The sequence below is a fragment of the Saccopteryx leptura genome, chromosome 4 (assembly GCF_036850995.1).
Source record: "Saccopteryx leptura isolate mSacLep1 chromosome 4, mSacLep1_pri_phased_curated, whole genome shotgun sequence".
NCBI classification, from domain to species: Eukaryota; Metazoa; Chordata; class Mammalia; order Chiroptera; family Emballonuridae; genus Saccopteryx; species Saccopteryx leptura.
Genome location: NC_089506.1, coordinates 142,805,919 through 143,094,276, shown reverse-complemented (window position 1 = coordinate 143,094,276; position 288,358 = coordinate 142,805,919). Strand labels below are relative to the sequence as shown.

The 288,358-nt window shown below is 36.7% G+C and overlaps 2 protein-coding genes and 2 pseudogenes across 6 annotated transcripts; 2 read left to right on the top strand and 2 right to left on the bottom strand.

Moving 5' to 3' along the window:
* Nucleotides 1-21,145: 21,145 nt before the first annotated feature.
* LOC136404472 (large ribosomal subunit protein eL6-like) lies at nt 21,146-21,654 on the top strand (annotated as a pseudogene).
* Nucleotides 21,655-86,410: 64,756 nt separating this feature from the next.
* CCNH (cyclin H) lies at nt 86,411-157,946 on the top strand. 5 transcript variants are annotated; one of them, XM_066381796.1, is made up of 9 exons: nt 86,411-86,661; nt 89,189-89,311; nt 94,148-94,221; nt 95,699-95,909; nt 98,407-98,570; nt 107,415-107,485; nt 112,674-112,785; nt 115,165-115,225; nt 157,682-157,940. In XM_066381796.1, the coding sequence occupies exons 1-9, from the start codon at nt 86,545-86,547 to the stop codon at nt 157,727-157,729; spliced, it is 981 nt and encodes a 326-aa protein (XP_066237893.1). In that variant the 5' UTR covers nt 86,411-86,544; the 3' UTR covers nt 157,730-157,940. The 5 variants fall into 5 exon arrangements, with proteins under 5 accessions (XP_066237893.1, XP_066237896.1, XP_066237895.1 ...); XM_066381799.1 differs by lacking the exon at nt 157,682-157,940 and adding an exon at nt 115,833-118,729; XM_066381798.1 differs by lacking the exon at nt 157,682-157,940 and adding an exon at nt 115,829-118,729 and having other exon boundaries at nt 86,412-86,661.
* Nucleotides 98,801-99,626, bottom strand: LOC136403329 (heterogeneous nuclear ribonucleoprotein A1-like; annotated as a pseudogene).
* Nucleotides 118,081-240,583, bottom strand: RASA1 (RAS p21 protein activator 1). The gene is made up of 25 exons (XM_066381795.1): nt 239,453-240,583; nt 176,271-176,423; nt 175,139-175,278; nt 174,482-174,548; nt 169,351-169,468; nt 165,317-165,348; nt 161,628-161,680; nt 160,284-160,434; nt 159,060-159,138; nt 151,094-151,214; nt 150,132-150,288; nt 142,561-142,648; nt 139,517-139,594; nt 137,940-138,097; nt 137,370-137,446; nt 135,873-136,045; nt 135,391-135,550; nt 133,710-133,852; nt 131,746-131,861; nt 130,895-130,981; nt 128,533-128,600; nt 125,846-125,934; nt 124,373-124,450; nt 121,275-121,409; nt 118,081-120,243 (listed from the first exon to the last, which is right to left on the bottom strand). The coding sequence occupies exons 1-25, from the start codon at nt 239,965-239,967 to the stop codon at nt 120,160-120,162; spliced, it is 3,120 nt and encodes a 1,039-aa protein (XP_066237892.1). The 5' UTR covers nt 239,968-240,583; the 3' UTR covers nt 118,081-120,159.
* Nucleotides 240,584-288,358: the final 47,775 nt, after the last annotated feature.

Here is a 288,358-nt window from a genome sequence, read left to right as displayed (position 1 = left end):
AATAACTCAAGGAATCAGACAGTAGAAGTTTTCAGAGGGTGAAGTAAAGACAAGAAACATGCTGACTTCTAATCTTTGTTCTAAGTGCCTAAACATTTCTGTGTTACTGAATCTTATCATGCTGCTTTGCTGTTTTCAGCATGCACTGTTTCCAGTACGGGGTCAGAGAGATCCCTGGACTCGTGTCTGCTCAAGGTTTTCACCCTACAGTGCCTCACTGTCTCTAATTGTCATTCTAACTCTGTATATTTTCATAGCATATTCCTACAGGGATGAAACCCACAACCTCTGCACTTCTGGACGATGCTCTAAATAGAGCTATCCAGCCAGGGCTCAGTGTTGTTTTTTATCCCTCCCCTCATGTCAGCAATTACCAAAGAAGAGAGGTTCATGTAAGCTTCCTTTTATCTAGGTACCTTCTTACAAGTCTTTCTGAGATTTAAGAAAGTCCTTTGTCTCTTCTATGAGCCCAATCTTCTGTATGTCATTAGTGAACTCTCTACAATCCCAAACCCATGATCTTTCTATTATTCAATTACTTAGCTAAAATCTGTATCTCCCAGACACTATAATAGGCTCAAGAGATATGTTGAAAAAATAGACAAAAATCCCTGCTTACATAAAGCTTATATTGTACTTGGGGAGGGAAGAAATGGGAGAGAAAGTACATAATAAAATACAAAAGTAAAATATAGAGATGTTAATATATGCTATGTAGAAAAACAAAGCAGGAAATACGATTAGAGAGTGTGTTTGTGGAGGATAAGAAAAGGGTGAAGTTGTAAATATCCTTACCAAAAAGTCTCAGTTGAACACTATACACTGTAAAGGAGTAAGTGGTGTTCAAAGCAGAGAGAAAAAGGGGAATGCAAATTCCTAGAGTCAGATAATGATTCTGGATGTAATTTTGATAAAGCTGGAAAGTCTGGGAGTTCTTGAATGAGTTGTGTCATGATCAGACTTGCCGTTTAATGGATAATTCTTATTTTGTATTGAGAGTAATAAATATGAAGCTCTGCCTAAGTGAACTTAAGGTAGAAGATATAGAAATGAAAATCTCTAGTACAGATGCAGAAGTCAAAACCATGAAGTTTGATGAGTACTTCCAAAGGGGCAATGATGGAAGCCTGCTGGATGCTAATAAGTAAGGGATGGAAAGAGATGTATGAACTTAAGGAATGCAAGAAATAACTGGCCGTAAAAGTATGAAAGAAACAAAGAAGCAAACCAAGTACAGAATTTTGAGCTTCACTGAGGACCCAGATGAAATTAGACATTATGAACTTGGACTGACCTAAATTTGGACTGACATGCGGTTGTTTGATGCTTTTAGGAATATTCTATACCATTAAAAACATAAAAGCCTGAATAAAATTTTATTCAGAGTTGTGGTTTTTCTGAGCAGGCAATAAACAATAGGAAAATCAAATAACTGAGATATTAATAAAAGAGAGCGAATAAGATATTCAGTCATGTGGTTCTGGCAGAGAAAACTAAATAAATCCAAAATAAGATAAATAATGAGAAAACATAGAAATCAGAAACATGATCTAAGAGTTTGAAGAGTAGATTTAGTAGGAAGAAGGTTGAGAGTGAAGATAGAAAACTGTTGATAGGGTTGCTTAAGGTTATTAATGTGGAACATTAAATAGCAAAATATAATTATATTAAACTTAATTAAAAGTTCATGTCCATTTCATATATCTTAGGTTATAGAAAGTTTCATTTTATGATAGATATAAATTTAATCATTCTTATTACCTTTGCTAATTGTTATAAAATTCCAAGTTAAAGAATTATCTTCCAGCCTGACCATGCAGTGGTGCAGTAGATAGAGCATCGGCCTGGGATGCTGAGAACCCAGGTTCAAACACTGTGGTCACTAACCTCAGCCTAGGATTATAGACATGACCCCATGGTCACTGGCTTGAGCCCAAAGATCGCTGGTCTGAGCACAAAGTTGCTACCTTGAGTTCAAGGTTGCTAGTAAGAGCAAGGGGTCACTCACTGCCGGAGCCGCCCCTGACCCTGCCCCAGTCAGGGCACATATAAGAAAGCAGTCAATGAACAAAGATGTCACAACAAAGAATTGATGCTTCTCATCTCTCTCTCTCTTCCAGACTGTCTGTCCATTTCTGTTTCCTTCTCTCTCTCTTGTTGAAAAAAAAAAAAGAATTATTTTTCAAGCCCTGGTTGGGTAGCTCAGTTGCATATTCCCAACATGCCAAAGTTGCGATTTTGATCCCCCATTGAGGTACATACATGAATTAATCAATGAAAAGTAAGCTTGGAGGCAGCAAGATAGCCATGGAGTAGGCAGACATACCAACTTCCAACTCCCAGAACCAAAGTAGATTACAACTTAATTTTTAGAACCATCATCTTGAAAAACCATCTTTGAACTAAACTAAGAGGACTCTTCAACCAAGGAACACTGAAGAAGCCACACTGAAACTGGTAGGAAAAGCGGAAACATGGAGATGGCTTCCCAGCTCCCTGGAGCAAATGGCAGCCTGGAGAGACTCGCATGGCAGGAAGAAAGTTTAGCAGAGAGAGAAGGGTCCTGAGCCCCAAGTACAAAGCCCCAGACTGCAGCCCCAGAGCCTAGAAGAGGTATATGGACAGAATTTAGCTGTGAAACAAGTCAGGATACTGTTTGTGAAAAAGAGACAGTTTTCTCAGACCCAGGATTCTTCTTAAAGGGACCATGCAGAAAAGCTCATTCAAAACCACCCACCCAGGGCTACGGGGGGATGGGAAGAGAGGAGAGGACCGGAGTAGCAGGAAGAGAGTGTAATCTAGGAGGCACAAGGAGAAAGACTTTGAGGGACAGCCACCCTAACCCCTGGGATGAGTCACTCTCCAAATCTGAAGTGAATATTTCCCCTGGAACCAGCAATACCAGCAAAGGGAAGCAGGATACCAGCAAAACAAGCTCTTCCATGGCACTCAGAGCAGAGTCGCTTAGAAGGAGGGAGCTCTCAGACTACAATATGGAGTGTTAGGGTCTGACCTGCAGCGCCCCCACCAACACAGCTCAGGGTTTGCTGGAGGACGGGCAGCGGCAGGACATCAAAGTGCAATTTCTGGGTGGAGGCAGAAGCCGGTCCAGCCATGCCCAGGAAGTTGGTCCAGCCAAGCCTGAGGCCTAGGTGTGAGTTCAGTCTAGCTCAGAGGGGGCTGAGGGGATACGTGAAAGCAATTCTCCCGGCTGGGGGGAGGGCGGGAGCCCGGAACAGGCAGAGACCCACCACTAAACAAGGGCACGTGGGTGTGCAGCCTCACCGACCTACAGAGCAGAGGCTTGCCACCCTAAGCACGAGCCAACTCCACCAGCTAGTGGGGGTGGGGCGAAAGCCGGGGAAAAGGTGGAGATCTGCAGCTGAGCGCACCTGCAGCCCCACTCAGAACCAAGCCTTGCGACCAGATGAACAAGGCGGAGGGCGGGGGAACAGAAGCCCGAGAACAGGTAGAGACCCGCAACTGAGCAAAGGTGCTCACCCCTGTATTTGGTGCCCAGGCTTGTGGCCCCTGCATGGTGAGCAACCCCACCATCGGGGGTGGGGTGAAGGCCAAGACCAGCTGAGGCTTGTAAAGCCTGCACGTGAACACAGCCCTCCAGTGGAGGAAAGGCAAAAAAATGCAGCGACAGATGCAGCAGGCCAGCACCCTCAATGCCCATCTCGAATGCCCTAGGCAGTGGGGCAGAGGGGGTGGTGGGCCTGCAGACAAACCACACCTAGGGAACACAGAGGCAACACCCATTGGACTCCAGTGGCCAAACCCTTCTTATACACAGACAAAATGGGCAGGCAGAGAAATGCAACCCAAATAAATCAAAAGAAATCCCCAGAGAAGGACCTGAATGAGTCAGATATAACCAAATTATTGGATACAGAGTTTAAAATAATGACTGTTAGAATGCTCAAAGAACTTAGAACAACAATAGATGGTCATTACAAAAACCTAAATAAAGAGATAGCAAATATAAAAAAGAAAATTAAAATAATAAAAAAGAATCAGTCAGAAATGACAAATACAATATCAGAATTGAAGACCAAAATGGAAGGAATTAAAAGCAGGATGGGTGAAGCTGAGGATTGAATCAGCAAGTTAGAGGACAAGATAAATGAAGGCATAAAATTAGAGCAGAAAAAATAGAAGAGACTCAAAAAGTCTGAGAAAACTCTAAGAGAGCTCTGTGACAACATGAAGAGAAATAACATCCGCATCATAGGGGTTCTTGAAGAAGAAGAGAAAGAACAAGGGATAGAAACTTTGTTCAATCAAATCATATTTGAAAACTTCCCTAAATTGAGACAAAAAAAGTCTAACATGTTCAAGAAGCACAGAAAATTCCATTAAAGAGAAACCCAAAGAAATCTACACCAAAACACATCATAATTAAAATACCAAAGTTAAGTGATAAAGAAAAAATATTAAAAGCTGCTAGAGAAAAAAAGCTATCACCTACAAAGGAGCCCTCATAATAATGACATCCAACTTCTCAACAGAAACACTTGAGGCAAGAAGGGAATGGCAAGAAATATTCAAAGTAATGCAGAACTAGAACCTACAACCAAGACTACATTATTCAGCAAGGCTATTCTTTAAAATTGAAGGAGAAATAAAAAGCTTCTCAGACAAAAAAAAAAAAAAAAAAACTCAAGGAATTCACTACAAACCAAGGCTACAAGAAATGCTAAAAGGCCTGTTGTAAACAGATCAAAGGAGGAAAAGAATATAGCAAAAGAGGAATACAGCTTTAAAGAATAAAATGGCAATAAACAACTACATATCAATAATAACCTTAAATGTAAATGGATTAAATGACCCAATCAAAAGACATAAGGTAGCTGCACGAATAAGAAAACAGGACCCATACATATGCTGTTTACAAGAAAAACACCTTGGCCCTGGCCGGTTGGCTCAGTGGTAGAGCGTCGGTCTGGCATGTGGAAGTCCCAGGTTCGATTCCCAGCCAGGGCACACAGGAGAAGCACCCATCTGCTTCTCCACCCCTCCCCCTCTCCCTCTCTGTCTCTCTCTTCCCTTCCCGCAGCAAGGCTCCATTGGAGCAAAGATGGCCCGGGCGCTGGGGATGGCTCCTTGGCCTCAGCCCCAGGCGCTAGAGTGGCTCTGGTCGCAACAGAGCGACGCCCCGGAGGGGCAGAGCATCGCCCCCTGGTGGGCAGAGCGTTGCCCCCTGGTGGGCATGCCGGGTGGATCCCGGTCGGGCGCATGCGGGAGTCTGTCTGACTGTCTCTCCCCGTTTCCAGCTTCAGAAAAATACAAAAACAAAACGAACAACAACAACAAAAAAAACAAGAAACACACCTTAAAACAAAAGATGCACCTAGACTGATGGTAAAAGGATGGAAAAAAATATTTAATGCAAATGGAAATTTAAAAAAAGCTGGGGTAGCAATACTTAGACAAAATGGACTTTAAAACAAAGGCTATAGTAAGAGATAAGAAGGACCGTATATATTGATAAAGGGAGCAATAAAACAGGAAGAGATAACCAGTATAAATATCTACGCATCTAATATAGGAGACTCTGATGGATATCAACAGCAATACTATAATAGTAAGGGATTTCAATACCCCATTAACATCACTAGATAGATCCTCAAGAAAGAAAATTAACAAAGAAACAGCAGACTTAAAGGATCAACTGGATTTAATAGATATCTTCAGAACCTTTCACCCTAAAACAGCAGAATATACATTTTTTCAAGTGCTCATAGTATGTTCTCTAGGGTAGACCACATGTTAGGGCACAAAAGCAGTCTCAACAAATTTAAGAAGACTGAAATCATATCAAGCATTTTCTCTGACCACAATGGCATGAAACTAGAAATCAACCACAACAGAAAAACTGAAAAACACTCAAACACTTGGAAACTAAATAGCATGTTATTAAATAATGAATGGGTTAACAATGAGATCAAAGAAGAAGAAAAAATTTCTTGAAATGAATTACAATGAGAATACATCAACCAAAATTTATGGGACACAGCAAAAGCAGTCCTGAGAGGGAAGTTCATAACATTACAGGCATACCTTAAGAAACTAGAAAAAGCTCAAATAAACAACTTGACCCTGCATCTAAAAGAACTAGAAAAAGAACAGCAAGTAAATCCCAGGGGTACTAGAAGGAAGGAAATAATAAAAATCAGAGTGGAAATAAATGACATAGAGGCTAAAGAAACAATACAGAGGATCAATGAAACCAGGAGCTGGTTCTTTGAAAAGGTAAACAAGATCAATGAACCTTTAACTAGATTCACCAAGGAAAAAAGACAGAGAACTCAAATAAATAAAATAAGAAATGAGAGTGAAGAAACAATAACTGACACAACAGAAATACAAAATATTGTAAGAAAATACTATGAAGAACTGTATGCCAAAAAACTAGACAACCTAGATGAAATGAACAAATTCCTTGAAACATATAATCTTCCAAAAATAAATCTGGAAGAATCAGAAAACCTAAACAGACTGATTACAACAAATGAGATCAAAAAACTTATCAAAAACCTCCCAACAAAAAAAAGTACTGAGTGTGATGGCTTCACCAGTGAATTCTACCAAATATTTAAAGAAGAACTAACTCCTATCCTTCTCAAGCTATTTCAAAAACTTCAAGAGGAAGGAAGACTTCCAAGCTCTTTTATGAGGCGAGCATAATTCTGATTCCAAAACCAGGCAAAGAAAACACAAAGAAAGAAAACTATAGGCCAATATCCCTGATGAACATAGATGCTAAAATCCTCAATAAAATATTAGCAAACTGGATCCTGCAATATATGAAAAATATCATACACCATGATCAAGTGGGATTTATTCCAGGAAGCAAGTCTATACAATATCCTCAAATCAATCAATGTGATTCATCACATAAACAAAAGAAAGGAGAAAAACCACATGATACTTTCAATAGATGCAGAAAAAGCATTTGATAAAATCCAGCACCCATTCATGATCAAAACTCTCAGCAAAGTGGGAATACAGAAAACATACCTCAACATGATAAAGGCCATCTATGACAAACCCACAGCCAATATCATACTCAATGGGCAAAAATTAAAAGCAAGTCCCTTAAGATCAGGAACAAGACAGAGATGCCCCATTTCACCACTCTTATTCAACAAAGTTCTGGAAGTCCTCGCCACAGCAATCAGACAAGAAAAAGAAATAAACGACATTCAAATTGGAAAGAAGAAGTAAAACTATCATTATTTGCAGATGATATGATATTGTATACAGAAAACCTTAAAATCTCAGTCAAAACACTACTGGACCTGATAAATGAATTCAGCAAGGTAGCAGAATATAAAATTAATACTCTGAAATCAGAAGCATTTTTATACACCAACAATGAACTGTCAGAGAAATTAAGGAAACAATCCCCTTCACTATTGCAACCAAAAAAGTAAAGTACTTAGGAGTAAATTTAACCAAGGAGATTAAAGACTTGTACTAGGAAAATTATAAAACATTGATAAAAGAAATCAAGGAAGATACAAACAAGTGGAAGCATATACCGAACTCATGGTTAGAAAGAATAAACATCATTAAAATGTCTATATTACCCAAAGCAATTTATAAATTCAATGCAATACCAATTAAAATACCAATGACATACTTCAAAGTATAGAACACATAATCCAAAAATTTATATGGAACCAAAAAAGAACACGAATAGCCTCAGCAATCTTGAAAAGGAAGAATAAAGCGGGAGGTATCACACTTCCTGATATTAAGTTATACTACAAGGCCATTGTACTCAAAACAGCCTGGTATTGGCATAAGAACAGGCATATAGACCAATGGAACAGAACAGAGAACCCAGAGATAAACCCACACCTTTATGGACAACTGATATTTGACAAAGGAGGTAAAAGCATACAATGAAGTAAAGACAGCCTCTTTAACAAATGGTGTTGGGAAAATTGGATATCTACCAGCAAAAAATGAAACGAGACCACCAACTTACACCGTTCACAAAAATAAACTCAAAATAGATAAAAGACTTAAATGTAAGCTGTGAAACCATAAGCATCTTAGAAGAAAACATAGGCAGTAAGCTCTCTGACATCTCTCGCAGCAATATATTTGCCGATTTATCTCCACAGGCAAGTGAAATAAAAGACAGGATAAACAAATGGAACTATATCAAACTAAAAAGCTTTTGCACAGCTAAAGACAATAAGAACAGAATAAAAAGGCAAACTACACAATGGGAGAACGTATTCGACAATATGTCTGATAAGGAGTTAATAACCAAAATTTATAAAGAACTTGTAAAACTCAACACCAGAAGACAAACAATCCAATCAAAAAATGGACAAAAGAAGTGAATAGACTCTTCTCCAAAGAGGACATACAGATGGCCAATAGGCATATGAAAAAATCCTCAACATCACTAATCAATAGAGAAATGCAAATTAAAACCACAATGAGATATCACCTCACACCAGTCAGAATGACGCTCATCAACAAAACAACACAGAATAAGTGTTGGCGAGGATGTGGAGAAAAGGGAACCCTCCTGCACTGCTGGTGGGAATGCAGACTGGTGCAGCCACTGTGGAAATCAGTATGGAGATTCCTCAAAAAATTAAAAATCAAACTGCCTTTTGACCCAGCTATCCCACTTTTAGGAATATACCCTAAGAATACCATAGCACTGTTCCAAAAGGAGAAATGCACTCCCAATGTTTATGGCACCATTGTTCACAATAGCAAAGATCTGGAAACAGCCCAAGTGTTCGTCAGTGGACGAGTGGATTAAAAAGCTTTGGTTCATATATACTATGGAATACTCCTCAGCCATAAGAAATGATGACATCGGGCCCTGGCCGGTTGGCTCAGTGGTAGAGCGTCGGCCTGGCGTGCGGGGGACCCGGGTTCGATTCCTGGCCAGGGCACATAGGAGAAGCACCCATTTGCTTCTCCGCCCCCCCTCCTTCCTCTCTGTCTCTCTCTTCCCCTCCTGCAGCCAAGGCTCCATTGGAGCAAAGATGGCCCGGGCGCTAGGGATGGCTCCTTGGCCTCTGCCCCAGGTGCTAGAGTGGCTCTGGTCGCGGCAGAGCGAAGCCCCGGAGGGGCAGAGCATCACCCCCTGGTGGGCAGAGCTTCGCCCCTAGTGGGCGTGCCGGGTGGATCCCGGTAGGGCGCATGCGAGAGTCTGTCTGACTGTCTCTCCCCATTTCCAGCTTCAGAAAAATACAAAAAAAAAAAAAAAAAAATGATGACATCGGATCATTTACAATAACATGGATGGGCCTTGATAACATTATACTGAGTGAAATAAATAAATCAAGAAAAACTAAGAACTATTTGATTTTATACATAGATGGGACATAAAAATGACACTCAGAGACATGGACAAGAATATGGAGGTTGAGGGGGGAGGGAGGAAGGAAAAGGAGGGGGTGGGGGGAGGGGAGGGGCACAAAGAAAACCAGATAGAAGGTGATGGAAGACAATTTGACTTTGGGTAATGGGTATGCAACATAATCAAATGTCAAAATAACCTGGAGATGTTTTCTCTGAACATATGTACCCTGATTTATCAATTTTACCTCATTAAAATTAATAATAATAAAAAAATAATTAATCAATGAATGCATAAATAAGTGTAATAAGAAATGAGTATCTCTCTGTGTCTCTCCCTCTCTCTCCAAAATTAATAAATAAATTTAAATTAAAAAATTCTCTCTCTTTTCTTGCACATATTTGTCCAATTTTTCCAACACCACTTGGTGAATAGACTGTCTTTACCCCTTTGTATGTTCTTGACTTCTTTATCAAATTTATTTTTATTTTTATTTTTTTGCAAAAGAGAGAGCAAGATAGAGAGAGAAACAGACAGAGACAGACAGGAAGAGAGAGAGATGAGAAGCATAAATTCTTTGTTGTGTCTCCTTTGTCTCCTTAGTTGTTCATTGATTGCTTTCTCATATGTGCCTTGATGGTGTGGAGGAGGGTTACAGAAGAGCAGAAGAGCAAGTGAGTCCTTGTTCAAGACAGCAATTTTGGGCTCAAGCCAGCTACCTTGGATTTCAAGCCAGTGACCTTTGGGCTCAAGCCAGCAACCACGGGGTCATGTCTATGATCTCACACTGAAGCCAGTGACCCAGCCCTCAAGCCAGATGAGCCCATGCTCAAGCCAGCAACCTTGGGGTTTCAAACCTGGGTTTTCTGCATTCCAGTCTGACACTCTATCTACTGCACCACCTTCTGGTCAGGCTCCTTTGTCAAACATTAATTGACCATAAATGTGTGGGTTTATTTCTAGTCTCTCTATTCCTTTTTATTAAATTTATTGAGGTGATATTGATTAATAAGATTTGTTCCATTGATCTATATATCTGTTTTTATGCCAGTACCATGCTGTTTTGATTACTATGGCCTTGTAGTATAGTTTGATATTATGTAGCATGATTCTTCCAACTTTGTTCTTCTTTCTCAAGATTGCTACAAGTAGTCAGGGTCTTTTGTGGTTCCATATAAATTTTTGGAATATTTGTTCTAGTTTTCTGAAATTTGTATATTGATGGGAATTGCATTGAATCTATTTGATGTAATATGAATATTTTAATGATATTCATTCATCCTATCTGTGAACACAGTATATGCTTTATTTATTTGTATTTCAATTTTTTCTTCAGTGTCTTATAATTTTCCAAGTGCAGGTTTTTTGCATCTTTGGTTAAATATATTCCTAGGTGTTTTTTTCTTTTGATCCAATTGTAATTAGAGTTGTTTTTTTTAGTTTCCCTTTCTGATACTTCATTATTAATCTATAAAAATGCAACTGATTTCTGGATATTTATTTCATATCCTCCTCCTTTACTGAATACATTTAACATTTATTAGTTTTTTGGTGTAATCTTTACGGTTCTCTTATTCTGTGTCATGGATTTGGAGAAAAAAGGGCCCTCATGCACTGTTGGTGGGAATGCAGATTGGTACAACCACTGTGATAAACAGTATGGAGTTTTCTCAAAAAATTAAAAATGGAACTGCTTTATAACCTAGCAATTCCATTTCTGGGAATATATCAAAAGAAACCTGAAACACTAATTTAAAAGAATATATAAACACCTATGTTCATTTCAGTGTTATTTACAATAGCCAAGATTTGAAAGCAGCCCAAGTGCCCATCCATCAGTAGATGAGTGGATAAAAAACTGTGATTCATTTACACAATGAAATACTACTTGGCCACTAAAAAAAAAAAAAAAAAAAAAAAAAAAAAGGAAATATTACCTTTTATGACAGTGTGAATGGATCTGGACAGTATTATGCTAAGTGAAATAAGCCAGTCAGAGAAAGAGAGGTACCATATGATTTCACTTATATGTGGAATCAGATGAACAAATTAAACAAACAAGGAATATAAAAACAGACTTATAGATACAGAGAACAGACTGACCGCTGTCAGAAAGCAGGAGGCTTTGAGAAGCTGGGTGATAAAGATGAAGGGATTAAGAAAAAAAAAGACAACTCATAGACAGACAACAGAATGGTGATTACCAGAGGAAAAGGGGGTAGTGGAGACAGAAGATGATAAAGGGCAGGTACATGGTGGCAGAAAGAGGCTTGATTTGGAGTGGTGAACACACAATACAATATACAGATGATGTATTTTTATGTTGCATACTTGAAATCTATATAATTTTATTAATAATCTTACCTCAATAATGTCAATAAATTTTTTTAAAAAAGAATTCTCTTCCAGGTGTTTTTAATAAGAGATATCTAGTCTAGTATATGACAAGTGACCACTGTAGGACACTTGCATATCGTCATAGGAAAGCTGTCCCAACTTATAAAAGTCTTTTCACCAGACTTATTTCAGAGTAGAAATGAGCATTTTATTTACACTTACATAGTTCTAAAGAGTCTAAATAAAATAAAAGAAGTTTTGATTGTGATCAAACAATCAAATCCCTTCTGAGTATTTTTTTTTCTGTTAAATAGTTCAGGTTAGAAGCATTCACACTCATTTAGTAAAATCAAACAAAATCAGATATAAAGAAGCAAAGGTATGTTATTTAAATAAAAATGTATTGCTTACTACCAAATATAATCATAAAGATTAGATAGATAGATAACCTTAGTTTTAATTGTAAACTTAAGTTGATAGCTCTCTTGAAACAAGGTAGCATAGTTGACTAGTTCTGCTTATGCTTCTCCAATTTTTCTGTCTTTTTTTCTAAATGAGAGAGCAAGAGGTTCCGGGTAAAATTTCCTTTTTCAGAGGGAATGCTGAAGCAAATTGTCCTACCATCTCTTGGTGAAGTATGTTCCTTTCAGTTTGCACCTGGTCCCTTTAAGTTCCAGTTGCTTAGTAAAAACCTAAGTTTTCAGCTTCACACCTCTTCAACTGCTATTTATTAAAGTCTGTGTTGCTATAGAATGTATGGGTGCTCAGTACATCATACATAATATTAGGATGAAATGACCCAAAAGGCATTTTGGTCATTAATTTCTAAGTGTTCATCTTTAATGGAAACCCACAAAGGAAAAACTTGGTAACTCCCTGCAACAGAATGAAATCAGACTCTTACCATCCTCAAAGGCAGAACATCTGAAAGTAAATCTAGCTGCACAAACTTCTCCTTTTTCATTTACACTAAATATCCATTTTCCTGTAGCATTAGTTTAGAATTTATCAAGAGGAAAAAATTCTCATAAAAGCTTAATTAGATGTTAAGAGAAATAAGCTAAAAGAATTGACAAAAAGTGAAGTTAAATTTTAGGCATTAATTGATTATTAATGTCCACCAAGTGTTAAAATAGAGAATAAAAGAGAAGTTAGGTAAGAAAAGAAAGAAGCAGGGAAGAGAAAAAACACCAAGACCCAGAGGTACATAATAAAAAATAGGAAAGAAGTGAAAAGTAAATTTTTAAAAAAAGAGAGAATGAAGATATTTTACCATTTTTAAAGCATAGCATTATTATTTTAATATTATTAAATATATTAAAAACCAGGATAATTAGTTAACAGATTAAAATATTTTCTCATTAAAATTATGTTTACATGCCATCCTGCATTATTTTTATTTAATAAACTGTCCCTTTCATAAAAATAGCTACATCTCTTTACTAATATTATTGGATGGATTATTTTAAGCAGATACATTCATATGAAAAGAGAGTAATCACAAAATGTTTCACATGCAGAGGACTCACATGTGTATATTAATCAGAATATTCAATACTACTTGAATAAATACAATAATAATGCTAAATATTTTATATTTTCTGCATGGCTAACTATTCCATCAATGTTTTAATATTGCCAATTTATTTCAAGTATAATTGGGATATCCCCAAAAATGTAATGGTTGCTTCCTCATTATACATGTGCTCACATTTATTCAAATAGGAACAATTTCTGTAGCATCTTTTAAAAATAAAATAAATAAAGTATCTGATTGCAATTGTTGTTTTGTAAGTTCAGACATTTTAATGCATTCTTCCTTGGAAAAGGTAACTAGGACCAACAATCACAGACAAAACTTTGCTATACCAATTGCCTTGAAAAGGAAACAAATATTTCCCACACACACAAGGAAAAATACTGTCCATTTCTGTCAGCTTTTTCACACTCTTTTGTGTTCCAAGAAATTGCAAGTAATGAAAACAGGGCAGAGCCGAACAAATGGGTGTGTATACTAGTGCACTATAAGAGTTGAAAGCTCTGCTTTTAAAATAAGGTTTATGCATAATTCATAGCCTATGTATGTTTATGTAAATTACCAAAGGCGGAAGTGTACACGAAACCAGAATCTGAGGTAAAAGGACGATGTTATAATATACTGCTGGACTTGCATCTCGTCAATTCAACATCTCCTCTGTTTTACTATTCTTGAAAATTACATCATCTGCCAGCTAACACTAGGAAACCTAATAAAACTTTGAAGCTTACACACATTTTATATTTTTCAACATTTCTTTTAGGTTCAATATATTATTAAACACTGAAATTTAACCATATATAATTCAGACGGCCTGGAAATAAAGATACACACATATATTCCTGTTGATGGGTGTTATATAAGTTGAGAAAAATAGAAATATTGCCTAGAAATTTAATTTAACGATAAGAAGGTGTTTTTTTTTAATGGATGGGATTCCACTTAGAAAACAATAGGGAAAAAAACCATCAACGGTAACAGAGCCAGTGAATTTTGGTAGGTAAAATATATTCGGAAGACAATTTCTCACCTAACATGGAACATTAGAGTGGTTTCTGGCTGGTGATATTCAGCTCAGACTCATCTTCTGGGTTAAAGCCTTTTTTTGAATCATTGTGGGCTGCCAGCGGAGAAGAGGAGCTCATTTGCATGAGCTCTCCACCTCCTGGTCAGCTCTGAAAATCTTGGCAGCTCAGCACTACAACTGGCAAAAGAGTGTTTAAAAAAATAATAATAAATAAGGGCTTCCAAAGAAAACTCTGTCACTGAATGAAGTCCAATGCACCTGAAATTCATTGCTCTATCTTTTTAAATTGTTATAAATATAGCAGGCATTTTAAAGTCATTTCTGTTTATTCCCTTCCTAATGTACTGTGTGAACCATTTTTCATATGTGTTAACGTACTATATGTAAATGACATTTAATGTGTTTTATTCACAGAATGCATTTAAAAATCATTTTGCGTATGCAGGAAAGCAGTTGCTTCATTTTCACATGTGAAGCTGAAAAGGAGTACATATCACTATATTACTAAAATGAGAGAAAATTTAAATGGAATGAAGAAAGCTCACAGATGCCATAATAGAAATTGTCTGTTTCCAATTCATCTATTAGTACCTTTCTCTCACTTCATAGACTTTCAAAATCCCATGCTGAATTATTCTCCCTAAGAAATGTAAGCTCTTCTCGTTAAAAACAATTATCCCTTTCATTATTTGGGCTTAGGTCCAAGTACACTGCTCTTAGAAATTAAAAAATAAAATGCTCAGAAATCGCAAATATTTTTAGATGAAGCAAAAATTAATTTAAACATTTGTGTCTTGTGTACTGCCACAGTAACAGAGTAATTTCTTACCATCTAATCACCATGTATTTTATTCATGACACTCAGACTTTCAAATAATTTGCAACAAATTTATTTTATCTTAAATAATTCTCATATACTAAACTGTGTAAAATAACAGTGTTTAAAAATGCAGAATTGATTAAACATTGAAGGTGTATTGATATTACATTTAATATAAATTAAATATGCAACAAAAAATAAACATCTCTAATTGTGATAAAAATAATAGGAAAATGTGTACAACATAATGCATTTGTTCTGCTAATTTGTAGAAATAGGTCCCTAAATGGTTTTTTTTTTTTCCATGTATAGAGTGACCAGGAAAAATGCTGGCAATTACTCCGTGAATGGTATTCTACCCTGGCATGAAGCTATAACTAATTTGCATATAGCATTGTTGGAAATGAAGCCTGTGACATACAAATCATCATCAACATTGGGAATTCACACTGCCTACTGTACCTCCTCATACAAATGCATACTGCCACTTATGAATCAAAGGGGGATGTTTAGACTGTAGTCCTGAACTAGTAAAACACATCATGCTACTGGAATTTTAAATATGTGTTAGAAATGGGGTCTTTATCATCAGAAGGGTGATTTTCCCTCTTGTTATGTAAACAAAGGAATTTGCTTATAAACTTATTCTATGGCAATAATTATATTTTACTTACATTGTTATATTTTCTCCAAATGAAAAAGGCAATTGGCACAAAATTTAAAATATATATATATATTTTTTTATGTTAGTAAATGGCACTTTGTATTTTTCTACAATGGGAAGAAAATTAAAGTTTTTTAATTTAAAAATAAGAAAGGGAAAGATAAAAATATAGATACAATCCACTAATATTTGAGCAATGGTTTGGTAGTTTCTATGCTAATGTGAGTCCATGAATATATACTCAAGTGAAGTAATTTTGACCTCATTTATCAAATAAATTTAAAAAATAAATATGAAGGTAAAAGAGAATTTTATTTTAAATTAGATGAATAATTATTTCAGTTATTTCCTTCATGCTGCACATGTAGTCACTGATCGGTTTATCTCCTACTATATACCTGTATCCTTTTTTTTTATTGCTTTGTGCATTTTAAAAAACTAAATAATTTAAAAATAATATAGAGATTATTATTTCTTGATGTAAATAAAAGTTTTCTTGATAACAAGGTAGTGAACTGGTATGAAACTTGAAGAAAATTAAACTCTCAGTGGAATGATATTTTTCTACCAAATTTTTAAAAGAGGACATATGAATGTATTAGAGAATTTACATCTGCCCTATGAGAATATCCATAGTAGATTGTTTCTACACATTATGTGGCAAGACTTGCCTATTGGAAAATATACAACAGGTGTGCCCTGAAGAATAATTTATAAGGTAGTCTTATAAGATATTTCTCTAATGCCCTCACCTATTGCCTATTGCCTTTCTTGTCTTATAATTTCCATGAGGCTCTATTGTGCATCTTATTTTTTTATTTAGTGAAGAAGCTGAGTAATTGGTTATGGATGATAAGAGAAAAAAAATCAGTCAAATGTGGACAAGGCTGGCATGATAAGACTGAAATGAAGTATGCTTTCAGTTATGTAATAATTTCCAGCTGTGTTCTAATTTAAGAAAATGTCCAACATGACACTCCTAACTTAACTCAGTCACACATTTCATACAGGTTGTATTTTTCAGATAACACCAAGTTACAAAGGATTGCTAACACTTCAGAAGAAAAGATCAGAATTCAAAGTGACCTTGATAAATTGAAGAAACAGCATGAACCAGATAAAAATATTGGCTGGCTACAGGTCCTAGAGGGGAAACAAATCTAAGCTAGAACTCTTCACTCATTTATTTATTTATTCATCACATATTTACTGAATGCCCACTATGTGCAGGCCACAAGCTGAATACATTTAACACAAATGCATTTTTAGTATGGAAATCATCCCCTTCTTTCAATGCATGATTAACCCTTTTAGAAAATCAATCCCTTTCAAAATTATATGTTCCTGTATAGTGCAAAACCAGTAGACTTAAGCAGAAAAAATACAAGCAGATCAATAAATACCAGCATCATGTTGATATACATATGTATATACATATATACACATACTTCATTCTTTTAAAAGATGAATCACTTTGGGAGACAAAATAAGTTATATTTAATGTCTGACTTTTAATTACCATTAATTTATGAATAGTAAAACTGATTAAAAATATTTCATTGGTTCAATTCAGGAATACAGTAGTCCCCCTTATGTGCGGTTTTCCTTTCTGTAATTTCAGTTACCCATAGTCAACTAACGTCTGAAGACATTAAATTAAAAATCGCACAAACAATTTAGAAGTCTTAAATTGTGCACCATTCTGAGTATTGTGATGAAATCCCACACTATCCTTCCAGGGATGTGACTCCTCTCTTATTCCAGCGTGTCCACGCTATATACACTCCCCACCAGTTAGTCACTTAGTGTCCCATCTCAGTTATCAGATTGGTTGTCATAGTTTTGTAGTGGTTGTGTTCAGGTAAGTCTTATTTTACTTAAGAATGGCCACAAAACACAAGAGTAGTGATGCTGGCAATTTGAATATGCCAAAGAGAAGCTATAAAGTGCTTTCTAAGTGAAAAAGTGAGCACAGTGCAACAAGGCTTTTTGAGGGAGAGACCACATTTATGTAACTTTTATTACAGTATATTTTTATCATTGTTCTATTTTATTATTATTGATAATTTCTTTCTGTGCCTTATTTGTAATTTAAACTTAGATAGATCTGTATCATAGTATATATGGCATTTGGATCTATTTGTGGATTCATTGGGGTATTGAGATATATCCCCCACAGATAAAGAAGCGCTACTGGATTCAATTCACTTTTAAAAATTTGAGTTCAATAGTGCCCTACCTTTGTTTCCACCCGAGCTGCCTTGAAGAAGAGTAATTATACATCCTGATTTTATTTGGACAGTTTACACCTGCTATCACAATATAATTCTTAATCTCTTTCACTCTTAGAAGTGATCAGTTTAAACAATAAGTTTTGTGATACCCTACCTTAAGGAGTCCCATCACCTTAACCCAAGCACTACACATTTTGATAGAGTCCAATAAGTTGCCATTTCTGCCCTCGGGATGTTGGTTGGACTCTGAGGGAAACATAAATATCAACAGATATTTTCAGGGCAAATCAAGAACCTGAAGGAAGAACAGACTTTACACAAAAGTACAGATAAAAGAGAGCTAGTTCTCAAATAACCATTAAAGCCATCAAACTTGGAAAAATAGGACAGCAAAGTCTAATTGGCAGCTTATCAGGCACAGTTCATCTGTCAGCAAAAACCACATTAGATAGGTATGTTTGTTTAACTTGAAAGTCACGCTCCACAGACAAAACCAGCAAAAATGATAATAGTATATGATAGTAATATTAAGATTAATAAATAAATGTATGCCTATACATAATGAAAAACATTTTGACGACTTTTCCAGCCTTTTCACCATTCCTTGAAAATGGACAATGTATATGTTTCTGGTAAACAATATTTCATAACTGTTCTTACTTGGATTAGATTTCTCATAATGTTTTTTTCCTCAATTTTATAACATTAGCTGTGAGGAAACAAAGAGTTAACTTTTTAAATAGTCACTGATATGCTCTCTAAAGCAATCATTTCTTCTGTCACGAAAAGACAAATGTACTACCACAAGACATTACAAATGTATTCTTCCAGACTCTAATACAAATTATTGTCAGACCGCACTACTGAAAGCCTTGCCCCTCTTATTTAGTAAAGCCAATTTCTTCCCATTTTTTATATATAAAAAAGAAAATATCTTGTTCTAATAACTGTTGAATACATTTTAACAACTTTTCACTCTTTTAAAATAATATTAACTGTTTATTAACTCTTAACATCATTCAATACTGAGACTTATAGACATTCTGGAACAAGTTGGTAAAAAAGAGAGCCTCTGGTATGGAGTGAGCTATCTACCATTGGTTAGAGTTGTAGAAAGCACCTCCATCAATGAAAAGAACTCTAAAGTAAACTCTAATCCCAAACAAGCCTTATGAAGAAGAATTTAAACTGCAAAAATTGGAGTATAGGTTTACTTATGGTATAGTCGCATCCCAAGCAGAGATGATCTCAGGATCATTCAGGGCATATCACTCTTCCAGGAGATTGTGAACTCAATACATACATGTAAGTTTGCACTATAAATTTTTTCAACTCTTTGGGCCAATGAACATGTTCAATCAGCAACTCATTCTTGGGAAGCTGAAATTAAAAACCGAACAACTTGGCATCCTACAGGCCATGAATAGGTACCATGAATTAGGCCAAACAAGCTTGTGAGAGAACACTGAAGTTTAAGTAAAAGATTCCAATTTGTATAGTGGAGAATGATATGGAAATACAGAGCAAAGAATAGATTTATAAGCCCAAGAGACTAACCAGTCTTTAGATGTATTTCCAGACCAGCCCCAGACATTCACTCGAACCACCAAACCCTTTAATTAATATCTCTTACAGCTCTCTCTTGTTTTTGGTTTGTTTGTTTGTTTGTTTTCAACTAAATCTATTTAGAAAAAAGTAAACAATTAAATGTATGACTAAGTAAAGTGTGGGACTGATAAATTAATTGTCTTGAGTTCAATGTAGATGTTGTACATTGAAATTCATGGAAAATAGGCTCAATGCTTTGCAAGAGACTTGGAAAGCCTGGCTTTGAGACCACTTATTGTGAAAAAAAAATCTCCTTTACACTTGATTTGAAAAACTTTCACTAAGTTTAGAGTAGGGACCAGAAGGCCTTGGCCTTTTCTCCTGCAAGATCATTTATATAAGACATAACAATGGCAAGAAACAGAAACAAGTCATATTCTGCAAGTCATACTTTCTGTTTGAGAAAATAATGCCTACTTTCTACTTCATAATATTTCTATTAGATATTAAAATTACTTCTCAGTGCCCTAAATAAGAACAGTTATATTTGGATGGTATCACTTTCCATCATAATCATATAAATAGGAAATTCCATCACCTCACTTTCTTTGAAGGTAGTCAGCAGATAATTTCTCTGGAATCAGGTTGTGGACAAAAGATTCTTTTTGGTAGCTGCTTACAACACTGATGATGAATCTTTTTTTTTTGTATTTTTCTGAAGCTGGAAATGGGGATAGACAGTCAGACAGACTCCCGCATGCGCCCTACCGGGATCCACCCGGCACGCCCACCAGGGGGCGACGCTCTGCCCACCAGGGGGCGATGCTCTGCCCCTCCGGGGCGTCGCTCTGTCGCGACCAGAGCCACTCTAGCACCTGGGGCAGAGGCCAAGGAGCCATCCCCAGAGCCCGGGCCATCTTTGCTCCAATGGAGCCTTGGCTGCGGGAGGGGAAGAGAGAGACAGAGAGGGAGGAGAGGGGGAGGGGTGGAGAAGCAGATGGGCGCTTCTCCTGTGTGCCCTGGCTGGGAATCGAACCTGGGACTTCTGCACGCCAGGCCGACGCTCTACCACTGAGCCAACCAGCCAGGGCCATGATGAATCTTAACTTACTGGAATTTTGAAGCAACAAACAGAAAAATAGCAAATAAACAAGACGCAATGTATGTACTATTATTTAAAATTAACTCATTAGTACTTAATGCCACCAAAGCATACACGTATAGCAGTTAAAATGATAAATTTTATGTTACGACTACAACTTAAAAATGAATTCAAGTTAAAAAATACAGAAGGCTTTTTCTTTCCATCTTGCACGATGATGGGTGAAAAAGGACACTAAGAAGCCTAAAGCTGAGAAGGCTGATGCTGGAGGCAAGGTTAGGAAGAGTGAACTCAAGGCCAAAATGTCTCAGAAGGGGAAGCCCCACTGCAGCCGAAACCCTGTGCTAGTCAGAGGAACAGGCAAGTATTCCGAATCAGTTATGTATTCCCCAAAGTCCATGTACAAGAGCAAGCATCAAGAAGCTAAATCCAGGGTTGAAAAGAAATAAGAGGTCAGAGTTCTTGAAACTGTCACAAAACCAGTTGGTGGTGACAAGAATGATGATACCCAAGTGGCTAAACTTTGCCAAATGCCTGAATATTATTCTACTGAAGATGTGCCTCCCAAGCTGGCGAGCCCAGGCACGGAACCTGTCTGAGAACCCTGCAGCCAGCATCACTTCCCGGACCGTCCTGCCTGGGGCCACAGGGGCAAGGGGCTGGTTTTCCTGAAGCACCAAGCAGTGGCTTGCTACTGTCACTACCCCTCTGTTCCTCAGTCGAGTTTTTCTGTGTAAAACACACAGGGAATCTGTCATCGCCACTGCTGCCAAATTGTTATCAGTGGTGTCAAAGTCCCCAAGTACCCCGCTGAGGTTTACTTCAAGAAGAAGCTGTGCAAGGCCAGACACCAGGAGGGCGGGATCTTCGGCATAGAGAGAGAGAAATAGGAGACCATAGGCCAGGGCAAGGTTGATCGAAACACCATGGACTCACAAATTATGACAAAAATCAAAGCTGTTCCTCAGCTCCAGGGCTACCTCTGCTCTGTGTTTATTCTCCCAAAAGTGGTATTTAGCCTCACAAACTGGTGTTCTAAAAATCTAACAAAGAACCTAATTAAATACCTGATCTGTTTTTTTTTAAATAATAATAATAAAGGCTTTGCTTATTAAAAAAATCCTTTGACTTGTTTCTGCCTCTTAAAATTCTGAGATTTAGAGCCAACTAATGTGAAAAACACTGGTTAATTAATTAGGACCTGAATAGAGAAAGCAGGTATCTCTGATCTAAGGTACCTAAAACATATAGGTGGAACCAGGGCAGAGGACAGCAGGCCTGGAGACTTTTAACTTAGGAATGCATTTAGAATAAAACAAGCTTAGTTCTCAGTCCATCTTTATGTTGAGGCCTTTTTACCATTATGGGGAAAATTAAAACAAATGACCAACTAAAAAGAAGAGGAGACAGGTGATAATTAAGAGCGGAAAAAATTAATTTTTAAACATTGAGATGTCCTTGAGAATAGTGATTGCTTTTCTACAACTGCAGTGATATAAGGACTATTAATTTATCTAAAAAAGAAAAAGAAAAAACTGTTGGTACATCAAAGCATTAAGCAAAGTAATCTCTGCTTATATGTTACAAGTATTACTAGGATGACTCTCAAACAAAGATCTTGTTACACCTATAGAGAATGGCATTTTTCAAGAGACCAGAAAGCATTAGAATCACATCTAATAAAATGTATATTTTTTTCCTTTTGAATTCCTAAAATTGAGAGAATTCAGGTATACTTTATATAGTGTAAGCCACTATATCAAATTTCTCTAAAAAAAAATGTATACAGTAGGGAACTAATTTAGTTAAATTCACACTTATGGACTACTTAAAGGGCCTGTGATACCTCTCTACGCTGCTCTGCAATGCTATTCTCCTGCTCTTTCTTTTTTCATTCATTGTTCTGTACCAGAAACAATCCTTTCTTCTTGCTTCCTTGGTCTCAGTCAAATACCAAGCAAGAGATATATCATCAATTAAAATCTGAAAGTGATAATGAACTACCAGCCGCCAGAGAGTTGTAAGAGCAGCAGCAGGTCTGTTTCCTCAGAAAAAAAATGGCAGACAGAGGTTCCACTTCTAATAGAATGATATATTTCTAAAGGATTATTTATAACAAAATATTTCCTTCCCCATTTTGTAGAAAATTAAAGACAAAAATATGAAAAAACATGAGCCTTTGCTCTTATTTTGCATTTTAGTGACATGCTGACCCAAGTCCAAAAACAGAGATAAAAAGGCTTTGATTAAGGTTCTAGGTAGTAAAGACTTTTCCCGGTTTTCCTCCGACTTACTTTCCCTTCAGAGAAATAACGAATGAAAGCATCATGGCTATATGCATCAGCTCTGAACAAAGTTATTCATTAGAGAAATTTCCCACCGGGGCTTTCGTTCTCTCCTTTCATCACCCCTCCCCTGTCAGCAGGATATATGTTGGTACAGCCTTTTGGGAATATCTTTAAAATTTAAAATACACATACTCCTTGATCCTGACACTTGTATAAATATTTCTGCAGGATTGCTTTTGAGCAAGAGAAAAGCAGCCCTTGACATGTGGGAACTGTCCTACCACTTACAGCTAGGCCTTGATGGTGTCAGTTACTTACCTGGCACAGACAGCTAGACAGAGGTGTTCTCCTGTTGGACTTAACCTGATAGAACACCAATAACAGACGAGGTCACTTTGTGTTTGATAAAGTGGGACTAAAGCAAGACAAACAAACAAAAAGACAGCTTCCTAGATTCTTACCCGACCACAACTCAACTATTTCTAAGTGATTTCTAACCCTCTCCATAATGGAGAAAAGCAATAAGCTCAACATACCTTCTGATGGTCTTTAGTGGGAGAGAAGAAACAGTTCTTAGAAGAACTTCTTAGTTCTTAGAAGAAACAGTTAATATTGCATTAAATATTTAGATTGCTTTGGGTAGTAATGACATCATAACAATACTCAGTCTTCCATACACGGTTTTGTGTGTGTGTGTATGTGTGTGTGTGTATTTTGATATTTTCTTTATGTAGAATCATATAATTTAGAAACAGAGATAGGATGCCTTTTTTTTTCTTTTGAATAGCAGTTATAAAAGCAGACATATTTGTCTTGTTCTTGATTTTAGAGGAAAAGCTTTCATTCTTTTACTATTGAGTATGATGTTAGCAGTGAGTTTTCCATAAATGCTGTTTATTATGATGAAGTGCTCTTCTAGTTTTTGGTTTAATGTTTTTTCTAGTTCTTTAAGGATAAAGTTAGGTTATTATACTTTACTTATATTTTAATTTTTTATTTATTCATTTTAGAGAGGAGAGAGAGTGAAAGAGAGAGAGAGAAAGAGAGAGAGAGAAAGGGAGGAAGAAGGGAGGAGGAGCAGGAAGTATCAACTCCATATGTGCTTTGACCAAACAAGTGCAGGGTTTCGAACCGGCAACCTCAGAGTTCCAGGTCGATGTTTTATCCACTGCACCATCACAGGTTTAGGCCTACTTGTATTTTAAATTTAAGTTTTCATTTGTTTCTTCTAATAGTTCTGTTTTTCTTCTAGTTCTTTCTCTGTATGGATGCTGGAGCCTCTTAAATGAATTGATTTTTTTTTTGACTACTCACTGGAATTCAGATGGACACTGAGATATCTTAAGCAGTGTAGTAATTTCAAAAGTGGTAGTAATCAAGCAATTTCTACCCCTGTATGGTAGCTGCAGAGTAGCCAGCAAGTCACCAAGGCCCTGACTGAAAACAGAAGGGGGTCTTTCTCCTTTTAGATCCCTCAACTACAAAGGTAAGCATCCTAGCCAATCTAACCACAGGGTAGAGAGAACTCAGCCAACCTACTTCATCAGATTCCTCTGTAGCTTCTCAGGCACTAAGTAAATCGATAGACTATCCAGAGATAACCACATGGATCTCCATGAGCCAAAATTAGTCTAAATATGCTCTTTGATTGTTGCTTCAGGGCTCTTTGCTCCTGGACCATTCCAGAGAGGAAATATCAGTACTGCCCTCTCCATTTAGTTCTAGAAGAGGTAAGGTTTCTAGGGCCCATCTCTCTACATTTCTGTCTACCAACTTAGCAGCTACTGCTTCAGGAAATGTAGTTATCTACTGGAGTTAAGAACATAGCACAGCAGTCATGTGTGTAGCTGCCATCTTGCCAATAATTTTAATAATGTATATATTGGTAAAATTGTTTTCAACTCTAAAGGACAGTTTTAGTATGTTGTGCAGCTATCCTTTTTACATTGATCTGCATCTTAGAGATTTAAGGGAAAATATGATTAATATATATAACTTTTATATATGGATAATTTTTAAGTATTTATCTCTACCTTATAGAACTAATATAATCATTACACTCCATAAATAGGTGAATATTAGTTTTATTTGCTCCAGGAAAACAATAAATTCAGTTTTATGTTATAGTCAAATTATTTATTTCAACCATTGAATAAACAAGCATCCTGCACCTTGGAGAACCAATTCCAAATACAAATTAAGAAGTTCAAAGTATCAGTATATTTTCTTTGTGCAAAATTCAAAGCTTTACTTATTTTCTAAAACTAAAAAGGTCACAGAAAATAATTCAAATGAAACTTCAGAATAAAGTTATTAGTCAGAAAAATCTACCCAGAGTTATCAGAACCAGTTACTCTAATTTGAACATATACTTTCTTGCAATCTTAATAACCTTTGTAAGTCAGTGATTATTAAATGACATTTATTTTTCAGTGAGTAACAGTAAATGTTTGTTGTCAGCCCCCAGAGCTATATCAAAGCTGTTAGAAAAGATTCTGTACACACTTCAAAAAAATATCTGTAGCAAAGGATGTTATTCTCTAAAAATATTTTTCTCTTATGTTTGAAATTATGAACAATCAATTAATGTTCTGACTCTCTTACTTGCAACCTACATTTTATTGATCACCCAACCACATAAAAATAAAAAAGACATATTTCTCATAACTCATATACCTCATAAGAGCAATAATTTTGGAATTATCATAAATCATACTTGCAAATATGTGTTAAATCCATATTCAATTTCACCCTCTTGCTTGTAGTACTCTGAGAAGCCACTCGTTTGTTACTATTTACCTAGTAAAACTTTTCACCAGCTAAAGACAGATAGGTAAGTAACAATTCAGAAAGTTGCTTCAGATGTAGTATACTTCTTATTTGTACTTTTTTATCTGTCTTACAATTTCAAACACTTGTTTTTATTTTCTTAGGGTGTTCATCTTTTGACAAAAATGAGAAACAAAACTATTCTATAATTACACTAGTAACCCATAATAAAAAATAAGTTGGAAATTTTGGTTGTATAGTTATACGATGCTAAAATTATCTGATTTTAGGTTTTAAAATAAAAAACTACTATCAGTTACAACCAGCTCTGCCATCACCTACATATATACTTAATAAATGGGCAAAGGACCTGAATAGACACTTTTCCAAAGAGGACATACAGATGGCCAGTAGGCAGATGAAAAAATGCTCAACGTCACCAACCAGAGAAATGCAAATTAAAACCACAATGAGATACCAACTCCCACCAGTCAGAATTGCACTCATCAACAAAACAACACAGAATAAGTGCTGGCGAGGATGTGGAGAAAAAGGAACCCTCCTGCACTGCTGGTGGGAGTGCAGACTGGTGCACCCACTGTGGAAAACAGTATGGAGATTCCTCAAAAAATTAAAAATAAAACTGGCTTATGACCCAATTATCCTACTTATAGGAATATATACTAAGAATCCAAAAATACTAATTCAAAAGAAGTTATCACACCCTATTGTTTGCAATAGTCAATATCTGGAAACAGCCCAAGTGTTCATCAGTGGCCAAGTGGATAAAAAAGCTGTGGTATATATACACAATGGAATACTATGCAGCTGTAAAAAAAAGAAGGAAATCTTACCTTTTGCAACAGCATGGATGGACTTGGAGATTATTATGTTATGTGAAATAAGCCAGGCAGAGACAGACAAATACCATAGGATCTCAGTTATATGTGAACTCTAATCAACACAATAAACTGAGGAACACAATAGAAACAGAGGGAACAAATGGACAGCTGTCAGAGCAAAGGGGAGAGAGGGAACAGGACCAAAGAAGATGAAGGGACTAGACAAAATCATATATCCGTAACGCATATATACAGACAACAGGGTAGCAATAGTCAGAGGAATGGGCAGATGGAGGTATAGAAAGAGGGGGCAAGGAGGTGAAAAGGGGTAAAAAGAGACTTTGCATGGGACATGGGGGGCATGAAGCAGTGTGTAGAAGGTGTTATACTGAGCGGGATACTTGAAACCATGTCAACATAATAAATTAAATTTTTTAAGTATATTAGTTTTAAGTCCTATTTAATTGTATGCTAATTCTTATCATCTTAATGATATTTCTCTATAAATATACTTGCTGTTGTTCTTTGCTTATGACACTACTATGTAACATATTATGGTTTGAAAGTGCAACTGTGACTAAAAATTCCAATGTATTTCTAGTGCTACATTTCATAATGAATGCAGGATAGCCTACTGCATAGAATCAACTCCACCTACAATTTCCTTAAATGATATATCAGTTAATCAGCTTAAATGTACTGATAACACATGAATAATTTTATTTTTTATAACTTTTAACATAAAGATAATATGTGTTTGTTATGGGTTTTTTGAAGAAAAAAGAAAATTATAAAGAATTTATAATGCTTTTTTATAAGCCTACAACTACCATATTAATATATATGTACATATACAAACATATATACATATACATACATATATACATACAAAAATTTCATAAATATATACATACAACCCAATTGAGATCATATTACATCTTATTTTGAAGTCTACTTTTCATGCTACATATATCTTACAAAACTTTTAAACATATTGGTGCTTTGTATATCTTTAAATAGGACTTCTGCATTAGTATATTAGTAACTATACTAGCATTTCATGCCCAAAATAAATCTGTTTCTTACAGATATCCAAATTTCTCCTTGAATTTTTTCTTAGATATTTTTAAGGGTCTATTTCTTCTTTTGAGCAATTGATAAGATATTAGTACATTGGTGATTTAACCTCATACTAGATGTGGCTTTTAAAAGGTGAAAGGCCTCTTAGTTTTTTTTTTTATAAATACTGAACTTTAATTTTAAGAAAGGTAAGAGGCAAGAACAAGCTGGGTTGATGTACTATACATGGAAGCCTGTTTTATTTTTTAAAGGCACACTTCAGAATGTAATTCTACATGATAAATGTATTTAAGACTTCAGTAACATATAAAACTTTTAAATACCACTTATAAGTAGATAGTATTTTTTGTATCTTATTTACTCAAATACTTCCTTATATAAAGGATATTTAGAAATTAATCATAAGCCCATTAAGTTGCTGAGCTATATGCTTCCCTTCAACCTCAGTCACTAACACGAAACAATTTTGTTTGTTACTGCTACTACTGCTTCTACTGTTGATAAAGTTAATAAGAAAATGATCTTGCTTTCTGCTTCATTCTATTGCTCTTCAATAACTCTAAAAAGTTAATATATATATGAGTGATCTCTAAAATGGAGTTCAACAAATATTGAATTATAAAACAAAAAATCTAAGCCTTAGCTCTTGGTGGGCTTATTGAACTGACTTTTAAAATGGGGGCTATACAAATTGAATTGGGGTAAGCAATCTTGTGTGTCCAGGCTACAGGCAAAGATCTTAGAGTGGATCATTCACATCCCCGTATTACTCAGCCCTGAATTTCTCTCCAGTTTTACACTCTAATTAATGCCCTCAGTCCTCTGCCCTTTACTCTGCAGATAATGTTATTCATGACAATTACTACTGGTGTTTAACCATGCTGCATTAACAACCTTTATTCATTATGATTCAATATATCTGCTACAAAGTAGTACCAGTGTGTTCTTAGTGCACAACTTAATTCTTGATGCTGGATATTAGAGAAAACACAAAAGACCTGAATGATATCCCTGAACCACAGGAACTGGGGTCCTTGAGTCTTTAAGTGTGTATTGGCTGGAACTATCAGTGGTCACCATCTGCAAATCCTCAGGATGGGACTACTGAAGACAATCATATCCATATTGGAAGTGAAGCTCTCATTTTCAGGTTTCCTCTTCCATCCTTGCTAAAGATGAGAAGGCTAAACTTGGGTGGCAAAGTGAAAACTGTTTCAATGAGAGAAGAGCATACATAAAATTTTGTGAAACTTTGGAGAGCTTAGTTTAATATATTATATTCTATTTATCATGATTCCATTATATACCCTGAGGTCAGTAGGTTGTCTTAGATTCTGTAAATCAGAGTAGTTAGTCTTTAGTAGATTATCCCCATGACTTCATAAAGGCCAAGGTTACGTGAGTGGATGGTAACACTAATAACCTCTTCTCTTAAATTTCTAAATTTTTGTACTAAGGATAAATTAGCTTATAACATTTCCTTCAGGCTAGTGTGTGCTATATCACTTATTAAAACAAATTCAGGCAGTGGGGTCAATAGAAAAGTGGAGGGTATAATAGAAGGAAAATATCATAGAAGGAGGAAAGGGGGAAGCTAACACAGTGATTAGAAAAACTCTGTGAAGCCTGACCTGTGGTGGCGCAGTGGATAAGGCATCAACCTGGAAACACTGAGGTTGCCGGTTCAAAACCCTGGCGTGCCTGGTCAAGGCACATATGAGAGTTGATGCTTCCAGCTCCTCCCCCTTCCCTCTCTCTCTCTTTCTCTCTCTCCCCCCCTAAAATAAATAAATAAATAAATAAATAAATAAATAAATAAAAATTATAAAACAAACAAACAAAAAAAAAAAAACGACATACCCAAAGGTAGTTTATTATTCCATGCACTTAACGCTTAAATAAGAGTAAAAGAGGTAGACAAAACTAGATTGTTATAAGAAAGAGCTTGAAAAAATATGAATGAGAAAAACTCTGTGAATATAAAATAACTCCGTATATTCAATTCCTTGCACTATTAAAGATCCAAGTCAATGATTTACTATAAAATGTTGACATTGACTAGTTGAAGTATGCTTTATTGAGACTTTGACAGTGAATTGTAAGCCCTGAAAATAATTTGTCCCCATTTTCCTCTTTCTTGGAAACTCTCTTAATATAACAGTTCTGTTTTCTTACTCAACTCTTGCCTCCATCAGCATCTCCTTCTATAAGAAGTGTCTTTATACATGTAATCACAGACTATTATCTTCTCCATCTTTTTTCACTTTGCACAAATTCAGTTTAAGCTCTTTAAATATCCCAGATATGTGATAATTAGAATGCCCCCCAAAAGGTATCACTAAATTGGGCTGCTGCTAATCCAGCCCTCTCAGTATATTTGAATGCCCTAGTATGTACTAGGGTATTGAAAAATATCAACCCTACAGAACAAGATTTATCACCCCTGTCAAATAGTACTCACACTGATGAATTCTGACATTAACCTCAATATGTCAGAATCCTCTTATTATTTAATTAGCCAATTCTGTGTAACTTGTGCCATTAAATTTGACAACATCTTCAGCCTCTTTTCTTGCATTATGGCATAATCTAATGTGAATTAAAGAGGAATTTTAAAATGAGAGTTTAGTCTTCAAAGTCACATATTCTTTGACCTGAAGCATGGCACCCTTTAGTTGATATGAGGTTCTATGAAGAACTAAACCCTATTGTAGCACTATAAGGGTCTGGTGACATTTTAAAACAGTAAATTTTTTACATTAAATTGAGAATTATTTCTAAAAAGAGGTAGCTCATGGGTACATAACAGGTCATGCAGTTTATCTGAAATGTAATTGTTGTTATTTAAGTAGACTCTGTCTCAAGTATTGATTTATTGAGACTGAATCAGATCTTCTACCTCTGTGATAATAGTGTAGTTTATCTATAGACTTAAAAGTGCTTCTAATTCCATATTTGCATAGCTGATGAAGCTAGATCTTCAAGTCTAAAAATTAAGGGAACAATCATTGAATTTACTACCCCTTGGCCTTTAAATTTTTTTTTAATAAAAATAGATACCAAACAAAATTCTAGTGTCTAGAAATGCTTGCATGGCACCTATTTTGTTAAAACAGCACCCTGCTACATTACAGAATTCTAATATTAATACCCCCTTCTTCTGTGGAATTTCTCCTTCTGACAATCCATCCATGTGTTTCCAGTGGGGACTACCACCAGTATACCACTACCCTAGCTAAAAGTTGAGTGGAACTCAAAATGAGCCAAGCTTATTGTCCATCCCCGAGGGTGGAAATTATTCCAACTCCAAATGGGTGATTCAAGTTGGACCAGAAGATTTTTTAGTAGAATTTGATTAGAGATTGTCAGGCTTTTCCTATTGCTTTTTAAATTATGTAGATAGAAGATTTTAGTCTGAGATGGTCTACAGTTATGTTCCCCCCCAAAATTCATCTAGAATAGGGTAGAAAAAGTGTGAAATTCAGAAGAATCAAAGATAGGAGTCAGTGAAAGGAAGAAACCTGACTGTGTTAAGCCTGTGAATCCTGTCATCTCAAAGTCCAAAGTCACCTTTGCATTGGCTGTGGGTTGGTTACATGAGATGAGACATTCCTTGTATTTGTTTATTACTTAGTTTTTGTCACTTGCAATTATTAGGGTTCTAAATGACTAAATGAGAGTTCTATACCTTAAATACCTGAAAGTCAGTACTTTTCAAAAGCCTAGAAGTCTCTGATCACACAGATTCTGGTCAAGTGTATATGGAATATTCATTGAGATAGGACATATCTGGACCAATTTAAAGAGACTGAAGTGTGACAGAGTATGTTCTGTGACTACAATGGAGTCAAAATAGAAATCAATTACAGAAAGATATCTGAAACATCCCCAAATATTTGGAAGTTAACACACTTCTATATAATTCATGGACTAGAGAAGAAATGATTTGAAATAGAAATAAAGTTTTGAAATTAACTAAAATAAGTACTTAATATATTAAAATATGCTATAATAAATATTTACAACTAAGTGCTGTTAATGTATTAATTCTCCCCAAATTGTTCTATAGTTACACTGAATTTACTACCCCTTGGCCTTTAATTTTTTTTTTAAATAAAAATAGACACCAAACAAAATTCTAGTGTCTAGAAATGCTTGCATGGAACCTATTTTGTTAAAATAGCACCCTGCTACATTACAGAATTCTAATATCAATACCCCCTTCTTCTGTGGAAGTTCTCCTTCTAACAATCCATCCATGTGTTTCCAGTGGGGACTACCACCAGTATATCACTACCCTAGCTAGTAGTGTAGTAGCCATTAGTCACATGAGGCTATTAAACACTTGATAGGTGATTAGTCTGAATTAAGATGTGCTGTAAGTGCAAAAACACCAAATTTCAATGACTTAGCACCAAAAAATCTATATAAATAAAAATGTAAATGTTAGTTTGTTCAAAACCTTAAATCTCCAAAAGCTCTTCACTGATTGCTTTGAAATTTTGATACAATGTTGCATTCAAATATGTGCTCTTTTTTATATACCTACAATTATATAGATATAAATGTCACACCTGTGATAGGTAAAAGCATGTCTTTTTTTAAAAAACAGAGCCATCTGTTGGACGTAAAATGAACACATGCTATACAAAATATTTTACGATTCCATTTCAATGTTTCTGATTTACAATTCATTTAAGAGCAGCCAGACTTGATGCACAGTTGCGATCTCATTCTGCAGCTTCAGATTTGCTTTGTTCTCAACAGAATGAATGTGACAGGCTGAGAGTGGCTGAAAGACATCAATGAGAAACAGCAGATCAGTATCAAACACGACTCTGTGCTCAGCAATCACATGGTTACAATCGCCTTTCATTCCGGTACAACCCAGCTGATGATTACAGTTTGAGCCAGCATGTTCTCATCGGCACTCTGACTGAAGGGTGTCCTTATTGCAAGGCTCTGAAATTTAATGAAGAAACGAAAGGAATGTGTTGCATAGCCAGACAAATTAAACTGCCTCAACTTGGAGAACCACCAGAGCCATCAAAAACTTTGCTTGCCAGATATACCACTGAATCAAAGCATTTCCTATCTAACATCAGGAAATAGAACTCATGCTTCCAAATGATATCGTTTGGCGCAGAAAATGTAACAGCTCAATTCATGCCAACTTTCAAAGTGAAAGGACAAATGCATCATAAAGCCGGCTCCCCGCTTCCATTCCCAGATGGTCAACATAAATTCCTACAAATGTATTTCATCAGTGATGGCAATGATGAATTGAATGCATGCTGCAGAATTTCTACCATCATAAAAAAGGTCCATCATTTCCCAACTGCAAGAGTTTCTTCATGAAAAAAAATAATTTAGTGCGTTTGTTCAAAGCAGCAATTGACATGATGCCACCTGATACACACAAGATTGTTATTCATGCTGACAAAATGGCTGCTGGAGAACATGTGTGAAAATTCAATGCTCCAACTATTGACAAAGTGGCAATTGTTATAGTCGGAGATCAATTCCAACCTAGAGATATTGTTCTTCATCAGAGAAACAATCAATTGACAAAACTTGCAGAAACTCATCAATGCTACAATGCCCTGCAATATCCAATCATTTTTTGGGATGGTGCTGATATCACTTCAACATTAAGATGATGAATCCAGTCAGTGGCAAAGAAACAAATATGAAATGCAGCACAATGAACTATTATTCATGCCAATTAATGATTCAAGAGAATGAAGACAATGACATTTGTTTCACCAATATATCGTAGATATGTATGCAAAAATTGAAAAAGAATGTTTAATATTCATTCGTTTGATTCAGACCAAGCTTCACTCTGAAGAATACGTTCATTTGCGAGATGCAGTTGTAAATGACGGTAATACAAGTAACATTGGAAGACTAACGATTTTGCCATCTTCATATACAGGCAGTCCACATCATATGCATGAGTATGCTCAAGATGAATTGCGTATGTTCATCACTACAGGCATCCAGACCTATTCATTACAATCACATGCAGTCCAGCTTGGGACGATATACAACAGCTCTTACTTCTTGGCCAATCACCAGTGGATAGGCATGACATCACAGCACGTGTTTTCAGACAGAAGCTGAAATCACTGCTGGATTTCATGGTAAGACATGAAGTGTTTGGGTTTGTGCGCTGTAAAAAATTAATGAGCAATGTCATGTCGTAGAAGCAAGAATCTTGACAGGACTTTTCAAAGGTGATGTCCTCATTCCTCGCATTCCTATGATTCCAATGGATATGCCATTTCAATGTAAGAGATTGCAGTTCCCAATTCGATTGGCGTTTGCAATCACCATCAACAAAGCTCAAGGCCAATCTTTAGAATTATGTGCTTTAGATGTACACACAGATTGCTTCTCACATGGATAATTATATGTTGTGTGTTCTAGACTTGGCAAACCAGACAATCTCTGTATCTGCACAAACAATGGAACAACAAAAAATATTGTATACCCAAAGCATTGTAAAATTAAACGTATTAGAAACATGCGCTTTCTCTTTTCTTTCTTTTCCATTTAACCAGTCTGGGCCACAGCAATGCATGGCCGGGTACAGCTAATGTAAAATATTACATCAAGTCTTTTATGTTGCTTGACCAGGTTGTGGCACAGTAGATAGACCATCAGACTGGAATGTGGAGGACCCAGGTTCGAAATCCCCAGGTCGCCAGCTTGAGTGCCGGCTCCTCTGGTTTGAGCAAAGCTCACCAGCTTGAGCCCAAGGTTGCTGGATTGAGCAAGGGGTCACTCCATCTGCTGTAGCTCCTTGGTCAAGGTACATATGAGAAAGTAATCAATGAACAACTAAGGTGCCACAATGAAGAATTGATGCTTCTCATATTTCTCCCTTCTTATCTGTCTGTCCCTCTCTTTCTGTCTCTCTCTCTCTCTCTCTCTCTCTCTCCTTCTCTCTCTCTCTCTCTCTCTCTCTCTCTCACACACACACACACACACAAAAGACTTTTATGTTGAAATAATATTTATATATTAAATAAAATGTTAATTTTATATGTTATGTATATATTTTTTTATTTTTTAGTAAAGCTGCCAGAAAAACTGAATGTATTTGCCTCATATTTTTGTATTGGATTGTACTATGGTTTGAATTTTTGTGTTCCAAATTTATATGGTGAAACCTATCCCTCAAGGTGATGGCATTAGAAGTTGGGGCTTTTGGGAGGTGATTCTGTCATAAGATTAATTAGGTCATGGGAATAATTCCCTTAAAAAAGGAGCCTAAGAAAGCTCCCTTACCCCTTCTGCAATGCAGTTACAGCTAGACTACTGCTATTTAAGAGTCAATGCAGGCAGTCTCTCACCAAACACAGAACCTGACCATACAGGGACACTGTACCGATCAACTTCCAGACTCTAAAACTATGAGATATAGATTTCTATTGTTTATAAGCCATTCAGTCTGAGGTATGTTGTTATGTCAGCCTGAATAAACTAAGGCACATTGTATCAGAAGTGTTCTATAAATTTAATGCTCTTCCAGTAAGAAATTTCATGGGCCTTTATTAAAAATTAACAAAGGCATTATTAAATTCATACTGAAATGCAAAGAACCAAAATGAGCCTATGTTGAATAACTTATACTCCCTGGTTTCAAGACTCATCATAAAGCTAATTATAAAATAATCAAGACAATGTTGTATTTAGTACAAGGATAGACAAACAAATCAGTGGAACAGAATGCCTGACCAGGAGGTGGCCCAGTGGATAGAACATCGGACTGGGACACTGAGGACCCAGGTTCGAAACTATGAGGTCCCAGCTTGAGTGCGGGCTCACCAGCTTGAGCACAGGTTAGCTGGCTTGGAATCATAGATATGACCCCATGGTTGCTGGCTTGAGCAATGGGTCACTCACTCTGCTGTAGCCACCGGGTCAAGGGACACATGAGAAAGCAAACAATGAACAACTAAGGTGCTGCAATAAAGCATTGATGCTTCTCATCTCTCTTCCTTCCTATCTGTCTGTCCCTATCTGTCCCTCATTCTGTCTCTCTGTCTCTATCACAGAAATAAAAAATAAAAAATAAATCAATGGAATAGAATAGAGTCCAAAAATTGACCCACATAGTATATCCTCAATTATTTTTTTTTTATTCAGTGAGAGGAGGGGAGGTAGAAACAGACTCTGGCATGTGCCCTGGCCAGAATGCACCTGGCAAGCCCACTAGGGGGCAATGCTTTGCCCATATGGGGCATTGCTTTATTGCTCAGCAACCAAGTTCTTCTTAGTGCCTGAGGCGAAGCTATGGAGCCATCCTCAGCATCTGGGACCAACTCACTCCACTGGAACCATGGCTGCAGGAAGGGGAGAGAGAGAGAAAGAGAGAGAGAGAGAGAGAGAGAGAAAGGGAGAAGTAGAGATGCAGAAGGTCATTTCTCCTGTGGGCCCTGACCAGAAATTGAACCTGGGACATCCACATGCCAGGCCAACACTCTACCACTGAACCAACCTGCCAAAGCCTCAATTAATTTTCAGCAAGGCATGAAAGTAATATAATGTTGCCTACAAATGGTATTAGAAAAATAGTAGCTCTATAAAGAAAAAATGAATCTTGATCCGTCTCTCATGTGAAACACAATTAATTAGAAAATTTTCATAGAATTAAATTAAACTCTAAAATTATAAAATTTCTGGAAGAAAATTAAAGAGGATATCTTTGCAAACTTAGGGTTGGTGAAAATTTCTTAGGTAGAACAAAAATGTACAAAAGACCAAATGATATATTGAACATTATCAAATTTAAAACTTCTAATCAATGACAGACACCATTAAAAAACAAAATACTAACCACAGAGAAAATATTTGTAATAAATTCATCTTAAATCCAGAATATGCAAAGAAGTCTTCAAATTCAATAATAAGAATATAAGCAATCTAGTTAAATTCAAGCAAAGATTTTAACAGAACTTTCACAAAAGAAAATAGATGGCAGATAAGGAAATAAAAAGATACTTAGTCATTAGTGAAGTGCAAATTAAAACAACAATGAGATACATGCACAAACTCATTAGCATAGGTAAAATATTTTAAAAACAGATAATGCTAAACATTCAATAACCTGAATAAATATCAAAAACATTATGCTGAGTGAAAGACTTTAGATGCAAATGAGTATATATTTTTTGATATCTAAAACACAAAAAAGGCAAGTTTAAACAATAGTGATAGATCACCAGTTGCCTGGGGCCAGAGAGAACAGGGGAGGGACAGCAAGGTAAATAAGCATCAGGGAATTGTTTTGGATATTGAAAATGTTTTGTATCTTGATTGTAATAATTAGCTAGGTGTGCATATTATTCAAAACTAATCAAACTGTGTGCTTGAAATGAATGCATTTATTTTATATAAATTACATTTCAATATAGTTGGGGGCATTTTTTAATTAATTTATTGTGTTTACATAGATTCTAGTGCCCCCCCAAATATCTCCTCCTCCCCCATGTTCCCCAGTACATCCCCCCTGTCCCCCTTCCCATAGTGCCCTCCCCCCCCCCCACATTCCCTCCAGGATTTCCTTTTCTGCTCTAATCCCATCCTTATTAGCCTGTCATCCCCTTTCCCTCTGTCCACTTTCCTTCTGGATCCTTTGATCCTGCCTCTGTCTCTATTCCACTCCTCAATTCATATTGTTCGTCGGATTCCTCATATGAGTGAGGTCATATGATATTTTTCTTTCTCTGCTTGGTTTATTTTACTTAATATAATAGTTTCCAGGTCCATCCATGTTGTCACAAAAAGTAATATTTCCTTCTTTTTCATGGCCCTATAGTATTCCATTGTATATATGTACCACTGCTTTTTAATACATTCATCCACTGACGGACACTTGGGCTGTTTCCAGATCTTGGCTATTGTAAACAATGCTGTCATAAACATGGGGATGCATTTCTCCTTTTGAATCGTTGACGTGGTGTACTTGAAATATATTCCTAAAAGTAGAATAGCTGGATCAAAAGGCAGTTCGATTTTTAATTTTTTGAGGAATCTCCATACTGTTTTCCACAGTGGCTGCACCAGTCTGCATTCCTACCAGCAGTGCAGGAGGGTTCCCTTTTCTCCACATCCTCACCAGCACTTATGTTGTTTTGTTGATGAGCGCCATTCTGACAGGTGTGAGGTGATATCTCATTGTGGTTTTAATTTGCACTTCTCTAATGATTAGTGATGTGCATTTTTTAATTTACCTATTGGTCATCAGTATGTCCACTTTGGAGAAGTGTCTATTCATTTCTTTTGACCATTTTTTTGATTGGATTGTTTGTCTTCCTGGTGTTGAGTTTTACAAGTTCTTTATAAATTTTGGTTATTAACCCTTTATCAGACATATTGTTGAATATGTTCTCCCATTGTGTGGTTTGCCTTTTTATTTTGTTCTTATTGTCTTTAGCTGTGCAGAAGTTTTTTAGTTTGATATAGTCCCATTTGTTTATCTTTCCTTTATTTCCCTTGAGTGTGGAGATAAATCAGCAAATATTATATATTGCTGCGAGTGATGATGGAGAGCTTACTGCCTGTTTTCCTCTAGGATGCTTATGGTTTCATGACTTACATTTAAGTCTTTTATCTATTTTGAGTTTATTTTTGTGAATGGTGTAAGTTGGTGGTCTAGTTTCAATTTATTGCAGGTAGCTGTCCAATTTTCCCAACACCACTTGTTACAGAGACTGTCTTTACTCCATTATATGCTACTACCACCCTTGACAAATATCAATTGTTCATAAAGATGCGGGTTTATTTCTGGGTTCTCTGTTCTGTTCCACTGATCTATATGCCTGTTATGACAGTACCAAGCTGTTTTGAGTACAATGGCCTTGTGGTATAGCTTGACATCCAGAAGTGTGATACCACCCATTTTATTCTTCTTTTTCAAGATTGCTGAGATTATTCGTGTTCTTTTTGGTTCCATATGAATTTTTGGAATATTTTTTCTATATCTTTGAAGTATGTCCTTGGCATTTTAATAGGAATTGAATTGAATTTTAAATTGATTTTGGTAATATGGACATTTTAATGATGTTTATTCTTCCTAACCATGAGCATGGTATATGCTTCCACTTGTTTGTATCTTCCTTGATTTCTTTTATCAATGTTTTATAATTTTTTGAGTATAAGTCTTTAACCTCCTTGGTTAAATTTACTCCCAGGTATTTTGATGTTTTTGTTGCAATAGTAAAGGGATTGTTTTCTTAATTTCTCTTTCAGACAGATCGTTGTTGGTGTATAAAAATGCCTCTGATTTCTGTGTATTAATTTTATATATTGACACCTTGCTGAATTCCTTTATCAGGTCCAGTAGCTTTTTACTGCGACTTTAGGGTTTTCTATGTATGCTATCATAATCATCAGCAAATAATGATAGTTTTACTTCTTCTTTTCCAATTTGATGCCTTTTATTTTTTCTTCTTTTCTGATTGCTGTGGCTAGAACTTCCAGAACTATGTTGAATAAGAGTGGTGAAAGGGGCACCCCTGTCTTATTTCTGATCTTAAGGGGATTGCTTTTAACTTTTGCCCATTGATTATGATGTTGGCCATGGTTTGTCATAGATGGCCTTTATCATATTGAAGTATGTTCCCTGTGTTTCCATTTGGCTGAGAGTTTTGATCATAAATGGGTGCTAGATTTTATCAAATGCCTTTTCTGCATCTATTGATATTATCATGAGGTGTTTGTACTTCCTTTTGTTTATGTGATGAATCACATTGATTGATTTGCAAATATTGTACTAGCCTTGCCTCCCTAGAATAAATTCCACTTGGTCATGATATATGATATTTTTTTTATATATTGCTGGATCCAGTGCTAATATTTTGTTGAGAAAGTTAGCATCTAAATTCATCAGGGATATTGGCCTATGTTTTTCTTTCTTTGTGTTGTCTTTTCCTGGTTTTGGGATAAGAATTATGCTTGCCTTGTAAGAGGAGCTTGAAGTTTTCACTCCTCTTGATTTTTTTTAAATAGGTTGAGAAGGACAGCAGTTAGTTCTTCTTTGAATGTTTGGTAGAATTCTCTTGTGAAGCCCTCTGGCCCACGGATTTTGTTTGTTGGGAGTTTTGTTGTTGTTTTTTTTATGACTATTTCTATCTCATTTGGGTCTATTTTGGTTTTCTGATTGTTCAAATAGGTTTTTGAAAAATTATATTTTTCAAGAAATTTGTCCATTTCACCTAGGTTGTCTAATTTTTTGGCATAGGGTTCTTCATAATATTTTCTTACAATCCTTTGTATTTCTGTTGTGTCCGTTGTTACTTCTCCGGCCTCATTTCTAATTTTATTTATTTGAGTCCTTTCTTTTTTTTTTTTTTTTTTTTTTTGGTGAGCCTGGCTAAGGGTTTATTGATCTTGTTTACTTTTTCAAAGAACCAGCTCTTGGTTTCATTGACCCTCTACTGTTTTTTTAGTCTCTATGTTATTTATTTCTGCTCTAATCTTTATTATTTCCTTCCTTCTACATCCTCTAGGCTTTATTTGCTGTTCTTTTTCTAGTACTTTTAGTTGCAGGATTAAGTTGTTTATTTGAGCTTTTTCTAGCTTCTTAATGTTTGCTTGTAATGCTATGAAATTCCCTCTCAGGACTGGTTTTGCTGTGTCCCACAGATTTTGAGTTGTTGTATGCTCATTTTTATTTGTTTCAATGAAATTTTTTATTTTTTCCTTGATCTCATTGTTGACCCATTCATTATTTAATAACATGCTATTTAGTTTTCAAGTGTTTGACTGTTTTTAGTTTTTCTATTGTAGTTGATTTTTAGTTTCATGCCATTGTGGTCAGAGTAGATGCTTGATATGGTTTCAATCTTCTTAAATTTGTTGAGACTCATTTTATGCCCTAACATGTGGTCTATCCTAGAGTTGTACCATGCGCACTTGAAAAGAATGTATATTTGCTGATTTAGGGTGAAAAGTTTTGAAGATATCTATGAAATCCAGTTGATCTAGTGTGTCCTTTAATTCTGCTGTTTCTTTGTTAATTTTCCTTCTTGAGGATCTCTCTAGTGATGTTAGTGGGGTACTGAAATCCCCTACTATTATAGTGTTGCTGTTGATCTTGCCCTTTATGTCCATCAAAGTCAGCTTTATATATTTAGGTTCTCCTATATTAGGTGCCTAGATATTTATAATGGTTATCTCTTCCTGTTGGATTGCTCCCTTTATTATTATGTAGTGGCCTTCTTTATCTTTTACTATAGTCTTTGTTTTAAAATCTATTTTTTCAGATATAAGTATTGCTACCCAAGCTTTCTTTTTCATTTCCATTTGCATGAAATATTTTTTTCATCCTTTTACTTTAGTTTATGTGTGTCTTTTGTTTTGAGGTAGGTTTCCTGTAGACAGCATATATACGGGTCCTGTTTTCATATCCATTCAGCTACCCTATGTTTTTTGATTGGGTCATTTAATCCATTTACATTTAAGGTTATTATTGATATGTAGCTGTTTTTTGTTTTGCTTTATTTTGTTTTGTTTTTGTGTGTCAGAGACAGAGAGAGTCAGAGAGAGGTACAGATAGGGACAGACAGACAGAAAGGGAGAGAGATGAGAAGCATCTACTCTTCATTGTGGTTTCTTAGTTGTTCATTGATTGCTTTCTCATATGTGCCTCGACTGGGGGGGGGGCTACAGCAGACTGAGTGACCCCTTGCTCAAGCCAGCAACATTGGGCTCAAGCTGGTGAGCCTTACTCAAACCAGATGAGCCCTCACTCAAGATGGCAACTCAGGTTCTTGAACTTGGGTCCTTGGCATCCCAGTCCAATGCTCTATCCACTGCTCTACCGCCTGGTCAGGTGATATGTAGTTGTTTATTGCCTTATTTTCTTTAAATCTATATTCTTCTTTTAATATATATGTGTATATTTCCCCACTTTGTTATGTCTATAGCAGGCTCCTTATCATTTATTGCAGCATTGAATTGGTTGTGATAAATTCCTTGAGTTCTTTTTCTTTTCTTTCTTTCTTTTTTTTTTTTTTTTTGTCTGGGAAGCTTTTTATTTCTCCTTCAATTTTAAATGATAGTCTTGCTGGATAAAGAAGTCTTGGTTGTAGGTTCTTGTTCTGCATTACTTAGAATATTTCTTGCCAATCCCCTCTGTTCTCAAGTGTTTCTATTGAGAAGTCAGATGTCATCCTTATAGGTGTTCTTTGTAGGTGATTGACTTTTTCTCTTACAGCTTTTAAATTTCTTTCTTTATCTCTTAGTTTTGGTATTTTGATTATGATATGTCTTGGTGTGGGTCTTTTGAGGTTCTTTTTTAATGGGGTTCTCTCTGCTTCTTGAACTTGTGTGACTCTTTCCTGCATCAATTTAGGAAAATTTTTAGCTATAATTTCTTCAAAGAGCTTCTCTATTCCTTGTTCTTTCTCTTCTCCTTCAGGAACCCCTATTATGAGAATATTGTTTCTCTTCATGTTGTCACAGAGCTCTCTTAGAGTTTCCTCAGACTTTTTGATCCTCTTTTCTTTTTGCTTTTCTGTTTCTGTGTTTCCACTTATCTTATCCTCTAAATCACTGATACAATCCTCTGCTTCATCCAGCCTGCTTTTAATTCCTTCCAGTGTAGTCTTCATTTCTGATATTGTGTTTGTTATTTCTGTCTGGTTCTTCTTTATGATTTCCATGTCCTTTTTGATGCTTACAATTTTTTTATTGAGGTGCTCATTAAGTCCATCCATTGTAGCTTTGAGATCTTTAAGCATCCTAACAATCATTATTTTATACTCTGCATCTGATAATTTGATTACTTTCAATTCATCCAGGACTTTTTCTGAGGATTTATCTTGTTGTAGCATATGACTTATGCTTCTCTGCCTTCCCATTATTCTCTCTTTGACTTGTAGGCTTCTTCCAGTTGTGGTCTCCTTACCTAGTAGAGCTGCTGTGAAGTCTTGATTTGTTTGTTTTCTTCTCAGTTTTCTTAACTCTGTGGTAATCTTGTTTACTGATCTTAGCAGGGGTTTAATTGAAATTGTATCCAGGAATGTGGTGGATGTAACCTGAGACTCTGAAGGCATGATCTGCCAGCTACTCTCTGGGGGTGGGGTGCTTTCTCAGCTTCAGTAGGGGGAGGTGTATCTCAGATCTCAGTGGAGACTAAGTTACTGCCCCTCCTCCCCACTTCCTGTTTTCAGCTGTGTCTTTTTGCACTGATTGGAGCTGAAGAGCTTTCTGGAGGTGGATCACCCAGATCCACTTTAGGCTTGCGCTGTGTGGAGAGATCAACCCCTCCCCCAGCTATAGCCACTTCTGCACTGGGTGAATCAGCTTCTCAGGTCATCCCATGCATCCCTCTGCCTATCACCATCTGTCTCTCACTCTCCTCACTTTCCTTTTGGAAGACCAGCCAGTCCTCTCAGCCCACCACATTCCCAGCTCCCCAGGCAAGTGGCTGTGAGCAATATTTTCTGCTCTTCTCCATGTAATAAGAGCCCTTCTGGGCTCTCAGCTTCACCCCCCCCCCTTTGCTCCTGGAAGCAGGGGAGCCTCCACCATGCCTCCACACTCTCTACCAGGCTTAGTGTGGCTTCTTCTTTGCTCCTTGGTTTTTAGACCTGTTGTTTTAGTTCAAAGTTGGTTTTTCATGCTGATTGTTCCTAAATTAATTTGTAATCTAGTTTGATGGCGTGAGCTGGGAGTCTGTGCATCTGCCTACTCCACTGTCATCTTGGTATCTTAGTTGGGGACATTTTTAATTGGTGGGAACAAAAGAAAATTTAAAAGTGGGATTACAAGACTATTTTAAATTTTTATTTAAAGATAAATTCTTACCAGTAAAATTTCTTTTTGTTTCATCCTGTTCTTCACTTCCCCCATAAAATTATCTGTTCTCACTTTGTGGTTTTGGTCCATCTTTCAATACAAGAGTGATGTTTAGGTGTAGTCAAGTTTTAAGGATAGAAAAAATTAAACAATTTGAATATAAATTTATAAACCTGAGAAGTTAATGGCTCACTAGCCATCTGCAAAATAACTTTGTTTTAAAGAAGAAAGGAAGAACTTCTCACCAGAGTCATAAACTTCTGATGCATATCTATAAAGAAAAAGTCACTTTTTAAGATAGTCTGAGAAATAATTTCCTGGCAGCCAAGTGCTGTAACCCATATGCTAGACAGAGCATCTTTGTAAAAGAATAAAAATTCTATCTATAAGACAAATTATTATAGCAATGGTCTTTTATTTTTTCCACAAGGGAAAATAAAGTTACAGAAGCTCAAGTAATAAATATATGGATCATAGCTTGTGAGTTTTGTAACATTTTTATCAACTATAAAAGAAGTCTAGTGAAGCTAAACATATGCATTTTTTGTTCCTTTTTATGCTATCCACAAACTATTATCTGTCAGTAGTCAAACAAAACTATTCATGCTAACTGGGGGTGAGAAAGTTCAACTTGTTTATCAAGAGAAATATTTTATTGTTTACGTATTCCACAGTGAAGCAAACTGATAAGCTTTAAAAGAGAAAATCTGCTCATGCTAGAAATATGATACAAGAAATTATTTTTTCACTTAAACTTCCCTCCTTGTCACAGGCATAAATAATAAAATTTTCAAAATGCATTTTTTTTTGCATCAGGCCAGCAGTTTACACTTATACACATTTAAGAAAAAGGAATAGTCCAAAAAAGTCATCAAACTGTATTGATGGATAAAAACAACAAACTTGTATGGTCCTGTCATTTTTATTTGGTAAAAGGTCTATTACCCCCCAAGTCTAACCTGAGCTATAATTACAGCTTTGCCCCCAACTCACCATTTGTCTTTGGGGAATCACTCATCCTCTGCTTACATGTATATCTGACAAAATGAAAGAACTAAACTGGACAATAAACAAAGGATTTCATAAAAATATGTAGATTTTTAAGTTACAGTTCACTGGTTTCTAATCCTACATTCATGCTTGTGAATGTTCTGTACATTATAAGTAATTCTAATTTAAAATACATCTCTCTGTCTTCTCCCTAACTGGACAAGCATTTACTATTTGTTTTATTTAATTTCTTCTAACATCTCCTTTCTACTATAGCTTTGAAAAATGCTTGTCTTGGCCCTGGCCTGTTGGCTCAGTGGTAGAGCATTGACCAGGCATGTGGAAGTCCTTGGTTCAATTCCCTATCAGGGCACAGAGGAGAGGCGACCATCTGCCTCTCCTCCCCTTCCCTTCTCTCTTTCTCTCTCTTTTCCTCCACAGCCATGGCTCAACTGATTCAAGCACATCAGCCCCAGGCACTGAGTATGGCTCCCTGGAGCCTCCACCTCAAGCACTACAGATAGCTCAGTCGCAAGCATGGCCCCAGATGAATTGCTGGGTGGATCCCAGTCAGGGTGCATGCAGGAGTCTGTCTCTTTATCTCCCCCACTCTCACTTAAAAAAAAAACCTGCTTGCCTTAGCCTACTGACTGTTTATGTACTAATAGTCTTAAAACTATTTATATATTTCCTCATTTTTCTAAAGTTTTAGTTCCAATCGGAATATTTATCAATAGATACAAAAGCATAGTGAAACTTCATTCTAATATTGATAGGACAATTTATTATTTATGTAGATGAAAATGGAATTATGTCCTTACTTCATATCATACCCAAAAATCCATTACCAAAGGAATGAAGATATAAATGTGAAGGACAAACCATAGGAAAGGATTTCTTAAACAAAACATTAAAATCAATCTCCATAAGACAAAAAGTTTAGGAAAAAATTATAGTCTAATGATAGGGAAGAATTTTTGAACAATACAGAAAAAATAATTATAAAAGAGACTGCTAAATTCAACCACATTAAAATTAAATTTTTCTGTTCATCAGAATACAAATAAAGAAAATGAAAAGATACCATAAACTGCAAGAAAATATTTCTAACAATATGGTCAGAAAAGGATTAGTTTCCAGATACAGAAAAAAAAATCCATAAATAAAAAGAAGATGCAATAGAAAAACTGAGCCAAAAAAAAGAAAAAATATTTTATAGAAGAGAAAACATGAATAGCTCATAAACATAAGGAAAGAGACTCATAACAATTATTAGTTGTCAGGAAAATATAACTTAGAAAACAGAATTTGATATTATTTGACATTTACATTGGCATAATTTATAAACCTAAAAATATTATGTATTAGCCACAATACAAATCATTGAGGAATATCAGACACTGTTGGTGGGAACATAAATTGGCACTACCACTTTGGCAAACAATTCAGAACTATCTTGTAAAGGTAAATAGTCATTCCCTTCAACACAGAAATTCTACTCCTGAGCATAGAGACTCTTTCTTAAGTATGTGAAAGAGATAGTTACAATAAGAGCAATATGGTTAATAATCAAAAAACCTGGGACCAAAAACAAACAAACAAACAAAACAAACAAACCTGGAAACAAGCTAAATTCTATCAAATGGAGAATGAATACCTATGTATGTATACAGTTGCCTAAAGAACTATCATACATGAGTGAAATAAATAAACTATACTTACATGCTCAGTATAGATGAATTTTAGGCACATGATTGTGAGGTAAAAAAAATTGCATAAAGCTATGTAAAAAATGGTATTATTTTTATAAAACACAAAAAAACTCAATGCATTAAGTATACATTCATATGTGACTAGTCTAATAAAAAAATAATTGGTGCCCTGGCCGGTTTGCTCAGTGGTAGAGCGTCGGCCTGGCGTGCAGAAGTCCCAGGTTCGATTCCCGGCCAGGGCACATAGGAGAAGCGCCCATCTGCTTCTCCACCTCTCCTTCTTCTCTGTCTCTCTCTTCCCCTCCTGCAGCCGAGGCTCCATTGGAGCAAAGATGGCCCGGGCGCTGGGGATGGCTCCTTGGCCTCTGCCCCAGGCGCTAGAGTGGCTCTGGTCGCAACAGAGCGACACCCCGGAGGGGCAGAGCATTGCCCCCTGGTGGGCGTGCCGGGTGGATCCCGGTCGGGCGCATGCGGGAGTCTGTCTGACTGTCTCTCCCCGTTTCTAGCTTCAGAAAAATAATAATAATAATAATAATAATAATAATAATAATTGGTAAACAAAATTCAGGGTACCATTTGCTTCTTGGAGGGAAGCAGGGGATAGAAGTGGGAAGGAGAATACACGTGGTTGCAAAGGTATTTACAATGTTCGAATTCTTAAGTTGAATTGAGAGCTCATTGATGTTTATTATTTATTTACATGAATCAAATACTTTGTAACTGAATACTTTGTGTTATGGGGTGAACTGTATCCCTCCCCTCAAATTTATATTTGAATTCCTCACTCCAAGTAACTTAGAATGTATGTTTACTGGGAGAGAGGGTCTTTAAAGAGGCAATTAGGTCAAAATGAGGTAATTACTGATATGATTGATGTTCTTATAAGAAGAGGAGATCTGGACACAGACATGAATAGAGGAAAGAGCATGTGATAACAAGGAGGAAACGGCAGTTTACTACAAGCAAAGGAGCAAGGCCTCAGAAGACACCAATCATTCTGAGACCTTGGTCTCAGACTTCCAGCCCCCAAAAGTGTGAGAAAATACATTTCTGTTGTTTAAGCCGCCAGTCTGTGGGATTTTATTATGACAGCCCAAGCAAACTAATGCAATGTGATTTCATAAAACAATATAAGTCACATTTATTACTTAAATTGTTTTTAGTTATTCGTGAGCTTAATTTATTTCTGTTATCTGGAAACCCAACCATCATTGTGAGGAATGCATCTCATATTTAGAACAACTGATTTATAAATTAGCATTTTAATTATAGTCCGTTCCCATACACATGGCTCTGATTTGATTTTCTCATCTTGGCTTTCTACTGAGGGGCTCTGATGTAAGTTCTTTAGTCACCTCATGACCCGACCTTGATTTTTAAAAAGTACCTAATTCTTCCTAGGAATGTTGATATATGGTTCCATCACAAAAGCAGAGCTGAGTCGAAAACTTGGATGCAGGTAGTTTATTTGGGAGATGATACCCAGGAGCAGGAATGAGGGAGTGGAAAGTAAGACAGAAAGAAAGAGATAGCCAATAAATGCTGTTAGGAAGCTCTTTAAAGTTGTAGACAACTGGGGCTGCACAGAGCTGGGGACCTTCTGAGAAGTCATCACCTTAGAACTGCCTCTTGACAGATGAGGCATAGGCATCAACTCCTGTCCCCCTCCATTTGAGGGCTGCTCCCAGAAGTGTTAACTCTCCAGCAGTTTCACTCAGCCCCACTCCTGGCTGAAGAGTCCTATGCTTGCAAAAAGGCTAAAATATAAAGCAGAGAGGCCTGGTAGACACTTGAGGTAGAGCTGTGCATAGAAAGTGTCCACATAGCTTGTTGCTCAAGTCAGATGCAGGCTGAGGGGATGTGATATGGAGCACAAAAGGCATCTTCTACCAGTATATATATCACCAGTCTAAAACCAATGTCTTTTCTGTTCACAGAGGCAAGAAGTGGGTTAGCCTATCATGGGAAATCCCAAATATTAGCACCATGATATCAGCAAGGAACATGAATAAAAAAAAATCAACACTGAACTGCTTGCTATCTTAGCCTTGATGCAGTAAAGGTACAAAAAGCTTATATGTTATGGATGAGATATAATCAAAATATAAAATAATCAGAATAAAACAAATTAAATACTTATCAAATTTGTGGGGAGAGTTAGAGGGACTTCAAGTTAAATATATAAGTAATAGAATACATAACTGAGAAAATTTCTAAAATCTAATATAGACAGTATATAAGTAGAATACCAGACATAAAATACAAAGTCAAATTTTACTGGGTAAAAATTGCCTATATATTTAACTGATACATCAAATATTAACTCATATTATTTTAACTAAGCTCTCACAATTAATATAAATAAATTTATTTTTGACAGAGACAGAGAGTCAGAGAGAAGGACAGATAGACAGGAATGGAGGGAGATGAGAAGCATCAATTCTTTGTCACAGCTCCTTAGTTGTTCACTGAATTCTTTCTCATAAGTGCCTTGATGGGGGGGGGGGGGTTGGCTACAGCAGAGCGAGTGACCCCTAGCTCAAGCCAGCAACCTTTAGGTTCAATCTAGCAACCATGGGGTCATGTCTATGATCCCACACTCAAGCCCTGCAATCCGGTGCTCAAGTTGGTGATCCCGTGCTCAAACTGAATGAGCCCACGCTCAAGGAGGAGACCTCAAGATTTTATTCAATAAATCTGGGTCCTATTCACTGCACCACCACCGCACCAGTGCCTGGTCAGGCTTGCTGGCTAAATCTTAATGCCACTAATATCAGTATTGACCAATACAATAACTGAATTAATGAATCTGACTCCCCAACTTAGCACCAAACTTGAGAATCTGGCACATGCTTGCGATTTAAATAGAATTTATTTTACCGGGAGCTATGATCAAAAGAGACTCCTTAGTTAGGTCGGAACTGATGCTTAAAAACAACATAGAATCACCATTTTTAGTGTGGTAAGACTTCTTCCACACAGAACATAATCTTTGAAAAATGTTTAAATATCTATCACCACTTTTAAATCAGATTTCTCTTGTGTTCCCTCAAGAACCTTGTCTTTTCTAGTATTTTCTCTACTTATAATAACAGGGTTAGCAATTTAACTTCCAAGGAACTGAACCTCAACTGCCTTTGGTAACATTTTATGTTCTGGACCCGTGCTGTCCAATATGGTAACAACCAGTCACATGTGGCTGTTGGGCGCTAGTCCAAATTGAGATGATCTTAAGCATAAAATACAAGTGAGATGTTGAAAAGTGAGTATGAAAAATATAATGTAAAACTCTCAGTGTGGAAATAATATTCTAGACATTTATTTAAATAAGATATTAACATTAATTTCACCTGTCACTTTTTCTTTTTATAAAAGTAACTATTAGAATATTGAAAATTACATACAAAGCCTGCTTTTGGAACTCACATTATCTTCTATTAGACAACATTGTTTTATACATTTAAACAAATTAGAAATATTTTTTAATATTATATAATTCCTTTTTTTTTTTTCTTTTTAGTGAGAGAGACATAGAGAGAGACAGACAGGAAGAGAGAGAGATGAGAATCATCAATTCTTCACTGCGGCACCTTAGTTGTTCATTGATTGCTTTCTCATATGTGCCTTGACTGGGAGACCCCAGCCAAGGTAGTGACACCTTATTCAAGCCAGCAACCTTGGGTTTCAAACCAGCAACCTTTCAGCTCAAGCCAGTGACCATAGAGTTATGTCTATGACCCTATGCTCAAGCCAACAATCCCACGCTCAAGCTGATGAGCCTATGCTCAAGCCAGATGAGCCCGTGTTCAAGCCAATGACTTCGAGGTTTCAAACCTGGGTCCTCTGCATCCCAGGCTGACGCTCTATCCACTGTGCCACAGCCTTGTCAGGCTAGAATTACTTATTAATTATTCTAGTAAGTCAGAAAATTTAATAAAATAATAAACAACTAATTATTCAAGTTGCCTCAGTGTTTGAGAGGTAATAGGTTGGCACGTAATCCTTTTTGATCAATAGTTGTTTTCAGCTATGATAACAGCTTTTTTACTTAGGCTGTGTGCAATCTCAAATATGAAAATTACCTAGTTATGTAGGATGAGATATATAGGTATAATTATATATAAAGCACTGATCAGCAAATATGGACAGCCATATTCAGCATATCACTTCACATTTAATAAATACTTAATAAACAACTAGTAATTACATCAAAATATTAATACTCTAATGTCAAGAAACCAATAAAATAAACGCAGAATTCAGAAAAGAATAATTTAATACTTTAAAATAAAATCTCTATTAAGAACAAGAATGAAATTAGAGTGACTTTCTTGCCTTTCTTATATCAATTAATCTACAGGTTATTTTTTGGCCACTAGTGTAGAAAAGATCATTTTTAAACATTAGAGATAAAATGAGAATTTTCTAATCATTTTTTTAAATTCTGGCTTTGCAAGTTTTTTTACCTGCTTTGTTTGTGAGGAGCAAACTGTTTCCTAGCTCCATGTCTGAAACGTGCTAAGGCAATGACAGACTGACAGGAAGGAGAGATTTCTAGAGGTGTCTATTAACTTATAAAAGTTTATTGTACAATTGTCAAATTTTCAAATTCTTTTTGGACATTGCTGGTTTGCTACAGAAATAATTCACAATCAGATACTTAGCATTCAGATCCTCTGTGTTATTTAAAGCAGAGGAAAAGAGACTTGAGTAGTGAATAAGTAGTGTGGCTTCCCTTACATGGTTTTTGTTGCTAGGGAAACCACTTCCCTCTAATCTTTGTGTTCAGCCTGTCTGTCCTACTAGCTGGCATCATTGCCTCTCAAGAAGGGCAACATCACAGCATGGCATTAGAACAGAAAGCAAAAAGAATAAAAACTGGTATATTATCCTGCTACATATACATTTCTCAGAAAATCAGTATGGTAGTAACTTCTGGGAAATGAGATACGGAACCAGTCCCCTAGAACTGCTATATACACATGTGCTAGTGGCTTCAAGGGACTGCATTCACACATACAAGTATGCAAAAACACCCATTTTCAAGTCACACTTGTGATTACAGAAGAGAATAAAATATGTCAGGCCTGGGCAGGACAGGGCTTGGCAGCTCAGTGTCCCAAATTTGCTTTAATTTACTCCAGATCCTGACATAAGGGTGCAACCCTTTTGATGATGTCTCCCCTGTATCCATAATGTTCTTTATATGAATATAATATTATGATTTTATTGTTGGACACAAACTACAGATACAATTTGGTAATAGTTCTCATAGATATCATGAGGCATCAACTCTGTGCTTGACCAATCAGAGCATTTACAAGCTGAAAATTGTTGAATTAACTTATGGTCTGTTTGGTTCAAATGTTAGTCACTGATGCATGAAAACAGCAGAGCTATTTGAGGAGACTCCCTATATAGTGAAATGATGTTTGATGTTTTACATAACCTCTAGTGGGACAAGAATTCATGTGTGAAATTGGTACCCTTCCTCTCACTATGCCATGCCCCACATCAATAGCCCAGTGTAAGTGCATTTGGGTATGTACCATTTAGCTTCTCCTTCTCCCTGCTCTCTGAGAGAGAGAGAGTAAAATTCACTCCGTAGAAACAGTAAGAGACAAAGTATCTTTCACAGGAGGCTGTATGAGGTGGGAGGTGGGGTAGTGGCTGGCAGTTCCCACGTGGTAAAGCGCAGGAGAAGGGAGCATGAATTTAGGGAGCCTAAGAGATAGGATACGTGAGAAGAGTGAAATGCTACACCTATGCAAGACTAGACCCTTTGTGTCTCAGTTTTATAAGTGTTACACATAATAGTATCTATGATATTCAGTTCATAAATTTCTTAGCAGGAAATTCCTCAAACCCAAAGTTTCCTCTAGAAAAAACAAAGGCTAAAGAAAGTCACAAAATGATTCCATAACTTGGAAGAATAAAGTAACATCATGTTAATGTTAGACAACCAAGTGTACCCTATCTCCTGGTAGAATAGCCACCTGCTTATTGTGTGTAAAATCGACCTTGCACACCTAAGCCACAGCCTGGACAGCAAGCAGCTGAGTTCCCCTAACGCAAGGCTTCCTTCAGCCTCTCCTTGCCTTTTACACTTTTCTTTTTCTCCAAGTAGCCCAGAGCCACATTTTAATAAGTGACCTTCAACAGCTGAATAATTTCTTCAGTACATGGGTACATTCAAAAGCCTTGGAGGATTTAGCTGTAATAAGTAGTCCTAGCAAATATACGGTCTTATGAAGCCTTTGAAGTCTCTAAAAACTTCCCTTAAATAGCCTCAATTGAAGGTTCAGGCTAGATGATTTACAGAGCCCCTTGCAAAGCAAAAATCCTATGATTTGGGATCAGTAGAACCAGCTGGATATTAGAGCTTACTGTAGTTAATATGGCTTTTCCATCTTTAAGAATAGTTTTTGGTCCAGAACAGGCTGCTTGAATTGTTCACTTATTAACTATTAATTAATGTTCACTCTTCACTGGGCTAGCAAAAAACCAAACAAGGTTGAGATTTGTATTCTCATTCTCCTAGATTAAAGTAGGATATGATAACATTTTCTGTTAAATGGAAGTAGAAAACATGGTACTGTGCTGCAAAGCCAAAGAGATTGTTCTTGTGGCTCTGGATCTATTGCTGTTTAGCGAATTCAAGGTTTGTGTTTTTCCCTTCACTAAATTCCTGCACTTATAATGCATACCTTCCACATGTATTTCTGTAACTTTATAGGCAAGTTTGAAATAATAAAACAATATGTTTTTAATATTTTATTTTTCAGTTAGAGATACATCAAAGAAATTTTCTCTGGTTGGTCAGTGAATCAGATTTCTAATTATATGTGCACTGAATACCAATTTTTGAAATCTTCAAGGACTTTTTATACTAATTACTGCCTTTCAAAAATAGTAATTGCATACTTAATCATTAAAGCATCTAGAGAATGATAGTTGGAAAAGTAAAATTTTAAAGCACAATCACAAACAATAACTATATAAATAGTCATTAATAACAGAAATTAACAGAAAGTTAATCCATTAAAATTAATTTACTTAACAACCAATTTATGAATGGTAAAATTGACTGTTGGATTAATCAAATTTGCCAAAAACTTGTTTTAAGAAATAATCTTTTAGAATATAGTTAGTGAAAATGAACCTTTTAAGGATATCTACTGAACCTAATTTTTTTTTTTTTTTTTTGTATTTTTTTCTGAAGCTGGAAACGGGGAGAGACAGTCAGACAGACTCCCGCATGCGCCCGACCGGGATCCACCCGGCACGCCCACCAGGGGCGATGCTCTGCCCACCAGGGGGCGATGCTCTGCCTCTCTGGGGCGTCACTCTGCCGCGACCAGAGCCACTCTAGCGCCTGGGGAGAGGCCAAGGAGCCATCCCCAGCGCCCGGGCCATCTTTGCTCCAATGGATCCTCGGCTGCGGGAGGGGAAGAGAGAGACAGAGAGGAAGGAGAGGGGGAGGGGTGGAGAAGCAGATGGGCGCTTCTCCTGTGTGTCCTGGCTGGGAATCGAACCTGGGACTTCTGTACACCAGGCCAACGCTCTACCACTGAGCCAACCGGCCAGGGCCCTGAACCTAATATTTTTTCTAACATTTATGAAGAGCTTACATTATGTCAGGGACTATTTTATGTACTTTACATAAATTTATTCTTTACAATAATCCTATGAGGTATATTCTATTATTATCCCCATTTTTAGAGAAAGAAACAGAGGCACAGTATATTGAGTAATTTCCCCAAAGTTGCACAGCCAATAAGCTGCTGACTTTGACCAACTATCCCATACTTGCTCATAAAATGACATTTACAGAAATTATATTAATGAGTTTATTTAAAAGTGCTTTCAATTTATCAAAAAATAAGATTAAATAAGTTGTGACTCTTTGCTTTTGAAAGTTTGAATAGTTCTTAAAATACTGCTTAGAATGATAAATTCATTGACTAAAATTTAAAAAGAACATATCTATATTTACTAAATATATATAAGAAAAATATCCCTAAAATATACCATTACTTTGGTTTTATTCTATTCACTAGAAAAAAGATATTTGACAAGGAGGGAAATTAAGCTATATCTCTTGAAGGGAGAATAAAAGAATTTGTTGACACAATTTAAAACCACCACACAAAGACAAATTTACTAGAGAGAAAATATTAAATATAGAAGATTTTATATGAGGATTTTATAAGATGAAGCTAAAAATACCATTGGTTAGATGTCATATGAACACTTTATTGAGATTAGTGGTTTTCTTTTTAAATGTTTTCTTATAAAAAATATTCACTCTGTTTTTTTTCAATGCTGAAATTGCAGTAGCCATGGTCAAAAGTATGGAATGTTTAGGGCAAGATTCAGCGTTCTGTAAATTCTTCCTGTGTTTACAGGGAGTCCTCGGGTTATGATAGTCTTGACATATGATGTTTCAAGTTTGTGAAATTCCTATAAAACCTTAAAAAAATTGAGACATGAGTGTTTCGGCTTATGCCATTAGCAACGTACTCATAGACTACGTGGGCGAACTAATTTGGTTGCACCTGGCAGAAGAATACACAGTGACGTGGCATATGAGTGAGGGAGTTGGCATTCCCCAGCACACTTACCTATGCCATTTTGGACTGTTAAAAGCATGTGTCCCGTTTGTGTTAGGTGAAGGTGTGTTTCGACTTAGACCAAAATTCGGGTTATGTCACTGTCATAGGAACCAAACTGTGTCATAACCCTAAGATCCCCTGTATTGTAAGAATGATTGCAAAGACGATGCCCATCACTTTGCATGGTATGCTCTTTATGAAGACCCTTTCTTGTTGCAGTATCAAAAAAAATTGGCTTTTCTTAAGCAATTGATTTATTTTTGTATTATGGACACTGTAAATCATATAGCTGATTATATTTCCTCTTTCATTGGCAACTAGGAAGTTCAGAAGCATATTTGCATTTTCTTCTACTCAGTGTATATAATTTTATGCCATGTGATGTTTGAAACAACTTACTCCTATTATATCATTTTCCAACTACTTTTATTCTTATAGTCTCATTTTCTTTGTCATATTTTAAATTTTATTTTATTATTATTCACATGCGTGTCTTCAGTGAGCATCTATGATAGATATGACGATCAAGAAGATGTGGGACTCAGAGTTCCCTTCAAGAAAGAACTTGTCATTCAGCAGTGAGGCAGGCTGTTAGATGACAGGCTCCAGCTGTAGGTCTTTCTAAACTCATGATAGTATTTAAACCAAGGCTACGCTTTTCCTGGGAAGCCCCAGCCAGTGACTGAATATAATGGGGATGATAGGGCTTGGCCACTTCTACTCAATGAGGGTTTCACTAACAGCTAGTCTTTGATCGGGCTCACCATTGAGATGGCCAAGACTTTGTCAGATCTGCATCGTTGTCTAAGGCTCTCACTTCGCAATTCTATTTCTTTCCTGTCAGGTAACAAATCAACATCATGACTATGACAATTTTTTTTCACTCCTTTGTCTTTCATAGGAATTATCAACCCTTCACATCTCTGATCAATAAACCTCTTGCACTTCTAATCCAAATCAGCATTTGATTCTCAGAAAACACAGAATGTCACACCAGATAAATCACTAATTTATTAGTCCTTGAAGTCCCAAGCCTATAAGTATATACATCTATTTAAAGTCATCTCTTGATATCTTAATGACACCTTAGAAGGAACCTATCCAAACTAAACTTCTAGTCTTCTGAAGTGTTTTCTGTTCTGCTGTTCTGTATCAGTGGATAGTCCTAGCATCCATTTGGTTGTTTAAGTAAAAAAGTAGGATCTATCCTTGACATTTCTTCTTGCCCATCTCACACATCTAAATCATCATAAAGTTATGTTGGTCTTCCATCCTACACATATTTCTCTTCTACTTTTCTCCAGCTTACCATAATAATCTTGGTCAAGAATACAATCATCTCTCTGACCAGTCAGTGATGCCATGTATAGAGCATCGAACTGGGATGCGGAGGACCCAGGTTCAAGACCCTGAGGTCACCAGCTTGAGCGTGGGCTCATTTGGTTTGAGCTTGGACCCAAGGTCACTGGCTTGAGCAAGGGATTACCCGGTCTGCTGTATCCCCACAGTCAAGGCACATATGAGAAAGCAATCAATGAACAACTAAAGTGCTGCAATGAAAAACTAATAATTGATGATTCTCATCTCTCTCCCTTCCTATCTGTCTGTCCTTATCTATCCCTCTCTCTGAATCTCTCTGTCTCTGTCAAAAAAAAAATACAATCATCTCTTGATTTTATTCTGCACTAGACTCCAACAAAATCACCAACCAATCCACCATTCTCCTTAATATAGTCAGAATTATTTTCAAATCACAAATCTTATTATGTCACCATCTGACATGAAATCTTTCTGTTGTTTCCCATTGCTTTTACAATAAAGACAAATGTCTTTAATACAGCAAGTTCCTGTTCTCAAGCTCCAGTGTCATTTGCCATTCACTTTACTCTGGAATATTGAAAACCCACAAGGGCAGGGACTGTGCCCATTTTCTTTACCATTTTATCACAGTCTACTTGAGTACCTGGCATGGACCAAGTGCTCAATATATATTGTTTAATACATAATTAAATGATTGAGTAAATTAATGCATCAAACAAATGAGTGTATTCATAACCCCTGGACACAATTTGTGTTTTCTTTATGTTAGAGTTGCTTGTCCAGATCTTACCATCTTTTAATTCTAAGCTCAAATCCATAAAGAAGGCTTCCTTGATTTATCTAGTTGAAAATAATTATGTACCCTGTAATAAAATTCCATAGTCCTTTTGTGTCCTACACTTACATAATTATCTGATTATCTTTAATATAATATAATTAAAATACCTTCCTGACCAGGCAGTGGTGCAGGGAATAGAGCATCGGACTGGGACACGGAGGACCTAGGTTTGAGACCCCAAGGTCGCCAGCTTGAGCGCGGGCTCATCTGGTTTGAGCAAAAGCTCACCAGCTTGGACCTAAGGTCGCTGGCTTGAGCAAGGGGTTACTCGGTCTGCTGTAGTCCCACGGTCAAGGCACATATGAGAAAGCAATCAATGAACAACTAAGGTGTCACAATAAAAAACTAATGATTGATACTTCTCATCTCTCTCTTCGTTCCTGTCTGTCTGTTCCTATCTGTTCTTCCCTCTGACTCTCTGGCTCTGTAAAAAAAAAAAAAAGAAAGAAAGAAAATGCTTTTTAAAAAATACCCAATTAACTGCAAATTCCTTGAAGTCAAGTATTGAGTTTATGCTTCTGAGTATTCTACAATTCACCTAATACATATATGTCTATAAATGTATGTACTGCACTTAATTGAATGATTTGATTGACTTATCTGGTAATATCTGGATGATTTTTCCCGCCACTAGAGCAGCAATTTTCAACTGGTATGCTGCAAAAGGCACACTTGTGTGCCACAAGAATTTCTAAAACATGCAATACCTGACTATTTAGTCAGGGGCACTGACCTCTTTTCCCTGAGACTGTCAAATTTGAAAAATGACACTAGCTAACACAATAGCCATCCAGTGTAAATGAATCAAAATTATACCTATTTTTTGTCAGATTTGCAAAAAATATAATTTTTGGTGTGCCACAGAATTTGAGTAATTAGTTTATGTGTGCCATGAGATGAAAAAGGTTGAAAATCATTGCACTAGAGAAACTGTTGTGATATTAGAAAGAGTGGATGAGGCTAATAAAAATGTGATAGCCCAGTAAAAATGTTGGTTAGGTAATATATCTCTTGAATTTAACTTTAAATAGCAAGAATAGGAGACTTATTTGATCTATAAATTTCTATTGGTTTTCTAGACTCCAGTGTCATAAAATCTATTTCATAGCTACCAAATGGCAGTGGCTGTATGTTTTTAAGAACTGCCTAAGCTTGCCCTGGGCTTGTAACTCAGTCAGTTAGAATGTCGTCCCAACTAGTCAAGGTTGTGCATTTGATCCCTGGTTAGGGCACATACAAGAATCAACCAATGAATGCATAGGTGAGTGGAACATCAAATTAATTAATTGATGTTTCTCTCTCTCTCTCTCTCTCTCTCTTCCTCATTCTGCTCTCTGTCTAGAAAAACACAACAAAAAATGCTTTTAATTGTCTCAGTTTGCCAACAGAGAAATTTTCCAAAAGAAAATTATGTATACCACTGAGGGCGGAGCCAAAACATGGAGACTTCTTGAAGCTCCCAGATAATGCTTACGTGAAAACCACTGCAGCTGTTCAAAATTATCATTTTACAATTATGGGGCAAAGGAAATCAATTGTGTCTACTATATGCCAGACACTTTTATAAGTACTTAACATATATTAATTGACTACATTAATAAATAGGACAGGTTATAGGCTTGATTGGATATTTGATTTTAGTCTGTTATTTATTTTTACAAGATGTATATATCGGTTGGTGATTTACTTTGCACTAGAAACTGAAACTATTTCATCCCATAAATAAGACCAAACTATTTAAAAGAGTGTCTGCCTGGAGTATACTACCAGACCACAGAGTTAAAATTTGAAAACCTTATGTGGAAAACACTCAAAAGGATATGCATTCATAATATATATTTGTGAAAGAACAAGAGTTTTTCTCACAAAAATATATGAATGCAAGAAAAGATGATAAAATATGTGCACAGCTATCACAAATGAGAGACAGAAATATACATTTATAAAATCAATAGCTTAGCAAATAATCACTGTAAATCTAAACTTCACCTAGAATAAAAAGTTTAAAATCTCAAATCTACTTATTTTAGGTTATATGTATTTTAGAGTTTAACAGATAATATAATATCAAAGGAACTTTATATCCCTCTGGTCAGATATTTTATATCAATTTAGGTTTCATTTGGCTCTAATTTCAAGGATTTGTGTTACTTGCTATGGAAAAATTAGATATCGAATTATAATTACATCATTCTTTTGCCCTGACTAGGCAATTTGCATTTACCTGGTCAATAGTCTTGCTCCTTCCATGTTTTTGCATGTCAGAATTAAATAAGCAGTAACATTTTTACAAAAGGGAGGTTCATACCAAAAATAGAAAATACTCTACAATATAGCAGATTCACAATCTCTAAATCTTCATCTCAAACAATATATTACTTCTTTATTGTTATTTCAACAATTAAAATGATCATTAAACAGAGGTTCATCCTTCAACAAAATGCAAATAATTGCTCCTATTCCTCTGATACATTTGTGTTAAATGAGTTCTAGTTGCATAGCTAAAATTCAATATCAAGTTTAGTGCTTACTTTATACTGCTAAGCACACAAAGAGTTTAAAGCTTCCAATAGTTCTAAAAAACAAATTTTATTTGGCTATTACTTTACACAGTATTTCCAAGTATACATTATTCAAAACATTTCAGTTCTACAGGCATTAACTAGAATAAATTAAACTCTTCTCCTACCATTTCTTGCCTCCGCTACCATTTGCCCCAAAGATCTGAAAAAAAGAATAATGTTGCATTATTTAAAAGCATTATGTCCATGATGTCTTGGCCATGTGATTCACTGGCTAAAGCATCAACCTGGTGCACCAGAGGTAATTGGTTTGACCCTAGTCAGGGCATGTATGAGAAGCAATTCATGAGTACACAACTAAGTGAAACAACAAGTTGATGCTTCTTTCTTTCTCCCTTCCCCCCTCTCTGCCTCCTTCTCTCCCTCTCTCTTTCTCTCTCTCTCTTTCAAATCAGTGGAAAAATTGAAAAAAAGAAAAGTAATGATATCCATGATTTGGTTTGGTCACATACGGCTAAGGAAGCAGCCATAAGAAACCTATGAATTAGTATACCTCGTAGCTTTAAGAGACACAATTTGGAGATGGGGGTTAAATGATTATGGGAATAAATTTAAAAAATACAAGAAAAAATTTGTATAATGGTGGCCTTAAAAATTGCAGGAAAGAAAATTCTTTTTTTTTTATGGCTTTAGTCTTTCTTGTCCCTGAACATTAATATTTGCCTTGGGAGAGGGGTGTGCGTGCGTGTGTGTGCATGTGTGTGTGTGTGTGTGCGCGCATGTGTGTGTGTGTGTGTGATTCAACTGCTACTCATTAAACAGTGAAAGTAAAGACACCAGACACCATCTGCAACTCACACTATTCAGACAACTTTTAGAGACGAAGCTTGGAAAAGCCACACCCACTCTAGATCTTTCTATAAGATTTGGAGTGAGTGCTAAGTCTGTATTGTTCCTCTTGAACCATACTCAAAGAATAGAATTTTAGGAGGGAAGGAAATATTTTGTGATAAAATTCATCCTTGTGTATAAGGTAGAGAGTTTCTTACAGTTGTTGGAGAGAATGCTTAGGAGGAACTCTTAGAAATCTGGAGAAAGAATGAGGTTGAGAACTAAGCCACCTTCCCAAGAGGCCCCTAAGGAAAGATGGAAATCTTTGGGTGCTTTCCATTTGGATTCTGGGAAAGCATATCTAACACATGCATTGGTAGTTCTGTCTCCATTACTTTTAGTTTTCTTCAACCTTTAAGAAATTCAGATATGAATTAATAACTGTTTGTAGTGGTTGTGAGGTAGAAGTTAAGAAACAGGGACATAAAGACAGATTGGTCCTGTATCACTAGAACCATTCTTTAACATGCTCTGCGAGGATTAGCAAGTAGCACCTGATTGGGTCTGAAGAACACAGCATGATAAAAAAAAAGTCATACTAAAGTCTTGCATCTATTTTTTCCTAAGGTATACCATTGGCTGTCATGTCTCTTCTTCTTATATACAACATTAGCTATTGTGGGAAAAAAGTGTTTTTAAAACTGAACTTTTATAATCAAAAATGGGAAGTAATAAAGAATTAAAAGCAATAGTATAGAAGGTTTACCTTCTGTTTCCAGTATGCACTGAAGTTACTTCTTCCCCAGCCTTCTGCAGATGAACCTGCACTTCCATAAAACCATTGTTAGAACCTTGGAGATCTTTATTATAAAATTCCAACGAAGGCAAGATTTTAAAAGAATGTGAACTGATTTCATTTGAGAAATTCTGCTAAAAAAAACAACTACATGTTGATGTGAGCACAAATGAACATAAAACAGGTAGATTGACCAAAACCCACAGTTACTAAATAGCAAAGTGTCTGCTGTGCTCCACTATTCTGTACCACCCCATAACTATGTATCGTCAGCCTGCACACCTCAGAGATCATAATGAGCCCATTGATTCCCTGGGTCTTGTAGAGTGATAAGAAGGCCTGATGGACCTCCCGGGGGTTGTGACTGCCTCACTTCTTTTGAAAATAGGGAGCCAAGTTTGCTTATCAGTTATCAAGCATATAAGGATACTAATACTTTTTGTTCTTTATTCAGAATTAAGAAAGGGACATATGGGCATCAAATCTGACATGCAGCAGGATCCTCCCATCTACAGCCCTGAGAAGCTGTGATATGTGGGTGGTTAAAAGGTGACTGGCAGAAGGATCCACAGCATTCATTGCACTGACATGCTTTCAGAATGTTGGGTAACAGTAAAATTCTGAACATAGGATATAGATTTCTTGTCATATATCATGTTTAATAGATGTATTTAATGTTCACTATTGAATATTAAAACTATATTCCCTGGAAGGAATAAAGGCATCAAGAAAGAAAAAAATGACATGTTATATTTTTTGATATAGTAAAAATTGGAAAACACTTACAATAAATACTGACCTAATCATGACAGGTGTACCTGAGGAAAGCACATGGTGGTTATCAAAAGCATGAGAGCACCAGATGAGGAGTCCGGCAAGCCCAGCTCTGTTCATGGCTGCGACACCAATTATAACCAAATATAACCATGAACAACCTTAAGTCATTCACCTTAGCTTCCTCATCTGTCAAAGGCAGCTAATCATGTGGCCTATATTTATTGTGAGGTGCAAATAAAATAATGGATATAATTACAGAACACAATTACAAAATACAGGTTAGATCATACATCTATTATAGGCACATTCCACTCATTAACCTCAAACTTGTTTTAATTAGCAACTATCGATCAGCTGAGCCATCCATGTAAAATTAGAAAATACAAATATTAAATATGATAACTTAAATGGGAGTGAGAGAAACACTGAACCATTATTTATTGAGAGTAGGTTCAGGAGTTGAATCAATTCTCATCTCAATGACATGGAATATCTGTTGTTTTCACTGATAAAGTACAGAAAATTCTTGGAAAATTATTGATATTTTAGAAGAAATTTTTTCAATTAGCATTGCATTCTGAGTGGCGCAACGATTTTAAAGAGGTGCTAACACAAAAAATAAATAAATATAGCCTGACCAGGAGGTAATGCAGTAGATAGAGTATTGGACTAGGACGTGGAGAACCCAAGTTTGAAACCTCAAGGTCACCGGCTTGAGCTTGGGCTCATCCAGCTTAAACATGGGGTTGCTGGCTTGAGCGTGGGATCATAGATATGACCCCATGGTCTCTGGCTTGAGCCCAAGAATCACTGGCTCAAGCCCAAGGGTCGCTGGCTTGGGCCCAAAGTCACTGGCTTGAGCAAGGAGTTATTCACTCTGCTGTAGCCCCTCGCCATCAGAGCATACATGAGAAAGCAGTCAATGAACAACTAAGGTGCCACAAAAAAGAATTGATGCTTCTCGTCTCATTCCCTTCCTATCTTTCTGTCCCTATCTCTTCCTTTCTCTGTATCTCTCTCTGTCTCTGTAAAAAACAACAAATATAAAATGATTGTAAACTTGAAAACTTAAAAATGTAAAAAGTTAGAATTGATACAATAAAACTTAAAAATGTAAAAAGTTAGAATTGAAACAATAAAATGGTACACTGTAGAATATGCAGAAGTTTGCATATATCTAGTTCCAGAAGAGCTCTGTACTTTCAAATACCTTTCTCTAAATTTTCTAAAGCATACTCTGGTCCATAATACTGGCCATTGCTGATGGTGCCATCTAAGCATTGTTCTCTGAACCATAAGAGCTTCAGTCCCCATTACTCCACTTTGGGGAACACTCTGGCTCTCTTTCCAGGATTTGAACTCAACAAAATATCTCAAGGAGCTCTGGGACTCATGCTGACAGGGTTGACCTGTATCCCACATTAGTCCCTATTCCAGGAGGACAGCCTGAGGAGTGGGTAACACCCAATGTCAGCTTAACAGTTCTTTTTGCAGGATCACATGAGATTGGGTAGCCATAATGGCACTTAGAGGCAGCAGATGTTGATTGACATTATCATCAGATATAAGACAAATTCAGGACTGGCTTACCAAGGACCTATTGCCAAACCTTGGGTTTGAGCTATGTGTGTAGGTTTTTGAGTAAGCTTTTTCTCAAATCTAATCTGACTACAGTGCCACTTTTAGTCTGGTATCCACAGGTGTGCCTTACTCTATGTACCTCTGGCTACTGGCTCCTAGTGCAGTCACTCATTGCCTCTACAGGCTCCATGCCACATGTCTGCAGACCTTTAGATATGAATGTACTTCTTACCCAAGTTCTTTGGATTGATAACTGCCCTTGCCTTCAATCAATGTGATAATGCCATGCTCTCCTGAGATGATTTCCTTGAACAAATTGGACTGGTTTTTCTTTGTTCTCCCCTTCCCCAAAGACGCTCACTTATTCTCTCTGCTGGTGGCAGTGTATAGAAGGAAGACAGGCAGTCAATAATGAATGAGACAACATTCTAGGAATATAATACTTGTAGTATAAAGAGTTTAAGAGAAGACCTGTTTAGAGGACAGGTTTTTCTACGTTTATGCTATGAAACTTTAAATGGTAAATTTAACATGAGTGAAAAATGAATTGTTGTGCACATTTTCCTGAATAGTTTGAGCAAGGTTTACATTTATGGTCATCATCAAGGCAGCACACTGACATCAGGGAGAGTCTTTGGAAGCCAGCAATCACGGGAGGCGCCATGGATGTTGCAGTCATGAGAAATCATGTAACCAGAGTTAAATAAATGGTATTAGGGAGCTGCAGAGGCTGAATCTATACTTTTCAACATAAACAGGTTCCAAAAAGCTATGATCTTGTGGGTAATAACAATGTTAGTGCCTTTTATTTTTCAATGAGAAATATGTGATTAGCTAGGAATGTACTGAAGATGAAGGAGCGGTTCCTGAGCCTGAACAGGAAGAGGTGATACCTGCACACTATTGCGAATGGCCATCTGCCGTGGCCCCTGAGCAATCAATCCTGTTGTTGTTCTCTGTGCCAGATTACAATGTTTATCCATCTTCTAATACTGATTGATTTCTGTAACTAGTCACATAAACACTAAGTAGGTCAAAGTAACTGCAGCAAGACTGGGGAAATAGGAGGTAGGGCTGAGTGGTTTGCTGCTTGCTATAATGTTTTGCTAGTTGCTCAAAAGTCCTGAATGCTTGCCCTTGGATCCTCTCCTGTAATTCAACCCATTGCATGTTCAGGTGCCATCTGGGCCATTGTACCACTCACTGGGATGTGGCAAAGAGGACTAGTGCAAATATGCTGATGACCATGCTGTTTTTTGTGCAGTGAAAAATTAATTCTTTTGTCTCTGACCCAAGAGTCTCCTGTCTTTTGTTAGTATCCTTGAAATGAAGACAAAAACAACTTCTTAGATTTTAAGTAGGCTAAACTCTCTGAGCTTTACGGTTTTTGGCAGATACTACAAAAAAATTCTCAGGTGCATTGATTGAACAAAAAAAACATAAAAGTCTTTTTACTACTATTCTAAATTTTTATCAATATATATATCACTATAACATGAGCATGTAAATTTCTAATGCATTTTAAAATCAATTTAGCAACATAGACAGCTCCCCCTCCATATTTGCCTGGGACTTTGTATACTTTAGGTATAGGCCTAGATAGATTTCATTATCTGGAAAAGGTATTTGTGTTAAGTAAAAAATGTATTCAAGTTGGCTTTTTGTCTTGTAAAATTAAAATTTCTAAAATTATATAATCATATGTATTAATTATTACAGTTCTCAAAACAGGTGATGTATAAGTAATCAAGAAAGAGGGGATTACAAGATGGCGCTGGAGTAGGCGAACATACCACCAACCACCTCCAAGAACCAAAGTGGATTACAAACTAATTTTAAGAACCATCATCTGGAAAAACCAACTTTGGACTAAACTAAGAGGACTCTTCAACCAAAGAACACTGAAGAAGCCACACCAAGACTGGTAGGAAAAGCAGAAACACAAAGAGGGCTGCCCAGCTCCCCGGAGCAAACAGCAGCTGGGAGAGACTTGCATGGTGAGAAGTGAGTTTAGCAGAGAGGGGAGGTTCCTGAGCCCCAGGAACAAAGCTCCAGCCTGCAGCCCCAGAGCCTAGAAGAGGTGTATGGACAGTATTTAGCTGGAAACAAGTCAGGATACTGTTTGTGAGAAAGAGACAGATTTGTCAGACCCAGGATTCTTCTTAAAGGGATCACGCAGAAAACCTCTCTCACAACCACTCACCTGGGGCTCCAGGGGATGGGGAGAGAGGAGAGGACTGGAGTGGCAGGAAGAGAGTGTAATCTAGGAGGCACAGGAAGAATCATTTTGGGAGACAGCCACCCTAACCCCTGGGACAAGTTACTCTCCAAATCTGAAGTGAATATTTCCCCCAGAAACAGCAATACCAGCAAAGGGAAGCAGGACACCAGCCAAACAAGCTCTCCCATGGCACTCAGAACAGAGTCGCTTAGAAGGAGGGAGCTTTCAGGTCTACAGTAGTAAGTCTTAGGGTCAGAATTGCAGCACCCGCACCCCACATGACTGAGGGCCACCGGAGGGCGGGCGGTGGCGGGACGTGGAGGTGCAATTCTGTCGGCAAGGGCAGAAGCCAAGTGGCCACCACTAGGTCCAGGTGTGAGCTCAGTCTTGCCCGGCTAGGGAGGAGTAGGCGTGCAAAAGCAGTCAAACCCAGTTGCAGGTAGCCTGCAATCCAGCCTGCGGAAGAAGGGCAGGAACCCAGGAAGGGGTGGAAACTGGCCATTGAGCAAGGGCACAAGAGCACAGCTTTGCCATGCCCACAGAACTGAGGCTTGTGGCCTGACTTGGGAGCTGGCTCCTCCCGCGGGGGTGGAGCCAAAAGTCCAGAACAGGCAGAGTCCCACTACTGAGCATGGGCACACAGTCCCACCTGGCCTGTGGAGCCAAGGCTAGCAGCCGTCCCACGAGAGGGCTCCTCCTGCAAGGGCGGGGTGAAAGCCCGGAAACAGGCAGAGACCCACAGCTGAGCAAAGGTGCTAGCAACTGCCCTCAGGGCCCAGCATAACGCCACCCATGGGGGCAGGGCAAAGGCCAAGGCCACCAAGGCTAGCACATCCAAGCATGTGATCACAGCCACTCAGTGAAGGAGAGGTAGAAACCATAGCAACAGCCCCAGTAGGCAGGCACCGGCAACCCCCAAACCCAAAAGCCCTAGACAGCAACAGAAGAGGGGGTGCTGGGCCTGCAGACAAACCATACCTAGGGAACAGAGGCCATATCCAGTGGACTCCAGAGGCCAAAACCTTCCTTTATACAGAGAAGATGCGAAAGCAGAGAAATGCAACACAAATGAACCAAGAGAAATCCCCAGAAAAGGAGCTGAATGAATCAGATATAACCAAATTACCAAATGCAGAGTTTAAAATAACGATTGTTAGGATGCTCAAAGATATTAGAACAATAATAGATGGTCATTATGAACACCTAAATAAAGAGATAGCAAATATAAAAAAGGACATTGAAATAATAAAAAAGAATCAGTCAGAAATGACAAATACAATATCTGAAATAAAGAACACAATGGAAGGAATTAAAAGCAGGATGGATGAAGTGGAGAATTAAATCAGTGAGTTAGAGGACACAATAAATAAAGGCATGGAAGCAGAGCAGAAAAAAGAAAAGAGACTCAAAAAGTCTGAGGAAACTCTAAGAGAGCTCTGTGACAACATGAAGAGAAATAACATCGCATCATAGGGGTTCTTGAAGAAGAAGAGAAAGAACAAGGGATAGAGATTTTGTTCAAGCATATCATAGCTGAAAACTTCCCTAAATTGAGGCAAAAAAAGTCTCACATGTTCAAGAAGCACAGAGAATTCCATTAAAGAGAAACCCAAAGAAATCAACACCAAGACACATCATAATTAAAACACCAAAGCTAAGTGATAAAGAGAAAATATTAAAAGCTGCTAGATAAAAAAAAAAAAGACTATCACCTACAAAGGAGCTCCCATAAGGATGACTTCAGACTTCTCAACAGAAACACTTGAGGCCAGAAGAGAATGGCAAGAAATATTCAAAGTAATGCAGAACAAGAGCCTACAACCAAGACTACTTTATCCAGCAAGGTTATCATTTAAAATTGAAGGAGAAATAAGAAGCTTTCCAGACCAAAAAAAAAACCTCAAAGGAATTCACTACAACCAAACCAAGGCTGCAAGAAATGCTAAGGGACCTGTTGTAAACAGATCAAAGGAGAAAAAGAATATAGCAAAAGAGGAATAGATTTTTAAAGAATAAAATGGCAATAAGCAATTATATATCAATAATAACCTTAAATGTAAATGGATTAAATAATCCCATCAAAAGACATAGGGTAACTGCGTGGATAAGAAAACAGGACCCATACATATTCTGTCTACAAGAGACACACCTTAAATCAAAAGATGCACATAGACTGAAGATAAAAGGATGGAAAAAAATATTTTATGCAAATGAAATGAAAAAAAAGCTGGGGTAGCAATACTTATATCAGACAAAATGGACTTCAAAACAAAGACTATAGATAGAGATAGAGAAGGTCACTACATAATGGTAAAGGGAGCAATCCAACAGGAAGATATAACAGTTATAAATATCTATGCTCTTAATATAGGAGCAACTAAATATATAAAGCAGACTTTGATGGATTTAAAGGGCAAGATCAACAGCAATACTATAATAGTAGGGGATTTCAATACCCCATTAATATCATTAGATAGATCCTCAAGAAAGAAAATTAACAAAGAAACAGCAGACTTAAAGGACATATTAGATCAACTCGATTTAATAGATATCTTCAGAACCTTTCACCCTAAAACAGCAGAATATACATTCTTTTCAAGTGATCCTGGTACATTCTCTAGAATAGACCACATGTTAAAGCACAAAAGCGGTCTCAACAAATTTAAGAATATAGAAATCATATCAAACATTTTCTCTGATCACAATGGCATTAAACTAGAAATCAACCACAACAGAAAAACTGAAAAATACTCAAACACTTGGAAACTAAATAGCATGTTATTAAATAACCTATGGGTAAACAATGAGATCAAAGAGGAAATTTAAAAATTTCTAGAAACAAACGATAATGAGCATACATCAACTCAAAATTTATACGACACAGCAAAAGCAGTCCTGAGAGGGAAGTACATAGCATTACAGGCATACCTCAAGAAGCTGAAAAAAGCTTAAATAAACAACTTGACCCTACATCTAAAAGAATTAAAAAAAGAACAGCAAGTAAAGCCCAGAGGTAGAGAAGGAAGGAAATAATAAAGATCAGAGCAGAAATAAATGACATAGAGGCTAAAGAAACAATACAGAGGATCAATGAAACCAGGAGCTGGTTTGTTGAAAAAGTAAACAAAATTGATGAACCTTTAACCAGACTCACCAAGAAAAAAAGAGAGAAGACTCAAATAAAATTAGAAATGAGAGTGAGAAATAACAACTGACACAACAGAAATACAAAATATTGTAAGAAAATACTATGAAGAACTGTACGCCAAAAAACTAGACAACCTAGATGAAATGGACAAATTCCTTGAAACATATAATCTTCCAAAAATTAATCTGGAAGTATCAGAAAACCTAAATAGACCAATTACAATAAATGAGATGGAAACAGTTGTCAAAAAACTCATAAAAAAGAAAAGTCCTGGGCCTGATGGCTTCACAAGTGAATTCTACCAAATATTCAAAGAAGAACTAACTCCTATCCTTCTCAAGCTATTTCAAAAAATTATAGAGGAAGGAAGACTTCCAAGCTCCTTTTATGAGGCAAGCATAATTCTGATTCCAAATCCAGGCAAAGACAAAACAAAGAAAGAAAACTATAGGCCAATATCCCTGATGAATTTAGATGCTAAAATCCTCAACAAAATATTAGCAAACCAGATTTAGCAATATATGAAAAAAATCATACCCCATGGTCAAGTGGGATTTATTCTTGGGAGGCAAGGTTGGTACAATATTCGCAGATCAATCAATATGATTCATCACATAAACAGAAGGAAGGAAAAAAAAACACATGATAATTTCAATAGATGCAGAAAAAGCATTTGATAAAATCAAGCACCCACTCATGATCAAAACCCTCAACAAAGTGGGAATACAGGGAACATGCCTCAACATGATAAAGGCCATCTATGACAAACCCACAGCCAACATCATTCTCAATGGGTAAAAATTAAAAGCAATCCCCTTAAGATAAGGAACAAGGCAGGGGTGCCCCCTTTCACCACTCTTATTCAACATAGTTCTGGAAGTCCTAGCCACAGCAATCAGACAAGAAAAAGAAATAAAAGGCATCCAAATTGTAAAAGAAGAAGTAAAACTATCATTATTTGCAGATGATATGATATTGTTTATAGAAAACCCTAAAGTCGCAGTCAAAAAACTACTAGACCTGATAAATGAATTCAGCAAGGTGGCAGGATATAAAATTAATACTCAGAAATCAGAGGCATTTTTATACACCAACAATGAACTGTGAGAAAGTGAAATTAAGGAATCAATCCTCTTTACCATAGCAATCAAAAATATTAAGTATCTAGGAATAAATTTAACCAAGGAGATTAAAGACTTTTACTTGGAAAATTATAAAACATTGATAAAAGAAATAAGAGAAGATACAAGCAAGTGGAGGCATATACCATGCTCATGGTTAGGAAGAATAAACATCATTAAAATGTCTATATTACCCAAAGCAATTTATAAATTCAATGCAATACAGATTAAAATACCAATGACGTACTTCAAAGATAGAGATCACATATTCCAAAAATTTATATGGACCCAAAAGAGAAGACGAATAGCCTCAGCAATCTTGAAAAGGAAGAAGAAAGTGAGAGTTATCACACTTCCGGATATCAAGTTATACTAAAGGCCATTGTACTCAAAACAGCCTGGTACTAGCATAAGAACAGGTACATAGATAAATGGAACAGAACTGAGAACCCAGAAATAAACCCACACTTTATGGACAACTGATATTTGACAAAGGAGTTAAGGGCATACATTGGAGTAAAGACAGCCTCTTCAACAAATGGTGTTAGGAATATGGGACAGCTACCTGCAAAAAAATAAAACTAGACCACCAACTTACACCATTCACAAAAATAAACTCAAAATGGATAAAAGACTTAAATGTAAGCCATAAAACCATAGGCATCTTAGAAGAAAACATAGGCAGTAAGCTCTCTGACATCTCTCGCAGCAATATATTTGCCGATTTGTCTCCACAGGCAAGTGAAATAAAAGACAGGTTAAACAAATGGGACTTTATCAAACTTAAAAGCTTCTGCACAGCTAAAGACAATAAGAACAGAATAAAAAGACAAACTACACAATGGGAGAATATATTTGACAATGCGTCTGATAAGGGGTTAATAACCAAAATTTATAAAGAACTTGTAAAACTTAACACTAGGAAGACAAACAATCCAATCCAAAAATGGGCAGAAGAAATGAATAGACACTTCTCCAAAGAGGACATACATATGGCCAATAGGCATATGAAAAAATCCTCAACATCACTAATCAATAGAGAAATGCAAATTAAAACCACAATGAGATATCACCTCACACCAGTCAGAATGGCGGTCATCAACAAAACAACACAGAATAAGTGCTGGGGAGGATGTGGAGAAAAGGGAACCCTCCTGCACTGCTGGTGGGAATGCAGACTGGTGCAGCCACTGTGGAGAACAGTTGGAGATTCCTCAAGAAATTAAAAATCGAACTGCCTTTTGACCCAGCTATATACCACTGTTAGGAATATATCCCAAGAACACCATAGTACTGTTTGAAAAGAAGAAATGCACCCACATGTTTATGGCAGCATTGTTCACAATAGCAAAGATCTGGAAACAGCCCAAGTGTCCATCAGAGGACAAGTGGATTAAAAAGCTTTGGTACATATATACTATGGAATACTACTCAGCCATAAGAAATGATGACATAGGATCTTTTACAACAACATGGATGGACCTTGATAACATTATACTGAGCGAAATAAGTAAATCAGAAAAAACTAAGAACTACATGATTCCATACATAGGTGGGACATAAAGATGAGACTCAGAGACATGGACAACAGTGTTGGGGTTACAGCGTGGGGGGGGCAGGAGAGGGAGGGGATTGGTGGAGTGGAGGGGCACAAAGTAAACCAGTTAGAAGGTGACAGAAGACAATTTTATCAATGTCATCCTATTAAAATAAATAAATAAATAAAAGAATTTGTCTCATGGCTAATACAGGCAGTTAGAAGAATAGTATAAGGATGCTAATTCTGCTTTTCAGGCTTCATCCTGCAAAAGGGGCCCCAAGAAAATTGGTGATTTGGCTCCTCTGATTTTGCCAATTGGATTTAAAAAAAATAGGTCAGGAACGCCCTGAAATGGAACTAACAATACATGGCATAGATTTAAAAGACTTTTAGATACTGGAGCTGATGTATCTGTTATTGCTAAGCTACATTGGCCTCCTTCCTGGCCCAGTCATGCAGCAGCCACAGAATTACAAGGTATAGGGCAGAGTAAATCCCCTCAACAAAGTTCTAGTTTTCTACATTGGGAAGATTAAGAAGGTCATTCTGGATATTTTAAGCCTTATGTGCTCCCTGGATGGCCAGTTAATTTGTCGGGTAGAAATGTTTTGAAAAATACGGGAGTGTTGCTTGTCAGTCCTCATGGTTTAGTCAGTACTCAGATGCTTGATTGGGGATTTTAAAGATTTGTATGTCAACATAGAGCTCCATGTTTTATAGCACATACTCGAGCTCACTCCATGCTCCCTGGAGCTTTAGCACAAGGGAATGCCCTTGTTGATCAAGCTACGCAAAAGAAAATTATTTGGAGAAACCATGACAGATCGAGCAATTCAGTCTCATACTATTCATCACCAGAACGCTGCAGCCCTGTGTAAACATTTTCAAATTTCTTGGGAAGCAGCATGGCAGATTGGGAAATCCTGTCCAAGGAGTCCTATACTATAATCTGTCCCTTCATTTGGAGTTAATCCTCAAGGACCCCTACCAAGAAAACTTTGGCAAATGGATGTTACTCATATACCTTCATTTGGCAAACATTCCTATGTCCACCTTACAGTGGATACCTATTCTGGATTTATAGTAACCTCTGTCAGAACAGGAGAGGCTGCTAAGCATGTTATAGCTCATTGTCTGTATGCATTTTTCTATTATTGGATTTCCTAAACTGATTAAACTGACAATGCTCCTGCATATGTAGCAAATGCATTTACTGTATTTTGTCAAACCTTTCGAATTATGTGTATTCTTACAATCTTTAAAGTCAAGATATTATTAAAGTGTACCCAGCAAATATTTTAAGGTCAATTAAAAAAAAAAACTTAAAAGGGGGGTGTCATATCCTGGAACTTCTACGGGTCTATCATATCATGCTTTTTACTTAAAAATTTTTAAATTTCTTTTGAATGCTGATTAACAGGAGATGCCAAATCCTTTTCTCCTGCAAATTTCTACCTTCTTTTATTTGATCCAGCCAATAACACTGTTTTGTCTTTTTCCAAATAGCTCCAGATATACAGAAAAGGTTTATATAGGCGGATGGGGATCCTCAAACCCCTCAGCAAGACCTTCTGAGCATGGCTTTTAAGATACCAAGAGGCAGAAAAAGCCCAATAGAGATCAGGTGAACTACCAGCTTTTAGGATACGCCCTTAAAGGCTCCAACACCCCAAAGGGGTCTCATAGGATGCCATCTGGGTCCTGCTTCAATAGTGGAAAGGAAGGTTATTGAGCTAAAGCCTGCCAGACTTACATGCCTTTGCTGTGAGGAAAAAGGGACACTGGAAGGTAGGCTTCCCCCTCGCTCCTCTAAGGGAGGATTCAGTCTCTTCCAGCCCTGCTCCAGCCACCTATGACCTAACCTTGTCCAGAATGCTGGGGTTTGCCACTGAAGGCTGAAGGTGCCCAGGGCCATCGGCCCCATCTACGATACTGTGGACGAGCCTAGGGTATTTTTTCCAAGAAGCAGGTAAACTGATCTCATTTGCACAAGGGCCACTTAACTATGTCTTGCCTGAATAGTCAGGTTTTTATTCTTCCCTCGAAGATCTCTGTTGTGGGTGTTGATAGGTATATTTTCTGCTGCTTTGTTTAATATATAGTGTTTCCTTTATTCCTCCTACCTCAATGCCCCACTCATATTTCAGGCTGGGACCTACTCCTAATTTAGAGCTCTCTTTCCCCCTTTTGCCAACTTCTATTATGAATCTACCTTTGCCACCAGCTTAGTGTATCCCAAGGTTCTCTTTACCACGCCACAGTCGCAGAGCTCCAGGGAAAAGCAACCTGGTCTCATCTCTCCAGACATGCTGCAGGTGGCTTTTCCAGTCTACCTAAATCATTACCAGCTAGAAGCAGCGGTCATTGGAACTTGGATGTGAGCTGCATAGTATATATATAGAATTGTGACAACAATTCCAGTGCCATGCATACTTTTCCTGGATGTGGACTTTTCCTGGACTCCTGCTACTTGTGACAGCTCCTAACAGACTGAACTGGGGTTGGGTTGCATTTGCAGGGATTTGCAATGGTGATGGTGCCAACTTGGACTTGGTGAACATGTTAAGAACACTACTCTTTTATGGATTCTTGCTGTATTGGCCAACAGTTTGCTTAAAGGCTTTAATCACTGTAAAAAAAAATAGAAGACTGGATGAAGAGGATGTGGCGCATGTACACCGTGGTGTACTGGTCAGCCATAAGAAATGATGACATTGGATCATTTACAACAAAATGGTGGGATCTTGATAACATTGTATGGAGTGAGGTGGGTGGGTCGGAAAAAACCGGGAACTGCAGGATTCCATACATTGGTGGGACATAAGGACAAGACTAAGAGACATGGACGGGAGTGTGGTGGTTATGGGGGGGTGGGTGGAAGAGGGAGAGGGGGTGGGGGAGGGGCACAAAGAAAACTAGATAGAAAGTGACGGAGGATAATCTGACTTTGGGTGATGGGTATGCAACAGAATTGAATGACAAGATAACCTGGACGTTTTCTTTGAATATATGTACCCTGATCTATTGATGTCACTCCATTAAAATTAATAAAAATTTATTTATAAAAAAAGGAAAGATAAAAAATAATTGAAGCATATTGAATTACCATATGACAGGCAATGATAAAATGTTTGATATATTATCTTATTTAATCCTATTAGCTTCATTTTTTTCAATCAATTAATATGACTGAAGTTTAATTCTTAGTGTTTTAAAATATTCTATTTAAAAGTACAGCTCTATAAGTTTAACATAAGAAAGTGTTAAAGGAGAAGGGTGGGTGTGTTAGAAGATATATTTGAAGGACATTATACTGACTCATAGCCTGGAAAAGAATTATAGAGACCAAGAATGGCAAAAACCAAGGTTTTCAAGGACCTCAGGAATTGGAACTGGAGGACATTTGAATGTTCTACTCAGGACCCTGTTTCCTGCCGTCTTTTCTTTGGTTTCCTCTTGTCTTTTATTCTTTCCACTTATTTGCCTAGAACTTATTGTCCAAGGCTGAATCACCACGATTGGCAGCTCCTGAACTCAAATCCTTGCATCTTCACTGGTAGCGATAAAGGGCTCATCCCTCTAACTCAAGTTGAACTTTGATCGGCACAGTATGTATTATGTGCTCACTCCTTGGATTAATCATTGTGGACACAGTGTATATGGTTATAATTCTTTACTAAATGTTGAGTTTAAATCTCAGAAGAAGGAAAAGATACTGGGCAAACCAAAGAAAGAAATAGTGACAACAATAAATTAGATAATAATGGGTTCATTTTCACTTTAAAGTTAAAAACTAACCTTATCAATATCATCAGTTTATTTCATACAAAGAAAGACCTATTGTTATTAACTATGCAACTTGATTGCCAACTACAGGGCCAACCCCACATAGTTAAGAACCTCCTACTATTTATGAGCATGGCATTGAGGTTTAAAAAAAAGGTGCTTTATATAGCCAAGAAATGTATTCGAAACATATTTTAGTTATTAAAAATCATCAACCCTAAAACATTCTTATAGCCAAAAAGGAATGACCTGGTAAATTCAGTAAAGAGAGTAAAGTTTATTATTTATCTCTTATAAAGAAATATATTAAGGCTCTCCAGTGTCACAAGAGCACTAGTTGATTAAGCAAGTTTGAATCTATGTTAGAAAAGCAAAACCACCTGTTTAGAATTGCACATAAATACCTTCAACATTCTAATCATGGATTTTGACATTAAATGTGCTCCTCAGCTAAATATGAGTTCTTTGTAATGGTTAAAAGTTTCAAATAATTTATTTTCATAAACTTGAAAACTTTGGCAACCTTTATTACCAGAGAATATCTTAGAAGACTGTCTGAAGACTGAGTAGGACTGTATTGTATTTATGACAATTTGCACTCATTCCTCATATTGACACCTTTTGATTCAAGTACAGTAGAGTTATAACTTCAGAAACGTGTCTCTTCTATGTAAGATAACTCACTTGGATATAAAACAGTGTATGCCATACTGAAAAAGCAGGTTAAGGGGATGATTAGAGGGGGATTTTCCAGGTGTTTGACATAGTACCAGCAACCACCTCTACTTCTCCTGAAGAAAAGGACTGTATTGGGGTCGACACTGAAGGCCAAAAAGTAAAGACCAAAACACCCTGGTGGCCACGGTCAGCATTCATGTCCTCGGCAGGCACTGATGGCGAGACTTTTTAGGGCTGGAGGCCCCTTCTCTAGTTTCACTGAAATCAGGCCGACATGACATTCCCGGGCACCAGGTGCTTTAGACTTTGTGGAGCCCCTTCCTCCACTAAAAAATATTGTATTGTATTACTTTGTTGGCATAAAGATTAATAAATTACTATTTTATATTAAAACATTGTTTGACCTAAAGGTCTATTTTTAATTCTGATTTAAAATATATTAAAACTTGTTCATGGACCCTGTAAATGCATTGTGGTCATCAGACACTATGCTTACTGTGCCCAATAGTAAGCAGGTGGTCCTGACTAAAACCACACCTTACTGTTCAAGAATATCCAGCCTTTAAAATATGCCGTTAGGTCTCGTAAGAGCAAAGATTCTAAATGACTTGCCAGTGAGTCTGAAGATGTACTAATTTAAAAAGAATAACCACAGAACCTCATCACCCACGGGCAGTCTGTGGACTTAGCCACAGGTGTTAGAGCCGAAAATTTTATATTGAAAAGCAGTACATACAGAAGCAGGTTTTCCTGAAGAAATTTTCAAATGTTCCCTTTGAATGGAATACGCTGGCAGAACACAGTGTCTATTTAGAATATATTTAACATTTGTTGGTTAATCCAATGCCACATTCTGTACTCCAAGCCACTGAAATGTGAGCAAACACTGGGAGCTGTTGGACAGAAATAAACACACCTGTCCTAAATGAGATGAAACCATTTTACATTATTTATTTAATCATGTAATAAATATTAATTAGTGTCTACTGTATAATTGCTAGAGGTATGAACCCAAGACTAGAAGTGTGGAAAAACTTGGTGAATTTAGAAGCCTGCAAGTAATTGTGTAGGCTGAGTCTCTGTGTGTGTTGAGGGGCGGGAGATGGTGCTGACGGCACTGGACATGTAGTAAGATTTTATAGGGGATTGTTTACCTTGCTAAAGAAGTTGATTTTCTTCTAAAGTGAATGAGGACCCAATGAATGATTTTAACTGAGGAATGACAGGATTAAATTTATAATATAGAAAGCTATCTACAGTGGAATATAGAGCATTGATTTGCAAACTTTTTTTTCAGTAGAATCACAAATGGAGCCTTGAAACTTGCCAATGCTAAGAGCATACTCTGCAGATTCTTGTCCAGTCAGCTTCGGGTAGGACCTCATGCATAATGGGGGTTTTTAAACACTGCCAGATGATCTAAAGTGCAGCCAAGGTTTGAGAACCCGTGCTGTGGAAGACTGGAATGGAACAAGATTGTACCATGCTAAAAGAGAGAGAATGAGGAACAAAACTAATAGCACTAGAGAAAACTGCACACAGGAACAAGAAATTTGGTTAGTTGGATTTACCATAAATTATTTGAAAACACTGCTGTTTCCAGGATCTAGCCACATGGCTCCACCATGTGGATAAATTGTGATGTATCCAGTTAGTTGATTGCTTTTTTCTTTCTAATCTTGTTTGCTTAACATGAGAATATTAGTGGAAATAAATTTTAAAAAGACAAAAATAATGTGTTGAAAGAAGAAAAATATGTATTGACACCTGAAAAGTTCTAGAACTCAGACACTTTATTCAAATCTGCTATAATGCTTTACAATTTTTTCTTTATAGTTTTTTTTCTTTATAATTGGGGACATTCTCTATATATTTTTCTTTTTTCATTGGGGACATTTATTAAAAAGGTATTTGTTTGCATTTAGTAAGTCTAAAAATCTATTAAATAGTGACATTTTGTTTTTGAGTAAAAAATATACTGTGATTTTGAGGACTTGAAATGCTGAACATTTATAATTATTATTTTTTTATCTCAATAGGTTTCCTTGAAAGTTGCTTGATAATCATACCATTATACTGAAATAATTTAGGTAGAAATTTTAAGTTGATTAGAAAAGCAAAATAAATTGATTAATTTTTGTGACTGCAGAAGTTTCTAATCTTATTTAACTACTCACCTAACTCTTTAAAAGCTTGGAATATGTGATTCTTAATGGCAAAATAAAACATCTTCATTGGCTGTAAACTTTTATACATGATTGGCTATTGTAATTTCTTAATATCTCTTAAAGCAAATTCTAAAAATGAAATTATTGAACTAGTGAAAATAACATTGCATTTCTAGTTCTCCAGCCTCTGGACAACCCGCCCAATAAGCACTTTTCCAGCTCATAATTAAGTTGTACTTTTCACCTCAAGATTTGAACCAAGTTTAAATTTCAATTCTATAATCTAATTTAACATATCAACTCAAACTTTATATTTTTTTCCAAAACTAGCTTTGTTCTGGAAGAAACATAATATTTACCACATTGATATATCAAAATCAATTAAAGAAAAATAAATTAGTTATAAATAAGTGATGGATAAAACTATTACCTCGTTATATTGAGAGTTGCTGATAAAAATTGTCTTTTCTAGAGGTGAAACAGTAATTAATCTAATAAATGTTTTTAGAATATTTTCCAGATGTAAGGTATTATTATGTGATTGAGCATCATAGGTGATTAATGTCTAAAAAACAGGATCGCTGTTCAGAGGAAGTTAAATCTTTGGAGCAAGGTGTTAAGATAGTCATACAATAAAAAGTCAAACAAGGCAATATTGATCACATTTAAAGGCCAAGAGTGAAGCAAAGAACAATGAAGCAGAGATCACAGTAAACTGGAACAGTTAGAACAATTAACAGAAGTAACAGGATTTCAGCTAGGCGGACCTGAAAGGGACTGGAACAAGCACAGGAGCAACAGAACGTGGTTTGCAGATCACCAGCTTTGGCCTGGACTGGGACTGCGTCTGAAATGGGGAATATTGGTCTCCAGCTGCTAAATTAAAGTCTGCATTTTAACGAGAATCCCAGGGGATGTGTACTTATACTAAACTTATAAAAGCACTTTATTAGAACATCAGTTAGCAAACTTTTCCTTAGAGGGTCAGATTATAAATATTTTTGTTCTCTGTTGCAACTATTCAGCTCTGCTCCTTAGTATGAAAGCAGCCATAAATGACAATATGTAAATGAACAGGATGCGTTCCAATAAAACTGTATTGTTGTGGTGGTTAATTTTATGTGTCAAAGTAACTAAAACAGGGGATGCCCAAGTATCTGGTTGGACATGGTCTGGGTGTGTCTGCAACAATGTTTCTGGATAACATTTGAATTGGTAGATTAAGTGAATCAGATTGCCCTCACCAATGGGGGGGGGGCATCATTCAATCTGTTGGAGACCTGAATGGAACAAGAGGAGGGAGTCAAGGTGAATTCACACTGCCTGTTTTCCAGATGGGACATTGCTCTTCTGCTGTGCTCGGACTAATGCTTACACCTTCAGTTCTCTTGCATCTCTTGTTTGCAGACAGCTGATCATGGGACTTCTCAGCCTCCATTACTGTGTAACCCAATTCCTTATAATAAATTACACACACACACACACACACACACACACACACACACACTGTCTCCGAATATATAATATAATCCCTGATACATGATTTAGACACCAAAATTTGAATTTTATATAATTTTCATGTGTTATTAAATAGTATTTTTCCCTACCACTTAAAAAATTTTAGAAACCATTCTTAGTTTGCAGGCTCTATGAAAGCAGACATGGGCTGGATTTGATCTGTGAGCCATAGTTTGCTGACTTCTGTCTTAGCACACAAAGCAGTGAATAGAGATCCTGAAAACAAGTTAGCTCTCCATTATTTTCATCATCTAAATTTTAGATTCTACAAGAACAGAGGTATAATAATTAAAGAGGTTGGAAATTTTTATTACTCTATTACCAAAGGATACTTTAATCTAATTGTGGGAGAATAAATTCTTTTCTTCACCTTTTTCAGCCAGTGGGGATGTGCTTATTAATATTTTTTTTTCAAATGGATATTAAATTTCACCCTGCTCATTTTGTGTGTGTATAAACATAAGGCCAACAAATGATTAAATATCTTTCATTATTTTATCTCACAGAGGTAACCTGAAATAAAAATGTGGTTTCCTTTCATCAATGTAATGTAAAAGGTAGAGGCCAACTGTGATAAGGGAACTGTCGATTTTCCATCACCTGGGCTTTACGTATCAACTGCATTGACACAACTGAAGTAGCAGTTCTCAAAGTGTTGTCCAAGTTCCCACGTCCCCTGGGAACTAGTGAGAAATCTATATTCTTTGGACATGGCCCTAGTGATCTTTGTCTTTACAAGCTCTCCAACTGGGTAGGTTAAACACCAATGTTTGAAACCCACTGAACTCAAGAGAACTCTTGTTTAGGAATCCAGAATCCTGGGGATCTATTGTATGGGAATCACTGGTTTGCATTTTAACAGGCTCACAGATGACTGTTCTCCAACATATCTGAAGTCTTATAAATTTTACATTTGCAAAAAATTTAAAGCCTAATGCTAATCATCAGCAAAACCTAAGATTTTTATAAACACAAACTGGCAGACCCTGCTCCTGATTACACACACACAAAAGGTATTATATAAATGTATTACATCCCATATAGCATATGCTGTATGATATATATGCTATACTGCCTATCTCCCTATCTGGGAGCATGGTGGGAAATTCACCTTTATAATCCTGAATTTGATGTAGTTACTCCCAAGAGAAGACATTTGGGCCTCACCATAAGAATTGGCCCTCTTGTTTTATTTTAATGTGGACTTTATAAAGTCTTCATTATCAAAAAGGTTACAGATAATTTCCAAATTAAAGTAATATAACGCCGATGATTTACTCTCCTACTCAAAAAATTTTACTCATAAATTACTCAGCTTGGTGCTCAAGACTCATTGCTAATCTTCTTACTAGTTTATATCTGTTAATTCATTTTATTCTTCAATCAAACAAATTATGTTCTTCTCTGGCTTCTAGACATGTACTTTGTAATCTGTACCCCTTTACTCTGCTTAAGAAGATCACATCCACCTCAAGTGCCCTTTCCCTCAACATCAATAAAAACTCAAATTCACATAAATGTTACATCCTCCAAACTAGCCTCTCCTGTATATCCATTAGGTAATAACTAATAACTACTGAACAATTTGAGGAAGCCAGTCACTCTGCTGTATCTTCACATGCATCTACTAATTTAATTCTCACAACCACTTTATTAGGTAGCTACAACTATTTTCTTCACTGTTCAAAGGATAAAACTCGGTAAAATAGGTTGAAGTGACTTTCCCAAGAACATTCAGTTGTAAATAGTCAAGGTGGTATTCTGATTTCAGATCCTGAGCTCTGAAACACTACCAGATCTACTGAGTCATAAATGAAATAATTCCACCCCCATTAAATTGTTACAAAACTGTGTTAGAAATGATAATGTGGTACTTTGTATAATATATGTATTCACTCGTAATTAATAGGTTTTTAAAAAAGAATAAGGTGGTAACAGAACACTCCCAATCATAATTATAACAGAACTAAGCCTAAGAAAAACTCCGGCTTTTTGTTGTTGTTGTTGTTTTTGGATTAAGAGTAATTTTTAAAAAATGCACAGGAATTACCTTTAGGTGGACCTCCTACCACTGGCTAGCAGAAAGAGACACTAAGCCACTGAACTGAACTATGGCTGGTTGGGGCCAAGGGAACTAGGCTTTGGGTCTTCCATTGGATTCAACCCATATAGGTGTCTTGTCTACATTAGCACCAGGTATTAGCATTCAGGGATAAGAAATCTTACTACCTTGTTTCCTTTTTAGACCTATCCAAGGTCCCTGTCATTGACAGAGGACTGACTGTATTTGTGCATAATTGTCCTACTACACTCTATGGACCCTGAAGTAGAAGCTATAAAACATCTTCAGGCTCTAGGTCAGAGCCTGAAGAAGAGGGAAGACTGTCCCCATCACTGTCATCACCACCACCTAACAATTAGTACCAGGCCTTGAATATAGGTGTGATTTAGTAAGATGTGCTGAAATGGACATGAATTTAGAGAATTTGATGCTAAATATGCTGTTAAGCCTCTTTACACCTACTGTTAGTCCTAAAACAAACAAACAAACAAAAAAGTATTTCAATCTATGGGAGAGTTACATTTAGATCACGGGTATTTTTAAATGCTGTTTGTTGTTTTTATTTCTTTTTCTTTAGTAGAATTTTCTTTTGGAGAAACTAGGTATTTGCAGCAGGCAATTCTTCTTTTAGTTCAACTTGAAAACTGGGGGAAATAAATGGGAAAGAATTTTAGAGTCAATGCTAATTGTATTATCAAATAGAATTGCAATGGGCTCAATTGTTTTTGTATATCATTGCAAAGCTATATTTAGAATGTCAGAAACCCATCTCAGTAAATGAAGGGGTATAATTTCGTGTCAGATTTTGTTTATGACAGAGAGAGACAGAGACGGAGAGAAGGACAGATAGGGACAGACAGACAGGAAGGGAGAAAGATGAGAAGCATCAATTCTTCGCTGTGACTCCTTCATCTCTTTAGTTTTTTGTTGATTGCTTACTCACATGTGCCTTGACCAGAGAGCTACAGCAAAGCGAGTGACCCCTTGCTCAAGCCAACGACTTTGGGCTTCAAGCCAGGGACCTTTGGGCTCAAACCAGCAACCATGGGGTTATGTCTATGATCCCACGCTCAAACTGGATGAGCCTGCACTCAAGCTGGATGAGCTCGCACTCAAGCCGGTGACCTTGGGATTTTGAACCTGGGTCTTCCATGTCCCAGTCTGATGCTCTATCCACTGAGCCACTGCCTGATCAGGCTTATGTCAGATTTTAAAGCAAGAAAGAATTGTGTGTTTTGTGAGCATAGATGTTTTTATTCTGTCCACCACCAGCACCTTTTTGTTTTTTCCTGTGGCACTGAAATCAGAAACTATGTGGATATAAGTATACTGATGTGCTTGGGAAATAAGGACTATAAATTAATCAGTCTATTTATTGTACTTCAAAATTATTCTAGTTTGTACATATATTTATTGGTTTCCTCCCTCACCCTTCTTATCCTCTTTTCTTCCTTTACTCCTAAAATTAGGCAGTCTGATTTTTATTATCCCAAAACATTAAGATCACTAGGTCAGAGCCTGAAGAAGAGGGAAGACTGTCGTAAAGCAAGAAAGACAAATTCTTAATACTCTCATGGGAAACTTTGGGATGGCACGTAAGCAAGTATAAAGCCTTTCTGTGGTGACCAACAGATGCCAACTGCTCTGTATCACTTGATTTCTAATTGGCCACCCTGGTTTCAAGGTAATGCCTGCAGTCAAAATATTTAGTTTGTCTAAAATCCATACCACATATATACCACAATTTAATAACTGCAGCACAATAAATGAGACTGTGTTTACTTAAGTCATTGTGATCTTTCCTGTTAACATTTCCTTCAGAGGAATGCCTAATGAATTAGTAATATCTTTGTTTTCAAGTTTTGAATTTTTCCAATACTCTTCTGGGTAATAGAATATAAATTCTGTTTGTTTTGTTTTTGTTTGTTTGAAACAGCTCCAACTAGTAGCAGAGAAATTGTTATTTATATGTAATGGGGAAGGGCAAGGAGTAAGAGGGAATTGGCCACACATTGATAATTGTTAAAATAAATTTCTCTCTATCCTTAATGTTTGAACTTTTCTATGAATAAAATATGAGTGGAGAAAAACACTTGCTACTTTTTAGTTGGAACTAGAAATGAAAATAGGTAAGACATCAACTTATAAGTCCACAGTCTGCCTTCTGCTGTAGAGATAGCACAGGAAGTAGATTTGTACTCAACAGGCTGAATAGGGAAATGTCACTCAGGCAGATTGACTAGTTCAGAATCCAGCCTGGCGCGCCTAACAAGAAGAAATCAAATACACGTATTAATGTTAGGGCATCAGCAACAACTTTATTCTGTATCTGGTTAACATAGGTGCAATTTTTTCTACATCTCAAAAGTATAAATGTTGATTTTAATAGACTAAGATTTGTTAAAGATTTTTTTAAAAAGTTACACCAGAAACACCAGGTTTTTCATATTTGTCTTCCTAAGACCTATGACATTCAGCAATTTTATTCATATCCCTGTGGAAATCAAATTCTGCCACCCATCCAAATGCCCATTTTATTTCCTTTTACATAAAACTAAAGTTGTCAAATGTCTTTCATAAAAACAAAATAAAGAGAATTCACACAGTATACATAACAGTCATGAGTCTAAGATTTTGTGCATACATTAACTTATCTAAATAACTTCTTTTTCTGCCTATCTTCTGTACCTTTCTGATTTTCGTTTTAAATTATTCTTTTCCATTATACAATCTTTTAGGGTGCTCACAATCCATTTGACTCATAACTTGGCATATCCTTCCTTAACATAGTAAAAAGTTGACATAGAGGAACCATTTAAAACAGACCTAGGGCAGCCATTCCAAAGGAACTGCCTTGTATATCTTTTTGCTTAAAGCTTTGAAATGTTTAAACTGGGAAAAATAATTCCTGAACTGAACCAAACCAACGTTATATTCCAAAAAGTGTTTGTACAGCTAACAGAAAAGCTGCCATCCTGACCCCAAGGACTGAAAACGAGCTAGTTTTGAGAATTAGCACCACCATGTATAGCTAAAAATGAATTTAGCTTATTAGCACCAATAGAAGTTCCTTTCTTCTATTCAATTATTTCCCTTCCCTTCCTCATAAAAACCTCTTGCCTTCACCAATAATCAGAACACTATTTGGGTTCCCTAATAGCTATTCTTTGATCTCAAAAAAATGCTTGTTGCTTCTCACTGTTTTTTTTTTTTTTAGGTTAACACCTATTTTCTTTTTCATTCTTTTTAATTTTTTTTTTAAGTGAAAGGAGGGAAAATAGTAAGACAGACTCCTGCACATGCCTCCATCATGATCCACTTGGCAACCCCTGTCTGAGGACAATGCTTGAATTAACAGTTATTTTTAGTGCCTGATGCTGACCCTTGGACCAACCCAACTATCCTCAGTGCCCTGGGCCTATGCTTGAACCCATCAAGTCACTGGCTGCTGGAGGGGAAGCGAAAGAGAAGAGGGAGAGGGAAGGGAAGGGAAACAGACAGTTGCTTCTGTGTGTGCCCTGACTGGGAATCAAACCCAGAACATCTACACACTAGGCAGACTCTCTGTTCACTGAGCCAACCAAGCAGGGCCTCTTTTTCATTCTTGTTTTCTCTCTTTTGTTAGTCAATTTATTGATCCAAGTTATGGACACATGTTTAGGGAGTGTCTGGAACTCCAAAGTCAAAAACTATAAATGGTATAAGTTTAAGAAATTCAAATAATTCTGGAAAACTCCACCCTTAACTACACTCACCAAAATAAAACAAAAAAGAAGGAAAATTACTCCCTTTCTTATGCCTCTAAAAATCTTCATAGAAATCAAAGTTAGAGTTATTCTGCCCTCTTTTTAGCTGTGTGGTCTTTTCAATAGCTAAACTCTTTGTGTCTCATCATTTTTACCTGCTTTTATTTGTTGGTTAAAAAAAGAAAAACTATTTGCTGTAAGTAAATCCATCTTTCCCACATGATGTATGATGCACAGGAGAATAGTGTGCCTAAACGCACCAATATCAAAACAAGTAAAAACATTGGAAATAATGTAAATTTTGTATCTCAAGTGCAATTTTGAAAGTACTTGTAACAAAAAAAAAAAATGTAAATCTCTAAAGTATTAACAGATAGCTTATTATAAGATTTTCTTGGGGTAATCATGAAGATGGGAATCTCAAGAAAACCCTAAAATTACCACACATCATGGCTTCAGGAGATAGGCAATGGAGATCGGCAGGATGCAACCCCATCTAACAGAAAGGGAAGAAAAAAGGCAAAGAAAAAGAATGGGTCACATTAGTGGCAGAGCAGTACAAAAACAACACGTGCACTGCTGGTTTTCCAGCCACGCTCCTTGAGGCAGAGATTTTTGGTAGGGCTCCAGGCACTCTTTCGTAAGACCCTGACCGTTCTGCCTCAAGATCATTTCCACCTGACTGACAGGCCTAAGTCCTCAACTCTTTCAAGTCGGCTCAATGTCACCTTCTCATTGTGGCCTATTCTGAACACTCCATTTAAAAGTTGATGCCTCTCAAGTCCTTTCCCCACTTCTGATTACTCCATGTGAGTTACTTACTTATGTGATACTCTCCACACCCTCAGTTGATATTCCTAAAGACAAACCTGCCTGTCGCTTCTCCTTTAAATTATATAGAAAAGGGGCGGAGCTAGTGCCGAGGCTCACCGAAAGGAGGTGCATATCCGTAGGGTCCGCCCATTTACGTAGCAGGCGGTGTCCTGAGGACGCACGAGGCGCTATACTCCGTCCCGGAAACGCGATTGTGGACGGCACTACCACGTGACAGTGGCGTCAGCGCACCCGCGCCATCCCGCCTTTAGTCATCGCGCTTCAGGTTGTTCACGCCATGGTGTAGCGTTTGGAGTGTTTTCTCCGTAGGTCCTGGTCTCTGAATTAAGGATGTACCACAACAGTAGCCAGAAGCGGCACTGGACCTTCGCCAGTGAAGAGCATCTGGCACGGTTGCGGGCCGACGCCAACCGCAAATTCAAATGCAAAGCGGTGGCAAACGGGAAGGTGAGGGCGCCGGCGGCGGGCCGGCTCTCCTGGACTCTCAGCTCCGGAACAGCGCGGGACCCCCGCCCCCACTCCCCCGACCTTCTGCACACTTCCCCCTGCGGCCAGCGGTTGTCTGTTGAATGAACTGGCGAGCACCTCGCCGGTGCTGTAGGTACAGAGACGGACAACGCCATTCCCGCTGTGGAGTGGCAGACGGGTAACCAGTAACATGGCGGAGAAGGGACTGTAGGGTCTTCTCACAGGCGTCGATGCAGGGAAGATGGGGAAAGGACACTCCAGGCGGACCGAGCCACAGGTGCAAAGTGGGAGGTCAGAGGTTCAGGGCAGGTTCCTGGAATGCCCGGGTGTGGGTAGTGGAAGCTGAGCATCTCTGCAGGATCAGCTAGGAGGTGGGGACTTGTAAGCGGAAATAAGGAGTTTAAACTTCATGAAGAACTTTTATGGGGAACCTTTGAAAGATTTTAAATGGCAAGTTAACCTGATCGGATTCGGTACTAGGAGGAGCCCTCTGGCATCCTGGTGGTGAATGGATTGGATGGGTTAAGTTGGAGGCAGGGAGGCGAGGGACCGTTAGCACAAACCAGTTGACTTAGATGGTTTGGATTGTGGTCTGCCAGCTAAGTTCTGTTACGTGCTCCCAGCCATTTCTCTTTCATCTTTTCTCGTAAGTTCCAACACCTATTCTAGCTGGCTTCCCTCCAGCAATTATTCCATGTCTCAGACCTATTGAAACTGAGATACTGTATTTTTACCTTTGTCACTTATTTAGTATCACTTTATTTTTGTGCTGCTCAAAGTAGTAACATTATACTTAACTGTTCTAAGCATTTACCAAGTTAGCTCTTAATCCCCACAGCGACCCCCTGAGGTAACTATTAATATTTTTCTCCCTTTACAGCTGAGGAAACTTAGGTACAGAGCGGTTGACTAGCCTCTCATGGCTATCTTGCTAATTGCTAGTAAGTGGCAGAGCCACTAGTTCCAGCATTCCTACTCTAAACTGCAATTACATGCCACCTCTAAAATTAGCACCTGTGTAAGTTGCTGAGGGCTGTCACAAAAAAATTACGACAAACTAGGTGGTTTAAAGTGAGAAATTTATTATTTCACATTTCTGGAGGATAGAAGTCTGAGATGGAGGTGTTGGCCTATCAGTGCTTTCTGCAACTTCTAGAAGATTCTTCCTTTACTTTTCCTGCTTCTGATCACCCCAGGTGTTCCTTTTCTTGTGGTAGCATAGCTCCATCCTCCACCTTCATCTTTACACAGTCCCTCCCTGTGTCTCTGTCTCTGTATCTTCACCTGTTCTTTTTTTTTTTTTTTTTTTGTATTTTTCTGAAGTTGGAAACGGGCTGCAGACAGACTCCCGCATGCCCCCCCACCGGGATCCACCGGCACGCCCACCAGGGGGCGATGCTCTGCCTATCTGGGGCGTAGCTCTGTTGCATCCAGAGCCATTCCAGCGCCTGAGGCAGAGGCCGCAGAGCCACCCTCAGCGCCCGGGCCAACTTTTGCTCCAATGGAGCCTTGGCTGTGGGAGGGGAAGAGAGAGACAGAGAGGAAGGAGAGGGGGAGGGGTGGAAAAACAGATGGGCGCTTCTCCTGTGTGCCCTGGCCGGAAATCGAACCTGGGACTCCTGCACGCCAGGCCGACGGTCTACCACTGAGCAAACTGGCCAGGGCCTCACCTGTTCTTAGGACATCAGTCATTGCAGTAGGAGCCACTCTGCTCCAGTATGACCTTACCTTAACTAATTACATCTGAAGATACTATATTTCCAAATAAGGTCACATACATTCATTCTGAGGCACAGGCATACCTTGTTTTGTTGAGTTTCACTTTCTTGTGCCTCACAGCTGTTGCGGGTCTTTTTGTTTGTTTTGTTTTTTAAGAGGGCAAGACTGTACTGCAGAAAGATTACTATCTGCTTTATTGCAGTGGTCTGGAAGCAAGCCTGTACTGGGGGGTTAGGACTTCAACATATCTTTCATTTCGGTAGTTTTAATTAAACCAGTAACAGCACCTAATGGATATTTGTTGTAAAGTTGTATTTGTTAACTACCTGGTGTGTTCTGTAGAGAGTTTGCAAAGGGATGAGAGGTTATGTTTTTCAGAGTCAGGATTATTCTTGAGTCATGTTGATTTTACCTCAACTTGTGTGACTTAATGACTGAGAAGGAGGTCTTGAAAATTTTCCAACTATTAACAATGTGTATCTTTTTTTAATTTGTAAATCATGTTATCATACTTGTGAGCATATGCACACACTCCATCAGGATTACTTATACCTTAATGAAGCAAATATCCAGTTGACATTCTGAGAAATTCTGGAATGAAGGTATGGTTTTAGTTTATTGAATATTTTCCTTAAGCTATTTTTGTAATAAATAGCAATCCTATAAAGAAAAAATGAGGTGTGGTATATTTTTCTCTGACTAGAGATATAAACTACTCTGAACAGAGATAAATATTTTAAGATTATTTAATTTACTGAATTTTTATTGTAACTTTTGATCTATAAAGGTTCTTCCAAATGATCCAGTCTTTCTTGAGCCTCATGAAGAACTGACACTCTGCAAATACTATGAGAAAAGATTACTGGAATTTTGTTCAGTGTTTAAGCCAGCAATGCCGAGGTCTGTGGTGGTAAGTTATAGTAGTGAAGAAGTATAGTATCCTTTAACTGACTTCTGAAATAATGACCTCTTCAAAATTTGTAACTCAGTTCTGTATCCACTTCATTCAGGAATGCAGCTTGGTTATATAAATATATAATTTATGTATTTAAGTTTTTGTCACATTATCTATTTCTTAAATTATGAATTCCTGTATTATATCTTAGAAAGTGTCTCAATTCTCACTTAATAGAAGAATTTTGAGGTCTGCTAGATAGATTATGACATCCTCAATTTATAGAGAAAGGAAAAGTTTAATTACTTTTCCTCCAGGTTTTCAATTAATGAGTAGAACTGGAACGAGAACATAGACTAGTATAGTACTTTTTCATTTGTATCGCACATTTGAAATCATGCATTCATTCATCATTTGTAATCATATGCCCCAGGTGAAGCTCATGCCATAAGTAATAGAAACTGGAGATTTCCTTTGGGGAAAAAATTTTTTGTGTGATTGTTTCAGATATATGGGTCTGAGGATCCCGTGTGTGTGTGTGTGTGTGTGTGTGTTTTTACTATGATGGGGCAGTGGTGAGAAGAAACACGTAGAATTTCTGGCTATATGGATTTACATACTCTGTCCCAATAATTGTTTCTGTTTATTGTTTATAGAAGATAAGCTGAGATTAAAAAGCTGAAAGATACACAAAAAAGGAGTAGTAAATAATACTTTTTCCTTATTATCTCAGACTTGTTGTGAAGATCAAATATGGAAGTCTCTTAATTGAAAGTCTGAAGTTTTTTGTTTTTTGTTTTTTGTTTTGTATTTTTCTGAAGCTGGAAACGGGGAGAGACAGTCAGACAGACTCCCGCATGCGCCTGACCGGGATCCACCCAGCACGCCCACCAGGGGCAACGCTCTGCCCACCAGGGGGCAATGCTCTGCCCCTCCGGGGCGTCGCTCTGCTGCGACCAGAGACATTCTAGCGCCTGGGGCAGAGGCCAAGGAGCCATCCCCAGCGCCCGGGCCATCTTTGCTCCAGTGGAGCCTTGGCTGCGGGAGGGGAAGAGAGAGACAGAGAGGAAGGAGGAGGGGGGTGGAGAAGCAAATGGGTGCTTCTCCTATGTGCCCTGGCCGGGAATCGAACCTGGGTCCCCTGCACGCCAGGCCGACGCTCTACCGCTGAGCCAACCGGCCAGGGCCTGAAAGTCTGAAGTTTTAAAGTCATACAGAGTGAATAACTTGGTACACAGTAGGGAGTAGCCTCCTAGGACAATGGTTCTCAAAGTGTGCGCCAGGTTGCACTAGTGCACCCTAGAAGATTTCAGGTGCTCCCTATGGTATTCCAGAGAGATGTGCCTGTTGGGGACCAAAAAACCAACAGTGTTTTTGGAGTTTAGATATTTGGGGGACAGAGGTGTGGGGAATTGGCTGTAAGCTTGACAGTCTGCCCAACCCCCCACTCACTTGCCTGATTAGGTTGCAAAAGGCTGTTAAGCTGTGGTGCTGGATTGTTTACACTGCCCCCCATGTTCCCCGGAAAGACTGGAGGCAAGTTTCTTCTATCCTTTGTTTGGTATGAAGTTAAGATGGTATGTATGGTGGGGGTTTTGGATTGATGATTAAATGAAAAGACTTGTCTTTTGGAGCCTTTTGGATTTCTATAAAAGAAGAATATGTGGCACTATCTAAAAAAGCTTTGAACATTTTACTACAGTTTTTTGTTTTTTTTTTTACATAGGCAGAGATAGACAAGGACACAGACAGGAACGGAGAGAGAGATGAGAAGCATCAATCATTAGTTTTTCGCTGCACGCTGCAGCTTCTTAGTTGTTCATTGATTGCTCTTTCGTATGTCCCTCGACCGCGGGCCTTCAGCAGACCGAGTAACCTCTTGCTGGAGCCAGCGACCCTGGGTCCAAACTGGTGAACTTTTTGCTCAAGCCGGTGACCTCAGGGTCTCGAACCTGGGTCCTTCCGCATCCCAGTCCTACGCTCTATCCACTGTGCCACCACCTGTCAGGCCATTTCACTACAATTTTTAACATCTTATTTATGTGAATTAGGATTTTTCTACCCTCAACACAAAGAGTAAAACGAGAGGAATTCTTCAATGTATTGATGAGGAAATGAGAGTTTGCCTTTCAGATATATACCCAAACATTGAAGAAATCGTTAGGACACATCAGACTCATGTTTCTCATAAACACAAGAATGAAAAAACTTAACACATTTGCACCGGAACCTGCCGAATTTACTAAATCTTACTAAAAATGTATCTATATATATAAAAAGCTAACTTTTCTGTCTTTTTTTTATTTAACTCCTTTTTTTTTACAAATTCTAAAAAGCATAACTCAAAAAATGTAACATAAAAATGTTTTTTTAACATCAGAATAAATTTAATTTTGTCGTATTTATTTCATTTAATTACCATAAAAGCACGCTTGATCTTTATATTTTTTTCTTTAATATTTGACTTAATTATTATAACATATTTCTCAGAAATTTGTGTATAGTGTGTTTACAATAATTTGTAAGATTTTAAATGTGCCCCGACTTCAAAAAGTTTGAGGACCACTGTCCTGGGAAATAATCTCATTTTTATAGTTGAAAAAAATATGAAGTTTATTGAAAATAAGAAGTCCAAAAGTATTCATAGTGCGCTCTCAGTTTATTGGACCTTCTTCTGAGAGATCAAAGATAAAGGAACAAAAAAAAAAAAAAAAAAAAAGATAATGGAACATTTTAGTTACACTTGATTAGTTTCTATCTCTAGATTTAGGTTTTTTCTGATAAAAAAAGTATAGCAAGAAGTAGTTGGTTGATCTTTTCAGATGCAGAAACTGAATCCTTGAACGTACTTCTTTGTGGAATTTGTCTTTATACAAAATGCTTAGCTATAAAGAATTAGTGAAGAATTTTATTTTTAGTGTTACATAAAATATTTAAAAGGAAATATTTTTTCTTTTCCATGATGAAATAGATAAATGTTTATTTCATTGGTTCTAGCTAGATGAGATAATGGTTAGAAGTACAGGCAAGTCTTTGTTGAGTACAGCCCTGTCTTGTATTAAGATGTATGACTTTGAACTAGTCCATTAACCACATTAATACTCAGTTTCCTTCTCTGTAAAGTGAAGATAGCGCTCTTTCAGTCATTGTAAGGATTAAAATAAGATGGTAGTTGTGATTGGGACAGAGCTTGGCACATGGGATGCAGTCAGTAAATAGTAGGTGCTGCTTCTGTTTGGTTTGGCAGCAGTGATCATGGTTAATATCACAGTTCTGGAGTCGATTGAGAGAAGACTAATGGCTCCAACTGTGTTAGACTCAATATTTTTACAAGAGTGATTGGTTAAGCTTTGAACATTTATACTTTTCCTCCTTAAATCTTCTAATTTTGGCCACTTTTATTACTCTGAATTCTAAAATAAACATTCATTCATTCATTCATTCATTTTTAAGTGAGAGGAGAGGAGATAGACAAAGTTTCATATGTGCTCTGACTGGCAACCCCCATCTGGGGCCAATGTGCAAATCAACCAAGCTATCCTCAGCACCCGGAACCAACACTCAAACCAGTTGAGCCACTGGCTGCGAGAAGGGGAGAGGGAGAGAAAGGAGAGAGGGAAGAGAAGCAGATGGTTGCTTCTTGTATACCCTGGCCAGGGATTGAACTCGGGGCATTGCACACTGGGCCAATATTCTAGCCACTGAGCAAACTGGCCAGGGCAACATACATTTTTTTTTTTTTTTTGTATTTTTCTGAAGCTGGAAACGTGGAGAGACAGTCAGACAGACTCCCGCATGCACCCGACTGGGATCCACCTGGCACACCCACCAGGGGCGACGCTCTGCCCACCAGGGGGTGATGCTCTGCCCCTCCAGAGCGTCGCTCTGTTGTGACCAGAGCCACTCTAGCGCCTGGGGCAGAGGCCAAGGAGCCATCCCCAGTGCCCGGGCCATCTTTGCTCCAATGGAGCCTCGCTGCGGGAGTGGAAGAGAGAGACAGAGAGGAAGGAGAGGGGGAGGGGTGGAGAAGCAGATGGGCGCTTCTCCTGTGTGCCCTGGCTGGGAATCGAACCCAGGACTTCTGCATGCCAGACCGACACTCTACCACTGAGCCAACCGGCCAGGGCCCATACATTTTTTAATAAGCCAGTAACCATAGTAAGGATAAGTCAGGGTGGATAGTGAAAGACAGCGAAGGGTCCTTTGGCTGCAGTCTTTTTGTAACATTTTATCACAGTTTATTTTGGTTAAAGAAGAATTAAAGTTTGGTATTTTGTACGAATAACTTTTTCGAAGAAACTTTAAATTTGTTGGAGTGGCATTGGTTAATAAGATCATAAAGGTTTCAAGTGTACATCTCTATGATATATGAGCCATATATTGCATTGTGTGCCTACCACCCAAAGTCATATTATCTTCTGTCACTCTATATTTGATTCTCTGTACCCTTGACTACCCCTCTTCCCTTTGGTAACCACCCTGTTTGTGAGATTCATTTCTATATCGCACATAGTGAAATCATGTGGTTCGTAGCTTTTTTTGACTGACTGATTTCTCTTAGCATAATATTCTGAGGTCCATCCATGTTGTTACAAATGGCAGTATCTTTCTTACAGCTGCATAGTATTCTAAGGTATATACCGCATCTTCTTTAGCCAGTCATCTATGAAGGGACAGTTCACTTGTTTCCGGGCCTTGGCCACCATGAACAATGCTGCAATGAACATGGCATGCATATATCTTTGTAAATAAATATTTTCAAAGAAATTTTTGATGAATAAGTTTTTGTTTAAACTGAGTTTAACATGTATGTATAAATATATTCTGATAACAGTATATTTTTAACTTTAGGGTACAGCTTGTATGTATTTCAAGCGTTTTTATCTTAATAACTCAGTAATGGAATATCACCCCCGGATAATAATGTGAGTATAAGTGTAGTTTATTGATTTTTATTTAAGAAGATCTTTACGTGTGTGTGTGAAAATGAACTTCTAGTCAGGGGTGATTTCCTTAGACTTGTACTCTATTCTGAACTTCAGCTCCCTTGGGTAGACTCTTTATGTATTTATACCACTTCCCTATAATTCTGATGGCATTTGAACCTTAACTGGTCCAAATTCGGACTATGTTTTCTTTCAGGTTAGCTTCCCTGCCACCCCTTTCTAGTAGTGGCACCTTTCATCTCCCACTCACTGAATGGGAATCCCTGGTGCTGACTCCTCCTGTATCCATTTAGTTTATAAATCCTATAGGTCCGTATTCATATCACTGCTTTCTGCTGAGCGCTATGCCTATTAAATATAAAATTGAAAATAGTATGACTCATCAAAGAGCTTGCTGTCAATCACATTGTCCCTGTTTGTTTTTTCTCCTTTTCATTCCCATTTCTACCAGCCTAGGTCAGGCCCTTGTTACTTCCAATCTTGATTTATGTGATAATTTTATTACTAGTTTCTCACTCTGAGGTTTATGTAGTAGCTACGAGAGTTTGTTCCTAAATTAATACTCCCCTATTAATAGGGGATTATAAATGCTGGAGACTTCCACTGATGTGCCTTCCCCAAAGGTAGTTATTGAACCTTTTATCCCGTGTTCATATTGTACATATGTGTGTACTATTGTATTTTTTTTCTTCCATCTATATTTCTTTTTTTTTAAATACTCAGTGAGAGGAGGGGAGGCAGAGAAAGATTTCTGCATGCGCCCCAACTGGTATCCACCCGGCAAGCCCACTAGCGGACAATGCTCTGCCCATCTGGGGCCCTTGCTCTGTTGCAACCAGAGCCATTCTTCCTTAGTGCCGGAGGCAGAGGCCATGGAGCCATCCTCAGTGCCTGGGACCAACTTGCTCTAATTGAGCCATGGCTGCAAGAGGGGAGGAGAAGCAGATGGTCGCTTCTCCTGTGTGCCCTGACTAGGAATCGAACATGGGACATCCATACAGCGGGCTGACACTCTATCACTGAGCCAGCTGGCCAGAGCCCATTTATATTTCTTGATACAAAAGTGCTCCTATTTCTCAACTGTTTTGTTCTTCCAGATATTTAGGTTGAACTATATGAAACTGCCATTAAGTTTATAATGGTTGAATGCTATGGTAATATTATGTGATTCAACCTCATTTTATAGTTTCCTATGGAATTAAAGTTTGAACAGGAAAATTTATCTGTCTCTCGTATTTTTTTTTTTTAATATCCTGTGATGCCTACCATAGCCACTTGTGAATATTAGGCAATTTTAGAACATACTTTTAGAAATAAAATAATATTTTTCAAAATGTCTTCATATCCCTGATTGTGTGTGTGTGTGTGTGAGAAAATTTCTTTCTAGTAAAAGGGTAATTTAGACTTGCATTCTATTCTGAATTTAAGATTCTTCATTCTTTCTATTTTCCTTTAGGCTCACTTGTGCATTTTTGGCCTGTAAAGTAGATGAATTCAATGTATCTAGTCCACAATTTGTTGGAAATCTGCGGGAGAGTCCTTTGGGACAGGAGAAGGCACTTGAACAGATTTTGGAATATGAACTGCTTCTTATACAGCAACTTAATTTCCACCTTATTGTCCACAATCCTTATAGACCATTTGAGGGCTTTCTCATAGATTTAAAGGTAATCTTGTTGATATAAAGTAAACTGGTAGATTGTAATCCATTGCTATTATTCTGTAACCAAAAGAATCCAAAATTTTATTATAACTTTTAATTATCGTAATTGCTACATCATGGGCTCAGCTAAAACAAGAATGTTGCCTTGACAATAGGGCAGCATTTCTCAAACTTCACTCTGCATCAGAATCACCTGGAAGGCTTGTTAATTCTTTGCTGGGCTAAATTAGAAGTTCAAAGCTTCTAATTTAGTAGATCTGCAAATACTGATCCAGGAATCATAATGGGGACCATTGTGATTTAGAGTAATGCTTTTAAAAACTTAGGATAACTCTGATAACTCAAGTATCCTGTCATAGATCTCATTTAAAGAACCATAAAATATTTTTTAAATTTTAAACTAGAAGATTGCTAAGTGACTTCTAGCTTTAGTGCATTGTGATCAGGAATCAGTATGTAGGCATAAAAATGTAATAAGTACTGACAAAAGCAACTTAAGTTATTTTCTTTTGACAGTGAAAGAGGAGCTGGATAGTCTTGAGTAATCAAACTGATTTTCTATGGAACATTATAGTCAGTGAGGCGAGCCCTATTAAGATTAGGGAACCTCATTTTATTATACTAGACCTCTTGGTTGTATTGTTTTCTTTAGCAGCACCAAGAAATCTGGCTATGGTTGCAAAGCAGAAAGTTTGTTGAATTAGCATATAGTGAAAGTTTTGCCAGAAATGTGTTTGCAGCTTATTGGGGCAGGAAATTCAAGAGAGAAATAAGACCAAAGGACATGGCTGAGTAGGAGCAAATAGAGGGGTATCCAGGGACCAAAGATTTTAAAGAAAACAGCCGTGAAATAATTGAGCAAATGAATTGGGAAAAGGAACACTGTGGTCGGAGTGGAATGTCTGAATTTATCATATCAAAGTTCAGGCATTTGGGGATATAACAAGACCTAGGTGTTACTACACAATTGTATCTGATACTTTTTTTCAAATTACAGAGAAGATTTCTTACTGCTTGGAGATCTGAATGTGAATATCTACAGTAAATCCAAGGATTCAGGGCTCATCTTAAAAGGATAAGAATTGTCAGGAAATATGATGACTTCGATGTTTCTTAGGCATAATCTAGAAATAAGGTTTATTTCCATTTGCTTCTTCCCAAAAGTAAATGTTAAGTAGAGGAATTTCAAATCAAAATGAGGTGGTGCTTTGGTTCCTAATGTCTTAACTAGAAAGCCCGGCGGTCATACGAAATGACTGCTGTTCTAGATATTATAAATTGTAATTAAAATGATTTGTGCAAAGGTGTCTGCTAATTCAAACTGAATTACCCAGGGCAGGCGGCGAGGACGCCCCTTTGCTTACTGCCCCACGGGGTTTCCCCCTTCTACTTGCTTAATTGCTTAAAGTAGAGTGCAATGAAGGAAACCACTGGCGGTACATTTCTTAAGAGCCACCGCTAGTTCAATAAATATAGGTGATTTAAATAATAAAATGTTAATTCACATGTCAAAGATCTCTTTGTACACATTTCTTGTGTAGATCTTTCCATCATTTTTAAGCTCGCCTTGCAGAGGACCATCAATTATTTTTAATTTTACGTCCGTTCTTTCACGAACTCTTGAACAGGCAACATAAAGTTGACCATGTCCAAATGCAGGCTCAGGTAAAAAAATGCCAACATGCTTAAGCGTTTGGCCCTGAGACTTATTGATGGTCATAGCAAAGGCAAGTTTTACAGGAAATTGTCTACGTCTCAATTGAAACGGCAACCCTGTTTGAGATGGACCCAAATCAATTCTTGGAATGACATGTATTTCACCTTTAGAGGAGCCAGTCAAAGACTTAGCTATTATTACATTATTTTTCAATTGGAGAACCTCTAGTCTTGTATCATTGCAAAGACCCTTTCTGGTGTTAAGATTTCTTAACAGCATAATAATTGCTCCAATCTTTAACCTCAATTTGTGAGGTGGCATGCCAGAAGGTGGGACTATTTGAATGCCGTGGCAACTTCACCCCATTGGCTAGTACAGTTACGCAAGCTACCAATAAGCTATTGGCAACAAACAGACACTTAAGCCGCATATAATAAAGATAAGAATCACTGGGTTGCCTGGGAAGAGTTTACCTGGGAGTATATATTTCTTAGATCCAGTTCAGACCCAATGGGATTTCTAAATGACTCCTTTCCCCTTCCTCTTGTGGAAAAGGACAGCAGCTGGATTAACAAATCAGAATAGTCAAGTACTGTGCTGGGAACTTGAGTTATATTATCTTAAAGCATCTGTTTCTTATTTAATGACTGTACTTTCAGTACATTCCAGTGATGAGTACAAAATAATCTTCCGTGGAAAGATTGTTGATACTGGGGTGTAGAAAAGGAATTACTTTTATAAAAGCATCCTGTTTTAAGCACTTTCCAGTTAATACAAATATGTTGAACTGTTGTTACTCCATTAAACCCTCATAAGTAATAACATTTGTGAACTTTCTTTCTAGACCCGCTATCCCATGTTGGAGAATCCAGAGATTTTGAGGAAAACAGCAGATGACTTTCTTAATAGAGTCGCGTTGACAGATGCTTACCTTTTATACACACCTTCGCAAATTGCCTTGACTGCCATTTTATCTAGTGCATCCAGAGCAGGAATTACAATGGAAAGGTATTTGTGTTTTAATTTAGATCATTCAGTTTATTCCATCCTAGAATCTGAGTTAAGTAAGGTTCACTTTGTGAAAATAGTCCTTCATATCACCTATGATACTGTCTAAAATCTATGTAGCAGCTAGGCCCTGCCGCCACTGTGCTTGGCTGAGTTCACAAATCTCTTGTAACCTGTAGCTACCTTGTCACTTCTCTGGCCCTCCTTTCCTGCTAAGCTTTGTTAGTACTTCAGCTACTGCCATAGCTACTGCTGCTGCTGGATCTGCCAAATCCACCTTGGTTTTGTGGTTTGGCAAGGTATTGTTCTCTACCACCATAGGGGCCAGAGTTTCTGCCTCCAAAGTTTCCTCCTTTCATGGGACCAAAATTTGAAGATTGATTGTTGTAGTTGCTAAAACCATTGTAGCTTACGCCACATCCTACGTTGCTTCTGTCATTACCAGATCCATTTACAGCCGTCCTCACTGCCACAATATCTATTACTATTATGGCTGCTGCCAAAGCCCCCTCAACCACTGAAATTTCCTGCATGACCAGAGTTGTCATTCCTACCAAAACCAACCTCCACACCAACCTGCAACATTTCCAGAAACTTTTGGACCTCTGGCTGGATGAAGCAGTAGCCATCTTTTACTTAGCTAGGGCTTTTCCTTACATCCTAGTTGTGGCCATTTACAATGTGGTATTTCTGAATGATAGGCTTGTCCATAGAGTATGGTCATCAAAGGCTACAAAAAGTAAAGCTTATTTTTGCCACTGTCTTCGTCAGTCATGATTTCAGTCATTTTAATTTTCCGATACTGATCAAAATAATCTCTTTGGTGATGTTCTTCAATTTTCTTTAATGCCACTGACAAAAGTCTTTTTTCACAGTTAAGTGGGCACTAGGTCTTTGGCAATCTTCTCTTAAAATAGCCTTCTTTGGTTCCACAACTCTTCCATCCCCCTTGTGTGGCCACCTCCTCCACAGTGGCAGATGTGACAAACCAAAGCCTCGGTCGGGATCACTTGGTGTTGGGAACTCATCACTACACAGTTCTGGAGTATTCTCCATTCCTCAGAATGCCTCCTCAGACTTTCATTGGTTTTTTAAAAGCTCAAACCTCCAATAAAGAGCTTCTGCAGCTGCTCTGACTCTTTGAGAGACTGACTTAGACATGGCTACTGCAGGAGAGGAGACTTGAATGATGCTTACTCAACAGTGTCCACCAGCAAAAGTCTATTTTCTTTTGCATGTATCTGTTCAGTTTTCCCAGCACCATTTATTGAAGAGACTATCTTTACCCCATTGTAAATTCTTGCCTCCTTTGTCATAGATTAATTGATCATATAGGCATGGCCTTATTTCTGGACTTTCTATTCTGTTTCATTGATCTACATGTCTGTTTTTATGTTAGTACCATATCCTTGTAGTATAGTTTGATACCTGGTAGTGTGATACCTCCAACTTTGTAGCTGGCAAGATTCCTTCGTTATTTGGGGTCTTTTGTGGTTCCATATAAATTTTAGGATCATTTGTTCTAGTTCTGTGAAAAATGCCATTGGATTTTTGATAGAGATTACATTGAATTTGTAATTGCTTTGGGTACTATGGATGTTTAAATGATGTTAATACTTCCTATCCATGAGCATAGTATGGGCTTCCATTTATTTGTCTCTTCATTGTCTTAGCGTTTCCCTAGTACAGGTCTTTTACCTCCTTGGTTAAGTGTATTCCTAGGGTTTTGTTTTTCTTTTTTCTGATGCAACTAAATGGGGTTTTCTTTCTGATTGTTTTTGGTATTTAAAATGTAAATGATTTCTGAATAGTAATTTTGTAGTTTTTTGGTGACATCATTAGTACTTACTGTTCTGTTCAGATTTTCCATTTTTTCCTTGATTGTCTTAGAAGATTGTATTTTCCTAGGAGTTTATCCATTTTTTACAGGTTGTCCAGTTTGTTGACATAGAAGTGTGTAATATTTTCTTATAACCCTATGTATTTCTGTGGTGTCAGTCATCACTTTTATTTCTGATTTTGCTCTTACTCTTATACTTCTAGTACCCCTATGATGCCAGTGTTGTACACATGATGTTCCAGAAGTCCTTTAAAATGTCCTCACTTTTTTAATTCTTTTTTCTCTTGCTGTTTGGATTGGGTGTTTTTTGCCACTTAATCTTCTAGATCACTTATTTGATCATTTGCTTTATCTCATCTGCTGTTGATGCTGTCTAATGTATTCATTTCAGTTATTGTAGTGGTTGGCAAACTCATTAGTCAACAGAGCCAAATATCAACAGTACAACAATTGAAATTTCTTTTCAATTTTTTTTAAAACCTAAACTATATAGGTAGGTACATTCCTTATCGAAGTAGCACCTCCATGTGGTATTTTGTGAAAGAGCCACAGTCAAGGGGCCAAAAAGCTGCATGTGGCTCATGAGCTGCAGTTTGCCGACCAGAGAGTTATTGTATTCTAAATTTTAGACTGGTTCTTTTTATGGTTTCTCTTTGTGTATGTTTTCACTGAGTTCATCTGTTATTCCCTTAAGTTCATTGAGCATCATTATAACCAGTGTTTTGAATTCTGTACCTGATAGATTGCTTGTCTCCCTTTTATTTATTTTTCCTTAATCTTTGTCTTCTTTCATTTGAGACACGTTTCTGTCTTGTTTTGGTTGCTTCCCTGTATGTTTTCTATATATTAGGTAGATCTTTTATATCTCTCAGTCGTGGCAGGGTGTCCTTTTGTGGTATATGTCCTGTTAGTTTCAGGTGTACAACCTAGTCATTGGACATTTATATATATATCTTATGAAGTGATTAGCCTGATAAAACTTGTACCCACCTAACACCAAACATACTTATTAGAATGTTATTGATTATAGTCCCCATGCTATGGTTTGCATCTTCATAACTATCCTATAACTACCAATCTGTACTTATTACCCTTTACCCTTTTCATGTATCCTGCCAACTCCTCTCCCATCTGGCAGATGTCAAAATGTTTTCTGTATTTTTGATCTGTTTCAATTCTATTTGTTTGTTTAGATTTTTAGATTCCACATATAAGTGAAATCAGATGGCATTTGGTCGTTTGACCCCCGCCGGGGTCGCGACCCACAGGTTGAGAACCGCTGTGTTAGACTATTTCACTTACACAATACCCTCTAGGCCTATCTTTGTGGCTGCAGATGACAAGATATCATTCTTTTATATGGCTGAGTCATATTCCATTATAAAGGGTGAGACAAAAGTAGGTTTACAGTATGAGTGCATGGAACAGTTTATTCTTGTATTATTTATTAAATTATTTTGTTTTTTCATGCAAACAAATGTAAACCTGCTTTCGTCACACCCTATATATATGCACTACTTCTTTATCCATTGATCTATTGATGGACACTTAAGTTGTTTTTCTATCTTGGCTATTATAAATATTGCTATAATGAACTTATGGATGCATATAGGTCTTTCCAATTTAGTGTTATGGGTTTCTTCAAATAAATACCCAGAAATGGAATTGCTAGGTCCTACTTTGTCTCGTTATAGCCTTTGTTTTAGGGTCTGATTTGTCTAATATGAGTATCACTGTCCTGTTTTTTGTTGTTTCCTTTTTTATGAAATATTTATCCATCCCCTTACTTTCAGTATTTGTGTCTTTTGATGTAAGGTGAGTCTTTTGTAGACGGTACACATGTAAGTGCCTTGTTTTCATATCTATTTAGCCATTCATTTAATCAGTCTTTTTGAATGAAACATTTAATCTATTTGCATTTATAGTAACTTTTTGATAGATATGTATCTACTAGAAAGCCCGGCGGTCATATGAAATGACCGCTGTTCTAGATATTATAAATTGTAATTAAAATGATTTGTGCAAAGGTGTCTGCTAATTCAAACTGAATTACCCAGGGCAGGCGGCGAGGACGCCCCTTTGCTTAGTGCCCCATGGGGTTTCCCCCTTCTACTTGCTTAATTGCTTAAAGTAGAGTGCAATGAAGGAAACCACTGGCAGTACATTTCTTAAGAGCCACCGCTAGCTCAATAAATAAAGGTGATTTAAATAATAAAATGTTAATTCACATGTCAAAGATCTCTTTGTACACATTTCTTGTGTAGATCTTTCCATCATTTTTAAGCTCGCCTTGCAGAGGACCATCAATTATTTTTAATTTTACGTCCGTTCTTTCACGAACTCTTGAACAGGCAACATAAAGTTGACCATGTCCAAATGCAGGCTCAGGTAAAAAAATGCCAACATGCTTAAGCGTTTGGCCCTGAGACTTATTGATGGTCATAGCAAAGGCAAGTTTTACAGGAAATTGTCTACATCTCAATTGAAATGGCAACCCTGTTTGAGATGGACCCAAATCAATTCTTGGAATGACATGTATTTCACCTTTAGAGGAGCCAGTCAAAGACTTAGCTATTATTACATTATTTTTCAATTGGAGAACCTCTAGTCTTGTACGATTGCAAAGACCCCTTCTGGTGTTAGGATTTCTTTCTCTTTTTTTTTTTTTTTTAATTTTTTTAAATTAATTTTTATTTAATTTTATTTATTCATTTTAGAAAGGAGAGAGAGAGAGAGAGAGAGAGAGAGAGAGGAGACAGAGAGAGAGAAGGGGGAGGAGCAGGAAGCATCAACTCCCATATGTGCCTTGACCAGGCAAGCCCAGGGTTTTGAACCGGCAACCTCAGCATTTCCAGGTTGACTCTTTATCCACTGCGCCATCACAGGTCAGGCCTGGTGTTAGGATTTCTTAACAGCATAATAATTGCTCCAATCTTTAACCTCAATTTGTGAGGTGGCATGCCAGAAGGCGGGACTATTTGAATGCCGTGGCAACTTCACCGCATTGGCTAGTACAGTTACGCAAGCAACCAATAAGCTATTGGCGACAAACAGACACTTAAGTCGCATATAATAAAGATTAGCGTTTCATTTATATTTTTTATCTTCTCAGAGAAAGATGAAAGATCATTTTAACATATTTGTAATACTGAATTGGTAATGATGTACTCCTTTAGCTATTTTTTGTCTGGGAGGCTCTTTTTCTGTCTTCCAATTCTAAATGATAGCTGTGCTTGGTAGAGTCATCTTTGTAGGTACTTTTTTCATCACGTTGACTATATTGTACCAATCCCTTCTGGTCTGCAAAAGTTACTGTTGAAAAATCATCTGACAGTTTTATGGGAGCTCCCTTGTAGGTAACCGACCGATTTTCTCTTACAACTTTTAAGCTTCTTTGTCTTTAACCTTTGCAGTTTTAATCTGTGTGTCTTCTTGTGGGCCTCTTGATTAATCTTCTCTGGGCCTTTCTGTGCTTCTTGGACTTGGAATTTTTTGTTGTTGTTCACCAGATTAAGGAAGTTTTCAGTCATTATGTCTTCAAATAGGTTCTCAATCCCTTGCTCCCTTTCTTCAACTTCTGGCACCCCTATGTTGGTACACTTCATGTTGTCCAGAGGTCCCTTAAACTATCTTCTCATTTTTTAAAATTCTTTTTCCTATCTGCTCTGAATGTTTTGTTACCTTGTCTTCCCAACCACTGATTGGATTTTCTGCTTCATCTAATCTGCTGTTGATTCCTTCTGGTGTATTTTTCATTTCAGTTGTTATATTCTTCATTTCTGACTGTTTATTTTATATGGTTTCTGTGTTCTTTTTTTATGCTTTTGAACTTCTCACTGTATATCCTTGAGCATCATATAAACACTGTTTTGAACTCTGTATCTGGTAGTTTGATTACTTCCATTTCATTTAGTTCTTTTTCTGGAGATTTCTCTGTTCTTTTATTTGAAGTATCTTTACCCCCCCATTTTGGCTGCCTCTCTGTTTTTTTTTTTTTGTTTGTTTTTTATCTATAGTGGTACCTTGAGATATGAATTGAATTCGTTCTGTAACCAAGCTCATAAGTCAATCAACCCATATATCAAACTGCTGATACTGGACCTGTGCACCAACGTGCCAACTGGCAGCAGCTTCCTGAATCATGACTCATCTTGGGATTTCGCTTGGATCTCAAACAAAAATACGGACCAAGTCACAGCTCGTATCTTAAAAAAAAAAAAAAAAAAATTTGTATGTTGGTCTGTTCGTATCTCAAGGTACCACTGTACTTAGGTAGATCTGCTATGCTTTCTAGTCTTAGCATGATGGCCTTATGTAGTAGATGTCCTGTAGGTCCCAGTGATGCAGCCTCTCCAGTCACCCAAGCCAGGCGCTCTAGATGTACTCGCTGTGGTAGCTGTGTACAACCTTCTGTTGTAGTTGAGCCTTGATTGCTATTGATTCATGAATGGGAAGAATCAGCTCCCAGGAAGATTGGTGACTCCAGGGATGGAGCTGCTGTGCAGGGGCTGACGCTGCCGAGCAGAACTTGCTTCATCAGGGCCCTGTTGCCGACCTGTTCTACTTCCTGAGTATGTCACTCATGCGGTTGTCAGGTGGTGCTCCAGGATGGTCTGAATCTGGCTACTTTGTGCACTGGCTTTGGTGCCTCCCAGGACATGTAGACCAAGGTCAGCCACCATCTGTGCGCAGCCCATGGTCATGCAGCATGAGGTATTGAGTGATCTGTAGATGGCTGGTCCTTATGCTGGGCTTGGAGTTGCCCAGAAGAGGCTAAGCTGTGAACTGGTCTTGCTGCTGTTAGTGCCAGGACTGGGGCCACTCAGCAAGAGGTATGTAGCATGCTCAGGCCCGATATTGCTTATTTGGGGTTTGTGAACATTTGAGACAGTATAAGAAAGTCCACAGCATGAGCCAAGACAGGACAGTTGTGGGACAAAGTCTCAGGAAATTTCCAGGTTGGGGCAAGCACTGTTAGGTTGATGGAGACTTAGATATGGTGCCTGTCTGCATCTGCAGGGAGAGGGCTCAACAAAGGAACAATGACCTTTGCCAGCACTTTGGGTGAAAGCTGCTCCTCTAGTCCCTCATCCCAGAGCCAGACAATTCAGTACCTCCTTGAATGTCCTAAGTGCCTTTTGAGCTGTTGTCAGAGTGCTGGGAGTCAGAATGAGTCAGTCCATGTAAGTTCATGCTCAGGCCCTTTAAAAGGATTGCCTGGGCACCAACCTGGAACGCTGAGGTTGCTGGTTCAAAACCCTGGCTCTCCTGGTAAAGGTACATATGGGAGTTGGTGCTTCCTGCTCCTCCCCCCTTCTTTCTCTCTCTCTCCCTCTCTCTCTCTCTCCCTCTTCTTCCATCCCTCTCCCTCTCTCTCCCTCCCTCTTCTTCCTTCTCTTCTTCTCTCTAAAATGAATAATATCTTTAATTAAAAAAAAAAAACAGGGTCACCTGAGACTTCAGCAGCCCTTCATCTTACTGAACCACAGTCTTCACTGGTTTTCACAGCCAGAAGTTATGGGCCTTCTCTTCCCCACACTAGAACCCTGGCCTCAGATCCTGGTGTGGGCTGGGATTCCTTTCTTCTCAGAGAGGACCTCCACAGCCAAGATATCCTTCCCAATTTTTAATCACTACATGTGGGTATGGGACCAGCCTGTTCTGTATCTCCTCCCCTCCCACCAGTCTCAACCTGGCTTCTTCTTTGTATTCTTAGTTTTAAGACATACATTCAGCTAGATTTCAGGTAGTTCTCAATGGTGGGTGGTCTCTAATTATAATTTTGTTATGGTTGTGGGAGGATGCAAATACCATGTTTCCCTATGCCTCCATTTTGGCCAGAAGCCTCCCTTCTAATTCTTAATTACCACCCCCTGGGTGATGGACCAGCCCATTTTGCATCTCTGTTCCTTTTACTAGTCTTGGCATGGCTTCTTTCTGTCCTCACAGGAATTCTGTTCAGCTAGTCTTCAGATGGTTTTCTGTGATGGTTTTATAATTTTGTTGTAATTTTTATATGGTCATGAGAGAAGGCAAGCACAATGTCTACCTAGTCTACCATCCTGAACGAAGCGAGTTGTATTGCTTTTATATTATTAATTGGTTTCAAAAAGGGACAGCCCTGTGCTGTTGTCATATTCTGGATAATGCTTTAGATTACAACTTATAGGATATTCTACAGTTAGTTCTGGGTTTTCTTCTTTTTCACTGAATTTATGGCTTTCTTATTTTTGCAATTTTATTTCATCCAAGAGTAAACTTAATTTCAAGGTATTCACATTTGAAATACTACTTATGCCTTGAAAATCTGTTCACTTGGGCTTATGATCAATTATATATCAAGTTTAGATACATAAAACCTCAGAGCAAATAGTTAAATAAAAAATTAGCTTCATATACTGTCATTGGTTCTGAGAAAAATGAATAACTGGGCTTCGTAGCCATATGAAAAAGTATTAAAATTTTTGATTTGGACATGATGCAAAAAAGGTATAATAGACTTGTAAAGCAAGGGGTGATATTCTTACTGGTTTTAGTAGCTATTAGACCCAAGAACAACAACTATAATTAACATGAACTTGGTATTGAGAAGAGAGATAATCCTTAGTAATGCCAAGTTCCAGCTGTGACCTGTTTGCCATATGACTTTGTGCAAGTTACATGGTCATGACCTGTCTGTTCCTGCTACTCAGACTCTTCATCTGTAAAATGAGGTTCGGACTCATAATGTTGATATACTAAACACTTAACATTAAAAGTAATGATTGTTGCTATTGTTATTTTCTTACCTCTGAAATTGAATGAAACTTTGAATATTAAACATTTTAATAATTAGTTTAATAATAGTTTTGTGGAGTCCAAATTATTGTTTTGTAATACTTTGTAAATTAATTTGAAAGTTGACCTTGATGATGAATTAAATATGGAGGAAAATAACTTCTCAGGTTTTCTCAAGATGCTATAATGAATCCAAATAGATTAAAACTTTTTTCCTTTTTTGCCAGTTATTTATCAGAAAGTCTGATGCTGAAAGAGAATAGAACTTGCTTGTCACAATTACTAGATATAATGAAAAGTAAGTAAAAGAACACCTTACAAAATATTCTATATAACAGAGCTACTTTGTAAAATATCATCTTGATATTTAAATTGAGGTAACAGATGTTGTTTATATACTGCTCACAAAAATGAGGGGATATTTTAAAATGAATATGAAGCTATAAAATATCCCCTCATTTTTGTGAGCAGTATATTTACTTTCATTGAATTATAATCTTTGAGGCATGAAGGATGTAATGGTGGGAAACAAATAGAAAGGTATATGTAAAAAACAGTTTTTATACATATAGAACTTAAGAAAGTAAAAATATAATCAGATTCAGAAAGGGTTGAGTTTCAAAACAAGTTATTCTAAAGTTTCTACAAATATATGATAGGCACTGAAAAGATCTAAAGGGAACTTGATTTAAAGGTAATATTTAAATTTCTAACTTCTGTTTTGTAGATAAATCAGCTTTAACTTGTTAACGTGTCATTTGCTAGTCATTTTGTTATTATAAAAACTTTCTCAACTGGGTGCGATTTTTGCAATATCTGGAGACATTTTTGGCTGTCATAACTTGAGGTGTGGTAGTGGCTGCTAATAGCATCCAATGGGTATAAGTAAGAATGCTGCTAAACATGTTAAAATTCACAGTATACCCCCTTGGCAAGCTGATAAATGGCTCCCCGGAAGATAGCCATGTACTGTACTAATCCCTGAAACCTATAAATCTTAACATATATGGGAGAAAAAAAGTTTTTTTTCAGATGTGATAAATCCAGATAGGGCTGAAATGCAATCATGGGAGTCCTTGTTAGAGAAAGACAGAGAGGAAGATTTGACACAGATAAGGCATTGTGAAGATAGCAGAGAGAGATTTGAAGATGCTTCCTTGAAAATTAGTTTATGGCCTCAAGCCAAAGGATGCAGGCAGCCACCAGAAGCTGGAAAAGAGAATGAATGGATTTTCTACTAGGGCCTCCGGGAAAGTGTGATCCTGGCAACATTTTGATTGTAGCCCAGTGAAATTGATTTTAGATACCTGGGCTTCAGAACTAAGAGAATATATTCCTGTTGTCTTAAGCCTTACTAATAAGTTTGTAGTAATTTTTTAATAATAGCCTCAGAAAACTAATACGGCCTCTTACAACAGAATTATCAGCCCAAACTATCAATACTGCTTATGTTGAGTAACCCTGTTTTAGGGGTTGAGGAGAGTATTAGCCAGTCCTCTCTAGTCTTCATTCTTGGCCATCACATTGAAAGCTCAGGGCTATTTGGCTATTCTTTAGGATTAAAAGTCAATTGTATTTGTCACCCAAATTGTGCCAATATCCTTGTTAATTATAATTAAATGCTGAATAAACCAGTAAAATGTGAGGTTGAAGATCTTTGATCTTAGATGGTAGTTAGTAAATGGGAGTGATTTTTATGCTTTAAAATTTAAGATGCTTCAGGATATCAAAGCATTATTTCTTGATATCTGTTTGAAATGATCCTGAGGGCTTCCTCCCTTTCTATTGAGAACGATGGATTTGTGATTTATAAATCATAAACCTGAAGGTGTTCAGTTACACCACTAGAGGGTTCACTTCCAAAGCTAATTGTGGTTTGGCTATTGTTAATTAGGATCGTGGAATTTAGTAGGTAGAAGGGACCTTCAATATAACCCACAGTAATCCTTTTATAACTGCCAGTTTTATTACTGATTTCTTCTCAGTACATTAACTTTACTTATTTTAATATGAAATAATAGCTCTTAAAAAAAACCTCAAGAGCTTTAATGATACTAAGGTATGTTATTTATAATTTTTCAGAACACAGATACTGTCCTAAGGGTATTGAGTCACAAGTATTAATTCTGTTGAAAACATTGCTTTATTTGTGTTATGAAACAAGTTAGCATACAGTCCCCCATTTGGAGCATGTGGCTGGCTAATATTAAGCCCTGGATTTATCATCATTCCCCTGATAAGTCTTGAGATTTATATTCTTTGGCTTATTGTCATTGAATAATGAACAATTCAGGTAGATGATGTTTCTAAGTCACTGACAGTCTTGTTTTTGGCCTAAAAAGGACATTTTTGTTTTCTTGGTGATATTTCATTGAATAGGTTCTGTATGTTAGTAAAGCAAAAGATCATCAATTGATGTATTTTTAGTAAGCTTCCTCCCTTTATTGCATGTTATGTAATACTGGTGTCTTTTGTCAACAAGAAGTACACTCTTGACCCACCATCTGCAGGCGTCCCCAAACTACAGCCCACGGGCCGCATGCAGCCCCCTGAGGCCATTTATCCGGCCCCCACCACACTTCTGGAAGGGGCACCTCTTTCATTGGTGGTCAGTGAGAGGAGCACTGTATGTGGTGCCCCTCCAACGGTCTGAGGGACAGTGAACAGGCCCTCTGTGTAAAAAGTTTGGGGACCCCTGAATAGGATAGAATGCTATGAACATGGTTGGTGGCAAGGAACAAAGCACGTTGACTAAGTCATGCAGGGGTAAGTGACCACAGTAGGATTTGAAGAAAATACTAGACTATAGAGCAGGGGTCGGGAACCTATGGCTCGCGAGCCAGATGTGGCTCTTTTGATGGCTGCATCTGGATCGCAGACAAATCTTTAATAAAAAAAATAATAACATTAAAAGTATAAAACATTCTCATGTATTACAATCCATTCATTTCCTACCGCTTATGTTCATGGTTGCGGGTGGCTGGAGCCAATCACAGCTGTCCTCCGGGACAACACCAAATTTTTATTGGATAATGCGTAACGTACACGGGTCGTTGTAAGGTCAGGAACTAAACTTCCCTCCTTTTAATCAAGTAGTCAGCTAGCTAATTGCAGAAACCCTTTTGACAATGAAGATGGCTAAAAGAAAAAAAGATGAGGAGTATCGTACTTTTCAGCAGGAATGGACAGAGGAATTCACCTTTGTGGAGAAAGCAGGTTCTGCAGTGAGTCTAATATGCAATGATAAAATTGCATCGATGAAACAGTGAAATATAAAATGGCACTTCAACATACACCATACTACATTTACATTGAAATATCCAGTGGGGAACAGCAGGAAGAAAGCATGTCAAGAGCTACTGTGCAGAGTGCAAGCTAGTCAGCAGCAACTCCGTGTTGGGACCCAACAAGGTGACTGGAATTCGGCTAGCTTGGCTGGTGCTTTAGCAGTTGTGAGAAATGGAAAGTCATTCACAGATGGGGAGTATGCCAAAACATTCATGCTTGATGTTGCCAATGAACTTTTTGATGATTTTTCGGATAAAGACCAGATAACCAAATGAATAAAAGACATGCCTCTGTTGGCAAGAACTGTTCACGATCGTACCATCATGATGGCAAATCAAATTGAGGCAACACAAGTGAAGGACATAAATGCAGCACCATTCTTTTCTCTCACTTTGAATGAGTCAACAGACATAAGCCATATATCCCAGTTCAGTATGATTGCAAGGTATGCTGTTGGTGACACACTACGTGAAGAAAGTCTTGCTGTTTTGCCTATGAAAGAGACAACAAGAGGGGAGGATTTATTCAAGTCTTTCACTGAGTTCACTAAAGAAAACAATCTACCAATGGATAAACTTATTTCAGTGTGTACTGATGGTGCTCCGTGCACGGTGGGGAAAAACAGGATTCATAGCGCTTCTTCATGAACATGAAAAGAGACCCATCCTAAGTTTTCACTGCCTTCTACATCAGGAGGCACTTTGTGATCAGATGTGTGGCAAGCAGCTTGGTGAGGTGATGTCACTGGTCATTTCGTTGGTCAACTTTATTGTTGCCTGAGCTTTAAATGATCGCCAGTTTAAAACACTGCTGGATGAAGTTGGGAATAATTATCCTGGTCTGCTTCTGCACAGCAATGTGCATTGGTTGTCAAGAGGGAAGGTGCTCAGCTGTTTTGCGGTTTGTCTGAGCAAAATCTGGACTTTTCTTGAAATGAAAAACATCCAGCATCCTGAGTTAGCTAACACTGAGTGGCTCCTGAAGTTCTACTATCTGTGGACATCACTGAACATCTGAACCAGCTCAATGTGAAAATGCAAGGCGTTGGAAATACAGTCTTATCCCTTCAACAAGCAGTGTTTGCATTTGAAAACAAGCTGGAACTCTTCATCGCCAACATTGAAACAGGTCGTTTACTACAGTTTGAAAAACTGGGAGAATTTAAAGATGTATGCACAGCTAGTGACCCTGCTCAACACCTTGATCTCCAGCAGATAGCGGGCTTCACATCTAATCTGCAGTCATTCAAAGTGCGCTTTGGAGAATTTCGTGAGTGCGCTAGTCTTTTTAAATTCATCACTCATCCACACGAGTGTGGCGTGGACAGCGCCGACCTGAGTTACATCCCCGGTGTCTCTGTCAGAGATTTTTGAGCTACAAACTGCTGAACTGAAGTCCTCAAACATGTGGGTGAATAAGGTCAAGTCACTGAATGAAGATTTGGAAAGACTTGCACGACAGCAAGCAGAGTTGGCGAGCAAACACAAGTGGGGAATAATGAAAAAACTTCAACCCGCGGACCAGCTGATTGTCAAAACTTGGAACTAGCTTCCCGTCACATACACACTGCAGCCTGTGAGTATTGCTGTACTGACAATGTTTGGCTCTACGTATGCATGTGAGCGGTCTTTCTCACATCTAAAGAAGGTTAAGACCAACTTACGATCACGTTTAACTGGTGGAAGTCTCAACACCTGCATGAAGCTTAACCTCAGCACATATCAACCAGATTACAAAGCCATCAGCAAAACCATGCAGCACCAGAAGTCGCATTAATGGTAAGAAGTACTTTATTCATCATTGGTTAGCAACAGCATAACAATGTTATTAAAAAGAATTCAGAGACTTATTGTACTTTAAAAGTGTTGGTCTTACATAAAATGTACACATTTACTTGTATTTAGTGTTAAAACATATTGTATGGCTCTCATGGAATTACATTTTATATATGTGGCGTTCATGGCTCTCTCAGCCAAAAAGGTTCCCGACTCCTGCTATAGAGGGTGCTTATCTTAATGTAATACATGATATGGGCTAAGCAGCAGATAGCTGATACTACTTGAGCTAGAAGTATAGTGTTCACTGTGAATACAAATCCTGAAAGAACCACATCATTTCAAGTGTTTTATGTTGTTCTTTACAAAGATGGGAAAATACTCAACTCCCTTTTATCTGAGTCATTTTTTATATCCACATAGGCATGAGAAACTTGGTAAAAAAGTATGAACCACCCAGACCTGAAGAAGTTGCTGTTCTGAAACAGAAGTTGGAGAGATGTCACTCTGCTGAGCTTGCACTTAATGTAATTACGTAAGTAGTTTTGATATGGGAATCCCTGAATTTCTTTTTGCCCTTTTAATTTTTGGATTCTTTGTGGTCTGAGATCTCATCTATGGAACAGGTGTACTGTTCCAGATTTATTTCTGTTAGCTACTCTAGGGAAACTTGGCATATTTTCTTTGCAGTGGTGAACATTATATTGAAGGCGGAATCAATATGAAGATGTGCTGCTAGATTTGTCTTAGTTTTATTTTTTGCAGCCATAAAGAACGTCCATAATGTCTCTTATTGATTTGTAGGCTGAATGTGTAAATCACCATATTCAGGATCTTGATGCTTTGCAAATTGAAGGATTTACTTAAACCTAATCATTTAGGAGTTTAAACAGTTGGCAATCTGGGCCTGTAATAGGAATGGTAAAACTGCAAACCATGGCTTAGCACAGAACATAAAATTGGAGGATTTCATTCCTGGGTTTCATTGGTAACTGACAAGAATGAAGGAGTGGTTAGAGAAGGATGTTAACTTGAATGAAAGTATAGTAGTCCTCCTGCTCCCAGTCCGTAGTTTTGCTTTTCAATTTTTGTCAACTGTCCAATAATATTAAATGGAAAATTCCAAAAATAAAAAATTCATAAATTTTAAATTGTGCATCATTCTGAGTAGTGTGATGAAATCTTGTGACATCCTGCTGTCTCAGCTGGGATGAATCATCCCTTTGTCTGGCATATCCATGCTGTATATACTGTACAATAATTTGAGAGACCACAGAACTTACTAGAGTATATTATGTTTACTAGCTATTATTGTTCATCTGTTACTGTGCCTAACTTAGAAATTAAACTTTATCATAGGTCTGTATCCATAGGGAAACCTGTACATGCTGGGTTTGGTCCTGGCTGCGCTGCAGGCTATCTAGCCCTTCAATGAAAAAGTTTTCAACCCCTGCATTAGACCACAAACTACTACTATTAATCCTACCTTTCTAGCTAGGTGACTGAATGGACCATAACCCAAAATTCTTAGTTGCCAGTTTACATCTTAGTGAAATTACTATACACTTTGTACTGTGCCCAGCAAATTTTGCATATCTATTTGTATCTGAATGGTGCTTCTTAAACTGAACAGGACTGGATTCATTACAAACCTATACTTTTGTAAAATATAACATTACTAGAAAAATGAACAAAAAAGCCATGTAAGTTTCAGTTTTTATTTGATTGGGCAGTCATAACTTACCAACTTTCTGTGAAAGCTTCTCACAGTCAGTTTCTGTACTTACCGCACACTAAAAATGGTTAATAGAGCAACTGAAAAGCACTACTTTAGAATAAAATATTTTCTTGGCCTTTAAAATTCTTTTATCTTTTTATTACACAAGTAATAACTATACCATCATTATTAAAGTCAGTCAATACAGGTAAAACAGAGTTCTCTTTGACCAAAACCCAAATCCCAATCTCGTCCTCAGAGGTGGTTTACTTTTGCCAGCCTTGTCTCTGCATTTGTGTATGAAATAAAGTTTCTTCTTTTCATACATATTGTACAACATTTAATAGTATCAGTATTTAACTTTTGCCCATCTGGGTGAAAAGCAGACCAGTATTTTGGCATTTCCCCTATGACTGTGATGTTCTTAACAGTCATTTTGTATTTCTCATTCTGTATTGCTACTTAAAACCCTTGCCCATTTTTTGTTGTTATTTTGGTTTGTAGTTCTATATTTTATATACTCATACTCATCTTTAATATATTAGACATCTATATTTTTCCATTTTTTGTCACTGTGATATATAAGGAAATTTGTCATTTGCTTTATGCTTTTATACTTCTGCCTTTTAATGTAAATTAATCTATTTTGCCTTTTTAGCTATTAAAAACATTTAGAATTGTTTATGAATGGTCTGAGGTAACAATCTTTTTTTTAAAATAAATAACCTGTTGTAGCAGCTGTTTTTTTAATATTTCATAACTTTTTCTACTTATTAAATTCCTACATAGTTTTTTTTTTTTTAAACTATCTGCTCTAGTCATTTAAATCTATTAAAACTCTTTGTGAATACCACACTTTTAATTACCATAGTCTTTCCAAATAGTGTTTGGATGAGAATTGGTACATGGGCCCCGGACTTGCATGTTTTTCAGATTCCTTTTGCTATTTTTGCATAATCTTTCTCAGGTCAGAGTTAGTTTAGATTTACCGAGTTCCATGAAAATTTTTATTATGATTTTAATTAGAATTACATTAAATTTAAAGATTAATTTGAAAGATTTCATCTTCCTAATTCTTTCTCTCTTTCCATGTATCTAAGACTTTGTTCATCGGTAGATACATAGTATTTCATATAGCCTTGCTAGTTTATAGTTATGTTGCCAGTTGTTAGATTATTGATGGTTACCTAATTATAGGAAGAAGAGGAAAGGCTATGAAGATGATGATTATGTCTCAAAGAAATCCAAACAGGAGGAGGTATGTTCTCCAAAGGTCAATGTTATTACTATGCATTCTGCTACTCAGGATTTTATTACTCCCAGAGTGAAAGCACTAACACACACACACACACACACACGATGTATGTGTGGAGGGTGGTTTTGAAAGCCTTCATTTTTTTTTTTTGTATCCTTCATGTATATTGTCTATTAATTACAGGAATTTCTCTCACATCTTTCTTAGTCTCTTTGAAGCAGTATAATAGTTACTTTATGAAGAATCCTATGGTCATAAAAAGCAGCAGGGATAGACATACATCCTAAAAAATTTTGCTCTATTTCTTATTCTCCAAGGATTCTTCTCCTACCTTTAAAAAGAATTATACCTGGCAAGTCAGGTATAAATAAATAATCAGAGGCAAAAGATTATTACTATAACCTTTGTTCCTGACATTGGAATGTCTGGTGAGACCATGCCATATTTACTATATGATTAAAAATCTACAGATTTTCCTGGTTTATCTATTTTATGTATTCCGCATAGGAAAAGGAGAACATTTTCCTAAAGGGAGGCAAGAAGGTCAACAGTGCTGGTTACGGTTAAGTAGAATGTTATCCTTACTACATCTTTTTTCCTTCTTAGGAAGAATGGACTGATGATGACCTGGTAGATTCGCTCTGACTATTTACAATTGATTTGTCAATGCCTACAAATCAACGATGATCTGGCATTTAAAATGAAATAATGTGAAAGCATCAAAATATAGTAAACTATTTACTTGGAAGTTCCTTATTTTCAGGGTAGCCTTCATGTGAAATAAAACATCTTCAGAGGACCCAGAATAGCACCTGATTCATATCAAATTAGTCTCTATAGTAGCCAAAATAAAGCTGTAATTTATTTGCCTCTTGTTTTAAACGAAAGGCAATAAGCAAACATCTGTTTTGAAAAAAGGCACCAAGAAAAACAAGATGTAGTAGTCTGCTTTAAACATGCTAGGAAATGCTTTTTGCCCTCTAGAAATGTTTATATATGGCTTCTCAGCTGCCATCCTGATATACTTAGCTATTTGTATGTTACTACTTACTGAACTATGGAATGTAATTCAACTGTTTCATAGTACTGAAAGCTTGTCAACCAGGAATATTTGTTTCCTCAATTAGTTAACTGCAAACATTTCTTAATGGTTTTTTTTTAACAAAGAAAGCAATCAAACAGGCAGTCTTTAATAGCTGTCCAGATAAAAACCTTAAGTTGCTAAAAGTAAAGGAGGTGGTAGCAAATCATATGTTCAGTTTTATAATTAACCTGGTAGATTACCTGAGTGAATCTATATGTATATTTCATTAGAAAATTTTCAGATTAAATTAATTAAAAGAAAGGAGTGGATATAAAAATATTAAATGCACAGACTGGGGCACCAAATGGCTTTAGTGTGGATCATGATTACACTTTGGGCAAATTACTAACGCTCTCTGTGCCCGTTTCCCAAGGTGAAAATGAGGAAAATAATGCTGACTGCTCACAGGATTAATTAGAACGCCTTTATATACTAACTGTTCAATAAATGTTGGCCATTATAACATTTGTTTATTAACTGTAATCTTACTCAGTTTCTAAGTTGGAACCAAATTATAGATGTCATATTTTTCTCTGGAAAACTGGTTGGGAGGCATTCTGAGAAACTCAGCTGCCCTGGGTCTTTTATATGGATACACCCTCTTCACTGTAATTGCATCCCTTGTCGCACTTTCCATTGGAGTCTAGGTACTGTTCTGATAACATCTTAGTATTTGAGGGCAGTGTTTACTATATGTGTATTCTCTAAAAAAATAACATTTTAGGTAGAGTTTTTCTGATTTATTTTTAGTGTCCTTCTCATTGAGTAAGAGGAATAAAACTCAGGAAGTATGGAGTGGAAGAAGCCTATATTGATCCTCTTCTAGTTCAGGTTAAGTACCAGTGCTGTGGGGCTAGAGACAATTGGAAGCTGTTCAGAGATTACCTTGTTTCTTTTAGGTCACTAAACCTGGCGTCAGAGCAAAGGCCACATTTTATCTCAAATTTTTTTATCCAAGCCCCAATGTAGACGTTTTATTTCATGATTGACTAGCTAGTTACTGTAAGGAATGCAAAAGTAAAGAACGGTTTCCTAGTATAGCAGGGGTCCCCAAACTACAGCCCGCGGGTCACATTCGGCCTGAGGCCACTTATCCGGCCTCCACCGCACTTCCGGAAGGGGCACCTCTTTCATTGGTGGTCAGTGAGAGGAGTACAGGATGCATCCACATCCTATGCTCCTGGAGTACTGTATGTGGCGGCGCCGCAAAGCGTGGCATCGCTCACGTGCAGTACTACTTCTGGTGACGCGGGATGCATGCGTCAGGGCTAGCAGTAACAAATACGGAACCAGACATTGACCATCTCATTAGCCAAAAGCAGGCCCATAGTTCCCATTGAAATACTGGTCAGTTTGTTGATTTAAATTTACTTGTTCTTTATTTTAATTATTTTTTTTTTTTTTTTTTTACAGAGACAGAGAGTGAGTCAGGGACAGACAGGAACGGAGACAGATGAGAAGCATCAATCATTAGTTTTTCATTGCGCGTTGCAACACCTTAGTTGTTCATTGATTGCTTTCTCATATGTGCCTTGACCGCGGGCCTTCAGCAGACAGAGTAACCCCTTGCTGGAGCCAGCGACCTTGGGTTCAAGCTGGTGGGCTTTTCCTCAAACCAGATGAGCCCGCGCTCAAGCTGGCGATCTCGGGGTCTCGAACCTGGGTCCTCTGCATCCCAGTCCGACGCTCTATCCACTGCGCCACTGCCTGGTCAGGTTTATTCTTTATTTTAAATATTGTATTCCCGTTTTGTTTTTTTTACTTTAAAATAAGATATGTGCAGTGTGCATAGAGATTTGTTCAGTTTTTTTTTTTATAGTCCAGCCCTCCAACGGTCTGAGGGATAGTGAACTGGCCCCCTGTGTAAAAAGTTTGGGGACCCCTGTATTATAGCTTAAGACACAAACATATTTTAAGTTTTGTTTTTTAAAGAAGTAAAAGGCCGAAGAGGGAAAAGCATTTCAGACTGAGGAATGACATATGATAGGTCAGTACTGCTGGAGACTGAAGTGTGATTACAGGGAGAGAACCAAATTGCCTAACACTAGGGTTTTAGACCTTTCTAAATATTGTCAAAATAGGTATTTCAGAGATGTCACTAATTTATACCCCTTCCAGGTCTGTCCTCTATCCTGTGACACAAAGGAAGGACACCAAGTTGGATACTATTATGGTTGTTGAGTGAAAAAAGCACAAGGGATGGAAAAGAGGAAAGTAATATGGTACAGTAATATGGTACAGAAAGGGAAACTGGAATTGCTTGAAAAAGAAGTACAGGGTATGTTCAGTTTTTAGCTTCCACAGTTCAACTATGTTTATACTACACCAGTGCTAGCTGCTCCACAGAAATCTTCCCCAGAAACTTCCTACATTAACACTTTATTCTATCCCTCTGATTGACAAATTGTTGCTCTTGGGATAGAGGCCTTTAAAAAATTGATTTACTGTCGGGCCTGACCTCTGGTGGTGCAGTGGATAAAGCATAACCTGGAACACTGAGGTTGTCAGTTTGAAACCCCCGGCTTGCCTAGTTAAGGCACATATGGGAATTGGTGCTTCATGTTCCTGCCCCCTCTCCAAAATGAGTAAGTTTAAAAGAAAACTTTATTTGCTATTCGAAATGCTTTTCCTAATATACTGCTCACAAAAATGGGGATTTTTTTATCACTTCATAAAGTTTTGTGAGCAGTTTGTGTCGCTTAGCTCCTGTCTCCCCATTTTGATATGCCGTTGCTCTTTTTATACACCTTCCATTCTCCTCCCTGTACAGTTTGAACTGTCTGTAAATGAGGAAGAAAATGAAATTAAATGCTTACCTGTATTTAGACAGAAGTAATTGATTATTTTATATCCCTTGGTTTTATTTTAACTTAACTCTTTTGAATACTTCACAAAAATACACATACAGAAGCAAATAAAACTATACAAACTAAATACCTAGCAGATACAAGTAGTCAGAAGTTCAAAGCTGAATAACTTTTAAGTGACTGAAAAAATTATAAAAAATCAACTTGGAATTAATGAATACTTTGAACAAAAAGCATTCTATGTTTTCTTAAAAATACAAAAGAAATTGGTAATCTATAAAATGGATGAATGGGTAACATGCATTGATCAGTACAATGACCAATAGTATTTATTGAATTCAAAATATTTACTGTTGTAAACATTTTAAAAAAGCATTGAGATCTAAATACAATCTTTGACAGTTTGAACAAATAAGTGGCATGTTTAAAAAATAAAGCTGATGAGAAGATCCATCCATTCTATATATTTTCTTTTAACAATTCCAGCAAGAGAAATAGCACAGTATTTTTAAAAAGTATACAGCAAAGATTGTTCCTATTATGATGGCAAACTCTGGAAACTGTAAATACAAATAATAGTCATTGAACAGTCAAATGGTCATATTCCTAATACGAGGAAGAAGTTAACAGAACAGTCTGCAATCCAGTTATACTCGATTGTTGATAGAGAATGCTTTTTGTCAGTTGATTTCATAGTTCTGTTTCCAAGACAGCAAAACTTTGGCAATTGGATGTATTGAAAATACATTCTTAAAGTTCAAGCTAGAGTCATAGCATTCTGCTGTATGAAAGGTGATCTGCACACCAAGGCTCAGAGGCTGATAAAGATGGATTCCATATGTGGAAAAGTGCAATATCCTGCACAGATAGCTTACAGAGCTGCTGGCACACTCACCAGCAGAATCTAGAGTTTTCTTTGCATAGCTCACACATCACTGGAATGTGGAAAGGTGTGCTATTTTTTGGCAAGAGCAAAGGAGACATACTGATGTGAAATTACAGTGGTGGGCATGCTGAATCCATGCAGAACACTTGGGTGAAGACTGCTACCTGATGTCATTGGTTTTTGTATACTGGTTTTGTTTTTGTTGAAGCAGTTCTGTTATAGCCAGAAGCTTTTTCAGTACATGCTAGACAAGAAAAAAATGATACGAAAATTAGTAAATGAAAGCTCAGTCAGGGATGGAGATGTGGACTTGAAAAAAGCCATAATAGTACCATTCTACTGAAAACAAAATTGTGAAAGCTTCCAAAGGATTGAATAGTTTTGGTCATAGTGTTAAAATAGAATTTTTTTTACACCAAAGTGACCAGAAATTCTTGTATAGACTTAGGCAAGAAAACAGATTTCTCATTATAAACGATACACACATCTTAAACCTAATAAGCAAGGGCAAACAGCTTAGAGTCTAGTGAACACTTTACATTGGCCCAAACTCTACAGTAAGAATTTTAGCATGTATAGCAAGTACTATAAACTAGCCCCAGTGTAGCAAGGAGACATCATACGTGCCATAGGCACATAAGTAGGCCCATAGTACACTAAGTTTCTAAAGTGATTAAGAACCTTAATGAGCCAAATCATTATCTTAAACTTAACTTTGGAATATCAAGTTGAAGAAAAGTCAGTCTTTGAATCTCTGCTATGAGATCCCTCCCTGCCAAATGGTTGGCTGGCCAGTGTAGTGAGGCTACCCAGGAAGAGCCATTAGAAATGGCTATTTCTAACGTCACACTCTAGAACTTCTGTACTAGCGCTTGAAGTATTTTTATTAAGCTTCCTGAATAATTCTCATTTTTCTGACAGTTTGTGAGTCACTTGGCCATGTACTTTGTGTGAGACAAAAGTAAAAGCCAATTACTGTTGACTTACTAGTTCATATGCCATTTTCACACATGCCACTGAAGTATATGAACATCACTTTTCAGTCAAGTTAACATTAATTTAGATTCAAGAGCAAGATTTGACTATTGCTGCAGTATCAAAAATATATAATCTTAGGTTGAGCTTATTCCTGTCTGCTGAGATCTTATGGATTATGGTTCATTCTTTAAAATGTAATATAACTTATAAAAATGCTGACCATAATTCAGCTACTTACTCTGAGATTTTTAAATGCTAATAAAACATCACTGTTAAGGAGAACGTGCTAAAACCTACCTGCTGTGCACCACGCTCATTACTGAGTGTTCGCAGTTCATCTGAATGGGCCACACAAATCTCATGCAATGCTGCTAAATCACGTGTCAGGTCAGTTCTAGAATGCTCTGTAGTGTCTGGAAGTTCAGGAACATTCTTAAAAGGAATCATAAAGCTGCATTTAGAAATATAACTCTTAAATTCTCTTCTGAAAAGATATTGGTTATAATAGAATTTTTAACACATATTCTCAAAATATACAGTGTGGTCTGTAAAGTCATGGTGCACTTTTGACCGGTCACAGGAAAGCAACAAAAGACGATAGAAATGTGAAATCTGCACCAAATAAAAGGAAAACCCTCCCAGTTTCTGTAGGATGATGTGGCAGCATGTGCGCATGCACAGATTATGACGTAACACTGTGTATACAGCGGAGCAGCCCACGGCCATGCAAGTCGAGATGTGGACAGTACAGAGGAAAGTTCAGTGTGTTCTGTGGCTCGCTAAATTTGAATCCGTGACAAAAGTGCAACATGAATATTGGCGCGTTTATAACGAAGCACCACCACATAGGAATAACATTACTCGGTGGGATAAGCAGTGGAAGGAAACCGGCAGTTTGGTGGAGAAACCCTGTTCTGGTAGGCCATCAGTCAGTGACAAGTCTGTAGAGGCTATACGGGATAGCTACCTAAGGAGCCCTAAAAAATCTGCATGAGCCCACATTGAACTGCACTGAATAGGTATGAAACTGGGAGAGTTTTCCTTTTATTTGGTGCAGATTTCACATTTCTATCATCTTTTGTTGCTTTCCTGTGACCGGTCAAAAGTGCACCATGACTTTACGGACACACTGTATTCAGAAGTTATATGTAATATTCAGTGCTAATTCTAATAAACTGATCTGATTTTGTGACTTTGGTATTCACATCAAATACCAAAGTTGAGTTTCCTACACAGCATTACAGAACATTGTGTTTCCTACACAGCATTACAGAACATTGTGTGTTATTGTTGCTATTCTAAATAAACAGGTTTCCTAAACTTTGTAAGAGTTGTTTTTTGTTTTTTTTTAAAAAATCTGGAACACATGCCAAACAATGTTAAGTACTGATTGTTAATGTGGATTAAACTTAAAATTCCTCCATTCTTTCAGATTGAATTTCATTATATTAATACTGTAGTTTGTCAAAATTTATCAGCATATATAAGAGCTACATTATAAAAATGGGATGAGAACCTGTCAGGCCTATATATAATTAATTATCTCTGAGTTATTCCCCAAATACTTAGAAATATATGGAAATGATAGTGATGTTTATGGTACTTCAGCTAGGGCTCATAAAGTAATGGTCTATATCAGAAGTTGATAGTTATTATTAGCACTAATACTGATGCTATTTTGAGCCTTTAGAATAAAATTTAACTTGGGCTTCAGAATGGTGATGGTATTTGCTAAACATTCCTAAATACAGTATAAAGAAACAATTAGAACATAATTCATTCTTTCTTATTAAATGACTCATTCACTTATTTGTTCAGTGAATGAGGATTATAGAAAAGGGCACTAGTATTTGCCTTCAGAGAGCTTATAGTGTAGTAGACATAACCAAAGTAAACTCATAGTAACAGAATTAATTATATACATGACATGTAGAGGATACTTTGGAAGCAAATGAAAAGAAATTCAGGTTCAGGGCTCAGCAAAGCCTTTCTGAAGATATCTGAGGGGAGTCTTGAAAGTTAAATCTGATTTCTACAGCTAGTAAAGGAACAGAAGAATATGAGGAGGCTGGGAAGAGTGTTAGAATAGCAGGGTTCCAAGCATTTTGAAAAGCTAGATTACATGTGTCATTACTAGGAAAGTGATAGAGAAAGATATACTGTAGACATTTATGACAATATGGAAAATGGAATCCCAACCATGAATCTGAAAACCTAGGAATATGGCTTAGGATAAAACAAACTAGACTTAAATATTGGTAAGCAGTTTTCCACACAGCTCCTTAAACATGTAAAAATGTTTTCCAATCACTGTCCAACCATATCTTTTAGACATTAGAAATATTTCTATCTTTAAAATGTCTCAGAAGTTTAACATGTGGAAAGAAAATAGACACAGTATTTGCTCCTTTATTTCTCTATTTCATTATAAATATGAAGCTATGCTGTAAGTAACTTCTTACAGTGTTTTTTCATGCCTGAGGTTGCCAAGTAGGGGTCCACAGGCAGACCTGATAGGTTAGACTGCACAGTGAGGTGGGGCCTGTTTCTGTTAACTGAATTTGAATGCGTTAAAGCAGAACACAAGCACCTCAATCTCTTACCCTAGTCCTCCCTAATGCCATACACCTGTTTCAAGTCCATATCTGTTCCCCTTCTGGTTTCTATATATATTTATGAACTGAACTGCTAATATATTTGTTGGTTTCTATATATATTTATGAACTGAACTGCTAATATATTTGTTGGTTTCTATATATCTTTATGAACTGAACTGCTAATATATTTGTTTTAAATTAAGTCAGTATCTGAACATGTATAACTAAAATAAATTTTACTAAGGAATCTAGGGCCTTAGAAATTTTATTTTCTTTAAAACTCTCTATTCTTAATTTCATAATCACTTTTATAAAGTCCCAAGTAAGGCATAGATATTCCCACTGACTAAAGTGTTAACAGCAAATCCATGTATTTCATTCTTAGAAAGCCACAGGAACACACATTCTCTGGTCCATTTACTTAGTGAAAATGATCAGAATTGTAGGTCATTCATCTTGTTTCAAATTCCTCACAACAGAAGCAAAAAAGTAGCTAAGGCAGCCAAAGAATGTCCCAGTAGTTAGGTGGCTAACAGAATAATGAAATACAAACACAGAAATTAGAAAATAACACAAACTGAAAAGCCCCAATCGTGTATGCCTGGTGTGTAAACCATTTACAGTAAGAATAAATTCAGTGTAAGAATAAAACTAGTTAAAGAATTTCTTTAAGAAGGTAAACAAAAATATGTATAGCTCTTTTTAGTTCTGGATAGAAAATCTAAAAGTTATTGCTAAAATAAGTTTACTCAGCTATACCTATAGGTGTCAAAGTACTTGAAAAATTTGTATACATACCCCAAGTTCATCTAAAAACATGATCATACGATGTTTGTTACTTTTGATGAAAGGATTGACACCTTCCATATAGGGCTCCTATAAATATAAAAATAAAAAGCTTACTAGATGCATCAAAAACACTGATCTGATGTATACTGCTCACAAAAATTAGGGATATTTCAAAATGAATATGAAGTGATAAAATATCCCCTAGTTTTTGTGAGCAGTGTATATAACAAAAATTTACATGTAGCAAGAATCCTTATACATCTGTCCATTAGTAATAAATGTTCACAAGAATCATATAGTGACAATATTTTTATTCTCATATAAGCAAACAGCTATACTAAGGAACTGGACTATTTTAATGGAAGAATATATATTCTGGAATGAGCACAAAGTAGAACACACAGCCTAGCAGACACAAACTGCTTATACTGTAATTCATTCAAATAATTACTGAGAAACGATTATTTCCCAAGCACTAAGACAAACACGGGCTCACACTGGTCGGAATATAGCAGACAGGGCATTCAACTACAGTGTGGTAAGGAGTGCCTAGGAAAACAGATGACCTAGACCTATCTTGGGGCTCAGATACATTCAAAAGCTAAGCATACATCGAAACTGCTCCTCATATTAAAATCTTAAGCCTATTTAAAAATGGTGTCAAATAGGAAAGGGTAGTTTGGTTTTAATATAAGTTCTCTTCAAATCAGTAAGAAACTCATTAAGGAGATGCTGCTCAAGACGTCACTTGTTAATTCCAAAGAGAGACATGAAAAAATTATTCAGTTTCTCTAACAGCAATGAAATATAAAAAGTTACATCATGCCTATCTTTCATGAGGCTATGGGGAGCAAAAAGTCTTAGTTTATTCCAGAGTTACTTTAAGGAAATAACTGGATACATTTTAGAGGAAGTATATATAAGGACACTTGTTACAACAATATTGATAATAGGGGCAAATCAGAAGCCATGTAAATATCCAAGAGAACTACTTAACATCTATATACATGACAGCATAGTAAATAATCATTAAGAACAAAAAGACAGTTAAATGAAGTTGTTACAAATTGACAGAAGCAGGTAACAATATGATCCCTACCCAAATATTAACAGTTCTTAGGTTGTAGGATCCCACATGAGTGTTTAAAAAGCCCATCCAAGTTTTAAAATTCACAATGAATGTTTACTGTGAAATAAATTTTTAAAAATGGATTTGAGTGTATTTAAACATAGGCTGGCTGGTTTTTATATTTAAAAGTGGGAGATATGAGTGTATTGGAAATGGTAAATAGATTTCTATAATGGCTAGAACTAGTTTTTAAAATTCCATTATTAAAATGTAAAATCTAAATATTAAAAATATATCAACATACCAACCAAAACAAGTTTTTTTAAGAAATGTTATAAATTTACTTAAGCTGTATTTTATAATTTTATCGAAGTTTCATTCATAGATACTTTAAAGAATCAAAACATTTTTACCTTAGCTCCAAATTCCACAAGATTTGCTAAGTTCTGCACAGACTTAGCCACTAAGATCAGTGTTCTTGCAGCAATAGGAGATGGGGAATCTGTAAGAATTGGGAAGAGCTGATGAGGCCAACTCCAAAAGTACTTCCAGATAAAACCATTACAATCTTAGACTTTAATATTCTTTACTGTTGAAAATACTAATGTTCTCCCATTCAGAAAGTGTTTTGGGTTTTTTTTTTAATGTGTAACCTGTATAATTCAAAAGAACTTGATAAAAGGGAGAATACTGAACATGCTTATCAGTGCTTTTAGTTTCGGGGAAAGGGTGCTACCAGACTCAGCAATTCCCCAGTGGTGGTCAGTGTACCACAACACCTCAAGCTTGAGCTTATCACTAGAAACAAACTGTCACTCTGTACACTCTGTGACAATTTACAAAGCTAGTATCAACCTACTCAGGTTAGCAATTTGCAACCTGATCAATTCTCTGCTCCAAATCTCCACTGACTACAAATACTTCACTATTTATTTTTTAATTTTTCCATTGATTTGAGAGAAGAGGATAGGAGAGGAATAGGAGAAGGGAGAGTAAGAGACAATCAACTAGTTTCACTTAGTTATTCCATTTAGTTGTGTACACATAGCTTGCTTCTCAAAAATGCCCTAGCTGAGGATTGAACCCACAACTCTGGTACACCGGGCTAATGCTTGATCCACTGAACCACCCAGCCAGGGCCAAATAATTCATTTTAAAGCTCAATAACAAAAATAAAGACTAGGACCTCTCCTCTATTTTTAAGAAAAGAACATAGCAATTTAATAAGCTTTTAAAATAAAAGATTAGTCAGGAAACAGGGCTTAATACAGATTGTAGGATATAAATGAAAAGTATGTGTGGCTATTAAATAAATATAAGCCCTGAAACAAGAATTATTTAACATGGGCCTGGCCGGTTGGCTCAGTGATAAGTGTTGGCCTGACATATGGACATCCTGGGTTCAACTCCCAGTCAGGGCACACAAGAAAAGCGGCCAGCTGTTCTCCCCTGCCCCTTCTCTCCATCTTCTCCTCCCGCAGCCAGTGGCTAGATTGGTTCGAGTTGGCCTGGGTGCTGAGGATAGCTCAGTTGATTTGAACATCAGCCCTGGTTGGGGGTTGCTGGGTGGATACCAGTTGGGGTGCATGTGGGGATACTGTCTCAGTATCTCCCCTCCTTTCACTTAAACCCAAAAAAATCTAAATTGTGCTCTTTGTAGCTTAAGCTGTTACACTATCAATAGTATTGACTAGTGGTTCAGAGGCCAACACTCAAATCTTTCCAAAAGAATTCTAAACCCTTAATTTTTAATAGAACATAGATTCAGCCATTTTAGAAGCAACGGAAGACAATGACAGAGATGAGATGGCTATAAAGATAAAAATTAAGATATTACTAAATATTTTTAATACAACTTTGAGCTTCAAATTATTAAGCTAAAAATGGTTCAGGTCCTTCTTTTAACTTTTTCAATTTTATTGATTGATTTTAGGGAGAGAGAGAAGGTAGGGAAGCATCAACTCATACTTGCTTCTTGTATGTGTCTTGACCAGGCAAGCCCTGAGGTTTTGAACCAGCGACCTCAGCATTCCAGGTCAACGCTTTATCCACTGGGCCACCACAGGCTTTTTTAATAACAGATCATTATTACATTCATAGTCACAAATATCACCTACAACATCTGAAAGTCATTGCTGAGTCTGGCTTATCAGAGTTTAAAATGGCTGATTAACATTATATGATATAACTGGTGACAAGAAATCTCTACAGGAAAATCTCTAATCTCTTAAAGAGCCACTTTCTTTTTAATTATTCATAGAGCACTACTGCAACTGTAGCTCACAGAAAGTTTTTCTTCCCAACCTGAAAAAACCAGGAAACAGATAGGAAATAGTCATATTAAGTTTGAATCACAGGTAGAGATGGAAAATAAAAGTGGTCAGTAATGCCATCTCAGGCTTCAGATATTAGATGGGAAAGAAAGGGAAGAGCAAAATGGCAAGAAAAGGTGAAGTAGCAGAAGGAAGGAAAAAGAAAAGGAAGGGTACCATGGAGTATTTTATATACCAAGTCTCATACATAATTGGGTATTTAAGAAAACCAAACATAAAAGGAAAAAATGTGCAACCTTACCAATAGAATTAAGTTTTATCCTATTTATTTGGTGACAGACAGAGAGGGACAGACAGACAGGAAAGGAGATGAGAAGCATCAAATCTTCGTTGCGGCACCTTAGTTCACTGATTGCTTTCTCATATGTGCCTTGACCGGGGGGTGGAGGGGGCTTGCTCAAACTGGCGACCCTTGGGGTTTCGAACCTGGGTCCTCCACGTCCCAGTCTGATGCTCTATCCACTGTGCCACTGCCTGATCAGGCTTATTCTAATTTTTAAATTTATCAAAACATAATTGCCTGACCTGTGGTGGCGCAGTGGATAAAGTGTCGACCTGGAAATGCTGAGGTCGCTGGTTCGAAACCCTGGGCTTGCCTGGTCAAGGCACATATGGGAGTTGATGCTCCCAGCTCCTCCCCCCCTTCTCTCTCTCTGTCTCTCCTCTCTCTCTCTCTCTCTCTCTCTCTCTCTCTCCCCCTCTCCTCTCTAAAATGAATAAATAGAAAAAAAAAATTTTTTTTAAATTAAAAAAAAAAACATAATTACCTGAGATGATATTAAACATCCGTGGATTCAGGATGGCAGGACAGATAAGTCGAAGAAAAACAAAACCACTGAATGGGAGGAAAACAAATATATTTTAGAAAACTAATTAAAATAATAAAACTTTTAATACTTATAGAACCATGAACTTTGAATATAGGAACCACAAACATTAAGAAAACAGCAAAACTATCTTCCTTTAAGAACATATGTATCTTATGAAACATATTCACCTTTGCAGAATTTGGAATTTTAGATTTACTTTGGACAGATTTAAATTCTATCTATAGTATTTACTGTCTTGGCTATTATTTATTCCATTCTAGTATACATTTTAAATTTAATTTGAGAAACTTGTGTTCTTAAAAACATTAAGAATTTCCAGAAAAACTACAGGAGCACTGATAAACCTTTTTATGGATACGCTGTCCTGGAAGATCCTAGAACTTCCATTCTCGTACTTCTTTTTATTTAAACAGAACAACCTAGTAAAGTCTGTTATAAATCAAGTTGGTTCTATTGATTTTGTTGATGAGTCATAAAAATAAGATTCCATTTCAACAGAATGCTGTAAAGATTTCACGGTCATAAAGAAAAAGATGTTAGGCTTTCTCAAGTTAAAAAAATGTTCTCAAATTACAAAATAATAACAAAAATAAAAAGTGGTGTAAAAGGACATGGCTCACCAACATTGTCTGTGATTTTCTTGCTAATCTTACTCAGGGAACAATGAATAATGTAAAACTGCAAGCTGGTTTAGCTTTTTCCCAGCCTGCCCCCTTCAGTTACTGACAGGAGTATATATATATTGTCATGTCGACAGCGTTTCTCTAATTTCCTTTTAGTAGTAATCCAGACTAATAATTGACTTCTTGCCCTTGTAAGAACAAGCATTATTCCCAAAATAGTTGATAAAAATCCTTTTAGAGATTAAAATATTCAACAGTTTCTGTTCTCTGTTAGAGTGAACAACCCAACTTTCTCAGCATTTACCTTCCAACTTACGACTATGCGAATTTTGGGCTCTTAGAAAGTGAAAAACCTACTTCTCAGCATTAACTACAACTAGAATATACAGCAACAATCAATTACTGTCTTTAAATTTGGGTTTATTTTTGATTTATGAAGAATCTGGTATAAATTCTACTTGAACAAACTTGATACTTAAATAGGTCTAGGAGTCTAAAATATAACCTGGCAACATCAATCCATGAACAGTTTTCAGTATGCAAATCTACTTTCAACTTTAAGAGGGATACTAGGTACCTATACATATATTTAAAAGCTTATTAGGGAGAGAAATAATCACGTTGGAAATAAATGCCCCTTAAAATACCGTACAGCATCAAATAATCCACATAAGCAGAATCTATTGCTGTACTTCCTTCGCAAATATACTTGTTTGAAACTTGTAGTTTATAAAAGTGTTAATTTACATCACACATACAGCTGTGCTGAAACATATGCTTATAATTCTATTTTACTATCAATCACTACTAAAGCCGAGAAATATATAATCTACAATTCTGAAATATTTATGTCATCTGATTCTAAAATTTTATCTGTAAAAAGAGTAGCAGCCTCTACAAAATTTAGGTAGAGGGCCAGTTTAACACACATTTTCAAAACTGTAAGATAATGGTGTTTTTAGTGGTTGGCTATGGATGCAACATAACTGGCCATATATACTCCACATAATAAATTAATTATTATTATTAGACTACTATAATCTCTGATGCTTTTTCACCAAATTTCCAATTGGCTTAAATGAACTGGGGTAAGCTTAAGAAAAGCCTACAATAGTGTTAAGAATATTAGATCGAGTCTAAGAAGTTGAGTCTTTAGTTCTGTCTTAGCCACTAATTTTGCAATTCCTCTTAATTACCCAATGAGTATACTGCAGTACAACTTCAGAACTACAGGCTCTGGTGGAGATTAGCCCACAGTCACAGACTGTCTTACAAACCAATGAATACCTAAATGGTTCAATTATCACTCTTCTTAGCACCAAATTAATATCTTTTTCTATTTTCCCTTTGTGTCACTGCTTCCCTTGTTTATAGACATGTATATATATTATATATGCAGATTTGTGTTATAAAGTTAGCAACAGATTTTGTAACTTTTAACCTTTATAAAATAAAAAGTCCAAATAGTTTACTATAAATGAATGTTTAGGTTTTTAAGAAAATGCAAAAGATATCTAAGGAATCTCATAGTAACTTCTCAAAAAGGAAATATTCAGCAGGGTTCCAAATAGAAGAAAATGGTCTTGAATTGTACACTGTATACTGTTAGTCTTGACATTTTCCCAGTTATCCACTTGACTCTTAGCATGTACCAACAATGAACTGCTCAGCCTTACCTAACAACTCTTGTTCTCATGGTTGTATTTGTAGGCCACTTGTGCTGAACAGATTTCTGTAAACAGCCATAAATATATCTCAGTGTCCTGCCAAAATAACACAATCATCTCAATCCAGAAAGCAAGTGAAAATACTGATCTCATTATACCCTAAGCTTAATTTACCAAATACATGACATTTTAATGCAGATGGCCTTTCCCCCAAAAAAGTACTTGGGCTCAAAATAATAAAAAGAATCAAGTAAGTTTCCACCATTAATTTATTTAACCAGTTTAATAAATTCCACCATTTACTTTGGAAGAAATCTTACCATTTTTAGATTACTTCTGTATTAACCCTTTGAGTAGTGAGTTTTTTGTTAACGCTTTGAGTGAGGACATACATGAATGTTCGTACTACTAAAGGGATAATGAAAAAAGTATCAAGATGAGGATACAGAGGAACTAATGAGTACAGGTTCCCGGGAGATAGATGTTGATTGACTTAAGTTAACAACTCCTTCCTGACTGAGTTCACTAACACCGGAAGCCATTAAGCAGCCTGGATAGATACGAGTCTTTTATCATTTCCTCAAACTAAGACTGCATGCTTGTATTTATTCCCCAAGTTATGTAAATCAGATATACAGGCTTGTATAAAAACATGATTTGTTTTATTTAATGTAAATATTTCATGCACTTCTTCAAGTCACTCTTTTTCCTTAAAAACAGTTCATTTTGTAAAGATTATAACCCTCTTTTCAAGGTATCATAACATTAGGACAGTGGAAAAGCTTACATGTTTTAGAAATAACAAATTTTTCAAAATGCACATGTACAATTCCTAGTCATATTAAAATTTTACCACTTACGGTGGCAGTATTTCTGAAGCCATGAATATTTTCTCCACAAGCTCTGAAAGTATGTTCAATAGGTGTGCTAAATTAGTGTTCACATCTTCATTTTTTTCTAACTTTGACGGACTTAACTAAGAGAAGGAATAAATCATTATAAATGCATCTTGGCAGTGATAAACACCAATGAATCATGGAAATCAAACAGTTGTTTCCAAGGTTCTCTATTTTTCCATTTTTCAATTTGTATTAGTTTTTTGGAGAGAGGTATAAATGGGAATTTTTAAGTAGTTTACACCATGAAATTTCTTGGGTTACTGTGAATTCCCAATTACAGCTGACCCTTGAACAACATCAGTTTGAACTGCACAGGCCCACTTATATACACAGACTTTTCTAATAAATACCTTTCCTTTTTGGTTCCTGGTTGGGAGTCTGGATGCAGGTGGCTACTATATGCACTGATGCACACAATTTTACATATAGGGAACTGCAAAGCCACAGACTTTGTGCTGTGGGGATCCTGGAACCAACCCCCCCCCCCCCATGTATACAGAGGAACAACTAAGTTTTGGGGAAATCAAAAATTCTATGCAGATTTTTGACTGTGGGGGAACCTGCACTGTTGTTCAAGGTTCAACTGTATTCAATTAAAGACCAAGCTATAATTATTCGATTTTCAGTTGCTCTGGAATTGATGATACCAGTACTGTATTATAAAGTTCTATTCATTTACCAGATTTTACCATAGATTATTTTTACATATACATAAAATTGATTAGACTTTATTTTAAATAATAGTATTTCAACTTAAAGACAAAAAAATCCAGTTTGAGCGGCCATGTAGTCACAAATATACTAGCAGTATTTATTGATTTAAATTACAGCCCCCCATGCCTAGTCTCTTTCCACCCCCACTTCTCTGTCCCTCCTCTTCCCACAGCCCTCCCCTCCCCTCTGGCTATTGCTGCCCTGTTATCTGTACATAAGTGTTGTGTATATCTGATTTTGGCTATTTAAATAGCAAGAAACATCATATTGTCATAAAAATCTATCTTAATTCTACTTTTTTGAGGAAAAAAAATTGGCTTTTCTGAATGAAGTAAGACTTATTTAATGACTAATAAAATACCAAATGCCTTGGGCAGAATCATGAACCTTTCTCAAAATTTCTCTTGAAATGTAAGTATGCTGATGTAGGATCAATGGAGTATATGTATCTATAGAAGTCTAAATTTCCCAGCCTAGATCCAGCACCCAGGCATTCTGCAAACTTGCTAAATTTCTGTAGCCTTTGCAGTTAGACTAACTGTGGTGCTACCCCAGGTTTTCAACATTAAATCATCACTTTATTCCCTTTAAGATAATTAGTAAAAATTGAGCAGCATTAACATTTGACAGCTCTCACTTACACTGATAATTCAAACGCAATTTCCTATTTTATTTTCATTATATATCTACAAATATGTTTTGAGATTTTCTGTAGTTGCTTTACCATCAAAATGAAATGAGAGAATAGCCATGTATCTGAGACTCCACTCTTGATCTTAACGGTTTATTATGAATTTATACTACAGCCCCCTTTTAATTCTTTTGAGAGGATTATCTCATATTACAAAAATACTCTTTAAGGGCAAATCTAAATGTTATGATATGCTACCAAGAATTTAAGTTTTAAAACCAGGCTCCTGCAGAAACTTCAGTTTGTTATTCACACGTTCTGAAAGTAGCATATAGTTTTTATCATTAGTACAGTAGGAGAAATGATGAAGTACTGTCATGAGTTTTTGGTGCAATCTGAGGTTTTTTATCCCAAAATAAAGTAAAAAACTCTGTTTTACATAACATTTTTAAAATGGATTACAAAAGGTATAATTTAATAATTTTAGGAAGCTAATAAGTTTTTCATAAAACACAATTAACTATAAAGCATTAACTATTAAAATGATTTTTACTCAAACTTAAAACATTAAATTCTTTACCTCACAAGACTGCTTGCTTTCCATTATCTTTAAAATAGAGTCTTTCAAAGCATGATGGACAAATTGTGTAGCAGTGGCTTTCATATACTGCTCCATCAAGGTGCTTGCAAGTGTTGTGGCTCGAAATAAAGTAGTGGCTTCATCTATGTAAATATTTTAAAAGAATATTTGTAAAGGATTGTACTAATGTGAACCAGCTGGAAATTAAATAAATTCATTTTTTTCTCAACCATTTTCTCTCAACAATTATAACCATTTAAGTATGACTATTTGTATTAAGTATTGATTATAATGACATCCTATATTCTATACACTTCACTCTTCAAAAGGCTTTATTACTTTATTAGCTCATAAACAGAAGGGATTAATACTAGCATGTTCTTATTTATTTAACTAATAAATAAATAAAGGCTTAGAATGGTTAGGTGCCTTGTCTAAGACCGAAGAGCCAGTTAGTGACAAAACTAGGACCAGAATCCAGCTTTGCTGTCCACTAGCCCATGCTGTGAAAAATCTGAGTTAATTTCCTAATAAAAATGCAACATAGCCCTGGCCGGTTGGATCAGTGGTAGAGCGTCGGCCGGCGTGCAGAAGTCCCGGGTTCGATTCCCGGCCAGGACACACAGGAGAAGCGCCCATCGGCTTCTCCACCCCTCCCCCTCTCCTTCCTCTCTGTCTCTCTCTTCCCCTCCCGCAGCCGAGGCTCCATTGGAGCAAAGATGGCCCCGGGCGCGCTGGGGATGGCTCCTTGGCCTCTGCCCCAGGCGCTGGAGTAGCTCTGGTCGTGACAGAGTGACGCCCCAGAGGGGCAGAGCATCACCTCCTGGTGGGCAGAGCATCCGCCCCTGGTGGGCCTGCCGGGTGGATCCCAGTCGGGCACATGCGGAGTCTGTCTGACTGTCTCTCCCCATTTCCAGCTTCAGAAAAATACAAAAAAAAAAAAAAAAAAAGGGCAACATAAAATCCCAACATAAATTATTAAAATAAGCCTAAAACATGTCTAATGACTTTTAGTAAAATCCTTAAAAAAATATAAGTATTTCTAGAAAAAAACCATCTCAGTGTAAAATAACTATCACCACTTTATCTTTCCTGATAAATCTACGTATTTTTACATTTTCTATGATTAGAAAGAAATAGTTTTAGATTTTGTAGTTTATTTGGGTAAGCATAGAGGCAAGCACTATTACTGAGTCAAAGTGCTTGTGGAAACCAGTTATTCTGATGTATCTATAAGCTGTTACAAAGCACTGTGTCCCAAACTACATTGCCGGGAACTACCTATCTGTAGACTCTAGAAATAAAATTCAGCTGACACCCAATTTTTATGCAATCAGTTAGTAAGGAAAAATAAACAAGAGAACATGATATGTATACCAAACTATTCTTAATAAAGCACTACGAGCCACTGAGCTGGACGCAGAAGTCACTTATGACTTGTAATACCAATTTGCCACACCAGAAACCTGTATTAGAAATACCAACCACCCATATTAGCCAGCATAAGAATCAGAACTGACATTCTAACTTTAATTTTTAATGAAGGAAAAAGAATAACTTATTTTGCAAGATGATTTAATGGTTTAATATATTCTAAGATATAATCCACATATACTTGATATGTAAAATCTAATTATTGACCAATTTTTAAAAGTATCATACTAACACATTCATACTATACCTTCCATGCTTATTTCTCTGTCATTTAGTGTACATAACAACAATGATTCCAGCTTTTCATGAAGAAAAATCCTCAGTAGGATGCTAGCCAGTAGTGTTCGGTCCTGTCCACATACATGTGATAAAGCATAGACTACATGAAGCTCCTTCTGCAGTATAAGCTACAAATGACATCAAGAAAGACTATTGAAAGTATATAGCATTAAGCATTCTCAGTGAGTTGAACAGAAAATACATTCTTTTATGTTCTGATATTTAGAATTATGTCCTATTGAATAAACTTATTTTTAAAAAATGTGTCATAGCCTATGTATTTTTGTCTTTAAGACTGACCTCATCCTACCAAAAGACCCTAACCCTCTCTGCCTGTCAGTGTGCATTAAGCTATAGAATTACTACATTTAACTTAATGGATCTTTTATTAAATGTTAAATATTTCTGTTAAACCATCACAAATAATTAGACTGGTAAGTAACTTAATACCTCTTTAAATTCACTGTATTCTTCTTCTGGCATGATTTTTTCCATAGAATACCGTGCTCGAACACGCAGGGATCCCGGTTCAATGCCTTTTAATGGTATATGGGAGCTGAGCAAAAACCATTCATCTGTGGCATGCCCTTTCTGTAACCGGCTCAACTGGCAGCGCATAAATACTTTGATAGAAAAACATCAAATGATTACTGTCTAAAAAGATGACACTATAAATTAGTCACACAAATAAATTATCCTGATATTTTGCCTCCTCTGTAGTGTTGTAAATGTTTTTTATTAAGTTTTCAGTGATATCACAAATTCAATACCAAATGTTTACTTCACTCATTTACTGAATGTCTGCTATGTGCCAGACTGTTACAGGCAGGGATATGGAAACAGACATGATTCAGACATGGTCTCTGACTTGCATGGAGCTCACAGTCTAGCCAAGAAGGCAAGAAATCAATTATGGTACAGTATGATAAGTGCTATAACAGTGGTTAATGATAATGGAGTACACAGAAATAAATCTAATTCAGCCCATAGAAGTTAAAAATCCATTACAAACAGGTAACCTTTAAGCTGACTTTTAATAGGATCTGAACCTGAAGCTAAGGATAACGGCAGAGAAAGAGAGAGAAGAGAGAAAGGGGGTAGGGGCCACAAGCTCAGTCCAAATAGAAGGTAGGGGAGATGCTTTTAAAATCCATGGATAATGTAAGAGCTATGAGAAAGTTGGTCGTACAACTAGAGAGAAGGCTATACAAAAGATTACATAGTAAGAGCAAAAAGGGAAGCGTGGATCAGAAAAGGGTCTTTCTTCTATGTCATCACTGGGGGCAGAGGTTAGATTTTATCTTCAAAGTAATGGGAACCACTAAAAAATGTTAAACATTTAAATAATATGGAAATTACAGAATGAACATTTTATAATGAAAAATTCAGGCTCTGACTTGTCAATACATAAAACTCTTTCTCTAAACCTGACTTTCTGACACCTAATTGCTACCTATGTAAAGGGCTAACCCCACCGCCACTTGTTTCAGCACAGGCTGGGAGGAGGCGCGCTGCGGAGAGAAAAGCCTGGGAGGGTCTGACTGCCCAAGTGAACAGTGCACTCGTGTAAAGACAATGTTTATAAATAGAGGGCTTTTCTCCACTTAAATGCGAAGTATAGGAAAGTAGGAAAAACATAAAAGTAGAAAAAAGGGATAAAGGAATAGAAAGATAACCACTGTTACTATGTTCTTGTTCTTCCTACTCACTGGGGAGGGGAGGGTGAATAGATATGGGACTCAATCTCAGCGGCTTAGGTTCACAGCATGTACAACTTAGTCACATCAAGAACTATTGATACTTCTAGCAGTACAAAAAAAAAGACTTCAACTTATGCTACTTGTACTTCTATTTTATTTTTGAATTTTCATTTTAGATTTACATCTCATGAATTTTAGAAGTATAAAAAACATTTTTCACTTTAGAAAAAATTTTATATCAACTTACAGATATCAGGATCTTTGCTTTTCTTTGTTTTATTACTAAGAGTTATCTCAAATCTGTTGATGTCAGGAGGAAGATCACTAAAGGAGCAAGGAGAAAAAGAATTAACAAAATGTCCTGGCATCAAACTATCTAATTCCTTTATTTCTAGTATCCAGTAAGGCCCCTATTTTGCTACTGAACAACTTGAATGTGTTAGATTTACAACAACAAAAGATTCAAAACATGTTTTATAGCTTGATGTAGGGAAATACAAGCAAATTATACTTTCTCTACCATCTTTAACCTCAAATAAATCCTGGAAACTTTTGTAAACATTTTCTCTGTGTGTGTTAATAAGTTGTTTAGGACCTGTCAGTAATGTTAATTCATGTTAATGACTAGGTGGAAAAGCAAAGGACACAGCAGGTTACTAATGTGAAGAAATACCACAGGGAAAAAAATATATTACTATTAGAATGCCTGAACTTGGTAACCTGTTTTGATAGTTGAGAAACCCCCACCCAAAAAAGGGAACAGAAATGCTATATGGTAAAAGAAAATGACTAAATGTAATGATAAAATAAGACTTACTCAAAGACAAATTCTTCTGACCATACAGGGTTTTGCCCTTCCCTTGCATGAGTTTTTGCTACCTGGACACTGTTCAGGTAGATGTTGCAATATGGATTAGTAAAATGTTTTATTGGGAGTTTATGGGCTTCTTCAATATGTAAAACAAGACTGCTGACCTAAAGAAAGCACAAAAATTGTTATATCAGATATCAAGAATTATGCATTAGGTTTCAAAAACAATTACTATGAATACAATTTTGTTTTACAAGTCATTCCTCTAATTATTTTTGCAGAAAGAATGTAATACAACTTTTTTTTAAAGACTCATTTGGAAGATTTAATTTCTATAGAGTTCCACAGCTATAATATATTTTTAAAACACAGATTCTACCTTTTCATTCTACAGAAAAGGACACATTCGAAAACGCAGTTGTCTATTTTGACACCAAGACTTGAAGCAGCTACCTTCTAGTATCAGGTCCTCTTTTCCTTCCTGCCACCTACTACTTGCCTTAGGCAAGTCAGATTCTCTGAACCTCACCTTCCTCAGTTCTAAAATTAGGACAAAATTTACAATGCAAGATGTTGTAAAGATTCAAAATAATATGTGTAAAACATAGCAGAGTACCTGACACATATGAAGGGTTCAAGAGATAACAGCTCTATATCATATTATACTTATAAATCATAATTTCACACAAGACACGATCTGTAAAAATTCAGCAATGCTTTTCCCTAGCTTACAACCTGTTAAAATATTTTGAGGACACACAGTGTGATTATGTGTATAAGGTAATTTCCTTGAGGAATCAGTCTTTTGGTTACAGGGAATATATCAATTGTAGTCACCTAAATAGCAACATTTATCCATTTCCAATAAAACAATATGTTAAAGTCACCAAGCTTATTAGAAATTGCCACAAGTAAAACGAGTCACTGTGGTCAATTAATGCTGCACTAAACTTCCTCAAAACTCCAAGAATGTAAAAATTACTTAAATTTTTAAAACTTAATCTAAGGAGAACTATAAAGAAAAAAGGAAGTGGAGGATATAAAGTTGACTTTACATACCTGGAAAAAGCCTAGCTTAACTCCATAAATGAACACAGAGGGTACTGTCAAGGTTCCGATAAGATAGTATATATAGCACAGTTATGTAATACGTTTCAAAAACAATTTCTACAAATGAATACTTCAAGATGATATTTTCAATAAGTGCCTTCAGTTCCACATTTTTGAAATAGGCCAAAATAATTTTTTTAAGGAAAAAAAAGTGCCCAACATAATACATTGTTACTGTTGGTTTGGTATTGTTATTTTGAGTGGAAGAAAACCCCCCCTTGGTATGTATTCAAAAGATGGCATTATGAACTAAATACTAAGCAGGTACATAGAGAACATTCTCTTTCATAGAGAAAAAACTATTTCCTCTGCTACTGAAGCAAGTGGGAGTTTTAAAATGCCTGACAAGATTAATTTCTCTTAAGAACTCTAAAGAGTTTGAAATATTGCCCAAAACAGTTTATATAGAAATTAAGAACAAAGCAATAAAACAAAATGGGACAGGCACAAATCAAATAAAAGTTAGGTTTCACCTGACGCAAGCGTTTATTAGATGTCCCTGGACTACTTTTCCGTAAATTACAAAATGCCTGCAGACCTTTCATCCAATCCTACAAAAAAATAAATAACAGCAATTCAAAGAAATATACTAAACTATAGTTTAGTTTCCAATCAACTTTTTGTAATTTGATACTTTTTCCCTTCTTAAGATTGCCAATTCTAAACTCACAGTATACTGTACTTTAATATATTTGTACCCCAATAAAGTAAAATGACAAAAAAAATGATTCTGTAGAATCTTGTGTTTCTGTAGAAATTAATGTTAAGTATACCAATGAGTGACCATTACTTAGCCAAAAAAAAAAAATGTGTGTATAGGTAAGCTGTTACACTTTAGGTACCCTAAGGTATTTGTGTATAGGTAAGCTGTTACACTTTAGGTATCCTAAGGTATTTGTGTATAGGTAAGCTGTTACACTTTAGGTACCCTAAGGTATTTGTGTATAGGTAAGCTGTTACACTTTAGGTATCCTAAGGCAAAATCAATGTACTTGATTAAAGAAGGGCTGGCTGCAAAACCAATAGGTAAAGTGATGACTAATTCGATGATAAGCATACCTTTTTTTAGATTTTATTTATTCATTTTAGAGAGAGGAGAGGAGGGGAGGGGAGGGGGGGAGAGAGAGAGAGAGAGAGAGAGAGAGAGAAAGGGGGAGGAGCAGGAAGCATCAACTCCCATATGTGCCTTGACCAAGCAAGCCCAGGGCTTCGAACCATTGACCTCAGTGTTCCAGGTCAACACTTTATCCACTGCACCACCACAGGTCAGGCAGTTGATGATAACCATTTTTTAGACCACAATATAAATAGAAATTTATAAGGGGGTCTTAGTTATTTGCAAGTCTTTCAAATATAGCATTAGATTTAAATGTTTTTCAATCTAATATTCAAATTAAATTGTAGCTATATTTTTAATGTTTAGCTATTGAGTGCTCTAGAGAAAGGAGAAAAAAATTTTATGTTTATCAAAAATAAAACTAAATAGCATGACCAGTGGTGCAGCAGTAGATAGAACGTTGACCTGGGATGCTGAGGTCCCAGGTTCAAAACCCTGAGGATGCCAGCTGGAACACAGGCTCGCCGGCTAAGCTGGAGCAATCAATGAACAACTGCAATGCTGCAGCTACAAGCTGATTCTTCCCATCTCTCTCCCTTCCTGGCAGTCTGTCTCTCTCTCTCTCTCGCTAAAATAAATAAATAAATCTAAATATTTCCCTTGAGCATGTTTCTAGAAAACTATACCACTGCTTTATACCATTGCTTTATTCAGTGTCTCTAATTTGTGGGTTATTTCAATAAATCTGAACTCTTTCAATGTTTAGAAACATCTTTATAGTAGAGCAAATTAAGACCACACCCCAATAAATTCAAATTAAAAAAAAAGAACAATTACTACAGATCAGGGATCTCATAGCCATCAAAGTGACAAAAACTGGATATACATACCAGTAGTATTTGGATATACAGAATATAAAAGAATATATATAAATACACCAAGAAAATGTTGTATTTTTTTAAATTGATTGATTTAGAGAGATAGATGTGGGGGTGGTGAGGGGGGGCGAAGCATCCATCTGTTCTACTTAGTTGTGCATTCACTGGTCGCTTCCCATACATGCTCTGATGAGGGGGGTTGACCCCACACCTTTGGTGTAGCAGGACAATACTCTAACTGCATATAGGTCACTGACCAAATGTTCTATTTATACAACTAAAGTGAGGCATGCAAAACATACTGAAATATCATTAAGGTATGTTAACACATCTTTATTTAAAAAAAGGGAAAAAAGTAAATACTAGAAGATAGGATACTAAAGTTTAAATTTCTTTCCTAACTCAATTTCTAACATTAAAAATGAAAGTGTGGAAGTTACAAAATGTTTTCAGCCCTACTTTTTCATCTAAAAATTAGGGATATATAAATATAAAATATGGTTTTGTGTTTTATATGCTGAGCATTTGAGATATTGTGCAAAAACTTCAAATATAACACTCAATTATGACCCAGAAAACAGTACTTCATTCATCACGGTTATTCTACAGTCTAAGGTATTTTCATAATTTATTAGTCATATACTTTCATAAATTATGAGATGATCCAAAGTTTTAAAAGCATCTGTCTCATATCCAGAGTTGCTAAATTTACCTTCTATTTCCAATAGACCTCTTTGACATCTTAACCACCTTAAAGTTCTTTCCATAGAGTATAAGCAGAAATATAGCCATATTTCTACAAAATACCACTGAACACCAGGAAATATTATGGTTCAAAGAAATCAAAATATTTTTAAAGGAGATTTTTTAAAGCATTACTTCTTTACAGCATTACTTAAAATTGAGTAAAGGGTTTTAGAAGAGCATTGCACACAGATTAATGGCTAGTGCTGAAAGTAGACATTATACCTACAGAATACATTTAGACATTACACTTAAGAGAATAGAAAATTCCTAAAATAGTTTTCTTTTTGATGACTGAACTTCTATTTTTAGATATAGAGTTCAACCAGTTAAGAATAACAACACTTGTCAGCAAAACTAACTGGCTTACCTTTCAATTATACTGAGAATGTCTATAACCTTTCTACAGAGAGGATTTTAAATAAGCATTCCCAGTTGTACTCAAAATCACAGAATATTTAAAGGTCAATTTAAAATGGAGTTCTCAATTCCTAATAACCCTTCATTGTGTTTTTTTGCATTTCTTTCAAAAACATGTTTTAGACATGAAAGTTCTCATTCCTTAAAATAAAAAGATGATTAGATTTTAGACCTTTTTATCATTTTAGCTTTTTAAAAACATTTTATTGAATTTATTGGTGTGACACTGAATTTATTGGGGTGACACTGGCCAGTAATTATCACTATCTTAAGTGCAATAGTTTTCTATTCTAGTTAAACAAAACATAAAGTATATACATTTCTAATCACTATATTCTATAGCTGAACTAACTTAATATTGTATGTCAACTGTAACTGATGGTCTAAATTGTTTACATTAAAGACATAATTAACTTACCTCTGCTTGTTCTGGAGTTTCTCCTGCAAAGTAAAAGATGTAATGTTCTTCACTGAAGTGCTGAACTACTATCTGAAAACAATTTGGCCTTTAAATACAAACAAAAAAGTTATTAGAAAGCTTAACAGAAAGTAATAAACACATAAGCCACTCAAAAAAAAAATCACAATATATTATTCTATAATTTATATGAAATTAAAATTTTTAAATTGAGACAAATACTCCATTGTACATCATTACTAAAAACAAAATGTCAGCTGCATATAACTTAGAAAATTTTGTCTGCACTATTAAAATTTTATTAATCTTTCGAAGTTTAAAAATTTTAAACTGTGTAAATTAATTTTAAAAGACATTAGAAACAGAAAAGTTTCAAAGAAATTAAAGCAGAAATGCTAGACTTTCACATAGCTAATCCAATCAGTTTGTAAAGTAAGTAAAATGTTTCTAAGCTACCTGCTTCATGTACGACACAGAACATACAGACGTTCACTGGACAGAGATTACAGACATGTTCATTGACCAGAATGTTCTTAGTGGTTATCTCACAGTAGATGGTGCTGGATTTTAAATTTCTTCTTTATAATTTTATGTATTTTCAATTTTTTTTTACAACTGACAGTTTTTCCTCATGTGTTAATGGAATTATCATCTATGCCTGTTCTGAGGGTCAGATGACCTGACAATGGCACACAGTAAATACTGGTCCTTACCCTCATCTATGCACTGCACTGCGCTTCACACAATAAATACTAGTCCTTACCCTCATCTATGCACTGCACTGCGACTCACACAGTAAATACTGGTCCTTACCCTCATCTATGCACTGCACTGTGACTCACACAGTAAATACTGGTCCTTACCCTCATCTATGCACTGCACTGTGACTCACACAGTAAATACTGGTCCTTACCCTCATCTATGCACTGCACTGTGACTCACACAGTAAATACTGGTCCTTACCCTCATCTATGCACTGCACTGTGACTCACACAGTAAATACTGGTCCTTACCCTCATCTATGCACTGCACTGTGACTCACACAGTAAATACTGGTCCTTACCCTCATCTATGCACTGCACTGTGACTCACACAGTAAATACTGGTCCTTACCCTCATCTATGCACTGCACTGTGACTCACACAGTAAATACTGGTCCTTACCCTCATCTATGCACTGCACTGTGACTCACACAGTAAATACTGGTCCTTACCCTCATCTATGCACTGCACTGCGCTTCACACAGTAAATACTGGTCCTTACCCTCATCTATGCACTGCACTGTGACTCACACAGTAAATACTGGTCCTTACCCTCATCTATGCACTGCACTGCGCTTCACACAGTAAATACTGGTCCTTACCCTCATCTATGCACTGCACTGTGACTCACACAGTAAATACTGGTCCTTACCCTCATCTATGCACTGCACCGCGCTTCACACAGTAAATACTGGTCCTTACCCTCATCTATGCACTGCACCGTGACTCACACAGTAAATACTGGTCCTTACCCTCATCTGTGCACTGCACCGCGCTTCACACAGTAAATACTGGTCCTTACCCTCATCTGTGCACTGCACCGTGACTCACACAGTAAATACTGGTCCTTACCCTCATCTGTGCACTGCACCGTGACTCACACAGTAAATACTGGTCCTTACCCTCATCTGTGCACTGCACTGTGACTCACACAGTAAATACTGGTCCTTACCCTCATCTGTACACTGCACTGTGACTCACACAGTAAATACTGGTCCTTACCCTCATCTGTGCACTGCACTGTGACTCACACAGTAAATACTGGTCCTTACCCTCATCTGTGCACTGCACTGTGACTCACACAGTAAATACTGATCCTTACCCTCATCTGTGCACTGCACTGTGACTCACACAGTAAATACTGGTCCTTACCCTCATCTATGCACTGCACTGTGACTCACACAGTAAATACTGGTCCTTACCCTCATCTATGCACTGCACTGTGACTCACACAGTAAATACTGGTCCTTACCCTCATCTGTGCACTGCACTGTGACTCACACAGTAAATACTGATCCTTACCCTCATCTATGCACTGCACTGTGCTTCACACAGTAAATACTGGTCCTTACCCTCATCTGTGCACTGCACTGTGACTCACACAGTAAATACTGATCCTTACCCTCATCTATGCACTGCACCGCGCTTCACACAGTAAATACTGGTCCTTACCCTCATCTATGCACTGCACTGTGACTCACACAGTAAATACTGGTCCTTACCCTCATCTATGCACTGCACTGTGACTCACACAGTAAATACTGGTCCTTACCCTCATCTGTGCACTGCACTGTGACTCACACAGTAAATACTGGTCCTTACCCTCATCTATGCACTGCACTGCACTTCACACAGTAAATACTGGTCCTTACCCTCATCTATGCACTGCACTGATTCATAGAACATGTAACCTTTGAGCAGTGAGTGTTTTTAATGCTCACTGACCCGTGGTAGTTTTGTTTAATAACCAATTTAGGGAAACAAGAACAACATGCATTTGCCTTTTTTAATGTTGCCTTACACATTTTTAAAATGAAAATTTTTGTCATCTGGATGGTCAGGAGGCACGAAGATGTACATGAACGTTCATACTACTCAAAGGGTTAAGTACAATATCAAATAGTTTATATCTTTTTTGAAGACGTGCTCTTTCTAACTACACTTGAAAATATTTACCAAATGTTTAGTAAAGGCATTCATGTTTTTGAAACTCAACAAATGTTATTTCTATTTCTTGCTTTAACCAAAAAGAACCATCTTTTTCATGCTTTGAGAATATCATAAAATAATAGAAAATGTAAATGAAAATATTCTGATTCTGCAAGTGGCTGATATCAGACTAAACCTCCTAGATGGATAAAATATAAACAAAACAAAACTAAAAAGAACTGATCAAAGTCACTGGAGAACAATCAATGCAGCTAAGACTTGAAGCGCCAAGTTCATATGAGGTAAGCTTGACATTCTCCACAATTTTTCCTTTCACGGAATGTGCAGATTCCTATCCATATAGGGCAAGAAAAGCATATACCTTTAAAACCTGAGATGTGAAATAGAAAGCAGCAGCTAAATATGCTAAAATGCTAACCTGCATACTCAGCAGCTTCACAGTGCTTGAGAACTAAATGAGTTCAGGGCTTTTAGAAGAGAAGGTTTTTTGTTGAGTCCCCTGCAGAGCAGAGCTATGCCTTCAGAATAAGGGACAACCAAAACTAGCCTTCACCAGTATTTCTGCTTCATCTCTGAGAATCAAGATGTACTACCCCTACATAAATTTCTGGCAGAAGAACAATTCTTTCTGGAAGCAATAACATTATCTTTAGCTTCTGCAATTTTTCATACACAATGTCCACCATTAGATCAAATGTAAGGAGACTTTATAGGAATCAGGATCAAATGACTGAAAACCCAAAGTAAAATCAGACAAAGGAAAAAGACCTACATATAATCAAATAGAGACTAGATACACTTTCAAACACTGTAATTAAAATGTTTGAGAAAATAGATAAAATGGAAAACTTTTCAGATAACTGGACATAAAAAAATAGAAATTCTAATTTGAGAAATATAAAATTAAGACTTTAATAAATGCATTTAACTTCAAAAGAACAGATTAGTGAACTAAAAGACAAAAAAGAAAATCCATCTTGAAGCACAGAGAAGAAAAAATGATGAAAAACATAGAAAACTATATAATATAATAGACACAATGGGCATAGTTAAAAGGTATATAATATGTAACACAAATCCCAGAGATGAAATAGAACATTGCAGAACTGACAAAAAACATCAGGTTTGAGTTTAAAGAATCTCTATAAACATTAGGATAAATTTTAAAATAAAATTACAGTAGGCACATTTTGGCTTAACTGCTAAAAATCTAAGATAAGGAAAAATCTAAGCATCCAGAGAAATATAAAAGTTCCTTGAAGAGAAAAGATATTATTTCTAAAAGAGAAACAGAATGACAAAATATTGCAAGGCAGAAAACAATCTTTAAAATGCTGAAAGAAAATAATTGCCAACCTAGAGTTTAATATCCAGTCAAAAATTCTTACATAATGAAGATAAAACAATACTGAAACAGTGAAATGATAAAAATGTATAAATTCCCATATATATCACATCACAATGAACTCTATCTGTGAAATGTCTTTACCTTGTGCCTGTGAAGTGGTTATTTCAAGTTTAAAGCCGTAGAAGAAGGTAAAGGGGGATAAATGATGACAGAAGGAGCCTTGACTTAGGGTGGTGAGCACCCAGTGTACAGATGATGTGCTACAGAACTGTACACCTGAAATCTATATAATTTTATTAACTAGTCATCCCAATACATTCAATACAAATTTAAAATAAAAGCTATAAAGCAGTATTAAGAGTCAGAAACCTCATATAAAGGCACAGAGTGCTAAGAGATCTCTTAATATTGAAAATAATCCAAAAAACTTGTACAGCTGTGCAATTAAAGCAGGCAGCAAAACAGCCAAATGAGCAGAGCTGTCCACATTCCTTCACAACAGGCTGAGCATGCATACCATTCACATCTTTTGCAAAGAGCTGCCTTTAACTTCACCTGAGATTTCAACCTAAATGCTAAAGGTCAATCAGTGTACTGGATTCTATGCTTACACAAAGCAAGAAATGTTCAATGCCTGCCATATAAAACACAACAAAGAAGATAATAGCATTTATCCACAATTTCCCCTTTTGTGCTATGATTTTTGTGTTTTATGATAGATAACTTGGTATTAACCTATTTTTCACTAGTCCTGTTAGCCTGTAGAAGTGTCTTTTCACTTCCTTGAAATATACATTACAGATGCTGTTTCTCTGGCATTCAGTCTTTCTTGGCACTTCCCAACTATATATTTCACAGTAAGGCATACAAAAATACAGTTGATGGGAAACTGGCATATTTAAAACAAGACAAACAAAAACCTTCACTTTTTTAAAATAAGAAATTTGTGATACAACTTTTCCTATTAAGTTTAAACTTGGTGTCATTAAATACAATTAATGACAGACTTTTTCAAATGCTTTCAAATTCTTAAGTCACCTTCAACAAGAAACTGCACTACAAGCAAGCTATGATCTGGTAGCAAATGGTAAATTGTGTATGCACTGCTTTTTCAGTGCTAGACAGAAACTCCTTTCTTGATATTATTAAGCAGAGTAGGGGTAATTCAGTCTTTTAAGTTGCACTTAAAAAAGCTGATCTTTTTTTAACTCTGGCAGTTCTTTTCTCTAATTGTCAAATATAATGTTGACTTTTCTTTTGATAGTACAAACAGGTTTTCAATCCAATTGCAACTGTTCATATAAAGTATGTCAAAATAATTATTTAGCTTTTCCTCAAACTTAATAATTCTTTAAGATTCATATTATTCAAGTTATAAGTATTACTAGTGATAGTGAATCATTTTAACCTCATTTTCCAAAGTTGAATTTCTGCCTTGAATTCAAAACTGTCAGAACACATTAATGTCTTTTTGTGCATGACTTATAACTTGAAGTTTACCCATTCTTCAATAAATCTGCAAAGTAAGAATCATTCACCAAAAAGTTTTTTTCTTCTAGATCATAAACTCTGTACAGCTTACATACTTTGGTATAAAATAGGACAGTGGTATTCTGATCCCATTTCCTCCCATAGAACTGAAAACATGTAGTTAAAGCAGTTTGGATTTTAATTTCCATGTAAATATATTATTTCTTATGGAACTTAGGTCTACAGACAAAGTATTACATATAAAAGTATCTCTGTATTGCTTATTTTCCAGAATGAATTTCTGATATAAAACCTTTAAGCGTTCCTATCATGAAGTCTCTTGATCAATCAGAAACTTAAAACCCTATTTCCAAAATATCTTCCTGGTTTCTTTGAATGACTTCTTACTTATCCTTCAAGATTCAGCTTAAACCACCTATTTCATATTACTCATCTCAATAAGCTAGTTCCCAAATTCTCCTCCCTTTTGCAACTGTTCATAAACTATGTTCACAAATAAACTATGGAGCAAACAGTGTGACTGTCTCCCCAATATCCATTTCGCACTATTCGGGTAGGATGATCTCCAGGAGCGGGGCTGGGCATGCAATGTTCTCAACTTTATGAAGGTAATCCCATTCTTTTGCTACCTCAGGTAACCCTAGACTAGAAACTGTCAAGTGGCTCAACAGTGCATTCTGGAGGTAATGCTCACTTCTCTCTCGTATTATCTGCCACCTTGGTACCATGATGGAAGCTGGTCTTAGAAAGAATCCAGCACACTCAAGGAAGGCGAGGCAGAAAGTGGAAAAGCAGCCAGAGCTCTTACCAAAACTGTTTTTTCTTCTTGCTTTTTAGAACAGCTGTTTTTATGAGGTATTAGGAAGTATCCAGAAAAAAGAGAGAAAGTATCAAAGTCCATCTAATGAATTCATGAAATACTTCATATTATACTTCACCTCTAGCGATTCATAATATAAACACTACTTAAGGCTCCAAAAGTCCCGTCATTAAGAGACTATTTTGTTCAGTTCAGCATCTCATAAACCTATTTTAACCAGTTAAAAAAAATTGACTATCTATTAAAATCACAAAAAACACTAATGTAATCTCTGAAACACAATTTGGAAAAAGAAATGCAAGATTATAGTTCTATAAGTATTTCTCATGTAGTGTTACCCATTTAATTAGGATAAAACTAGATCTGCCTAGAGAAATGCCATCCTACAGCAGAAAAATAAGTTGTTAGAAATGTTTTAATTGCTTTGTGTTTTATTAATAAGAATAGGTAATAAAAATGGTCAATGTATCTAAAGACTCTAGAATGAATTATTGATAATACTGATGCTGGAAGGTAAAGAAATACTCTTGTACTTGAGCAAAAAACAGATGTAATCAAGAACTGGATTTGCCTTGTGATGTTCAGGATATATAGTTTTAGTATATTCATTATATATATATATATATATATATTTAAACTTTGTAATTAAGGGAAGAAAAATGTTTTTAATATCCAATCTGTAAAACTCTTTCCTACTGAAGCAACTGTTTTCATATTTCAATGTTTCTCAATGTCAAATTTCTTAGAAGCATGTCTATCAATAATACGCAACTGACTAAATATACTACTGATGCACTAAAGTTAACAGAGATGTGATAAACAGGGAAATGACTAGCCTCAGGTAGTCACTCAAGATTGGTGGTAGGGACAGGGAAGACACATGCTATATATAGATTAAGTCTTACTACAGGAAATGTCACTCTGAAGATTGCTGTGTAATCCATTGGAGTAGAATTATTTTTTTAATTTTGCTTTTGTTTCTGTTTTGTTTATTCTTTATTTATTTTTTGATAGAGTAGAATTTGGTGCATAGGTTAGCTTACAGTAAGTAAGTAAGAAAAAAATTATCCTAGAAAGTAAATCTGACATTTTTAGATAGTTTTAGGGCTCTCAAAATTGGTTTGCTATGATTTAAAGTGATCTGAACATACTGTTTTATTAAGAAAACAATTACAAAAGAAATAGAAAACCAGTTTCTTACCTGTCAAAGAGACTATCATGAACAACATAGACAGAACATACACTGAGATCTATTAATCCTTTTGGTTTTGTAGCTCGTTTTTCACTCTCAAAATAAATAAGTTGGGCATCACTGCCCTCTAAGATAAAATATAAATTTTTCCACCGTTTTCCTTTCCCTGTTAATAAAGTAAAAGTTTTCCCTTAGCCAAATGTTGAATTATGAAATCATATATATTAAAATCATAAAAATTACCTATGCCAAAAATAAAAATTAAATCTACTTCGATTTTTATTCCAAAGCTTAAATTACACACTAATTCTTATAAAATGACATACTGTTTGTAATTTATCTGTAGAAAAATGACATTTGTTATACTGCTTGTTAGGGTACCTAAACTACATCCTTGGAAATTTCATTATGATAAACTCTTTAAAATTTTAATCAGGATTCATTTTTTCAGTCAAAAAAACTCTTCCACTAACCATGTACCCCCCTCTTACCCCCCAACATTTATGAATGTCAAATAGAGGCAAATATATATAATAGAAACATCAATACCATGAAGTTGCCAGGTGCCGTAGTGAGTTCCTCTTAAAAAAAACAGGGAGGGGTGGGGTGTATGGGGTAGGGAGGAGGCAAAGAATCAAATAACGCAGCACTGGAGCCAACCTCAGGATTTAAAGACGTAACTGGAAACATATACATCAAATATATATATAACTGAAATTATGACATCAAGAAAACTATATAAGTGCCTTTGTTTCCTAAAACTCTGCTTGGAAATGTGGACTTAATATATCTAGATTTTGAAGACTGCTTAGAAAAAAGCTCTAAAAGGCCAGTTACTAATAATTCAGGTCAAAACAACTTATTAAATACATTATCTCATTGATAAGTTGAATACCCAGTATTTACAATTCTTCTGTTGTAAATGATAAAATACTGAAATTAAATCTTTAGTCTTAAAAATTTACACTTACCCTTTTTTAGAAGATAACCTTTTTTAACAATATTTTTATAAAAGGCATCTTTTGTTTTTCGACGAATTGTATTATATATTTCCTTGCCATCCACTGTATCATTGAGTACTTGTTCTTGATCCTGAGTTTTTAAAAGTATTAAAATTGTTTCATGAATTCTTGGTGGAAATTAAGTAAAATCTACTCAATTACAAATTAAAAATCAGAAATTGAGAAATATTTTAAGTACTTAAACCTAAAAGAATGTAACATATATTAAGAGATCATTTGCTTCTCAAAGAAATTGTCAATAAGGTTTCCTTACCATTTCTCTAGAACACGGACAACTAATAAGCTATTTTCAAAAATATAGTAGAATCCCCCTTTATCTCTGTTTTTGCTTTCTGTGGTTTCAGTTACCCACAGTCAACCATTGTACAAAAACAGTTAATGGAGAATTCCAGAAATAAAACAATTCATAGGTTTAAACTGCATGCCATTCTGCGTGTCACGATGAAACTCCACCTGGGACGTGAACCACCCCCTCCCCAGTGATCCACGCTGGACCTGCCACTCGCTCATCAGCCATCTCCCATCAGTGGCCGAGGTTATCACGTGCCGTGTTCCAGCACCCACACTGTCGCCCAGCACTGTCACAGTGCGTGTGTCAGTCACCTCACTCGATCTCATCAGGCAGCCTATCATCTCACATCATCACAAGGGTGAGTGCCCACAGTAAAGTATTCTGAGAGACCAAATTAAATCACTTCTATTACACTATATTATTATAATTGTTCTATTTTATTATCAGTTGTTGTTATAAAATCTCTTACTCTAATTTATGAATTAAACTTTGGTAGGTATGTATGTGCACGAAAAAAACGTACGCATAGTGTTTGGTATTAACTGGTTTCAAGCATCAACTGAGGGACTTGGAACATATTCCCCTTGATAAAGGGGGACTAGAGTACAGTTAATTTTGTTGTGTTTTACAGCAAATAACATTGTTTTGAAGACATAAATTTGTCCCATTATACTGAATTAGGAACCAATTTAAACATAAAATCCTGTTTGCTTATGGATCAATACATCTGTGAGAAACACTCAATGAATGCAGAAAACTGCACTCGAACTCAGATACGTGGGAATATACAAAACACACCTCAGATCCTCCTCAGATCCCCAAATGTTACATGCCATGCCCATCCATCCACATCTGGTACTACACTGCCATCTGATTTCAGACCACCCCCTTCCTGCCACTTTACAATATTCAAAACCTTTCCAATGTGACTTCCACAAGGAAATCAGATCGTTTTCAAGGTCAAGTGCCATATTTATTGTAGTGTTTACTGCTTAACCACTTAGTATGTATTAAAAACGATGCTACATTTTTATTAAGTTTTTATTTTTAAGTGTCAGTGATGAAGATGTGATGATGTTGTGCCCCTAATCAAACTTTCCCATTACCCTGTGGTTTTTATTACATGACTTTATGTAACACTGACTTTTAGGAATGCAGAGATCTTAAATGCTAACCCACCCTACCAAATAACAAAGAGAATTATGACATCAAAACTATGTAAGTGCCTTTGTAATCAGTTTTCCAAAATAAATCAATCTTTAATATTACTATCGGGTACCCTAGACTCGGTTTTAGTCTTTTAGTTTCTTTTTTGAGCGTTCTATTTTCAGGGATTAATATTTTATGAGTTTTTCCCTACAGATTTTATGGGCCCATGTGATCCTTTTATAAATCTAAGATATGAGAGTCTCATGGATCTTATTTTCCCTATATCTTGAAACAGTCTGCTGTTTCATCATTCCAGGTACAATTTCATCATTACTCAACAATTACTCCCAAGCATGCTAAAGAGCAGGAGTTGGCAAACCATGCTGCGTGTGCCAGATTCAGCCCACTGACTGCTGCGGGACACTGAGTTTTCCTGGAGCACAGCCACTCTCATTCCTTATGTAGCACCTGTGGTGGCTTCACACTGCAAAGTCAAGGTTTGGTAACAGACGGAGACTAAATGGCTCAAGCAACCTAAAATATATATTTATCTGACCTTTTACAGAACAAGTATGCCAATCTTTGGCCTAGAGGATGATGTGACAGTAAAATAAATGGTCTATATAGCATCACCCTTTGGCTATTTTTTAAACTACGTTGCAAAGTACTATTATCCTTTAAAGAAGAAAAAAAAACTTTTTGGTTTTTTTTTGTTTTGTTTTGTATTTTTCTGAAGTTGGAAACAGGGAGGCAGTCAGACTCCCGCATGTGCCCGACCGGGATCCACCCGGCATGCCCACCAGGGGGCGATGCTCTGCCCATCCGGGGCATTGCTCTGTTGCAACCAGAGCCATTCTAGCGCCTGAGGCAGAGGCCACAGAGCCGTCCTCAGCACCCGGGCCAACTTTACTCCAATGGAGCTTTGCTGCAGGAGGGGAAGAGAGAGACAGAAAGGAAGGAGAGGGGGAGGGGTGGAGAAGCAGATGGGCGCTTCTCCTGTGTGCAGACTTTTTGTTTTTTTAATTAGTTTTCACTGAGGCTGAAATTGCAGAACTCTTAATTCTTTGTTCATTATAACCAAGAAAATACTGACAAAGAAATGTGTGACATTTATTAAAACAATCAGAAGATGAATGCAAAATAACAGCAGGGATCTAGTGTTATGTTAAAATTGATTTTGATAAGACTATAATTCTTCAAACGACATTATCTTTGATAATTTTCTGAAAACTCAAGAATTACTGTGTAAACAATATATTTCTAGGACAGGGAAGAAATATGGTATTTCCATTTGTTAACTATTCAATAGGAAGGATACGATCATGCAATACTTTGTGACACAAATTTAGATTATCTTTTTTTGCTCAAAGGAAATAACACCATTCTTTACATTTTTATGTCTGTGCAGTAAGATTTACTTCATATGATTTGTAAACAGACAAAAGGTGATTTGTATCCAAAGTTTATTGGAAAGAGACATATAATGCAGAAATTTTAAAAATTTACTGCATTGGTTATTGCAATTGATGAACATAAAAATATTTTAAACTTACAAAAGCAAAGAAAACTGTACTCTCCAACAAAATATGAGCCATCAAAATTTTCAAAAGAATTGCAGTTGATGATGAAATATAGAAACAAGAAAGTATCATCAACAAGAAAACAGAAAAGATATATTTAAAATCTGGACTCATGATTCCATTTTGACAGCAAAAGAGCAAGAAGAATCAGAGTAACTGTAAACAAGAACTTATTCAAAATGTATCTGAAATCTGCAGTTAGGATTTACAAGATGGTATGGTTCCAGGTCCACACATGACAGTGGATGTACAATTACTTGCATTTAAAAGACAACTGTCCATTTCAGGTAGGTAAGCCCTTCATAGAAAGGTCAAACAAAAATTTGAGTTTGCTAACATCTAAATTCTTATTAAATTTTCTAATAATGTTGCTTTGGGACTGTCCTTTTATTCCTACTTCTACATATTATTTGTAAAATGACTTAGAATATAAAAAGTTTAAAAAGATACATTGGGCCCAAATGATAAATAGTGATAACTATTTTTCTATTTCTATAGATTAGTAGTAGTTATTTAATAGTTATTTCAATAGTGATAATATTTAGTATTAACTACAGAAGGGGACATACTTGTAATTTGCTATAAGACATATTACTATACTAATTTAGATTTAAATATCTGATTTTGAGAAAATTTATACAGGTCTTCAATAAATTATATTAAGGTTGGGGTTGATTTAAAGACAAAAAAAATCCCACAGGATTCCATTATATTAGAAGACACTGTAGGCAAGGACACAACTTTGCTTTCCAAGTTCTAGTACCCACTGATGATAGTAGGGAAGGCTTCTGGGCCCACTCTGCACAGTTCTGGAGAAGGAAGTCTTACATACACCTCTTCAAGGAAGAAGATAATTTGATTCTGAGAGCCTGACAGCCACAAAAGCAAGTTTTTGCACTGAAGTTTGGTATGCAGGCTCATGAAGCAAATACCTTTGTCATTTAATGACTAGAAATATTCCACTTAATAAATTAATTTGATAAATGTGTGTTGAGTACCAGGCATTGTTCTGGTTCTTGAGATATATTAGTAAACAAATCAGATTCTTACCCCCAAATAACTTGTATTCTAATGAGGGACAAAGATAATAAATTATATGTTCACAGATGGTAAGTGGTTTACAGGGTAGGTCAAGTAGTAGTATTCAATAAGGTGTATGGTAACCCTCTGTGAGGCTAAGTTTTGAGCAAAATGTGAAAGAACTAAGAGTACAGCAAGAGGATACTTGAGAAAAAAACCCTTTTGGCGAAGTGAAAACTAGGACAAACAACCTGGCATATTTTAAAAGACAGAAGTATGAGTGGAGACAAGTGAGAGAGAAGGGTAGCAGAGAGAGAGAAATATATAAAACTAATGGAACGTCACTCTAGTGTCTTAGATGCCCTTGTTAGGACTTTGGCTTTTACTGTGAATGAAATGTAGAATATCTGCAAGTATTAAAGAGTGGACTGACACGAACTGACTCATATTAGAAATGTATTTCTCTGCCTGTTGTGCAATGTAAAGGGTTAAGGGGGCAAGGATAGAAACAGGTAAGTCAGATTCCGGCCATGGTGATAGTCTAGATATATTGTGAAGGCAGAGTCAGCATGATGTTCCTGTGAGTTTGGCTATAGAGTATAGGAGAAAACAAAATAATCAAGAATGACTTGATGGTTTAAATCAGCGGTTCTCAACCTGTGGGTCGTGACCCCGGCGGGGGTCAAACGACCATGGCTTTAGGCGACCCCTGTGTTTTGGTCGTTTGACCCCCGCCGGGGTCACGACCCACAGGTTGAGAACCGCCGGTTTAAATAATTTACTTAGCCTCTCAGGTAAATTTCCCTATCTATAAAAAAGGTATAATTATAGTATCAACTTATCAACTCATTAAAAAATTTAAATACTTTTAATTAATTCTTTTAAAAAACAGTGCCTAAAACATATAATGCTTGAGAACTGTTACTTTTATTGTGGGATGAACTGTCTCAAAAGACTGCTTCTTTTTTCTAATGTCTGTCTCAGAAGTGTCAGTTCCGCAAAGCCCGCAGACCAAGCTAGGCCTATGCTCTTTTTGTTACAGCTCTTTCCTGAGTCGGGGTTTGTAGGCTCACCTCATGGAAAGTGAACTGACTTTCTAGCTAACCAGTTTTTCCACTAATAAAAGGGTATTACTAGTCTTTGTATCTCTATGAGAGTCTTGCCGGGAAGGGTAGGCATGAGTCTACTGTAATTTACTTTTACTCCAGACCTGAACTAATATACTTCAAACAGCACGTAATGGTTTTTATGTAGTAAACAAATTGCTTTGTAATCAGCATCTTATTTCTGAAGTATTTAATACATTCAAGGCACTTACACTTGTAACAACAATTTAAAGTTTGTTCATGTATGAAATTGTAACAAGAGTGAATCACACTGCATTTTGAAATAATTTTTAAAACAACCTTATAACTTAAGTACAAAAAGTTTATTAGATGTCACTTGCTATTAACTGTCACACCATTATTTTCCTAATTTTAAGAATTAGAAAATTCTAAGCACAAATTCATGATGGAAAAAAAATGTATGACAATTTGTAGACCAATAAATTTTGTGAACTTATGAAACAAATTTAAAGCATCATTAACTCAGGCAGCCAATATGAATCAGAATTAAGGGTATAGCAATGGGAATGAGTCACAGGATCTGTCATTTGGAGGTAAACGGATCTCTGACCCCTAATAAAAAAGATCCTGAGCAATGATTTCTAGAAAGCCTAGACAACACTATGTGGTTTAAGAAAAAAAAAAAAATTAGTTTTACATATGCAGTAATTAGAATAGTGAATAGTCAAGGTCTGCCAGAACTGCCAACAACAGTGGTCCAGTAAAGCTGATGAGTTATTTAAGATATCAAGGAGGAAGTAAAACTTCAGATGGACCTTAAACTAGCAGCTAATATAGGCAGAGAGGAAGAGAGTGACATGGAAATAGCAACAAGCACCATGAGATCAGAGACATTAGTGATAATACAGAGGGTGAAGTGGGTACTTTCTGCTAGAGCAGACATTCATTCACTAAATGAATATGATTGAATATCTAATGCCAGATACTGTTACCATTCTAGGCACTGAGAATACAACACAAAACTCCTGCTCTTGTGGACCTTACATTCCACCAGAAAAGCATGAGGAAATGAACCAAGACATACAGGTGGGCAAAAGTAGGTTTACAGCTGTGAGTACAAAAGCATAGTTTATTGTTGTACCATCATGTTATTAATAGTTGTGTCATTTTCCATAAGACAACGGTAAACCTACTTTTGCCCACCTATATTAAAATGTGACAAGATTATGATTATAGTTCTTGAATTTGTATTAAGCATTAGGATCATTTCCCCCTCAGCAACTGCAATGAGTATTAGGTATAGCCATCTCAAACTAGCTTGTTAGGAAGAGAAAAAAGGAAGTTAGAGACACTACAAAGCACTGGACAAGTTTAGCTGCATATGCAAAACCTCTCACATTCCTTCTTTATGTCCCTTTATTTTCCACAGAGAAAAATCATAAATCACTCTCTTCAAGTACAGCTGAGCATCGCCTAATGACCATTTGGTCAACAATGGATCACATATATGATGGTAGAGCCAGAAGACAACAATGGAGCTGAAAAATTCCTATCGTCTAGTCACACCATAGATGTTGTAGCTGTCATAATGTGACAGTGTAATACTCAACCACGTGTTTGCAATGATACTTGTAAACAAACCTACTGTACTGTCAGTCATATAAGTCTCAGCACATAGAATTATGTACAGTACACAATACTTGATAATAAATGGCTGTTACTGATTTATGTATTTACTGTATTTTTATTTTAGACTCTACTTACAAAAAAAAATTTACTATAACACACTATGCTGTGCTATGCCTTCAAAAATCTCATACATCTCATGTTTACTACACCTCTTGACTCTATCATTTCGCTTGTGCTTGATTTAATCTCATGTGGTTTGTACAGTAACATGTACAGTAGCATGCTGTACAGGTTTGTAGCCTAGGAGCAACAGACTGTACTATATGGCCTAAGTGAATAGTAGGCTACACCATCGAGGTTTGTGTAAATATACTCTAGGATGATGGCGAAAAGACCCTATCACCTAACAACGCTTTCTCAAAATGCATCCCCACTACTAAGTAGCATGTGGCTACACCCTTTTTTAACTTCTACTACAACCTTTACCCACAAACTTCAGAAAGCATTATAAGAAGGAAACAGAGGCTAATTAATCTCCCTATGCATTAAGCAACTAATATTCAACAGGCTCACTTGTTCAAGGCCGGTTTTCCTCTCATGTTCTGGATTTTAGTCACTCTGCCTTTTCTAGGAACTAGTATATCAGTCATGGCCACTACCCATCCCTCAATCACCAATGTCACTCTTCTTTGTATAACTGTCTTTACCCAGAGTATACAGACATGCGCAGATCTCTCTTACCATAAACCTACACAAATAAACAAAGAAAAAGTTTATTCACTCTGGATCTTACATTTGCTTCTAGCTATCTTATTTTTTTTGTTTGTTTCTTTAGTTTCCAAGCTCACCTAGATATACCTAGCTGTGATTTCTCCTAGCTGTCTATACTATTTAGCTTTCAATAAACTAACTCCTTAACCCAGTGCAACTCAGCTTCTGCCCCCACCAATGCTTCCATTCTCAAAAACCATAAGGACTTCCTAATTATCTAGAACCAATATGTAAACAAAAACTAAGAGATTCTCTTACTATTTATTTTCTGAAAGAATTTAAATAACCCACAGGTTTTAATTTTAACTAATTTTAAACGCATGAGTATGTACATATAAACATACTACCAAAAATGCATTTTGAAATAAAATGCTAATTATTGCAAAAGGAAAAAAAACAACACTGACCTGCAATGGTACAGGTTCCTTAAGATAATAACCCTCAACAATTTGTTCTTTCCGATAGTGATCTATGATGTCCCCTATGCTGTTTAAAATAAAAATGAATATTTATATTAACATAAATTGTCTCATAAAAAATGCGAATCTTGAAAATACAGGAATACCCTGTTAGCAAAGATTATCTATTCATCAGTTTTTTCAAAGCATATAACCAGAATACATTAATAAGATATATGATCATAATAGTTATATTATTTTAGAAAAACAGAGATATTTCTCAATATTGGTTTACAATCAGAATACCTTAATCAGAGACTCAACTTTTCCATACACATACTTAAGAGTACTGTTACATAAGAAAGGAATTAAAAGTCTACATTTAAAATTTTTAATAAGAGTATTTCTCAGAATGAAAGGAAGAAGTGACAGAAATGGCATTTATTAGCAAGTAGTGAGTTCAGGTATACTTAAGAAATTTATTATATAAATAATAATAATAATAGAGAGTTTGGTCATAAAACATAAATTTTAAAAAAAGACCAAGAGCAAATCTTACATGTATGATTGCTGCTACAGCAGGAATGGCTTACTGATTATTTTGATAAAAAGTGATATAAAATATTCTTAATATTTGGGAAATATAAGCAAAACCAAAACCAATTGACAAATATTTTAACACAAAGTTTAGCATGACATGAGTTTTTAAAAAATAAAAACTGTGTTTCTCTATAATCAGTAGGCCATTCTATTATCTTGAATATTTAAATCCTAAAATTTTAAACATTCCTTTAATACATTAAAAGAATGGGTATTTTAGAGATTCCCTCTAGGAAACGAGTCTATTAATCTCCCACTTGATTTTATTCATGTTCTTCCTACTGATTCAATAATTGAAATACAGATATAGACAAGTGGACATACTTCATTTTTTTCATAGTTCTTCCTATGGACAGAATAGCTGGAATGGATACAGGGTGAGGCAAAAGTAGGTTTATAGTTGTGAGTACATAAAATTATATAAATTGTTTGAAGAAAACAAATTATTAACTTATATTCATGTTGGAAAATGTCTAAAGAATTCTTGGACATTACTACTAAGTTATTAAAGGTCTTTTAACTTTAAATTTTAATTTCAAACTTTAATTCTGAATCTAATATAATAATTATTTACTGACATTTCAACTACTTTTGCCAAAAGTAAGAGATAACTAAAGATTTCTCATAATTTACCTGTTATAATATCGGCCTCCCATCATAAACTGATTGTTCGGTGTTGGACATATTTTAAATCGCTGAATATTTTCACTAGTCCGAAAATAAAGTGAATAGTCACCAGGAGTATTATCTGAGGGCCTCACAAGGAAACTGCAGACTTGGCCAACTGTAAAAATTAAGCTGTTAGTTTTATTACCTAATTATCAAATGAAAAAGAAGTGTTAAGTACTATAATTACAAAAGTACCTTCAAAAGTCATAAACATATGCTAATTTTCACCATAAAATTGTTTTATAATAAAGATAATTTCAAGACATTTAAAATTTTTTTCTGGTTTATGAGTCACAACCACTCATGATATTGCTTGTCTTTATTATATAAAAATACAAGGCAGAAGTTTACAGCAGTGACTTCTGGTTAATAATGTCTATACTTGTCAACCTTGAAAAAACAATCTAAGCACAGTTAGGGAATACAGGCTAAATATGCCACATCCTTAACAATCAGTAGTTTATTTACTATAGAAACTATTGGAACTGTAGTTGTTTTTAAAGAACTAAGACTTCTAAATTATAGATTACATGTAAACTTGTCTCAGATCCTAATATGGTATGGTCTACTGAAGAAATACTTGGTAAGTTAATTCAGTCTTAACTGTTTAGTTAGAATGATGATATGATGGCTTTTGTTTTAAATATAAATTCAGAATACAAATCAATTTTTACTTTGTATATCTCTATAACAACAGTTGGGAAATGTTCAAATGATATATTTTAAATAAGGCCCAATTATATAATTCTCTAAGTGCACAAAGATAAATGCAATAACATTTGCTGCAGCTGAACAGCAAAGAAAAAAAGAAAACCACATAATATTCCTCTATTAGAGACTGATTGTAAATTCTGGTTTTAATACAATGGAAAGCTCATGGGCTCATAGTCATTAAAAGAATGAAAATTTATATATGCAGATATGAAATGATCTCCCAAAATATATCCTAACATGTTGCATGTTCCTATGAGTATGTGTGGAATGGTATGTATACTGATGTAGTTAGGGGTGAAGGAGACACAGAAAACTTCAGGGGAAAAACCTCTCATCTGATACTGCTTCTGGGGAAGAGGACAGGGGACTAGGGCAGAAGGAACACCCATTCCACTGAACATTATACTGCATGCATGTTTTCAACTAAACACACCAAAAAATACAAACACCAGTTTTTCAGTGCTGGGTAAGAAATTTTACAATGTGCATAAATATCAAGTGAATGTTATAGGCAAAATACATAAAAAATAGTTGGTTTGTTTTTTTTATTCTTTTTAAACAGATATCAGAAAAGGTAAGTGAATATACAAGTACCTGTCATTAGTAAATTATAAGCTTCTTGTTTGGAAATTTTCCCATGGAACCATCTTAAAAAAAGAACAAATTAAATATGTAAATCAAAAATCTTTTTGGCTGTTATACAATCAAAACTAAACAAAAAAAGTGATTCAAGCTGACATAATAAAATAAATGCAACACAATTGATCAATTACTCCTTTTTCTATGTTACTATACTTTATAAATATGCATAATTTCAACAAGAAAAATTAGAGGCTATCTAGTATGAACTACAATTTCCATATTAATTACCAATACAATAACAGCCATGATTTTAATTCTGATAATGACAAACTGCTACACCCTTACATCATAGATAGCTTTCTCTTTTCTTCCTATTGGGAGGGAAAAGTGGTACAGGTCGAGGCCACTACAGAATTATCCAGGGCAAAAAAGGGAATAAATTCTCTTATTCTCTCAAAGTGAATTTCCATATGGTAAGTTCTCTCTTCAAATAAAACCAACAAATCTGATTCATACTTTATTGAAAAATCTGAAAAATTAAGATGAGAAAGAATAAATTCCACTATCAAGAACTGAAAAAGAATGACTTAGTATTCCTAATTCTATTTGGGCTAATAACCTAGCAAATTAGATTGCTAGAACACTTTATATTCTGTATACTTAAAATAAGCCTTTAGAAGTTATCATAAATGTCATTATAGTCAACCATAGCATAGTCACTAACTGAATTTTATTTAAAATAAAATGACATATCTGGTATAAAATTTCTGCTAGTAAATGAATTGCTTGAAATCTCTTATTTACTTGAAGTACTGTTATCTATTTGCTGATTAACACTCAATCCCAAGCTGACAATTCCACATCAACTCTACTACTTTGTCATACATTGTTAGGGTCTACAAATGTTTTTAATAGTGGCTTAAAAACTAAGTTGGAAAGTAAAAATACTACCAGACTGAAAGAGGTTAAGAGCTCTAAAACCCAATGTTACAGGTTTAGAGACTGTTCACGTGTTTAAACTATCCATACTATTACTGATCAAAGTATTAAAATGTAACTAAATGTTTACCTTTCACATAAAATGTGAATGAATGAAGTGTTAAACTTTTAAAATTCTCTCTTTAACTCTATGCCAAACATTAACTCACTAATTCAGATTCCTGAGGTTCTCAGAGCAAATGCAAAGGCCAATCCTATATTTTTATAGCTAGAAAAAACGAAAAGAAATTCAAAGGAGGGTAGAAAACAAATGGAGTTTAGAGAACAAATTGGCAATGTTGTTTTCTGGAAGGATTAGATTTGAGTTTCTTCATTCATACATTTATTATGTAACATGTATGTATTTCAAGCACATGGGCTGCACCAAATATAGAAAGATGAATCTGTTTTTTTAAAAGAATCTGTTTTTCTTACCACATACTGGTAAGAAAAAGGGACAGAAATACAGTATAATTATAAAAATAATATAGAAAATATATAAGGCCCAGCGAGAGCTGTGTGCTGCAGACACTGTTAGACTGACAGAGAAGGGCACCGATTCTGTGACTGGAGAAGGTAAAGGAAGACTTCTTGGGAAGAGTGAAAAATGAGTTAAGCCTTTAAATAAGAACAGGAATTGACCAAAAACAACGGAGGGAATTTCGGGCCTAGGAAGTAGCTTGAAGAAAGAATAAAAAACATATTATGCATCTGCAATCCACAAGCTGAAGAGTATAATACCAGAAGTGACAAGCAATAGGAGTAGGAAAGGACACAAGAGTTAGATCAGAGGATCCCTTTAGGCTCAACTAAGGTAAAGATGGTAGAGAACCAATTAAAATTCTAAGTGAAAAAGCGATACAGTTAGGTATGTGTTTTAGGTGGAAGATTCTGGCCACTGAAGAAAGGATCTGCAGACTAAAGCATTAAGGAAGACCAACTTAGAGGTTGCTGCTACATCAAGTGCTGGTGAGAGATATAATGGACCTGAACTAGAATACAGTTGTTTAAGATTGAGAAGAAGGCACAGGTTTATGAAGTGTTTTAAAAGATAAAATTATGAGGACTTGGCACCTATATCATAGAAACAGGGAGCTGAATAAACCACAGTGAAAGTTATACTGCTTATTTAATCTCAAAGGCAATAATGAACATTACTGAGGATGCCTCACTGCCAGTCTCCACCTTAAGAAATTAGAAACTGACAAATACATAAATCAACAATGTAGATTTAGCTTACACTAAATACCTAATGAGTAGAAAATGATGTTAAACAATCAATAATCACAACGGTAGTAAATTAAAAAAATTTCCAGGTGACAGTGGGATTAATATTTCATGCTAAGAGAAAACTGAATATAGCTTTAAATAAATGGCATTGGACATTTTACTAGCATTTGACATGTTTTCGTCTTTCAAATAAATATATGGTATTAGTTTTAATAGGGATAATAATATAGCTTTCCAGCAGCTCTGGAAATACAAGAGGATTTCACACAACACTAGATGCCCATTCTTGCACATATCAGTTAGAGTAGTCACCATACTGCAGGCAAATACTTTCTAATTTTGACATCCCAGTCTTCCCTAATGTAGAATGACAGTGTTCTTTTCTTTTGGTAGAGAAATACTGGTAGTTCCATGACCTTAATCTCTATCAACAGAGAAAAGAAGAAAGATGAAGATTATTGTAATTTGAGAAAAATGGGAACATATACACCTGACCCATTTTATTTGCTTCCATTATCTGTATGTACCACCAGACATTAACTAGAATTTGTAACTCCTGATAGAAGTAGTGGGGAAAGTTCAAACTAATGCAGTCTCACTGATGGAGCTTATTTTGCAGCTACACTGAATGATAGAGAAAATGAATTCAGAAAAATATCTCATATGTTCCACTTAAAGAAGGGTGGGGAACTAAATAAAATTACTTTAAGAGGACTGTTCAGTTTAATGTTTTTTTCTAAAGATCAGAACCAAATAAGCAAACATTTGAGAGGTAAGCCTTAAATTCCATCCATTAATGCTGACAGAACAGCAAGAAAAAATGTTCCACTGAAAAGATATTTGAAGATAAAATAGTCCATTAAAATGAGTCAAATAGAATTGGGATTAGGGTTAAGATCTTCAAGGACAGTAATAAAATTAAAGCAAAGGTGAAACAGCACATGGAATGATTTCCCATTAAAAGGTTACTGGTTACAGCTAATAACTTCCGGAATATAAAAGATGAATGTGGCAAGTAGCAGGGGTAATAATAATACCTGGTCTTTGAATTAGACCTTCCAAGATACTTAAAATCTGCTTTAAAAAATTATGGACAGAGAGTCCTTGTGGAATCTTATTAATATGGTAAAGAACCATGATCTTGAAGAAAAGTTCTCTGTTCCCCCAAATACCTAAACCATAAAATGCATAAAAGCCCTGTGACAAAAACCAAAAATGCTATTTATAAGTCAATAAGAAAATTAAAATGTGAGGAATTTTGAATAGTTTGGTCATATAAAAGTTCTATATAGGTAGAAGCCACCTTCATTATTTAAAAATAAGATTTTATCACTAGGTCCTTAAGAAAATATTTAAACAGCAGTTTCTGAGCCAAATTAAATTTAAGTCAACTCCAAAAGTATCCATTTTCTTTCAAAATATTTTTTGGCTGAAGTTATCTAATTAGTAGGCTTATAATATTTTTTTCCTTTTAATAATTAACTCAAACTCACATTTTGCCTTCATGTGGATCTTCTTCCCGGCCCTAAAAGGGAAGACATTAAGATAGTATTTTATATAATTAACTATTAATCTATTTTTATTAAAAATAAAAATTATACCTTCAAACATCTCTACCTTGCCCTTTATATCAATTTATAGATATATGAAAAGATGTTTCTATTCCAGAATTATCTTCCTAAAACTCTTTCCTTACTCTCTTACTGTGATTATTCTAATTCAGGCCCTTTTCCTCCCTTTTATTAAACTATTTAGCAGCCCAACAAGTAATTATCTCTGTGCCCAACTCCACCACAATGAATTTATCAATTTGCCTGAACTTAAGAAACAGCAAAACAAATAAAAACCACTTTTAAAAATTAAACCCGTATTATCCCTCTAACTGCCTACAAATTCCTCAGTTTACAACCAAATCAAGTCTATGTTTCTAGTCTCACACTATCAGTTCTCTTTAGGTATCTATATCATTGTCACACATAACTACCTATTTTGCTAATCTATATTCTCCCAATACTGTTGCTTGTTCTTTATTACCTACAACGTCCTTTCCACTCCCTGCTTCCTGTTAGTTAAAATCTAAACCATCTAGGCTGGATCTATCTCAAATACCATCTTCTAAAACAATGAATCCCTAAAATGTAAATACAAACTTTTACTTTGAATAGGAAGAACATTCTTTTTTCATCATCTTTGAACTTTACCTTACTCTACTTGACAATCCTATCACATATTTAATATACACCAGTGTTACTCTATTATACTGATATAAGCATCTTAAACTGTTAGCGCTTCTGTTAACACTCATCACCAATACAATCACGAACACAAGAGTGGGCATATAATTTTCACTGAATAAACAGGGTGGAGAAAAAACAGGTTTACTGTTGTGAGTGCACAAAACACAGTTAATTATTGTATTATTTTTCACATGAATAACTGTAAACCTACTATTTCCCCACCTTGTATATGTTAAACCAGGGGTCCCCAAACTTTTTACACAGGGGCCAGTTCACTGTCCCTCAGACCAGTGGAGGGCCGGACTATAAAAAAAACTATGAACAAATCCCTATGCACACTGCACATATCTTATTTTAAAGTAAAAAAACAAAACAGGAACAAATATAACATTTAAAATAAAGAACAAGTAAATTTAAATCAACAAACTGACCAGTATTTCAATGGGAACTATGCTCCTCTCACTGACCACCAATGAAAGAGGTGCCCCTTCCGGAAGTGTGGTGGGGGCCGGATAAATGGCCTCAGGGGGCCGCATGTGGCCCGCAGGCCGTAGTTTGGGGACCCCTGTGTTAAACTGTAGTCCTAGTACCAAGCACAGTATCTGGCACTGAGTTTTCATTAAATAATAATAGAGTAGAAAAATGGTCTAACTGTACATGGATTTACTTCTCTCAATTTGTTTCTTACTTACTAAACATCTAACCAGCCCTGGCCAGGTAATTCAGTTAGAGAGGGCATCATCCTGATACGCCAAGGTTGTGGGTTCGATCCCCAGTCAGGTCACATACAAGAATCAACCAATGAATGCATAGATAAGTGGAAAAACAAACTGATGTCTCTCTATCAAGCCCTTCCTCTCTCTTTCTAAAATCAATAAATTAAAAAAAATTTTTTGAATACCTAACTAAATTAAAATCACTCACTGAATGCCTATTATATACAAAGCTGTATGCTAAAAATCATTACATAACAAATTAGATTATCATTGTCCATAAGGAGTTAATCTCTACAGAAGAGGTTTACACAATCAATTTTTTACAATGTAATGGAATATAAAAGTAAGGTGCTATTGACACATGAGAAAACAAGTTAGCCTAAACCTAGAAATAAATAAAAAATCTATGAAAGAAAAGGCAACACCTAAATTGAATGGATAAAGATTAATTTTATAAGGCAGTCTAGCAGGGCAGGAATGTCGAGGAAGAGGGAAAAGAATAGGTATAGAGACAATCATTCAAACAATAAACATTTACCTACTAAATGCCTACTAATGTCAGACACTATTCCAGGAAATGGGATACATCACTGAATCAGACACAAAACTCAGAGGCTTACATTCTAGAGCTAAGATATAAAAAGTCTAAATGTGCTTGGAGAACAGTAATTAGAATTTCAGAATGGGAAATTCCTTAAATCCAACCATCAACTGAATGCCTGAAATCTAGACAATCTCCAATGGCTTTTTGATCTACAAAGAATCACTGTGTTCCAATGAGTATCATTATGAAAAATTATTCTGAATATTGGAGTAAAAATTGTTTATAACTCCAACTTGAAACTAGGCTACTATTAATTCTAGGTAATAATATATTCATTCTTAGCAGCCACGTCACATTGTTGACTCATACTGAGTTATTAACTTTTTCTTTTCTTTCCTTGTAATGGCATTAGATCACCTCTCCTTATCTTATAAGGAGCAATTTTCTTTCTATACTCATGGATAATTTTCACTTATCCTTATTAAAGTTTATCTTGTTAAATTTGACCCAGAATTCCAACAGCTCAAGAAAAGTTCAACTATAATATAATTCCTTTAAATAATCAGAATAGGCCCTGGCCGGTTGGCTCAGCGGTAGAGCGTCGGCCTGGCGTGTAGAGGTCCCAGGTTCGATTCCCGGCCAGGGCACATAGGAGAAGCGCCCATTTGCTTCTCCACTCCCTCCCCCCTCCTTCCTCTCTGTCTCTCTCTTCCCCTCCTGCAGCCAAGGCTCCATTGGAGCAAAGATGGCCCGGGCGCTGGGGATGGCTCCTTGGCCTCTGCCCCAGGCGCTACAGTGGCTCTGGTCGCAGCAGAGCGACGCCCCGGAGGGGAAGAGCATCGCCCCCTGGTGGGCAGAGCCTCGTCCCCTGGTGGGCGTGCTGGGTGGATCCTGGTCGGGCGCATGCGGGAGTCTGTATGACTGTCTCTCCCCATTTCCAGCTTCGGAAAAATACAAAAAAAGAAAAAAAGAAAAAAAAGAAAAAAAATCAGAATAATGGGGGGAGGGATATTAGAGTAGGGAGAAGAAAATCCAACATAAAGTTTTAACTAAGAAATTTTGTAGTAAAATATATAGAGTAAGTGTCCTCAGTTTGAACATTCTCGCCTATATGGAATATCTCTCCTACTATAGAATACAGTAAGAATTCTAATCCCAGCTTTCCTACTGTAACTATGTGACTATGACTATGGACTGTATAATACCATTCCCTTAACTCCTTCTATTTTTCCTCAGATGTTTTACTTCTCCATATCAAGATCTGGCTGCCAGAATAGGCAGAAGAGAAAACTAATAGCAAGAATTTTCCACTGCTGTCTTCCTGGGACACGGGTTTCAGAGCTTATATCTAAATTCATGGTATCATTTAAAAACAGTAGCTCTGAGGGTTTTAAAAGATAATAAAAATCCAATCCTTTTCACTGGACAAATCCAAAAGGAAAGGTTAAATCCCAAATTTGTAAAATAACATTTGCTATGTTTCAGTGATGTCTGAGTATATTCCTGAAATGCAAATGATGACCTATCTAAAAATTTAAAAACATGATTATTTATACTGTTGTTAATAATGTATTATGTGATAACAATAAAAATAAGTGGAATATTTAAAATGTAGAACCATGGGTAATATATTTGTAACATAACTGAGTTTTTCCAAGGTTATTAGAAAATTATGCATATATTTGAGAGATAAAGAATTTGAGATTTAATGATCATTGACATAACATTTATGGGGGAGATCAAGACAAAAAGAAACACAAATAAGCACAAATATTAATACATTTTCAATTCTAAGAAACTCATAAAAACCTTCTGAAAATTGGCAAATACAGATTAAAACATGCGAATTTGGTTATTTTTTTTTACCATAAATAGCAATTACTGATACATTTTAATAATAAGTCCTTGTACTTGTGAATTCAGGTTTTTCATAAATAAAAATGTATGCATAGATAATTTGCTTGATTACAGACAAATTACACAATTTTACAAAAAAATTGCAAATTTTGAAAGAACAGAACAAAACTTACCACCTCCTCTACCAGGTCTTCAACAATAAGGCCCTGTTCATCTGTTCTTAGATTCGTAACCCACATCCATCCATCTTCTAATTCGTTATGAACAATGAACATATCTCCTTTTAAGAAACTGAAAATAGCAATTATAAAGTTACTGAAATTAAAATTTTTAAACATGGCCTGACCAGGTGGTGGCCCAGTGGACAGAGAGTCAGACATAGAGGACCCAGGTTGGAAACCCCGAAGCCGCCGGCTTGAGTGCAGGCTCACTGGCTTGATCGTGGGCCCAGCTTGAACACAGAATCGTAGACATGACCCCATGGTTGCTGGCTTGAGCCCAAGGTCACTGGCTTGAGCAAGGGATCACTCCCTCTACTATAGCCCGCTGGTCAAGGCACATATGAGAAAGCAATCAATGAACAACTAAGGAGCTGCAACGAAATATTGATGCTTCTCATCTCTCTCCCTTCCTGTCTGTCTGTCCTCATCTGTCCCTCCCTTTGTCTGTCTCTGTCATAAAAAAAAAAAAATTTAAACATGGACATTTGAGTAATTGTGTACCATACCACATTTCTGGCATTATCTACATGTAAAACTTTTCACAATTACAAATATGAATCTTAATTTCCTCACAGGTAAAATGAATTTAATGAAGGTGCCTGCACTATCTATATGCCTGGGTTATTGTTAGATTCAAATTAGAATTTTTGTAAACAATAATTACATGTGTATTTGGGGTATATAACTCCAAGAAAGCTTATCTTGAAAATTTCAATTTCAATGTTATTACTGTCTTCAAGATAAGTTAAATATAAAATTATATACATAAAATAAATAATTCATTACACATATACTTACTTTAATAAGGATATACTTCCTTTAGAAAAAGTTTATTTTAAATAAGCATAATTAGCCTGTCTTGAAGATGCTTACAAGAATTAACATTTTTCTCATTAAAAACATTTCTATTTCTATTTTTAAAATCGTTTCTATTTAATTCATTCAGACATCTATGACCCAACAAGCACAGCATTCTTTCTCTAAAAGTGTTACCAAAGGACATATAGTATTATGAGAACACCTGCTTATTTTTTATCAATTTCTAAGTAGAGTGATACATACATTACCTAGTTTCTTTCCACTGGAATCCAGATGTTTTCAATCTCCACACAATCACAGGAGGAGTATGTTGTTGATGTATGTCATCAATATAAAACCATCAGTAATTCCTTGAACTTTTTTTTTTAGTCTTGAACAAATGCCTCTGAAGGCTTAAGGTTTCAAGACTGACCCTATATCAAAACCCATAGCTGTCATATATTTATCAATTTTTCTTTCACTCTTAATATTCACAAACTGAAGTTCTATTAGGTCAGTCTAAAAAACTTTTGCTAGACTACCTGAAGCTTTAGTTTCTTGGACAAATTCAAAAACAGAAAACCTGCAGACACCAGTTTCAATGTACTCTATTTGAATAAAAAAAGAATATTGCATTCAGTTTTTTAATAGCTTACTTTTATTTTATTTTCTGCACACTTCATAGTATGCATATCACCTAAATTAAAATCTTTAGCATCCATTTATTTACTCTTTCCCCACTTCCACCTCCCACCACCCCCTTTCCCTCTGGCTGTCACCATACTATTGTCTGTGTCTATGTATTGTGTATGTGTATGTGAGCGTGTGTCTCATACATAGAAGTATTTTCTCTGCTTAAGCCCTTTGGTGGGGTTGGGAGATTGGGTACATTCTATCTTGATTTCTACAATCCTTGTTAATAGTAACCAATATTTTACTAGCTGAATAGTAGCAGATATTACCACTTAACCAAGTAAATTATTCCTTTCTAGAACCAACCACATTAATTAATATATCCAAGGAAATACTTATGAATGATTAAAAAGGAAGTACATGTGAACAAGAAATAAAAGGGAAATGAGAAGTGACACGTATCATTTATTGGTTGAAAGCAGTCATAAGAATCTTTTTTTTTTTTACTTCTGTTATTATTTCTGTATCACTAGCAGCAAAAACAAAAAAAATAAAAATCTTACAAGCACAAATCATAACATTCATTCCATATTATTTTTCATTTTTTACCAACCAAAAGAGGTTAAAGTGCTTTGCTTAATCTCATCAATCTTCAGATGTTTTTACGTAAAAAACTTCACAGGTATATCCAAATTTTAAAGACTCATAACTTATACATATTTATATCGTAGAATTAAAATGTATACAATTCAAATTTTCATTTTCCTACATCAGTTGTTCTCAGTTTGGGGGAGGTTTCTCAGCAACCCTTTACCTTCTTAAAAACTGATACCTTAAGGCCCTGGCCGGTTGGCTCAGTAGTAGAGCGTCGGCCTGGCGTGCAGGAGTCCCAGATTTGATTCCCGGCCAGGGCACACAGGAGAGGTGCCCATCTACTTCTCCACCCCTCCCCCTCTCCTTCCTTTCTGTCTCTCTCTTCCCCTCCTGCAGCCAAGGCTCCATTGGAGCAAAGCTGGCCCAGGCGCTGAGGATGGCTCCACGGCCTCTGCCTCAGGCGCTAGAATGGCTCTGGTTGCCATAGAACAATGCCCCAGATGGACAGGGCATAGCCCCCTGGTGGGTGTGCCAGGTGGATCTCGGTCGGGCGCATGCGGGAGTCTGTCTGACTGCCTCCCCATTTCCAGCTTCATAAAAATACAAAAAAAAACCAAAAACTAATACCTTAAAAAGGTTTTCATTTATATGGATTATATCTGCTGATATTTACCATATTTAAAATAGAAATATTTAAAAATACACACTGATTCTTTTAAAATAATATACCTCAAAATTACATGGTAACAAAGAATATAAAAAATAATTATAACTTTAACAAGTTTTGTGAAAATATTCTTGTTTTACATTTTGCAAATCTCAAGGTGTGGCTTAACTGCAACTGATGGCTTGTGTCTGTTCCTTCATTTAAGCCACTGCAATGTGATATTTTATTTAAAGTACATGAAGAATATCTGGATTCCTATTAATATGTAGTTGTGAAAGTGATGAATATTTTAATAGCCTTTCAAATAATTATATATGATATGACAAAAACTCAACAAGTGGTATTTTCTTGAAAGTTAAGTTGCAATGTAGAATATAAAACTGTGTACCAATGAACTCTCTCTACCTATTTCAATGACAACTATTTGTCTATCTCATACTTCAAATGGATTTATACCTGTGCATAAATTTGTTATATCGTGCATTGATCATTTAGAAAATACTGGTTTACTGAACTATGCAGATGTTCCAGATGTAAACACATTGTACATTATCAAAACATCACATTCTTTAATACTACCACAATTCTCATCAAGAAGTCATTAAGTGTTTAGAACACTGCCAAACTCCTGATGGCAGATACTAGGGTTTACAAAATTCTAATTTTTGCTTGAAAGCTCAAATTTTGTCATTGGCAATAAATATTGCCAATTATTTCCCGTAAGTAATAGATTCACTTTGTTCTTTAAAAAACAAAAAAGTCAAATACTAGAGTCTGAATATCCACCGTTTGCCTGTCAGTCATTCTCTTAAGTAAAAATGTAGTGCACAAAAGAAGTAGCTAGTTCAGCTCTGAGCTCAATCCTTTTTTTAAGACACTGAACTTCAGTACACAGCAGAGGTGCTTTATGAATGCTTCCCATTTCATCACATAGAATATTAAAGAGAGTCATAGCCAAGGGCTGGGATTTATTAAAATAAGTATTTTTTACTGTCTCATCAAGAACAATCTGAAACTGGCTCTTTTTGTTTAATTACAAAAGTATGGCAGTGAAGGACACGGTAGTTTGGTGCCACTATTTTGATTTGTGCTAGCTGCAGCGCCAGCAGTTTTACTGTTCACTGCTTTGGTCCCATCGAGTAACGTCACAGTCAAAAAGGCAAATGATGTCTGAGTATTGTTATGAAAAAAGTTGTTTGTTTTTTTAAATATTTTATTTTTTTTTAACTTTATTCAGTTTTTTGGGTTTTTTTTTAGAGAGACAGAGAGAGAGAGAGAGAGAGAGAAGGGAGAGGTGCAGAAAGCATCAACTCTCATATGTGCCTTGACCAGGCAAGCCCAGGGTTTTTTGAACCGGCTACTCAGGGTTCCCAGGTCTACACTTTATCCACTGCGCCACCACAGGTCAGGCAAAAGTTTTGACTTCATAAAGCCTTTGAATAGTCTCAAGTATCCACAGGTCACATGGATCACACTTTGAAAACTATTGTCCTAGATGACCCCCCATGGGGATAAATTTGAGTAAATTAACAAATCATTCAAAATTCCTAAATTTGTAGTTTACAGCTGTTTTTTATTATATACTTTTCTTCTGTTCTTTCTTTTATTAACTTTTCCAGCTTAAATCCCAAATAAAGGTGTGCCAATATGAACTAAAAAGTTATTTTGAGGACATTTCATATAAAATGGAATTCCAATTTGGAGATTCCAGATACCTGAATCTTTGATCTTTAAAATGCCATATTTCTATAAATATTTTAATACTCCTCAAAAGTTATAACTAATATTTTAAATGCAGATGTTGATTTCAATGAAAAACTCTATATTCAGGACCAGTAATTACTCAAGTAGCCTTTAAATTTTACCAGTAAAAAAAAAAAAAAAAATTCTATTAAAAGTTAAATAGCTTATAGAGACACCAATAATGTAACTGTAAAGTTATATAAATCAAATTATATAGAAATAAAAGCAAAAAAATTACTATGGTCTATAGTTCTATACCATTAGTAATATTTAAATTTATTCACCCATAATGTTAAACAGAAGCTTAATCATTTGAGAAGCATTTACAGTTCAGGCATAAATGTCATGTAATAAAAATTAAAAGTATAGAATATAACAGAATTCTCCTTACTATGTTAGAAATAGTCTAATAGAAGCTATGTTATTTCGCCTGTCACCTTCACTGTGGCCACTCTGATCCAAATCGACCATCTGAACCAATAGAGCTAATTAGGAGTACAAGCATATTAGACTCAATATTAAGGCACTTTTTACCTTGCTGCATATTTCCACAAATTCCAAAACCTTACTGGTCCAAGAGCAATAAATTACCCAAGTCTTTCAATTGCCTATTTCAAATGTCAGTAAATGAGAACATGCTATAAATACCTTATTTCATCGGTGTCTGGTACTTTCGTATAAGGCAGGATGGCTCGAACACGCCTTCTATCTTCTACTGGCTAAAAACCATAAAAAGTGATTTACAGAAGATATATAAACTTTATGTCAAAGCTAAATCAAGTATGTCCACACTAGGTGAGACCCAATAAAACCTAAACAGTATCATTCAAACTGTTTTTTTCTGAGGCTCCAAATACTCAAAGCCTAAATGTTTATTTTTGTTGTTTTTATAAAAATTAATGGTACAACCAGTATGCTTTATCCAGTAATATGAACAATCATTAATATTAAAATAAACTCTATGAACATATAAATTAACCTTTCTCTGATAATATAGAAGGTCAGAATCTTGCAGCAACTTCAGCATTAGCACCATGAAATCACTTATTACTCGTCATTCATTCACAAATATTTGTTAGGCTATCACCATATAGTATTATAAAAAAATCAAGTAACTTAAACAACTTTTTCTTTTTTAAAGAAGTTATTTATGAGTTTTGTTCTGATACAACCAGAATTAAAATTTAATACAACAGACACTCTTGAATTATATTAAATAAACATCACATGAAACTGAACAAGAGCTAAACCAATTACTAGAGTAAAATAATAAAAGTTTTGAAAAATATTTTATTCAAGTTTTACTTGCCTCGGGTGGTGCAACTGGATAAAGCAATTTTTCTCCTTTAAGCAAACAGGAAACATGACTGTAATAACCTATTAGGTCTGACAAAGAAGAAAAACGTCTTCCACCAATGTAGTAATCTCCACACATAGCAATAATCCTATTTGTACAGGAAAAAACAGAGTATAACAAAAATATTTAGAGACAATTTTGAAGACCAAGTTCCATAAAGAAATTATAAATCTATTATTTATATACTCTTTTATGGGCACCCCTGTATTAACATACCACTTATTAATGTCATCACCATGTGCTAAATTACTTGACGTTATTTCTTCTACAAATATGTATGTATGCATTTAAAATGAAATACAGGGTACATATAACACTTATAAACCTCTATTACATAATTCATTAAAATATTTGTGACTTCATCCTCAGTTACTTCTCACTTTCCATACAAAGGCTGAATAGCAATTTTAATAAGTTTTCTCTGGCTAAAAGCAGCTTATAGATCTCTTGAAATATTTACAGATTATAATAATTTCCATTCTACATGTGGTATAATAGTACTCTTAGAGCTTATTTTAAAATGTAAACATCAAGAGTATATAAACATTTTATCAGTTAACTTATAAGCACTGGGTGATTTTTTTCAATCTTGCCTATAAAACTGAAATCAAATAAAATATGTGAATATATTTATACACACAGACGATATCTGTACTTGAAAATCTACATGTTCATTTAATTGAAATGAACATTTACAAAGAGTTTAAGAAAAGTATAGCTAAAATAAATTAAAAGCACATACCTTTACTCTTAAAAACTGTTTCCTATATTATCTGTTACTACTCTGTTATTTCCACTTTACCACTTAGTTTCCTTGTAATTTAAAGAATTTATACTTTAAAAGTGGTAATTATATTTGGATTAGCACAGTAATACCCAATAATAGTAATCTTTTTAAACAAAAATGTAAACATTCAACATCTACTCTCAATCACTGATTAAATCATTTCATTGAAAACAGATCATGCTTTCCATTATTTAAATGTCAGAGTCATTCACCTTTATTAAAGCAGATATTTTTATGAATACTAAAGCAAAATAGCTACATTATACAGCCTTATGGTAAGAATAAAGACTTACCTAAAATGGTTGACAACATTTGTCTGGCTAAGAAATGAAAGTACAAAGGACCCTGGCCTCCGATCACTCTCTCTTATAAGGTAACTGCCAGACTTCCCTGCCTGTCTGAGGCGTTCTTCTGCCATAGTTCTATCAAGTTTTCCATGATACCACCTAAGGGGGAAAATTAAGAGATTAGAATAAAAATACCAATCATAAAAATACTTACGGTAGTTGGAAAACATACTACTAGAGGTTTTAAATACACACATGTAACCTGAACATTTACATTTTATTCTGAACAGTTACTCCAATTTTAACTCAATTGTTCTTTGCAGACTCTCAAAATATTCATTTATTAAGTTTTTAATTTGTTCTATAAGCTCAGGCCTTATCATCTCACCTATGAACCTCCTCCACTTGTGCCCATCTCTCTACTGCCAGGATTATGTCTATTTGTTCAAGACACAATCACTTATTATGTACAATCCATTCCTTACTTAGAAAAACCAGAGTAAGATGGAAAAATGGAAACAAATGATTTACTGCTTCTCTACCTACTAAGGAACAAGGCACATGCTGCCTGTGGGACAATAAAACTTTATTCCATTTTAGTGTTTTGCCCTAGGATAGGAAAACAGTAGCTAATGGCTACTGTTCTAATTTCCTATTTCATCAGGAAGCTCATTATTCCCTTTGATCTTATGATTATCTACTCTATAATCACTCATTTAAACTCAACTCCTCAAATTTATTTAATGAACATGTGAGAAATAAATAGCATCTTTGTCATTTTAACTGAGAGCAGGAAAGTTAAAATGATAAAGATATTATTTATTTCAAACCATATTACCAGACAATAGGCTTAAATGACTGGCAGTAACTCTAGCATCATTCATGCTACCAATCTATGCCTATAAAAGCCTCATGGATTGAGATAAAGAGAAGCACACATAGAAACAGACTGGAATTTTCATATGGTCATGGTAACGAATCTATAAAGTAATTTTTACGAAATATTCTCACACTCCTAAATATGTTAGTCATCCAAACTTATCCTCTGATACTTGGGAGTCTAATTTGAAACATTCCAAGAAAAATAATAAACATTAATATTATTATAATAACTAGCAATAATATGTCAGTCAAAACTACCAAACTACTGACTATTTCTGTAAGCTTGCTATAATAAAAACTAAGTATTATTCTTGACTCCTTAGTTTATTTTTAAAAAAAGCTTTAGCCGTTCTCCACATAATTATTTTTAGCTTTCTTCTAAAAATCAACCCATTTATCTAGAAATCTATACATAAAACTATAATAATGAAAAATGCAATCATGAAACTTCATTATAATTGAATAGGAAAAACATAATTGTAAACAGTATTAGAAGGGAAAGAACAATCAACATTGCCTTTCTCTAAAATTCTAGTCTCATTTCAGCCATTTCCTGGGATTACTAACAAGTAAATATAACTTCGAAGAGTGTTTCATTAATCTAAAAGAAAGTTTAGATTGATAATCATTAAAAGTTCCTTAAAGAGCTAAAATTAAACAATAGATGATCCATACAAAATTTTGAATTCCAGGACAGACATTTACTCAGTTGTGAAAACATATGGAACTTCCTGAGTATATAAAACTGGTAATTCTTTATTGCCTAAAGCAGTGAAACTATACCACAGAGCAGATTTAAACATCAAACAAAGTTTAAATCAAGGACAATTTTAAGTGAAGTTCCTATTTTTGTGTACTTGGTAGTTCTTAAATTGCTGTTGTGCAAAATATCAAAATTAAAAGATATTTAGTTACCTTCACTTTGTGAACTCACCTGATGAGACCACATACACAGAGGTATGTAAGGCAATACACAATTATTAATTTATAATAAGTACCTAACGGATACCTTTACTGATATATAAAAGATATTATTTGTGATTTTGTTTTTACATCTGTGTACTTTCTGTAAGATTTTGACATTAAAATGGGTATTACATTCGAGACAGAGACATTTAAAAAAACTTTGTTTCCTGAATATTACCGATTCCCTTCATGCCAAAAGCTCATAAGCTTTAAATACAAAAACAAGTCAATTCTTGATTATGAGTATAAACTGAAACAGTCCAACAATAGATCCTCAAAAAGTATTAAAACATTTCACTGTTACAAGTGTCAGGCTGGTCTAGAAAAACAACTGAGCCTGACCAGGTGGTGGTGCAGTGGATAGAGCATCAGACTGGGATGCAGAAGACCCAGCTTTGAAACTCTGAGGTCACTGGCTTGAGTGTGGGCTCACCAGCACAGGGTCACTAGCTTGAGCCCAAAGATCGCAGGCATGAAGCACAAGGTTGATGGCTTGAACAAGGGGTCACTCTCTCTGCTGTAGCCTCCCCCCACCCCGCATCAAGGCACTTATGAGAAAACAATCAATGAACAACCAAGGAGCTGCAACAAAGAATTGATGCTTCTCATCTCCCTTCCTGTCTGTCCCTGTCTACCCCCCCCCTCTCTCTCTCTCACACACACACACACACACACACACAAATAAAAATTTAAAAAAATAAAATAAATTGAATGGTCTAAAAATTCAGAATTTCTTGAATTATCTTTATTGTTTACTTTAAATTACCAAGCTAAATTATAGTAACAAAAGTACTTTAAAGTTTCTGCACAGGTTATTTTAAAGTTATTACTGAAGCATAAAAAGCAATTCAATCAAGCTGATACAATAGGCAATTTTTATCCATTTAAAAAATTGGAAATCAAAACAATCAGTATCAAACTAGATAAAAATAATTTTATTTTAATCACATATGGTTAAAACTGCTCTACAAGTAAATCACATATCCAATGTGATATGATTTGATTCAAATACTTCATGAATTTACAGAACCTAAGGAAACTCTATATCAATTGAGAATCATTCCTTGGGTCTACTTTCAAACCATGTTTCTCAATCTATTCTTAACCTGTGACCTTTTTGATAAACATATAGTAATTCACCCATCAGGAGAATCAGAGTTCCCTTTTAATGTCAAAATCACAAAGAGAATTATATATTTAACTTCAGCAGCCAGAAACAAGCTGCTTACCCTTTGTGAAATCTGTAATTTAATGCATTTTATATAAAAGATAAAGCATAATATGCCTCTCAAAACATAACCGCCATACCATAGATATAACACTCCCTAAAGAGTCACTTCCCTAGTGAATATTTGAATAAAAATTCAATTTAATAAAAATGCTATACTTTCTCACTGTTCTAATAGCTACAGTAGCATCAATACAAGGAAATGAAAACATTTATTTAATCATGCACACTATTTCTCTAAGTCTATACAGTACAATCAAAACTTTATTATATTTCTTTAATGGTAGTTTTGCTAGTGATTGTTCTCAAATAAGTAAACAAGAGCAACAAGAAACGCAACTGGAATCTAGAATACTTGTAAGGAACACAGTAACTGAAGTGTCATATCAGGGACATGAAGATACTCTGAGTGTAACATCAGATTACCAAATATTTATGAGCTAAATCACTTAAATTTTTTACTCTGCTTATATTTGTGGCAATTATAACTCACAGACTGAACCTGGTAATTATTTTAGTAATATTAATTTTAAAAGTATTTCTTGAAGAAAAGAAGACATGAAATTATAAAACAAAATACTAGAAAAGACTTTAGACGACAAGTTTGACCTCTTTGCCAATGCAAAAAAGATTATTTTCTTTAATGTCCAAAAATAAGAAAGTTCTAATCTTTGACAGCTACTATCTTTGTCTAAAAGGATATGAAAACAATCTAGGCTGACAGAGCTCAAGGAAAATGGCTATAGTGACACCCCCTAAACTCCTTCAAAAGAAACTAAGCCAACGAGTGAGACGAGGATTTACCAGAAACCATCTCCATAACTATAGTCAAGTCACAACATTTTGTACCTGACTTGTAAAACAGGGGAAATAATCTCTAACTCAACTTCAGAAAAAATTAACTATTTGTTCTAAACTCCTTCAAAGAAAAATATGAAAATGAGTAAGTACTATTCTAGTCTATAGTAGAATGGGGTCAGGTAAAAACTCTGGAGCCACTGCTTGTGTTTGAATTCTAACTCTGCCTGGCTCCCTGTACAGACATGGGCCAATTACTTAATTTCTGAACCTTAGTTTCCTCATCTACAAGAGACATATAATAACAGTACCTATCTCAGAAAGTTGGCTTGGTATTATTAAATGTACTAATATCAACATATAAATTATATACCATATATAACAAAAAAGACTACAGGACTGATTAATACAACTTAATCAATGAAAATCATAAATTTTATGACTGTTGTATAATGAATGATTAATTTGAAAAATCACCTAAGCCACAATTATCTTCCTATTTTCCACTCTTATTGCTGCTAAGCATTGTTTTTAAGAGGACATTTCTTTTCCCAAACCTTTTAAGCATTACAGATCACACATATTAACTGGGGCTGGAGGCAGCACAGTATTTATAAACTTGAAATTCTTCCATTTCTCCTGGCAACTCATGAAGGAAACCTTCAAATAGGCCCACTCTTTCCCCAAAATGGATATACAGGGTGGGGCAAAAGTAGGATTACAGTTGTTCATATGGAAAATAATACAATAGGATGATGACGTCAGAGTAATGGCGGGGTAGGAAGCAATACCGATAAATCTCCCCCAAAACTCAACAAGATCTTCAACCAGAAACAGAAAAACCTATACTTGGAGCCCCCAGATGCTTCGCAATACACCCAAAGGTATGGTCGAGTGAAAAATTGGCTAAATATATAACCAAACCCCGAAGGAAATAGGGAATAGGAAATGCTCCGCCTTCCTCACTAACCTAAACAGGGCGGCTTTCTCTGATAACTGTGAATATAGAAACTGAGGCGGGCAAAGGGGGTGAATAGATCCAGGCCGCGGCACAAACGGCTGAACCAGGCTGTGGCGCGGAGATCCAAGCCGAGGAAAAACTGATCCTGTGGCAACCCAGGCAATACAAGCTAACACTCGCGTCAAACCCAAACAAAGAAAGAAAAGCGGGGCGGCCATTTTACCCGGTCTCCTGGTCAGTGCGCGCAGCTACTGGGCGAGAGATTTCTTCCTAGGCCCCGAGAGTGGGTGCCCGTGTTGCCCCACGGAGAGGCAGGGTCAGAGGCCTTTCTTTGGGCCAAGGGCAGAGTCTCTGGGCAGCCCCAGCGCCCTGGGAAAGCCACGCATGGGAGGGAGTGAGAACTAATTCCAACGGTGGAGATTTTCCGTGCTGGAGGGGGTTTCACTCAGAGGGTAACGCGGCCGGCCTCATATCCTGGTTTGCGCACGCAGATAGTGAATGAGAGATTCCTCCGAGTGCCTCGGCAGTGCGCGCCCGTGTTATCGCATAGAGGGGCAGAGTCAGGGGCCTTTGTGTGGGCCAAAGCGGAATCTCGGGCCGCCCCAGCGCCTTGCAGGAGCCGCGCAAGGGGACGGAGCGAGACTCAATTCCAACGCTGCAACTTTTCCCTGCGGTTGGGGGTTTCACTCAGAGCGTGAGACTGCTGGCCGGATATCCTGGTCTGCGCGCGCAGCCAGTGAGTGAGAGTTTCCTCCAAGCGCCCCGGAAGTGGGTGCCCGCCTGTGTTACCGGACAGAGTGGCAGACAGAGCCAGAGGTCTTTGAGTGGGCTGAAAGCCCGCCTGATTATGCTAGCAGCTCTGACTGACTGAGCCTTACCCAGAGCCCTGTGCTGAGTGGGAATAGAGTGGGGAGTTGCCAGCTCTTAGAGCCTCTTACTATCCAGGCAGAGGCAGCAGCAACCCCATAGCTGGATTATCAGGCTACTAATTGAGGAAGGAAAGACTAGGAGAAAGGCTCCAGGAACACGGACTATCTCACTGTCGGAGCCTATAAATGCTAATGAGCCTTGACTGCCAACGAGACTAAAGCACAATACATGACATTGCCATAGAGACTTATCAACTGCAAACCTCTACCTGAGCGTGCCAAAGGGACAGAACCCGGGGTACAGAGTCACCGACCAGGAAGAGGGAGAGAAAAGAAAAAGCAAGAAGATAACCTCTCAAAATCAAGAATAATCTGCAGACTTTATAACCTATCCCATTTTATTATAGTTGTTCGTTTGTTTCTCTTATCTTCATTCTTGATACTTTTTTTCCTCCTCCAATTTGGCCGATTAACTCTCTGCGGGTCTTACTCTCTCCTCTCCTTGAACTACACTACCCATAAGTGTTACATCTCCCATTATCTTTTCTCTTCTCTTCCTTTCTCTCTATGAGGGTTGCACTCCAAAACCCTTAACTCTCTCTCTCTCTCTCTCTCCTTTCTTTTTTCTTCTTTTAGTGGTTCCCTCTTTTTTTCTCTCTCTCTCTTTCTTTTCTCCCTCTATATTAGTTTCTTCCTTTCTCCTTTACATCTACTCTCATTCAAACCTCAATAACAAACAAATTATCTTATCTGGGACTCAAACTTATTTTTGTGGCATTTTGGGGGGTTTTTACTTCACCTTTTTAACTCACTAGCAGTGCTCCCATCCCAGGCTCTCCATTTTATCTAGTTCTTGTTCCAATAAATACAATAGTAATTTTTTAATTTGTCCCCCCATTTTTCCGTTTTCCTCTTATTCCTCTCATCATAACTCTTAGACAACCAAGACCTAAAAGCAAATCATTTTATTCTTGACCCAAATTTTTTACTTATTTGCTTTTTGTGGGTCCATACGCTCTTTTTTTTTCTTTTCTTTTTTTTTTTTTTTTTTTTTTTTTTTTTTGCCGCTTTATTACTTTTCCCCAATTCAGGCCCTACATCACAGGCATTGATTGTTATAATTCACAGTTCACCACAAGATTTTCTCAAGAAAGAGGGGAGAGGAGAGGAGAGGAAACAAGGAGGGGGGAAATAATTTCCTTTTTTAAAAATTTTTATTTTATTTTATTTTTCTTTATTTCATTATTAATTTTTTTTTAAAAAAAAACTTCGATTTTTTATTTTTTTTATTTTTTTTTTCACTTTTTATTCTTTATTAAATCTCATTAATACTATCAACAAAACCACCCTCAGATGCCATTAAGAAAGAGAAAATCGAATATCATGGATACAAAAGAAAGAGAGGTAACACAGCTAGATGAGGAAAAATCTATGGAGAAAAAATTTAATATATTGGAAACCTTGGAGCTAAATGACAGAGAATTCAAGATAGAAATCCTAAAAATCTTCCGAGATATACAAGAAAACACAGAAAGGCAATTTAGGGAGCCTCAATGAACACAAAGAATATATGTCCAAGGAAATTGAAACTATAAAAACAAATCAAACAGAGATGAAAAACTCAATTCACGAGCTGAAAAACAAAGTAACAAGCTTAGCTAATAGAACAGGTCAGATAGAAGAGAGGATTAGTGAAATAGAAGACAAGCAACTTGAGGCACAACAGAGAGAAGAAGAAAAAGACTCAAAAATTTAAAAAAATGAGATAGCCCTACAAGAATTATCTGACTCCATCAAAAAGAATAACATAAGAATAATAGGTATATCAGAGGGAGAAGAGAGAGAAAATGGAATGGAGAACATACTCAAACAAATAATAGATGAGAACTTCCCAAGCCTGTGGAAAGAACTAAAGCCTCAAGTTCAAGAAGCAAACAGAACTCCGAGTTTTCTTAACCCCAACAAACCTACTCCAAGGCATATCATAAGGAAATTGACACAAACCAACAGCAAAGAAAAAATTCTCAAGGCAGCCAGGGAAAAGAAGAATACAACATATAAAGGAAGGCCCATTAGATTATCATCAGATTTCTCAGCAGAAACTCTACAAGCTAGAAGAGAGTGGACCCTAATATTTAAAGTCCTGAAAGAGAGGAACTTTCAGCCACGAATACTATACCCATCAAAGCTATCCTTCAAATATGAAGGAGAAATAAAAACATTCACAGATACAGAAAAGATGAGGGAATTTATCATCAGAAAACCCCCACTCCAGGAATTACTAAAGGGGGTTCTCCAATCAGATACAAAGAACAAAAAAAAACAGAGCCACAAGTAAAAGCTCCAAGAAAAACACAATAAAACCAAATTTAAACTGTGACAACAACAAAAAGAAAGGGGGGGGGAGAAGATGGAGATTAACAGTAGCAAAGGACGATGGAGTGCAAAAGTACTCACAAAATAGTTCGCTACAATGAACAGGGTAGGGACCCTTTTCATTACTCGAAGGTAACCACCATTGAAAAAACCACCACAAAAGCACAGGAGATAAAAAAGATAGCAACAGAGGAAAGATGTATGGAATACAACCAAATAAAAACAAAAGATAGAAAAACGAAAGAGAAGGATCAAACAAGACATAAAACTAACAGAAAGCAAGATATAAAATGGCAATAGGGAACTCACAAGTATCAATAATTACACTAAATGTAAACGGATTAAACTCACCAATAAAAAGGCACAGAGTAGCACAATGGATTAAAAAAGAAAATCCAACTGTATGCTGCCTACAGGAAACTCATCTAAGTAACAAGGATAAAAACAAATTCAAAGTGAAAGGCTGGAAAATAATACTCCAAGCAAATAACATCCAAAAAAAAGCAGGTGTAGCAATACTCATATCAGATAATGCTGACTACAAGACAGGAAAAGTACTCAGAGACAAAAATGGCCATTTCATAATGGCTAAGGGGACACTGAATCAAGAAGACATAACAATTCTTAATATATATGCACCAAAAAAAGGAGCACCAAAATATATTAGACAGCTACTTATTGATCTTAAAACAAAAACTGACAAAAACACAATCATACTTGGAGACCTCAATACACCGCTGACGGCTCTAGATCGGTCATCCAAACAGAGAATCAACAAAGACATAGTGGCCTTAAACAAAACACTAGAGCACCTGGATATGACAGACATCTACAGGACATTTCATCCCAAAGTGACTGAGTATACATTTTTCTCCAGTGTACATGGATCATTCTCAAGAATTGACCATATGTTGGGCCACAAAAAAAACATCAGCAAATTCAGAAAAACTGAAGTTGTACCAAGCATATTTTCTGATCATAAAGCCTTGAAACGAGAATTCAACTGCAAAAAAGAGGAAAAAAATCCCACAAAAATGTGGAAACTAAACAACATACTTTTCAAAAATGAATGGGTCAAAGAAGAAATAAGTGCAGAGATCAAAAGATATATACAGACTAGTGAAAATGACAATACGACATATCAGAATCTATGGGATGCAGCAAAAGCAGTGATAAGAGGGAAGTTCATATTACTTCAGGCATATATGAACAAACAAGAGAGAGCCCAAGTGAACCACTTAACTTCCCACCTTAAGGAACTAGAAAAAGAAGAACAAAGACAACCCAAAACCAGCCGAAGAAAGGAGATAATAAAAATCAGAGCAGAAATAAATGAATTAGAGAACAGAAAAACTATAGAAAAAATTAATAGAACAAGGAGCTGGTTCTTTGAAAAGATCAACAAAATTGACAAACCCTTGGCAAAACTTACCAAGGAAAAAAGAGAAAGAACTCATATAAACAAAATCCAAAATGAAAGAGGAGAAATCACCACGGACACCATAGATAAACAAAGAATTATTGTAGAATACTATGAAAAACTTTATGCCACTAAATTCAACAACCTAGAAGAAATGGATAAATTCCTAGAAAAATACAACCTTCCTAGACTGAGTCAAGAAGAAGCAGAAAGCCTAAACAGACCTATCAGTAGAAAAGAAATAGAAAAAACCATTAAAAACCTCCCCAAAAATAAAAGTCCAGGCCCTGACGACTATACAAGCGAATTTTATCAAACATTCAAAGAAGACTTGGTTCCTATTCTACTCAAAGTCTTCCAAAAAATTGAAGAAGAAGCAATACTTCCAAACGCATTTTATGAGGCCAACATAACCCTCATACCAAAACCAGGCAAGGATGGCACAAAAAAAGAAAACTACAGACCAATATCTCTAATGAATACAGATGCTAAAATACTAAACAAAATACTAGCAAATCGAATACAACAACATATTAAAAAAATAATACATCATGATCAAGTGGGATTCATCCCAGAATCTCAAGGATGGTTCAACGTAATACACCATATCATTACGTAAAATGGTTAACGTAATACACCATATCAACAAAACAAAGAACAAAAACCACATGATCTTATCAATAGACGCAGAAAAGGCTTTCGATAAAATACAACAGAATTTTATGTTTAAGACTCTCAACAAAATGGGTATCGAAGGAAAATATCTCAACATGATAAAGGTCATATATGATAAACCATCAGCTAACATCATATTAAATGGCACCAAACTGAAGGCTTTCCCCCTTAAATCAGGAACAGGACAGGGTTGTCCACTCTCTCCACTCTTATTTAATGTGGTACTGGAGGTTCTAGCCAGAGCAATCAGACAAGACAAAGAAATAAAAGGCATCCATATCGGAAAAGAAGAAGTAAAGGTATCACTTTTTGCAGATGATATGATCCTATACATCGAAAACCCCAAAGAATCCACAAAAAGACTACTAGAGACAATAAGCCAATACAGTAAGGTCGCAGGATACAAAATTAACATACAGAAGTCAATAGCCTTTCTATATGCCAACAATGAAACAACTGAGAAGGAACTCAAAAGAATAATCCCCTTCATGATTGCAACAAAAAAAATAAAATACTTAGGAATAAATATAACAAAGAATGTAAAGGACTTATATAATGAAAACTATAAACCACTGTTAAGGGAAATCGAAAAAGATATAATGAGATGGAAGAATATACCTTGTTCTTGGCTAGGAAGAATAAATATAATCAAGATGGCTATATTACCCAAAGCAATATACAAATTTAATGCAATTCCCATCAAACTTCCAATGATGTTTTTTAAAGAAATAGAGCAAAAAATCATCAGATTTATATGGAACTATAAAAAACCCCGAATAGCCAAAGCAATCCTAAAGAAAAAGAATGAAGCTGGGGGCATTACAATACCTGACTTCAAACTATATTATAGGGCCACGACAATCAAAACAGCATGGTATTGGCAGAAAAATAGACAATCAGACCAATGGAACAGAATAGAAAGTCCAGAAATAAAACCACATATATATAGTCAAATAATTTTTGATAAAGGGGCCAACAACACACAATGGAGAAAAGAAAGCCTCTTCAATAAATGGTGCTGGGAAAACTGGAAAGCCACATGCAAAAGAATGAAACTGGACTACAGTCTGTCCCCCTGTACAAAAATTAACTCAAAATGGATCAAAGATCTAAACATAAGACCTGAAACAATTAAGTACATAGAAGAAGACATAGGTACTCAACTCATGGACCTGGGTTTTAAAGAGCATTTTATGAATTTGACTCCACAGGCAAGAGAAGTGAAGGCAAAAATTAATGAATGGGACTACATCAGACTAAGAAGTTTTTGCTCAGCAAGAGAAACTGATAACAAAATAAACAGAAAGCCAACTAAATGGGAAATGATATTTTCAAACAACAGCTCAGATAAGGGCCTAATATCCAAAATATACAAAGAACTCATAAAACTCAACAACAAACAAACAAACAATCCAATAAAAAAATGGGAAGAGGATATGAATAGACACTTCTCCCAGGAAGAAATACAAATGGCCAACAGATATATGAAAAGATGCTCATCTTCTTTAGCTATTAGAGAAATGCAAATCAAAACGGCAATGAGATACCACCTCACACCTTTTCGATTAGCTGTTATTAGCAAGACAGGTAATAGCAAATGTTGGAGAGGCTGTGGAGAAAAAGGAACCCTCATACACTGTTGGTGGGAATGTAAAGTAGTACAACCATTATGGAAAAAAGTATGGTGGTTCCTCAAAAAACTGAAAATAGAACTACCTTATGACCCAGCAATCCCTCTACTGGGTATATATCCCAAAAACTCAGAAACATTGATACGTAAAGACACATGCAGCCCCATGTTTATTGCAGCATTGTTCACAGTGGCCAGGACATGGAAACAACCAAAAAGCCCATCAATAGATGACTGGATAAAGAAGATGTGGCACATATACACTATGGAATACTACTCAGCCATAAGAAATGATGACATCGGAACATTTACAGCAAAATGGTGGGATCTTGATAACATGATACGAAGCGAAATAAGTAAATCAGAAAAAAACAGGAACTGTATTATTCCATACGTAGGTGGGACATAATAGTGAAACTAAGAGACATTGATAAGAGTGTGGTGGTTGGGGGAGAGGGGGGAATGGGAGAGGGAAAGGGGGTGGGGAGGGGCACAAAGAAAACAAGATAGAAGGTGACAGAGGACAATCTGACTTTGGGTGGTGGGTATGCAACATAATTGAACGACAAGATAACCTGGACTTGTTATCTTTGAATATATGTATCCTGATTTATTGATGTCACCCCATTAAAAAAATAAAATTATAAAAAAAAAAAAAGGAAATAATACAATAATTCATAAACATACAAGAATAAACTATGTTTTGTGTACTCATACTGTAAACCTACTTTTGTCCCACTGTGTATTATTTGGAGGGTGCCAAGAACAGTATGCATTTTAAATACTGTGATAATGTTCTCCTATCTAAAAGTAATTTAGGTCCTGACCAGTTTGCCCAGTAGACAGAATACTGGTCAGCATGCAGACATCCTGGGTTCGATTTCTAGTCAGGGCACACAAGAGAAGTGACCATCTGCTTCTCTCTCTCTCCCTCCCTCCCCGCCTTCTCTCCTTCTTCTCTCTCACAGCCAGTGTCTCAACTGGTTCGAATAGCTCAGTTGATGGGAGCATCAGCTCCTGATAGGGTTGCCTAGTGGATCCCGGTCAGGGTGCTTGCAGGAGTCTGTCTATCTTCTCCCCTCTCACTTAAAAAAAATAATAAATAAAAATAAAAGTAAATTTATTCTCTTTTTCTCTCAAGACTAGTAAAGTTTAAGCAGCAGGGAATTTAAGAATAAATTTCCCTCAGCTTGCTTTGCAAATTTTGGTTGAGAAATGATACAGGCATATATGAAGTCCCTTGATTTCATTTCCTTAGAAAATACACAATCCCTTTCTCTAAAATACCACAATATCAAAGATAAAATTATATATTAAATGAATCAACAACAAGAAAAAAGACTAGTTGCAGGAATCACTGTACTTTTAAATTTGGAATCACATAAATGGTTTTCTAAACATATGATGTACATTATAACATCTGAGGGGCCTACGAGAGGCCTTTGTACATTAGTCGTTAGACGGTCTCTCCTAATCAGGAAGAATAATCTATGCAATGAGCAAACAACCTAGTCTGAATACAGATGGAAACCTCATTCAAACTGCACATTTATTTAAAACTAACTTGACAATCTCAAATCGAAACTGTCTACTACAGTAGAAAACAGTTAAAACAGTGCTACCATCAACAGGCTTCCTTCTAAAAACGAGACCAAACTGAAGTTCCCAGCAGATCACTTTTACTTTCCACAGTGCTCTTCCACTTAGATATGTCACCAACAGGCACCAAAGTCCTTACAAAGAAATACAAATCCAGAAATCAAATTGCCAATAAATCTATCACCAGAATCACTGGGGACTCTGTGTGCTTGATCCTACTACTGAATACAAACTTCTAAGTTTTTCTACAACACTCAAAGATGCTAATTAGATTTGCTTACACAGGCTTGTCCTTTCTGAAATTACCATCTTTCCCCATGTATAAGACGCATCCTTTTTCAAAAAATTTGGGGTCTAAAAACTGGGTGCATCTTACACAGTGGTTGTAATTTTTTTACTTGCATTTGCTATTTTTTCACACTTGTATTTGCAATAATTGTTGTAGATTTTTTTACTTGCATTTCTCGCTTTTTCGTACTTGTCTTTTTTTTTCCGAATTTCGGGCCCCAAAAGTAAAGTGTGTTTTACACATGGAACCGTATTTACATGGGGAAATATGATAAATGGTTATTTCTGGTTTAAAGACATACACACACAAATGTATTAAGACTACTATATTCTCCGAAAGCCCCGATATTTATTTTTAACAAACATAGTTCCTACAGCCGTACTATCTGGGCTGATGATTAAGGAAAAGAAATCGACTTTATAAAATAAAGGGGAAAGCCCTGGCCAGTTGGCTCAGTGGATAGAGCACTAGCCCTGCGTGCGGACGTCTTGGGTTCAATCCCCGGTCAGGGCACATGAGAAGTAACCATCTGCTTTTCTTCCCCTTTCTCTCTTCTCCTCTTGCAGCCGGTGGATTGACTGGTTTGAAAATTGGCCCAGGATGCTAAGGATAGCTCAGCTGATTCAAGCATAGGCCCCAGATGGGAGCGTTGCCAGGTGGATCTTGGTCAGGTATGTGTGAGAGTCAGTCTGTCTGCCTCCATGCCTCACTTAAATTTAAATAAACAAACAAACAAATAAGATGCTCACAACTGACCCTGGCCGTTTGCTCAGTGGATAGAGCATCGGCCCAACATGCAGAAGTCCTGGGTTTGGTCCCTAGTCAAGGCAAACACAAGAAGCGACCATCACTTCTCATCCCCCCTTGCAGCCAGTGGATCGACTGGTTCGAGCACTGACCCTGGGCGCTGAGGGCAGCTCAGCTGATGCCATGAGCATCAGCCCCAGATGGGGGTGCTGGGTAGATCCTGGTGGGGGCGCATGTGGGAGTCTATCTCCCCTCCTCTCACTTAAAAAAAAATGCATACAACCAACTCTTGTTCTCACTACCCTTAACTCCCATTACCTTAGAAATAGATAATGAAGAATAGAAAAAGCCACATTCTCTCCAAAAATGATATGCAATAACTAAACATGTTTAAAAAAAAATAAGAAAAAGCACAATACCTCTAGCAGGATGCTAACATCAGTTCCTACCTCACATCCTCAATCTCATAATAGCTATGTAATTTCATTCCTCAAAAATTACTAATTCCCACAGTTGAATTTTTCTTAGAACTTCAACATTAGTGTCATACCACTAAATGCATGACCCTAAGGCAGTGAAATCACTTGTGGCCATCTGTTCCATACACTGGAGCAACTACCTTGAAACAATCCTTTACTTAAAAAAAACAGACAGAAAATGATTTGACTTTTGATGATGGGCACACAGCATAATTAACAGTTCAAATGCTATAGAAATACTTGAAACATATATACTCTTTTTTTTTTTTTTGTATTTTTCTGAAGCTTGAAACGGGGAGAGACAGTCAGACAGACTCCCGCATGTGCCCGACTGGGATCCACCTGGCACGCCCACCGGGGCGATGCTCTGCCCCTCCGGGGCATCGCTCTGTTGCGACCAGAGCCACTCTAGCGCCTGGGGCAGAGGCCAAGGAGCCATCCCCAGCGCCTGGGCCATCTTTGCTCCAATGGAGCCTCAGCTGTGGGAGGGGAAGAGAAAGACAGAGAGAAAGGAGGGGGAGGGGTGGAGAAGCAGATGGGCGCCTCTCCTGTGTGCCCTGGCCGGGAATCGAACCCGGGACTTCTGCACACCAGGCCGACGCTCTACCACTGAGCCAACCGGCCAGGGCCGAAACATATATACTCTTAATGATAAATGTCATCTCATTAAATTTAATTTTCTAAATAAAATTTTTAAAAAAGGAAACACTGATTTTTTTTTACTCTCACAGTGCTCAATTTTAAACTTTGGAGGATATGGTGATTCCTACCTATTGCAGCTAAAGCATTTTTTACCTGTATTTTAAGACATATACCTTTAAAATACCAAATCTCAAGGTTAAAAGCAAACTTTAGTTGAACATTTCCTTTTATTTAGTCCATTTCCAACAAATTATATGCCAAGCATTGTGCTATGGTAGAAAAACAAGTTAATACCAAAGAACACTCTGACACAGAAGTTTATGATCTAGTGGAGAATAAAAACAAAACCCAAACATTGCAATCTGGTATACAGTAATACTAGAATGTGGGGCATACAGAAAAGTATCAGTCTTAGGGTTTTAGTATATACTTCCCTGAAAAAACTGATTGCTAAACGGAAACCTGAAAGATGAGTAGCAACTAATTTAAAGAAAGCAAGGTAAGATGAGAAAGATGTCACAGACAGAGGGGAAAGTACAGGGAAGCTGTTTATATATAGATATAGAAACATAAGAATATTTTAAACTTTTAAAATATATTTTCCAAGTCTCATTCTTATCAGATGAAATGGAAATGTAAGCTTTCCAATTAAACTAGGCTTAAAATCTTACTTACTGAACTTCTTTCAGTTCCTTAAACAGAACTATGTCTCAAAGAACATTTTAAAAATTCAAAATATTTTCAGATCTATTCTCTCCCCTGGTTCCAGCAATGACTCTTTTTTGGGAGGAGACATTATTCCATAGCACTCAAAAGTTTTCCACAACATGCCCGTATTCTCCTGCAAGTCCCCTATCCCAACCAAACTACATTTATTCACTCAACAAATCTCTCTTAAGTACCTACTATATTTTAGGCACTGTTTTAGGTACTGGTTTTAACCCTCTATACTTTCTCAAAGTGTTTTTTCCTTCATAACACTTTTTTAAATAAAGGTGAAAGTTTTTTATTTTTTTTTAATAAAGGAAAATGACAACAAAACAAATAGGCAGCCAGCTAAATAGGAGATGATATTTGCAAACAGCAGCTCTGATAAGGGGTTACCAACAGATGATATGAAAAGATGCTATCTTCACTAACTATTCATGAAATACAAATCAAAACTACAATGAGATACCACCTCACACCTGTTAGCTTAGCTATTATCAACAAGACAGGTAATAACAAGTGCTGGAGAGGCTATGGAGAAAAAGGAACCCTCATTCACTGCTGGTGGGAATGTAAAGTAATACAACCATTATGGAAGAAAGTGTGGTGGTTCCTCGAAAAATTAAGAATAGAATTAGCATATGACCCAGCAATCCCTTTACTGGGTATATACCCTCCAAACTCAAAAACACTGGTATGTAAAGACACATGTACCCCCATGGTCATCACTGCATTATCCACAGTGACCAAGACAGGGAAACAACCAAAGTGCCCCTCAATAGAGGACTGGATAAAGAAGATGTGGTACCTATATACAATGGAATACTACTCAGCCATAAGAAATGATGACATAGCGACATTTACGACAACACAGATGCACTTTGAGAACATTAAACTGAGTGAAATAAATCAGAAAAAGCTACGAGCTGTATGATTTCACACATAGGTGAGATGTAAAACTGAGACTCATAGACATGGATAAAAGTGAAGTGGTTGCCAGGGGGAGGGGGATGTGGTGTGGGAATAAAGACAGACAAATATATGGTGATAGAAAATGATCTGACTTTGGGTGCTGGGCATACAACATAATCAACAGCTCAAATGCTGTAGAAACGTTTACCTGAAACCTATGCACTCTTATTGATCAATGTCACCCTGTTAAATTTAATATTTTAAATAAAATTTTTTTAAAAAGGTAAAAGATTATGAAATTTAGCCAAAGGACTTTCTAACACTAAAGCATTTCCTATGGGTTTATTTCAACAGAATTTTCTATTTCTCTATTTACTCTTACTCACAAAAATATCAATACCTCTTCAGCTCAAACTATAACATCTATCAGTATGAGCCCCAAATTCATCTTTCTAAACCTGGGTTTCCTCCTAAGCTTCAGGCCCAAGTTAAGAATCTTCATTTTAAGGTGAATATCCAAATCTTAAAAATTAGCAACTATCCCTATGAACATACACACACACACTCCTCTTCCTCCTTATTCCTTTATATTGTTAATGGCATAAGCATCCTTCCTTGTGTTCAGACTCAAAACTTAAAAAGCAATTTTGATTCCTTACTATCTCTCAACCCATTAAACTACTGCCAACAAATTATTTTTCAATTTTCCATTCCAGCACTGATTACTCTAGTTTGGGCCCTCTTTTCCTCTCATACTGTTTCAACTCTCCCTACAACTGCAGAAAGATTCATCATCCAAAAAGGCTCTTCCTAAACTATAGGTTTAGTCATTTCATTCTATTAACTCAAAAATCTCAAATAGCCATCTATCCATGATGAAATGAAATACAAACTATTCAACTCGGTATTCAAAGGACATCATGAAAAGCTCCAACGTACCTTTGAAGAAGAGAGGTACAGAATTCAGAGAAGAGAAAGTGATTTCAATTCTGAAGTATGTCTGTGACAGTCAAATATAACTGTATGCTGCTACCTGAAAATCAGAATGAGCTATCCACTACCTTTTGAAACATTGATTTTCTTTTCATAACAAGTTTTTACATTTCTCAAGTGCATTATGAAACCAATAGGCGCTTAATAAAATAACCATATTAACCATCCAAAGAAATGATTGTTCTCCAGGTAAGAACCGTGGCAGAACAACGATGCCTTAGAGAGCACCTGTTACAGGCTGGAAAGTCAATGTACAAGCTAATAATTATTCCTCAAATTTGCTTTAAATTTATACTTTTCTAGCTTGTCTTTTCAAATAAACAGATGTGGGCTCATGATCTAACACAAAGAAACTAATCATTAATAATCTTATAAATTTATACACAAAAATTTCAGTCTAATGGATAACTTTTCTAGATTTGAATATCTACTTTTTTTTCTAAGTTTTAATGAAGTTACAAATAAATTGAATTACAAATAAATTAAGAAGTCAGAGAAAAGTCTTATTAAAAATGTCAATTTTTGCCCTGGCCGGTTGGCTCAGTGGTAGAGCGTCGGACTGGCGTGCAGGAGTCCCAGGTTCGATTCCCGGCCAGGGCACACAGGAGGAGCGCTCATCTGCTTCTCCCCCCCTCCCCCCCTCCTTCCTCTCTGTCTCTCTCTTCCCCTCCTGCAGCCAAGGCTCCATTGGAGCAAAGATGGCCCAGGCACTGAGGATGGCTCTGAGGCCTCTGCCTCAAGTGCTAGAATGGCTCTGGTTGCAACAGAGCAACGCCCCAGATGGGCAGAGCATCGCCCCCTGGTGGGCGTTCTGGGTGGATCCCGTCGGCGCATGCAGGAGTCTGTCTGACTGCCTCCCTGTTTCCAACTTCAAAAAAATAAAAAAAATGTCAACTTTTGGTGGCTCTGTTGAGTAACCTTCTTTCTATCCTGCTGCTTCACTAGTAAATTCTCTTTCATTTTAAACTTAAAAAAAGAAAGTGAACTTTCACTAATAGAAGCTGAAGGGTCAGCCTACATATTCATTTTTCAAAATTAGGTCTATTTTTTACCTGTCATATACCCTATTTTACATCAACACTGTTTCTCAAGCAAAACAAATAACCAAATGTTACAAAGAATTTAATTTGCTTGATTACTCATATATTAAAACAATGGAAAACAAGATTATTTTTCTCAAGCTGCTGCTACTTGTTTAATAGTACATAAAATACAAAAAACCTGACCTGTGGTGGCACAGTGGGTAAAAGCGTCGACCTGGAAATGCTGAGGTCGCCAGTTCAAAACCCTGGGCTTGCCTGGTCAAGGCACATATGGGAGTTGATGCTTCCTGCTCCTCCCCCCCTTCTCTCTCTGTCTCTCTCCTCCTCTCCTTTCTAAAATGAATAAATAAATAAATAAATAAAATACAAAGAGCAGTTGTACAACCCTCCCTCATATCAAGCATTACTGTATATTTAAATATACATGAAATATAAAACAATACTGTATATTTATTTCAGACTGAGACGTTCTCTGAAAACCGTTCTCTGAAAACCCCAGAAGATAGCGTATTTCTTTAAAAACACAAAAATTTTTAAAAGCAAGCTTTTGCCTGTTAGCCATTAATAAAAGCTGCAACATAATTCTGTACTTATGAATACAGTAAATATGAAAATCAGAATGTTTATTTAAATATAAATTTATTTTAAATAATTTATGAACTTCATTCTACCTACCTCTCATATATAATTGTCCTCCAAAACTGGTATAATATTAAAAAAAAAAAACTCTTTTAAGACCTCCAAATATGCACCACTTATGTAATCTAGGTCAAATATTCATCATACTCGTATCCAGTCATGATAGCTAGAGTAGTAAGCCATGTACTAGAATTCATCCCTATTTCTCCTGCCAACTTTAAGGATAGTCCTTCATTAACAACAGGTGTTGGAACTTTCAATCTGAACATCTCAACAGACAACTTGAATCCCTCAAGAAAAAAAGACCATCCTCATTCTTCTGACCTCCCTCTCCTAACTGCTTCTTTCTCTCCTGCTTCTCATCTTTACTCAAGCCATACATCAATCCACTCACCCAAACTATTAGGTAGAACCATTTTATGTTGGTTTCTAAGGTTTAAAAAAAAAAAAAAAAGCAGGCAAACAAACAAAAAAAACCCCAATTACACATGGTTCAACCTAGTGAAAACCTCTTATCAGCAGCTCTGACATTAATTCCTCTACCGGTGGTTTTCAACCTTTTTACACTTGGGACCAGTGAAAATAGAATAATGTGAGGGACCGCTAAGGCAGAAATCACAAGCAAATTCGACTAAGATCACTGGATTCAAAATCTTCATACATCAGGGTAGTTAACTCATTCACAGAATGGCACAAAATTTCTGGCAGACCAGTCCACAGACCAGCGACTGAAAAACACTGCTCCATTTCCTTCAAACATAATCAAAAAGCATTAAAATTCCAATTTCTCAATGCCTCTTATCTCACTAATCTTTTCCTCTCCCATTGTCAATGAATGCCTTTTCTCATGATATGTAGCAATTCCTGCAACAGGTCGCCTAGTTTCACTGCTCTTGCATTTCCTTATACCAGTGATTTTCAACCTTTTTTGAGCCGCAGCACATTTTTTACATTTACAAAATCCTGGGGCACACCACCTACCAAAATGACACAAAATGATACTCTAACACAGTACATATTATACGTATAGTTAATAATATAGTTTCTAAATGTATTTATACTCAGTGTGAAACCTGGGCCTGTTTCGATGAACACAAAAGGGATATCCTGGCAGGAATAGTAGAAAGACACACACGAAGCTCTTCCTCAACAGTTCTCAGTCTCTCTCTGTTTTTAGATTTTATCGCAGTCAAGCTTGAGAAGCTCAGCTCACATAGATATGTGGTTGAAAACAGGAGAAATGTCAAAATAGCTTTGTTGGTCAGAATGGGGAACTCCTTGGCAACAGATAACCAAAAACTGTCCAAAGGAAGATCAGCAAACTTTAGCTTTAAAGTTAGATAACATTGTGATGCATTGTATATCACCCTCTGCGGGGGGCCTCTTTTAAAAAGAAAAAGGTCAAATATCTATATACACCATCAGGATAGACATAACCAGCTGAGGCTGAGGCTTCATCTAGTGGTGGCAACATTTACCTCCAGTCCTGACCAGGATTAGAAATCGGGACCATGGGGAGGAGTAGCAGCTTCAACTACTCGCCGTGGACACACAATGACAAGTGTGTGGCAGCCCAAGCAGGGACCTTCCTGGGTGTGGATGAGAGGTGGCCTACTATTGGTTCGTCACTAGTGGTCGGGATGAATCCTAGGAGGTGATTGGTCAGTGAGCGTTCCCTGTGCCTCCACTCTTCCTGTCACTGATAGCTGGAGGGATTGTGAGGGGAATGTTTATGTTCGGATGGAGGTGGCTGGCGGCGGGCCATATCCGGCCCGCAGGCCGTAGTTTGGGGACCCATGTTTAATTTCCCCAGGGCACACCTGACCATGTCTCACGGCACACTAGTGTGCCGCGGCACAATGGTTGAAAAACACTGCCTTATACAATTGTAATAATACCTTCAGAAACAGCTACCCCTGAATCACAACTCAAAAACTGGAATGGTCCCATTGTTTAGAGAATTAAGTCCAAATTATTGGCATGGCACTCTAATTTTTAGTATTTTTCATTCCCCAGAGTACTATTTGCCACTTCCAAAACATTTCAAGCATGCACTCTCAAGACCATCCAATTCCTTTCATTTGGAATGCCCATACTGCCATCCCTTTGCCCAGGGGTCCCCAAACTACGGCCCCCTGAGGCCATTTATCTGGCCCCTGCCGCACTTCCGGAAGGGACACCTCTTTCATTGGTGGTCAGTGAGAGGAGTATAGTTCCCAATGAAATATTGGTCAGTTTGTTGATTTAAATTTACTTGTTCTTTATTTTAAATATTGTATTTGTTCTCGTTTTGTTTTTTTACTTTAAAATAAGATATGTGCAGTGTGCATAGGGATTTGTTCATAGTTTTTTTTATAGTCCGGCCCAACGGTCTGAGGGACAGTGAACTGGCCCCCTGTGTAAAAAGTTTGGGGACCCCTGCCTTTGCCTATGGAAATCCACGTCATTCCAGCTCAAGTGCCATCTCCTTAATCCTCTGGTCATAATTCATCTTCTACCACATCCCAGCTTATTTCTTACACTTTTTTTTACATCTGTAATATAGTCAGTCATTTTCACATGTTTTCTCCATTAAATTAAAAGGCACTTAAAAGATATTGAGGGCATTTAAGTCTCTAATCTAGCAGTCAGCACAATTCTCCGAACACAGTAGGCATTGACAGGCGGAAGGTTAAGTAAAACAAAGTAGTCAAAACTCCCTGCCTATACTGAAATTTTGAAATCATAATCCCTGACTGGAATCCACATATCTAGCCAAACTGGAGCACGCCTTGCATTCCCCATTCAAGCTATGTGCACAACCTGCATTGTCCTTCCCACCCCCATTCCAGAGATCTTTTCATTACTCTGCCCTCCAGGAATATCTATGCCATCAGGCAGAGCTAAATCCACCTCCTCAAAGAAATCATCTAAAGGCCACTCTTGCTCAAAGGGATGTTTTAAATCTAAAAACCACCTACCACATAATGCTTGTGATCACATATTAAAAAACAAAACAAAACAAAAACAAACCAAAGTAGAAATACTGCCCTCACCTGGATACCCTTACCTTCCCCTACTACTCTAAATTCACATAATATGTGTTTGCAATCTATACAGCTTGCTGACACTCAAAAATGCTGACTTGGGAATTGCCTGTTCATCACCTATCACATTCTAGGAAAACAGATTCACACTCTCTCTGAGACCTCTTCGTCCCCCAATTCTGACAACATGGTTTCTGAGAAAGCTTTCATGTTATTTGCAGAACCTGTCTTCATCAAAATCGATCCTTCTATGGCAGGGGTCCCCAAACTGCGGCCCCCTGAGGCCATTTATCCGGCCCCCACCGCAGTTCTGGAAGAAGCACCTCTTTCATTGGTGGCCAGTGAGAGGAGCACATTGACCATCTCATTAGCCAAAAGCAAACCCATAGTTCCCATTGAAGTACTGGTCAGTTTATTGATTTAAATTTACTTGTTCTTTATTTTAAATATTGCATTTGTTCCCGTTTTGTTTTTTTACTTTAAAATAAGATATGTGCAGTGTGCATAGGGATTTGTTCATAGTTTTTTTATAGTCTGGCCCTCCAACGGTCTGAGGGATAGTGAACTGGCCCCCTGTGTAAAAAGTTTGGGGACCCCTGTTCTATGGTGAGCAACTGAACCAAGCAGAGTCAAAACTTCAAGTATTTTTTTCACACTAGAAGCAAAAGTCACTCTGACAAAAGCTATAGGATACAACATCAAAGAAAAGGTTTTATTTTCTGTTTTCTACCACTTAGAAGAGACAGTCTATAATAAAGAATAAGGCTGACAGGACCTAACAGATATAGAGATGAAAATGGAGACTGATGATAGCATTCAAATCCCTGTCCATTTATCTCTGAGTTACAAGCCTACAGATGGTCACCTCTCATGTGTGCCCTGATAGGGATCAAACAAACCTGGGACGTCTGCACACCAGGCCGATACTCTATCCACTGAGCACACTGGCCAGGGCCCTGTTTGGTTCACAGTTAACAAAGACTGATACTTAATGTAATTCCTTAAAAGTCAGAAGAAATGTACTACAATCTAACCATATTTATAATAAACATTACGCACTGATCCATTAAAATTCATTGGTCTATTATTTATTCATGCATATTTTGTAGCACCATGCAAGTCATTTGGAAGTATTGATTGGTTCAAAAAAATTGATTGATTCAAATAATACTGATTGGTTCACTGCGACATGAAATATTCCAAGCGTTAAGTTTTGTAATATCAAAATCACATGTCACCACTATGCTGTCAAGTAGGCCTCAGATGTCCAAACTCTACACACCTGAACCTTATCTAGACCTCTAAATCCTTCAAATGTTTAGCCCAATAAGAATGTCTTGTTTGCTGAGAAGCAAGGGCTATGCCAGATCCTTCCACTATCAATGGGATTTGTGGTGGGGGCCACATGTTTGCTTTCTGAAGTCAAATGATGAAGTAACTAAGGTTGGCCACAAGGGGGCTCCAAGCCTACATAACCAACTTTCCCCCTCGTGGTCCCGGCAACACACAAAAAATTCAGGACACCATGGACCAGGTGAGCTTTCCTGGTTGGTAATAGTTCATATGTACTGTCATACACTGCTGCTAGGATAATTAAGCACAGTTTGTATTAATTCTAATGGGAGAGGAAAACCAGCAGCCTGCATTTAGTCTCTCCTACTCTCTGCTTAGGCACTGCCTTTCTTTGCTCATTTAATCTGTATCCTTTTACTACAATAAACCTTACAGTAAGTGTAACAGCTGTGTTGAGTTGTTAGTCCTAGAAAATCACTGAACCGGAGGGTAGGAACCTACAACAATAACCATAACCATCAATATCATCAGAAAAGTTGCATCCAGAACTAACATAAGGGTCAGGACTTTCTTCAGGTAGTCGGTGTAACCCTGGAAAAAAAGTAGCACTGTATTCAGAAAAGTGACCTCCCCTGGCTTTGGTAAGTAAAAGACACAACTGAAAAGCACCCATGTGTATATTATCCTTTCTAGGTGACCGCTGCTTTTTCTTCTAAGGTTCAGCATAAAAAGACACTACTTTGTTTTATTGTTTTACTGAAATGCCATGTCTGTTTCAAATTCTAGCCATTATACTTGCCCATGTGAGAAACATCTATATGCAGTTGATGGACTAGTAGCATTTCAAATAAATGATATATTGAAATATGGACCTGAAATCTTTCGGCTGTTTATCAATATACATATTTTTCTTAGCCCAAGAAAAGTCTAAATTTGTTTTATTTTTTTATTTATTCATTGTTTATTTTAGCAAAAGAGACAGACAGACAAGAAGGGAGAGAGATGAGAAGCATCAACTTTTAGTTGAGGCACTTTAGTTGTTCATTGACTGCTTACCTATACATGCCTTGATATGGGGACTCCAGCTGAGCTGGTGACCCAAGCCAGTGACCTTGGACTCAAGCAAGGGACCTTTAGATTCAAGCCAATGACCACTGAGTCATGTCTATGATTCCGCACTCAAGCTGGATGAGCCCACAATCAAGCCAGCAACCTCGGGGTTTCAAACCTGGGTCCTCAGCATTCTAGGTCAATGCTCTCTCCACTGTGCCACCACTTACTTGGTCAGGCTTATTATTTTTAAATTATCCCTTAACAGAATTAAAAATAAGAAAATGTTTAAAGTTAATATATGTTATCCCTTATAACATTAGATTTATTCTTTTAAAATTATCAGAAATTTAAATATGAGTATGCCACTTAGTTGAGTGCAACATTATTAGAACATTCTGGAGCACAGAAAGAATTCTCCACAAATGATTTTGCTTTTTTGAAAAAATAAGTTGGAAAAATATATATATGTTAAACTATATTTATTCTGTAAATGAGTACAGCTTATAAAGGTATAGTAAGTTTATAGTACAGTGGTACCTTGACACACGAGCACTTGAAATCACGAATACTTTGAGAGACAAGCAGTCACTTGCAGGATTTTTTTGCTTTAAGTAACGAGCAGATATTTGAATCACAAGTTTGTAATGAGTTTGTAAAATGTGTTTTTTGAGTTTGCTCACTTTTTTTTCTTTCATTTTTTCTGAAGCTGGAAACAGGGAGAGACAGTCAGACAGACTTCCGCATGCGCCCGACCGGGATCCACCCGGCACGCCCACCATGGGGTGACGCTCTGCCCACCAGGGGGCGATGCTCTGCCCATCCTGGGTGTCACCATGTTGCGACCAGAGCCACTCTAGCGCCTGAGGCAGAGGCCACAGAGCCATCCCCAGTGCCCGGGCCATCTTTGCTCCAATGGAGCCTTGGCTGTGGGAGGGGAAGAAAGAGACAGAGAGGAAGGAGAGGGGGAGGGGTGGAGAAGCAAATGGACGCTTCTCCTGTGTGCCCTGGCCGGAAATCGAACCCGGGTCCTCCGCACGCTAGGCCGACGCTCTACCGCTGAGCCAACCGGCCAGGACGAGTTTGCTCACTTTTATTGTTAAAAATGGTGCTGGGCAGCCACATGTGTGCTTGCCCTCAGAGCAGGGCAGTTGATTGCAAATTTCAGGTTACCTTACTGCTTGGGAAGTGCCATTGTTATGCTAATGAAGGCTGGGGGAAAGGTTTAGGAGCCAGAAAAGTTTTAAAAAGGAGAGAAGAAGGAAGAGAAGAAGCCATGATGGCAGAGTGAGAGCAGCAAGGATGCAGAGTGCTGAAGGAGGGGTCAAGATGTCTGGGAAAGAGAGAAGCCAAGATGGCTGGTGCTGAAGGAGAAGCCAGTTTGTGCAGAGGAGAAGGGAGAAGGTATGCAGTTGGGGAACCAGAGATGTCTGAGACTGGTGGGGGTCTTTGATTCTAGGAGAAACCAGAGAAGATTCTCCTGATTATGGAACCGGAGAATGTGTAGGTGGCTTTGGGAGCCCTGTGTGTATTTGCTCGGTGGCCTGTACAAGTCTTGAATAAAGGAATGGCCCACTATTTTTTGGCCCCACTGTTTGCTTACCATCTGCCCGAATCTAATGGGAACCTGCATGTGAATGGCCATGACGGCCGTGACTACTGGCCCTACATTTGGGGTAGTTTGCAGCAGGATTCGGATCAGATGGAGCCGCCACCACCCTTGAGGAGTGGGTGGGACTGGTGGTTGTTATGGTTCCCCATGGCTGTCCTTCTGGGGACCGTGGGCTGGCTGACTTTTACAGTCCTGCGAGAGGAAACCGAGAGCTCTGTGCAAGAGGCTGCCCGGGACCTGCAAACCAAGGACCGGAAGCAGTTGGAATGGCCACGGGAGAAAGAGATGCAGACCCTGGAACTGGAGTGAGCACTGGGGAAAGAGGCCGACCCGGTTCGCGAGCTGTACCTGGAAATGGAACAGTCTCTGGAGCAGGAATTACAGGTTCGTGAGTTGCAGTTTGCACCGGAAGTTGCAGGAGCCTAAGCTGGAGCCTGGCGGGTGGAGTGGTTTTGAGTTGGCGGAGCAGGCGTTTCTAGCTCCTCTTCCGGGGATGAGGAGACCGGGGCTGAAGCTGCCATCCAAAGACTCCAGAAGATAAAAGCCCAGCAGCAAGGACTACCTACTAAGCCCCGGGGAGGCTTGCTACGGTTTTGGGATATAGGGGTGGATGGCAGCATGCTCTCTGGAGCAGAGGTGGAAATGTTGGCCGCCATTGCCACGTGCTCCTCCTAGGGGCAGCGTCTTAAGAGCTGCCAGGATAGTAGGGATGAGGGGGAGGCCTGAGGCCCCATGTGCGTGGACTGACTCTTGGACTGTGACCAGAGGGGGCACCAGCTCCCTTGTTGGATGGACATGTGGTTTTTGGACAATATGAGAGACTCTGATGGAGGGGGTAACAATTGAAATTGTATGACTTATGCTGTTGCTGTAATTTGTGTGATGTGCCTACTTCTTTGAACAGGAATGCCTGTGGTGTGAATTGCAAAGTGAACAAAAGGGGTGGAATGTTGAGCAAATGAGTTTGTAGAATTTGTGTTGAGTCTGCTCACTCTTATTGTTAAAAATGGTGCTGGGCAGCTGTCTGTGAAATTGCTAATTACTTTCCCACTTGGGAAGGGCCATTGTTATGCTATTGTCTCCTCCCCCTCCGCCAGCACCTTCACCTGACCTTGAAGGTAAATTAACTTCATAAACCAGTTTATTTCTTTACATTCTCTCTTATTATGTGTGTATGTACATGTGTGTGGTGTGTGTGTATGTACTTGTTATTTATAAAGCACATTTTCTTATTTAAAAGCATATAAAACAAAAAATTCATGTGGTTTTTGGGGGCCAGAATGGATTAATTGCATTCCCATTAATTTAAATGGGGAAATTTGATTTGACACACAAGTAAATTGAGTCACGAGCTCAGCAATGAAACAAATTAAACTCGTGTGTCAAGGTACCACTATATGTAATAAATATTTCACCCAAATAATTTTTATATTTTGAAAAAAATGTTAAAGTTTAATAGTGTCATAATAAATCTCAAATATATATTTATATATTTTTATAGCTATGTATTTTTATATATTTTATACATTTATATATTTGATGATATATATATATATACTGTATATCCTCAGAAAAGTCATTATTTAGGAAGCTTTCAAAGTTGCAGATACAAGATATCCAAAATTCTAAATTTTACTTGAAAGCACCAAATACTGCCTATTATTTTCCTTAAAGTGAAAGGCTCACTTTGTTCTTTCTCAAGAAAATTTCTGTTAAATACTCAAGTCTGACTAACCATAGTTATCTGTTAGTCATTCTTTATAGTAAACATAGTATGCATAAGAAAAGAGGCTAATCTACTCTCAACTTAATCACACAATTGATTTTGTTCAAGACAATGTACTTAGGGATGCAGCATTATGTGTATTTTCTATTTCACCACACAGAAAAGACATACACACACTCAAGAACTGCAACTTAATAAACAATTTTTACTTCTCTATCAATGATTTTTTTTTTTTTTTTTTTTTGCTTGTCCTCCCTTTTACTGGATGGCTGAGAGAATTTTTTTTTAATTTTATTTAGACAATTTTAATGGGGTGACATTGATCAATTAAGAGTATACAGATTCAGGCCCTGGCCAGCTGGCTCAGTGGTAGAGCATCGGCCTGGCGTGCAGGAGTCCCGGGTTCGATTCCCGGCCAGGGCACACAGGAGAAGTGCCCATCTGCTTCTCCACTCCTCCCCCTCTCCTTCCTCTCTGTCCCTCTCCTCCCCTCCCGCAGCCAAGGCTCCACTGGAGCAAAGTTTGCCCAGGCGCTGAGGATGGCTCCATGGCCTCTGCCTCAGGCGCTAGAATGGCTCTGGTCGCAACAGAGCGACGCCCCAGATGGGCAGAGCATCGCCCCCTGGTGGGCATGCCGGATGGATCCCGGTCGGGCGCATGCGGGAGTCTGTCTGACTGCCTCCCTGTTTCTGGCTTCGGAAAAATACAAAAAAAAAGAGAGTATACAGATTCAGAGAAAACATCTCCAGATCATTTTATCAAAGATATTCTTAATTGAATATCTTCTTATTCTTTTGCTCAGCAAGTGTAGGGCAGTGATGATGCAAGACTACCAGTAGTTTGATGGCTCTGCATTGCTTTATACAGAAGTACCAAAGTGTTACCTCCCATTCCTCTGCACCATCACTGAAACTGCATACAAAGTGAAAATAGCAAATAATGGTTTACTATTATGAAACCATTTTGACTTTACAGACTTCCTGAAAGGGTCTCAAAAAAACCCCATGGTTCAGAACGAATATCCTAGGCAAGTGGACCAGAAGTAGCTATTAACCCTGGGGGAGCGATCACATCTTTCATCTTTAACAGTCCCTGGTAAGCCTGTCAGCTTTTTTATGGAAGACAAGGCCAATCCCAATATTATAAACAAAATTTTAATTCTTTCCTCTCTATTTCTTTATGCCAAGCCCACCCAGCCTCCATTATTTATAAATTTTTGCTTGTCGTTGTTTTTATATATAATCAATTCTGCTATGAAGTATATTATTTATAAATAACTTAATTCAAATGTTATTTTATTATATACTATGTTTCAGATTTTAACTTCCTAGCTTGACATCTTTCTTTTGCTTACTAATATTTTGATGATCAATTCCATTCTCTTTAGATTACTATTTTAATTGAATTATAGGCTTACAGAATTCTTTAAAAAATATTTTTAATATCTTAGTTTTACCTGAGGTTTACTATGTTCCTCACCTTTAACAGAATTTCAGCGATTATTTAAGAATGTCTCATAGATCACATCGACCTGGGACATAAATCACCCCTTGTCCAGGGTATCCACAATTATAACTACCCACCCATAAGTCAGTAGCTGTCTTGGTTATCAGACTGACTGTCAGGGTATCACTGTATTTGTGTTCAAGTAACCCTTGTTTTACTTCATAATAGCCCAAAGCACAAAAGTAGTGATGCTGGCAATAGGGTATGCCAAAAAAAAGCTATAAAGTGCTTCCTTTAGGTGAAAAGGTCAATACAGTAAGATATTTTGAAAGACAAATTCACATAACTTTTATTGCAGTATGTTGTTATAAGTGTATTATATTTTTAGTTATTGTTGCTAATTGCTTACTGTGTCTAATTTATAATTTAAACTTCATCATAGCTATGTATGTACAGATAAAAAATACACAACAGCATTTAGGTTTTGGTACTATCTGCAGTTTTAGGCATCCACTGGACATCTTAGAACAGGGGTCCCCAAACTACGGCCCGTGGGCCACATGCAGCCCCCTGAGGCCATTTATCCAGCCCCCGCTGCACCTCCGATAGGGGCACCTCTTTCATTGGTGGTCAGTGAGAGGACAGGATCCATCCTCATCCTGTGCTCCGGGAGTACTGTATGTGGCGGCGCCACAAAGCGCAGCATGGCTCACATACTGTACTACTTCTGGTGACGTGGGATGCACGCATCACGGCTCCGGAAGCGCGTCATATCACCTGTTACGGCTAGCAGTGACAAATATGGAACCGGACATTGACCATCTCATTAGCCAAAAGCAGGCCCATAGTTCCCATTGAAATACTGGTCAGTTTGTTGATTTAAATTTACTTGTTCTTTATTTTAAATATTGTATTTGTTTCCTTTTTTTTTTACTTTAAAATAAGATATGTGCAGTGTGCGTAGGGATTTGTTCATAGTTTTTTTTATAGTCTGGCCCTCCAACGGTCTGAGGGACAGTGAACTGGCCCCCTGTGTAAAAAGTTTGGGGACCCCTGTCTTAGAACATACCCTGTTGTTAATAAGATGGACTACTGTACTCCCAATAGTAAACTACGTAGATACTAAAAGAATAAGGTAGTTCAAAGATACACAAGCACACAAATATAGTCTTTGTAAAAAAACAAACAAAAAAAACAAAACAGTGAGTCCTATTCCTGACAATGCAAACTTTTTATTTTTATTTATTTAGTTTTGGGGAAGGGAGAGGGAGATGAAGGGAGAAGATGTGAGACAGGGAAAGGAAGACAGAGAGAGAAGACAGGGAGGGAAAGAGAGAGAGAGAAGAGGGATCAACTCATAGTTGCATCACTTTAGCTGCTCATTGATTCTCGTAAGTGCTTGCTTGACTGGGGGGTCTAGCTGAGCCAGTGATGTCTTGCTCAGGACTGCAACCTTGGACTTCAAGCCAGCGAACTTTGGGCTCAAGCCTGCGACCATGGGAACCCCCACGCAAGCCAGCAAACCCGCACTCAAACTGGCAACCTCGGAGTTTCAGACCCAGGACCTCAGTGTCTCAAGCCAATGCTCTATCCACTGTGCCGCTACAAGTCAGGCTGACAATCCTACTTAAAATTGCACTCTCACTGCCCTGGCCAAATAGCTCAATTGATTAGAATAGTGGTTCTCATAGTGTGTGCCAGGGTGTACTGGTGTGCCCTAGAAGATTTCCAGGTGTGCCCCATGGTATTCCAGAGAAATATGTGCCTGTTGGGGACCAAAAAACCAACAGGGTTTTTGGAGTTTAGATTTTGGAGGGACAGGTGTGGGGAATTGGCTGTAAGCTGACAGTCTGCCCAACCCCCCACTCACTTGCCTGATTAGGTTGCAAAAGGCTGTTAAGCTGTGGTGCTGGATTGTTTACACTGCCCCCCATGTCCCCCAGAAAGACTGGAGGCAAGTTTCTTCTATCCTTTGTTTGGTGTAAAGTTAAGATGATATGTATGAATGAAAAAACTTAACACATTCATGCTGGGACTTGCCAAATTTACTAAATCTTACTAAGAATGTATCTATATATATAAAAAAATAACTTTTTTAGTTTTGTTATTTTTTAACCCTTTTTATTAATTCTAAAAAGCATAACTCAAAAAATGTAACAAAATTTTTTGTCATAATAAATTTAATTTTTTCGTATTTACTTTGTTTAATTACCATAAAAGCACGCTTGGACTTTATTATTTTTCTTTAATATTTGATTAATGATAACATAGTTCCCAGAAATTTGCATATAGTGCACCTACAATTATTTGTAGGATTTTAAATGTGCCCCAACTTCAAAAAGTTTGAGAACCACTGGGTTAGAGCATCGTCCTGATACACAAAGGTTGCAGATTCAATTCCCGGTCAGGGCACATACAGGAACAGATTGATGTTTCTGTCTCTCTCTCTCAAAATCAATTAAAAATAAAAATAAATAAAATAAAATAAATAAAATATAATTGCACTCTCCCTCTGGTACTACTCCTTTATCCTATTCAATGTTTTCTTCTTTTGTTTTTTGTCATAGCACTTATTAATGCTAGTATTTTGTATAATTTATTTATTCATTTTATTTATTGTCTTTCATTCAGCAAAATGTAACCTCCAAAGGCTCAAGTATCATCAAGTTCATTTATTTGTCCTAAGCATCCAGTAGAGTTCCTGGCATGAGATAGGGCATGAAAATTTTACCTGTTAAATAAATAAATATACAAAAATGTGGTAAATGTTTGACCTCAGAAAGTATAACTGAAGAACTGAGAGCCAGTGGTACAAAGGTTTTTTAATTAAAGAATAACTTTTATGCCTGGCCAGGCGGTGGCGCAGTGGATAGAGCGTCAGACTGGGATGCAGAGGACCCAGGTTCGAGACCCTGAGGTCGCCAGCTTGAGCAGGGGCTCATCTGGTTTGAGCAAAAGCTCACCAGCTTGGACCCAAGGTCGTTGGCTCCAGCAAGAGGTTACTCGGTCTGCTCACGGTCAAGGCACATATGAGAAAAGCAATCAATGAACAACTAAGGTGTTGCAAGGCACAATGAAAAACTAATGATTGATGCTTTTCATCTCTCCGTTCCTGTCTGTCTGTCCCTATCTATCCCTCTCTCTGACTCACTCTCTGTCTCTGTAAAAAAAAAAAAAGAAAAAATAACTTTTATACCTTTTTATACACATTGTACTTTTATACTTTGTTCACATATATATTGCCTATTGAAAAACTTTAAAATCTTATCACTCATAATAATCACATATATATATATGTATTAACAAACATATACATAGATATATAACACCGATGGTCACTCCTAAGAACAGTGAGATTGTGGAGGTATGAAGAAGTGGAGACTTCTGTATTGCTCATTTATTGTCCATGTTCTTTTTTTCACAAGAGGTATTCATGTAATACTTGTAACAGCACTTGTAGCAGATTAATCCTCCTAACAAGAATAACCACGAAAGGTTAATAAAATACAAGGAAAAAAGCTTTTTCCATTCCAAGTCATCTAAGAGTTGCTGAGGCAATCAGACCTTGAGGAGCTAAAATTCAGAGAAAGCAGATGGCCATTCTGCAGCCTCTTCGCCACATTTTCTTCAGAGTATTTGCTGATTATGGTCACAAAGCAAGAGGCTGAGAATTCCTGCAAAAGACCCAGTTCTTCTGCTGGGTCATACTGGGAGGAAAAGAATCCACCAGAGGTTTTAGCAGTTTAACAAAGCTGGTAAAATACCTAACAGAGACGTGAAAGCCCAGTATTCTGGTCATAAAAGAGGGACATGGAGAGAACCACAGACTGAACTATTTCGGTCTAAAGACATTTACTGAATTCTAAAGCTCCAGGGATGATGCTCAGCAGAGACTCTGCACAGCAAATGGGAGTATCTGAAAAATCTGTGATTAAAGTGATTTGACTGCATTCTATTTGCTAAGTGAAGAAAGGATGATCATCTTCTTTAGTCAATTCATACCCACTCCAAATTGTCAAACACGTGCCTGGCATTTAATTGAAAATTAGCAACATAACAAAAGGCAGGACACAATAAAAGGAAATAAATGAACAAAACTCTAAAATTAAAGGTATAATATAAAACTTCAGAAAAAAATCAAAAACTGGTTGTTGGAGAGACTAATAAAATCAACAGATTCTAGCAAAACTGATCAAAGGGGGAAAAAGTCTCAAATTATCAATTTCAGACCCATAAGTGAATAAATTTGAAATAGATAATTTTAACAATTGAAATATTTTAAAAAGATAAACATGAAGTTTAACCATAACACTGAAATGATTAAAAAGTAACCAAATTCACAAAATTAAGAACTAAATATATGAGATGAAAAGCTGATTAGGTATAGTTTAAAAAAACTAATAAATGGACAATTTTTACAGAAAATAACTTTACTAAAGTACAAAAAGAAAACTGGATAGATAATACAAAAAAAATTTTTTTAAAAGGCCCTGGCCAGTTGGCTCAGTGGTAGAGCATCCACCCAGCATATGGATGTCCTGAATTTAATTTCCGGTCAGGTTATACAGAAAAAGCAACCATCTGCTTCTCCACCCTTCTCCCTCCCTTTTCTTTCTCTCTCCCTCTCTCTTCCTCTCCTGCAGCCATGGCTTGATTGGTTCGAGCACATCAGCCCTGGGAGCTAAGCATGGCTCCGTGGAGCCTCTGCCTCTGGTCCTAAGAATAGCTCAGTTGCAAGAATATCCTCCAGATGGATAGAGCATTGGCTCCAGATGGAGGCTGCCAGCTGGATCCCAGTCAGGGTGCATACAGGAATCGGTCTGTCTCCCCTCCTCCCACTTAAAAAAATAGAGAATAAAAGATAAATGCAACATAATTTTTAAAAAGAGATTAACATATGTATATGTGAAGTCTCAGAAGGAGAAAAAGAAAATGGAAGAAAAACAAGAGTGTAAGAGAAAATGGCTGTAAATTTTCCAACCACAACAAAAGCTATCAACCCACAGGTTTAAGAAGCTCAGAACCTGGAAATACTGAGGTCGCCGGTTCGAAACCCTGGGCTTGCCTGGTCAAGGCACATATGGGAGTTGATGCTTCCAGCTCCTCCCCCCTGTCTCTCTGTCTCTCTGTCCCTCTCTCGCTCCTCTCTAAAATGAATAAAAATTTTTAAAAAAATGTTAAAAAAAAAAAAAGGAGCTCAGAAGAAAGTAAGGAGAAAAAAGAAGAAAAATATTACACCTGGGTACATCATGGTAAAAATGCTAAAAACCAAAGACAATACTAAACTTTAAAAGTAACCAGAACAAGAAGACATTATCTTCAAAAAAATACCAATTAAAATCTTTACTGACATACCAACATAAACAATGCAAGGTTAAGGAATGGGTTATCTTCACATTTCTGAATGAAAATAAATAACTATTAACCTAGAATTTTATGCCCAGAAACACTATCTTTCAAAACCAAAAACAAGTATGATTTCAGATAAACAGAAAGTAAATTTGTTTCCAGTTGATGCTTACTAAAAGAAATAGAAGTTCCACAGGAAAAAAAAAAAAAAATTCCCAATAGAAATGCAAAAAGAGTAACTATGTATATGGGAAAATCTAAACAAACGTTGATTGTATATAAGAATAATACCTAATGTGTATTAAAGCATATGCACAATGAAAAATTCAGAGCAATGTTAAAAGCAAGAGAAGTATAAGAGTTCAAGTGATCTATGTAAAGTTCTTAAAATTGTTAGGGAAGTTGTAAAAGTAAACACTTTCAGTAAACTGAAATGTGTTGTCATCTCCAGGGCAACCACTAAAATATCATGATTGTTCCAAATCAATTAAAAAATAAAACACAATCATAAGACATACATCTTAAATAAAAGAGATGAAAAAGTTTATACCATACTACCATTAATCAAAAGAAAAATGATGTCAGACAAACTAAATTTCAAGAGAAAAAGTATTACTAAAGATAATAAAGGGCATTTTATAATAATAATAATAATAAACCAATTCACCAGGAATTTAAGTTAAGCTAACAGAGTATATTCCCAATGACATAACATCAAAATATAAACCATACTAATTTGGGATTCTAACATACTTCTCTTAATAGTTGGTAAAAGAAGCTAAGAAAAAAATCAGTATAACAACTATTTGGAAATTAAAGAATATACATACTTCTTAACTGTTGAATCAAAGAAGAAATCACAATGGAAAACAAAAAGTATTTAAATAAATGATAAAAAAAATCAAAATTTGTGACATGTAGCTGAAGCTATATTTAGAATGAAATACGTAGCCTTAAATGCTTTTATCAAAGAAAGGAGAATGACAACAATTATCTACCTCAAGGAAAGTGAAAGGACAAAAAGTTAAACCTGAAAAAGGAAGAAAGAATGTAGAAAAACAAAATTAATAAAATCAAAAGAAAGCATATACCCTGACTGGTTGGTTCAGCAGCAGAGCGTTGGCCCAGCATGTGGACGTAAGGTTCAATTTCTGGTCAGGGCACACAAAAGAAGCAACCATCTGCTTCTCTACTCCTTCCCCTCTCCCTCTCTCTCTCTTCTCCAGCCGCCATGGCTGGGTTGGAGCAAGTTGGCCCCAGGGCTGAGGACGGCTCCATAGCCTCTGCCTCAGGCACTAAAATAGCTCAGCTGCCAAGCAATGGAATAATGACCCCAGATGGGCAGAGCATCGCCCCACAGGGAGCTTGCCTCCCTATGGTGGGAGTGGAGGGATGGGGGACTGAAGTCTGTCTCTCTGCCTCCCTGCCTCTCACTTAAAAAAAAAAGAAAAAGGCAAGCATAGAAAGCTTCAGAAAAAAATCAAAAGTCGGCTTTTGGAAAGAATAATAAAATTGGTAGGTCTAGCAAGAGTACTCAAAAGAATAAAAAAGTCATAAACTGTCAATTTTAGTAATAAGGCAGAAATCCTACAGATTCTACAGAAAAAAAAAAAAAGGCAATGAGCTATGTTCTCCTTTATCAAGACTCGTTGCAAAAATAGATACACCAAAGGAATAGAAGCAACATGTACCAGACTCATACAAAGACTGACTATGATTTACAACAATGATTAACCTGAAAAAGGTTTTTTAGTTACTGGTTCAATTAGATAATATAGTTATAAAAAAAAAATCTTGAACCCTTCCCTCGCTGTATATGCAAAAATTAATTCCATATGTGTGTTATGTCTAAAAGTGAAAGATAATACAATAAAGCTTCTAGAAAAAAAAAAGGCAAAAATACACCCTTAGGGCAGGCAAAGATTACTTAAACATCATCAAAATAAAACCACCAATCATAAAGAGAAAAATTGATATATAATAAAATTCAGAACTTCTGTTCATTAAAGACAGTATTGAGCAAGTGAAAAAGCAAGATACAAAATTAATATCTATAAGACATACATCCAACAAAGGACTCATAGCCAGGATAGAGAACTAGAAATCAGTAAGAAATAAAGAAAAGCCAACCGAAAAATGACAATTGGTTGAAGAAGTTATCCAAATAAGTCAGTAAGGATAAAAACATGCACACCATCATTATTTATCATATTAGGAAAATCAAAATTAAAACCAAAAGGGCTATTTCATCATCTACCCACCAAACTAGCTACAATGAAAAGAATAAACAATAACAACTGTTGCACAAATGTGGAGTAACTGCAATTCTCAAACAATGCTATTGACAATGTAACCTGGTACAAGCACTTTGCAAAACTATTTAACAGTATCTACCAAGCTTATATGAATACCCTATGACCCAGCAATTCTAATCCTAGGCATACAACTAACATAACGATATATACATATTGATCAAAAAACAGTACAAGAAAACTTGTAGTAATACTATTTATAATAGAAAAAACTGGATACAATCTAAATATCATGTCTATCAATAATAGAAAAATAAACTGTGGTACAGTCACAATGTAATACTACAAGTAATGAAATGAGTGAAATATTGCAACATGAAACATGGATAAACCTCATAAAGTTTGTGAAGTGATACAAAAAAATGCATATTATAGAATTCAATGACTATAAAATTTAAAAATCCAAAAAATATATACTGTAAGAAGTTAGTATTGTGTTTATCATTAAGGGAGGGACTATGGGTATTAGAGTAGGCCCAAAGGACTTCTAGGATGCTGGTAATATTATGTTCCTTGATTTAAAAATGGACTGAAGAGATATTATTAGTAAATAATATAAATAATATATTTATATGTATTAATACATAGTATTAATAATGCACTAAGACTGTTGTAAATTCTGCAAATATATGTTACGTTCAGCTCAACAGCCTAAGATTCTATGGTCAGTACGAGCAGCTGTCTCAGTGGGTGACACAGAGCCAGGCCCCAGCCCTGTATCATCTCCTCTGTCTTCCTATGACTAACAACTTATGATTACTGAGCTCAGAGATATGATGGGAATATATGCTTCTGTATTTTGGACACATGCATTTTTATACCTCTCAGAATTTTGTTACCACTTTTCACTTTTCTTCATTCATTAAGAAATTATGCAAACTTTCATCATATCCATCATTTTGAAACTTTTTCAATAAAAAAAACAATACTTCAGTCTCTCCATATAAAAAGTTCTTTATCTCCAGTTATTGTAATTATTCTAAAATACAGTTTTAACTTTCTTAGAACAAAGCAATTAGAAGTATGTATGTTATCTCAAAAACACTGCATATCAGCCCTGACCGGTTGGCTCAGAGGTAGAGCGTCGGCCTGGCATGCGGGGGACCCAGGTTCAATTCCCGGCCAGGGCACATAGGAGAAGCGCCCATTTGCTTCTCCACCCCCCACCCCCTCCTTCCTCTCTGTCTCTCTCTTCCCCTCCGGCAGCCAAGGCTCAGAGCGTCGCCCCTGGTGGGCGTGCCGGGTGGATCCCGGTCAGACGCATGCGGGAGTCTGTCTGACTGTCTCTCCCTGTTTCCAGCTTCAGGGAAAAAAAAAAAAAAGCACTGCATATCTTTTCCAAAATATTTTTATCATTTTTCTATCATATTTGTCATTGATAAATTAGATGACCTTCTCTGCTAAGCAAACTTCTTATCCCTTTAAAGCTTAATAAGTAATATTAAAATATATATTTATTCTTGTTTTATTGTCATCTCAACCTGGCCACATATTATAGTGTGCGCAAAGAAAAAATTACATAAAAACATAAGTTCCTTGTATTGCTGCCTCTACGTAGCATTAACACACCACTCACGTATGTATTTCATTTACTGTTTGCATATTTATACACGTTTCAGATTTCTGTGAAAATTCACATGAATGTCACCTGCCCCCAAAAGGCAGGCATCAAATGTTCACCTTCTTCTATAAGAATCATATACAAGCCTGGCCAGGTGGTGGAACAGGGGGTAGAGTGTCGGATAAGGACGGGGAGCAGTTCTCAACCTGTGGGTCGCGACCCCAGCAGGGGTCGAATGACCAAAACACTGGGGTCACCTAAAGCCATTGGAAATACATATTTTATTTAAAAATGTATTGTATAGTAAATATGTATTTTCCGATGGCTTTAGGCGACTCCTGTGTTTTGGTCATTCAACCCCCGCCGGGGTTGCGACCCACAGGCTGAGAACCGCTGACCTAGGTTCAAAACCCTAAGGTCGCCGGCTTGAGCATGGGCTCACCAGTTTGAGCCCGGAATCATAGACAAGACTCCATGGTTGCTGGATTGAGCCCAAAAGTCACTGGCTTGAAGCCCAAGGTCATTGGCTTGAGCAACAGGTCACTCGCTCTGATGTAGCACCACCACCACCACCATCAAGGCACATATAAGAAAGCAGTCAATGAACAACTAAAGTGCCGCAACAAAACATTGATGCTTCTCATCTCTCTCCCTTCCTGTCTGTCCGTCCCTACCTGTCCATCTATCTCTCTGTCTGTTACCAAAAAAAAAAAAAAAAAAAAAAAGAAATCATATATAAGCCATAAGTGCTTTATTAAAGCTTTTCTGATCATTATAAAACATCAATATCAGTGTACATTTAAAAATGAGGAAAGTTATATTTCACAAAAGGGAAATTGAATCATAAGGTAACTAAATTTTCCAAAACAGTGATATACTAAAAGCATTAAAAACAGAAATTCAGATTTTCCAAAGACTAAACTATGGGTTCTTCCTGTATATTACTTCCCCTGTAAGTAACAGGGGGATAGAAACCTAGCTATTTGTTATTTACTATTCTCCAAACATGTTCTGCCAAGAATTCCACTAAGCATGTAATTAAGTTTAGGAAAAGCAGAGTTAACAAAAACATAATCCTGTACTATTCTGGTTTCCCAAGAGCATTGGACACAAGTTATTTAACTGTCAAAAAAGTCGGAGTACCAATTCCTATAACTGAACAATGCAGTCCACAACTTACAAAATTCTATGAGAGTTAAGAAACAGTGGACACCTGCTGACTGGCTAGTAATTCATTGTATTTGTTCAAAATGCTTTCATCTAATGATATAATCACTACCTTAATTCTCTAGGTTTTGATTAAATACATTAACATGTTAAAAAATAAAGAATAATTTGTTTTTAAATATATTTGAGTAGAAACAAGAAATCCAAGCTAAATGACTGTTTTAAAAGACACCTAAATATTTATAATTAGTAATAAAATTATTCTCATTCAAATTACTTATCTTTGCTATTTTGAAAAAGCTGCTTCCCTTTGTTATCCCCCTCCTAGGTACCATTCTTGAAGATTTTAGCCTCCCAATTCCCACAAACCAAATTCTTTTTAACCTCTTTAAAACTTTTAAAATTAAGATTCCTTTAAGCTACTTCCAGTTTCTAGATTCCTTTAAGCTACTTCCAGTTTCTAGTCAGGCACATAAAGAATTTAGGAGTCACAACTATACAAATTAAAAGCTGAACAAATTAAAAAATAAAGTAAAAAAAAATTTCTTCTTAGATCCATCAAACGAGTGGTATCACAGGACAAACTGCTGCAAAAATTGAGAAAGTAGCCCTGGTCAGTAGGCTCAGTGGACAGAGCGTCAGCCAGAGTGCGGCTGTCCTGGGTATAATACCCAGTCAGGGCGCACATGAGAAGTGACCATCTGCTTTCTTTCCCTTCCCTCCTCCAGTGGCTCAACTGGTTTGAGCGTCAGCCCTGGGTACTAAGGACAGCTCAGTTGCTGTCAGGGCACGTGCAGAAGTATCTCCCTTCCTCTTATTTATAAATGAATGAATAAACAAATCAATAAGAAAGAGAGAAAGAAAGGAAAAGAAAGAGAAAGGAAGGTGAAGGGAGGAAGGGAGAGAGGTAGGGAGGGAGGGAGGGAAGGAGGGAAAGAGAAGCGTAACTTACCTGAGCAGAAACCCAGAAACCACCCTGGGAACCAGCAACAGAGTAGAAAAACCTAAACTATAATTGACAAATGATTGGAGGCTTGGGGTAGCCCAACCCTCATGAGTTAAAAAACTCCAGGGTAACCCTCCAACACTTTCGTGAGTTTTATTTTCTGGAGTTCTATCAGCTCCTTGCAGTGAAGAGATGAGAAAAGTCACTTCATGTTCTGATGGGGAAAGAAAGGAACCATTTTGAAAAACATCAGAGCATTCTTGTTCTTCATAACAAGGCTGGCTCCAGAGAGAAATTAACGTAGCAGAGGCTAACCAGCTGGGTTTTTATTCATCAAGAATGCAACCCACGGAGAAGAGAAATATTCAACTCCAGCCAGCTCTAGGCTTCCATATGACCAAGTCCTCACCACAGTACTACAGAACACTTCCTTCCCTGTGAGCATTAACACTACATTATTAAAAGCCTAATTAACAAAGTTACTTTTACCCAGTACATCATGTACACCTTTCTACAAAAATTACAAGGCATACTAAAAGAAAAAACAAAACAAAACAAAAAAAAATACCACACTATAATTTGAAGAGACAAAGCAAGCCTTAGAACCAAAATCATATGGCAGGAATGGTGGAACCAGCATTCCAGAAATCATTTTTAAAAAACTACTATTAATGTATTGAGTTTTAATGGAAAAAGTAGATAACATGCAAGGACAGGTTAATGTAAGCAAAAAAAATGTAAATTCTACAAAAGTATCAAAAAGAAATGTTAGAGATCAAAAACATGTAACAGAAATGAAGATTGCTTTTGATGCACTCATTAACAGACTGAAAACAACTGAGGACATGATAAAAACTTCAAAAACTAAAAAGAAAAAAAAATTGGGGGGAAAAAGAGAAAACAATATCCAAGAACTATGGGACAACTACAAAATATGTAATATACATGTAGTGAGAATACCAGAAGAAGAAAAAGTGAAAGGAAGACAAGAAATATTTAAGTAATAATGACTGAGAATTGCCCCAAATTAATGACACCAAACCACAAAACCAGAAAACACAGAACACCAAACAAGATAAACAAAAGAACTATGCTAAGCATATCATAGTCAAACTCCAGAAAATCAAAGATAAAGTCTTGAAGGAAGCCGAGGGGGAAACATTTTAACCATAGAGGAGCAAAGATAAAAATTAAAATCAAGTTCTTTTCCAAAATAAGAAAGAAGAGAGTAAAGTATCTGAAGAATTGAGAGAAACCACCAACCTAGAATTTTGTACCCTGTAAAATTATCCTTCAAAAGTGCAGGAAAAATAAAGAATATCTCAGACTAATAAAAACTGAGGGGATCTGTTCACAGATCTGTTTTGCAAAAAAAAGTTAAAAGAAGTTCTTTAAGAAAAATGATATATAGGTCAAAAACTCAGATCTACATAAAAAAGGAAGAATATCAGAGAATAAACAAATGAAGGTAAAATAAAGGATTAATTTTTCTTATTAATTGATCTAACAGATTTTTTTCAAATGATAGCAGTAATGTGTTTGATTGTGTATGCTTATGTCTATCATATATAAACTTATGTATAAGTAAAATAAATGAGAAATGATACAAGAGACAAGAAGGAGGAATTACAAATGTTTTATTATTATAAGTACTTGTACTGTCTGTGAAGCAGTACAGTATTAACTTTATATTACTTAATTTATTGGAGCATATATGTTAATAAAAGCATATGTTTCAGGCGTACAACTCTATAATAAATCATCTGTAGTATTGTACTGTGTGTTCACCACCCTCTTCTACCTTCCTCTGCCCCCTTTCTCCCCTGGTAATCACCAGATGTTGTCTATGTCTATGAGGTTTGTGTTTGCTTGTTTAATCCCCTTACCTTTTTCATCCAGCCTGGCAACTCCCCTCCTCTCTGACAGTTGTCAGTCTCTATTTATGAATCTGCTTCCATTCTGTTAGTTTACTTCGTTCATTAGATTCCACATATGAGTAAAAATCATATGGTAAAGATCTCACAACTTTAATGGATTTTATATAAAATCTACAACTGACATCACACTTAATGGAGAGAATCTTGAAATTTTCCCACTAAACTGGGAACAAGTCAAGTATGTCTTCACTCACCATGCCTTTTAATTATCATACTGAAAGTCTTCATGAATTAGACATGAAGGAAATAAAAGGTATACAATTGAGAAGGAAGGAATAAAATTGTCATTATGCACATATGACATGGTTGTCTATGTAGAAAATCCAAAAAAATCAACAGAAAAATGTCTGAAAATAATAACACATTAAGCAGGGTTGGAGAATACAGGTTAATATACAAAAGCCACTAGCTTTTCTATATACCCGCTGTGAACAATTGGAATTTGAAATTTAAAACACATTACCATTTATATTAGCACCTTAAAAAAAAACAGGTATAAATCTAACAAAATATGTATAAGACCTATATGAGGAAAACTACAAAATCATGACAAACAAAATGGAGAGATAACCCATGCCCACACACACTCACTGTCAAGATGTCATTTCTTCCCCAACTTGATCTACAGTCTAGGCCAGTGGTTGGCAAACTCATTCGACAACAGAGCCAAATATCAACAATACAACGATTGAAATTTCTTTTGAGAGCCAAATTTTTTAAACTAAAACTATATAGGTAGATACATTCCTTATCAAGGTAGCGCCCGCACGTGGTATTTTGTGGAAGAGCCACACTCAAGGGGCCAAAGAGCTGCATGTGCTCGCGAGCCATGGTTTACGGACCACTGGTAGGTAATTCCAATCAAAAGCCCAGCAAGTTATTGTGTAACTATCAACAAACTAGAGTTGACCTTTGAACAATGCCTAGTGTCTTAAAAACTAAGCACCAACCCCCCCCAAGCAGTTCAAAATCTGCATATAACTTTTGACTCCCCCAGAAATTAACTAGTAATTGCCTACTGTTGACCAGAAACCTTACTGATAACATAACCAGTCAATGACACATATTTTGTATGTGTATTGTTACTAAACTATATACAGTAATGTATACTGTACTGTCATAAGCTAAAAAAAGAAAAATATTAAAAATATATATTTACACCTGACCAGGCAGTGGCACAGTGGATAGAGCGTTGGACTGGGATGCAGAGGACTCAGGTTCGAGACCCCGAGGTCGCCAGCTTGAGCGCAGGCTCATCTGGTTTGAGCAAAAGCTCACCAGTTTGGACCCAAGGTCTCTGGCTCGAGCAAGGTGTTACTCAGTCTGCTGTAGCCCCACGGTCAAGGCACATATGAGAAAGCAATCAATGAACAACTAAGGTGTCACAACGAAAAACTAATGATTGATGCTTCTCATCTCTCTCCGTTCCTGTCTATCTGTCCCTATCTATCCATCTCTCTGTCTCTCTTTCTGTCTCTGTAAAAAAAGAAAAAAAAATCTTAAAAATTAACTCAAAATGGAGCATAGACCTAAATGTAAAACTTAAAACTATTAAAGTCCTAGAAAATAACATAGGAGAAAAACTGAGATGACCTTAGGTATACTGATGAGTTTTTAGATACAACACCAAAGGTATCATTACTCATAAAAGAAATAATAGATAACTAAACTTCATTAAAATTCAGATTTTCTGCTCCATGAAAGACAATGTCAAGAGAGTGAGAAGATAAACCAGACTGGGAGAAAATATTTGCAGAAAACACATTCTATCTATAAGCACTGACACTTGCTAGAATAACCAAATCCAATAACCAATTCCCACACACTGAGCCAGAACTGGCAAGGATGACAAGCAGCAGGAACCTGTACTCAGTGCTCATGGGAATGAAAATGATACAGCCATGATGAAAGAGTTCTGGGGTTTCTTAAAAACTAAGCATTTTTTGCCATATAGTACAGCATCTGTGCACGTTAATATTTTCTCAAAAGAATCAAAAACTTATGGCCATATAAGAACCTCCACATAGATGTTTATAGCAGCTTTATTCATAACTGACAAAATCTAGAAGCAATGAAGATATGCTTCAGTGAGTGGAGAAATTAACTGAGATACTGTACATCCAAACAATGGAGTACTCTTCAGTCAGCACTACTAAGCAATGAAAACACATGCCGGAACCATAAATACACATTATTAAGCATAAGGTCAAACTGAAAAGCTACATACAGTATGATTCCAACTATGACATTCTGGAAAAGGCAAAACTATGGAGACAATAAAAAGAGCGCCAGGGATTGGAGAGGGGAAGAAGAAAAGATAAAAAGGTGGCAATACACAGGCAGCTAGCTCTATTCGGGCAGTGAAACAATTCTGTATACTACCCTGGTAGGTACTTATATTTTACATTTGTTTACACCCATAAAATGTACAGCACCAAGAGTGAATTAAATGCAAATCATGGACTTTGGGTGATAATGATGAATGTAGGTTCATCAATCTTAACAAAAGTACCACCACTGCTACAGGACGCTGACAGTGGAGGACGTTGATAGTGCATGCAAGGGGAGAGGGAATATATAAGAATTCTCGGCACTTTCTGTTCAATTTGGCCTTGAACTTAAAATTTCTCTAAAGACTAAAGTTTATTAATTTTTAAAATGTGAGTTGGAAAAAAACACCATCATTTCTTTTCCTTTTTTTTTTTTTTTTTTTTTTTTTTTTGGTGACAGAGAGAGAGACAGATAGGGACAGACAGACAGGAACGGAGAGAGAGGAGAAGAATCGATTCTTTGTTGCAGCTCCTTAGTTGTTCAATGATTGCTTTCTCACATGTGCCTTGACCAGGGGGCTAGAGCAGAGCAAGTGACCCCTTGCTCAAGTCAGTGACTTTGTGTTCAAGCTGGTGAGCTTTGCTCAAACCAGATAAGCTGGGGCTCAAGCTAGCGAACTTGGGGTTTTGAACCTGGGTCCTCTGCATCCCAGTCAGACGCTCTATCCACTGCGCCACCTCCTGGTCAGGATCCATCATTCCTTTTAAGCCTATTTACAAGTATCCGCTCTTTTATTCAAACAGCATTCCTGTTACTTAACCACTACCTTTAACCATTGAATTGACACCTTTTCTGATAAGCACCCTCCTAGCCCTTATTATTTAGAAGCAATCACTGTAAAAAAACACATGAAACAAAGTGGTAAAATGCTAGGCAGAAATAACTTGCCGGATGCCAAGAGATTTCATTAAAGTAACAGGAGCCATGATGACTTCTCCTCCCAGGTCTGCAACTCAAATGCAAGTAACTCAAGTTTCAAAAGTTGACTAACTTAAGTTATAGATCCATCCTAACAAAGCTTACAATTGACTATTGTGGAAACCAAAAGTTTCTCTATTAGTAACAAAAAATAAAAGCCTTCATATCTCTTCCCATCTTATTCTCCCCTTGAAGCCTGCTAAGTAGGAAGTAAACTGTAATCATAGGGCTGTGCAACAATAGATGCCAACTAAAAAGTTTCAAAAAAATTACAGAGGATAAAAAAATCCTCATTTTACAATACCATTACAACAGAGTATAACTCAGCGGTTCTCAACCTGTGGGTCGCGACCCGGCGGGGGTCGAATGACCAAAACACAGGGGTCGCCTAAAGCCATCGGAAATACATATTTTATTTAAAAATGTATTGTATAATAAATATGTATTTTCCGATGGCTTTAGGCGACCCCTGTGTTTTGGTCGTTCGACCCCCGCCGGGGTTGCGAACCGCTGAGGTTGAGAACCGTTGGTATAACTGATTTGGGTAAAAATCATGAATGCTAATGGCACTGGGTACATATTATTTATTAATTACCTTTTGTTTAATGGCAATATCTGGTGGAATCCCCTAAACTAAGTTCAAACTTATGTACATCATCAATAGGACCACTGACATCATGCATCCCTGGATGCAAGGTAACAGGTACAGATGACTTATAGAGTATATCTGCCAAGAATGGTTACCCCAAATCTAAATATGAGTCAAGAATCAGACAAATACAAAGTAAGACACATTCTCCAAAACAACTCTCCTGGATTCTTCAAAATATCAGTATCATTAAGGGAAAAAATGTTGAAGGAACTGTTCTAGATTAAGAGACAAAAGAAATAACAAATGCAATTCATTAAAATAAACAGATATAAAGAACATTATAGGAACAGAGTATAGCTATATATGAATATTATATTAATGTTCAATTATAACATTATATTTGGCTATGTAGTGATTGTCCTTATTTTTAGGAAATACATGATAAAGTATTTAAGAGGGAAGCGACTTGATCGCTACAATCCACAAACAGTTCAGTAAAAACAGCAAGTATGTATAAAAACAAAGGGATAAACAAGTAAGGCAAAATGTAAAGAAAAGGATATGTGGTTACTAAGTACACTATTCTTGGAAATTTTCTCCAGATTTTTCAACTTAAAATCTTGCTGGGGAGGTTCCTTATTGAGCATGAAATCTGGACAAAAGGATGTAGTTAATTATGTATTTCATAAAAATACACATGCAATAAAAAAAATAACAGAAACAAACATGTTTCATCTTTGGGCTTAAAAAAAAACCCACTCCCTTGAACTTAGATGATCACTGACAAGCTAACCTTCTTAAGGTTCCATTTTCTGATTACATTGTGAGCATTTCATTTGCTACAATCCCATTATTTAAACATGTCAATAACACCAACCACTTTAATGTCGGGTCTTTCTAACCAGAAAGCAACTGTAATTCATCACATGTTAATTTAACTGAGATACCCTACTCTCAGTTAATTTTCTGAGACAACACTTCTTTCCAAGTTTGTTTGATGAGATCACTATTGTCAGTGCTCGAGAAGAAACCTTTATTTTTGTCATAATACAATACCTTCAGTAATGTCTCAGATGTATTCAGAAGCATGAATGAGAACTTGTCACACGATCAAGTAGGGAGAAGGACAACTCACACAGAAAAAACAGTTAACAGACAAAACAGCATAGCAAATTTAAAAAACAAACAGTATAGTACTGCAGAAATACAAAATATTGAAGAACAGGTTAAACTGGCATTATATGCCATACTAAAGTAAGCTTTAATTTTTTGTCTCAATCTGCAGACCTCAAGCCATTGGATCAAGAAAACAATTTAGGAGGTCACAAACAGCACTTTTTTTTAATCAAGCGAAATAGAAGACAGAATAGAACACAACTCTGTATAGAGTGCATCACTGGTAGTAAGGGTGAGTTTGTTTCATTAAACTTTTATTTCTGTTACGTATCTGTTTATATGTGCGTGCTGGGTCAGAGACAAATCTATTTCTTTTGGTGAATCATGGTCAAATTAGGTTTGAAAGCCACTATTGTCTAAACTCATGGAAAGGTTTCAAGAAAGAGTACATTTGTCTTTACAAAACCATCCTTGCAGGAACATCAAGTAGTTTTGAAAACTGCTGAGCATCTCTTTTTTTTTAAGTAGAATAGAACAGAGTTACAAAGGAAGTAGTAGAATGAGCCACAAGTAGTAATTAAAAAGGCTATTTTTATGTAATTTGTTTCATGTTTTTGTGTTTACACACACACACAGGTTCTATGTCACAATATACGATAAATTTCTTAATTTTTACTTGAATGTAATTTTAAGAATTAAAAACCATTGATAATGAGTTATTAACTAGCAGAGTACATGATCAAGAAAAGTGAGAAAATTAAGAATATTCTATAAGCTTTAAAGGTCATAAAACACAAAAGAAATGCTAGATTATAAATCAATTTAGGAGGTAGAAAAGAACTTTGGTAAATAATTAGGTTGGACTGGGGGAAGGAGAAAAAGAAAGGCCATTGACTAAAATCCTTTTTTAAAAGAACTGTTTTGAAAAGTAAAGTAGAAGAGGATGCATTCTATTTATTCCATATACCTACACTCTACACTACAATGCACAAGCTCCTTAACATGGCACTTAAAACATACCACCATACGCCTGCTAGTTACTCATTTCAACTTTTCTTCTGTTGCAGTCACTCACGGGCCATGTGCACTAGGTAAATATTCCCACATCCATAAAAAGCAATGTTAATTTATTAAAAGGTATAATTTCTCCACAGTACTCTAAGATTTTGTATTATTTCTAACACTATCATGTTAAAGTTATTTTATCACGTTATATAAGTTAAGACCCTAAAAAATGTCAAAATAAAAATAATAGGTATTTTGTATTCACTTTTATAATTATTCCAATAATGGCTCTATGATGAAAACATGGTATTTGGGAATACTAGTACTAATTAGAGGAGGATATAGTCACCTGTTAATATGAGGTTTATATCCTTTGTTCTGAATTTCATGCAAAATTAAACAAAGTAAATGTCAAACCTCATAGTTAACTCGTCTTTGATTTCCAGCAATAACAAATGTAGAGAAGTCTTTGATGATTCCAAAGAACTATTATGGACCAGTTTAAATTTTATTTCTCTAACCATCAGTCATAAGCACTGCTATATCCCTAAGTAAGTAAGTGCAGTACCCATTCTACTCTACACACCTTAATTAGTTTTCTTAGGTAGAAACTAAAAGCCTGATAGATAAATGGATAAACAAAATGTGGGATAAACTCAAACTAGTATTCAGCCTAAAAAAGAAAATTCCAACAAATGCTACAACATAGATGAATCTTGAAAACATTAAGCTAAATGACATATTGGTTAAAAAAGGACAAATATTGTACGATTCTACTTATGAGGTAGGTACCTAAAGTAGTCAAACTCATAGGGACGAGAAGAAAAATGGCGGTTGCCAAGAGGTGAAAAAGAGGGGAATGGTAAGTTACTGTTTAAGGGGTACAGAGTTTCATCTGGTAAGATAGTCAAGTTCTGGAGAGGGGGGGGTAAGGGGTGCACAACAGTGTGAATGTACTTTATGCAAGAGAACTGTACATATAAAAATATAGACTACCACAATAAAAAAATATCCACACCCTCTGATGAACTGCTCAATATATTGGATGGCAGAAATATTTAAAACAACAATATTTACAAAGTAGGAGGATAAAGGGGTCTAAATGAAAGGATTAGTTTTCACACTTCAAATGGATAAAATGTTTATACCAATAGATTGTGGTAAACTGCATATGTACATTTTAATATCCATTAGTGGACAACCACTAATAAAACTATAAAGTGAAATATTTAAAATACATTATAGATAAATGAGGATGAAATCCTAACAAATGTTCAAGTAACCTATAAGAAGGTGAGAAATGAGAAAAAACAGAGAGAACAGGAAACAAACAATAAAATGGCACTTAAGTCCTAACATATCAATAATTACTGTAAATATAAAGAGTTAAAATACATCAAAAAAGGCAGAGATTGGTCAAGTGAAATATTGTTTAAATGACTCAATTATAGACTGTCTGTAATTAACCCACTGAAAATAAGACATGAAAAGAAAAAGGACAAGGGAAAAGTGCATTTGCACAAAGTAAAAGCAGGAAGAAGTGACTTGTTAGTTTTAGACAGACTTTAGAGCAAACATAATTGCTAGATACAAAAAAGGAATATTATATAATGATAAAAGGATCAATCCACCAGGAATATAAAACAATTCTAAATGTGTATACACCAAAAACTGTAGCTCTAAAATATATGAAGCAAAAGCTAATAGAGCTAAAGGAGAAATAGACAAATTTATAATTGTAGTTAGGAACTTCAAGACTCCCCTCTCAGAGACTCACAGAAATACTAAATAGAAAATCAGAGAAGAATGAAAATTCTAAATACAATAAATTTTTAAAAGATCTAATTGACATAGAGTACTACAACAATAACAGTCAAATACACATTTTTAAAGCACTCATGGAACACTCACAAGACAGACCATATTCTGAGCCATTAAAAAAATTAATACATTTAAAGGTATTAAAATCATAATATCATGTTCCCTCACCAACCATACTTGAATTTAACTAGAAATCAATAAGAGAAAGATAACTGGTAAATCTCAAAACACTTGGAAATTAAATCACACACTTCTAAATAATCCATTAGTCAAAGAATAAGTCTCAAAGTAAAGTTAAAAAAAAAAAGAAACAGAATCAAATGAAGATGGAGACAACATATCAAAAGATGTGAGCTACAGTGCTAAGAAGAAAAGGTATAGCATTTAATGCTTATATTAAAGAAAAAAAAGGAGAGGTCTCGTACTAGTGGGATAGAGCATCATCCCAAAGCATAGAGGTTGCCAGTTCAATCCCTTTCCCGTCTCTCTCTTCCCTTTCCATTCTCGCTAAAATCAATAAGTAAAAAATAAAATATTTTTTAAAAGAAACAGAAAAGGTCTCAAATATAATATTAAATTCGTATCTCAAGAAACTAGAAAAAATGGGGGTAAAATTAAAAGAAAATAATAATAAAAATCAATGAAATTGAAAATAAAATCATAGAGAAAAATGCATGAAACAGAAAGTTAATCCTCTAAAAAGAATGAAAAAAACTGATCAATCTTAGCAAGACTCACACTAAGAGTCTATAGTTACTATACTAAATGATGAAATACTACAGTTTTCCCCTTAGACGTATAACGGAGCAAGGAAGTTTGCTATAACCACTCTCATTCAATATAATAGAAATTCTAGCCACTGCAATGAGACAATAAAAAACATAAGAATAAAAAGCAACAAAACTGTCACTATGTGCAGTTAGCATAATTGTAGAAAATTTCAAGAAACCTGTAAAAAGCCTCTTAGCAATAAAAGTAAGTACAGCAAGGTCACAGGATAAAAGATCAACATACAAAAATCAATAGCATTCATATATACTAACAATGAACATGTGGAAATTGAAATTAAAACAGAAACATTACAAAACTTCTCCAAAGGAAACAAAAAAATTAGGTATAAATTTAACAATAGGTATACAGGACTGATACACTAAAAATTATAAAATGCTGACAAAAGAAATCAAAGAGGACCTAAATAAATGGAAATATATACCATGCCAATATAGTAAAGATATCAGTTCTCCCCAAACTGATCTATAGGTTTAATAAAATCCCATGAAAATCTCAGCAAAGTTTTTGTTGACATGGCAAACTTGCTCTAAAATTTGTATATGAAGACACAAGCCTTAGAGTAACTAAAACCTTACTGAAAAGTGAGAAAAATCACCCTATTCAACATTAAGGCTTACTACAAAGCTACACTAATCAAGAATGTCATAATAGCCTGACCAGTGGCAGCGTAGTGGATAAAGAACCAACCAAGAGCGCTGAGGTCTACGGTTCAAAACTCTGAGGTTGCTGGCCCTGAGCACAGGGTCACTGGCATGAAAATCCCAAGATCACTGGCTTTAGCAAGGAGACACTGGTACTGCCCTGGTCAATAAACCAAAAAGCAGCTCAGTGTACAACTAAAGTGAAAGCAACTACAAGTTGATGCTTCTTTCTCTCTCCTTCCTCTCTTGGAAGCAATCAATGCACAACTAAAGTGAAAGCAACTACAAGTTGATGCTTCTCACCCTCGCCTGTGTCACTCACTCTCTCAAAATAAAAAAATAAAATAAAATAAAAAGAATGTCAGATGAAGACATATAAATCAATGGACCACAAGAATCCAAAAGTAAATCTATATACATATATGCTCAATTGATTTTTGACAAAAGTGCAAAAGCAATTCAATGGAAGGAGGACATTCACTTTTCAACAAATGTTGCTGGGCAATTGGATATCCACAAGCAAAAATATGGACCTCAATTTTAACTTCGTATCTTTTATGAAAATTAAATAAAAATAGATCATGGATTTAACTGTAAAACATAAAAACTGTAAGAAACAATCATAGGAGAAATCTTTGAGACCTAAGCTAGGTGAAGAGTTCTTAGACTTGTCTTAATACAACTTATAAAAGAAAATATAAATAAATTAAGCTTCTTCAAAATTAAAAACTGTTGCTCTGTTAAGAGGCAAAAAAGAGAAGCTACAGAATGGAAAAAAATATTTGCATACCATATATCAAGCAAAGGACTAATATTTAGAATACATACAGAACTCTCAAAACTCAACAATAAAAATTCTGTTGGAAAATAAGCAAAAGAGATAAACAGACATTTCACCAAAGAGGATATACAGATAACAAATTAGCCCCTGAAAAAATTTATATCATCAACCATTAGGGAAATGCAAATTAAAACCACAATGAGATATCACTAGACATCTATGGTTTTAGCTAAAATATTGGGTTGGGGAATAAGTTCGTAGCATTTTTATATTTTCTTTTATTTTACAACGATTTGTTTGCTGTTTGGCAAAGGGTAAGTATTCATTCGATAAAACTCTTTCTGCTCTACAAAACTATGTTAATTGTATTTTTGAGTTATTTAATTTTTTATTAGTTTTGAGGCTTAGAAATGGAATACCCAGGAGGCAAAAATCAACATTTTCGACACCTGCTCTTCTTTGCTTTTCATCGAGGTCAAAAAGCTGCCGAAGCAGCCCGGGACATTTGCGACGTGTATGGAGAAGGTGTCATAGGCGAGTCTACAGCACGGAAATGGTTTGCAAAGTTCAAAAATGGCGACTTTGACGTCGATGACACGTGCCGCAGCGGAAGGCCTTCTGAATTCGATGAAGAACTGGGAAATGCTCGAAAAGAATGCCACGGTCAACAAGGAGCTCTACATTGCCCAGCTACACCGCGTGAATGAGGCTATTCGACTGAAAAGACCTGATCGACATGGTCAAACCATACTCCTTCACGACAACGCCAGGCCCCATGTTGCACAAGTCGTCAAAGCCACACTCCAAGAGCTCGAATGGGAGGTCCTTTAGCATCTGCCGTATTCTCCGGACCTTGCACCGACCGATTGATTACCATCTTTTCCGCTCCCTGTCAAATCATATGAAGGGCCTTACCTTCGATAACAAGGAGGTCCTAAACTGGCTCGACAACTTCTTTGACACCAGACCAGGCGATTTTTGGCGGAACGGCATCAACAAATTGGTCGAGAGGTGGGAAGAGGTTGTAAACAGCAACGGCGAATATATAATTGATTAATTTATTGATATAATTATTGTTTTTTGTTTAAATAAAAGTCTTCGGTAAAAACGCTACGAACTTATTCCCCAACCCAATAAAAAATAGTGACAATATGAAATGCTGGTATGAGTATAGAAAATTAGGATCACTCATTTACTGACAATGTATAAAAGGACACAGCCACTATATTAGAAAACACACAGGTAGCATCTTATAAAACAGGACATTGAAGTACCATGCAATCCAGCAACTGCACTCTTGGGCATTTATCTGACAAAAATGAACTTATGTTCACACACAAAAATAAATGTTCATAGCAGTCAAAACTAGAAATAACCCAAATATTCTCCAATGGGTAAATGGTTAAACAAACTGTAATATATCCATACCACGGAATACTACTCAGCAAGAAAAATGAACAAAGGATAAATGCATGCAATAAACTAAATGAATACTGAAGGGAGTTATGTTGAAATCCAAATGCTAGTCCCAAAAGGTTACATACTGTATGATTCCATTTATATACCCTTTGAAATGACAAAATAAAGAACAGATTAGTGGTTGTCAGGGATTAGAGATGGAGGAGGTGGAGAAGGGAGGTAAATTTGGTTATAAAAAGGCAGCATAAAGGTTCCTGGAGGTGATGAAAGTGTTCTGTATCTCTCCTTATGTCACTAAATCTACACATGATAAAACTTAATATAACTAAATATACATTACACATACACACATGCACACACACAAGTGTATGTAGACCTGGTGAAATCTGAATAAGATAAGTGAACTTTATCAATGTTAATTTCCTGGCTGTAATACCAGATGTTGCAATTGAGAAAAAAATGGGTAAAGGGTACAACTCTGTTATTCTCACAACTGAAAGTGAATCTATTACCTCAAAAATAAGACGTTTAAATTTTTAAAAATCACGATAAATCAATATTTCAGTAGACATGGATAGAGAGATATGGTTCTATTATTATATAATTTCTTGACTGTGCACCCAATCTAGTGGATTATTTCTACAAAAAAGACTTTCAGGGGTTTTCTAGGTCATTCCCTTAGTATAGGACAGCTATATAAGAGAAAGGAAATTTAAAAGTAATACTAAGCCTGACCAGGCGGTGACACAGTGGACAGAGCATCAGACTGGGACAGAGGACCCAGGTTTGAAACACCACGGTCACAGGCTTGAGCGAGGGCTCATCAGGCTACAGTGCAGGCTCACAAGCTTGAGTGCGGGGTCACTAGGATCACAGACATGACCCCCTGGTCGCTGGCTTGAGCCTAAAGGTCATGGGCTTAAAGCCCATGGTCGCTGGCTTGAGCCCAAAGGTCACTGGTTCTGAGGTAAACCCCCCTCCCATCAAGGCACATGAGAAAGCAATCAATGAACAATTAAGGAGCCACAAGGAAGAACTGATGCTTCTCATCTCTCTCTCCCTTCCTGTCAGTCTGTCCCTATCTATCCCTCAGTCTCTCTGTCTCTGTCACACACACAAAAAGTAATATTAAATGTTACAACAATGACTACAGAATGAATACAGAAAACTTGTTAGAGTAATGTCTCACCCATAGGATTTTCCATGGCTACCATCCATGGTCATGTGTAGAATCTTTTTACACAGTAATGATGAGACATCATTTAAATATGTTCCATCTTTCAACATGGGTATCATCAAAAGAGGAGCTAGCTATAAGTCACTAACTCATAAAGAAAGAAGGTAAAGTATAAGGATTAAAATTTTTCTTTCACCTGACCAAGCGTTGGCGCAGTGGATAGAGCGACAGCCTGAGATGCTGAGGAGCCAGGTTTGAAACACAGGGTCGCCAGCTTGAGCACATGATCGCTGGCTTGAGCATGGGATCATAGACATGACACCATGGTTGCTTCCTTGAGCCTGGAGTTTGCTGGCTTGAAGCCCAAGGTTACTTACTGGCTTAAGCAAGGGGTCACTGGCTCAGCTGGAGCCCCCCAGTTAAGGCACATATGAGATAGCAATCAATGAACAAAATTAATTTAAAAAAAAGTCTTTCTTTTATATAGTGAAAGAAAGAAAATTAAAGAATGAGGACCCTGTTTCTCAAATAGCAGATGTGCATTCAGTCTGCTCCAAAGATATGAGAAGCCATTTTTAAAGATGCAGGGTTACCCAATGTTATCAGTCAGTTTGGGCTACCATAACAAAAATGAATGTCTTAAACAAAAGAAATGTATTTTCTCACAGTTCTAGAGGCTGAGTTCAAGTTTAAGATGCCAAGAGAGTTGGTTTCTAGTGAGGCCTCTCTCCTTGGCTTGCAGGTAGCCACCTTCTCACTGTGAATTCACATGGCCTTTTCTCGGCGCACATGCATGCCTGGTGTCTGTCTCTTCCTCTTCTCATGCGGACAACAGTCCTACTGGATCATAGACCAGTCCACGTGGCCTCATTTAGCCTTAATTACCTCCTTAAAGGTCCTATCTACATATACAGCTGCAATGGGGATTTGGGCTTCAACCTATGAATTTTTTTTTTGGGGGGGGGGGGGGGAATCATCACACCAGTGACTGGCCAGCCCTTAAGTATATTACTGGAAAAGGGAGGCAAAGCAAAGGAAAAAGTATACTTTTTGTATTAGAATTCCAGTTCTATCACTTAACTTTTCTCAATAATAAAAACATGAATTATCCATTCACACTATACAGCTGTGAGAATTACATTAAATGAGATTCTATGTAAAGTACCTAGTATTTGGTCAATAATAAATAAGTCAATACTGGGCCTCTGCCTTTCCATCCCCTCCCCCAAAAATGTTAATTATAAATATTACTCAAATTAGAACATATATGAAAAATTATGGACACTGGATTCTGCCCCAGTTCTACCACTACCTAGCTTTATGATGTAATTAAGCAAGCCATTCTACCTGGGTTGGCTTCTGTACCTAAGTAAGGTAATGAAAGTTTCTCTATCACTACAATATTATGTACTGGTGTGTATCACTCTTATTATAACATCAAACACCAATGCTACAAAAGCTAATCAAACTTTCTATTAATCTTCAGTAAAAAGGATTATAGGACAAAATTTCAGTATCATTCTTTCATACACTTTCATTCTTTCAACTCTTCGACAACTATCCTCTAATTTGAGAAACATCTGTACAATGTGTCGGCAAATTAATTTTATCATCTTATTTCCCTATCATCAATGTCTAATCTTCTTTTATATTTTGTCTCCCATAATGTTCACTGTTTTACTCACAAAAATCACAATCACTCAAATACCTAAAAACCTGTTGAGATGTGATTAGACATATCGAGAAGTAAACTGTATCTGACAACTATTTTTAACTTAGCCCACAACTGAAATGTATTGCACATAATTTCAAGACAACACACCTACCTTCTATACATTTGCATATTCAAACAATGAGCAAAATCAACATCCATACTTAATATTTTTGGTTTAAAATTAACATAACGGTGTTAAGTAAAATCTATTGTGGAGAGATATTTAATAAAAGGCAATTCCCACGCTGAGCCTAAGGGAAGAACTAGTAGGTGTTTGTCCTTTCTCCCATCTCCTTCCTTACCACTAGCCATTCTAGTACATCTATTATCACATGTAAATGAATACACGGGGTATAACTTTGGTGCTCCCAAGAAAGCTCACCTCCCAGGATTAATGCCGTTGCATTTCAAACAATGAGCTATTACCAACATCTCATACTAAAGCTGGACTTGGTCATGTGACCAGCATTGGTCACGGAATATTAGTACATGGGATGAACACAGAAGCTTGGTAAGTGTCGACACAGGAAGGCTTGTCCTTTCGGAATAATCCCTTGTGGAACCCAGGTGCCATGCTGTGAACAAGCTCAAGCTAATAAAGTAGAGAAGCTATAGGAAGAGAGAGAGGGGAGGGTGAGAGAGGGTAAGAGGTGGGAGGAGGAGGTAGAAAGGGGAGGTGGGGGGGAAGGATGTTATGCCCAGCTGTCTACCAGCTATTTGAGCCATCCCAGCTGAGGCCACAGACCTACAAGGTAGGAAGCTACCTTGGATGTTCCATGTGTCATCTGTTGGCTACAACATCCAACATCCAAGGTGGCTTCCTACCTGTGTGACATCTGTTGGCTATAATATCCAACATCCAAAGTGGCTTCCTACCTCCAAGGTCTGTGGCCTCAGCTGGGATGGCTCAAACAGCTGGTGGACAGCTGGGCATAACACACACACACACACACACACACACTCTCTCTCTCTCTCTCTCTCTCTCTCTCTCCCCCCCCCAGCCTTTCCTCCTATCCCCCTCTCTCTATCTCCTGCCCCTTTCTCCCCTCCTCCCTAACCATCTCTCTCTCTCTTCTCTCTCTCTCTCTCTCTCTCTCTCACCCTCATCCTCTCTTAGCTTCCCCTTTCTTCTTGCTACTTTACTGCTATCCTTTTTCTTTTTTGTCTGTCAATAATGTTGGTCTGGTTTTCAATGATCCAGGCCAATTCTAGCCTTTGGCTGTGTGCTCTGTAATCTTAGTAACTATAGGCACATCTTTCAACCTCCCTTCAGACCACAGGTAAATAAAGAATTCAGTAGGGCAAACTCTTTACTATAGTCAAAAGTTAGTATATATTCATTTAAGTCATAATTCTTTTTTAGGTGATAAAATTATTAGGGAAAAAACTTAGAAACCACTAAAATGGTGGAGGCACAGTGGATAGAGCATCAACCTATATCCCAGATTCAAAATCCCAAAGTCACCAGTTTGAGCTCAGGCTCACCAACTTGAGCGAGGGGTTGCCAGCTTGAGCATGGGATCCTAGATATGATCTCATGGTCGCTGGCTTGAAGCCAGAGGTCACTGATTTGGCTGAAGCCCCTGGGTCAAGGCATGTATGAAAAGTAATCAATGAACAACCGAAGTGCAGCAACTACAAGATGATGCTTCTCTTCTCTCCCTTCCTATCTCTGTCTTAGTTTCTATCTCCTTCCCTCCCTCTCTCTCTCTTGCTCACTAATGAAATTTTAAAAAAAGGATTTAGAAACCAATTACTTCATGTTCAGAAAAGAAATTAAGCAGCAGGGAAACTATACCTGCTACTTTCCTTCAGACTTTACTAATTTATATAAATTTCTCATTCTTTTAACCCCCATGACCCTTTCTTTGCTCATACTTCACTCATATTTATCTTAACCTATTCTGAATCACAATAATTGGTTTCCTTAACTTCCTACTAGATCTAAAACTCTCTCGGAAAACTCTCATTAAGGGGCATCTTGCTTATTGTTGTAATTGCTCAAATTAAGCATCTACTACATTGCTGTCCTACAAATATGGTACAAAATCTGGGTCCTGGTCAGCAACCACTTTCTCCATAACTGATCCTTGCAATTCTCACCCTCATTTTCATTAAGAAATAATGACTCACCCATAGTTATAATACAATCAGTGACAAAGGAAATGAATACTACATGTCCTAACATTGACTTTAACAATTCTTTGACTTAATTAAAAATGATTTTAATGATTTTATTTTTATAGAGACAGTAAGATGATTTTTAAGGGAGGGAAAGGCATTACTTATATTCTTTATTTCTTTTTTCTTCAAGTCTCAGGCTTGAGAAGCCTGCATATTAGGTCCAGGATAAGATCTAGGCCAGATGACAAATAATATCAAAGGCAAAGCAGACCTGGTGGCTACTACAGCAAAATGAAGAACTCAGAACCCACCTAGAAGGGACAACCTCCATCAATTCTAGCAATCTACTCTCAAGCAGGAACAGCAACCTGTGACTTCTCAAGCAATACTGGAAATTGTGCCTTCTTAAATGTGAAGTTTTCCAGTTTTAAAATGGTAGCAACTAATTACTCTGTTTTCCAAATACACTAAGAGCAAGCAGTATATATCTGTGGGTAGGATAGGCCTCCTGCTACTACCGCAGGCTCAAAATTAAAACTCTCTCTATATAACTGAGGGTGGAGAGAAAACAATACACCTTTACTATTGCCCCTCACCTCTAGGGAAGAGAAAAAAAAATAACAAGAACCATGAAGAGCAGTTCCATAAAATTACAGGGAGTACCAAGGACAAACTCCTTTAACACTTCTCTCTTTTGCAAAGGAATATTCATTACCAGTTTTAGATATAGAAACTTCTACAGCATAAAAATATATGGGAAGAATTATTTTTCTTTTTAAATTTTTTCTTTAAACTTGCAGAAAAGAAAATATTCAAATAAATATGATAGTTAAAATTATACAAATTCTTCTGGCCTTAACCAAACTAATTAAAATGTGCAATAATAAACATGAGACTAATGATTCATGTACACAGAAAAACAAGATACAAATACTATAGTATTATCATATTTGTACTGATTGATATATATATATATTATCACTTGACACTTGTAAGCACCAAACTAGATGGATACAAGGTTAAACTCTATAACCAATGAACCCTTGTCTAATAAACGATTGTGGACTCAATCCTGTAACCCGAACCTCCAAACAAAATTATCAATAACTAAGACAACTAGTCACTAATTAAACAAACATTAATTTAATTTACAAAAACATTTCATACTTTTATGAAAGATTTGTCATTTAACCAAGTCATTAAGGTATTTTCATTTAAAAATAGGAATTTATAACAAACACAAATTTCATCTATAAACCTACTTAATTTGATGGAAGCCTTTATAAAGTTAAAATAAAAATTTTAATATAATTAATCATTGTAGACAGGCCTTTGGAGTTCAAAACATTCTCTAAAATAGCTTTTAGTATGGTAGTCCCTATACCAATAGAATTAGTAGGCAATTTAATGATAATAAAATTATATTATTGTTATTTTGGGAGACCACTTATTTGTTGAACACTTACTATGGTCCCGGCGCTGTACTGAATATGTTCAAGGTTCTCATTAAACCTTAAAAATGACCAGATAAGTGAGGAAGGTACAATTTTTATCCCCATGTTACAGATGGGGAAACTGACCTTTCCAAGATCACACAGCTAGTAAGTGGTAGAGTCAGGATTCCAACCCAAATCTTGTCTAACTTCAGAATTTGCACGCTTAACCACTACACTGTATTGCCTCCAGTGACTCTGGGTTGATATCTAAGATAAAGAAAAGAGGGAAATTTGTACTTCTCAGTGGCAAATTTAAAAAACACACTAGAAATGGAGGATACTTTTCAGAAATATAACAAACCTCACATAGTCACACAAATAATTTTATTCTCAAATACATGTAATAATGGAAATCTCACATGATGAACTCACAAACACCATTTTTCCTATGTAGTCACCCATATTTATTATTAAAAAGTTCATGGGAAGCCTCTGTATTTTCTGCTCAACTTTGCTGTAAATCTAAACCTGCTCTACAAAAATAAACTACTTTTTAAAAGTTTAGAACTACAATATACTAAATATGCCTATTCAATTCACTTATGAATTGGCATAAGACTATATTCTTTCAGTATAAAAAGTTCTGATTTGCCTGTCATAACCACAGTGCTGAGCTTAATATTTCACTGACTGCTTTTTTGCAAAAAGGTTGAAGATGTGTAAACAGTGTGCAAAATTAGAACTTTTATCACTCTCAGAAAACCTTCAGAAAAGTCTGCAATACTAGAGATAAGTTGGAAAATTAGACATGACATAAAATTAGACAAAAGTAAAAAAGAACTCTAATGAACGATATAAAAGGAAGGCAATACCCCTATACCATAGCTAACAAAAGACTAACTTTACCTTTCCATGTAAGTATCAAAAGATGTAGCCATAAGTCAAAAACAAATTAGTACTACAGAATCTTTTCCTAATTTGTTTTTTAATTCCTTCCTAAATTCTCCAAAGAACCTTTCTCAAAAAATTAAAAAATAATACTTTCAAGTGTCAACATATGAACTAAATCCTTTTTCTTCTGATACTCACCAAGGCTGTCAAATTCTAAAGTTCATTTAGGCCATATGTGAGAGATCTATAAATCAAGTTTTGCCTACTATACCACTTCCCATGAACACCTTCCTCTCGTCCAAGTCCACCTTTGTATATAATAAATACATACCTAAGCTCACTAATGAAGGGAATGAGTAAAAGAGAGGTGCTGACTCTATATAGAAAAGTCATTTGTTTTATATATTCTGCAGTAGACTGTCAAAATTAATTTTGAAATAGAATACTTTATTGGCCATCAACAAAATGTATTGTTTTACTTCAATTTTGTACTTAACAGAGTCGTAACTATAAAGAATCGCACTGATATTAATGAATGAGAATTTTAAGACACAAGTTACAGATACTGTTGGAGTATGGGCCTTAGTCACACCTATAATTCACAGAACACTTTTCCTTTCTCGCAGACGCACGTCTTCATGTCATCCAAATACTTTTTTGCATTCCTATGGTTTCAACAGGCTGAAGTTTCGCATTTACAGGGCAACAAAAACAAAGCATTCCAACCAAGGCATGTTTCAAATTATATTAGTACAAAACTCATTCAAATACTTATGTTCAAAGCTTTTCACTACTCATCTAGTTTCAACAGAACACACAGAGATTAATACTATGTATATACGACTGCTTTGGTAGCTGCAAGCTCAGCTGAAACCCAGGACGCCATCTCAATTTGGAAGTTCTCACCTGATACACATTTTTTCATGCTTCCTATCTTAAAAACTTTACATCTCCCCAGAGTAACAATAAACATACAAAGACGCCAGGGAGTATGCCTGTAGGGAAGATAAGTGATCAAATTAAATCCCTACGCAGGAAACTTGAAGTTTCAAAACTTTTCAAGAAGTCACGGCTGACAGAACGAGTATGTTTTCCCACTGTTTTCTAGGAGCCACCTTCCCCAGTCCCTGAACAGCGGTCTTCACTTACTGGTTAGTTGGAGGAGCGGTCAGCGGGATGGCCACCTCTTCTTCCTCGTATTCTGGTCCATCTAGAGAGTCACCTTCGTCCACTGTTCCCAGGCCCGCGCCCAAAGAGGGCAGCTGGGGAGGAGGCGGCAGAGGAGGGAACCCGCCGACTGCCCCGAAAGTCTCAGCGGGCAACGAAGCGGTGGCTTTGGTGAGAGCCATGTCCCCGCCAGGTCCGGCGGCGGCGGCAGCCACGCCCGCAGCAGCACCGACCCCTGACAGTCCAGCGCCCCCCGGGCCCCCCGCCGCAGACCCGGCTCCGAGGAATCCCGACCCCAGAGCGGCGCCTCCATCCCCAGCACCCGCCCCTCTACCCTCCGGCAGCCCAGGGAAGGGGGCGGCTGCCACCGGCAGGGCCGCGGGGATCTTCACCCGACACACTGCGGGATAGGGACTCGAGCCCGCCGCCGCGCCGCCTCCTGCTGCCCCCGCGGTCACCGGGCCGCCCTCCTCGCTGCCGGCCTCGGCCGCCATCATGTTGAAGCCCGTTCTCCTCAGCCTTCCCCTGCCCGCCCGGCAGCCCCGGGGGCCAGCAGGCCCGGGCTCCGAGCCGCCCCAACCGGGCGCGTCCCCACTTCAATTCCCCAGGCGGAGGAAACAACAACAAAAGGCGAGAGCCCGCCGCCGCGCCCCCTCCTCGGGCCACAGCCCAGGCTCCGGAGCTGCCCGGTTACGGGAAGCGAAGTGGGCAAAAATGCCCACGCCCGCACGACTGCCGCCCCAACCTTCACCTTGTACACCCGCACTCGGGCGCACATGCACAGAAGCCACAAACTTCCTGGCTGCGCTCAAGAGGAAGGGAAGCACAGGGGAAGCGGCCGGGCAGCTGCCGCTCCTCCAGCCTCCGCCGCCGCCGCCTCCAGCGCTTCTTCACCACCCGAGTCCCGGCCACCCCCACCGCAGCCACCGCCGGGGCCGCTGCTGGGGCCGGGGCCGCTGCAGCCGCTTCATCCTCCACCCGGCTGCACACAAGAGGGGTGGGTGGAAGAGAGGAAGGGGGGCGGGGTAGTGGGGAAATCGACCCAACTGCTCCCAACCTGGAGCTCTCAGTGAAATCGTCCCGAGAGAAAGGAAGGCGGGGCACCGGAGGAGGAGCGCAGGGAAGGAAGGGCGGGGAAGGAGGGAGAGGGGACTTCTGCGCAGGCGCGGCCCCGGCGCGGGGGCGGAGGGGGCTGGGTCTGGAGGGAGGAAAAGGAAGAGTCGGGAGGGAAGGAAGCGGCGGGGACGCGCGGTGCAGACCGGGTACAGCTGTTCGACACGGTGTAGAGCGCGTGGCGGTGTGTCCGCTCTTCCCGTCGGTGTCGCCAGCGACGCGCGCCTGTCTCGCTGAGCTTTGTTTGATGGGGGCCGGAGGAGGGGAGGACGGGGTACCTAAGCAGGCTGCGGCCCGGCACCGTGCAGAGCGGGGGGAGGAGTGCGGAGAGGACGGGAAGGGGGAAAGGAAAGGAAGGAAGACGCCGCGAAGGCAGTGCCCTGCTTACTGACCCTTACCGGCGGCGCAGAAACCTAATGGCCAAGGATCGGAGTAGGAGGTGCAGCCCACTGCTTCCAAGGTTGAGGCAATACTATCAATATTTTCATTTCGTTACATAATGTAAATTACTTGACTCACAAACTTAAAAATAAAATGAAGTAAAACACTAGATTCTGAAACTCAAGAGGAGAAAACGAAACGGATAAAGGAGAGGCTATATGGAAAGCTTAAGAATTTTGGTGGAAATAATAGTTGTGAAGTCAGATTTCTGCAGTCGTACACATTTTCTTCACCGACCAACACCGCCGCCTCCCTCCGCTTTCTTGGGCGCGCGCGCGCACGCACACGCACACACACACCTGTGCCACTGCAAGTCTGTGAGGTACTTACTAATGAAAGGTGGAGAGAAGGGAGAAAGGTGGAAGGACACCAATCTGCACTATGTCCTTACTTAAGTTTAAAACAGAGCAGGGCATGCTCCACAATGCACATACGATACCAGAGCACTTTCAACACATCAAATGCCAAAGAAGGTCCTAAAGTGCCAGTAACGTATGGGTTCAAAAATTATCAATAAATTGAAATCTCACCCTTAATATAGCCAAAGAGATGGGGTTTGTTTTGTCTTTTATACTAGAATATATATAAACTATTATATGCATTCATATTGGTGGAGGAATCATTCCCTTTGTTTGAAATTACAGTATTAATAATTTGCCCTTTTGGATTCATACATTGTTCTTTTCTTGTAAATTCTCCCAAGAAGAATCCCACATTAAACTCCGTTAAATAATCTTTGAGCTCATTATTTTCTCTGCTAAGGATGATCAAACCAACATAGGAGCACATTGGGGTTGGGAAGGGGCTGTAATAGAGGCCCAGGAAAAAAAAAAAGACAGCTGAAAGATGTGGCAAGATGCAATCAAAACATTTACTTTAGAAGTTTGCATAAGGCTATTTACCAAATCAGTGACAAACTTGATTGAAAAGTAATCCCAAGGATTCCTTCATTGTTCTTACCTCTTATGCCATGTACCGCTTGGGAGAATGAAGAGGGACTAGTCATAAGAGTTGTCTCACACTAGCATTATCTTAGGACCTTGTTAGAAATGCAAATTTTGTCCCAGACCCTCTGAATCAGAAACTGCAACAATCTATGTTTTAGTGAGCCTTAAATTTTCCACACTAAAGAACCACTATTTTATACTATGCTAATCAGGAAAGGAGTTATGCAATACCTAAAAATGGATCTGAAAGAAAGACAAAATCAATCATAAGAAAGCCAACCCAATGTAGGTGGGTGAGAGATTGACAGTATTGGGTTACCAAACTTGTACTCTTGGAAAGGAGGCTAGGAAATGAGAATGTACATAATGAAATAATTTCATGCTAAAGAGAATAATGAAGGCTTACAGTGGGCTACCAGAAAACACTTTTTTTTTTTAAATTTAGATCCTCTGTGTTAGAAGAAACCTATTTCACCCATTGCCAATTAATTTACATGTGCCTGTCTGTGTTTGAAAACTTGTGTGTTAGCATCCCAATCCTCCCAACACTCCCACCCTAATTACCACCATCAGCCTTTGCCTGTAGGAGGTTGGACTGGCAGGTTATCACCAGCTCTTGGTTATCACCGATCTCTCTTCTCTAAGTGTTCACACGCCATCTTTATGCTGCCTGAGATTTCAAGTCAGGCTCACTAATCTAACGTGCAGAATTACCTCCTTGCCCTTTTTTGAAAATTCTTTGGCAATTAAAGGTCAATATTTAATGCAGTCCAACACCAGTTAGATACTGAGTTATATTGTTTTCTTGTGTGTTTGTCTACAATACTAGACTATAATACTGCAATATTATATACTGCAGATACAGCCTGTAGTCTACTGCCTAGCCCTAGCCCAACCCTGAGTATCCTTGCCAAGTGCTCAGCTAGCATCTTCAGCCATCAATTGTTCAACCAGTAGGAAAGAACGACTAAAAGTCTATGTGTAAATCAATCCAATATTAATCTTACCTTTTATTCAATCTTAGTATGGTCCTGTCCTTTTCATCTAAAAAAGATTACCACATATTGTTGAGGTATTTTCAAATTATTCCTTTTATTGGATAGATCTAAGCTTTGAATTTTACTTTCCCTTGTGTACTTCCTTAATCTCAAATCAGTGATCTATCATCAGTGACTTTTTGTTCCAAAAGGGTTAAATGTTTCTACATTGTTTATTTTCGTCTGTTGCCTTTTTTCTTTTTCTACTCACCTAATCTTCTGTCCTGGTCTTATTTAGAGTCTTAGCGTTCTTTTTTTTTCTCTTCCTCCCTCAGTTTCTACTTCTGTGTTTTCCTTTATTCTTCCCTGAATTTCCTGATATAGATATTCTCCTTGTAGTTCCAAGTATTCTTTAGTTTTTAACTAAAGAATAGCCTGGCCTCTGGAGATGCAGTGGATAAAGCGTCAACCTGGAATGCCAGTTCAAAACCCCAGGCTTGCCCAGTCAATGCACATGAGAGAAGCAACTACCTATGAGCTGCTTCTCACTTCTTCCCACCACCATCTTTCTCTCTCTCCTCCCTCTAAAGCCAATAAATAAAATCTTTAAAAACAAAACAAAACTGAAGAACAATTTTAAAAAAACACTGAAATATTTATGTAGAGAAAGGCCTTACAGGGATTCTACAGGAATTGGTGTTAGGTGTGGAATTATGTAACATCAGTTAACAAAGGGAAGTAAACAATCTGTTAATTAAATTCACAGATAATAGCCTGACCTGTGGTGGCGCAGTGGATAAAAGCATTGACCTGGAACACTGAAGTCGCTCGTTCGAAACCCCAGGCTTGCCTGGTCAAGGCACATATGGGAGTTGATGCTTCCTGCTCCTCCCTCTGCTCTTTCTATCTCTTTCCTCTCTCTGTCTCTTTCTCTCTCTGTGTCTCCTCTCTCTAAAAAAATGAATAAATAAAATGTAAAAAATAAATAAATTGTAAAAAAAAAAAGACTAAGCTTTTAAAAAAAATTTAAAAATTCACAGGGAGATACTGAAAAACAGAACAATATATCATACAAAAAAAAGAAAGGAAAATTCAAAATAGTTTTTACCTTTAGTAAAACAATCTTCAATATCTATGACTTAAGAAAAGTTACTCCAGAGAGTGAATTAAACATAATATTTAATGAAGAATAACTGATCAAAAATGCCAAAGACTTGTGGGTGAAAAGAATCTAAACATTTAATTAAAAAAAATTTTTGGCTTATTCTTATTTTATTGGAGACTGAAATATGAATGTAATACATTCTTAAATATTGTCATATCTCAGTATGCGAAAGATAATTCTGAGTCAGAAATACAATTTTAGAGAACCTCAAGGTGTTTACAGCAAATATGTAAGTAGCTTCTTAGGGGAAGACTAAACAAGAAATGATAAAGAGCTTACAGCTGTGTTTAAAGAGTCCCAAACTTTGTTTCATGCCCCAGTACATTCTTAACTATACAAATAGCCTTCTAAGCTTATCTAAAGAGTATCAAAAACATGAAAGAAAGCCTTTATCCCTAACTCCTAATATCCCTACTACATTTGTTGACCTCATCTTAAAATCCTCCAGATAACAAATTTCCTTACTAGAGAGATGTTTTGAGAAAATAACATTGAGGAGGTACAGGTTAAAGAAAGTTATTTTGATGAAAAAGTAAATAGTTCTGCAAATATTACAGTATGTGGTATAACAACATAATAAGATTTTTGAAAGTTATAAACACCATTGAAGAAATTAAAGAATAATGTAATCTCTGAGGCTATAAAATAAATTTAAGGGAAAATAATCAGGAGCCCTCTTGGAACATCTAAACTTATATATGGTTGAAGGTGCTTAGAATAGTTGGATCTAAGTATCCCTTCTTTTGAAAGAAGAGTGGGAAAATGTATTTTTAAAATTGTTTGGTTTATCCTTATTCTTGTTTTTATTTTGCTGATTTTTCTTTTTTTTTTTAAGATTTTATTTATTCATTTTAGAGAGGAGAGAAGAGGAGAGAGGGAGAGAGAGAGAAAGGGAGGAGGAAGCATCCAGGAAGCATCAACTCCCATATGTTGGGCAAACCAGGCAAGCTCAGGGTTTCGAACCGGCGAACTCAGCATTCCAGGTCGACGCTTTATCCACTGCACCACCACGGGTCAGGCATCATTTCTTTTTTTTATTATTCTGTATCAGAAAATTTCTTCCTTCTTTATTTCTATTCTGTTCTTCTTTGCCTACTATTTTTCTCTGACCAGGAACATTTCTATATTTCATTTCTGTGTCTTGGTTCTTTTCGGGCGTCCCCAAACTACGGCCCGCAGGTCGCGTGCTGCCCCCTGAGGCCATTTATCCAGCCCCACCACCGCACTTCCAGAAGGGGCACCTCTTTCATTGGTGGTCAGTGTACTGGAGCACTGTATGTGGCAGCCCTCCAACGGTCTGAAGGACAGTGAACTGGCCCCCTATTTAAAAAGTTTGGGGACCCCTGTTAGTGAACCAAGGTAGAAGTAAAAGAAAAAAGCAAGTGCAATGCTTCCAGGTGAAGGGAAATTGGGGGGTCAGGGTAAGTAAGCCTTCAGTCTATATTTTTCTCATAATTATACTACCATTCTTAGTCCATACCAGCTACGATTTAAACATCACCTGAGGCCCAGTCATGGAATCCACCTAGCCTTTGACGTCTTCCCCTTACAAGTCCTAGAAAGTCATTAATTCAGATTGCATTCTTAGATCTACCTGAGAATCTCCAGGTATACCCTCATTTCTAAAATCCCTTAGCACATTGAATACACAAGCCTCTCTAATTGTCTTTAAAATGCCTATACAATGAAAAGGTTAAATGGAGCCTTGAGTTCAGACAATTATAGATAAAATATGGTGAAACTTTTAAGTACATCAGAAGAAATTAAGGGAGGGAGGGAGAGAGAAAAAAAAGGGAAGGAAATATGATAATTACAGGTTTTAAAATATATATATATTTAGTTACATAAATTTAGCTTCATGAAATGTGCATTGTATGTCATATCCTTCTTATTCATTTTTTTTGTGGATTTATTAAAAAGCTAGCATTCATCTGCAGACCAGCTATCTTAATTTGAGTTTCCAGAGAAGCAGAATCTGAAACTAGGCCATTAGTATTAAGTCATTTTGGGGGGGAGGTGATCCCAGGAAATTTCAGTGAGACAATAGGGAAGGGACGGAAGCCAGTACAGTATTAATCAGTGTTAATGAGCAGGTATTGGGGAGAGCAATGGGGCTAAATCCCACTGGTGAGCTCTGGCAAAAAGCACAGAACCTACTTGAGAGCTGTCACACCTGAGGGATAAAGAAACTGTGGTTTTTATTTATAGGCTCCCATTTGTCATTGGTTGAACATCTCCTCTCCAAAATCTCTGGACTGACTTGTGTGCAGGCATCTGCAATAGTTAGAGAAAGCCCTCAGGTAGAAAGTTACTGGTCTTTGTAATGACAGGACACTGAATGCACAGAACAGGTGTGTGCCAAGGAGGTATGGGCTTGGCACTGACAGTAACTTATTTCTGTGAAATATTGGTACTTTGGAATGTTGCTATACTTGAGCCATTTTATATTTCATGTACCCAACTCTTTGACCTACTAAGGCTATTTAGTACAAATGGCTAAGATGTTCTTTCAGTGTTCATTATAGTGTGGCTGGGATGAGTGAGAACTCATTATTTCCCAGTAATGCACATTATCACAGGAGCAGTGCTGAGCAGAGGGGTGATTTTCTAAGAGTATCTATACATTGCTTGATTCCAAATATATTTACTGTCATTTTTTAACATGTATTGTGAACTAGATAATAGAAGCAAAAGTGATTATACATTGGACATAAAACACCATATTGACCGCCAAATGGGAAATATTCAGGAAAAAATATTAAAACAGTGTTTTTGAAAACAATAATTTGATAAAATGCTTTATTAAAAGTGGCCCCAAAACTATGCCTTGAATTTGTACAAAATTTTAAAGTTATTAAAGTGCTTTCTTGTCCATTGTCTTTTTCACAACTCTGAAAAATTATGACAATATTATTGTCAAATGACAGATCTGTAAGATTTTGAGTTCCAAAGGTGTGGTCCATTCACCTCAAGGTTTATAATATATATTCCTGGGGAAGTAAAACAGGGCAAGAAAACTGTCCCACAACTAAATGTCTAGACTCATAGGGAACCATAATAACTTATTGTTCGGGATCCAAAAGCAGCTGGGAAACTACCCAGCATACTTGCGGTTATATCTGAAGACTGGGAACTGTGCTGTTATCTCCCTTAGTGGCAGCACCATTTCCATGACTTGAGTACTCTGTCACTACTTTGTTCTGTTCTCTGTTCAATACAACCACTACTCCTACTGATTCTGATTATTTTACCCGCGGTACCAACCACCCCTCTTCCCACACCTTCCTACCTCTTGATTCCTGCTTACTTGTGGCTTCCACTGCTTCTTTGCTTCCACTTGCAGATGTTTAAGCATCAGGGAAACAATGGTGACCCAAACATGCATGGTCTTTGTTTTGCTCTCATGGAGCACACAATTTAAGGTGAGGAAGGCATTTAATCAACTAGCCACATCAATGCAGTATTTAACACTAAGATTATAATTAGGGAAAGAAAGACTAAATTGAATGGAATTTTTTTTTGGTCAAGATTTTAGAATCACTTGACAGAGTCTTTGTTGAGGGTTCATGGAGTGTTGCAATATGATAATGCAGAGAGTCAATCAGCCCTAAACCTGGGAGGCCAGATCAGGTAGATTATATGTAAGTCCCTTCTGCGCCACTACTAGATCTGTCACTCAGTGAAAGTTTCTTAACCTCTCTGAGTCTCAGTTTTCGCATCTGTTAACTGTATGAATAGAAGTATCTATTAGCTTAACTAGAGTTTCCCCAGAAGCAAACCTGAGACCTGAATTGGATTGTAAATTGGTAGTGATCCCAAGAAGCTCGGTTGCAGAGAGGGGAAGGGGAGACAGGGAAGGGAAGGGAAGGAAGCCAATAAAGGATCTGTTATCAAATAGGTAAACCCTGTGGGAAAGGGGCTCAATTCCATGGGGGAGCTTTAAGAAACCAAGTTAATCATGTCTCAGAGTTATCCTACATAAGGAGTGAGAAAGCTGGGTACTTATCTTCCAACTCCCTTCTATCTTTTGTGAAGGCTGCTCCTAGACTCTATGACCCTAGAAGTGCTTACACTTCTAAGATGTCCCATGTGCTTATAGGCAAGTGAAAGCTCCCGAATAGTCATCAGGAATGTTCCATGGCTTTGTACCAGAAGGATAAGTGATAAGGGAATATGGGTGGGGTGCTGACAGCTTCTATACCTACCTACCTGTAGGTGCTTTTTATGAGGATTTGAGATGATGAGATAATGTAACAAAGTAGAAGCTCAATAAATTGTATCTATTACAGTGAATGAAAGTGTTGAGAGGATCAAATTGGTATTTCTGAGATGGTAACAATAATTCAAGTAACCAATCGTCCTCCTTTAGGGAGGACAGTCCTTCTTTTATAAGTTCTGTCCTCCCTTGAAAAGTGTCCTCCTACATGTCCTCCTTTTTGATATTGGAAGACTAATCTGTAAATGTCCATATTCAGTCAATGCAGAAGTCGATCCATTGTGTGTGATGTGATGTATTTGTACTTGATGATTGGTCAGGGATTAGTACAGTGCAGCGAGATGCGGAATTATGAGACGCGTGTGCTCTGTACGGGGACCTTGCGAAAGCGCGCGATATACCAAGTGCACAAATGGCTTTGTATACTTCTTACTGAAAATGACATGGCACATATGACATTGCAGACTCACAATTATTTCTTTCTCACTGAACATTCAATCATAGGTAAGCACAATTCACGTTTTATTAATTCATTATCTATTTAATAATTTCCAAATACTAATCATTTTATTTACAAGTATTTTTCCAAAATTCAAGTTTTAAAGTGGAAATCTAACCTCAAACCATATCTATTAATGCATTTTGACTAAATAGTTGCATAAAACAGACATTTTTAAATTAGAAAATGATAAATACACCCAAATATCACTCCAAATTAGTGGTTTTGTTTGATATTTAGTTTTGTTAATTTAGTTTCTGGAAAATTCACCTACCATGGTGTAACGTTTTCAGTTCCTAATGTGCTTGCATCATTCGTGTAGTTCTATATTTTATTTTTAATTTTTAATTTCATTTAAGGAATGGAAAAATCAAAAAAGAGAAAATACCATTTCAATGACAAATTGAAAAAGGGATTTCCATTCTTCATATCAAAGAAAGATACCATTGTCTTCTGCAATATTTGCAGCGGAGAATTTTGTATTGCAATTGGGGGCAGAGCAGCGATCACGAAACGACCACCAACAAACATAAGCAATCATTAGATACATCAGCTTCCAGTTGTAAAGTAACAAGTTTTTTTTTAAACTTCAAATTATTCTGAAGATGAAAAACAGTTGTCTGCAATGGAGGGAACATTTGCATTTCATACCAAAATTCACAAAGTTTTCATAGTATGGATTGTACAACTAAATTATTGGAAAAGTTTCACACTGCAAAATTTTCAAGTGCCAGGACAAAATGAGAGGCTATTTTGAAATCAGTATTTAAAAATTACTGTGACAGGGCCTGACCTGTGGTGCAGTGGATAAAGCGTCGACCTGGAAATGCTGAGGTCGCCGGTTCGAAACCCTGGGCTTGCCTGGTCAAGGCACATATGGGAGTTGATGCTTCCAGCTCCTCCCCCCTGTCTCTCTCTGTCTCTCTCTGGGTCTCTCCCCCTCTCTCTCCTCTCTAAAATGAATAAATAAAAAAAAAATTAAAAAAATTACTGTGACAAAATACTTACTGAGGACTTAGAAACTTCTGCATTTGTAACGATTTTATCTGATGCATCAAATCCTAATGAAATTAAATTGTATCCAATAATAGTAAGATATTTTAATGTTACCAAGGGCATTCAAGTAAAAATTTTAAATTTAGAATCCATTGAGGGTGAAACTTCTGAAATTTTGTCAAACCATCTATACAATGTAATAAATGAAAACAATTTGAAATCCAAAGTTGTTGCACTAAAGGCTGATAATACAAATACAAATTTTGGTGGGCAAAGACACAAAGGGGTGAATAATGTGTATGTAAAATTACAAGAGTTACTTCAAAAGAAAATACTAGGAATAGGTTGTAATGCATATATTTTGTCAAATGCAATCAACACAGCGTCATGTGCCATGCCAATTGATGTAGAAGTAATAATAACTACAATTTATTTGCATTTTGGTTGTTTTACCATTCATGTTGCTACTTTAAAATACTTTTGTGAAGAAGCAAATGTTGAATACAAAAATCTTTTAGGATATTTAAAAGTCAGATGGCTTTCTCTAATACCTGCTATAAAGCGTGTTCAACAATAATTTGAGCCTCTCTGTTCATATTTTTTAAGGTTAGACAAATGCCCTAAAATCCTGGAATCATTTTTCTATAACAAAACATCTGAGATATTAATGTATTTTGTACATAATGAAGCATCTATTTTTCACAAAACAATTCAAAATATTGAAGGTGAACACATTTCAGCTACGGAAGTTAGTCTTATTTTGAATGACTTTATCCTTCAATATAAATCACGTTTTGAAGAAAAACTTTTTCCTTTAATTATAAAGAGAAAATTGTCAGACTTAGAGGATCAAATCCAGGCATAACAGAAAAGTTTATCAAAAAAGTGCAGAATTTTTACCAGACATGTTTTCAATATATCGAATAATGGTCTGAAACAAACATCATGGGAAATAACAGTTTTCAATGTTGTTGTTTTTTTACTTCATCACAAGTATATTGGACAGATATCAAATCTTGTCTTGAATCTTTATCTAAAAAAATGCCAAACATCAAAATAGACAACAATTGTCTCTTTGAAGAAATGAGAAGACTGAATGTAGATTTAAATTCTGAAAAATTGATACAATGAGAAAATGAACATGTCAAAATTGATAAAACATGGGTGAAATATTCAGCCATTTCAAAAATGAACATATTCCATGTGAAAATTTATTTACTCTTATTTAATTTACATTGTGCTGCCCCGGAACTAATGCAGCAGTTGAAAGAATTTTTTCAATTGCTAATGATTTTTTGACAAGTGAGAAATCGAGATTGAATGTTGATACTCTAGCTGTGCCATAAAATTCAATATGAAGGATATTTTTTGTTCAGATATTTCCAATATATTGTTACAAGATGATACATTGACAAAAAAATTCATTCAGTGGAAAAGTACCCATTTAGATAACATTATTATTACGTTATTACAATTATTACATATTTCTTAAAATTATTATTAAAAATTAATAGGCATGTAAGCATAATTACAATATAAAATATTACAAATGTTTTATTATGCATTTATCATATTATAGTATATTGTTGCAATGAATAAAATGTTTCTTTTATTTATGATATTGTTTTTTTCAATTTATTTTTGTTCTTTTCATTGTAAAAAAGTAGGTCACCTTACAATAATACACTACAATGTAAAATTTAATATTTAATTTTTAATATCTGTAAAGCTAGTAGCCACGGCCACCATCACAGCTGCCTGGCCCATGCAGGTTTGCATTTGATTCGGACAGTCGGTAATGAAACAACAGAGCCAAGAACTGGTGGGCCATTAGCTTTAATTCTAGCTTGCACCCAGCAGTCAAGTAAAAACACACACTGGGCTCCAAAACTCACTCATTCAGGGCTCACAAAGCTACTGACTTATTCAAGTTTCCTAGAATCTAAGGTTTCTAACCTCACCAGCCTTATTCACCTCTGTTTCCCATCTCCTTCTCTGCACAAACTCTGCACAAAGTGGCTTCTCCTTCAGCATTTTGCCATCTTGGCTGCTTCTCCAAGAAGCATGTGGCCTCCTCCACATGGCCTTACTCCTAGAACGTAATCACTCTTCTCTGGAACAACGTGATCTCTCTTTCTTTTAAAACCTTTTGGTGCGAAAGCCCTCCCCCAACACACATTAATATAATCATGCCCATCCCAAGCAAGAAAAGCAACTAATATCACCTGGGCAACAGGCTTCCACATGGACAGTGCCATCTTTAACAAAGTGAGCATAATATATTTTATCTACACAACAATATCCATCAAAATGAATTAACACGTTAGATTAATGAAATGGCAATTCAAAAGGGTTACGTAGTTTGTGTCCTGGAATAAAGCTTTTTATTTGTATTTTTTTAAGCTTTTATTAATGTTTTCTATTAATTCCTTTAATAATGAGAGGAAAGGGACTGGATATCTAGGCAAGGAAATAAGGGAAGAAAGTGAGCATACATGATGAACATTTTTTTGTGGTAGAGAAGGAAGAAACCAGCCTTAGCAGAGCAGAGAATTTGTAATCAGAAAGAAAGATGAAGATAAGTGCAAAGTTAGGGAAGTTTTAAAGACCTCATCAGAGGCATTTGGATTTTATCTTGAGTCAAATAGACAGCTGCGAAAGACTGTGAGTAAAGATGACCATTACAAAAACAAAAATCTCAGAACATTAAGATCTAGATCTTGAAAAGGACATTGGAGATCATCTAGTTCTAGTATAAATCCTACCCAATATAAGTGGCCTTTATAGAAAGGCTGTGACTTGGTGAAATGTGAACATTTTCAGTGAATCAATGTTCTGAAGATTAAGCATTAGCTGTAAATGTTAGAAAATGGGTCCCGGCCCTGGCTGGTTGGCTCAGCGGTAGAGCGTCAGCCTGGCGTGCGGGGGAACCGGGTTCGATTCCCGGCCAGGGCACATAGGAGAAGCGCCCATTTGCTTCTCCACCCCCCCTCCTTCCTCTCTGTCTCTCTCTTCCCCTCCCGCAGCCAAGGCTCCATTGGAGCAAAGATGGCCCGGGCACTGGGGATGGCTCCTTGGCCTCTGCCCCAGGTGCTAGAGTGGCTCTGGTCACGGCAGAGCGACGCCCCGGAGGGGCAGAGCATCGCCCCTGGTGGTCGTGCCGGGTGGATCCCGGTCGGGCGCATGCGGGAGTCTGTCCGACTGTCTCTCCCCATTTCCAGCTTCAGAAAAAAAAAAAAAGAAGAAAAGAAAGTGGGTCCCTTTTGATTGGTAAAATGGCTGCTCAGCCACCATCTTTCTTAAGCACAATGCAGGCCTGAGGGAGGAGGAAGGACTTGCCTACTTAATAGTCCAGCTCAGACCTCCTTTGTAACTGGATGCTGATGAAGGATGATTGGATCAGAGTGCAGATAATTCTGAGGAGCTGTGGCGCCATCCCAACCACAAACAGAAGGGATCTTGCAGCCACCTTTGCCCAAAGCCTTTTGATGAATCCATATAACCCCTGCCCCATCCCTCCCTCAGGGCTGACCTTTTGCTGGTCTCAGTCTGCCTGTACCCTAACGTTTTTATTTATTTTTATTATTATTTTTTGTATTTTTCTGAAATTGGAAATGGGGAGGCAGTCAGACAGACTCCCACATGCGCCCAACCGGGATCCACCCGGCATGCCCACCAGGGGGCAATGCTCTGCCCATCTGGGGCGTTACTCTGTTGCAACCAGGGCCATTCTAGAGCCTGAGGCAGAAGCCATGGAGCCATCCTCAGCAACCAGGCCAACTTTGCTCCAATGGAGACTTGGCTGCAGGAGGGGAAGAGAGAGACAGAGAGGAAGGAGGAAGGAAAGGGGGAGGGGTGGAGAAACAGATGGGCACTTCTCCTGTGTGCCCAGGAATTGAACCTGGGACTCCTGCTCACCAGGCCGATGCTCTACCACTGAACCAACTGGCCAGGGCTACCCTAACATTTTTAAAATAAACTTTCCTTTTGGAACACATTTGCCTCCTGTTTTTGATTCGTCCCGCAGTTTCTGCCTTTCGCCTTTATTGAGCAGAAATGTGCTCCTGGTGACTTCCTCACATTGGTCTTAATTCATGTCTCTAAATTTATATTGAACATAGAGCCCTTAAAATACTTGAAGATAACTAATAAGTCCTCCAAGACATCTTCCAAAGTTCTAATGTTAGGAAAAACTTTGGCTTTCTTTACTGTCTACTGCTCTTTCAAAATAGCTTAATCTATATCCATGACTTTAAATAGCAAATACTATATGCAGATGACTCCCAAATGAATATCTCCAAAAGTTGTTGAACACACAATACATACAATAAACAGATGCTTTATTATAGAATTGCACACCTGAAACCTATGTAATCTTACTAACCAGTGTCACCCTAATAAATTCAATGAAGAAGTAAATAAATAAATAAAATAAAAATGTCTCCAACCCTAGCCTCTTATATTAGCTCAAACCGTTCCTTCGCATCTCCCTTTGAATATCTCATATGCAAAATAGAACTCTTAAATTTACTATACATAAAATCTCCTCTCCAAGTATCCCCATATAGCTAAGGTATCATCAGTCTTTTAGTGGCCAAAAGCCTAGATAATATCATTGATTCCTCTTTCTCTCACAACTCATATTTAAATTATCAGGGAATTCTGTCAGCTTTGCCTTCAAAATATATCCTGTATTTGACTGAATTTCGATCTTAATTGCTACTGCCTAGTCGAAGCCACCATCATCTCTTACCTAGAATTCTATAATGGCATCTTCTAGCAGTCTTCCTGATTTCACTCTTACTCCTCTTGTTTCTTCTTTACACATTAGACAGAATGACCTTTTTAAAATGTAGATCAAATCCCCTTACATCTCTTTTTGAAATCCTCCCATCACACATAATATAGTTCAGACTTCTTCCCATGACCTAGAAGGCCCAATATGACATGGCCTCTGCCCTCTCATAACCCTCAGCCCCTACCACATAATTCCACCCTCTACTACAGTGCTGTCACACTGACTGCCTTGCTCAAGAATCCTACTATCTCAGAGCCTTTAGACTTACTATACACTCTGCATACAATACTCTTCAACAGAGCTTTGCCTGGCTTACATCCTTCATTGGAGTTTGCTCAAATGCCATATCCTCATAAAGGTCTTCACTGACCTCTCGAACCATGAAAAACCTCCACTTACAATGTTTGATTTTTCTTCTTAGTGCTTTTCTGTGCTGGAAATTATAGGATATTTTTATTTGTTTTCTTATTTATTGTCTACCTCTACAACTAGATTGTAAGCTTCATGAAAGCACAATTTCTACCTGCATTAACTGCTATATTCTGTTTGCTTGCCACATAGTAAGTGCTCAATACATCTCTGTGGAAGGAAAAAATAATAGGAAAAAAATGAAGAAGGAAGTAAGGAAGGAAAAAAAGAAAGGAGGGAAGGAGGGAGAGAGGAAGGAAGGAAAAGGGGAAGGAAGGAAGAAAGAAAGGAAGAAAGGAGAGAACTAGGATTCTTGGCGATTCACATCCCTTGAAAAACACTGAGTTTACATTAATTACTATTGAAATATTTTCCTTATGAATGTTCATCAAATTATCATATTTCCCCATGTATAAGACTTACCCTTTTCCAAAAAAATTGGGGTCTAAAAACTGGGTGCATCTTACACATTGGTTGTAGATTTTTTTACTTGCATTTCCTGCTTTTCACCCTTGTTTTTGAGCTCATTGTTGTAGATTTTTTTACTTGCATTTCCCACTTTTTCGCACTGTTGCCTTTGCACTCATTGTTTCACACTTGTTACCGGTATATTACAGTAGGTTATATTTTGCCACGTTCTGCCAAGAAATGGCTCAGAAAAGATTTTCATACAGTGTTGAATTCAAGTTAAAAGTGATACAGTTTGCAAAAGTGAATGGAAATTGTGCTGCTGAACTTAAGTCTGTCCTCCTCCAACTGAGAACTCAATCCAAGGCTGGCTCTGGGAAAAAGAAACCTGCTGAAAATGCCACAGAAGAAGAAGACCATAAGAGACAAGTCAGCAAAATGCCTCATTTAGAGAGGAAATTGAAAACATGGATTGAAGAGCACAGGACAATGGGAATTTCTCTGTCCACAAAGATGGTCCAGCATGAGGCAAGAAGAATTGCTGATGAAAAAGAAGTTACTGATTTCAAAGAAGGACACAATTGGTGCTTCAGTTTAATGAAATGGAAGGGGCTAAGCATGCATGCGAACATGCACCAAACTTGCCCAAAAGATGCCTGGAAGCTATGAGCAGAAGGTCCTTGAATTTCATCGTTTTCTCATTCAATGTCAGAAGACACATCAGTTTGAGTTGGGACAGTTTGCAAATATGGGTGAAGTCCCCCTTCAATTTGATGTTCCAAGTAATAGAACTGTTGATAAGAAGGGTAGTGAAAACTGAAGACAAGTGGACATAAAAAGAACCATTATACTGTTGTCTAGCTTGATGTGCTGACGGAACCAAGCTGACTCCTATGCTAATTTTCAAATGCAAAACAATGCCAAAGAAGACATTTCTCAAGCAGTGATTATCCACATTCATGACAAGGGTTGGATGGATCAGGATGGGGTGAAGATCTAGTTTGAGAACGTTTGGAGAAGGAGACCAGGTGGGCTCTTACACAAACCTGCCCTATTGGTGCTTGATCAGTTCAGGGCACACATAACAAAAAAGACAAAGATTACTGCAGAGCAAAAACCAAAACTTGCCGTTATACCTGGAGACTTGACATCCCAGCTCCAACCACTTGATGTCATCATTAACAAACCCTTCAAAGCTGCCATGAGAGATGAATGGAACCAATGGATGAAGTCTTCTGGGGACAGTTTGACACCAGCAGGAAGAGTAAATAAACAACTATAGGAGAAGTTTGTAACTGGATGAAAAGATCCTGGGATAATATCAAGACTGAGATCATTGTCAAGTCATTTAAGAAGTGTGGCATTTCAAATGTCATAGATGGAACTGAGGATGAGGCAATATATAAAGACAATGATTCGTCATCAGACGCAGATGATGAGAAGCTAATGGATGGGAGTTTTGACACTGATGAGATGTATGAATTTCATAATGAATAAAACTTGAGTTCACAAAAAGAAACCTCCAAAAAACTTGAGTTCAATAACTTTATGTAATACATTAAAAAAATTTTTTTTGTCTAAAAATTAAGGTGCGTCTTATAGATGGGAAATACAGTAAATCTCCCCAGTGTTTGTAAAACTCATATAGTATTTAATCTGGTGCGTTCATTTAGGGTGTTTTGTGTTTTGTTTGTTTGTTTGCTTGTTTATTATTATTAGGTGAAAGACAGAGAAGCAGAGAGACAGACTCCCACATGCATCCCAACTAGAATCTACCCAGCAAGCCCACGATGGGGCGATGCCCTGCCCATCTGAGGCCGTTTCTCCATTGCTCGGCAACTGAGCTATTTTAACAACTGAGGCGAGGCCATGGTGCAATCCTCAGCACCTGGGGCCAACTTGTTCGAATGAGTTATGGCCGTGGGAGGAGGGGAGACACACACACACACACACACACACACACACACGAAGGAGGGGTGGAGAAGCAGATGGTCACTTCTCCTGTGTGCTCTGTGCCCTGACCAGGAATCAAACCTGTGACTTACACACACCTGGCGATGCTCTACTACTGAACCAACTGGCCAGGGCTGTGTGTTTTTCTTTTTCTTTTTTTTTTAAGAGACAGAGAGAGAGAGTCAGAGAGAGGGATAGATAGGGACAGACAGACAGGAACGAAGAGAGATGAGAAGCATCAATCATTAGCTTTTCATTGCAACACCTTAATTGTTCATTGATTGCTTTCTCATATGTGCCTTGACCGGGGGGCTAGAGCAGACCGAGTAACACCCTGCTCAAGCCAGCGACCTTGGGTCCAAGCTGGTGAGCTTTTTGCTCAAGCCAGATGAGCCGGGGTTCAAGCTGGCGACCTCCGGGTCTCGAACCTGGGTCTTCTGCATCCCAGTCTGACGTTCCATCCACTGCGCCACAGCCAGGTCAGGCCTATGTGTTTTTTCTTAAGTGAGAAGAGGAGAAGTAGAGCAACAAACACCCACAAGTGCCCCAACTGGGATCCACCTGCTAACCCCTGTCTGGGGCCAATGGTCAAACCAACCAGCACCTGAGATGAATGTCTGCATCAACCAAGTTATACTCAGTGCCTGGAGCTGACACTCCAACCAACTGAGTCACTGGCTGCAAAAAAGGAAGAGAAAGACAAGGAGGAAAGGGAGGAAAAGAAAAACAGATGGTTGCTTCTCATGTGTGCTCTGACTGGAGATCAATCCCAGGACCTCTGGATGCCAGGCTGACACTCTACCAACTGAGTGAACCTGCCAAGGCTTAGTTTGGGTTTAATATTATGAGCTTTCAAGATTTTTTAATATCCACATTATGTAATACAATATATTGACTATTTCTTCTATCCTTTTGTTATCTGTGATAGTTAATTTTGTGTTTCAATTTTGCTAAGCTATACTACCCAATTAAATACTATCTACAGTAGGTGTTTCTGTGAAGGTATTTTGAAGTTGTGGTTACCAGTTGACTACAAGTAATGTAACTGGGCTTTATCCAATCAGTTGAAGGCCTTCAGAACAAAAACTGAAATGTCCTGTTGAAGAAATTCTGCCTCAAGACTCAAGTGTCAACTTCTACCAAGTTTCCAAGCTTTCAAGCCTGCCCTACAGATTTCAAACTTGCCCAGCTCCAGTTTTATGCTAATTCCGAAAAATAAAATTCTTTCTCTCTTTCTCTCTCTCTCTAATACATATATACAGAGATCTATTGAGAGAGATAGACAATTATAGATAAGTATGTATAGATAGAAATAGATTATAGATAGGTCAGTAGGTCTATTTGGTATCAATTTATCATCTATTGATCTCCTATTGGTTCTATTTTTCTGGAGAACCCTGACTGATATAGTGCCCAATAATGTGAAAAGCAAATCATGCATATTATCACTCAAATCCAAATCAATAATACAGTGAAAGAACAAGTACAGTAATCTCTCTGTGCAGACATATCCTTTATTAAATACTGCTTAAGTATATTTGTTCATCAAGCAATAAATACTCTTAAACCTTCCTTTATCATTTTCCCATGTGTACTATATATGCTTTTGAAAAATATTTTGAAGAAAAAATGTCTACAATATTTTTCCATCAATTTAATAAGCTTATATTAAAAAACAAAATAAATAAAGGAAAAGTTAATTGATTGTTACCATTCTACACTCAATACAATTGGTTAAAAATGTTTTCTAAAGTTTCATTGGGAACTGGGGTATTTGTTATGTATTTCTTTAAACTTTTTTTTTTTTTTTTCATTTTTTTGAAGCTGGAAATGGGAGGCAATCAGACAGACTCCCGCATGCGCCTGACCGGGATCCACCCGGCATGCCCACCTGGGGGTGATGCTCTGCCCCTCTGGGGCGTCGCTTTGTTGCATCCAGAGCCATTCTAGCACCTGAGGCAGAGGCCACAGAGCCATCCTCAGTGCCTGGGCCATCTTTGCTCCAATGGAGCCTTGGCTGCGGGAGGGGAAGAGAGAGACAGAGAGGAAGGAGAAGGGGAGGGGTGGAGAAGTAGATGGGCTCTTCTCCTGTGTGCCCTGGCCGGGAATCGAACCTGGGACTCCTGCACGCCAGGCCGACGCTACACCGCTGAGCCAACCGGCCAGGGCTTTCTTTAAACTTTTTTAATAGAAAAAAGCTATATTTTTAATTCTACTCTGTGTTATATGTCATCTCGTCTTATCTCATTTCATTTAATCCTGTCAATGACCTTATGGAATAGATATTGCTATTTTCATTCAATAAATAAGAAAACTAATGCTCTGAAGTTTAAACTACCTGCCAGTCACTCTACCACAGTATTCTTCCAATCAGAAGATGTATCCAACATCTGTCTTCTGGTTTCTTTTGTAATCATTACAATAACTCACCCAACTTATCAGGGAATCCATTACCACATCTGTAAGTTTTTCAGTAGACTAAGATGTAATTTTTATGAAGCTATTGGAGCCCAGTCAAAAAAATCATGTTTTCATTTAGTATTCCCTCACTTATCTTAGATCACAGATTCTTCTTAGGTTAATCTGCAGATAAGGAGTACTCAGACTAAATTGGGAGAAAGAATAGTAGGGAGTTTGTAACTGACTAAATGTGAGAATCAAAGGCGACAGAGGTATTTTTGTTTGTTTGTTTTTAATATCTCAAATTTTGGAAGCCTCAGAGGATATGATCAGTAGTTTGTATTCCTTATTAATTGCTCCCTGTTTATCTGTTAGAGGATTATATGTCCCAACCCCTTGCTATGTGACTTGTAGTGCCTTCCTGTAAATGGCTATACTTTGCCCCATTGTCAGGGTTGGTCATGTGATTTGCTTTGGCCAATGATATGTAAACAGAAGTGACCTGCCATTGAATAATGCTGCCAACAATCTTGCTCTTTCCTATTGCCATAAGAATAAAAAGTTCTATACAGCGACTGTTGTTCTTTCAGTTAGAGTTTCAGGATAAGAAGATACATAGCACAAAACCACAGACAAATTTGTCAGCCAGCACATAATGTGAGCAAGGAATAAGTGATAGTTATTTTAAATAACAGATTTTTAGGATCATTTGTTACTAAAGCAAAGCTGACTAATAAAGGCAATCAGTCTATAACAAATAGAATCAAATATAGTGAAAAGTAATGGTGATTTAGAATTATGCTAATGGTTTGAAGATGCTACAGGTTTATATGGGCTAAAATCTGAATTATAAACAAGCTTTTGCTAATATTTGGAAATAACCAAAAAATATTTTATAAGGTTATGAAGACTGCTGAAGATTAAAAAGGCTTTAAAATATGAGTCATCTAGATAATTATCTACATCTTCATAGCTAGTTCAAAATCCACTGATTTATCTACAGAATTCAAGCAATCATTATAGATAACATAAAGAATTAATTTTTTGTTTGGGATGGAGATTCTTTGTTTTTTGGGCTGAGGTATTAAAAGTGATTTTATACTTTTAGTTTTGTCATTTTGCCATTTGATTTGTTTATTAATAAATTTTTTTTTTTTTTGTATTTTTCTGAAGCTGGAAATGGGGAGAGACAGTCAGACTCCCGCATGCGCCCGACCGGGATCCACCCGGCACGCCCACCAGGGGGCGATGCTCTGCCCCTCCGGGGCGTCGCTCTGCCGCGACCAGAGCCACTCTAGCACCTGGGGCAGAGGCCAAGGAGCCATCCCCAGCTCCCAGGCCATCTTTGCTCCAATGGAGCCTTGGCTGCGGGAGGGGAAGAGAGAGACAGAGAGGAAGGAGGGGGGGATGTGGAGAAGCAAATGGGTGCTTCTCCTATATGTCCTGGCCGGGAATCGAACCCAGTTCCCCCGCATGCCAGGCTGACGCTCTACCGCTGAGCCAACCGGCCAGGCCCTATTAATAAATTTTAAAGCTGATGAGTGTTTCTGAATTTGTACTTTATTATCTGATATATTTTTATGTCAGCTAACAAAAAAGATGTTCATTAAATTTCTATATTTTGGGGGGAAACTTGAACCAACTAGAAAAACTTGTCAAACATTTTTTATTGAAAAATTAAAGCAAATAGAGTGGGTTGAAAAATACAGTGTCAGATTATTTTTCTTGTCATTTAAAAATTTATGCTTTATGCACATAACTAACTTGTTTAAAGTTGTGCTTTTCTCAGTTAAAATAGTCAGTCTTTTAAGACTTGGCACTAGCCAAACCATGATATGATTTTGGTTTGAAGTTTCTTAAATGCATTATATTGAATATATTGATGATTATTTCCTGGAGCTTTTTGACTAAGGTCATGGACAATAATACGCTGCTACTATAATCTTTATTCTTAGATGCTATAAGTATGTTTAGCTTTTAAAAACATTCTACTAGCCCTGGCCGGTTGGCTCAGTGGTAGAGCGTCAGCCTGGCATGTAGGAGTCCCGGGTTCGATTCCCAGGCAGGGCACACAGGAGAAGCACCCATCTGCTTCTCCATCCCTCCCTCTGTCCTTTCTCTCTGTCTCTCTCTTCCCCTCCCGCAGCCAAGGCTCCATTGGAGCAAAGATGGCCCGGGCGCTGAGGATGGCTCTATGGCCTCTGCCTCAGGTGCTAGAATGGCCCTGGTTGCAACAGAGCAACGCCCCAGATGGGCAGAGCATCGCCCCCTGGTGGGCATGCCGGATGGATCCCGGTCGGGTGCATGCGGGAGTCTGTCTGACTGCCTCCCCATTTTCAACTTCAGAAAAAAAAAAAATCTACTAAACCAATCATCACAACATCAGAGGAATAAATTTATCTAATTAAATAATTATTGGAAGATTATGCTTTTATACTTATTAACTTCTTTTTTATATTTTGGAACTATAAAGCATTCATACTGTATTGTTTATCTGATGGGTAAAAGAGTTCTGAATAAAAATTTGTGATTTATTTTTATCTAAAACAATTTGCTGTCCCTTCTAGTAATTATTTTTATTTTTAAATTTATTTGAGTCTGACCTGTGGTGGTGCAGTGGATAAAGTGTTGACCTGGAATGCTGAGGTCACTCATTTAAAACCCCAAGCTTGCTTAGTCAACGCACATACAAAAAGCAACTACTACGAGTTGATGCTTCCTGCTCCTCCCCTCTTTTCTCTCTCTCTCTCTCCTCTCTAAAATCAATCAATAAAAAAATCTTTAAAAAAATGATTTAAAAATTCCCCTTTTTTTCTTTCATTTTATATAGATTAGATAAATGTTTATAATTAAGGCTATGTTGTATATATACTCCTTGTAACAATAATACTTATTTCCAAAATTTTTATTTTAGTCTTATATTCTGTAATAGTATAATATATAAATAACAATATAACGTATATTGTTAATTTTGATACTTTAACATTTATTTTTACTTCTGTAATTAAACTAAAATGTTAGAAGAAGATAAAATCAGACAATGCTTTGATAAGATTTACAGGTTCTGTAAGAAAATTTTATGTAATTTTATGGCAGATCTTATTTGTTATTTATTCATAAATCTCCTCTCAACTCTTCCTTGCTGAATCTTGATCTTGTTCAGGATGACAGTGAGTCCAGTTTGAGCAATGGATTCTAATCGCTCCAAGCCAATCTTTAATAACCATTCATTCTGTTCTCCTTTGACAGACACTTCATATCCCAGCCACCCCTGCAACTAAACATGGTCATGTGATCCAGATGGATTTCTTTATGACTTCTGGATTTGTGTCATAGTTAAAAAGACTTTCTCCATTATAAGGCTATTTTGAGAAATTCTACCTAGTTATCTTCTGGAGCTTTTATGGTTTCAATTTTTATGTTACTTAAGTATTCAATTTATTTGGTATTTCCCTTTTTCTCTCTCTTTATATAACTTTCTCTATTCGTGCCCTTAGTTTTTGTTTTTACTTTGCTTTTTCTCCCATTACATACTTATCTTGCTTTTAAAAAACCTTTGACTCTCAGAGTGAGTTATTATTAAGAGAAGAAAGTAACATTAGAACTCTCATATTTTAATTCTCTTTGGCATTCAGTGAAAACTTCTATTCTATTTAAAAATTTAGATAATGGGAGATCAAGAACAACTTGCTTGAAATACCTCTTCCTTCCTCCACCTCGCACAAACATCAACTATTGAGTGAAAATACCACAGAGGAAAAACAAACTTGCATAAATAAATGTGAAATAAGATGATTTGTACAAAATATTGTTGGTAATAGCTGTGTATGTCAAAAAGATTTCTGGCACTACACATTTTGAAAATTAAATAGAGGCCTTTTGTATTTAAATACTGTGCTTTATAACAAAGTAAGGAATCACACTTCCTGCTTTCTGTAGAGGAAATATGCTTCATGTATCCCCTGTCCTCTGGACAGTTCATGATTTTCTTTACATGGAGAAATAGAATATAACCACTTAGAGTTATAATCTAGGCTAGAAACACATGTTTACAGGAAGATTCTCTTTAAAATTATATGCATCTTTGTTAACAAATTTGAGAAAAAATTATTATAAAACTGGCAGAACATGAGTACTTGTTGAAGCTAGATGATGATGGTACTTCTAGTTTTATCATGATAATCATTCTACTTTTTTAGGTATGTTTGAAAAGTTCAGTAATGAAAAGAGTGATATTGTAAACAACTACGAGTCATTTATATCTGATTTTGTGAAAGAGCCTTAGAAAAATGGAGAATGAGGTTCCAGAAAGAGATGAGGAAGGTTCATTGCAGGAAGATGCATTCATATCAGCCAACAACTGGAAATAAAAAGTTATCATTTCCCAAGCATTTGGAAATAACTCTTGCCCAACCAAGAGGCAGGTTAAGGACAGTACAAAATGGATTTGAAGACATCTGTCAAACCTTGAAAACACAATCTGAAGTTGTTTTACAACACTCCATTAGTGTGTCTGACTGGTTTTTATGAGTCAATATCACACCCCAATTTTAGAACATTATGTCATAGTTTTGTAGCTATTTATTATTTCTTTTGTGAACAAAGGATCTTTCTCTTCACTATAGTTTTGTGCTCTTAAGACAAATTCTGAATCTAAAATTAAAACAGCATGCTTTTTTAACCACCAAGATAAATAAAAATAAATTAATATAATGTATATGTATTCTTTTTTCATCCTTCCATCCCACTGTCTTTTTTTAAAATCAGAGATGGAAAAGAGAATGATTTATCTTTTAGATTGAATCACCCACAAGAGAGATTTTGCTTGTGAACAAACCACACCACAATCACCAACCTTTTTCTCTTGTTCATTTAATTAACATTTTTTCAAAAGTACATCTTGATAAAAATAAAATTACATAAGTAAAAAATATATCCTTTAATTTACTAGGGGATATTTTAAAGTGAATATGAAGCAATAAAAAATAAATATTTGATTTTTTTATTAAACAAGAACATCAGAAAGGCAAACTGACAAGTCAAAGAAAGTTACTTGATTATGCAAAAGAGATGCAAAACCAATTTTTATTTCATTGGTGAAAATGCACTTGACAGAAAGTTAAAAGTACTGGGGTATCTGCACGTTCCCTGATCCCCTAATTTTTGTGAGCATTATATTTACAAATATATATGTGTATAAAACCTCTGATTTTGTTATCAGTTCTAAGATTCAAATAGTTTTTGATTTGAAATAAACTACGACTGCAACTATTTGATGTTTATTAAAGACACATCTGTAATGAATGCTCATTCACATTTTTTTACTCATGTAACTTCATTTTTATCAGGATTCACTTCTGCAAAAATGTTAATTAAAAGAACAAGAGGAAAAGGTTGGTGATTGTGGTGTGGTTTGTTCACAAGCCAAATCTCTCTTGTGGGTGATTCAAAGCAACAGTAAGTCATTCTCTTCCCCATTTCTGATTTTTTTTTTTTTAAAAAAGGACAGTGGGGTGGAAGAATAAAAAAATCAAAATTGTTTTCAAGTACATCACAAAATTGTAAAGGAGAACTAGAATAAGACTGAATTGTTTTGTGTAACAAAGAAGTGGCAACTGAAAGGTAGGAGAAATATTATGAAGGTATAGAGGAAAGTATTTTGTTATTGTTTGTTTCATTCTGGTAGGCAGTAAGAAAAAGGAAAAGCAAGATGCAAAAAGATTTTTATAATTTTTTAAAGAATGATTAAAATATGTATAATTTGCTTTTAGAGTCATATCTGTATATTTTTTAGATGTGTTTCCAGGTTGAGATGGTCTGAAGTTAAAATGAAGTAAGCAGTTTTATTCATTATAGTTAAAAAAAATGAGTTTCATTTAGGTTAGTCTAAAACATATGTGTTAATGATGCTCCTTAAGATGACCATTATAAAGTTATGTTAATTTCATTATTAATGATTCAAGTATTAGGTAACATTAAGTCAAAATACATTATATATGAAAAAAACTTATTGCTCGTTCATTTTTTTCCACTAAGTTCAGGATATAGAATCGTAAAAAGATTACAGGAATTGTTCTTACTTAGACCAGATTGTGTCCCAGATCTATCACATACAAGTTAGATGATTTGGGGTGAATCAAGCTTAATGAACTGAAAGTTCTTTCTATATATTTAATTTTAATGACCGTTTTTTTAGTTTTAGAAGTGTTATTTGGTATTTTTTCAATGTTACCTGGTATTGTTTGAGAATATCAGGGTTTTACTTGTTTAGTTTTAATATACAGCAGAAGCTTGGCAGTTTTTTTGAGGGGAGAAGATGGAACTGTAAAGTGGAAAGGCCAAGGAGTCTGGCATTTATATATCAGAGTATCAAGGAGGAGAAAGATTTAGACAGATAAGGTAGGAGGGCGGAGACAGAGAGTCAGAGAGAGAAATTCAGAGATCTGTAAGACGAGAACCTCTACATTAATTAAAAGGCAGAAATAAACAGATTGAATAAAAAAAGGTAGACTTAACTATACACTATCTACAAAAAACTCACTCAAATAATAGAACATAGTTTAAAGGTAAAAGGATAGAAAAAGATATACCAGCCTGACCAGGTGGTGGTGCAGTGGATAGAGCATCGGACTGGGATGTGGAGGACCCAGATTAAAGACCCCGAGGTCATCAGCTTGAGCGCAGGCCCATCTGGTTTGAGCAAAGCTCACCAGCTTGGACCCAAGGTCGCTGGCTCGAGCAAGGGTTTACTCAGTCTGCTGAAGGCCCGCGGTCAAGGCACATATGAGAAAGCAAACAATGAACAACTAAGATGTGGCAACGAAAAACTGATGATTGATGCTTCTCATCTCTCTCTGTTCCTGTCTGTCTGTCCATCCCTGTCTATCTCTCTCTCTGACTCTCTCTCTGTCCCTGTAAAAAAATAAAAAAATAAAAAATAAAAAAAAGATATACCATACCCATACTCACCAAAAGAAACTTAGAGGGTTATATTAATAACAGACAAAATAAATTCCAAGAAAATTACCAAAGATAAAGAGAATCATTTTATAAACTGATTTGGTGTTTGTTTCTGCAAGTCTCCTCATAAGTATTATTAATTTTGATATGAATGTACACACAAGAGAGAAGAGTAGGCCTAGATGAACGAGAGGCAGGCAGTTGGCAATGAGGCTGGGAATTTCTTGACTTAAATGGTTCCAGGCCCTATGGAGAGTGTGAATTAAAATATCAAATCAGAATGCTGTTCTGAAGCAAATTCGGAAGAGACTTTGTTTTCTGACTCAGAATGCAGAGAAATGACAACATTTTCTGTCTCCTGATGTTACTGGTTAATTTTTTTCTACTTTACCCTTTCACTGGATCCCATTGAAACCATTTTTTTTGCAGAGGGTCTCAGTTTAACCCCTCACTTTGCCAGGTCCAAGCCCTGCCTTCCCACTTAGCTACACTTACTGTGAATGAGAACATATTCCATACGCTATCCTTCTATAAGACATCCTTATAATCAATTCACACTTTTAGCTCTAATTATGAGTTTTCTTTTTATGTTTGACCTCTGAGAATTTCCTTTATTTTCTTGCCAGCTCAGCTATGCATTTAAAAGTATATTTGTTATATTTTATATTTTATTCAGTATTTGTGTGTGTGTTTGTGTTGTTTGGGAAGTTTTTCAGATATAAATTGCCATAATGCTGGAACTAGAAGTCTGTCTTTCTGTAAGTGAAGTGGAAGTAATAGTGGCCATCATAGGATTGAGAGTAAGATTTGAAGATAATATTCATGAAATGCTCAGCATAATGCCTGAAGCATAGTTAGTGCTCAGTTAGAGGGTTAATATGGGATGAGTGGCTATAGTGTTAAAGCCATGACTCTTTTGAGATTATAAAACTCTGGAAAGAATGCATTCTGGAGAATACAAAAATAGGTGAGACACAAAGGTCCTCTTAATTTTGTAAATTTTCTTTAGAAATTTATCAAGGCTTTCCCCCCCCCCCAAAGACTTCCAAATTTTGTATTAGTGATTGTAATTTTTTTTCTTTACATGAAGTAGTGTTTCTTTTTTGTGAAAAAAATTGTATGTGAAATGGTTTAATTACCTGAAAATGACTAATGTTTAAAGGCACTATGTATTTTATTGGGTAAGTGATTAATCTAATTCTGAAAGAAGAAAAAGTTCATCCATATCTTCAATAAAATTAATACTGAAGATTAATTAGAACTGCGAATTTAACCTGACCTGTGGTGGTGCAGTGCATCAAGTCTCGACCTGGAACACTGAGGTCGCCGGTTCAAAACCCTGGGCTTGCCTGATCAAGGCACATATGGGAGTTGATGCTTCCTGCTCCTCCTCCTTCTCTCTCTCTCTCTCTCTCTCTCTCTCTCTCTCTTGTCTCTCCTCTCTAAAATAAATAAATAAATAAAAATAATTTAAAAAAGAACTGGGAATTTAGTGCAAATATGAAATAAATACACACTTGCAAAAAGAAGCAGCTATGTTACAAGAATATGTGCTTTTAAAACATTGGTTACAGTTAATAAACACTGGGAAAACCAGAAGAGAAAAATCACTGTGGGTTGAATTAGGAAAAACTGAGCAAATTTGGTGGCAAGCAAGAAGGTAGCCAGAAGAGAGGGGGAAAGACAGGTGTGAGAATATAAGCAGTAAAATAAAAAACTGAGAAAGCTAGCTTAAAGGGGATAATTTATTTTTTTAAAAAGCAGTGAAAAGGAGGAAAAAGCATGAGGAAGGCCCTAAAAGTCAAGGACTCATATTTTAAGCATTAAGAGCAAATGAAGATTGAGACAAAGTGACAGCAAAAGAGACTTTAAGATAAGTGCCATTCCTAGATACTATATAACAGGGGTTGGGAACCTTTTTGGCTGAGAGAGCCACGAATGCCACATGTATTAAAATGTAATTCCATGAGAGCCATACAATGACCCGTGTACGTTATGTATTATCCAATAAAAATTTGGTGTTGTCCCGGAGGACAGCTGTGATTGGCTCCAGCCACCCGCAACCATGAACATGAGCGGTAGGAAATGAATGGATTGAAATACATGAGAATGTTTTATATTTTTAACGTTATTTTTTTTTTTAAAGATTTGTCTGCAAGCCAGATGCAGCCATCAAAAGAACCACATCTGGCTCACGAGCTATAGGTTCCCAACCCCTGCTATATAACATACCCAATATATATTATATTTTGCACAAAAACAAATCCTCCTTTAGGGCAGCGACTTTGGTTGTCTTATTCACTGCTGTTGTCTTAACATTAGACCAGAGTCTAACAGAGGTGCCACTGAATGAGTGAATGAATGAATGAATGAATGAATGAATGATTTATCTGGCAGTGGAGAAACAGCCAGATGTAAGGAAAGTTTCCAGGCAAGAGAAATGGTTAGGTTTTTGACATAAAGCAGGTGCAGTGAGACTGGAAATGAAAGGAAATGCAACAGTACTGCATTGGGCCTTTGAAGTCCTTGAAGCAGGAGTTGTGATTTACTCGTGTGGCAGTTTTGGAGCCTGGCATGGTGCCTAATGACAGCAAACCCTTGGTAAATGTTTATTTAATGAATGAGGGGAATGATATGACTTAGTGACTCTATTTGTTACAAGGATAAGGTAGGGAAAGGCATGGAATATACACTGCTCACAAAAAATAGGGGATATTTCAAAATGAATATGAAGTGATAAAAAAAAGAAGCATTTGGTTTTGTTTTTTTTATCAAACAAGATCATCAGAAAAGCAAATGACAAGTCAAAAAAAGTTGTTTGATTATGCAAATGAGATGCAAAACCAACTTTTATCTCATTGGTGAAAATGCACTGTACAAAAGGTTGGAAGTCCTGGAGTGTCTGCACGTTCCCTGATGCCCTAGTTTTTGTGAGCAGTGTATTTTGTGCTAGTATTCAATTAACTATTTTTTATCAGATGGCATTTTTTTCTGTCTGCACTTATAAAAGTCTACATAATGAAAATGTTTGAGTTGTAATTTTATTGAGTACTCCTTTTTATTTTAGAGTCATGATATTTGAAGAACAAACTTTAGAGATCATGCCATTCTTTGTTAGCATTTAAGGTAAAGTAGATTGATGAAAGGAGACATTTCTTGTTTATAGTTAACAAGATACCAAAGCTCTATTATATGTTTTTTGAATATGTGCACCTCTTTTCAAATGATAACAGATGAGACAATCCTAATGAGTGCATTTCTTGAAATAGAGCAGAAACTTAAATAGCTAGAATGGGCAAGATACCAAGGAAACAGACTAATCAGGCAGATGGTGACTGTTTCCTAGGGAGAGTCTGAGTAAAACAGTAACTCTACAGTGATAATCTGAAAATAAAGGAACATGGGCAGAAAAAACTTAATGTTTTTAATATATTTTTTCATTACATTATAATGTCATTAGATTTACATACATATTTTATTTATTGATTATATGATAAAATTTAGTTGTTTTTTATTCTAATGTTTCTCTTTATGTTATATTTTGTAAAAAATCTCTTTTTCATAACTAAGATGCAGCAATAGATTTCTGTTTTTGCAAAACCTTTCGTGCATTTCTATTGTTCTTTTAAAATTATTTAATTATCTTGAAATAAATTGATTTTTTAATTTAATGAAATAGCTATAGTTAAAAAAAATTACAATGAACTGAAATACATTTGTTAAAGAATTAAATGTAACATATAAAACAAGTAAAAAAACATATCCTAGCAGGAAACCAGGAACGGAATAAAAACACAAAACAGTATCTCTGGCATAATGCCCTGAAGGTCAATAATCATGACCAAGAGCATGAGGTAATGTCAGAAATAAGAAAACACCCTGGGTCAGATTCTTGTCACTCTGATCTCAACACTATTCATGATGATGTAAAAAATGTAATCTGTATAGTGACTTATAAAGTTGTCGTATATTGCATCTCATTTCTACATTACAACGCCCTGGTATGGCAAAGTAGTTCTTGTTATTGTCATTTTACAAATTAATAAATATATTTAGAGAAATTAATTTGCCAATATTCATAGTTAATAAGTGGCAGAAAACAACCTAGAACTGAGACTTTGAATTCAATATATTTCTGGATTGAAGAATGAAATAGGCCCTGGCTCAATGGTAGAGTGTCGGCCCTGCCTGTGGAAGTCCCCGGTTCGATTCCCAGTCAGGGCACACAGGAGAAGCGACCATCTGTTTCTCCACCCCTCTCCCATTTCTCTCTCCCTCTCTTTTTCTCTCTCTCTCTTATCCTCCTGCAGCCATGGCTCAGTTTGAGCAAGTTGGCTCCTGGCACTGAGGATGGCTCCATGGCCTCACCCCAGGCACTAAAATACCTCCTTGCGGAGCAATGGAACAGCAGCCCTAGATGGGCAGAGCATCACCCTTAGGGTCTTGCCAGGTGGATCCCAGTCAGAGTGCATGCAGGAATCTTCTCTGCCTCCCCACTTCTCACTTGATAAAAAAAAAAGAAGAAGAAGTTTGAAACAGCCAGGGGAGAGAGTGGCTATCATTCAAAGAAGAATATTAGCATCTTAGTACTAAACAGCCCATAGTTTGCCTGCATGTTTACCATAGCATGCTATACTTAATTTACAAAGATAATGCTTTGAAGTTAACGTTATATAAAAAAATCCCTGTACTCAGTTTCTTTCCAAAAGTTGTGAAGAGTTAGCATTGTTTTTCAAAAATTCCTTTTTGTGATTTATTTATTTTTTGCTCTGTCTCTGTTTGTATCAACTGAAAAATTAAAAGGAGCAAACATCAAACAAGGGGAATCTGATGTACCTTACAAGGGTGAATGCTTTACATTGATTTCATGATGCTTCAACATACAAATTAATTGGGGAACAAGAGGAAAGATAGATTTGAAAAAGGTGTTGAGAAGGAACCAACTCTTGGGAGACTAGTAGTCTGATGCAAGCATCCTACCCTTTGTTCTTCAATGAGAGAAAAACAACTCCTTTAAGGAGCATGGTCATTTCATACTTTGAGTATGACCTCCTCCCCCATCTATCACAAAATAAAGGTTATATCTTAGGAAGAGTAGGAATAAATAGAATACTTTCAATATTCTAACATCTATATATTCCTGTAGCTTTCCAGATAACAAAGACCCTGATATACAATTTTGAAATGCTCCTTAAGCCTAAGTAGAAATAATAAAAAGTCAATTGTTTGCAAAGCGTGTGTATATGGAAGTCTTCAGCACAGGCTACCCTTTTCTTTCACTCTTGGACAAACCACTAAACATCACCCAGCATTCCATGCAGTTAAGTTTATGTCTATAAGACTGAATTCTAGCCAATGAAATCTAAGAGAAAATGAACAATTAATTTATTTTTAAATACTAAGAAATTAACAAATACTATTTGAAAAAAGGATCCTCTGCTTTGAAAAGCATTGCCTTCTATATTTTCCATAGTTAATTAAATTAAGTTTCACAACTTATGAAGATTTTTTTTTCATCTGTTGAGCTCTCCTCCCTTCTTTTGTGGGGCATAGATGTCTGATGACTTCACTACTACCATGGAAGAAATTGTTGTAATGTAGTCGTTGACTGTAGCTTCTAGAACATGTGCTCCATAGTGAAATGTATGTATGTCCCCAAGAAGAGGTTTATAGTCAAGTCAATAGATAGGTAGATAGATGATAGGTAGATAGACAAATAGATAGATAGGTTAAACTATACTATGTTTAATATATGCATTGGCTGGAGATCCACATATATGGATCTAACTAAAAATAGACCTTTTGTTGAATGCTTACCCTTCACACACTATGTGAGGTATGACTAAAAAAAGAGCCCCACAGAGTGGAAGATTTTTCACTAGTACCTACATTTGTATAAAGTCATATGACCACATAGTACAGTTTATATATGCTTGGTTGAATAGTGCGTATGATTAGATCTGCTATATTATCTGAAATATTATATAAATAAAGTGTTGCCAAGAACATATTTATACAATAAGAGGTTCATACTGTGTCTTGAAAAAGTATTTATATTGCTGAAGTTCAGAGCCTAAAGGGAAGGCTTATGTGTTACATCGTATCTAACAATGCAATCTTCTGGGCCCAGGAGTTACAGAAAAGGGCAGTGTGGCAGAGAATGAGAAAGCCAATACTGAGTTGCATTGATAAGTTTGCCTCTGTTAGCATCAAATGACATAGCTCAGTCTCTTGTGATCCTCTTCCATGACTGTATAAATGACTTCATCTTCCCTTCATTGGGCCCTTGAAAGAAGAATTAGGGAAGTAATCTCTGGCTCCCTTCTTTTAATCAAAGGTTGTGACAGTTAATTTAACTGGACTGGACAACTGGATATCCAGATATCTGCTCAAAATTGTATCTAGGTGTGTCTGTGAAGGTGTTTCCGGAAGAGATAAACGTTTGAATTAGTGAACTAATTAAAGCAACCTGTCCTCTCTAACATGGGTGGGAATAAATTCAACAAAAAGTTGGAGAAAAGTTGAATTTGCTGTCTGCCTAACTGTTGAGATAGGACATTGATATCTTTTTTTTTAATAATTTTATTTTTTTAATGGGGTGATATCAATAAATTAGGATACATATATTCAAAGATAACAAGTCCAGGTTATCTTGTTGTTCAATTATGTTGCATACTCATCACCCAAAGTCAGATTGTCCTCTGTCACCTTCTATCTAGTTTTCTTTGTGCCCCTCCCCCTCCCTCTTTCCCTCTCCCTCTCCCCCCTCCCCCCGTAACCACCACACTCTTATCAATGTCTCTTAGTTTCACTTTTATGTCCCACCTACATATGGAATAACTCAGTTCCTGTTTTTTTCTGATTTACTTATTTCACTTTGTATAATGTTATCAAGATTCCACCATTTTGCTGTAAATAATCCGATGTCATCATTTCTTATGGCTGAGTAGTATTCCATAGTGTATATGTGCCACATCTTCTTTATCCAGTCATCTATTGACGGGCTTTTTGGTTGTTTCCATGTCCTGGCCACTGTGAACAATGCTGCAATGAACATGGGGCTGCATGTGTCTTTACGTATCAAGGACATTGATATCATAACTGCGCTCAGTGTCCCTAGTTTTCAGACTTCAGACTCAAACTGGAATCTACATCGTTGGCTCTCCAGTTCTCAAGTTTTCAGAATACATCACTGGCTTTTCGGGGTCTCCAGCTTGCAGAGGGTAGATTATGGATTTCCTAGCCTCCATCATCACATAACAATATATTTATAGTAAATCATATGTATAAAGACATATATGTATCTCCTGTTGTATGTTTCTCTGGGGAACCCTAACTAATACAAAAGTTCACCCCATGAATTCTCCTGTACTTGTTTGTAGCTTGTACGTGTGAAGCTGCTAGGAGGTCCTGTGGCAGCTTATGCCTCAGCATCAAAAAGAGTCTCAGGGCCGGAGGAGAGGTGCTGTTTGGTTGTACCCACATGAATTTGATTGAAGTCCACAGAGTATGTTGCTGCAAAGGCTGCCTGAATAAGTGCCTTGAGGCCCCATAGACTGATGAGACCATGATGAGTAAATCACTTTACATTACGAAAGAATAATGGTCCCAACTATATATTTTACCTAAGCATTTTTCAAAAAAAAAATTTAATTTGTTCCCTAAAGATAAAAATAATATTTTAGCACTAGTGTAAAAGTAACATGTTTTTGAGAAAAATTTGTAGTGGGAATTATGTGGAAATCATTTTGAATATAAACTTTTATAAAATACTTTTCTTCATGTTATATTAGAGCTGAAAATGTTAAGTATAGCATCTATAAATATACCCTTAGCTTCAAACTTAAGAAAAATTTCCAATTTATTCTAAGTTGTCCAAATAAAAAAAATTTAGTGAATTTGAAATTCATTTGTTACAAACATAAGAATGTTATTCCTTGTTATTGGTTTAAGAAACCTGACTGACATCAGAGTAAACTAAAATTTACTATATAAAAGTTACTGAAAACCTTTGTATATTTGGTAGATGAGATTAAAAAATGAGTATCAGAAAATGTAAAACAGTTATTTGGATACAAATGTGAGGTTTCTTTTTTCAGCCAACAGTCATTAAAATTATGTACTGATATAAATGAAACTTAGTACCAGAATCACTTAAACTGCAAAGTTTAGATTAGGATTTTAAAAAATAAGGTATTTTCCATTATAAAATGATTAATAATAATTTTCTAGTGAGAGCCAAAAGGCTTTATATATATTAATAAAATAAAACAGGATTAAATTTAGTTTATTTCATAAAAATTTTAATTTCTAAAATATCTTTTATATTAAGTATCTTTGAGGTATATATAAAAGTTATAAGTAAATATATATTGTAGTGTGTGCTCAAAATTATTTTAATTTAATTAATTTTTTTCAATTACAGTTTACATTAAATATTATTTTGTATTAGTTTTAAGAGTGCAGCATAGTGGTTACACAATTGAAAAATTTTAATTGATAAGACTATACAATTAAAAAAATGAAGACATTTATTTCAGAAATTAAATATAGTGTATATATTTTCTTTCATAAAGTCATGCTGCATTGTCTTTAGGACAATATCTTCATAAGCTTAGCTGAACAAGTAACTCTGTGGGTTCCTATCTAATTTTACTACCAATGAACTCTTGTTGCTGGTAATTTATAGCTACCTTCCTAATCATCTTTCCTCATTCACTTAAGACTTGAACTACTAAATCACTCCCTTCCTATACATCTTAATTCCTGTCATTGTTCTCAGTGATAGCAAGAACCAAGTGAATAAAATACACTAAACTGTGGCTTCTCTATTTCTTGACCTTCCCTCCTTTACTCTCTTCCTCAACTCCACCTTTGCCACCTACTCACATAAGCACTGGAATTTATCATCACTGGTAAAGAAAACACCTCCTAGACCTTTATTCAAAGTATCCTACTTTATGACATCACCTCTTATTCTATTTTACTCATCCTGGTCTCCCACTATGGCAGCTCTTTAACTACACTGTAACCTCCAATCTGCACACTACTCTCCTTGTCTGCACTTCAGTAGCTGAACATTGGTGGAAAAAACCAGGATTACCGATAATATTTAAAATTCTTTCCTTTTAAATTTTTTAAAAAATTTAATTTAATTTAATTTATTGTGTTTACATAGATTCTAGTGTTGCCCCGAATGCATCCTCCTTCCCCTTATGCCCTTCAACATTTCCTTTGCCCCCCTCGCCATAGCACCCTCCCCCCTTCCCTTCAGGTTTATCCCATCCTATCATCCCCTTTCCCTCTGTCCTCTTTTCCTCTGGTCCCTTTGATCTCTCCTCTGTCTCAATTCCATTCCTCAGTTCTCATTGTTTCTTGGATTCTTCAAATGAGTGAGGTCATATAATATTTTTCTTTCTCTGCCTGGTTTATTTCACTTAACATAATAGTTTCCAGGTCCATCCATGTTGTTGCAAAAGGTAATATTTCCTTCTTTTTCATGGCCCCATAGTATTCCATTGTCTATATGTACCACTGCTTTTTAATCTACTCGTCCACTGACGGACACTTGGGCTGTTTCCAGATCTTCACTATTGTGAACAGTGCTGCCATAAACATGGGGGTGCATTTTTTTTTTGAGTCAGTGATATGGTGTTCTTGGGATATATTCCTAAAAGTGGGATGGTTGGGTCAAAAGGCAGTTTGATTTTTAATTTTTTGAGAAATCTTCATACTTTATATTCCACAGTGGCTGCACCAGTCTGCATTCCCACCAGCAGTGAAGGAGGGTTCCCTTTTCTCTACATCCTTGCCAGCACTTATTCTGTGTTGTTTTGTTAATGAGCGCCATTCTGACTGGTGAGAGGTGGTTTCTCATTCTGGTTTTAATTTGCATTCCTCTAATGATTAGTGATGTTGAGCATTTTTTCATGTGCCTATTGGCCATCTGTATGTTTTCTTTGGAGAAGTGTCTATTCATTTTTTTGGCCCATTTTTTTATTGCATTGTTTGTCTTTCTGATGTTGAGTTTTACCAAGTTCTTTATAAATTTTGGTTATTAACCCCATATCAGATGTATTATCAAATATGTTCTTTCATTGTGTGGTTTGTCTTTTCATTCTGTTCATATTGTCTTTAGCTGTACAAAAGATTTTTAGTTTGATATAGTCCCATTTGTTTATCCTGTCTTTTATTTCACTTGCCTGTGGAAATAAATCAGCAAATACATTGCTGCGAGAGATGTCAGTGAGCTTACTGCCTATATTTTCTAAGATGCTTATGGTTTCCCAACTTACATTTAAGTTTTTTATCCCTTTTGAGTTTATTTTTGTGAATGGTGTAAGTTGATGGTCTAGTTTTTTTTTTTTTTTTGCAGGTAGCTGTCCAATTTTCCCAACACCATTTGTTAAAGGGACTGTCTTTACTCCACTGTATGCTCTTACCTCCTTTGTCAAATATCAATTGTCCATAAAGGTGTGGGTTTATCTCTGGGTTCTCTGTTCTGTTCCATTGATCTATATGCCTGTTCTTATGCCAGTACCCAGTTGTTTTGAGTACAATGGTCTTGTAGTATAACTTGATATCAGGAAGTGTGATACCTCCCACTTTATTCTTCTTTTTCAAGATTGCTGAAGCTATTTGTGTTCTTTTTTGGCTCCATATAACTTTTTGGAATATGTGTTCTTTTTCTTTGAAGTATGTCATTGGTATTTTAATTGGTATTGCATTGAATTTATAAATTGCTTTGGGTAATATAGACATTTTAATGATGTTTATTCTTCCTATCCATGAACACGGTATATGCTTCTACTTGTTTGTATCTTCCTTGATTTCTTTTATCAATGTTTTATAAATTTCTGGGTACAAGTCTTTAATCTCCTTGGTTAAATTTACTCCTAGGTACTTTATTTATTTATTTTTTTGTTGCAATAGTGAAGGGGATTGTTTCCTTAATTTCTTTTTCTGACGGTTCATTGTTGTTATATAAAAATGCCTCTAATATCTGTGTATTAATTTTATATTCTGATACCTTGCTGAATTCATTTATCAGGTCCAGTTGTTTTTTGACTGAGACTTTAGGTTTTTCTATAAACAGTATCATATCATCTGCAAATAATGAAAGTTTCACTTTTTCTTTTTCTATTTGGATGCCTTTTATTTCTTCTTCTTGTCTGATTGCTGTGGCTAGGACTTCCAGAACTATGTTGAATAAGAGTGGTGAAAGGGGGCACCCCTGCCTTGTTTATGATCTTAAGGGGATTAAAACATCAAAGGCCCACTTAATACTGTTTAGTACTCTTGTATGTTTTCATTGTGAATTTGCTTGTCACTCCCTCAGATGGCTGTTTCAGACCTCTCTTTACTTTTAACACTCCTTCCCTGAGCTTAACTAAGAAAATAGAGGGCATCAAAGATAAACTCCCCTATCTTCCCACCCTAAATCTAACCAAACAAAACTTGTGCCTTTTGGTTACAATGAAGGAATTATTCCTGACCCTATGAAATTCAAATCCTCTACTTTTCTCTGGATTTAATCCTCTTGTGAATTTGGATTTACTCTTCCACCTCTCATGCTTTCTTAGATCATACCAATTAACATACCTAACCTTTACTATGTTAAAAAAAAGTAAACACATTATCTGTTGATTTTACCTTCTTTTGCAAATAATGCACAATTCCTCTACATCTTTCTGTTAATGTTGAGCATAATGTTGGTATCACTTTTTTATTTCTTTCAATTAAGTCTTCACCCCTTTCTAATCTGCCTTCTAGTTCCACTTCTGCACTGAGACTCTTTTTGTCAAGGTCTTCTGGAGTACCAATATTGCTAAACATAACTCCTCTGTTCTTCTCTGATTTGTTGCCTTGACAGCAGTTGACACAGCCAAACACCCCTACTTGGAAACCTTTTCTTCCTTTGGCCCTGTGACATAATCTTTTGGTTTTCCTCTTACCTTACTGTTGCTCTTTCTCTTTGCCAAAGCTCAGAGCTTGCCTTTTCTTCAAGTCTATCAGAACTTTCTCATTAAGTGATCTCATTTGGTCTTATGAATTCAGATACCTTGTATATGCTAATGGCTTTCAAAATTAAATTTCTAGCTCCATGTTCCAAACTGAGCTTTTTATTTTCTTTACAAGTCTAGTCTTCTGCTTCTCTTCATCTCCATAATTGGCACCACTACGCATATATTTTCTTAAATAAAACTTAAGTATAACTTTTAATCTCTCTCTTTCTCTCTGAAGTTGCCTACATCCAATTCATCATCTTGTCCTTTTGTTTCTACCACTAAAAACTATCTGGTTTTGCCATTCCCTTCCATAGATATACACCATTTTAAATTAAACCACTATAATCTCTATTCTGCATAATTTCTATTTGAAATAGCTAGCTCCCCAACTGGTTCCTTTACTTCCTTTCTTGTTCTTACTGAAAAAAATTATTTTTTCTTACATAGCAATCAGAGTTATCATTTAAAAACATGAACCAGGCCCTGGCCGGTTGGCTCAGTGGTAGAGTGTCGGCCTGGCGTACGGAAGTCCCAGGTTCGATTCCCGGCCAGGGCACACAGGAGAGGCGCCCATCTGCTTCTCCACCCTTCCCCCTCTCCTTCCTCTCTGTCTCTCTCTTCCCCTCCCGCAGCCGAGGCTCCATTGGAGCAAAAGATGGCCTGGGCGCTGGGGATGGCTCCTTGGCCTCTGCCCCAGGTGCTAGAGTGGCTCTGGTTGCGACAGAGCGACGCTCTGGATGGGCAGAGCATCGTCCCCTGGTGGGCGTGCTGGGTGGATCTTGGTCGGGCACATGCGGGAGTCTGTCTGACTGCCTCCCCGTTTCCAGCTTCAGAAAAATGCAAAAAAACAAAACAAAACAAAACAAAAAAACATGAACCAGACTCTGTCACTTGTTTCTTAGACTCATTCAATGGCTTCTCATTGTCTTACAAATAGATCTATATTTCTTTGGCTGGCATATAAGACTTCAGATAGCATGGCTTCTACCTACTTCTATAAAGTCACCTCCATAATGTTCTTGATTACAACATGCCAATCCCATTAGCCTCTCTTCTGTTTCCCAAATTCCCCAAGTGCTTTTTGATGTCATGCCTTTGTTTTCCTCTTCTTTTTACCTAAAAATGTCTTACCTCTGCATTATTGTATAGCTAGCTCATTTTCATTCTTTAGGTCTCAGCTTAATGCCATCTCTCCAGAGAGTTCTTCCTTGACTGCTTAAGGCATACTGACACCATGTGTAATTACTCTTCATTGTATCTCCTTTCACAGCACATTCATGACCTCTATCTACTTATCTATTTGCCTCCTATTTCTTGTTTATGCATCATCACAGAATGTAAGTTCTTTATAGGTAGCAGTTGTACATTATTTATTATGTATCCTTGAGGTCTAATACAGTGTTTGGCACAAAATATATTCTCAAAAAACACTTATAAAGAAATAAAGTAAGGATTCTTTATCTTTGGTTTCCTTGCTGTTAGATTATCTCAGTTTTCTTCTTACCACTCTCCTATTCACAATTCCTCATTTACCCTCTTACAACCATCTGTATTATTTGCTCAGGCTGTCATCACCAAATATCACAAGCTTAAACAACAGAAATTTATTTTCTCTCAGTTCTGGAGGCTGGAAGGCCAAGATAAGATTTCAGTTGATTTGGTTTCTGGTAAGAGCTTTACTCCTTGCTGACACATGGCTACCTTTTCACTGTATCCTCACATGGCTTTCCATTGGTACATGGTCTGGACGTGGAAGGAGAGAGAAAAAGAGCTCTCTGGTGTCTCTTCTTATATGGACATTCCTCCCATAAGATCAGGACCCCACCTTTTTTACTTCATTTAATTTTAATCACTTTCTTCATGGTCCCTTCTGCAAATATAGCCAGAATGGGGGTTAGGTCTTTAACATATGAATTTTCGGAGGACATAAACATTCAGTTTATAACACCATCTTTTTCCTCAGCAATATCACTTATGTTGACAAAGTGTGCTTGTTAGGCCTCTATACTCAACTCTTTATTTTATTTTCTTTTTCTTTTCTTTTCCAAATGAGAGGAGAGGAGACAGAGAGACAGACTCCCACATGAACCCCAACTGGGATCCACCAAGCAACCCCATCTAGGGCCGATGCTTTGCCCATCTGGTACTATGTTCAGCAACCGAGTTATTTAGCTCCTAAGATAAGGCTCCATGGAGCCATCCTCAGCACCTGGGACAATTGCTCAAACCAATTTAGCCATGGCTGCAGAAGGGAAGGGAAGAAAGAGAGAAAAAAGGAGGGAGGGGGAGGGTACAGAAGCACCTGTGTGCCCTGACCTGGAATCAAACCTAGGACATCCACATGTCAGGCTGATATTCTACCACTGAGCCATCCTGCCAGGGTCTATACTTTTAAACCACTTATTTTTGCTATGCCTTATTTGACACTGTGCATTGTTTTCTGTTGTTATTTTTATGCAGATATATGTCTTGATGTTCCAGTAATTTGCATTTTAGCATATACTCTCTTTCTCTTCTCCATACAGGGACTTATAAGCAGATGCTTCATGTATATTTACTGGTTGATTAAGTTTAAATCTACATTTTTGTTCATGAACTTTCAGCTAACATCTAATTCTTTATCTCCAGCTGCTGATTATGTTTATACTTGAATTATCCATTGTTTTCTCAATTTTGTTGTATCCCAAACTTATCTTTTGCTCAGCCACCAGAAAGCATCCTCTCATTTTTCCTCTTTGTCACTGGCATCGTATTCTCTTGACCATTTAGGCCTAAAACTTTGGCATGTTCTATGACTTATTCATTATTTTTTCTTCTACTTTATCCAATTAATCACCAAACCAGTTGTTCCTTCCTTTATAACAGGAGTCGGGAAACTTTTTGACTGAGAGAGCCTTTTTGACATATTTTAAAATGTAATTCCGTGAGAGCCATACAACGACCCGTGTACATTATGCATTATCCAATAAAAATTTGGTGTTGTCCCAGAAAACAGCTGTGATTGACTCCAGCCACCTGCAACCATGAACATGAGCAGTAGGAAATGAATGGATTGTAATACATGAGATTGTTTTATATTTTTAATGTTATTATTATTTTTTTATTAAAGATTTGTCTGCAAACCAGATGCAGCCATCAAAAGGGCCACATCTGGCTCGTGAGCCATAGGTTCCCGACCCCTGCTTTAGAACTTGCATTAGACATTACTCCCTCTAAAATCTCTGCAATTTAAAAAATAAACTTTTTTATTTTAGAATAACTTTAGATGTACAGACAAGCTGCAGAAGCAGTACAGAGAATTACATTATGCTCTGCACCCAATTTCCCCATTGTTAACATCTCACATTAACGTGGTACGTTTGGCACAACTAATGAAACAATATTAATGTGTCATTATTAACTAAAAGTCCACGTTTTTTCAGATTTTCTTAGTTTTTACCTAATGTCTTTCCTGTTTTAGAATCCTATGCAGGATACCACATTATATTGATATTTTAGTTATGTCTGCTGAGGCTTCTGACTGTGACAGTTTCTTGGACTTTCCTTGTCATTGAAAACCCTGACAATTTTGAGAAATACTAGTCAGGTATTTTGTGAAATTTTTTTCAAATGCGGCTTGTCTGAAGTTTTTCTCATGATTAGACTGTCATAATATGTTTTGAGAAAAAAGACTACAGAGGTAAGGTGCCATTCTAATCACATCATATCAAGAGTAAACACTGTCAGCATGACATCACTGTTAATATTAATCTTGATCACCTGGCCGAGATTGTGTTTTACAGATTTCTTCATGGTAAAGTTATTCTTTTTTCCCTTCATAACATAGTCTTTGGGAAAAAGCCACTTAAGGCATGGGTAGTCCTGCTCCCCTTCCTTGAGGACAGATCATCTACAGAATTATTTGGAATTCTGCATAAAAATTTGTATATTCTTTGCCATTTAGTTATTTATTGATTCAAACTACTTATATTAGCATGAACTCATGGATATTTATTTTATACTTAAGGTTATAATACAACACTATGTTATTTATGTTGTTCAAATTTTTCCAGCTTTAGTCATTAGGAGGTCTGTCACTCAACTCCTGTGTTCCTCTGACGTACCTCTGGGGTATGTGATGTGTGTATGTGTGCATTTCTTTGGAGGCTCTAGGGGAGAACTTTTTTTCTCTTTCCTATCTTTTAGAGTCTGCTGGCAGCCTTGACTCACAGCCTAATTTGTCCAACTAGAAAGCCAGCGATGTCAGCTTGGTTTTTTCTCATGCTGCCGTCTGTCTGGTTTTCCTCTTCTGCTTCCCCTCTTCCATGTTTAAGAACCTGTGTGATTATATTGGACCTACCTGGATAATCCATTATAATCTCCTGCTATTAGTGTCATCTGATTAGCAAACTTAAACTCAAATTCTAAGTTAATTCTTTGCCATTTAAAATAACATATTCATAGGTTCTGGGAATTAGGATGTGGAAATTTGGAGGGTAAGATTATTTTCCTATCATACTGCTGTAGCCACAGAATCAAAAATTTCTCCAAGGATTCTTTTTACTGGAGAATAATAGTAAAAATCAAGATTTGGGTTCTGGGTGTGTCCATTGCTTCTGGGTACTGTTGCTTTTAAGCCCTCTCAACTGTTGAAAAAGGAAATATATGTATGCTAGGCCATGAATATACAGAAATCCATAAGTATTTCTATATGTATCTACCTGTATCTCTCTTAAGCTAAACATGAGTTCATACTAATGTCTCCAACTGTAATCAAATATCTGTCATTATTTTCAATTCTGCCTTAGGTACTGAAAACATAAGTTACTCTAACGCCTCCTGACTGAGTGGTCACCTTGGCCCTCTATCTTATTCACTCTGCATAACACTAGCAGATCAGTTTCCTTAAAGATCATTTTATCAGGTAGTCATGCTTAGTGATACCCAGTAGTATTCCATTCAATAATAACTTGTCCTCAGTTTAGGCAAAAATTGGCTTACAAAGCTTTCTACAATCAGGATCTATAGTAATCATCTGAAATAATTTCCCAGAATTCCTTACTATAGCCAACATGCTAATTAGGTTAGTTTCATAACCCCTTACAATGTACTACTTCAGTTTTTAACATTATATCTTTGATTTTTAAAATACTCTTATCTCTAACACATCATTTATATCGATCCCACTTATCATTGAAAATTCATTTATTTCACACTGGCCAGGTATTCAATTGGTCAGAGTGTCATCCCCATACATCAAGGTTGCAGTTCCATGCCTGGTCAGGGCACACAGAAAAACCAACCAATGAATGCATACATAAGTAGAACAGTGTTTCTCTCTCTCTCTTGCTCTCTTTTTCTCTCAATCTCTGTCCCTCTAAGAAAACTTAAAATAAAAAATAAAAAAAGAAAATTCATTAAATTCTTTCTATCAGTTCCAACCAACATCAATTTTTCTCTCCTTTAAGTGCTATAGCATTTGAATAGAGAACCTATAATGTCTTATCCTTTTAAAACATGTTTAATAATCATGGTAAGAAATGTTTAGTACATAGTATATCACTGAACAAACTGATTAACTTAATTTTAACTTCACCAAATTTGTCAGTCTTTTAAACAAAAGTCTGATTACTCTTTTCTTTCATTCTTGCCTATAAGATTAAGGTAGGAAATTAACTTTTCTTTTAAAATATCTTTACTTTTTTGTGTGTGAGGGAGCAAGAGAAAGAGAGGAATAGACAGGGACAGACAGACAGGAAGGGATTGAGATGAGATTCATCAACTCATAGTCGTGGCACCTTAGTTGTTCATTGATTGCTTTCTCAAATGTGCCTTGACTGGGGGGGGGGGCTGTAGTCAAGCTAGTGACCCCTTTCTCTAGCCAGTGACCTTGGGCTCAAGCCAGCAATGTTTGGGCTCTAGCCAGAGACCATGGGGTCATGTCTATGATCCCACGCTCAAGCCGGAGACCTTGGGTTTCAAATATGGAACCTTAGTGTCCCAGGCTGATGCTTTATCCATTAAACTGCCAGCCAGGGTCTAAATTTTACTTTATAAATAACTAAATGCCCACTAATCCACAAACTTTGGGCAGGAAAATATTGGCCAGTATTTCACCAAAGAGTTGGGAGGTAATGACTTCTAGAACTGACTCTATTATTATTACATGCTGAACCAAAGACCTGATTTCCAGAATTTAGTAATCAGTCCAGAATTAGTAGCTCTGGCCAAGTAGCTCAGTTTCTTAGAGCATTGTCCCCATATGCCAGGTTGTAGGTTTGATCCTTGGTCAGGGCACATACAAGAATCTACCAATGAATGCATAAATAAGTGGAACAACACATTGATATTTCGCCCTCTCTCTCTCAAATCAATAAATTAAAAAAATTAGAATAAGAATATTTAATCCATAATTTCAAGTGGTTCAGTATCCTGCAAGTTAACTGGAATAAAATGTCCTGTATATTTAATGATTATTTTCCATATCAAATCATTTTGAATATTCAGGTTATTTCAGTTGGTGAGACATACTTTCACTCTATTTCATCATCTAGCAACTTGCACTGCTTCTAGCTGTAGAAAATGGGACTCAGTGGAGTTCATATCCTGAGAGCACAGGCTGTGGATATATTCTCTACTAGACCATGGCCCAGTCAGTAGCCATGACCCCACCAGGGAGACCCCTGCACCAGCATCCTACACCCCTAAGATTGGGTGCTTGGAGGATCACAAATCAATTCATAAAGGTATTAATCACCCCAGAATCAAATTATTCAATTCAGGTAATTAATCTGTTTTTTGGGGGGGGGCTAAAAATTCAATCAGCATTAGCCAATATAATTTAAGTATTATAGAACTCAGTTTATCCATCCAAAATACCACTAAGCAATGTTTCCTGCAAATATGGGATATCTACCATTGATAATACCTAATATGATAGTAAGAGGTACAGGACACAACATTAGGTTCATGGAGATGGCCTTAATTAACACTGAATAACATAAAGGCTATATTACTTCTTCTGCAACCGTTTTTTCAATACTTGTGATTATAGCAAGGAGGAAGTAATAATTTGTGTCTAAAATTCTTGAATCCTCCATTTTAACAGGGCACAGCAGGTCTCTGACAAAGTTTTCATCAAATAAGATAATTTTGTTATTTTTACCCTTTGTTTTAATAGTTACTGATATGTTCTATTATGGCAAATGACTCTGGGTTTCTATTTGTGGCAATGACATAAAGTTTCTTCTTTGTATAAATATATTAAGTAAAAATAGTAAATAAATTTTAAAAAATTATGATAGTACTCGTGATACTAAGATAAGGCAAAAAAGTGAACAGGAAATACGAATGACTAAAAATTGGCAAACACTGGCATAGAATAACAGGAAGGAAGCTGACCTAGTTGTCCACAGGGGATTCTGACATTCACTTTTTAGTAATCTTGAGTTCATCACTTAACATTTTTGAGTCTCAGTTTCCAGATGCTCTCTTTGAACAGTCTGAGCTAGATAAACTCTAAGGTTTTTATTTCTTTTTATAGCAATAAAATCTGGAATATAATTATTTTAGTAAAGCCAAGACTGAGGTTAAGGTAAATTGTGTTGGCTGGAAATATATTTTTAGGCCTATTAGATTTTGTGCATGTGTATTTTCATCCTTGATTTTGGAATGACTTTCTCCAGTGATCAAGTTGACAAAGTCCTTCTTTTGTATTCCTTACTTTTCTTTCTAATCAAAGTTTACCTGTGCCTTACTACCAATTGGGTTTCCTCTCAGATAGTTGCTACTATGGAATGCAATCTGGTATATACATTATCAGTGAAAGATTATGCCACATATTAGCCTAATGAGGTATCTCTGTCTGGAATATTAACATGTTTTAACTGTGTATTCTTAGAAATGGCAATGCAATGAACCAAGAAATAACTCTGTAATAGTGGAATATTATGCCTGTGGGAGAAAATATGAGAGGCTTTTCTAATGCTCCTTAAGTAACATCATTTAGGCAACTAACCATGTCATTTATGTATAAGAAATCCAAACTCATCCTGTTGCAAGGCAAGAAGAAAACCAATACTAGAGTTGAAAAGATCTTGAGTTCTGAATAGAAGGAACATTTTAAGTTCTGAATAGCAGAACATACACCTTTTTATTCTTTCAGACAATGTTTTGTTTTTTCTAAAAGAAGGCACAAATGCTTTGTTAACTGCTATATTTCCATGGTTTTAGAATTTATGTGAAGATATTTTCATGTTTTCCAGAGGATCAGGTTTCTTGCAAGCTTTCTGAAAGACATATATCAGTATTTATTAAAAAGTGGAAATGAAAGCATCATTTCTCTTCTTGCCTTAATTTTAGTCTAGAATTCTTATTACTGGCACTATTTCTGCCTCCAACCTACTTAATTTTCTTTTAAAGGCACCCTCTCTATGCCAAGGCTAGTCCCAACACAGTTTCACCACACAGGTATACCAGCCTTTACATATAGGATGACAAAATATTTGCCAAAAATTATCTCTGTTGCTTTTGGTATTCAGCCAAACCACAACTCTGAAGGACTCACTAAACAATTTAAAGAAAGGCCGATTTTTTTTTCATATACACATTCATTGTTCTCTTCCTCATCCTTAATCAAAGGTTGATTTTGGGATGAGTATTCCTACAAATTCAGCCTACTTTTGACTGAGATCAATGTGGACTCCCTTAACTAGGTTTTTGCTTGGCTCTGCTATATGTGATTTTATTTTTCTTGCACTAGACAGTTGTTATTTCTTCTTGGTTGGCGGGCTTCCCAGTAGATTCTCATATTGAAAAACAGGTTAGAGTTGTTTACTACATGTCTCTCAAGGTCAGGTTCTTTGGGTGGAGGGAATAATTTAAATGAACCTCACTCATTTTGTAACAGCTCCATCAAAGGCCTCTTAAAAAAATAAAGCAGATAAATTTTGAAATTACTGTCTTGAATATATACCATGGCAACGTTGACTGCCAAATTTTTCATTACCTTAAGTGTCTATTTGTCAAATCTAAATTTCATCTGTTTCTCACCAATTAATCACTAATATTTAGAATATGAGACTTCAGTTAGAACTACTTTTGCATATTCTATTATTTATCCATTTGAGCATTTTCATTCAGTTAAAAACATTCCAAGTATAAACCAAATATATCAAACCAAAATATACATTTTGTATTAGGATTACCTCCCAAAGGCACTGGTAATGTTAAAAAGAGCCTATTTCCCATGTATCCTGAAATGCTAAACTTTAACTTCTTCATGGGTTATTTCTCATAGATAGCTGGACTAGGGGAGCAAGTGTGATACTATAGGGAAGGAGATGACTATCTGAATTTAGGAAATTGTTATTACACTCAATTACTCAGTTACACTCAGTTGTAGTTTAAAACACCACAAGAACTGGCTTATAGTTACTATTATTATTATTATTATTGCCATTGGTGATAGTGTTAAGAGTTTCTGGTACTACTTAGCTAATTTTGGAAATTCAAGAGAAAGTTTTCACTAAGTATATCAATAATAAAGTAACAATGACTAAGACCTCAGTTGTGATTATCTGTGTTTTCAGTCTCATTTCTTTTTTGGAAGAAAAGTTAAA

What these genes read in the sequence shown, in the direction of transcription:
- CCNH (XM_066381796.1), top strand. Translation starts at nt 86,545, where the DNA reads ATGTACCACAACAGTAGCCAGAAGCGGCACTGGACCTTCGCCAGTGAA. An exon ending in CAATGCCGAGGTCTGTGGTG is followed by an intron (nt 89,312 to 94,147) that starts GTAAGTTATAGT and finishes TTTTAACTTTAG; the next exon opens with GGTACAGCTTGTATGTATTT. An exon ending in CTTGCACTTAATGTAATTAC is followed by an intron (nt 112,786 to 115,164) that starts GTAAGTAGTTTT and finishes ACCTAATTATAG; the next exon opens with GAAGAAGAGGAAAGGCTATG.
- RASA1 (XM_066381795.1), bottom strand. Translation starts at nt 239,967, where the DNA reads ATGATGGCGGCCGAGGCCGGCAGCGAGGAGGGCGGCCCGGTGACCGCG. An exon ending in CATGATAGTCTCTTTGACAG is followed by an intron (nt 142,649 to 150,131) that starts GTAAGAAACTGG and finishes TTGTATTTAAAG; the next exon opens with GCCAAATTGTTTTCAGATAG. An exon ending in AAAGCAAGCAGTCTTGTGAG is followed by an intron (nt 131,862 to 133,709) that starts GTAAAGAATTTA and finishes TCCTTCTCTTAG; the next exon opens with TTAAGTCCGTCAAAGTTAGA.